At 38.8% G+C, this 288,358-nt stretch overlaps 1 protein-coding gene and 1 pseudogene across 5 annotated transcripts; both read right to left on the bottom strand.

Annotated features, from left to right (window-relative positions):
• Positions 1–44,535: 44,535 nt before the first annotated feature.
• Positions 44,536–45,536, bottom strand: LOC147234191 (uncharacterized; annotated as a pseudogene).
• A 27,651-nt stretch (positions 45,537–73,187) lies between these two features.
• LOC147234190 (chemokine-like protein TAFA-5) lies at positions 73,188–240,242 on the bottom strand. 5 transcript variants are annotated; one of them, XR_015106167.1, is made up of 5 exons: positions 239,541–240,242; positions 132,890–133,039; positions 91,117–91,244; positions 80,632–80,842; positions 73,188–74,499 (listed from the first exon to the last, which is right to left on the bottom strand). XR_015106167.1 is itself a non-coding variant. In XM_086147002.1 (4 exons), exons 1-4 carry the CDS (start codon positions 239,650–239,652, stop codon positions 74,491–74,493), a joined length of 399 nt encoding a protein of 132 aa, XP_086003128.1. In that variant the 5' UTR covers positions 239,653–240,193; the 3' UTR covers positions 73,188–74,490. The 5 variants fall into 5 exon arrangements, 4 of the variants coding, with proteins under 4 accessions (XP_086003128.1, XP_086003127.1, XP_086003124.1 ...); XM_086147002.1 differs by lacking the exon at positions 80,632–80,842 and having other exon boundaries at positions 239,541–240,193; XM_086147001.1 differs by lacking the exons at positions 80,632–80,842; positions 239,541–240,242 and adding an exon at positions 175,896–176,572.
• Positions 240,243–288,358: the final 48,116 nt, after the last annotated feature.

Raw genomic sequence — 288,358 nt, 5'->3', positions numbered from 1 at the left:
GACGCTGTTCCTTAGCTGCTCATGGTGCATCCATGATGGGTTAAGTTCAGTTGTCAAATTTCACTAATGCTGTGCTATATGTGTAACTGCCCGTGAGAATTTGTGGCATGTCTTCTTCTTTAACTTCCCGAACCTAATTCATGTTGAACCATGGTACGGTTGGACTTCAAAGAAAAATCTGTTTAAAAAGAAAAAGTTGCTCTAGACCAGGGATGTCAAACTCAAATACACTGTTGGCCAAAATTCAAAACTGGGACAAAGTCGTGGGCCGACATTGATATTTATTGAAAAAAATCTTCCTCCAGATATATCAATGACCCTTTTCATATGGACCTGAACAAGTTTTGCTTAAAAACTAAATATGGAACAAGCATAGCTTAAAACAATATATAACTTAATTTTGCACATGTGGAAAATCCTGTTTTCTGCCTGAGTAGCAGGATGCCAGTATAAGAATAAGGTCGCTTTGACTACTGTTAACAGAGGAGAGGGCGCGTATGGGTCCTGTTGTGATTTTCGTGCCAAAACAGAAAAGCAGAAAATTCTGGGATTTGTAGAATTAGCGGTATATGCACTGTAGACTATCCCAGCGGGCCAGCTCTGATAGTCATTTGGTTTGGCTTTGCGGGCCAAATATAATTACATTACGGGCCAAATTTGGCCCACAGGCCAGAGTTTGACACCCATTCTCTAGACTGTTGACCTTGATTATCTTTCATCATTCATTTATTTATTCTATCACAACCTGCTTGGTGACTTGTGCATTACATATTGGCATCCCAGAGGGGTGCTCTGGGATGTGATTGGTCAAAGCAGACTTGAAATTGCACGTGAAGTAGATAACTAGATCTATGGGCTTCGGCCCTTTTCCTCTATTTCCTGTGTTACTACTTGAAAAACCTTGCTGCAGAATTATCATTTACCTTTTGGTAGACCATTCGTTTATGATTTAGTCACAGGTGAGTACTGCTTATTTTTAACAGTTACTGGTAATTGCGTGAAATAGATTATTCAGATATAGCCAAAGTACAGTGGGAATTACCAGCTAAAGCTGAGATGTTTGCAGGCATGAAAGTTTACTTTGTTCACCCGCGCTTGTCACATTTGTAAAAAGTCACACACCTTTATGTGTGCCATGACACCCTGCTTTGTTTTTAATTCATTTCCTGCTGTTAACCACATAATTAAACACTAAATTTGCTAAATGAGGGTCTATCTTCACTGTGAATGTAAATTAGCTGTTCTGTAAGGGGGGGCATATCATGCTAACTGGCATTGGACTGTGTTATTGTGCGTGCATTGTTATTGCTATCTACGATTTATATTCACCGTCGGTGTGCTCGCTAATTCCAACCTTTGTGCGATAGTACATCTGTATGCAGAGACGTGAAATGTGCAGAATGTTGGCAAAAGCAACTCAGCAAGCATCAGATGGCTTGTGATGAATAGTCAATTAACCATAAAACTTGTTTCAGGAATGACCAGTGAATGAGGGAGGAGAGGATAGCTGTTGGGAAAAAAAAAAACATCCATTATCTCACAGCTAATTATCAAGCCACTGCTATTTCCATCCTCGAGATAGCTATGTGATTAAAGGGTTTGGTCAATCAAATAGATAACAGGGATTAGAACTGGAAGGACAAGAGAGGAAGAGAACGAAGGAAAGCAATGAAATGGGTAAGAGGACAAACATTTGACGCTTGGAGCAAAAAAAAATTGCATCGCTTTTGCAGTTTGTTGCTTTAGAATTCTATATCTGCTGTTTTTTGCAAATTCAAGTTCTGAACTTATGGTTAGTTGTTATGGGCTGACATGTCTTCGCCACCTTCCACTATTAATAATAGTTTCTATGATTGGTTTACATTAGTCGTCATAACTTTTATGTTATAGTATAATTCTAACTTTAAGCGTCGCACATTGCATTGCACTTCATAAACAACAGACATAATATGCTGTAATATAAATAATTACATTACTTGAGTATCATTGCTTTACCTTGAGCAAATTTCAAAAAGCACTTAAATGCACAGAAAACTAATATAACTTTCATAAGAAATGACAGAAAATCGTCTATTTTAATACAACTAAATGGTTAAAAAAACATTTTGAACGTGTAAATATTTAATATTCGATATTATGATATTTGCGTGTGTTTATCTGAAACTGTTATCTTATACTCAATATTTAATCAGGAATATCAAAGAGACCACCGTGGTACTGTTCACCCCGGGGTCTGTTCCCATTTGTTTACTAAAAAATATATAATGGGGGACCGAAATTACTTGAAGTCCACTATTAAGTGAGAACTCAGCAAAATCAATATTGCAGGACAATTGTATGTGGTATATTCAGTATGATAAAAGAGCATGGATTTGAACCTGTCTGGTGTAGAATGCTATTATGGGGTGGGGTGGGGGGGCACAACAGGCATATTTTTGTTTCAATTTGGCCTCACTTTTTTGGCCTCAGGACATTAGACATCGCAACATAGCAATTTCAATGCCTGTCTTCCCTAATCCTCGTACTAATCTTATAGTAAATTCTAATGTACTAAGCCGCCCTTCATCATACGCACACACATACACACACGCGCATAGGCGCATGCACGTAAACACTGCTTTCTCCAAGGCATTTACCTACTGTCTGCATTTAGATATTGTGTATCAACTTGCATATTTTACACAAATGGAGCTCACAGAATAACTACTATCATAATTTGTGTCAGCAAGTAGCTCTGTGACATTTCCTAACTTATAAAAGATGTTATAGAGTCATCATTATCCTGCTGTGCAGGCATTCTCTCTGTTCTGGGAGTTTTTCTCCAGAAAAATGTCCTCATGATGTTGTATTTCTTTCGCCATTTTACGGCCACTTGTCATTTTTCCCCCAAATGGTTGCTGCAAACACACCAGCGTCTGTTGGACCCAGCAATAGGACGGGATGTTACCTCCTTGCAAAGTTTGTAAGTCACTGCAATTTCATCATGTTTCTGTTCCCTAATTTTTTGCCTGTGGAAACTTTGTGAAGCACTGAACTTCATTTTGTTTTTGCAATTCAGAAAAAAAAAAAAAAAAAAAAAAAAATGAACAACGGAGATGTTAGTTCTCAGAATCAACGGAAACTTTGATTTTAGTCGAGTCCTACAGTCAACACAGATTCAACCAAGACTTGCAACTGTTCAGTTACATGCATACTGTCCTTACCTAAATATATAGGTTAAAAAAAAGCAGAAATGACAGTCATAAGAATTGGTTTGACTGAAGAAAGCTTTGACGCTGGTTTTGATTGTGATGCCAACCCTCATTTCAGGGATGCATGAGCCTTCTATCCAATGCACTTGTGCTCAGAATATGTAAACAATTGTTTAACTTTCATATAATCCACTTAATTTATCCATTACTTTAGAATTTCCACTCTCAATCATGGACTTACTCCTTTGTCTCTCATTACTGTAAGATACATCTATCTGTTCTACAATATCATTCTCTAATACGTATTGTCAAGACACATTTTTACTTATCAAAAAAAATAATTTTAGTTAAATGTCACCAGACTGCAGCAAAACATGCCCCTGGGATTTTGCAGTCATCAAACATGTCATTATTTTTTCTTTTTCATTTTATTTATTTATTTTTTTGGTAACCTGACTCATGCAAATCAACAACATTGCAAAGTTGTTGCCTTGAGCTCCTGTTTTAATTACAAAACGCAATAACCGGCCAGTTCATTGAGTATGTATGCAACAGCACTGCTGTAAATTCTGCTTTTACGATGCTTGTAATTTTTCGGTTTATGTTGACACGGTTAGAAAGTTTACTACTATTTTATGTTAATTATTCGGGTCATACTGGATGTTGTACCGGAGTGTCTTATAATGAAAGGGGGTTTGTAATATCCTGAAAATTTCATGTGGTTAAATGGGATGGCCAAAATACGAGAGACCTTTCAGTCTTATGGCTCTGTAAATTATTATCCTTGTGATAAATATGAAGGTAATCTGACCGTGTCAACCCAAACCCGACATTAACATTTTTGTAGGGGCACAATTAAAATCAAAGTTGCAGCATTGGTCATATTTAACAATGCACTGCCAGGGCTATAAGGTATAAAAAAAAAAAAAAACTTGTTAAATTGATTATCCAGTATAATGCACAGACAGCGAAATGATCATCGGATCACGATATGTAGGAGGGAAATTTTAAAAACGCACGTCATCACTTCCACATACAGGTGCTGTATTCATAGATTGACTGATTAGGTCTCTAAAGCTGATAGACAAAATGATATGATGTACATTTTTGAAAGACATTTTTTTTGGGGCAATTTAAATGCATTTGTGGTGTTCAATCTAATCAACAGAGTGGGTACTTGTGAAACTGAAGAGATTCTATTTCTTTACCTGTTATTTTTTTCAAGTATACAAGAAGGAACCCTTTTGGTGAATTTGTATGAACTGTGAAATATCAGTGAGTTGTTGATGTGAGCTTTGACTGTGTGGACACAAGTATGACCATTTGGATTTATCTTTTTCTTTTTTATTTACACAGACCTAAAATTGGTTGCTTTACCTTCATATTTGTGCGTGAGATGGATCACATGTGATCACAAACAGCAAAGGCTGATTTAATCTTGGCTCAGCAGAGGCTTCCTGACTGGTTAATCCCTTGAGGTGGTTCGTTCATCGGAGGAACGAAAGGTCAGGCTGAAACTCAGATGGTTTGACAACCAAGCAAGACATCGGTTTCAGAACAACATAAAAAAAAGGAGAAAAAAAGGTAGGCTCACACATTAAACCTTGTGTGGGAAACCACCTAGACAAAAAAGTATGAAATATTAATGATGTATATCACTTCACTTGGGCACAAACAAACACACACAAACAATAAACTGGTCCTTGCTGGAGGGACTACAATCTACAATCAAGTGTCAAGGGGAGAATTGCACTGAGAGAAATATGAATAATCTGCAGGGGGTGGCTGGGCCCCCCTTGCATACAAACACAATCCTTTCCCCATAGGACACTAATAGAGACATTCTCCTTCTCTGCGGGCCTGGAGAGACAATTAAATTTATCTCATTTACAATTTTATCATGACTTGAAAAAAAAATAGGACCTGGACTGTCTTGACACCTGTTAAGATATTTGTATATATAATTCAAAATAGTCCAACCCGTTATTCTGATCAAATAAGACCTAGTACTAATCCATCCATCCATCCATCCATCCATCCATCCGTCCATCCATCCATCCATCTTCCCCCAACTAAATCAGGTCGCGGGGGCAGCAGCCGGAGCAGTGAAGCCCAGACCTCCCTCTCCCCCGACACATGGTCCAGCTCCTCTGTTGCACATGTCTTGGGTCTTCCCCGTGGTCTCTTCCCAGACGGACATGCCCGAAATACCTTCCTCTGGGAGGCGCCCAGGACCTACCGTATTTTCACGACCATAAGGCGCACTGTACTAAAAGGCGCAGTCTCAGTTATGTGTGCTATTATTGTATTTAACGCACACATAAGGCGCACCTGATTATAGGGCGTGGGTTTTATATACAATCCATGCCCACACTTCCCCCTTTAATGTTCTCATGGTGTCCTCTATTATGTCCGCCTTACAACAACACACCTACAAGCATACAAGTGCGCGTATCTAAAAATAGAGCGGGAGCAAAACTGAGTTTGGTATTCACCTTTTTTACAAGTAATCGTCATCAATCAAACCCATCGAAGTCCTCATCCTCTGTTTCTGATTTGAACAGCTGCGCTAAATCTCCATCAAACATGCCAGGTTCACTGTCTTCACTGTCAGAGCCGCTTTCCGTGCCGTCCTCGGAAATGATGCCGGCTTTTGTGAAAGTTCGAATAACAGTGCCAGCAGACACGTCAGCCCGAGCATTTACAATCCATTTGCAAATTGTGGCGTAACTCGCCCGGCGCTGCCTTCCACTTTTAGTGAAACTGTGGTCGTCAAGAAGACTTTTCCAACCCCGTTTTGCGTATCGCTACCGTGCTGGTTCCCTTCTTCTCCACAGTGAGACTCAACGGGATGTCGAAAGTGAGCTGCACCCCGTCCATGTTTGCAATGCGGCTGCGTTGGATGTGTTTGTCGGCGATGTTTTCAGTGTTGTTAAAACAACCATGTTCTGTATAACGCACAAACCCCTTCTTTGTATATACAATCAACGCCCACACTTCTCCCTTTAACGTTCTAATGTTGTTCTATACTACGTCCGCCTTACAACAACAACAAACACAGGGTGCACTGCACTAAAGGGCACGCCGCACATTTTGAAGAAAATCTGAGACTTTTATGTGCTTAGTCGTGAAAATACGGTAATACTAAAGTTCATAAAATTGAAATCCAAAACACCAGAGGAGATTATGTCAAAAATGATTCCTTTTACAGGGAGTTGAAGGCCAGTTTATAAAATTGTTGAGTAACGTAATCTCTATTGTACGGATTAACATTAGTTTCAGACTGAGATCAGTTGCCTCAGTACACAAGTTGGGGCAAGATTTTTTAATATGTTCATCAATTAAATGAGGTAAAAGCAATCTATAATTGTGTACTGATATTGCTGACCTTCCTGATTCGTATCACAATTTGCAGTTTCACCCTTTGATTTTCTATAAAAAATGTATTAAAATGGCTTGAAACCCCAAAGGTTATGTACAGGGTACCATTGATGGTACAACGGTTCTTATGCAGGGTGATAGCTTGTGATTGGTTACATCAATTATTGTTGTCCCCACTAACTGTGAATCAATTCTATTCAAATAAGCAATTACTGAAGTGTAGTTTTGTAATTTTTGTAGTGTCAAAAAAACATCCAGACTCTTGTGGAACAGTTTGTGTTTGCTGTCCACAGCACCAAGTAATTGTTTGGGTAAATCCAACACCGCATGACAGTTTCCTCGTTTATTTTCTGAAAGTGGAAAACCTGGACCTCCAAGAATTATTTGTCACATTGGAATAGTTTGAATGCTGTTCTGATATTCATCTTCCAATAATATGGACACTTGAAGCGTCCATTTCACATACACTGGAGATTAAATGAGACGTTTAATGTCAAACTGTCAAAGTTCAGAAAATTTAAATATATTTGTATGATAATAGATTTGTTGCGATTTAGAAAAACAGTTTTTATATCACCAGGGGACTGCGTGGATGGTGTGCTGATGACTCCAACTTTTCAGTGTTGCCCACTGTAGCTATACGATGCAAACCTCTTTCTGAATTAAAGCATGATCTGTTTAATTAATCCGGTTTAATGTTTCCAGTTGTTGCCCTTATCCAGTTCTACATTATATTAAGTTTCTATAGTGAACTATATATATATGTATGTATCCATTCATCCATCCATTCATTCTCTACCGCTTATCCTGCACTCAGGGTCGCGGTGGATGCTGGAGCCTGTCTCAGCTGTATATATATTTAAATACAATTCAAAGAGCTTAAATTTTGCAGAATTTAATAGAATCAAAGCTTGAAAACAGAACGATCATTGGATCTCGATATGCAGAGGGGAGATTTTAAAAATGTACCATTATCACTTCAGTATACTGATGCTGTATTCATACTTCCAAGATAATATTAATTTAGTGTCTGTGGAGGTTCTCAGTCATGTATGTGTATCAATGTGTACTACTGTGTACTAAAACAATTATATATATATTTGAATATATATATATTTGAATTCTGAATCTTAAATTTTGCAAATTTTAATAGAATCCAAGCTTGAATTGTCAAAAACTGATGGCTGCGTCAGTGCAAGGCCCAACATTGCATCTCTTTGGTTTTGAATCAATCAAATCAGCATGTGTTTTATAAAAGCTTTTTGTGATGGCAACATTTTGTATCTTTAACATTACAGTTTGTAGTGCTGTTAAACTCTACACGGCTTTTATTATGCCGTCTGGATGCATATGTAGGACTACTGTGTGCATGAGTGTGTGTGTGTGTGTGTGTTTGTGCGTGTGGAGTACGTCTGTGCTTGCCTCACCCTTTGATAAAGTAATGCATGTTGAGTAGTGAGCTGTTCACTGGGATGTGAAGGACAACAGTTGACCACCCAGCTGCTGCCGCTTCTGTTTTTAATTAGAGGAGAAAACGAAAAAGACCGAAACAACTGATAGCAATACATTATTATTGTATAATTATTCAAAGTGTAACGACCATCAATAACAAAACTGATGGTATTTACACCAACAAATCAAACAAACATACAAAAATCTGAAAAATAAAAATGATAAATTGAGAGAATGGTACCCGTGAAGGCCGACACAAGCGCATCAAATGGAGGGTGGGACTGGATTAACCATATAAACTGCTATTATCTTTCCAAATTTGAATTATGATAAAACATTACATGCATGATAACACGACTTGTGATCAGGCAAGAACAGCGAGTCCCTTCAAACGTAATGATCCAAACCCTTGAAGATCATTTCGATGTGTTTATCTGATATGAATTCAAAAGCTACATGGTAAAATGTTCGAATGTGTGTTCAGGCCTATTCTTTACAGAGCGTTAGGCGGCGACGCTGATGAGCTTCATCTTGGACAATAGCTGAACCAACTGAGTCGGATTGTTTTGCCGTAATCAGAGGATATGCTTCCCTGAGTGGAAAAGTGAATTCTTCCATATTAATTCATTGCTAGTCTGCCCGCACGTCTGTGTGTGTTTGTGTATGTAAGGAACGTCTACATGTGTCGAACCCTTATCTTAGGCTTATTTATTTTGAAACTGAAAAAAATTGTTTAGCAACTTTCTACAGTCTTGGGAGCGTCATGTTTCACAGTCCAGCTCATCGTCAACCACGTTCAATGCCAAAGTATTCACCTTCCCCACATTAGCGATCTGCTTCATCAATAACTAATAGAATTATCCACCACTTTCCAAACAATACCCATTTACTATGTTCCCCAGTAAAAACAATAAATATTTCCCTTTCGATCATTGTCAATGATTCGACTGTCAAGCTGGACTATATATGTTTTTCTTCTTTTCTCTATTGCAGCTATGTGAATTAGGTTCATCCTGGTGAGCAGAATGCATCAGACATTTTTAAGCTATTTCTTGTGGCATTTGAAGGCATTATAGAAAGACCTATTGAAAATGATGGTATTAAAATATATAGTATTTATGTATACATACTGATTGTTGAATCAATGATGTTTCATTTTCTCTGTAGATCATCACAGGTCTTACTCAGATTTTTATCTCCTCATAGGACCAGAAGTTTAATGAATGTATTTTATATTATATTTATTATATTATATTTTATATTATATTTTTTTAGATATGCTATACATATTATATATATTAATGTATGACAATATATACATTTCCTTGCACATATCCAATAATTCCACAATAGATGATTTTAAAATAAATAATAATAATTAAGTAAATAATAGTGTATCGGTCCTCTCACTATATTTGGTATGCATTTAGCACAAAGGTCACCTTCAGTACACACACACACACAAACACACACACACAAATATATATGCAAATATGTTTTTGTTGCAGTTTTTTAGTTTGTTTTTTAAATTTTTTTTGTATGTTTTTTTTCGTATTTTTCCAGCCTCTTCCTGTGTTACAAGAAAACCAGACATTATTTACATAGTTTTAAGTCTTCACTTTGATTTTGGTTTTAAAATGTTGAATTGATGAATCCATTTTTTTTTTTGTTTTTCGGCAAACTTAGACAGCTCTGCTCTTTCTTTTGATAAATTTGATGGCCAACTGATTATGGCCATATCTATATCAGTATGAACTTTTTGCTCTTTTTTTTTTAACTTTTTCTTGAACTTTTTTTTCCCCCAAAAAGTTCCAGTGAGGAAAGATTTAATAGTCTAACTCTGTACCACAGCTGCTGTCATCCCATGTCTCACACTCCCCAGATCTACCATTACTTTTTACAGTCTCAATTCACAAGTGGAACATTAAAAGCGGTGACCCTTTGTACTTTCAGCAAGGACTTTGCGCTCTGCCTCATGTCAGGTTGGCCAACTAAATATGTTTATACATCATTGTCAGGTCAAATTCCTGCTTGTACCCTATGATTGAAGAGATTCTTATTTTAGCATTAGATTATTTCCACTTCCGCATGCAATAAATATTTCTTCGATTTCAAAGAACGTCTTCACGTGTCGCCTGTTTTCACCATCTGTGGCATGAAATATGTCTCTCAACTTAAAAAATTAAAACCAAATCAATGAAGAAGGAGGCAAAAAGGGTAAAAAGAAAAGGTACAACCTGAACGGATGCAGACTAATTGAGACAAATGAACAACAGAAGAGAGCAACGTAAAAGAGATGGCAGTGAATTAATCTACTCTGTCTTTTTGCCCTTTGCATCACTGTTTTTTTTTCCACTTTTTTCATTTAAATACACAGCCTTTTTACCTCTGCGCAGCTAATTTAGTTTGAATAACAATATGTAGCACCATATATCCTTTCTCCTCATTCTAATACATTTAGAATCTATAAATCATGCAAAGCTCATTGTTGAATGGGTTTTCTAATATGTCATGGCCATTTTTGCTTCAAATTAATCAGCATTTCCCACACTAATACTACAAGGGATTTATTTAACTGCTAAAGAACTACTGCTCAAATAAAATTCTCTTTACAAAAGTGAAATTAAAAAAAACAAAACTTTTTTTTCATATTTTTATTTTCTAAGCCAGTCATTTCTAAGCCAGTCAATGTTCAAAATGGATAAGAGATTCCTGTTTTACTAGATAAAACTTTTGTATCTATTGTTAACTCTCCCAAACACACACACACACACACACACAAACATTCACATATGCACACAATTTAACCAAGATGAAGTTATCAAAAAACAAACAAACATAGTGCATTGACACAGATTAGTTTAATTTAATAATACAAAAAATAAATGAGATAAAACAAAGAGATTTAGTGCATGATAAGCTAGGGGTGTTCAGAAGATGGTAGGGATAGCTAAATACAAAAAAAGGGTACAAACACTTTACACATCCAAATACATCCAACCAAAGTTCTTCAGAAAGAGACTATTTTAACTTAAATCTAAGACTGCTGCTCTCATAACAGCTGCAGTCTTTCAGACCACAACTTGTCTCTTTTAATAGAAAGGATTATTACCTCACCAAATGCTATGTTTTCACCTGCAGCTGCGTCTTTTTTTGTTTGGCTTGTACAAAACCTGACTTTTAAGATTTTTTTTTGCAAGGGCCAAGGATCAGCCCATTTTATCTGAAGTATATTTATTCAATGAATATAACAATAGAAAACAAAAAACAAAAACAATGCTGCCTTTGGCAGTGCAGGGGTACACTCTTCTTGGAGTTTTTTTGCTGAAATAACTGTCTTCAAATTACACTTTGCTATTTTGGCTCTCTTTGGTTTGCCAGAACTGTTAGATGCTATCTAATCATACAGTTATTTACAAGAAAATATCTCCAATTCAAATACAAAAGTGACGACGGCGACGCAAACCTGTTATTTGGAGATTAACATCCTCTTACGTCCGTTGCCTAAGTTACTCTTCGTCCATTGCATGACTTGATTTTTGATGTGCATTGGCAGACAATTATTCTGCACTCTGAGATGACTGCTGAATTGTTTTGAAGAAGCGTTATAATTGGTTAATGAGTCGGAAAGGGAAAGCTTCTTGATCTCATTTCCAGTGCTTAATTAACCTTGGAGTTGGAGATTTCCCCCCGGTGCTGGGGACAAGACAGGGTTACCTCGCTCTTCGTCTATGTCTTTGTCTCCGTATTACTTGTGTTCCTTTCACATCTGTTTGACTCTCCTCTACAACGAAAAATGGACGGCTGGTTAGGTCCTCCTGTGTGTCCTTCTGCAGGCGACAACAACCCGCTATTGACTACATGCAAATGTACATTAACACTCCTGCCAACATGGAAAATAACAAATAAGAAATGTCAAACTTGTGCTCACATTTATCCTCCTTTGTCCAGGGGTACAATGTTATAAATAGTCCCCGGTCCTCCTCTGCTTGCTGCTATTCCGTCTGTCTCTCTCTCTCTCTCCCCAGGCCAGCCCACTTCTGCAGCCCCGGGGGTATGAACCCAGTTCTGACAGAATTGATCTCTCTTTCGCCGTCCCTTTCCCTCTGTCCGTCTGCACCCTTGGGCCTGCGGAGACCGACGCCGCAACCAACTTTCACAAAGGGCCATGCACAGGGCCAGAATATCTTGTCATCCCCCCCCCCGTCCTCTCTTATATTCCCCTTCCCCCCCATCCTCCATCTGGCTGCCTTTACTTTACACATCTTCTCCTCCACGGCTTTAGGACTCCTCATTTTCCACTCTTCTAAATTTCATTTGCTGTGTTTCGTTCTCCGGCCATCTTCCTCCAGCAAACAATCGCTGATTACATTTTTTTTTTTTTTTTGTTACTTTTTTTTTAACCAACATTTTTACTTCCCACAACTTCTCCCCCACAGTTGTCGGATACTTCATCTTCCAATCGCTTAAATTTTATTTGTTTTTTTCAGTCCATTTTTCCTTTTCCTTGTCCAAAGATTTCATCTTTTTTAATTCCAGCCCTCCAGCCTCTCCACCCTTTGACCTCGAACCACGAAGCCTAACTGTTAAAACTAGCCTCATAGTATCATAACTGTGTGTGCATGTGTGTGTTTGTGTGCATGTGCTCGCGCTTGCATGCATGCTTACAAGTTTAAACTGCTTTCTTTCTCCCTGACATTTTCTTGATTCCTGCTTAGCTCAAGATTAAAAGCTCACATTGCTATCATATGTTTCATTTGCCACGGCACAGGATGATAAAAAAAAATAATAATAATAATCAGTTATCAGATTTGCAAATATAAAATATGCAAACAAATCAAAGTCAAAGTAGTGAAAATAAACATAACCATCAATCAACCAGCAATCACTTAAACCGTTTAATAAATCAAAGCTCAGATAGAAATTAACCTAGCAAATATGAAAAGCAATCAAATTAGGATGTTATTTAATGTCCTTTTAATAAACACAATGTGTTATGAGCAATCAGAGCCTGATAAAATTATAAATCCTCTTTTTGTAATGTTAAAACTGACATTAATTGCACATACAGGGGTACACACACACACACAGAAGATTCTGCTAAAAACAAGAGGAAAAGACTTTACACAGACCAAAAGTAAGACAAAGAAGTGCTGCCACAGCATCACAAAACTTTAAGAACAGAAATACATCTTTTAATGCAAGAATGTATAAATCCATGAATCACACTAGACCTTTTCTTAGATTGCAAATTGAGCGCGTCATTTAAATCAGATATTTCATGTGTCGCTTGATAATACTTTGCAAAGAAGAGTGAACATTTTTGTACCCATGGTTATGATTCATTTTTTTAACCCCTTCATCCACAAAAGGTGTCAAACTAATTATCTGAAAACATTTTGGAATTTGAATCCGGTTAGTCCGGCGTATAAAAATCTATTTCACAGTCCACTTGTTTCACAAGGATACTCTCAATATGTTAACTGCTGCTTTCATGGAAGAATATGCTCATGTTAAATTGTAAGATTTGTAAGTATTAAAAGAAAAACCAGCACCAACCAGAAGATAAACTGTTCCCTCACTAAACTGAAGTGCTTAAAATAGAATTTCATGTCTTTTTCAACTAAAGTGAATTCTATTGTATACTGTAAGGGTCAATAGAATTTAGGCCTTGATTAAAATGTGCTCTACTTCCTCTCTACATTTTGTTTCAGTCCAGTTGAGCTCCAGTCTTTCCTAAATCATTTGGAACTCATATTTTGTTGCCAGGTGAGCTGTTGTTTGTCCACACCTGCGGCCTCTTTTGTTGTCAAATCTGTCTTCCATTCATGTCCAGATGCATATTTGGAAGACTACAAAAGACTAGAAAGTTTCCTTCGGATTTGACTTTGCTTTTTGTATGAAGTGCTTTTCTGATGTATCCCTAAAAATGTAATCGTAACAGTCACGGTGATGTTTAACCAACAAATTCAAATGTTCCTTTAGCTGATGTCTTTGTGCCACATTTGGAGAGTAGAAATTACTCTCCACAAACGGGAATCTTGAAACTGTTCAGTGGAGGCTTCAAATATAAAATCAAAACCACATCAAAAGCCAAGTATGTTTCAGTGCAATATGAACGATTTTGTCGAAAATAGAAAACAACTGGAAATGTGCAATCTTGCTGACAGAATAGCTGATGTAGGCGGGCCATTCCAAAGTAGCATAATAGCAAACTAGCATATAGCATATAATAATAATAATAATAATAATAATAATAATAATACAATGAATTAAGTTTGTTTAAAGTACAAAAAAAAATGCATAAAAGTTTGATCGACTCAAAGCAGTTCATGGAAGGGATTTTCTTTGAATCCTGTGGATTTCAGACATTCCTCACATGATCGTTTTGTCACATCAAATATTTAGGAGTTAATTCCGGCCCTATATTCAGCAGATTCAGCAGACGGTTTATAGGGATATTTCCAAAAGGGTAGAATATTGCTCCAGTAGATGGTTATGCTAATGTTAAACTGTAATGTAATGGTCATTTCCAAAAAAAAAAAAAAAAAAAAAAAAAAAAAGGTAATTCACCCCTCGGGTAAACCAGTTTGCTTTGACTCATAATGTTCAGATAAAATGTATCATCTCAAGAACAATGTAGGAATCCATACCTCAGTTGAACTTTACATTGTCTTGAGGTATTTCTTTTCAGCCCGGTCTAGTTTAAAATATGCTCTGCTCCCGGCCACCCTCCTTTTTTCCATCTTAGTGAAGCTCGATTGTTTCCACATTTAGTCGCTACCAGGTGAGTTGTTGTTGGCGCACACCTGCGTTCCCTCTTCCCTCCAGACTCCTTGCCGTTGCCCAGAGATTAATGTCAGATAATTTGCCAGTTGTTGAGCACCAATGTGTTTAGACTACCTCTCTCGTCCCTCCTCTACCAGGTGCAGGAAATTATTTTTTCATGTCTGATGTTCATTAATTCAAGCCTTACCAAATCGCAGCCCAATTTTACTCTTTTCCATTCTGCAAAGTAAGCTTTTCTCATCATCTCTCATGCGCCGTCCTCCCCCTTCATCCCTGCCTTCAGATTCCCTTTTTCGACCGCAGACGGGGCCATATGGCCGGGCCGAGTCGGGGCCCCGTCCGCCCCTCAGCCTTGTTTAAATTGACAGCCTGCGGGTCATTCTGCCGCTGCAGAGGGACAGCAGGCAACGCAGCAGAGGGGATGAGGACAGGCAGATAAAAAGAGGACTCAACTGCAAATGAAAAAAAAAAAAAAAAAAAAAAAAAAGATCAGTGTGAAATTCTTCATTAAAGTTACCAAGAGAAAAAAAACTACTCAAGACATCCTAGTATTTAAATGAAACAAGAGGTGTTATTTGGAAAATCCAGAAGTGGCAAGTAAATAAGGGTAGACGCAAATGTTTCCTGACATCTCAGGCATTCACTTCTTGTTTGTGAGAAAGTTATAGGACTTTAAGGTTGGATCCATTTAAAAACATGTTTTCTAAATGATGACAAGACACCCATATACTTTTCTGCTTTGATTATGGTTTCTGGGCCGCTATTCAACGCTTCGACTTGTATTTACTTTGTTAAAAAGAATGTGCCTTTACAAGAAAAAGAAATAACATTTATTTTACTGTGGATAGAAATACTGCCTTATATATTCTGCCTTCCAGAATGGGAACACAGGTACTACTTGGAACCAACATAGAAAAGATAAATTTGAAGAAACTTTTTCAAAAAAAAAAAAATGTTGTTACAAAGATAAAACTCTCCTGAACACTTGTGTCAGCATGTTTTTTTGTTATTTTTTTTTTACATACCAATTTTCTGTGCCTCTGTGCCAAAATTGCAACATGAGGCTTCATTCAGTATTGCATTTTTTAACTGAAAGAGTGAATGAATTGGTTGTCAAGCAGTTTTGATTGACATAGCAAGGATTTTGCAGCCTTGATACACACACCTCCATATACATATACAGTACATATACTGTAAATATACATATACATATACATATACATATACATATACTGAACATATCTATCCTGATGGTGAATATTATGATGATATAATTTCAATTACAAAGACAGAAGGGGTAAAGTAGGAAACTGATACTGCAAATGTTTCAGAGGGTTTGAATACTTCCTCATGTGCGGCTGTATTTCAGGGTAAAGTGATTTAATTTTTTTAATGACATTCAGGTACAGAAGTTCAACTAATAAATGAACTGACTGAGATGCACATAGGTGCTGTCATTTTAGTTCAACCATCTGATTTTTCATGCAAATGACTTCTAAAGGGGTAGTAGAACTTATAATGGATTTAGAGAAGAGAAGAAAAAAAAAAACCTACGTTCCTTCTTTATCATGAGACAGCCTTTTATTTCATAACTAGTTTTATAATGATCTACTCCCATTCACAAAGACGTTACATGGAGGACTTAGTACATTAGACAAGGGTGAATGATGGGCCGGTATTGTTTATTTAAATCAGAAAAAAATAGCATAAGAGATTATCTTTCAGAAGAATGTTGCAGGAACAGAATGAGGCAATAACTAGCAGGAAAATAAGGGGTTGGAGGTGTTAGCAGCAGATTGGAGGGAAGACAAGCTGAGATAGGAGGCACCAAAGAGAGGAGGAATGGAGCAAAACAGCAGGAATCAAAAGAGAAAAGGTGTGAAATTGAAACCAATAAATCCAAAGCAGACTCCTACAGTTGTGGGAGCCCCGGTGGCCGTGACATGCTGCTAACTCTTGTTCTGTTGTTATATTTTTTTCTTTTAATTTGAGGTCAGACTTTTGTGTGGACTTGCAAGACATTTGTGCCGGGGCCCGGCATCTAAACAGAAGTGTGCACTGCTAAAGTTTTATTCTTATTGTTACAATATTGTATGGTCATTCTTTGTGTTGAATTTCCAGTCTATTTGTGAATAGAATATAGTCATAGCTATTGGGCTACAAGTTTTATAGTCATATTATTTCCCGGTTGTGCTTGTGACTTGGAAGCCACGGTTGTTTTTTACAACAGCCAAGCATCTTATTGACATGTATCTTAATTTCCTTTCGGGCGCTCCCCTCAGGGGTCGTCCTGGCGAATCATCTGCCTCAATCTCCCCCTCTCATCTGCATCTTCTTCACTCACGTCGACTAAGTTCGCGTCTTTCTTCACTCTATCTATAATCTTTGCTGCTCCTTAAAGCCTCCTGCCTGGCAGTTCCAACCTCAGCATCCCTCTGCCAATATGTTCACTATATCTCCTCTGTACGTGTCGAAACCATCTCAGTCCGGCCTCTCCGACTTTATCTCCAGAGGGAGGCTCCGAGCTGATCCCCGATGCAGTCCCACCTTCATCTTGAACTCGTCTGTCACACTGACGGTGCAACTCACCACTGACTTACAACTCGCATACATGTCCTGCCCCTCTCTATAATACTTCTCTGCCACTCCAGACTTCCACATAATTCCCCACAGTCCTTTTCAAGCTCCCCCCCCCCCCCCCCGTGTACAGTCTATGTGTATATATACCTTTTCTTACTTATATATGACCTGTGGTAAATAACCACCAACAACATTATCGACCCTTCACCGACAATCTTTTCCCCTCCAGAACATTTCTAACAAACTCCGATTTCAAGATAATTTCTTTACCATTCATACGGTGATAGAAATACCTGAAATCCTTTTCCTAACCTTATAGCCTGGCCGCCTTTCCACCTAATCTTGCGGACACTACAATCCATCTTTCTCTTCTGAAATATGTCAACCAACTCTTACTTTCATTGTCCTCGTCCAGACACTAAAATCCCTACTTTCGATCCTAGACTCTTGTCTTTGCTATTTTGCTTTGTGCCCATGAACATGCCTCACATTTCTCCTTCTTCGTGCCACAGTCGCCCAATTACCACCGGTACCCTGTGTGTCATCAGCAAGTCATCATAAACCCATGCCTCGACCGATTTGGAGCAAAATTCATAAATTTGAGTCCCATATTTGCTCTGGTGGATTCCCTTCCTGACACATCCCTTTGCATTTATCCATGCTTGGGTCCGGCTAAAGGAAGCACTGGCTTGTGCACCCTTGGAGCTGCATTTTACGATGCATATAAAGGTTAAAAGAAACAGCATTTCTTTCACAGACTTGTTTATGCCACATATCCAGCAGACACACACACACGCACACGAAAACAACCCATAATATTGCGCTAGTTAAAGTTTTATCTGTATCTGGAACGGGCTGATAATCTTTTCAGGTCAGCAAGGAATTCAAGAGACAGTTCATCCTCAGAGTGGGTGTATCATCCATCAATATCATTTTGGTGTGAGTTGTTGGTCAGAGACATGTTTGCCTTCTAATGAAAAGAATAACGAATAGAGGGACAATCTTTACAGGTCAGTTCTTTTGCACTGGAAAGACTTTCTCTCCTTACGTGATGAGACTGTTTAAAGTCTGAAAGATGGTTGCCAGAGATGACTGTGGTTGCGAGCTTTAAACTTGCGACTTATATTTGCAGCCTGCCTGTATATTTGTACTCTCCTCGTAAGTTTTATTGTTACCTTTTATTTATGTTTATTTTCTTTTGCTCTATTCTCAACTTTGGCAGACACAGAACCCCAGACGCCACTGCTTACTTCAAGCAATCCATCATTTGATAAGAAAGACAGGTCACAAATTTGGAATTGGAATCTGGTTAAAGAGTCTCAGTAATAGTTTTGTTTGCAGAGCAGGCCTGTTAGTTTTATATATGGCTCTAAAACGTAACTTCATGTATGGTGTTAATTCTTTATGTGGCGGGGATATACTGTAAAAATAGCTTTCAAAAAACTAGGCAGGAATGTTACATAGGGGATTGCTTTCTGCCTTCACAATGCCGAGGACTCATTCTTGTAAGTGGAGATTCATGTTGAGCGGCTTGAAAATGTCATCACTTTGGCAACGTCACTTTTTCGATTTAAACCCTTTCAAATGATGTATGAGCGCGGCGCAGCAACATGGCACATGCTAATTGACCGAGGCATATTGTGAGGATATTTCCCCCAGCCATCCGCTCAAGTCCGTGAATAGCAATCCTCGACCCCCACCCTTACCCCACCCCGACCCGCCCCGCCCCGCCCTGCCTCCTGGCACGGTGTCAGCGATGCTCGGCGCTAAGATTCTTAAACTTCTAGCTTCGCCAAATATGCTTGTTAATAATCCCCATGTAGAGATCTCTTACAAAATCTGATAAATGATTGCTGGACCTACCGCTGACAGTAGGCTCTTGCCAGCATACATCAGCGTCCAAAGCCACCCCCATATTATATAGGCCTATTAGAACGAGCTCCCAGGCAACACACCATACATAGTAAATGTGCCTCTTTAGTAATATGATAATTTATAAAAGGCACCAAGTGAGATTTAGTGAATATTCTGCCGAATTCCCCCACATACTTTGTGCTTAATAGATGGTGTGTGTTCTGCCTACTCTCCTCAGGACTGCACCAAATGTGGGAACTCCTGGGGATGATGGAGTGAAGGCCAGCCTCGGCCTGACAGCTTTTAATAACTAATGAAAATACTGGAGGCTAAATTTGCAGAGAGGATTAGGGCGAGGGAGGGGGGAGGGACACTAATTCAGAAAAAAAGAATAGAAGAAAAGAGCCAGAGAGAAAACTTGCTTTTAGTTGCCTATTGAACCCACAACACAAGCATGTACAGCGCTATGTTGTTCAGTGTGGATCTCTGAGGTAAGTGATCAGTGCGATATGGGTTTAGTCATATCATGTTCCTTTCATATGAACACTGATCTTTATCTTTCCTTGGTTTAGTAACGGAAACTCCCTGCTGAGTTTTGTATTTGATCCAAAAAGCATCCCTCTCCCACACACACACGCACATGCACGCACAGACAAGCCTTAGGGATCAAGTACTATGAAAACATTGATCACAGAATTTTTTTTGTTGTTTTTTTTTTTTTTTTTAATGTTGCCATTTGCTGCACTCCCTGCCATTTTAGATGCTACAAAATCATTTGTCAAAGGCTATGTGTGTGTGTGGGTGTGTGTGCGTGAAAGCACTATTTTATAGGGATCTCAAGGGTTTGGACAATGTAAGTTTTGAGCGGGTAGAAATTCTTTCATGTGAGCAGAGATAAGACATATTTTGTTTTTTTATGTAGAGCTGATCTCCAACCCTGTTGCACAAAATGATCCATCATGTGTCAGATTATACTTTTCAAATTTAAACAAACTTGTTGCCTTCTACATTGTTCAGTTATAAAAAAAACAAAACAAAAACAAGGCCTGAAAAAAATTATTGGCATACTTTTCTGACCTGCCAACTATAGATTTATAGGCTGTTTAAAATTCAATGGTTTACCCTTCAAATCCACTTTGACACTGCTTTATAAATTACTTGAAGAGTTCACTCCTAGCTAGTTTCTTACATTGCCTGCTACACATGAGATATGAAAACAATGGCACCTCCTTTTCAATGTTTAAAGCTGACTTCTTTTGCGTCCACGGTTTGTAAAACACCTATCAATTATGCACTTTGCAGCTTCATACATGAAATAACGGTCGAGTAAAAGCCTGCCGTTAAAGTCTAGAGTACAGCAACCACACTCACACTGTATGAGTATGATAAAGGTGTGACGCATACACATTAGGTCTTATCAGAATGAAAATGATCACAATCAGAAGAATGGTGACAAAAAAATAAATAAAAAAAAATAACAATTGAAAAAAAAAAATAAATAAAAATAAATAAATAAATTAAAAAAAAAATATATATATATATATTTGTTTTTCTTAATTTATTTATTTAGTTTTAATTTTTTTTATTTATTTATTTTTTCGATTATTATTTTTTTTTGTCACCAACATATATATATATATAAATTAAAGAAACTTAATTAAAGTGACACAAAAAGTCACTTTATTTCTTTTTTTTTTTTCTTGTCACCACTTTATCACTTTTATGTTTTTTAGCTTTCTTGTTTTGTTTTTTGTTTTCATGCATATGTCTGAACATCCTCCTTGAGTGTCAAGTAGGAAGGAACCTTAAATAAAACAGATTATTTTGTATTATGATTAATATCTTGGTCATGCCGATGAAACACAATAAGAACATAAAAATAATACAGAATTTTTATGAAATTCTGAAACATGTAATTTTATGTGTTTTGTCATTTTATGTCATAAAAATACAGATTTTTTATGAAATTCTGAAACAACATGATTTTATGAAATTCTGAAAAACAATAATAACATAAAGGCAATACAGGATAGTTTATATCTTCATGAATTACATAAAATCAAGTGAAGCTTTAGCAAAGACAACCTTTTTCAGCTGCTGCTTGATTTTAAGATCAGACACCATGGCTTTTAGTCAGCCTTGGTGAAATACATATTGAAGTATTCTATGAGGGTAATAGAATGGAAAATTACATTGCCATTATGAGAATGTAGTTTAAATAAACTAAATACATGGATAAAGAAAATAATTGAAAATGTAAAAAATGATATTTCATGTAAAACACGATCCTGTATTTAACTTTTCAGGATTAAATCATCTTTGTCGGGACAAATTGATTATTCCCCTTGTATTGCTGGAATACACCGGAGTACTCAACCTGAACATATATACGTCGTATATTTTCCAAATACTCAAAATTGATAAGTACTGTAAATACATTAAATAATCACCGGACAAGCGTTTGTATTAATGTTCTGCTACCTGGAGATCTGTTTCTTTCATCAGCAGTAATGAGGTCATTTACTCAAACCTATTGACTTTATATTAAAACCAAGTTCCCAAAAGAATATATTAACTACAGATTAAAACCTAGGTACAGAATGATTTTGTGAGTGTTGGTGACTGTGTGAATTCCTTGTTAATCTATAGGACACACACACACGCAAAACAAACACAATAAATTCTATTTTGAGGACAGCCAGCTAATCCAAACAGCAACTTCCAACTTTCAAAGTTTTTTTTTTTTTTTTGTGTTTCTCAATGATTTCTAATATGAATTAACTTCTTATAGCACACAGCCAAAAGATTTGAATTGCGATTAGTCGAAAAGCGAACCTTTTTTTGCACAATTTTGAAGTTCCATATCAAAGAGAACTCAATTCCGACTGGAAACTCGTTTCTGATGAGGGAGGCAAAGCACTTTGATCATATTTGGTACCAGCTGATGGGAGTTGCTTCTGACAAATCTTATTTTACACATTTACTCATATAATTTAATAGACACACACAGACTCAAATAAAAGCAAGGCATGTTTTATTTCCTCTTTTGTGGGTAAATTCTAAAAGAAATTTGCCTAGCAGGATCAACCACCGCGGAAGTAATGAAAGGATAAATCACTTTTCCTGTCTCAACCTTATCCCATCTTTAATGAAACTACATACTGTGTGTTCTCCATCCTCTGAATCTGCAGTTGAGCTCCTTCTTTGGAGGGTGATATTTTGGTTTTCCTGTCTGGTTTTTGCAAATTATACGCAGTTTTATGTGAAGTAAAAAGGTGACAGGCGCACACACCATGAACACACAAACCTGAGTGTTTACCATTGCACATGCTTATCAAAAGGTTATGCAAACTTCTCTTGCATGCTGCCGCTACCTCTGCTGCTCTCTGCGCTGGGCTGCGTTGTTCCTGGGGGACTAGACAGATCCAGAAAGGCATTATCACCTCTCTGCCAAAGCATAGAAATTCAATGAATTATTTGCGTTACACCAGGCGAGCCCAGAGACAGCTCTGAGACTGAACAACACAAGAGTCAGTTAGGGAACTTGGAGGCCACGGACCAGCTGAGAAAGCAAGGGGGAATCAGTTGGGATCCTGAGGTAACGAGCAGGGGGAAATTAAATGACAAAAAGGGAAAGGTGCTGCGGGATCGAGGGGAATGGAGGGCGCATACATTCAGATTTGTTCTCCATGTGTGTTCAAGCATGCATTTAATATGCAGACATGTGCACCCGTGTACATGAGAGTGAACTTCACGATGCTCATCACTAATTCACAGTAAACATCCGTAACGAAAACATACCTAAGAATACATTTAATAAGAATCCAAATGCACCCATTCACATACACATACACACACACACGAACAATCCAACTATCATCAATCTCAAACTTCAGAACCCTCCCCCCCTGGAGTCCTTGGCTCTGTTTTTGGCTCTGTCTCTATGCAGGTAGGAGGTCTCCTGATACTCAGCAGTGGGTTAGTTCTCTGCACATTAATGCAACATCCTTCCCCATTACAAACTCTACATGTACTTCTGTTGCTACTCTTCAACGCCGCGTGCACCGTGTCACCAGGTCCGATGTCCTCATGCAGAGCGTGATCCTCGAAATGCACCGTGATTCACTGACGGTGAATCACGGTCTATGCCATTTTATTTTTCTCCAAAAAAAAGTACTTGTAGTTGTGACTGTGTTGCATTTTCATCTAAATGCAGTCTGACTCAACGCTGATGGATGCATATTCCATGTTTCAGGACCACACTTGATATCCCCGTGGGATTTTTTTTCAAGGGGTTTCTTTTCCTTCTGTGCAGGGGCGTCTTACTGCTGGCTCGTCTTCAAAGCTTCCACCATCAAAATAAACATCAGGGAATTCAGAAAAAGGGATTTGAACGACTTTTACGCAACATCCCCTCAGAAAAAATAAAATAAAGAACAGCATATGATAGTGGATTTGGATTTCAACCAAAAGACGGGGAGCAAGGTGACCCTTGTTATTTGCTTGCTGTTGCGATGGAAATCTGGAAATGAAAGCGCATATAAAAGTTTATGGCAGACCGTATTATGCCAAATGATTTCCGAGTAATCAAACGCAGCAACAAAATATCTGAGATCTGACGTTCTGCCAAGTTCATCAACCGGCTTAATGAGCATAATTTCACCACATTTGTACATAATTCAGATGACAGAAAAGTTTCTGTTACGTTAAAGTGGTGAGTAGGTTTTGTATTTGTAAAACTTTGCGCCACATTAATTCTGTAGAAAATGTTGCATGTGAAATGAAATATCAGAAACGAAATAAAAGTTTAAAGGATTAAACCAAAATATGATTAATGCATTTAAAATTTGAAGTACAATATTTTCATTTAATTTTATTCTATTGTGGGAGCATTACCAAAGTACACTCTCTAAGTGCTCTATTAAATTTTTTTTTTTTTGCCTGACAGTTGTTCTTTTCATTTTCATATTTATGTCCAACAGATCCAAAATGAACAGAAAAATTACAAATTTAAGAATGGCAATTCTTATTCAATCAAAAAAAAAAAATCATTACAGCAGTAAGAGAGGACCTCTGACATCCCTCTGTGGGTTTTTGAAGCTAACTCAGGGTATTTAATATATGTGTTTTTCTTCCAATGCTTGAATATTTGACCTGCATTCAACTCTCAAAGTCTCCAAATCAAGTAACATCTTGTTCCATCTCTGAATATTAATCATGCTCTACAGATATAATTTAATATGATGTCTGAACAAGATAGAAACCTGCTAATAAATGTAATTGCTGAAAACCACCCGTCTAACATTGAAAACGTTTACAATTTTATACACTGTAATTTATTCTCAGCACAGGCTACACTTTCTCTATGCAGTCCAATGTTTCTAGAACTAACTTTTGCTGGTCCATTTTCTTGTATACATATATATTAAATAAATGACATTGTGTGATCATACAGTAATGCTAGACCAAGATCAATACTTAGCATGAAATCCCAACAAAATCATTCCAACTTGAAACTTGAATATATACATCTGTGTATTTACGTGATGACGTTAAATATTTTATTTCCATTTTCACTCCTCAATACATTCCCACTTATAATAAGTGACTTTTCAAGCATATTGTCCCACCTATAACTATTTAAACACCTCAAGATAGGCTTCTTTCACAACATGAAACAAAAGACAACCAAAATGCTGGAAATTTTGGTGGTTTGGTTGTCATCTGGTAAAATGGATTTAACAAGTTGCCACGATGAAACAGAATTTTTTCATGCTTCAGCATCACAGGAAGGTCACGGAGGATGTAACTACTGCAGGTGGCCTTTCAAACAAAACATACCAATGCAACAACCATTGACTCATAGACTGCTTTATCAAAGCACAACAATGTTTTATTATTATTATTATTATTAATATTGTTGTTGTTGTTGTTGTTGTTGTTATGATAATTATTGTTATTTTTGTTGTTGTCGCGATTATTATTATTATTATTATTATTATTATCATTATTATTATTATTGTTGTAGTTGTTTTTGTTGTTGTTGTTATTGTTTAGCTAATCACTACAGCCATTTTACTCAACATGGGAAATGGCTAGAAGGGCAATAAGAATCTTAAAGAGAACATCTTAAAATGTCTTCATGGGTGCTGAAAAAAACATAAAAACAGCTTCTCTGGTCATTTAGACTGGCTTCAGGTTAGCTGTTGAGTATGAAATGCGCATATATCTTTACTCACACTTGTAAAACGTAATCGCAATCAGACACGAGTGGAAAATAAGATAAATTCACTGAAATTGTGCATTTTACTTGCATTTCTTGGAAATGAAAAAAAAAGATTCTTCATTCTTCCAACCCTTTCGCTGTACTCACTTTGTAAGTACGTAGAGTAAAAGAGGGGCTGGCGAGTGTAGAGAGGGAGTAAGTCGAACAAACTAGGCATTTTGTTCGGTACAGCTGAGCCTCCGTCCTGCTTTCAAGCTATTCCCAGGCCAGGTTTGCCTGCTGCGCTGCACTCCCCTGCCTACCTATGATTTGTGGAGCCCACTTGGGAAGAAGCTCGCTCTCCCATAGGCTGAAATCTGCAAACAATGAGCCCTGTGTCCGTGACGGATGGCCTACATCCCTCCCCATTTGTCTGCGCTTTATCCTCATCTCAGAATCAATTGTTAAACTCCAAAGTTTGCTTAACATGCACTCCCTGCTACGCCAGAGAGAAAGGGGAGGGTGCATGAGAAGGGAGAGGGGACCAGAAACAGATCAATGTTGTCCCGAAGTAGAAGAGTGGATGAGGGGGACTTTCAGTATGACTTTCAGGGTCCTAATTAGGGACAGGACGGCGAGCTACCTCTCTCGGTGACATTTAGCTGGACATACTTGATAAATGTCACACTGCTGGATACAGCCACGACAAATGGATGCATCAACAACGGCTTAATAACCTTTACTGATAGTCCTGCCAGGAATTCAAATTCTTTATCCTCTCTCCCTTGCATCCCTAAAACACTGTGCCCTAATAATCAACATTGTACATGGAGTGTGGGGGTTGCTGAGTACCGCGCGCATTTGGCTGGTGCGTGTTAAGTCAAATTAAGTGTATCAAGAAGCTCTCGGTGTGCACCCTCGTTCCGCATCGACGTGTACGCCGTCACTTGTGCGTAGTTTTATGTGAGTGCCAAATTATCTTGGCCACAATAGCCACAGCAAGAGGGAGACCTTTGTAGGCAATCAGGGAAAATTGAAAGCTGCAGACCTCCCGCGCATCTTTCTAAACTTGTATATCCGATAGACATGGAGAAGCCACCTGAATTAATCAGCTCCCGAGACAGTAACATTTGGGAAAGAGGTAGCAGAAGATTGAGTTATTTCTGAATAATAAGATCATTCAGGAAATAAATGTCATGTACATAAAATGAGCGAATTTAGTTCAAAATTACATCATTAAAATGTTGCCGCAATGGGACAAATAGTATCAAGCAGACGGCAAAATGATCATGGGTATATCACAGACTTACGAACAAATGTGTCTGAATTTGCTTTATTTTTAATGAACACCGTCAAACTTCGACATTAGTAAGTCACTATTCGTGGGATCTTTTTCGGTCCCGTTTGGAACTCGTAACTGTTGGAAGTGACATTCCAGCAATTAGCTGAGAGATTTGTTAAGCTAAGAGTGTTTACGTAAGGCCAATGCTAGTTTTGAGGCGACTGACAGCGACATGACATATTTAGGGCAAAATACAAATAAAGCCCTTCTGGTCCATTGTCTCACGGAGCAACACATTTCGAACCACACGCTTTCATAAGACAAAGTTGTCAGCTTTTACAAGATTAAGCACTTTCTTCTTTTGCTCACGTTTTTCTGTGATACTTCTGCTCGGGCCAGTGATTATTTTAAAAAAGAACAAACCCCAAATGGACATACAGAACTAAGTCTGATGATGGCACAGCAGTTCTTGTCTTTTGAAGTGTGTCTTTGATATGGAGAATATTAACATACGAGCATGATTATTCTCTGTTTCTGAAATAAAAACATTTATCTGATTAAATTAACTGTCTAAATATAAACTCATTGGTTTGTTGCAGTCTTTCATCTGTGAAGTACACCGTGCTCTCCTTGGACCCGGGCTCCTGAGTGATTATATCTGGTGTGCGTTTGTGTGTGTGTGTGTGTTTGTTTGGTGATGTGTGTGTTAGTGTCCCACTCATGTGTGAACACCATGAGCAATGTGTGTGTGTGTGTTGTGCTCTGACTGTATTCACATGAAGCTGAGTTTGTGTATACCTGCATAAGCATGTATGTGCAAGTATGTGTGTTAACATGTTTCATATCATACAGCCTTTGTTGCCTTGCGCTGGCTAATTGCCTCTCCTGAGGAATAATTAGGTGACAAAAGCAAATCTAATGGTGCCTCAGCTACAAGAGGAAAAAAAAAAAAAAAAGATATATGTTATGTCTTCGGTATAGTTCAACACGCGGTGCCATTTGTTTGCGATGGAAATCTGCCACGGGTAACGACAGAGCGAGAGGACGCAGCGGCGGCCATATATTCGAAGGCCGGAGCCTTGAGAAACAAAGATGGTACGACAATTAATTACACCTAATTAGATGTATCCATTATATTTACTGGGCCACAATAAATCAAATGGTCAAGCTATTTTTGTCTTTAAAAGACTTGTAAGTAATGCCCAGCATGCATGAACACACCTGTGTGTGTTAATATGCTGATGAGAGTGTGTTATGCACTGCATTTCTGCTTGTGTGTATAAACTGGTATTTACTGTTTACTTTCCAGGTGTTCAGAGATGGGTCGCTGCAGACTCCTTCCTCTTAGATTAATAATCCATTAGCAGTCCATTTCACTAATGAGCACTCTGTGGAGAATCGGGACCAGGGGGGACACAGAGACGGTCAAGGGAAGCCAAGTGCATAATTAATGTCTCAGCCAATCAGGTTTGCTACTGCAGTCACTTCCTTCTGGTGTGAGAATCACCTGTCCAATAAAAAGACTGTTTATTATCTTTTCTGGGTAATTATATTAGAACCTCTCTAGCCCGCTCAAACGTAGGCTTATTTAATTGCAATATCAAGTCGGGGTTAAAACGTATTCGACTTTAAAATAATTAGACAGGAAAAAAATTAGTAAAAAAAAAAAAAAAAAAATCGTACAGAAGCCATGCTTACGTAAATCATCCTCGGTCATGGTAGACAATTTTTTCCAGGATTCACACCAGTCTTTCAATATCTGATGAGACAATTTTAGTCATACAGATTTAGTATACTACTTAGATAAAGAGCAACAGTCAATAAACACCGAGCAACTAAGGCTGTCACAAAAAGTGCAGCTGTTTGAAGAAACGAACATGAAGAATGAGGATAGCATTATGTAAAACACTGCGGCCACGCTCCAAAAGCAACATCTGCCAAGTGCCAAATGTGGTTAAGCTTTGGGTTTAGCAGACAGATAGAGGGGGTGCACCTATCAGCAGGCTAATGATGGTATTGCTGGGATGGATGAACAAACTGAAAACAAATAAACGTATAAACCTGACACTATCAATTTATATTTGTCACAGTAAAGTAATTCATAGCGTATTAAAAGTTGCAACCGGAAAAAAAAATATTGAAAAATTACAGTACGCATTTTAATAAAATTAGCCTGCTAGATGTAAACTCTGACCCCGTCATTTTAAAAGGTATAGAAAAGTTTTAACGCTGAACTTTTATATCCATCGAATTGGGTTCATTCAAACTCAATCTATTACTAGTCCAAAAATCGATTTATGTCACTGTGATTTTGTCACCAATATTTTTGTATCGTGATGACATGAACTCATCTGAAGGACAAGTCAAATGTTTCCCGTTAAAAGATGAAAATCAAAATACTATAATTGTGCATAGCAGATTAAAGAAATGAGTTATATCTAACACAGGCAGCACTCTCTGCTGGATTCCAATGGTAATACTCTCAAAACAAACTGTCGCCAACTCAAAAAAACATCAGAATCAAGGCCGTGATGACAGAATTTGCCAAACCGTCAAACAATAAAACGCGACATGATCAAATGTAGCACAAGTTACAGAAATGTAACTCTTGTTGAATGAGGCAATGGAATCCTCTACCTTGATAACTTGTCACTTACACTATCTACGCGGAGGGTGCGTCCACATCAGGCGGCATTTGAAGTCATCTCTATTACCAAAGTTGCTAGTCATGTTGGTAGTCATGGTTAAGCTACACATAAGTCCGTCATATTTCGTTGGATTTTGTTTTGTATCGTATTCTTATGTATACATGTATCCCTTATCTCCGGGATATGATCAAGCCATATGTCCCTGCCCGTCCCCTCCGATCTGCCACCTCCGGGCGACAGTCCCTCCCATCGCTCAGAGCATCCGGCTCCCGATCGAACCGGTTTTCGGCTCTTCTCGGCCTCTGCTCCTCAGTGGTGGAGCGAACTCCCGAAAAAGGTCAGAACAGCGGGGTCGCTGCCCATCTTTCACCATGCGTTGAAAACATACCTCTTCACCGAGCACTGCCCTACCAATTGCACTTAGCCCCCAACCCCTCTGAAAAAAATCATTAAAAAAATAACAATGAAATGTATGTATGTATGTATATTGTTTCTTAGATGGCTACTTGGTCGACTGGTCACTTCTGACTTCCGACTCTTGGTACTTTTTGTAAGTCACTTTGGATAAAAGCGTCTGCCAAATGACTGTAACGTAATGTAATGTTAAGTATGAATTTGTTTGCATAAATAGCGTAAACCCTTCTTGTCTGTCAATGCTGTTCCCCGTATGAGTCAGTTTTCTGATATTTCAGAGCTAGGACTGCAAGGATGTGGACTGCCAATGACTTGTGCATGACACACCTCCATTTGCATGTTGCTTAGCATCTCTGTTTTACTTGCTACGCACCCTCACAGGAAGCACTCATCACACTGAGATGGACAAGTTGGGCAAAGCGGATTTTACAGAAAAGCTTGTTTCGGTTGTTAATATTTAGTCCCTTGGTATGTCGGTTTTGTGCATCAACACCTCTGCGCCTTATGTTTATTGGACAGAGATAACTGTCTATGTGCCATCCTATTGTGTTAACTGCAGTTCATAATATAAGATGGTGAAAGCAATGTAGTCCCCTGTCCTCTGTAGTTTATTGCTATGTGACTCCAGTTTGATATAAGAAACTAATACAATCAGTGTCACTTACAGTGTGCTAATAGCCTTAATGGACTGAAAATTGATTTAGTTTTTTTTTTTTTTACATGCAATATATCAAAACATACAGTATGCTGGAATAAGGATCTTAGTAAAACAATAGCGCTATAATTAGAGAAATCTAGATTAAACACATAAACTTAACGATGAAACGCAACCAGACAAGAAGAGCATGAATTATGTGCTGATTTTATTGCAAAACCTTTCACACTTCAAGCTCATGTATTAAAAGATAACTTGATTCTCAGGCTCCGTTCCTCTACTCAAGGTACACAGACTTGATAAGTATGTAGCTGTCACACTGTGACGGGCAAAGCACCGTTGTGTGCTTTTTAATATAGTTCCAGTGGGGTTTGTGGCTCCTAAAAGCTGTTACAAGGTCTGGCACATCAAAATGAGCTGGTAAACACAGAAGATTCCTCACAGCCACCACCAATCCGGCACGACTACACCAATCTGGATCCTGGGTTTCAAGTCTAAACAGAAGATTTCCCCTGTGCTTCACCTGGCTTCCCCACGAATCTTCTCTCTTGTTTAGCACTCAGAACATGATGGAGCCTGACAAAAGAGCCTGTTAAAAATTGAACGACGTAAGTGGGAAAATGCGGTAGGCGGGCCTATTGTTACCTCCACCCACATGCAAGGGAGAAATCTAACATCCTCCTCTCTCCCCTCACTCCCTCCACATCTCTCTCCTTTTCTCCTGGCCCTCCCTGGGGGGAGCCCTGTATCCCATTCATTCGATTGCCCTACATGATGGATGTGCAGTGCGAGGAATGGGCCGTCCCAGGGGCCAAAGCGTCGTTTCTGGGTTAAACAGCATCCTATATCAAACCCATCTATACCTTCACAAGCAGGAAGCCTGTTTACTGGGGCGGGAAAGCACCGCAATCCATTTCTTGTCACGGTATCTTGTGGATACAACAAAAACTTGGACAACCACAGATTTGGGAAGTACAGTGAGACATGTGGTAAAAAAAAAAAAAAATATTTGGGGAAAAAAAAAAACAGTGGAAATCAATCAACAAAATAGTGCCCCCGCATTATTTAATGAAATTCAATTATTCTATAAAAGTATAGAATCATGTTTTAGTTATATATGTATATATGTGCTGCTCAAAAAATAAAAGGAACACTTTAACAACACAATGTAGCTCCAACTCAATTACAAATCTGTCCACTTGGGAAGCCACGCCGATTCACTTTGACTAGTTTTAAGGACTTTACAACGAGTTGGATGAGCCGGTAGTGTGTTTTTCCACTTTAATTTTGAGTGAGAATCCAAATCCAGACCCCCATGGGTTAATACATTTTATTTCCACTGATAATTTTCGTGTGATTTTGTTGTCAGCACATTCAACCATGTAAAAAACAAAGTATTTAATAAGAATATTTAATTCCTTCAGATCTAGAATGTAGTATTTTACTGTTCCCTTTATTTTTTGGAGCAGTGTACATATATATGTATATTCATATATATATATATGAATTTACATATACATATATTAATTTTAATCAAATATATTTATAGTTTAATATTTAGTATTCATCTGATAATTATAGTGATATATTATATTTCTTAACTAAAATCTTAGGTCTTGTTTTGCTGAGCCAATTTGCTATTCTTTGCATTTATCTATTTTATATTTTAATTTTATCTTAATTTAGGCTTTTCATCAGTTTAACATTTTATTAACAGACTCTTGTTTGACCCAGTGTGTCATTTTTAAATCTGTATCCACTTAAGTACTTTTCACCCTCCAGTTAAAACAAATCTGACAAAAAATGAACACAGATTGATTTTCACATCTGTGGATTTCCCAACCCAAGAAAGGCTAAATGGAAACTGTCTTCTGAAAGAATATATCAGTTCAGAGTTAAACAAACAACCTGAAAAGTGAACAGCTTTAAAGGTGAGAGTGTAGTGAGTTTTTTTTTTTTTTTTTTTCTGTCAAGATATATTTTCCTCAAAGAAATGCAAAAATCATTTTGGAAATTATTGAAGAGATTCTTGTGTCCAATGTAACCGCATTATAATAGTTATATTCAACTGGCATATATGCTTGCACCTCAATCTCACAATGATGCCCTTCTTTGTTAAATCTATCATTTCTATAATAACAGCTATTAATATAGACATGTGAAGTTGTCTCGAACAGTCATCCTCCCTGAACATTTTGTGTTTATATTTAATTGCAAAAATGCACCAAAACAGCCATACATACATGTTGTGCCATACATAATGAACTCATCTAGATAAGATCAGAAGACTAGCAAAGAAATTTGAAAATTCTACTTCTCTGAATTTAATTACAATTGTAATATTTTGAATTTTATAATTGTATATTTTTGGTTACTCACATATCTTCACGGTGCTCTTTTTATGTCTCTTATTTTATCCAAGGAATTTGGTTGATCCATTGCTGTGATTTTATGAATTTTACTAGTCAGCTAAAAAACTTTATTAGCTATTTTTTTAACACCATGCAGCTTACAGCACAGTCAGAGTCTGAGTCTTTCCTTTTTTTTTTTTTTTTTTTTGCAACTCATGCAGTTTTAAGCATGAATAGATGGTGAAAGGACCAGCATGCGCGAAAAATTTGGAATCCTTTGTAATATTCATATTCAATGGAGACATTATAAAAAAACAGATTTAGATATAAAATATTTGCAAGAGCAGAGTAGAAACCAAAGTATTTTGTAGTTGTATCAACAGCGGTTTGCCAAGGGAGGCTTGTTGGAAATGAGGTTGGCAGCAAAGGCAGCAGCAGTGACACAACAGAAAGCCTCTCATGATGCGAACTGTTTTTTTTCTAGATCTATTTTTCTAATAATAAACCATGTAAACAAAGAGAGATGTTACAAGAAGCACAAGCCAGCTAAACATTTAAGGTACTGCGCCCAGTTGTCCCAACAGAGAAGACACTCATATGCATGTCTGAAAATAAAGGTAGACTTAACCTTGTTTTCAAAGAATTTAGTGTCTCGAACTAAACTTAAGCAATTGCTTCTGAGAAACAGCTTACCTGATTTAGGAAGGAAAAGACAACTTACAGAACTATCATTGCATTTAATGATGATTTGCCTCTGTCAAGCTGATCAACACCATCATTATCGTTATTTGGTGTGCACCCTGTGCACGCAATTGCTTGTGAGTTAGAAAGGAAAACTTCTCCTTTTGTAAATGATATTGTAGATCCTAGCTTCTCCCTTGTTGCAAGCTCCGAAAACTCTGGTACTTTATCCAAAATGATGTATATTAATAGCCCATGTACAAGGACAAGTTCTTTTGCAAACACATCCCAATGTCTTTAAGGAACCACGTGTTTCGTCATCAAATATATAAACATCACATTTAGCTGCCGCCAAATGCGATTTTGCGCACTATAAACCACTTCTCATTCACCTTTTAAGCTGTTGGATATTGAAATATTTGCCCATTTATGTATTAACACATTTTCCACAAGGCTTTTTCCACTCACTCTTGCTTTGAAATTGAAATACAAGACTAATTTATGTTGAGTATTTAATAATTACGTACAGTTTCACCTCTCTTAACCTGAGCCTGTTGATACCCTTTTAAGCCTAATTTATGGTTGCTGCTCTGTGTCCTGTGACCGTGGCATTCATGTCAAGATGACCCCCTCCACAGAGGACCAGAGTTTTATGGTAAATGCCGAGCTGAATGGTGTTTGGTAGACTTCCTCACACCGATAAATGGAGATTTATGAGGTAGATGCTGTATTTTACTCTTAATGTGTTGAAGCAATGCTTGCATGGTTCTGGATTGTGTTTTCTGTCATTCAGATGAAAGCCCATAGAATGTAACTAATGAACCAACTTTTTTTTGTTCATTTTTTTTCCCGACCCCGCATCTGCTTGTACTGTCTTTAATCGTGATGCAACATTTAAACTGTAGGCTTTAGGTCGGTAGTAAAACATGATATATGTTTGTCAATGCCCGGCTACAAAATACAAAATGTCAGGCTCCGTGGAAGAGGACCTGTTTCCGATATAGATACGGGGATTTTGAGGGAATTTAGTTCATTTTATTAAGAATCTTTTGCAAACATCAACTTATTTTTTGTTTGTTTTGGTTTCTGGTACAAGATACAGCGATCAATTGTCAACTGATTCTGACAACAAACCATTAACCCTTGCGTTCTCATATCATTTTGAGTTATCAAATAAAAAAATGTCATAGTCTTGGCGTATTTGAGGAAGTGGACCGAGAGAGAAAGGCCTCGGTCGGTCGTTGGATCGTAATCCAAAAAAAGTTTTTCAGTACTAACCACTGCAATTTGACCGTATTTTATTTTCAGTTGCCTACTTGTGTTCTTTCCAGTTTGTACATCAAGCCATCGACAAAATCCAGCATCTGCCTTGCTATCGTTCAAAAAAATGTCTTGAGGTGGTTCTTGCATGTAAACTCCGCTAATTAAATGACGGAAAAATAGAGCCTCTGTCACTGTGGCTTGATACAGTGAACTTTCCCTTTTATTAACAGACATCCAATAACTTATGTAAACGGAAATGTAAATCAAGTTATTCCTTGTTATGATATTTTTCATATATTTTCAAATCTTTGATATCCTGTAGCACTATGGATAATAAACTTAGAATGCACTTCTTTCAAAATCTTCTCAACAATGGCAGCCTGGGGATTTCACTTCATATAAAATGGTAGCATATAATATTATTTGAGATAATTCAGTGCACACACAGAGTGCTGCCTGTGTATATCTGCTTCCCTTTGAATCTCATCTCTCTGGGAATACACTTACTGCACAACTTATCATAGGTGTGTACTTAAGCGCGTGCTCGCATGTTTATGTGTGTTTGTGACTGAGTCTGGCATGTGTCCTCGAGATAAGACAGCGGCGCGCAGCCCTCTGCAGCCATCACCTCAGTCAAATCATGATTAGAAGAATCTCTTATTCTCAACAGGATGCCTCTTTGCAGTCCCAGCCAGCAGCATGTTGCCCTCAATGCTCATATCACCGTACACTAAGCCCGCAATTTGTCATCTATCATGCATTGAAACCAGATTGTGAGTGGCAAAAAAGCAAAACATTTAAAGTTGCGGCGCTAACCTGCAGTGACCCTCGGACCAATCAAGGCTCTATATCGTTCAACCAACAAACAAGCGGAGTTAGTTGATATGGTATTCTTTAACATACTGTGTATTCTGTCCAAACTAATGTGATGTGGGTTCACCTGTACACTGTGGGTAGATCAAGAGTCAATTAGTGGTACGAGTGGGCAGTCTCAGCCAAGAGGTCTAGGGTAGTGACAGTTTGCGGTGGTCCACCGCTCTGCAGAGACCAGGTGAGGAGCAGGGGAGCCTAAATGGAATGCTAATACGGGGCATACAAGTCAGGGCTCTCTAATTGGAACACAGCTGCTGCAGGGACTGAGGATCCCACGAAGCACCGAGGAACCAGTGGGTCACGGTGATCGGGTCAGGTCCTCTCTCTCTCTTCGCGGCTCAAATGCTTGGCCCAGTACTGGTAGAAGAAGGACAATGAGAGCAGGGAAATTTATTGGAGAACTGACTGTTAAACTACAGATTTTTACTTTCAAGAACGTGGTTCTGGTCACTTTTTGAAAGAAAAAAAAAAAAAAAGACGATACGGGCTCTCTGTTTATTTATAGACACCGTCAAATCAAAATGAGTAAGAGGTGGGTAGTTTTGCGAGGATGACCGTTGCTGGAGTTTTTTAAAAACACCGGGATATCGGTAGTCTGGTAAAGGCTGTTCGCAAAGTTGCCATCTCAGTGTAGTTCCCAACAACCTGAATAATCTTAGTGTTCCAATCATATGAAATCCGAATGAGTAATTACGAAACATACCAAAGACAGGCAGCAGAGCTGGAGGTTGCAGGGATAAAGATGTTGAGGTTCTCTTTAGGGGTGATGAGGATGGATAGGATCGGGAATGAGTCTATCAGAGGGACAGCACGTGTTAGATGTTTGGTCATGCACAGAGGAGGGATAGCAAATACATTGGTAGAAGGATGCTGGGATTGGAGCTGCCGGGCAGGAGGTCTAGATGAAGACCAAAGAGAAGATTTATGGATGTAGTGTAAGAGGACATGAAGTTAGCTGATGTGAGACAAGAGGATACAGAGAATAGGGTAAGATGGAGAAGGTTTATTTTGCTGCGGCGACCCCTGAAGGGAAAAGCCGAAAGGAAGGAATTACAAAACATTTTATGGACATTACCTGGGTTACCAGAGTTTTTCAAAGAATATGCAATTGAATAATAAGCAGTGTTCACTCTGGTCCAATCTGCAGCAGATCAAAGGTCACTAAAATCATTACAAGCTTAATTATGGATATTTTTATTAATTTTAATTATTTTTTTTCTTTTAATAAGGACTTCAGTTGTCACTTATGATTGAAAAAAAAAGAGAAACTGAAGGAATGAAACAGCAGTTTACAACATATCCCAAATTAATATCATTGGATCATTGGACTTCTGAGTGTCAGTAGTGGCTCTTCACTGATTCAAAATGATGCTACAAAAAAAGTACCTTCATTTTGAGGTATGACTCCTGCATGTGCTCAAATAATCATTCTTTAATTTTGCGGGGAGGCATCAAGGAGAATCCTGCTGACTTACAAACAGATAGACAGTTTTTAAGCCTTTAGATGCTTGCTGTATTTTAACATGTCCAGCTGGGAGCGAGAAAGCACATGCTCGGTGAAAGGAACAGAAAAATACAGGAACAATGTCGGAGAGAAGTGGGGAATTCAATAATCGGTTTCCGTATGTTTCAAGCCTCCTTCCATTCCCTTAAAAAAGAGCTTTTGGAATAATGCATGAGCTCATTGTGGCCAGGAGGACAGGAAGCTCTTGCCTCAGAAGTCTAGCTATGTAGAGGGCAAGACAACTGACATTTACCACCCCAGAGGAAACTTCAGGTAACCAAAAAGAGACTTTAAGAGCTGTTTTGTGTGAAAATAAATCAGTCCTCCCCATCACATATGCTCCTCCCAAGATGCACAAACTACTATTTTAAACTCCAAATTTTTGAATTATGTGAACAAATGTTGTTTTGGTAATGGTTTCTGTTCTTTTGCTTAAGAGATGTTTTCTTCAGCAGCCAGCGAGAGACCAATGTAGAAATGGCAGAACGCCCAAAAGATTATATTCTTTTTTTTTTCTACATTTATGTATTCTCAAATATCCAGAATCTCCAGGGGGGAAGCAATTTAAAAGTATTTAAAAAATGTTTAAATGCAGTAGCCTATTCACTTGGCTTTGCTTGTCAGTTGGGGAAAAAAAAATAAACTCATTATGCAAGAAAAGATGTGTAATGGAAAACAACTTCACTTGGAACTTCACTCGCTTATATTCCTCCATGCCGCATCCCCTACTGTCATTTCTGTCTCGACTCAATTATATCGGCGCCGCTATCGGCCACTTACAACCCCGAGATGCGCTCTGCCTGGACACTTCGAGATGATGGACATGAAAACGTGCAGAGGGGCCTACACATAGAAAACTGATTCTTACAAGAGAGGTCAGAGAACTGTATCCAAACCGTCTGGCAGAGTACACTAATATCTCCATGCTGAGCGGTGTGGTGCTATTGAGAGCGACCATGCGCGGCCGTCTCACTTCACTGCGCCCAATGAGCCAAACCCATGGAATTGATGGGCAAAGGGAGGGAAATGGGAGGTGGGGGAGAGAGGCTGTGCTCCTCTTGCTAATGCACATTATTCTGTCACAAAAACATCAAGATTCGTTGAGAAAGAAGGCGTGAGAGACGCGGTGGTCTTGGCTGCCTCCAAGACGTGGATCAGAAATGTGAAAACACCTCTACTTGCTGTCAGTTTGAGCAAGAGCGCTTTCATTATAACAACCACCCACCCCTGCATTTCTGCTCTGCGCGCATCAAGGCCTTACCTTTCTCCCCGGCCACACAAGGCTTGTATTTATATATATAAATATATATGTGTGTGTAAGTATGTGTGTGCGTTGAAAAACATTCGAGTGGAGATGTATCATGAGTCTGAATTCACGTTTGGTGGAACTGTTTGACTGAAGTGGCTGCAAGAGAAGGAAAGGAATTAACAACGGTTTCTATGCCCATGTGATACAATGGTCCGTTTCCTGCCACATCACTACATGCAGTAAAAATTGCAGCACTGCAGCTTTCATTAGTACACCCAGGACAGATTATGACTCAATGCAGTGCTATGAATTATGCATGGATGTTGCACTGTGGTATGTTGCGCAATCCCCCCCCCCCTAATTTGAGGAGGAATTTTTAGCTCAGGGAATTGCAATCCAAGCAGCCGCTGTGTAGCATCAGTGCTGCCAGTCATGCTGTAAACTCTCACTTAATCTTTCCTGCACCTTTGATAATCATGTTGTATCTACGAACTTTGCTTTTGAATTAGACCACTGTGGAGAGACAGGCAGCTTTTCACATGACGGAGGTTTCTAGTTTAATAATAACCCCAGACACTGAACTGAAAGACATAATGCACGGAACAACAAAAATAACAGATGATGGATGATGCTTTTTTTTTCTGCAAATGGTTGTTGTTGTATGTGCATTTTGAACAAACATACACCAAGCTTTTGTTTTCAAAGAATTCTCTTCCTGTAATTCCATTTCTGTTTGTTTTTCCAACAGCACCTAAAATTCCTTGAAAAAGTAGCAATCAGTATGTTAGTCACTGTGAAACTGCTTGTTTCCAATCTTTTCCTTTTTTTTTTTTTTTTTTAATTTTCAGGCTTGTTCTTACTTATTTACACACTGAAAAACTGAACAGTCAAGGGAGTTCAACAGAAGCCGTAAGCCGAACAATGAACACGGGGAAATTAGCCAAAAAAAAATCCAGGCATTTACAAAGCTCAACAATTACTTGATTATTTATTTATTCATTGTGAAAATGATCTGAACGGGCGATTCGAGAGCTTGACGAGTGCAATTAAATGCTGGGAGTATGCAACGTGCTCCAAAAGTATGATTCTGAAGATCCTTCACCCAGAGCTGCTAAACTTTTATTTTTAAAAATACAACCACCCATGAATTGTTAAGTGCAGGACTGTCTCAGAAAATTAGAATATTGTGATAAAGTTCTTTATCTTCTGTAATGCAATTAAAAAAAAAAAAAAAAACTTTTTCATCATATTCTAATATTTTGAGATAGGATTTTTGAGTTTTCTTAAGATGTTAGCCATAATCAGGTGTATTAAAATAATAAAAAGGCTTGCAATATTGTAGTTGATTTGTAATGAATCCAGAATGTATGACATTTTCGTTTCTGTAATTGCATTACGGAAGATAAAGAACTTTATCACAATGGTCTAATTTTCTGACAGTCCTGTATAGATGAATCACTTATAAAAATAAATTTACACCCTGGTTCTTATGACTGAAAAGTTCATGGTTCCTTATTGGGTCCGAGTTTCTGGGTTTAGTTCCTGCAGACAAAATGACGCCTTTCTACAGCATGAGTTGGAGAATAAGCTTTTGTGAGTACTAACAATATAATGTTTTCTAAAACAGGTTTTTGCTTTATAAATATGCGATCAGCTCTTAAAGGATTATGTTTGGAGGCCGGATTAATAAGAAAACTGTGATGGGATCCTTGAGAATTTATGTCTGATTCCCATTTCATACAAACGTTTTATCCCGTGACCAGTTTAATTTGCCTTTCCCCCTTTTTTGTCTGTGACTAAAGCTGTTTTTCCAAAGTTTAAGACTTAAAGTAATTGGTATTAGGGGAGGCATGTGCTGATGAATACGATGCAACACTGTGGTAGCAGTTCTGCCTGTACATGACAGATCGTCTCAGCAGATGATGCAAAACTGGTAATAAATAACGCCTTAAGAGCCTCAAAGCCAATTTCAATAGCGATTATTTCAGATTGGCTCTATATTTCCTTCTTTTTTGTAACAACAATAGGTCAGAAATGTTATGGAGATGCATTTGGAAATAATTTGTTGTGACGATGATCAGTTTAAAGTGTTCCACACAAAACAGAAAACTACAATTACTGTAAGCATCAGCTAGATTAATGGGGACTGAACAGAAGCTGCTAATAAAATTAAAAAGAGAAGCAGGCCTTTTTCAACTAAACTGGTGATGCTCTATGGCCAAGATCTTTAGTGCAGAAAAGGATAGGGATAGTTTGAAATGATCCCTTTGTTCTGCCAATGCTTTTGGGAAAACTGTACTGGGCATAAATGATTCAGACAATAAATTCAGCGCAACTAGTAAAGTTGCAACCAATCATATAACATTTTCAGCCAATCTTATCTCATCGTGCGCTACATAATAATGCTAATAAAGGCTCTGAGTCACCCAGGTCATGGTCCACCATTCATAGTGGCAACTTGACTTTGTTTCTTCCCTTGAAGGCCAAATAACAGCAGTTTTTCATACATAACACAAAAGTGTTTTGTTAGTTTATTTACTTGCTTATTTTTAATGATATTCTCCTTTTGCATTATTCTAGTAAAGTCAGGTGTACCCTACACATTCATTCAATGGACAGGTGAATAAATAAATATGAGTCAAAATATGAGTCGTATGGTAAGAAGAAATAAAAATAGTTTCAGAAGTTCGTATATAAATACTCAAATATATCATGAGAAATCTGTACAGCAGATTGTTTTTATTTGCTGCTTGCCACTGTAGACCAGTCATTGCAAACATCTTTGAGAATGAGTTGTACTTTCAGCAAGCAATCTGAAGTCTTTTAATGATAAAAGATAAAGGCTAAACCAGAAATTAATTTCCTCTATTGGTAAGAATAATTTATATTGCCCAATCTCTCTTTTTTTATTGTACACGGAAATGAATGTCACCGTTCCAGGTGGGAAAAGAAATAGTCAGCAAAATAAGCAAATATATTGCCAAGCTATATGCATTTTTTTTTTTTTTCTTCTCTCTTTGACCAACGGCTGAGGACCTTTTTATGGCTATCATCAGAATGTCCTGTTTCATTCCAGACCTTGGAATATTAATGAGTAATATGTATGACAATAAAATAAAAAGGTGGAAAGAGAGTTTTTGAAAAGAAAGCCATGGTGGTTTTATAACTGTTCTTTTTACTACCTCACTCGTGCCTCTTCCCGTGCAGATATTGTTTATGTAAGCACGCCTGGCTTTGAATGATAAGTGCTTCCTTTAATCAGTGTCTCAGTAAACCATCAGCAAGTTGTTTACAACACCTTTTAAGCTCTTGGGGCTAAATCAAAAGCTGGTTGTAGTATTTCCGCATGAATATTGCAGCCCTTGCTCTTTGTCCATCTGTCTTGTCACTGCTAACTGACAACCCTCCGCGTTTGCATATCCTGGATCATCTGAAACACACACACACATAAAACACACGGAAATCACAAGGCTGAGTTTGATATCTAAAGGCTTCGGGCGGTTCGAAATATTGCTGCCACTATCGTTTTCGCATTGTATCCTCACGAAGGCCTACCTCAAACATAATACCCAGACTATTTACATTGCAGTTCTTTTATTTTCCACAAATTTCATTGTGCCTTATACCTACAGTTTAGAAGTGGTGATAAAGTATATATATAGTGAGCGAGAGTGAGTGAGGAGTCAAGAAACAACATTAATTCAAGTTTTATTTTTCACAGCGTTTTCTCTGTTGCGTCCTGGTGACCCCTGGCCATTTGGCAGGCTGACTTGTTTTGCTTTTAGCCCACAATCAATTCATTTTAATCACAATGGGCAGAGCAGGGAGCGCAGGGACCGCTGTGCTAATTGATTGGCAGGTATTTGCATATACAGTATGCAACAAAATGTCACGACCGGCCTTGGTGGTGACCTGCATGGGCTGTTGGCAAAACAAACTGATGAGGGTAATTTATCATGCAGCTTGTGCTCTGCTGAGAAGGGGCAACGCACCCACTATTGTTAGCATCGTCAGTCACCTGTCACAACACCGTGGGCCCGAAGAGAAGACGAACGAGATGTGGAGACAGGCAAGAAGCAGTCCGGGATGGAGATGTAAAGAAAAAAGAGGGGTGAAGCTGATTAGAGTGATACTGATCATGGAATAGCAAACATTTGCCGCTTCTGCCAGGTGGTCTTGTCAATCCTTTGGTATATCATGTCCAGATCTGCCAACCTTGCTAGATACCATGAATATAGCTTGCCGTGTTATCTGCTGTGCTGGCTGGATGGAGGGATTTTTAGACAAATAGCTCTCTTTGGCCCATATCTGAAAGAATACCCTTTCCACATTAAATGTGCTGTCTGGACAATTTAATGTCCTTTTTTTGAGAATGAGAGTCGTAAAAAAAGAGGTTAAAAAATTACATTAAAGGGGATTTTGGAAGACTTGGGCCAAAGTCCCTGCTAAAAATGAAATGCTATCCAGGAGAGCAACACCTGTCCATACAATTGCTTATGCACTCCTACAATTCATCAGCATTATATGAAATTAGAGGTTAAGATAAATAAGGAACTTTTTTTTTTAAACCGCGTAAAGCAGTTCATCATTTGTTAAAATGAGTTTTATCAAAGGACCAAAAATTTGTGGAATATCATGTGCCGCGGTTGGTTGAGGAAACAGAAGTTATTTGTCATGTTTCAGTTCAAATACTGCCAGAATTTTACAGGAGCAAAGCTTGTAACAAGTTTTGAAATGCTGAAAGATTGCGAGGTAATGTTATTGTTTTGGCATTGTGGGCTGACTATAACTTGTGCCTTCTGACAGGACTGTGAAATGTGTTATGGACCTGAGACTCCATGCAACATTCCTAAACTGTTTTTTCAGCCCCAAAATTAATCAGCTAATGGAGAATGGTTGGACTAAACATAGCATCTTCTTCTCAGACACACCTGCTGGCAGACTGTTGCACTGATTCATTGAGAAAGATCAGTAATTCATTTTCTACTCAGACAAATGTAGCTTCGGACCATGGGCACAAAAAAAAGACAAAAAAAAAAAAACAACACACTTAGTTCAGCTAATATTTAAGAGCCCAGCTCAAAAAAATCGATGGCTCTGCCACAAGGTACGCCTGAATGCAAACTCAGTCATTTTTTTGGCGCAGTATTTGCTTTCATGTTACACAAAATATGTATGGAATAATTCTCAAAATAAAATATATTGTATAATGTTTGACTGATGTAACTGGTGCAGGGGCTGGGAGGGTGGGACTGGCTCAGGGACGTGATTGGCCTAAGGGGCGAGATATGTCAGTGAGACAAGGGCTGTGGGATATCAACAAAGGGACCGTTATAAATGTCTTAAAGAGGTTTTAAATGTGGTAAGTGATTCTAAGTCTTAGTTATTTTGTAGTCATATTGTCAAATGTTGGGACTTGCACCATGAAAAGCCTCAGCCTATTCTGAGTTATGCCTCTTTATGTTGGAAACTCTTGTAGTAGAGCTAGAAAAGCTAATTTTGTGCATGAATTCACTGAAATGATGTTTCAGGCAGATTGTAGCACACACACACACACACACACACACACACACACACACACACATCCACCCTTACTCTTTGGTGGTCAAACATCGGGTCGTCGTAGTTTCCTATGGTTAGCTATCATCCTGAAAAACAATGAAAAACAAATAATTAATAGTACAATACAAAGGGAAAATGGCAGTATGATGGTGTAGATACTGTTGTCATAGAAACATGACACCTGTGTGCAATGCTTTTTCATGTCCAGCACTGTCCAGTTCTTTTTGTCTGCATTAGAATAAAAACACAGTGGATTTTTTCTCCATAATAGCCAACATACTTTGTGTATACATATATATTGATATATCCCCTTCTCACCCCATCACGGTAGCACTGTGTCGTCTTCCAGCTGGGGAAATCCACCAGAAGCCTGGAGGCTTGAGGGTCGTGGGCAAGATCCTTGCTGTTTCCAGGATTGATCTCTTCTTGACAGAGATCTCAGATGCTCTTTCTGGAATATGCAGGAGTGACCAGCTTGGAGGTTCTGGTTTTTAAGCGATCAGATCACAACTGGGGCCTCTTTTGCCTTCATGCTCTGAATCTTCTTCAAGATCTCCTTAAGGCCCTGGAATATTTCTTCCTTATTTTGCAGTCCCTGCAATCAGGCTGTCTTCTGCTTTCTGTCCACCACCACATGTACGGTGGTCCATCTGGGACTGGAAGCCCCCCAAGATCTTGGCTTGGTTGTTCTGGTCTTCCACCATCATCTTGGAACCAACAGCCCATTATCATGACAGATGTTCCCGTGTACAACGCTAGCCACCTGGTTATGAGACTCGTATGCCTTTCCTCCCTGTATCTTACACCCTGCTGTTATGTGCTTGATTGTCACAGGGGCTTCTTGGCACAGTCTGCACCTGGGGGTCCTGTCTGCTGCTGTAGACGAAGGCCTTGATCGATCTAGTGCTTAAGGCTTGGTCTTGTGCTACCATGATCAATGCCTCTGTGCTGTCTCTCGGCCCAGCCTTTTCCAGCCACTTGTATGTTTTCGACAATGTCAGCTACTCCTTCAAGCAACTGACGGCACATGTCAAGCAGGGACTCGTCTGTCTGTGACAGCCCCTCGGGTTCCTCCTTACTCGGCTTCTGCTGCTCGAGGCATTCACTTAGCAGATCGCCTCTGAGGACCATCTTCCTGATTTACTCATGGAGGCTTGCTTTCCTCCTGGATAGTGGCTCTCATGCACAGTAGTCCACAGCCTCCTGCTTTCCGCTTTGCGTATAGCACCCAAACGCTTTGGGTGAAACCCTCCATGCACTGTAAGGAGCTTTCTTGTCTTAATATTGTTGCCGTTCGTTTTGCCAGGTCACTATTCCGGGAGAGTATCTGATCACTGGAAGGACGGAGGTGTTGATTGCCCAGATCTGGTTCATGTCATTAGGCTGACTTTTGAAGACCTGCCTCACTCTCTTAACATATTTGGCTGCTGCTGACCTCCATGCTGCCTCTTCATGGTTGTCATTTACCTGTGGGATCTCCAGGTATTTTTAGCTGTCCTGAACATCTGCTATGTTGCATTCAGATAGTTCAAGCCCTTCAGTGGCGATCATCATCCCTCTTCTGCGCACAATCCGTTCTCATGTATCCATTCCGAATGACATTACAATGTCATGGCTGTATATCTCGGTGAAGTGGATCAGGAAGTCAACTTTAATTATATGTCTTAAAACCCTTCACACTCATTCTTAGCAAATAGATCACTTTCTTCAACATAGAAAATCTGACCGATTGCTGTCCCGCTTCAGAATCGGTATCAAAATCCTGCATTAGGGGGCTCAATCTCTCTCACACATGCACACATACACACAAATATAAATTTGTAATTTTCAATCAAATGTAAAACCTCATCAGCCATGTGCTCTGAAACACCTTCCCATTGTTTTGGTTTGGATGTCTAAATTGTCCTGAACTTCATCCAGATCAAAAACCAAAACATCCACTTGGTTGATATCTGGTTAGTTCTGTGTATATATTTTTAGCATAGTAACTTAACCATGTTGATTGAAGAATTGCAAAGCCTCTAAAATATATTTAACTGGTCCTTGCTTGACATTGGTGGTAGAAATCATGTTTGGGAGGAAGGATGCAATACAGAACTCCTGTCAGGATAATGCTTCATTTATCCAGAGCTGACAAAAATAATCAGTGATTGACTCCTGCTATATACAGTATTTATATTTCACATGTTCAGAGTGTTGTTGGTTTCTCAAAATGCAACACCATTCCTTCAAAATATGTAGTTATGTCCCTTAGCAGTTTGGTATAGTGTAATCATGACCAAAAACCATTCAACTGTTCACTGCACTGAGCTAAAATTAATGTGATTAGAAAATCCAGCCCTAATTTGTTGGACTGTTTCCACCACTGTAGGTGAATATGGATCAATAAAAATGGTGAATGGTCTGCAATGGAGCAGACCAAGCAGCTGAGCCTGTGCATCTGTATCATTACTCTTGGTGCAGAAATTCTCTAGTGTACAGACTCTGCTTATAAGGTAAACATTTGGTCATCATCACCATAATTATGCCCAAGTACAAGTCCCTATGCACAGACAGAGCTGAAACATAGTTAGGGGCTAAAGGGAGACAACATAACTCATTAATAGTGTGCCAGACTCACGGTGATAACATTGGATCCAATTCCTGAGAGAGGTTTCATTTTTTGACCAATTAGCTGCCTGAACAACCTATTGGCCATGAAGTGATCTCTGCAGGGACTTTATCAGACCATGCTCTATTAAATCGACTCTCTAGCTGAACAGTTATGTACCATCACAGTGCTTAGAATGGCTGTCTCTGACTGATGCCACTACCTAACGCCAAGTAATAATGGCTGTTGTTGCACATCTCGATCCTTTTTTTTTTTTTTTGTCTGGATACATCCATTGCATTGCGATTTGTATGTGTGCACCAATGAGCACTTCCACATACATACGTAATAGGTGATTTTTCCCATATACATGCATATGTGTAAAAGACTATTTCCAGCAATATGGCTGGTTGGAAAGATTATCATAATTCTCAGGGGTGGAAGCTGTTCTGAATCTGAAATTCAGTGTTAGAGTATTCATGGTATGTCTTCAAGTGGGTCAAAAGGGCTGGCAATAGGTGCAGTATAATGTAGGCACGGGGAAAGTATTTTTAATGACTTTGTAAACTCTGCATGAGTGCCTCCACTGACATATTTGAATTATTCTAAGTTTGGGAAATTACTTTCATGATGCACAATGGATGTTGCAAATGTGGGAATGCTGCAGTTTAATGTTTTGTGAAAGGATTTTCATCTGGCTCACTCATCGTTCAGATGTTCTGTATCAATAGTAGGGAATAAATGGTCCCTACGGTTTCACACCTTGTGGTTTCAAAGCGCTTTACACTGGATTACTTTTACACAGACACCCCCCCCCCACACACACACACACACACACACCGAAGGTGGCAGTTGCTAAACGGGCGTTCCAAAGCAACTTAGTGTTCAGTGTCTTGCTCAAGCACTTCAACATGCAAACAGAAGGAGGTAGGAATCAAACCGCCAACCTTTAAAATGGAGGGAAGCCCATTCTACCAACTGAGCCACAGACGCTCTAAATGGAGTGTGAAACCCCACTACTCAATATTAGGATCCCGAAAGTCATCACAATCGGTCTGTTATAGTACAATTACTGCGTACTCCTAATACATCAGAGTACAACCAGGCGTTTGTTATTATTCGGTCCCGGCTCCAGCTCTGACCTGTTTTAGTCATTACAACACAAACTTCGACGCGTGCGTTTTGGTGACATCTCTTCCCAGTGATGCCGGATTAAATATACATTTCTAATTTACATTTTGAGGAAATTCTGTGAATTGTTTTTAATCCGGGAGATCTAAAATACAAAAAATATAGGTCAATACAAGGAAAGCGGTGGGAGACTGGAAAGAATGCTGGCCTGTTGGGATAATTCATAGACCTTAGCAGATCTCAGATAACATAGCATACATGTACAGAATAAAGTGGATATTAGATATCAAATGAATCATGTACACGTGGTTAGATATTACCTTGAGGCAAAAACTAAAGTTGCGCCGGTTGTGAAGCTCACATTTGAAAATGTGACTTGATTGGCACAAATAGTCAAATCAAGTCAATGTTTTTGATATACCGCCAAGTCACCGCAGAGTTGTTTCATGACATTGGGCATTAAAAGCAGGACTGGATCGCTCTCTTTAAAATGATTAACAGAGACCCAACAGCCCTCCATGAGCAAGCACTTGGCAACAGTTGTCACATTCACTTGATATGTTTGGTGTTTGTAACAATTATCCTCCCCATAACCACCACAATACCTCTTGTTTATTACACTTCCTTTCCAGAGACTTTGAGATTGTACTTAAAATGTAGTTTTCAATGTACTCTTGTTACTGCAGTACCTTCTAGACAAATCCTTATTTGGAGCCTCATTGCACTTTATATGTTACCCCGTTGTGCAGTTTTTCAATTTCTGATGTTTAATTTCCAGTTACATGGCCTTTTTTTATTTTTCCTTCCTCCTTTTCTTGTATTTTTTTTTTTCCAAACTTGGAATCAGGGTGTGTCTGTGATGGTCAAAGCATTTACAGCCTTTACTTCAGTAAAAGCCTGTTTGCAGCCTCACCATTCGGTTAAAGTCTCTATCCCCCTCAACAATTGTAGCTTTTCTTGAGCTCCAGAAAATAATTCCTGTTTCTGGCTACATAAAAGTTGTTTTTGAGCTGATCCAAGAGGGAACAGTGAAGCCGTCTTGAGAAGCAGGAGAATTCTCTCAACCCATTCAGAAGCCCACATAAATGCATTTGGGTTGCAAAATGTTCAAAAGGGTATTTAAAAGTAACTGGACTGCCAAATGTAGTTAAGTAGCAATATAGATTAGGACTGATTGTATCTCAGTCTATGTACAAGAACTTTACTTGGGGTTTTTATGGAAACTCAATTGGTAAGTGCACTTTGGTACTATCTACCATTGTACTATGTAATAAATAAGTTGTGATTAATTATGCTTACATTTGTATTCAGCACGAAAAGCACATTAACCTTTGGTTTAAGTACATTCTGACCCTTAACCAAAAACATATTTCATCCAGATTCAATAGATATCTCTGTATGATCAGTAGTTTTCTGACCTCCCATTAAGGCTAAAGAAGCTTATTTCAGGTCTTCCAGTGCATATGTTGTATGTTTGGTTTTCTCTCTTTGTCTGAATCATTTCAGCTCTTTGGTCTTAATCCAAATCCAAGACCAAAGCGAGCCCTTCTGGCTCTGCAGAAAACGAGCCAGCCTTGATCCCGTCATATGAAACACGATGTGAGGGTGGCTCGGAATAGAGGGGTTGAATACGGAACATGTTAACCCTGTAATATAAATCACATAGACTGATGGCTGAGCATAATAGAAAACAAAAGTATCCCTTTCTCTCTCTTTTTTTAATTTGCTCTACCTTTTGGCTTTTCTCCTGTATTAGGTTAGAGTTGAATGCAGACGGACAGGCAGCTCCGCACCGCTATCATTGTTGTGTTGGTAGTGTGAAGGAACACTGATCCCCCTGAGCAGGATGATATAAATCTGTCACAGTCCCCTGCATGGAGGAGCCCATTGTTTTTGGGATTAAGGGGGATTAGGGGCGGATGCTGGCGACCGGAGGCTTGAGCTGAATGACCCCTCCACTAATCATTATGAGACAGATACAGAGCACTCAGACTCTTGAAGCCTGGATCGCATTGTCTTATCAATTATTCAGGGCTGACAGGAGCAAAGTGAGTATGAAATAGAGGGAGAATATGAGAACGTGGCGGCCAGTGCAGAGACGCATTGAGTCTGAGAGTGTAAAAAAATGTCTTGTGTAAAATTTATGAATGACTCACAAATGGGGCTCTTACTTTGTTCATATTAGTGCTCAGCGAGTTCCATCTTTTTAAGCTTTTAATCTGATCAATGTGCTGACATATCTAAGTAAAGTGTTCTCTGCAGCAAACCCTCCTGGATGAACAGCTTGCATTCATTCTCTGCTGTTAGCTGTGCCAGGAAATGGTCAAACACTCTGTAGAAGACAAAAGTTTCTCCCCAAGTGAAGTACTGTGAGAGCCTTTTTTATCTCCCGCTACTCTGATTATTTGTTGATTTACAGGCTGCGTTTGGTGTTTTAGCATCTTTCAGCTCTTTGCTTTATGATTTACACCCCTACAGCCATACTGTATGTTCATTTCAACAAGTAAATCTTTAAAAAGGAAAACTCAGATAAACATACTACACCAGGGGTGTAAAACTCAAATACACAGTGGGACAAAGTTCAAAACCGAGACAAAGTCGCGGGCCAACGTTGATATTTATTGAAAAAAATCTTCCTCCAGATATAACGATGAACCTTTTCATATGGACCCGAACAAGTTTTGCTTAAAAACTAAATATGGAACAAGCATAGCTTAACACTATACAATATATAACTTAATATTGCACACATGCAAAATCCTGTTTTCTGCCAAAGTAGCAGGGCGCCAGTATTAGCATAAGGTTGCTGTGATTACTGTACACAGAGGAGAGGGTCCTTTATGGGTCTTTTGTGATTTTTGTGCCAAAACACCAGCAGAAAATTCAGGGATTTGTAGAAATAGCAATACATGCACTGTAGACTACCGGCAGGCCAGCTCTAATAGTCATTAGGTATGGCTTTGCAGGCCAAATATAATTACAGTGTGGGCCAAATTTGGCCCGCAGGCCAGAGTTTGATACCTATGTACGACAATGTCTTGGCCACTTTTTTTCCCCAAATCCCGTAACCATGCTACAACAGACAGTGGTAGTGATAATGGCCAATCTCGACAATAATCATGTTTCCTTTCGAAGCACTCACTGGTATATCCCAGAAATGTCTGTTTACTATACTTCACTAGAAATATATAAGGAGACAATTTCTACAACCTTTTCCAGCAGATCAAGCGAGGCAGGTAGTCATACATAAAACAGGACAGCCTCCAATTTATCTTCAAAGCAAAACATGTTAGATATAGAACACGGAGAATGAAGTGAGCGCAGAGTACACGGAGTAAGTGATATATATATTAATGATACAAAAATCACAGGTAAATGATCAAATATTTGGGTGAGGTAAGGACGGCGCTCCTTGTTGGATATAAAGCCACGCCGATGATGAGAAAAAAAAAAAAACTTTGCCTCCATTGGCTCTAGCGGATGGAAAGACGAGATCTGGCAAACACATGAACTCTGTATCATCTGAATTTCCATAATCAGATCTCTCTTGGGCTAATCATGAATTATTTCAAACTTTGATTGATGTATTATTTATTACTGAATTATTTAACGGCAAAAGTAGTCATATATTAAGTCTTGGAAAAAAATATAGGTTGTACTCGTCCAGTTCTACGGAAGCAGGAGCAACAGCGCTTGGCTCGGATATTGATATGAATATAATCATGGCTTTTACTAATGTACATAAACTGTTAATTTACACCTCTTCAATAAAGGTGATTGTATGAATAAAACATCCAGGGCCTAATAGTTGCTGATCACTGTTAGGTAACATAATGCGCCTGGTATCTGAACAAGGTCCGACTAAACCTTTGTTTTGTTTGTGTTTTTCATCCTCATGTGTTTGCCCTCCCGTCTCTGAGAACGTTATTACACCGTTAATGAATAATGAATGAGGGAAAACTTGAATTTAACTCAGACCGCTGAGTCTATTCCTGCCTCCAACCCCATCAGTGCCGCTTTCTTTCATACTACAGACTCCAACTAACAGGAAAACATGAGTCATGGCCGTTAACTAACCTGTATTATCGCCATGTGTCTGTGAGGATACTCGGTCACCTAGAGTGGATCATGGTATTTGTTGTCAAATCTGGTTGTAGGGATGACGAAGCTCAACTTAGCTAACAATCTCTCAGGAGAGCTTCAGCTGGCTTTGAGCTTCTGCACGGTGGTTTCGACCTCGCATGGTTTTGAGACAGGGATAAAAGTTGCAACCAGCTGTTTCAGTCAGAAAACCACTCCATCTAACCTCCACTGCTGTGGCGAATATGGTTACACCCGTGGAAAGTATATTGCAGGTATTTTAAAATAGGCTTTCTTTCTCAGTGAAAGCATGGGAAACCAAATATTATTACGAAAAAGTGAGTCATTTGTGTCACAAGTAGTCGCTGTTAATTCAAAGTTGAGCTTGATGATTGAAGTTCTTTCAAACAAGTAAGATATTGAGATTTTAAAGGTTTCTCGTTACGTGATAGTTACATGGCAGACAATAGACCCACCAGTGACACATTGTCACACATTGTACATTTCTTTATTTTCATAAATATCTCAGGCCTAGAACTGTGCGTGGGTTGTATAAAGCACCTTTCAACCCACTAATACACTCAATCTCAAGGAAGCAAAAAGGTGTACATATGTTCCATCTGCAGTTTTCTAGGTAAAGAAAGACTCGTAATTTTCTAAAAATATACAGCTTTAGTATATTTTGATTGACATCACACGGTATATGCATGCTATTATCGCTGCTTGCAGATACAAAACTTCCACTTTCAAAGCTTCTTTCTTCAAGCAGTTTTGTTGTTCTTGTTCAAGCTGAGATTTAGTGTTCAGTGTGTGTTCATTAAGAGAGGATTTCACTCCACAGACTCTTCATCTCATTTGGGATTCCAGCACAAACCTCCTCAAACCATTCACTAATGTTTGCCGAATCTAGCTCCGTAACAGTCAGGATTTCAGTATGGCGTCATCACGGGGGCAATTTCAAGTGCCAGTTAAGTTAACAATTGACTGAGGGACAACATAGAACCCCCCCTCCCCCCCCCCCAAACACACAAACACACACACGCACACACTCAATCATGAATAACAATAAAAATCAGCAAAAACAATAAATAAACTGTTGTTCGAAAACAACATTGAATTACATTTGGTATCTAAAAAACACAATCATACTTGGATGTCTGAAGCAATGTTTCATAGTTGGATCAGGGTATAGTATGGACCGGGGGTGGGCAAACTACGGCCCGCGGGCCACATCCGGCCCGTTGGTCTTTTTAATCCGGCCCACCAAAGATTGGTACGGAATTCATACTTGATGTGAATGATTGGATCAATGAATGTGGGAGCTCAAACAAAAGATTATTTCATTTTGGGCGCCACTTGAGAACACTTGAGATTTTTTTTTAGCTGAATGACACAGATTGGCTTTGTGATTCAGCCTTTACTGCGGACACACTGACACACATGAGTGAGCTGGACGTGAAGCTACAGGGGAAAAACGGTTTATGCATGAAATGCAAGCGAACGTCAGCGTCTTCAAAACCAAGCTGGTTTAATTTTCAAAGCCCATATCAGAGGAGTCTGACATGGACTCTTAACAAATGCGTTTTTTTTTTTTTTGTTTTTTTTGTTTTTTTTTATATGTATCGTATCTTGTGCTGACCCGGCCCGTCTGTCAATATTTAAAAGTCAAAAGTCACCAAAAAGTTTGCCCATCCTTGGTAGAGATGTTGCCATTGCCTTATGATTTTAAGACTCAAACTACTACTGACAACCAAAAATTAATAAACACACATCCACCCTTCCATCCACTGTCTACCACTTATCCTACTGAGGTTTGCAGGGGATGCTGGAGCCGATCCCAGCTGCCATTGGGTGAGAGGCAGGGTACATCCTGGACCGGTTGCCAGTCAATCACAAGGCCACATCAACAGACAGACAACCATTCACACACCAACCACCTAAATATGTGACAGCATACATCTTCTGCGGCATCAGACCTGTTCTGATCATGAGCTATTATGATCAACAAGCTAGCGCATGGTGATAATGAATTGAAGCTCCTTTTTTTTACTGTGCAAAACATATACATCTGCCTGTGAGACAGTATATAGCTATTTCACAAGGATTCCGTGATGAAAAAGGAATCTCTTTCTTTTGTTCCTTTTTGTAAAATTTTCTTTTTTCTGTATACGCGACCGGGAGACATTTCAGAGGTGTCAGGGTACAGCAGTGGCTTAGCGCCCCTGCTGTGAATTGTGTGTTGTGGGTTCATGTCCTCTTTATTCAGTCTCACCGCCCTGCATAGTCCTTCCTGAGAGATTTCCCCTTCCACGCGTGTGAAGCTGTTAGTGTGCTAATCGCTCTCCACTATCAAGGCGCGTCATGTCAGGAGTGAGTGCAGTTCATCATTTCTCACCTGGTCTTTTGGGGGTAGTTGGAATAAATGATGAAAGCTTCAGCAATTTTAAGAAGTCGGCATACATATATAGGTCCCTCTAACCTTGGCCAGCTCAAATATATGCTCTCCGGTCACCAGAACCTACAGAACCTCAGGCCATAGGCCACTGTAATATGAGGTCTCCCTTCAGACATTTAAGTAAATCACATCATTTATCAATTGTTCTACCCATAATTTAATAAAACATGGTTGTTAGCTCCTTTCAATGCGGTGTAAAAATAAAAACAAATAAATAAAATGTAATAAAAGCCAACATGCTGTATGAACACCCACCCACACATACAGAGGGCATACATGAATACAGCAGTGAATACATTTCCACTATCATATGAGTTTTTTCTAAATTAAATTGTCTAAACTGTATATTACAGCTGAAGTAGCTTTTAGACCTCCACATCCTGAAAAGCAACATGAAACGCTGTAAAATCAAGCACATAACAGAAAAAAAAATAAATCGAAATATGAAAAGGTCTCATTGTAAAAATCCAGTGCCCTCCTGTCCACATAGTCTGCATTGAATTGCACTCATTAAAGAATGGTCAGTTTTCTACTATCCATTTACCAAAAAGGGATTTCAGTCACATGGATAGAATTCAAAGGCTAAGTGACTGTTAATACCATCTTTGATTATTCACACTGAAAGCGTTTAAAGCGACCTGCAAGTCGGCTATTTCAAAATAGCGTATGATGTATGATAGCAGGCTAGAGATCACGGACCTGTGTATTCTGTGGCTGACAAGTGAGCTCAAACCCTTCGTTTTTTTTTTTTGTTTTTTTTTTCTGCTCAAATTAGGCTGAAAAAGATGTACTGCGTCAAATGAGCGATAACCACAAAAATGTCCAGAGGACAGAGAGCTCGTGGCTTTGCACAAACTGTCATAACAACTGAGTGGATTTTACTCTAATTTGAAATTTCCTGCATGGCAACACAAGACAGGGAAACGGATATGAAATAACTAAGATTACTGAGGCAAAGAGGAACACTGAGTGCACGTCACTCTTGCTAAAAGGAAAATAAAGGAGCTATTTGGGCAGATGGCCTGGTCTGAATGTCACAAGCTTTCATAACGAAAGATATTTACTTCAGTGCAGTGACACAAGACTCATGGTATGATGAGATCTGAAGTAATTATGTTGCCTGGCAATTCCAAAAGAAAGTTGTCAAGCTCCTGACCCCGATGTGCACTGCAATTTATTCACAACACTTTTTCTGTATGTGCAACTCTGTCAAAGTTGAGGAAGGTGTGCCCGACCCAAACGCAAGGACACTACTCGGGATGGAAAACAGGGTTTGGGGAACTGGTGAGGCAGCACAAGACAAAGAATGCAGAGGGGGGGTAATGAACTAGTGAGGAAGAACCAAAAGTCTGGCACCAAATGGCTGGCAGCAGGTTCCTCTTATCCTCCGTTTGACGAAACCTGATTGGCCCCAACCGATGTGCCGGCACCCCAAGCTGGAATCATTCACCTGGTCAACCAGGCTAACCGGTGCTGGGAGCTGCACCAAGAACCCAAGCCCTGGATCCCAATAAACTCCTGCTGTAAAATCCTTTGAAAGTGATCCATAATCTTAAGGAATTTCCATTTCTGTAGACTCCCTCCACTTTTTTATTCTATATTGTTATCTGTTTTCTCTTGTGGTATATGATAACCTTCAATGCTTAATTTACTTTTTTACCCAATCCTGTTGATTTTAGCGGACCCTCAAGCTGGGGTTTTATTCAATATTCACTGAGATTACAACCTCTTGTTGTATAAAGAGAGCCTTATCATATATCAGTCAATGAAAAAATATCTTCTCATTTAAATACGTCATCTACATATTTTCAGACGCAAGGGCAACAATTTCACAGATCAACTGATCAAATTGAAGCCCTCCTAACCTGTTTGTGAGAAAATAATTAGTGTTGTTGTCTAATCTCCACAGACATTTTCTTCTGACAAGACATAGCAGAAAAGTTTAATTTTATTTATAATTACAATCTGATATTTGATATACTGCCATATAAACAATAAACGAGATTGTACATTAAACTGATAAAACATGGATAAAAAAGGGAGGAAGAAAAGGTCACTGATTTTCCATCATCATAAATAATAATAATATAATAATAATATAATAATAATAATAATAATAATAATAATAATAATAATAATAATAATAATAATTAATTTAATTTTTTTTGGAAGCTGAAATATAAATATACAGTCTATTACTATGTATAAAAATTCTGCATGTTGCAGTCTCTCATCTGCTCCACATGGCTGACTGGGATTGGCCCCCTGCTACCCTGAGTGCAGAATACACAGTATGGATAATGAAGATACAAAATTCAAAGATTGTTTGTTATCCTGGGTACAGTCTGGAAACGTGTTTCCCAGTACAATGAAAATATTCCTTTGCTGTCCGGAAAGCATCCAGATTAGTTTTGATAGTGGAAAAAAAAAGTGGAATGAACGTATGAAACCGCTTTGTACCAGTTGCTATTGGTGCTTTCAAGTATCCTGCTCTTTTTTTTAACTTCTGATTCTACTGATGTTTTGTGTTGTCTGGGAGGAGAAAAATGCTGCCATGGTACATCTGTTCAGTGATAATTAATCTCTATAAACAGATTTCGATGAATAAAGGATTCTGTCATTGGATGAATTAAATACAGGAACAAGCTGCATTTGCTCAAGTTGCAAATATGAATCCGTGGACCGAAGAAAGAAGAAAACAAAACAAAATACCCTGTAAATTTTTTTTTTTTCTTGTGAGTTTTTTGCATCACTTTCTCATCTATCCCTGTTCCTAGTTTTTTTTTTTTTTCTTTTCTCTCGTGACTTTGTCCTTCCTCCTCCAATGATCCACAAATTTGTTCAAGTCCTCTGCTGTACAACCTATTCTTGATAGCATTCTATATAACAACACAGTTTGAGAATGGACCACATTTAAGCTAAGATTGTGTCGCACATATAGCGCTGCAGCACTGATTTGGGAACGCCACGGATTTAACTGTGATCTGTGACTTTTGCCACCGAGCTCCAAAAGCTGTTCGGGAGTGGAAAATAAGCAGTAAAATGTCCAGAGTGGACTCAGCTTGCTCCCATGTTGTCGGTTTGCATTGCTTTGCTGTGGTTAGATGTTTCACAGTCACGGCCACTGATCCAGCTCCTTTTTAAAATCCCTTAAAGTTAGGTTTTATAATGTATCAGCACTTTGCTTATAACTTTTGAACGCTTTTCAAATCTGAGTGACAGGGTGTGCGGGAAGGGGTCACGAAAAAATTGTATTTTTTTTTAATGAAAAAAAAAAAAGAAAAGATTTTTGCCTGTTAGGCTTGTTACTGCGACAGAAAGTCTTTTGCCTTTGCCTCGTCTCATTAAATGGGGCATTTCCACCAAAGGAAGAGTCTAGTATTACCAATTAATATGCACAATTAAGACCTAAGATACTTTATACATCAGGGGTCTTGGCTTTTGGCCATTCCTGCCATTTTGAGGAAAAGGGCACTCAAATATTATAAAATCAATAATGAAATAGATATTTTAAATTATGTCTTATTACCATTATTAGTAGTAGTCATATCATTAATTTTTTTGTTATCTTGTTCATCCATCCATCCATCCATCCGTTGTCTACCATTTATCCGGGGGGGCAGTTGCCGAAGCAGAGGCCCAGACCTCCCTTTCCCCGGCCGCTTGGTCCAGCTCTTCCCGGAGGGATCCCGAGGCGTTCCCAGGCCAGCCTACAGACGCAGACCCTCCAGCGTGTCCTGGGTCCTCCCCGAGGCCTCCTCCCGGTTGGACATGCCTGCAACACCTCACCAGGGAGGCGTCCAGGAGGCATCCAAACCAGATGCCCAAGCCACCTCATCTGACTCGTGGAGGAGCAGTGACTCTTCTCTGAGCCCCTGTCGGATGGCGAAACTCCTCACCCTACCTCGAAGAGAGAACCCGGACACCCTGTGGAGAAAGCTCATTTCAGTCGCTTGGATCTGTGACCTTGTTCTTTCGGTCCAACCAACAATCCATGACCGTAGGTCACGAGCCATGGGTTTCTTGTTCATGTTATTCTTATTATTACTGTAGTAGTATGGGGGTATGAGTATGTTGGGGAATGGAAGAAATCAAAACAGTGACCCGGGAATGGCATTTTAGCAAAGGCCTTCTGGTGCGGATGAATTAATTCAGTCACTCTCTTTATATGTACAGGACTGTCTCAGAAAATTAGAATATTATGGTAAAGTTCTTCATCTTCTGTACTGCAATTAAAAAAACAATAATTACTTTTTCATGATAATCTAATATTTTGAGATAGGATTTTTGAGTTTTCTTAAGATGTAAGCCATAATCAGCAATAATAAGGTAATAAAAGGCTTGCAATATTTCAGTTGATTTGTAATGAATCCAGAATGTATGACATTTTTGTTTTTGCAATTGTATTACAGAAGATAAAGAGTTTTATCATAATATATTAATATTCTGAGACAGTCCTGCACATATACAGAATTAGATATATTTTCATGTATTATTTTTTCACAAACCATTTTTTTTCCAACTATGACAACAAAATAGATAGTAAGAACTGGCGCATGTCTGTCTATACATCACTTTTGGAAGCTGTATAACTTTATTTTTCAAAAATAGATTTTTATCCATTGTATATCTCATTTCTTCTCATGTTTTGCGATATTGACCATACTGCGCACTAACGTTTGGTTTAAAAAAAAAAAAATTCACCCGGAGTTGGTATTTTAAAGTTAATGATTTTTTTTTTTATCTTGCATTAAATGCACAGTCAATATTGGTGCTTTTGTGATAAAACAGTTATCTTTAAAGGGAAAAAAAAAAAAAAAAAATAGAAAGTAGAGTTTTCCGAGTAAACGGGTTGTGTTTTCTTGGCTGGGGTGACCAGATGGTGCAGGTTAAGGAGTTCAAGTATCATGGGGTCTTGTTCACAAGTCAGAGTAAGATGAGTTAAACCACAAGACCAGTGGGAGGTCAGCGAGGATATGGGTGCTGCAGACATCTGTTGCGGTGAAGAAGTAGCTGAGTACCAAGCACTGATCTCAAATGTCATATGATTACAACCTCTTTGTGAAGTGACCAAAATAATGAGGCCGTGGATACAAATGACGGAACTGAGTTTCCTCCGCAGGGTGGTTAGGCCAAGAGATGAGGGGGAAGAAACTCAGAGATCTGAAAGAATCGGAGTTCTATCCCCTCTCTTTTGTTTTATACAGCGGTTCACCACTTTGTCTTATTGAGTTGACTAATTGCTCTTCTGGCCAAATCCAACCGGTTGGACAGCCAATGCAGGAAAAAATTGACTTGCGTTAGCCTTTAAAGGTCATAGTCTGGTTACTGATCACCTGGTTATAGATAAGCAGAAAATGAGTGGATTCGTGGATTGAAAGAGGAATAAAAACGCAATGCATTGTATTACAAATGAACAGTGGAAGAGTTACTTTTGCATCCCACTCCCTTGATGGCAGATTGGAAACAGTGCTGTGAGCGCAGAAGTTGAGCTCTTTGATGAAGTGATGCAAACACTGGTTCCAGTGATCTTCCCTGCTGTTTTCAGTCCCGTTCAACTCTTTTCACCTCAAGATCTGCATGCTCAAACTCAGTTAATGGCACAGCAGATCACAACACTCCCAGTTGTACCCGAGCAGATAGCTGGAACACAGAGGATTGCCTCAACACTCGTGGATCATTCTTTGAGCATTTCTTTGGCAACCTTCAAAGAAAGGAATTTGTTCCGGCATCGTTAGTTCCAGCCAAATTTAAGTAATTTTCATTTAACCAAACTTGCAAAACATCATCTCTTTTTTTTTCTACATATTGTAATGCTACACTTGTCTTACAGAACTCGTTACAGGACATACTTAAACTGATTCAATCCATGTCAAAAGTGATGGCAGCCTCTTGGACGACTATTTGCTCTGTCAGTGATGGACACCCTCAGGACAAACCCGACTTGTCGGTCTCGCCTCCGGTTTCTGTTTCTCCGTCAGCATTGCCAATGTTGGAGATGGAATATTGTTCTTTTTGGGCTGGTTTGATTTTCTGAAGACGGAAAAACCAGTCGAGGTATGCGTCTGCTTTTTGAAATAAATTTGCATTCAATTTAAATTACATACTCACTTGTTAGAAAGCGAGAATTCTTTGTCAGATCCAATAAAATCAGGACATCATTGATAGTAACCTATAGGCACGGCATTTCTAATTGTGGGTAGTGATACCTTAAAACTCAGATGTCCTCCACTTTATGGTTCACTAAGCCATCGCTGGCAAGAATTACTATCAACTCTGGTTTTTAGTGCCTCTTACTGACATAATAACCTGCAAGACCCTTGTCTCTGTTTTGCCTGTCAGACTCCGCAGTCCAAATTCAGTGGGTATACTGAAAGACAGTGTTATTCATAACAGTAATTCTTGTTGTCAGTACTCGGGGGGGAAGTTTAAATAGTAAGTAAAAAAAGTAAAAGTAAATATCAGTGTTGTGTGGGAACCTTTCATAAAATACTGGTTGTTTGACAGAAACTTCAATAAGCAGGTTTGTGATTGTGCACGCATTTGATGTTTTTTTAATACAAATAATGAGACTGATTCATGTAACGTAACTTACAAAAAAAAAAGACAAACATCATCATTACTTTTTTCACTCTCAATTTTCCCTTGCAAATAACTTTCAATCAACTGTTACAATGAAGTCCCAAGCTTTGATGAAATGCTCCTAAAAGAGAAAAGTTAATCGGTGCTGTGAATTTTTTTTTAATCTTCACAATCTACTGCTTGTATATTTTACTACAGCACAATTTCACTCATCCTCCACATTTACCAGCAATGTGATGGCAAACGAACTTTGAAAGGAAACTTTTGAGAAGGTAATCTGCAAATAAATAATTTAAAAAAAAATACGAAAAGAGTTTTCATGCAACCCTTCATATGTCATACCAAATATATCAAAAAATACTGTACATATAGGGCTTCCATTTGCATTACCAATGTTGCAAGCTTGAGCTGGACTGAATAGGCTCAAGTTGGAGTGTTTATCCTTCCAATTACATACCTGAAATAATTGTTTACAAAAGAGAAAATCAATGCATATTTGATATTTCAGCACTTTTGTCAAGTGTATTATTGTTGAAGTTATTTCAGCGCTTGAATGAAAAGAAATAAATAAAAATAAAGCAATAAAAATGATAAATAATAGAAAAAACAAAAATGCATTAATAAAAAAAAGACCAAAAAAATGTTCTCTCTTATTTAAAAAATAGTAAATCCTGTCAAAGTGGTGTGTCATGCCAGATGTTTTGAATAACTGGACAACTGAATGATTGTAATAAATAAATAAAAAGTAGACAGACCTTTATCTTGAGTAAGGTTGAAGGATGGGGCTGTTGCACCTCTACTATTATGCCCCAGCTTTGTGTCATCAATCCCGCCTAAAGGCACTAAATCCTCACCAGGATCTATGAACCCCTATTGGTATTGGATTTCAGGTCAGCTATGAAACCCTCAGTCAAAGCTTTAAAACATCATCTTTGTCTTAATCCACTGATCGATTGGTCTGACAGGTTGAAATAACACAATAAAGTAGATTTAGTGGTTTACCAATGTGGGGACATTTCATACTTCAGATTCAAGCTCCCTAAGAAGACTTAAAAACCCTGTCTTTGATATTGAAAACATCCTGAATGGGCTTTTTGTTCCATGGCCCTTTAAAACGTTCGCTCATAAAATGGAAACAGAACTTGAGATAATTACATGTTTTTACTTCGTTGTCCTTTAAAGAGTCAATAATCTTGGAAAGAATACTAAGAAATAATAGTGTCCTTATTGCCACCCAGCACATAATGTACATTACATTGAAAAGACAGTACATTACATTGAAAGCGGTTGTGGAGGGTCATTATTATACATTTATCACATTATTTCCAGTATATCATCTATATAGACTATATTGGAAATGTAGGGTCTCTTTCTGTGCTGCATGAAAAGTGCACTAAGGCTGCATTTATTACCTGATGAATTCAAATACTCTACACTTCACATAGCGTTGATTAATTCTTGTCCAATCAATTTACCTCATGGCCATGATACATTCACACAGGCAGCTGTAAAAAAAAGAAAAAAGCAAACTAATTTATCACAAATTTCAAAAGTGTGAGCGGATAAAAGCACTGACTTCATATTGTTACAACCGCAGTTGCACCGAATTAATTCGTCATAGCAGGAACCTCAAGTTTACCCTCTGAAAAAACAACTTGGGCGCCACAAATATATTTTATCTCTGATACCAAAAATTCATCTTGTAAGTTAAATAACTGAAAAAAATTATAGCTCAATCAAATAATACTTTAAAAGGAGCAGAGCTGAGACGTGGCTCTCCACGGTTAAGATACTATACTATATGCCCAATAATACATCGGTGGAACCTTGATAATACTTATTCGCTTATTATCGGTATTTTGGTTCTTTCTTAAAAATGAAACCGTCAAAAAAAAAAAAAAAAAAGGATTTACCTCAGTCTTTGTCTTATCCAGCATGAGTAACAAGTGGCTCCATGGCAACCTTCGACTTCAGTTGAATCCGTACCCGCTGATTCAGAGCTACCGATTGGACTGATATCTGCTGTCTGCTCTGTTCACCAAAGGCTTGATTACATTTAACAGAGACAGAGAAGATTTGCAGGGTTTTTTTTTATGAATTTTATTCGGGGCAAATACATTTTGGAAGGACTTTGATTCTGTAAAATCTATTCGCATCTGGAATGATAAACCATAAATTGACTAAAACTAAATTGAAACCTCAAAGAGTGTATTTCTTTACACACAATATTGGTTTAAATACAGCCCGAAACCAAGTGCAAATGCTCCCTGCTCGCTCACTCAACAAGAGAGTCCCTCGCAGTTCGTCTGGTTCGAAGAGTACCAACCATGTCATTGGTAGAAAGAACAATTTAACTCCTATCGTTTGACAATATCACCATAAATCAAGAAAAATTTAGTGGTGGTGGTGTTGGTCAGCCAGATGGAAGGAAGGCTTCAACTGTGCAATTTGTACCTGTGATAGTGACTGAATAAGGCACACTGACAAAAAAAAAAAAACAGCAGTGCAATGGTAGATTAATATTTTGAGAGTCACAAACAGTGCAAATGACATGTTGATCTATAGAACAGAATATAATAGAAGGTGCCTTTACTCATCCCACATTGGGGAGATTTCAATATAATCTGTGTTCCCTGCCTCCAATGCTGCATCCAAGACCTGTTGAATATGCGCAGGAAATACTTCACGCACCTTGGTTGTAGCTCACGGTCTCCCAATGCACAAATGAGCCCTTGCAAATGAATGAAATACATACAAAAACACATTTCTGGTCCAAATCTACTCGCTATATTGTATTTAAATCTCCTGAAAGCACATTGGATTTGAGCAGCAAAACCAAAGAAAGACAAAGGGCTTTGAGACCCTTAAATGGCTTAATCCTTGTCAATCCGACAAACAATATTCTTGAGTGTCACACTTGACAAAGCCTTTCCTCTGTGATGGAAAACTGAGGATTTTCTTTTGGTTGAAGTAGCGTGCTGCTTTAAGCGTCACGCCCGTCTGTCAGTTGTGTCCAGTTGATCAATTTAACGTACACATTGAAGCGTAGGACGGCACGGTGGCACAGTGGTTAGCGCTTTGACCTTTCTGTGTGGACTTAGCATGTTCTCTCCATGTTTCCAGCTTGCTCCCACAGTCCAAAAACATGCAGATTGGGAAAAAAATTGGGAAAATTGCCCCGAATGAGTGAATGTTCTGTATATTTGGCCGTATGATTGACTGGCGACCACTCCAGGGTGTACCCCGCCTCTCGCCCGATGACAGCTGGGATCGGCCCCGGCATCACCCACGACCCTGAATGCAGGATAAGCGGCAGATGATGGATGGACGGACATTGAAATGTAATCTACCATTGATTTTCAATAAGTACCACTCGAGAAGACTGATTGAGACCAGAACCATGTATTTTTGTTTTACTTAATACAAATCACATTGCATGGCGAGCAAACCACATGCAACCAATTTCAATGTATATGAAGTCCTGTTGTTACAATTTGTCTCTTTGGGGTTCAGGAACATCGAACATCCAGCATGTTGCCATGGCGGAGCAGCAAGACGCTCAACTACCGAGTGCTCTCCCCATGAAACAGTCAGTCTAATGAACAGACGGGATTTGATAAAACATTTCAAACATTATTTGTGCAAGGATGTGGTGCCAAGAGGATCCCCCACCAAGAGCACTTAACACCCCAATGATCTGAGGCGGAAGGCCTCTTACTCCCGCTCAAAGGTGAGCCCACAAATCACTGTAATGCATTCAGCAGGGGTCTCTCTGGCTGACTCTTGTTTCTTGCTCTCCTGCTCATGGCTGCTCGCTACGCTTATCTTTAAAAATTCATCAGATGCCGTTTGTATCGTCTCCTCAAGGATGTCACCCTCGATGGTTGCCTCTGCAGGAAAAGGTGGCTTCCACAAGCTGCTGGGTGGGGGGGGGAAGGGTTTAGGGTGCTCCTGGAGTATGTTTAGATACTCTGTACAGCTCTGATAGGTCACGGTGTGATGGATTTTGCATGAAACACTCTATTAGCCAGTAACACTTGACCAATAACATTGATCTCTACTGCTTTAACTGCTCTCAAAACTCTGAATAGCCAGTTGTGAGAGATTTGAAGATATTCATTAATTCAGCAATAGTATCTTTTCTAGAAACATATTTGTAAATTCGTATTACATTTAGCACTTCGAATTTTCTACATGTGAAATCAGAGCAGTAGCAGCAGGAGGCATAGTTTCCTTCATTTAAAATTTGCTGTATGAGTTCTTTTTTTTTTTTTTTCCTTTTTCCTCCCCAGGGGCACTGATTGAATATATATCGTATATGTGTCTACATCTGTTTTGGCTTTTTAGTCAGATGTAAAAGAAAGACATGAACTAAAAAAAACCTGCCAATGTAGCTGTCATCTAAATGCACTGAATGTTACATGAGAAATGTGATCATTCATCTTTTAATAACCAATGTTTTGGAGGACTCCTTATGCTTGAGACTAAAGGGTTTTTCCACTTATAAGATGCTTTGAAAAGCAGCATTTTTCACCATTTTTTTGTTCTAATGTAACTGTCTGTTAGCAATTTCTTCACTTATATTTCAACATCCTTTTCCAAGGCTGCAGTCAATCCTTTTTTAGAGGCGAATATTTGCGGATTATCGAAGGATATCTTCCAAAAAAGCAACAAATTAGAAGCGGGCTTTGAAACCTTTATATAGTAAAAGCCTTCAAGAGTCATGCTTTGTGTCCTCTATATCAGTCCAGATTTGGGTCATAATTGAAATTCTTTACACATATAAGTTAAGCACTCAAAGTGATTGAAATGTACCCACTCATTAAAGTTACCCGCTCTTTACATTATTTTAAATTCAGATATTACAAAAGCATCATGTCACCCTCACTTCAGTATAGTCTTTTTTCATGTATATTTTGAGTCCCAATATTTAATTCCATAACCCCATATATCTTATGAGCCTTATTTAAAAAAAAAAGGCATTTAAATGAATGCATTCAATAACAAATTCCAGGAAATACTTGGCAATTTCAATATTTTTGTATGCCAAAACAAAATATACCTGAAACATTTGAATTTTATATATATATATATATGTATACATATATATATATATATACAGAGAGATATTACAGTACCCTTTTTTTTTCTTAATTTTGCACAGGGATTTGCTAGAATATTTATGATTATTCAAATGGATGTATTTGTATTTTCTTGCTTGAAATTAACAAATATTATTGGGGCATGCTTTCAAAACGTATGCAATTTACAAATAACATTATTAACAAAAATATCTAAACATTTCTTCTTCTTCTAAACAGTGGCTGACGGCATTAATCGGCCCACTCACATGAGTAATGTAGAATAAAGTTCTTTTATTTATAATATTATGAGGCTAAATCCACTTCGCTTCCGCTTTCTTTTAACGCAACCTTCCACTCACCCCGACTCACAAAGACACGCACGCAGGGATGCCCACACACACATACACACACAGAGACACACACACACACACACACATACTGCCTGCAGATTATTTATTCACGGCTCAGCATTTAGCAGGCCTAATCCTCTCTCCTGATGCTTTTAGGTGCACATACAGTACAGTAATTGTATAAAGGAGTAAAAGTGGGGTTTCAGGCACTCTGATAATCACCTTCTCGTTGCCAAAGGCAGCGTAGAGAATGGAGGGAGGGAGGAGGAAAGAAGCCAAAAAATCCTTGACACAGGAGAATCAGCTGTCTACTGGACCGCTGAGCTGGGTCAGGTTGAAAGTAGCTTGGCTGGCATGGTCGGTGCACTCACGCTCCGTCCCGTCCTGCAGCTTTGGTGCAGGTCCTGGGCCATAATGAAATCTGACAGGATGTAAATGAGTTTTTAAAAGAGCTGGTGAAAGCTGGTCATTTTTCTCCTTTACTGGTCCAGTATGTCGATCAAGTCCCGAGCTGTCAGCCTGCACTCCCTTCCTTGCTTTGGATACGCATTGTGTACTGTAGGTGTTGATCAGCAGAGCCGTAAGGATGTGACATACAATCTTTATTTTTTGTTTTTATCTTTGTAGCATTTTATGAGTAGCTTCTGTTATGACTTTTTTTTTAAACCCTTAAATCAAGTTTATTACTTCACTACTTTTTGCTGGATAACTTCATCAGGCAGACACTTGATCATTTCTTGTATTTTCATACAGAGAGAGTTACCGTTACCTTGTAAAAGTTTCGCTACAATGAATCTACCTATAGCTCAAAGGTTTCATAAATTTTTTAAGGCATATATATTGGATCTTGAACGTGCTGTAAGAAATGTATTCACAATTCTGCCCCTTTAGTTTATTCATTTTTGAATGGTCTACTTTGAGTAGCACAGTCTGAGATAAGTGTTAAACTTTCCCTTAAAGCAGTTTTAATAACTGGCTCAATGGTTTAAACTACCAGACTCTGTCAAAAGAGAATCAAACTTTAGAATTCAGTTTTCCTGGTTCAGTGTTTGTGTTCTTTGTTGACGCTTGAGCTTTTTTTTTCTTTTCTTTTTCATTATTGTTTCTTCATTTGGTAATTACTTTGTCTCCCCCCCCCCCGCTGGCACTTTGTCGTGATGCTTCAAAGATTTGTTCCTGTCCTGTTTAAATTACATAAACATTCGCTCTTAAGATCATCACAGGTGTCTGCATTTTGATACTATTTCATGTCGGCAAATTACATCGGTATGAAATGCTATTACGACACTATTTGTAGTCGCAATAAAACAATCAAAAGAAAATTCTAAACTGGCCCTGCAACCCAGCCAGCTGCTCTGAGGGCTGCTCAGCAGTACCAGCGCAGCATTAATGAGCAGAGATAATGACTAAAGGCAGTTAGTTAGAGTTAAATGGAGCTTGAACACCCAGCTGACAATGAAGCATCTACCACAAAGCGGTTGATCGGGTGAGTAAGGGCAACGCTTCGGCCTGGTGCTCCGGAGCTTAACCTGAAAATTCTCATGTCAAACTCAGCACAGCAGCGAGGCGTTCAAAGGAGCAAAAGGTGAGAGCGGCCCCGCTGCTGCATACCAACACTAATTACCGTTGTGAGGCCAAGAAAATCTGACCTGGATTTATAACTATTCTTGTTTATATAACTGCAATTGATTTATAATAGTTGATAACAGTGCAAGATGCAGTTATCAAATATTAGAGACAATGAACAAAAAAAAGAAAGAAAAAGAATAGAAAATGTGAAAATCTCGAGATCTATGTATGTTCTATCTCTTAATGCTGCTGTGTTGAGTGTAGCTTTTCTTTACCATTTCAAACATAATACTAGTATATTACTATTATTATTATAATCATCATTATGGGTTAAAGGAAAAGCGAGAAACACAAGAAAAATGATGGAATTTCTATCAGATGTTCATGAAGAAAGCAAGTGATGGCTAAAGTGTCTAGTTAAGTGTTACACCATTGTCTTTAGTTATTTGGGCAGTGTGTCACCCACCGTGATAATGTTTTGTCTCTTGTTTCCCTAACCTTGACAGATTATTGGCCACGTGGAAAAAACTTGGGCTATTTTATAGGTTGAAGGTATTGGCAGGGGAAGACATCCTTGTGAGATAAGCAGCTGTGTTGGCCATATTGTGTATCGATCCAGCTTGTGCTGCGATGGCTGCCCTTAATTAGATTTATATCGTAAACAAAGACTCAGAGTATGAAATTTGAATTAGGAGGTAAATGTTATCCATCAAAGTATATAATAATATTTTGTGCCGTGTGATGCAGTATTGGTTTTTTGGAAGATTTATCTGAGCCGTTAATGGAGTGAGTCTTTCACCCTCAGGCTTTACTGTGGGCTGCAGTTCTATACAGCTCGTGCGCCGTTTCCCTCTGCAGGCGTTACTTAGTGCCAAACGCATTGACAAACATCATTGGTCATGGGAGAAAACACAAACGCACATCCAGATTTTTTTTTTTTTTTTTTGCTTGAAATTGGGAACATGCAATATACATGAGGATTTGTGAATGGAAAAACCCACCTGAGACAGCAACCCATTGACGGATCCCATCCGATTTACTTGTATTCAATGCAGATGTCCTTCTCAACCTTACCTGCCTTGAGTCTCAGCTGCAGTCAACAGTCGTGTCTTAATCAAACTGAAAATGGGTAGAACCATTAGTCCAGGAAAACCTCAAGGCTATGGAAGAGATTATTGGATTTCAATCTGGTATCATTCGCCCACCTTCAATCACCTTACAATTACTCTGAAGTCATATTGGGCTGCAGATGTGTGTTTGTGTATGTGTGTGTGTGTGTGTGTACACACAGAGGCCGGAGACTGGTGCACTGACATGATCCAGCCAGATCATTATGTTAGCTCTGTGAGTGAAAGTCAAGTATGGGTGAGCATATTTGCTCAAATCAGGATTTAGTGAGGTAAGCTATGGTTAAGTCTTTTCCTGTTCAGAATTTACCTTGAAATCAAAAGACTTTCAGGAGGGATTCAGATAGATTTCTGTCTCCTGTTTAGGGAGGTTCCTACATATTCCCGGTGGTATCATTTCAGATGCAACGGTTACTTAAAGTACATATTGGAGCGCATCGGCGTCAAACTCTGGCCCGCGGGCCAAATTTGGCCCGCACTGTAATTATATTTGGCCCGCAAAGCCATACCAAATGACTATTAGAGCTGGCCCGCCGGTTTCGTTTACAGTGGATGTACCGCTAATTCTACAAATCACAGAATTTTCTGCTGGTGTTTTGGCATGAAAATCACAACAGAACCCATAAATGTCCTCTCCACTGTTGACAGTAATAATAGCAACCTTATGCTAATACTGGCACCTTGCTACTTAGGCAGAAAACAGGATTTTGCATGTGTGCAATATTAAGTTATATATTGTTTGATATATATTGTATTGTTTTTTAAGCAAAACTTGTTTGGGTTCATTGTTGTATCTGGAGAAAGATTTTTTTCAATAAATATCAATGTTGGCCAGCGACCGTGTCCCAGTTTTGAATTTTTGGCCCGCTGTGTGTCCGAGTTTGACCCCCCTGCTGTAGCGAATGTTGGGGTTTTATTGATTCTTGTTTTCTGTGTGATTTTGAGGTTGCTGGGAATTTTTTGGATGTGGTTTAGGGGTGCAAGGAATTTTTTTTTTTTTTGTTTTTACCTGGAACTGAGCAGGAACAGTTTGTTATATTGCAGGCTTGTGTGGCGTGGCTGTGGCCAACAACACCTATTGCTTATGAAACAGACATTTTACAGTCAACCAGGTGTTTTCCCTGACTAAAACGCTACAATACTTTCAAAATATGACAAGTGTTTTCATGAGGTGTTTCATCTTCTTCTAAAATGTCTTCTCTGAGCAAAATGAAATTATTGAATTTACACCCAATTTGAGCGATGTAAAGGAAAAGGGAGAACAGGGACAAAAGTTGAAGAGACTTTTTGCCACCGTCCTACCATCCGATATCATACAAACCTCTTTTACATGCCATGTTTTCGAAGAAGCTCGGCTTACCAGTCAGTTTCAGTACTCAGCTACAATCACAACCTCTGAGTGAAAGATAGAGCGGCATCTGCTCTTGGACCCTCATTGCTACTGCAGCGGAAGGCACCGAGCTGGGAATTATATATTGTCCTCATTTTCCCGCCTCCACTCATGAAGCGCTCTAGAGAGAGCTACGAGTTAATTCCTGTAATTTCCAACCTGGGGCCTATTTCCCCTCTGGTGATTTATCGGAATTGATAGGGACCAAATTAAAAATCATCACCAACTGTTTGCAGAAAGGGGCTGTTTTTGGCGCAAAACATTACCAGTGTCTCACAACATTATAAGATTAATCTTTGCACAGATGTTTAACTAATATGTCTTACCTGCACTAAAGTGAATGCAGAATGTTTCAATGTGCCAAGTTCTGCCAGACACACAGGTACACTTCTTACACTGAGGAGTATGCAGCCTGTCAATAGGGACATGTCAAGAAATTAAAGGATCTCAGCGACTAACTAACCATGTTTGTTTTTCATAATTAACTGTCATTGAGCTCCTTATGTCTCCTGTCTTACAGAATGTTTCCATTAAGTGATGATTTTGCTACCTTGATTTTGTATGAAAATGCAGATCAAGACAGTTGAGACTTAACATTAGTTAAGTCCAGTCTCTTTCTTCACCCTAATAGATTTTATTCAAGTGAAGGTTGTTTGCTGTTCGATTTTCTCTCCTCCAAGACAGGATCTCGGTTCAACCACTTGATGCAAAAAATGACTTTCAGACAGTAGATGGAAAAAAAAGGCTTTTTACATTTCCCCTGTTCTTACTAAAGACTAGTTTGATTGCAGTATGTTTAGTATCTATCAATCACTCTGACCTACATGGAAAATATGCGCCAGGTTGAAAAGTGCAAGGTTTTAACCCCATGAGTAAAGACAAAGCTATCTGTTATGGCAGCAGCTCATTAGTTCTACAGAGACACCTCAAGTCGAAAACCTCTGTAGAGAAATGAGATGAAGTCAGAGTAAAATGACCATTTCATCTTAAGCACAAAGTACTTGAACATCTTTAGTGTAACAACTTAACCATTAAATCCGTTGAAACTCTGAAACACATATGGTTTTTAGCCAATTTGGTGTTGTTTTATATCATAAAAGATTTTGTTTTATACGTCTGTGGAGGTCCTCAGTAATCCTGGTCATGGTGAATTCTTGTCAAAATATTCTTGTTGTGGCAACTGGACTTTCTTCCCTTGAAGATGTTTCACCCACAGTTCTGAACTGAAATACAAGTCCGGTTGCCACGACAAGAAGTTTTTTTTTTTTTTCTATAAAAATATCTTTTTAATTTCTCTTTTTCCAGATTTGGATTTCAAAGTGCGTGTTTTTTATTCTACTTTATTTATTTATTTGCTTTCAATTTTATATGAGCTGAGTCCAGGCAACTTCTGAGGTTAGTACAGAGATGATCCAGCTTCTGCAGATAATTATGCAGACAGTGCATTAATAGTCTAAAATCTGCATGGTATCATTCTACATGATAAAGGTCAAAATAAACATCATATAAAAGACATTTTAAAAATAGGGGCGCACTTAGAGCTCCACCAGTATTATTGCTGATGAGAGGAGAGCCGATATAGAGCTCATAGTTATAATCAATGTGTCATCCACTGAAGTCGACCCAGTAGCCATTCAACATTGTATTAGAAATGTCAAGACAACTTCATCATCATACAGAAGTGTTTTGTTGAGTGGATAATTGCATGCCTCTATGGATTTCTGTCATTATCTGACATTTTCTTTCCTCATACACTTTTAATCCACGTAACTTGGTCCTCATCAGCTATTTGACCTTGTTTCAGTTGCACTGATTACAGTTGGTGGAATAGGTTTGGTGTGATTAGAGCCCCCAACACACACACACAGACACACACAGACACACACACACACACACGTGCGTGCATGCACACAAGCCTCAATGCAAGCATGCACGCATGCACCAACCCCACCATAAACATGGTTTTATTGTATTTATTTTGTATAAATATTAAGCATTTCTATTTAATAGAAAGTCATCTTGAAACTAGATTCCACACGGTGCCGCTGCGTGTCTCTGCCAATAATGCAAATATCATGTTCCAAATAATGTTAGAAACATTACAAGGTCACATTAACTTTTGCCTGATGACATATTTGTATGAAGCTTTGTCTTTGTCACCTTGCAGAGTCCACTGGAACATTTTCTGCCAGAATTAACTAAATTACCGTCAGGTATTCCTAAGGGGGGCTCCTTTCATGAAAATATGATACCTTTAGTTGTTGCCAATGTTGATGCCTAAAAGTAAAGTTAAAATGTATTTTTGATGTATCAAGAGTGAGTATAAAATGCTGGCTAAATACACCTTGTTTTCCAGCATGTAAAGTTTGAATTTATACTTACTGAATTTTGGTCATGTGACCTGTAAATTCACCCGCCGGTCGTCTGAGGATCGAGGAAAAAGGAAAGCTGGCTATCTGAACAAGCAATGGAACCCAATGGCCATCGAATTTCATATTTTTACTCTTACTGGACTTCCTGTTGATTTAAGCTATAAATCAGACTCATAAAGCCACCTTGTCGCCGGGGAAGGAACACAAGAGGTTTCTCATCACTTATTTTGTGACCAAAAAAACAAATACCCATTCAAAGTGGAATCAGAATAAATGTGGCAACAGGTTCCTATGATGACTTTGAACACCAAGACTAAATCTAAATTTGCAGGGGGCATTTCTTTCATGTATTTAATTTATTCTTAAAATATTTCATGATAAAAAATGTAAATGACTCTAATACGTCTGCAAGGCTTTCTCTGCATTCTCTTTCTCTCCTCGTTGTATTGTCGGCACAGGAGAGAGGCCGGATTTGTGCGAACAAACACGAGCACAAAAATAAATTAAGAGATCAAAACCCATAGAGAGGAAATGAGTCAGTATTCCACACCGTGTACAATACAATATCATAGCAAATTAGCAGATTTCAATGGCTTCCACTGACTACCATAGATTTACAATGTTCAGTTGGCTGCAGATCAGTCCTCAATAAATTGCGTCACTTCCTTTTTTTTTTTTATAAATGGTTTTTGATAGACAGTGACTTGTAGATGACCATGAAAAGAAAGCGGTTACTGAGGTGTGAACAGAAAACCTGGGACTACGAGCCAGCAGTCATGAGAACAACAGCGTTTGTTCACATTCTACTTAACTGCCATTGTGACCACAATTTAAGTCCAATAAGCTTCTCTACAAAGGTACAACATATAAAACTGTTAAATATATAACTTTTAGGGCCTTTCAAAATACATTTAATGACATTTTTTAAACTTCTTTTCAGACTCAACAGCATATACTCTCTGTAGATATTCATCATTTCTTTGTCATGTAATTGGCCTACCCCAAAGCCATCACTGCAAGCTGTCCCAACCATAGCTACTAAAAAATGCAAATCCGATTTTTTTTTTTTTTTGATACACAGTTATACATATGTAGTACCTATATCTCCAGTTCCAAAATACAGTGGTGGGCTGAGCAAAAAAATGTCTGGAAATATTTAAAAGTACTCCTTGGATTGTGTACAGTACATATGCCATGGAACGCGTGTTCTTGCTTGTACCAGTCTGCTATGCACTGTCTGCAGGTGCAGTCATTGCCTGGTGGCAACAGAAGCAACAAGTTCATACAGTCTCTGCTTGTTGTAGCCAGACGGTCCACTCATTTGTTGTTTTGCTCTTTGGTCTATAAAAATATGGGAGATTTACTCCTGCAGAAGGCCTATTCACAGCAGAGAGAGCTCAGTTCGGTTAGTAGTGTCGCCAGGGTATCCGAGAAGCGACAGGTTCTGGTTTGTAACAAACCTGTCTTTGCTCTGGAACTCCTGCTCAAGAGGCTTGGAGAAATGTGCGAAATCCCTTATTCGAAGCGGCTGGTAGCTCCAAACGGACAGATTCCGATGAGGCAAAAACCATTTTGGGGATTTCAAGGTTGTCCTGTCCTCCATGGCAGAGAAGGAGAAGCTGCTAATTTCACAGAGCAGGCAGATGTGGAGAGGAGTTGGGACGCAATGTGTTGACCCAACCACCGATAGCAGGATAGAGCAGTCCCGAACCCGGAGAACCCAGTCACAGGAACGAGGAAGTGTTTTACAGTGAGTTTGTCCGATGACCGGGGGAAAGCTCACCACTTTAAACAGTCACTCCCAGGGTTTACTGTCTCTGGCTGTGTTATGAGACCTGTAAATCAAGAAGAACAGAGCAGGAATGAGATCCTCGTTTCAGCATTGAGCCAGTATTTTCTTTGTCAGCTGCCAATCCGACATTTTTTGGGCTATTAGAGTGGAATGGCAGCACACATGGCTTAAGAAAACTGTTAATAAAAATGCAGAATACATATACATATTTTCATACAGGCTTGCAATATCATGCTATCACAGTTATAAGATGTCAAATACTTCAACAGTCTATGACACGGTTGCATGCTTGAAACCCTCAAATGCATACGGCGGATACACAATATGCTTAAATACATAAAAATCTTCACGCTATGTAGCGATAGCAATATTTCCAGAGAGTAATCTTTAAAAACCATAAAGTTAAATGTGTTTCTTGAAGATGTGTAATGTTTATTTGAATACACATGAAAGCAATCTTTCACTGAATTAACATAGAACTAATGTAGTCTGCTGTTAGCAGGAGCACTCAGTTAATTTACTTGTTCAGCACATGACATGTGACATGAGGAGCTACTAAACATTGATTTTCATTTATTTTTTCTTGTTCTGACCCGTCCTCTAAAGCAGTGGACGGTCACTTGGTACCGGTCCGCAAAGAAGATCTTTCTTGGTACGAATAATGTTTTTTAATTAGACCTTCCGAATCTTATTTTGAAAAACAATACTTTCCGCCTTCGTCTTACTGCTGCACTTCATATTGTAATTGCCTAATAATTGCATATTGCATATTGTAATTGCCTAATATAAAGCGTAATATGACAATTAAATTCTGTGTACTGACAAAAGTTTTTATTATTGGAACTCCCGTGCCTCAAACCGGTCAGCAGAAACATTTTCATGCATAAAACTGGTCCCTGGTACAGAAAAGGTTGGAGGTCCAAAAGCCATGATTTTATATTTGATAGACAAATGAGCAATGTTGATTTTTACTCAGCTTTGCAGCTTTCTCTGAATATTAACTTTGTGAATCATTTAAAATTTCTGTGTTGCCATGACAACTGCACATCATACGGATTTTCTATTCCAGTGTAATTAGAAAAGAATAAAAAAAACTCAAAAGCTCACTCACTAGCAAATGATGTGTTTTGCCGGTCAATGTTTTAAATTTCTGCACCTCACACTGATGGTACTGAGTAACAATTAATCTAGAAGTGGAAGACAAATCTGGAAGCCTCCGTGCCATCTGGTTGCCGCCAGTCACACAGCCAACTTGATGCTTTCAGAAATTGCTTCAATACCATCGAGGCTTAATTCATAATACTGCAGTCTCGGTGATTTCACACAGACACACCAAACCGCCATGAATGGGGTAGGTGTTGGGGGGGAGTAATGGCATGCATCAAAAATAATAATATATTGATGATCTTTGAATGCAAAACATTCAATGTACTCGGGTTCAACGGAGGTTTAACGTTTTAATGGATCCCCGCTCAGGCCTGTGTTTTTCGAAATCATGAATTAAATGGTAAAACGTGTTACAGCAGAGGAAATCCTTCCTCCCTACTTGACTTTGAGTGGTAAAAACCAGTGAGTTCCCCCTGGTGGATGTTCTGAAACTACAGGCGCCGAAGAGACCGCAGCTAAAATGGAAAGAAAGGATTACTGAATTCTTGGAAATTTTTAAAGGAGCCCAATGCAAAAGGGAAGCATTAAAACGGTCTGTTTTATGAAAACTACCGCATCTGTCTATCTGTGTCTGCCATGGTAATTCTCTTATATCCCCTCCATGTCCCTCTCTCCGTACACATATACCAGTGGTCTCCTGCTTCCTCACACCCACACTGTGGCGAACGGTTCCCCATAAATCTCACACACAAATCTCATCTCAGGGAAAGGCAAGCCTTCTATTAAAAAGAGGAATGAATGTCAGATGAATATGAGATGAATTTGCCCTATGAATAAAATTCACAGTCCCTAGGTGATTATTACCTTGGGTTTATCAGGAAACGGCCATATTACTCCATTTTATATCTTACAACAGCAAAAGAATATTTTACATTGGTGTGCATGCAGGGATTCAGATTCGAGGGGAATGGGATGCATAGCCAGCCTGGCTATTGAACAAATGGATGCATTTTGAGTACAGTGCCTGGCTGTTCAAACAAAACCAGAAAGAGAATTAGATTTGTGAGAGCGACTGATATATTCTGGGGGTGTCATAGTTTTCTAGAAAGGAAAGAAATGGACTCAATACATCTGAGTTTATATCTAATTCGTGCAGATTTTTCTTGTTGTGATGCTAGCAGCCGATCTACTCAATACATGTCGATATGTCTCCAACGGTGGAGGAGGAGGAAAGGAAACTGATGAATTTCTTGCACAATGCATACGACTTCCTGTCTCTAGGCAGCTGAGAGTATAACGTTATGCAGAATACATTTATGTGCGCACATGTTTGCTTTTATATGCATTTTGCCTGTGCATTCAAGTGAAGGTGCATGGAGCCACATCTGTTGGAGCTGAGAAAACTATATTTATAATACATACAAAATAACTCCCCAGCTGGGAGTTGGAGGATTGAAACCGAATGCAGCGAACACATGGCCATGCTTTGACATTTCCTCTCTGTGTGAACTCTTGCTGACTCTTTTCAAAATGTCAGCACGCGGTGACCCACAGTGAATGTGTGAATGGGTACATGAAAGAAAATTGATCTGCTTTGCAGCTCCGAAATCTAGGATTGATATGAATTACTCATCTTAAAAATGTTCATTTGCTTAATTGATTCCTGATTTGATTTTTTTTTTCATTTCTGCTCATTTGTCCAAGTATTCTTTTTTTTCCATTAACTTACTTGCACAATAGCCCCGTTATATGAATATTCAACAGTGAACCTGAAGGTTAGGAATGATCATCAGGCTGATATGTGGCGGGAAATTGCTCATTACATGATGTGAAGTTGGAAAATCCCTGGAGCACACAAAGTGATCAGAATATATGAACATGTATGCACAGGCGTCTAGACATCATGCCCCATCCCACATTAATAGAGAGCTCAAAGCTGTCTGAGGTGTTGCATCATCACACAACCTTTCATACTGCATTTCCTCAGAATATCATAGCAAATACAGCTGATTATCGGCGTGCAACAATATCATTGGGTCTAATACCCCAGAGGGAACAAAAGGTTAACGATTTCTTCAGCGGCGACCTCATGACTTCCCATCTAGATCGGTCTGATTTATGTTTGATGCAGCAGATACAAAGGAAACCAATATGACCCTATATTTGTAGTGAAGCTTGAATTGGGATTCCAAACATTCTAGATGCTGCGTAGCTGTGAGCCTCCACCTTTGTGTTCTCCATGAACACGACTAGAGCTGATTTGGTGTCTGTGAAGGAGTCACCGGTCGCATAGGTCAACATATCATTGTAACCAAGAATTTGTATGAAATCATCTTTCAATTCTGGTCCGGTTCTATATTGCTCTGTGTGTGTGGGTAAGGGCACTGCACAGACTTTAATACATATTGATATATGTTATTCATAACCATTACTTAAATGGATTGTCATTTTTTTTTTCATTATGGTAGTTCCTCGGTTATCGCGAGGGGTTACGTTCCAAGATTAGCCGCGATAAAAAACATTTTAGAAATAGCGACAACAGTTTATTTTATTATTTATATATATTTTTAAAGCTTTATGACCCTCCCCACACTCTTATTAAACTTTCCCATACTCTTATGAACACTTCCCATACTCTTAAAAAGGTAGCAATCGTACCTCAATGTGAAACAGACGAGGCAGGATGCTGAATGTATGCTATGAGCAGGTGATGCAGAGAATGTTGCTATCTTCCCTGGGCGAATCAGAGCCCAGGATTCATATTACCATTTTCTGGTTGGTTACCACCCTAGAAAATGCTCTCTTTAATCATGAAAGTAATTGAAATCATAAATATTAAAAAATGTAACGTTGAGAATAATGCTCAGAGTTCTTTGATTTCCGACTGTCTGTGTCTGTTTCTGGATGAGAGAGCAGAACTTTCATAACTATAGAAGCCTCTCAGATGAGCGGCGAAACAATTCACTAAAAACACCAAGTCCGGTTGCCAAAAATAAGATTTTTCAACAAAAGATCATGACCTGAATGACTGTAATCCTCCCAGGATTATGATGATGATTATTAATAATAATAATATAATAAGTATTATTAAAGGTAATAATTAACAATTAGATTAAATCTGAATCATTCATTACTGAACCCCACATCAAAATAATAATAATAATAATAATAATAATAATAATAATAATAATATAATTATTAATAATAATCACAATATGATAATAATATGATAATATTAATAATAATAATAATAATAATAATAATAATAAGATATGAAGGTCCAGATTCAATCTGAATCATTCATTACTGAGCCACACATCAAAAGTGATTGTAAATTGATTTATTTATCATCGTTACAATTTATTATAATTTAGTATAATAATCTTTTACTATTAATGGTATAATAATACATTTCATTATAAGTATAACTAGTACCACTTCTATAACTACTAATTATTATTATTATTACTAATTATTATAAAAAAAATATTATTATTATTAATCAATGTATTAATACATTTTGTACTAGATGCATAACTTCATATGTGTAATTTATCCAAGTTTATCATCCTGCAATAATAACCTGACAAAAGGGTGAAAATCCTTTGTTTGTATATTTTCAAGTAAATCTACCTTTTTAATAAGGTTAGGATTTTCTTTTTAGAGGTCTGAACAGATGTATACCCATATTTTTTTGCACCAAAAAGATTAATGGTCTTCATCTGTGCGTGGATTTATGAGCTGTGGGTATTAGTGGAGGGGTAGTTGTGTTGTGCACGAGGGCAAAGGGAGGGCAGAGTCAATGGGTATTCACTTCCGAGACACAGTGGAGTCTTTATTAACTTCACGTCAGGGTCTATCAAACTGACTGTGTCTCAATATTTTATATGTCCAAAACCAAGCAATCCAGTAATTACTAAAGCACAGAGTTCATAGTGTTCATGTGATTGAAGAATATATTATTCATTTTCATACTCGGGTATTTCACTGAGGCCAGTGGAAGCTTTGCAGGACATAACAATGCCCCATGAACGCCGCCTTGAACCAGCCTTGCTGTAGGTGGTCTGGCATTTTCTTTCTTTTTTTTATAAATTCTGTATATTGAACAATCTAAAGGTTCAGTAGAAGACTCCTCTTCCACCTTGGAAAATAAGCCTTTATATTCTACACAACACACTTTCTTTGTAATTGTCCCAGTATTTATGTCCGAGTGAAGTCCATCCAGTATTTATTAATAGCTTCAAGGGCTTGTTGTCCAGAGTGACATTTTTTTTTCCCCCTCGAAACCATATCTTAACACGAGCAATAAAAGTGGACAACATTGACCAACAGAAGAGCCTGGTTTTCAGAAACTCTATGAGAGTAGGCATTTTTATGACTTTGGCCTAATCCCTTTTATTGCACTGTACGTTAATTTACCTTGTGGCTGCACTCTATTTCCCAGTAACATGTTTTAACATTGGCGTCTGCCTGGTGCCTCTCTTCCTTAAAGCTCACTTATGCCATTTGACACAATACTTTAAGGACAATTTACAAGAGATCCCAGTGAAAGAAGACAAAAAACAAGCTTAAAATACACAGATGGATTTTACTTGTACTGTTGTACACATGGATTTTCTGTGGTTAAATGCACACCAGGGAACTGGCGGGCTCATGAAAAAATGAGGATGCCAAATGAAGATATCAAACAAGCAGACGGTTGTTTAAATTATATATCTGGATTTATGTGTTCTTGCATGTCTGTTCAAGATTTGCTGTTTGCATGTTTTGCCAAATTGGCAGATTCTGTCCTATAAAAACAAACTACTGAAAAGAGACATTCAATAACCCACTTTTTAAAATCTCAGTTAACATGGTTTCAGATGGAGAACACGTGTACAGTATCTAAACAGGCACTAGATCAATATGATGGTCAATTTGCCATTTTTTATTTTTTATTTTTTTTATTTCATAGCAAGTTTTATATTTGGCTCTGAATACTGTTCATCTTGTACAAATCCATCATCATTTTTCAGTCACATTTCAAGGGGATTCTTAATAGAACAAGAACCAGGGGATTTGATTGTACCTTGCTGCCTCCACGATCTTATTGCTCTGTAGCTGCTTGTGAGGCATCCTGCTTTTGCGGGACCATGGTGTGGGTGGACCTGTTGTGGTGGTGGTGGTGGTGCAAAGATGGTGGTAGTGGTGGTAGATGGTTTTTGGCTGCCTGTCAGGGGGTCATCAATGCTCTCCATAGTGCAAGAGTGATGAAGGAGACTCTTGTCGCGTCATAGAGCCTGAGGGGAGAGAGGGAGAGGAGACGGAGAGGAGGAGAGGTTGAGGGCGCGAAGGCCTTTTTGAGGATGCAGTTTTTTTTTTTTTTTCCTCTTCTTTATTTGTATTTAGACACAGTCACACCATCACCACCACCACTTTCAATTTCTGTTACGAGAACGGCTGAAAAATGTGCCTGTCTGGGTGATCTGTTCTTTTTCTGTACTCCTCACCAGTTTGCATGTAATGTTAAATATGGATGTGTAGGAGGAATATCTGAACAAATAATAAATAACAAAAAAAAAAAGGTAACTGGTAAACCGACAGTGGAAAATAAACCAGGAGTGAAACAATTAATGAAAACGGTGGTAATTAAGTTCTTCTACCATGAAAGATATAAACTCTTAAATGAAGGTTTTGTATTAATGCTGGTAATGTGGCTTGAGGAAATGCTCTCCATAATTCATGAAGGCTCATAATAGTGCCGTATTTATCCTCCAAACAAAAAAAGCAAAAGTGCGAGACTAAAGTACATTGGTGAAGGTAAGAGGGATTGAGATGGACTGATCAATCCCTCCTTCCTGTTGACCTCTGCTGTATGTTCAAGGTCATACTGCAATGCCATCCAACTCTTGGTGGATGCTTCTTTTCATTTGTTTAAGAATAAGAATAAGAATAAGAATAAGAAAAATAATAAGAACAACTTTATTTATCCCAAAGGAAATTGTTGTGCCAGAGTTTCACATAAAACAAAACAATAATAAATAATAGAAGAAAATTGTATAAACCGTATAAACAGTAAAAAAAAAGGGGGGGGGTGATAAGAAATACAAATCAAACAATAAAGTGTCTAAGTAACAAGTCAAGGCTATAAAGTGTCTTAAGTAGCAGGTGAAAGATAAGGATATAAAAATAAAATTAAAATATTAATAAAAATATTGCACATGCAGCTGTTATGAAATGAAATATTGCACAGTTATGAATATATATACAGATGAATTATTACGATTTACAGTAAGTGGGTGAGATTTTTTTTTTTTTTATGGTTTAAGATTTTGAGATTCCCTGTGGCTGAAGGGAGAGGAATTAAAAGTTTCACTCAAATTATACTGTTTCTTCACGTGCTTTGAGGAAAAGCTCATTAAATGTATGGGGGGGGGGATAAATAAATAAATAAATTTCAGGATGATAGAATCCCCATTCAAGAAATAACATGATTGCTTTTGTTAAAATAAGGCAGATCTAACTGCTTCTATGAATGAAAACGTTGGTTCAGTATTTCCCCTGCTTTTCTTTACACATCTTTCTGCCTCAGCCACATGCAATCAGATTTAACTGCAACACAGAAGTTGCCGCTTGCTATTCCTCAGCAAGCACTTTAATTGGGTTAGTACAGATCAATTCATACTCCAGCACGGGAAGTGAGTCTCATTGATGATAGGGTGGTAATAATCCAATTAGTGTCACTACAATTAAGCTAAACGTATCAACAGCAAATCAAGGTCTCTGCTTTGGTTGAAAGAGTACATATTTTATAGTATTCCTGTCCCGCTATATTCATGGAGAGCTACAGTCGCAGTTTATTTCGCCCAGCCAGCTGAGTACCCAGCGGAAACCAGACAGTCAAATGACCAATAGTTGCAAATGTGCTTGATGGTACAGGTGCTAAATTCCCAAGAATAATTGAGGCAGCAAAAGTAGGAAACACTAATGGTCCGGTAGACCTAAAACCAATTGAAGTCCGTCGCTGACGTTATTTATTTACGACTTTTCTCTGGGTTTACCGACCTGCATTGCTACTTCTTTGGTACTGCCCTTTAATTTGTAATGTCATTCCTTGTTGCACAACAGAGATATTATATCTTGTTTTTTAGGGTAACCATCCACACACACACACTCGTGTGTGCATGCACTCATGCGCGAACACACACACACACCTAACCTAGATTGATTTATTTTTTTGAAATTCCATCAAAGTAACTGTGATATTTTTTCTTATAATAAGTTACTTCTGCTCCTCCCATACCCAATTATAAAGCACAAATCTTAAATTAGTATATTATGTGTGCTTTCACTTTTGTTCTTCTTTCTTATTGTTTATGGTTTGAACTCTGTGTGCCTCTTCACATTCCCCTAAGGACAAATAAAGTGAATTGAATTAAATTGTACTGCTGGCCTGATTTTTTCCACTCAGTTCTAATGTCTGGCTGCACATCGTGTACGTTAGTAGCAGTAAGAAGGTAGCCAGCCTCAGTGACCCTGTTAAAATGGAATTAGCTCTTCGGTTAGCCAAACAACTGGTGCAGTATTGAATGAGAACCATTTTTTAACACAAACAATGAAATAAACTGACAACATAATTTTATCTAAAAACAGATTACAGGCGTAATTCACAGCACACTGTCTTCTAGAGCACTGTATAACACAGTAGTTGGTTCAGGAAATGCACCTTGATGATCGCATTAACCAAGAGAAAGATTAAAAAAATCTAAATGTGGAGTGCCGGTTGACTTTACCCATGCAGGAAGAGAACTTAGCCAAATTGTTATCTTAATCAAGTGAGAGTAGCACAACTTTTGGTACTAGTATGTCTGAGCTATAATTCCACAATTATAACAAAGGTTAATGTTTTTCTAACCTTAACTAAGTGCCCGTTATTGTATTTACAAGTGATTAAACAATAGACACAAATGAATTGTTAAAGCAACACCATCGGAGACCAGTTGTGTGGTATTGTTTGATAATTGTACATTAGTTGGTTTATTTCTCCATCTAACACTAACACTAAAGGACCCCTGTGTCCGGCACAGATGAATCACGATCGACTTTCTATTCATAGTTTACACACATAATTTAACAAATAATTTTCCGCCATCAAAGACTTTATTGTGGAGTATTCACATCACTCCATTCTTGCATTTCTCATTGGCTGCTTAATGGAACGAAACACCAAGCCAGCGATCAATTCCCGCGTCTTGATTTCGGTCGCCTTTTCTGGCTGTGTGTAAAGGGTTTGCGATGGTCACTGTTGGCCCAATGAACTGAAATACTGTCTCTCTCAACAGTCTCCCATTGGCCAGCGGATAATTTGAGTTTCGCCATTACTGCTCACTTAGCAAATCAATCCCAGTCCCTTATTATTCCTTACCGTTGATAAGAACCTAGACAGTCAGTCTCTATCGTATTGTCTCTTCCTTTTTTGGTGTATTGCTAACAATCCAGATATATTCCCCGAGTTCCCGAAATTAGGGATTTGTTGGGATTGTGCTGACTTGGCTCCCTCAAAAGGGAATTTGGCAGACAGAACTAATGGTTATCAGCAACAGGGTCTCTTCGCCCCTGTCTCTCAGCCTGTCTGGGGTGGCCAAGCAGCTGTCTTCTTAGTGGTTATTCTGTTCAACCTACTGTTGTATGTGTTTGGAGTGCCCAGTGGGATCAATTACCAAGGCTGGTACCGACCAAGAGCCACATGGGGGATATGGTGATGGTGAGAGTGTTTGGGGATTGCATATCAGACCCATCCTGAGCTGGATCCACAGAGGTGGAGAAGCGAGGAAGAAGTAGTGGGGGAGGAGAGGCGGGATCTGGGCTCTTGCTTACAAACCCCAGTTAAAAGAGTTTTCTCATACATGGATGAATACACGCTGTTGCTGGCAAATGTATAAATGCATAATTACTACTGAAGCTGGCAGGGAGATGCAGATCAGACTGGCTATTGTCTTGAGCAAACTGCATCCTGATGGGAAAAGGCTGTTTGTGTTTGGATAAAAATAGCCTTTGACTCCACCCATTTACATGGCCACAGATCGTGCTCTACATTTGGAATAAAATATAGACGCTTTGATTAAAGTAACGCTTGCGGTTAATTTAGCTCCTTGTTCTTTTCTCACACACAGTTATAGTGACCATTCTTTCCTTTCCAATCAGAGTTTTTCGGTCCAAAAACCCCCGAATCATATCTCATCTCCTCCAATCCCCTCCCCTCGCTGTTTACTGGCCTGTGTGAAAATGCCAGCGGTGTTATTTGCAAAAGGCAGATCATTCATAAAGAATTTCCGGATAAACACGTTCAAGTTTTGTGATTAGCTAAAGCACTCTTCAATCAAGGCTCAATGAATAAATAATGTAGAAATGCCTCTCCTCTTTTAAAAAAAAAGATAAATATATATATATATCCCACAGTGGTTGTTGTTTTATGCAATTACTACCGAGTGACAGAGAAGCTGCATTTGGAAGCAGTGACCTTTCTGAATTTAACAGGCACAGAAAGGTGTTAGGACAAGAGCAGCTTCCTGATTGTTGTCAACCGATAACACACATATTGTAATGATACTGTTTGTTTGACTGTCTTAAATCTTGCGTGTCTCCAACTCACAAGCTCTCATTTTTTTACCTCTTGCTGATTTCCTCTCTCTTGAATTGCTCATCTAACAGACTGTCACAAAAGCCGTCAGATAACCTGAGGTGATTTCACTTTCCTTGTCTAATGGCACAATCACCGTGCCTCCTTTTTTTTCCCCGTGCTCCCTGCGTCAGAACACGCAGAGAGAGATAGCTCCTTGCTGTTTCATCTGCCAGTCTAAAATGGTGGAGGGCACAAGGCAGAGCATCCCCCTCTCAGGAGAGAGACAGCAGTAAGCCTTTCACTGAGAAAGGGAGCTATGGGAGATGACTGCTGAGACTACATTTTGCTTTGCCAAAAGACAGCCCTTTGGAAAGGTGGCAATGGCAGCATTTGACTGTGGTAACTGTGAATATTCAAATCATTTAGCATTACCAAGGGAGGGAAGCGTGTCGAGAAGAATACAGTATACCCTTGTTTTTCGCAGGGGTCACGTTCCAAAAAGAACCTGTGATAGGCAAAATCCGTGAGGTAGAAACTTTATTTTTTTTTTAAATTATTATACAATTAAATAATCTATTATACATTGCTGCTGCTGTCCTTATGTTTTTTTCTTTCTTCTTTATGGAACGAACGGAAGATTCATTAATTCCGTAATGCCGACCTACCGCTGCATAGCTGTTACCTTCGCTTAGCATGTCCAGAAGTTTAACTTTATCTGCGATAGATAGCATCTTCCGCTGCCTTTTGGGCCCTGCCGCAGGTGCTTTTGTCGGTCCAGAGCGTTTTGTCAACATTATGGGTTTTAGAGAAACTCGAAATTGCAAGAGAATTTGCACGTACGTCATGTAGATTTGGCAAGCTGTTTTACGTATGTGTACACATTAAACTGCAATGTTATTGACGCACAGGTAGAGAAGATGCGGAGTGACTTTTTAGCCAATCAGAATGCAGAACACAATGCACCATGCAAATACCCTCAAGCAAAATACCACCATGCAAAATATCCCCTAATTCTGAGTGAAGTTTGAGTTGGATAATAATTTGTAGCTCTGTCATTTATTATTTTGTGTCTTTCTTTTAAGTATTTTTCTGCTTCTGCTCCTGGTCAATAACACTTAAAGTTATTGGGAAATATAGAAATGTTTTTTTTTTTAGATTATACTTTACACTTTTACACTTCAGTTTATTTATTTTATTTATTTTTTACTTGTATTTTTAGCTTGACACTGTCTTGTCTTTGTATGCCTTGCTGCTGCTGCTAAGCAATTTCCCAGTCATGGGATCATTAATTTACATCTCAAAAACACGGCAAAACTTTAATCATACAGTAAGATGTGGTATTGCAGAAAGGTAACCCCTCTGTGCTTCTGCTTATTTAATCGTATACAATAGCTAAAAGGTATATCAACATGTTTTCCACCCACTTACAATAGGATATTTTTGAAATGTTGGTAATAATGTTGTGGAGCAGTTCAGATTTCCACAGCGTCAAAATGACACCGTTAGCATCCAGGATTGCATAACCACTATACATTTCATTCCCAACACTTCTTAAATTATTTAGATATATGAAGTGGACATCTTAAGTGTAAGGTTAATCTTAACCATAATCCCTTTCTCAAGGAGTTTTTTGGGGGCCTCGTCATTGTAATATGAAATAGGTTAGCGGTCAGAGAGTTACTTACCTCCCATGGCTAATTTGCAATAATTTAACTCTGCTTTCCCACCAAAAAGCCCAAAATGTCACAGAGAGGCTGCCAGGGATGCTAAATGAGTGGGTAAATTAAAAAAAGCTAATAATAAGGCTGTAGGAGATATGAAAATGTAAATTTGAAAGGTTAAACGTTCGATTAATCTCTTCAGACATAATTCAGTTTGCAAAGAAATTTATAAATATCAATTCGTTTCGCGCTCCAGTTATTGTTTATCACTAGTCGCACGCAAACACTTCTCTTCCTGATAAGTTCACCGTGGGTTAACATTTGGTCATCAAATATAAATTGACGGACATTTCCTGCCAGTATTTTTGCAAGCGATTATCATTTTTATGTGCGTGTGGGTTGTCAAAACTCATACATTTGGCAGCCATCATTTTTTATGAACCAAGGTAAAACAGACGGAAAATGAAGTGTCGACTGATGGACATGAAACTAAGTGTCCCAAGACTTTTTATTGTTTCATTAATATAGTTAAGTGGACTCAAGGAGCTCATTTACAGTCCTTGAGCTCGATATGGCTCATCCTAAGAATTCCATTTTCTGTTAGGTCAGTCCTGTAGAAGGAGCCTCGATATGGTAATAAATTATATGATATGGTTATAACATTCACCAGTGTAGCTTGACTGGCTATTTGTCCTTTTCAATTGCAGTCGAGGTCTGATAATGAAAGTAACCTCAAAACGTCGCTGTCAGTAATAAGCGAAGCACATATCAATCTTCGTGTGTTTGTTCTCGAGCTGGTCTTGCAAAAATCCATATTGTGTTTTTATTGACAGACACAACATGTGCTCTCAATGCAGGGTCAGAACAAGACAAATGCATCTGGAAAGATGGCACGAGAGAATATAAATGATGGACATGTAGAGTGGGAGATAATAAAACGGCAAGATAGGCCACGGATTCGAAAAGTATTGGAATAGAAAACAAATATGATTAAGTTATCTCAGTACAGAAGCACATCAAGCTGCTGCTGAGGACTAGCATTCCTTTCAGGGGATGCATCTAATCTGCCTCTGCAATCATAACAAACCACGCTGCCAACTGAGGCGAAAGGTAGAGAAAAGGTCGGCGGTGTCATCCTGAACAGCAAACCCACTCTGTTCAACAAAGAAAACACAAACTCTTAAACATTTGACCAATTCATGCGAACTGCTTCCTGACACTTGTCTAAAATAGCCTTTTATGGGGTTGAGTCAGATTGACTTGCCTTAGTCATATGCCCGTGGGGATATGCCTGTTTGTCTGCACTGATGTCCCCACACAAACACCTGATGGACAGGTTGGACATGTTCAGTGGACTGTGCACAGTCAACAGTCCACCTTAGGCAACACTGGAGCGGATGCACTTTGGGCTTTATCATGAAAACCCTTAGGGAATGAGCCATTTGTTCACCAAAAATTGACTAAATTGTTTTTCCTTTTGCCCGTGATTCTCCCGAGAGACTGCCGGCTAACAGGGGCTTTATGTAATTTTTTTGCATAACAGCCTTAACCTTTGAGAGATTCAAAGCGATTTTAGGTTACCTACCTCGGTCCGAATTTCTGTCCTTCGTGATTTCTGGGTTTACCTGAGATTAATGGCTGAAATCACATGAGGCCGGCAAATCCATCAAATAAATTAATGTATTTTAGACAATGGGGCCAGGGTCGGCTTGTTGCCAGTTACTGGAATCCCTGACAATCAAAGCTGCTTAAACGTGCACGCGTGCTGGCACAGATGGGTGTAGATAGCCATCCACCCATTTGACTAGCGGTCACAAAGCTTGAAGTGGCGGATGAAGCTAGCAAGAACTACCTGTCACGTACCACATATTGCCAGCGTGAACCGCTGGGAGGTAGTTTTACCGACATCGTAAACAGGATAGGAAATTTACAAGTAGGCCAAAACAAACAAAACGCCCTGTCGTTGGGAATTCCGGAGACAAACTCGCCGTTCTGAATATGCAAATGGTCGAAGACGCACACACACACACACCCATCAGTGAGAACATAACACATGTGAAAAGAGCACACATGCTGGATCTTTTATCCTTCAAACCACTCAGTGACCATCTTGCACCTGCCCGCGACCTGCATATTCCCCATGCATACACCCTCATACACGCATGGATACACACAAGCACACACATAAACTTGGTCTTATATCTGTCATAAATATAACTAATGAATGCACCTACATGTTACTTATGACTCTCTCTCTTTGTGTGTGTGTGTGTGTGTGTGCGCGCTTGTGTGTGGGCTATCTGCCTGCCCAGATAATAAATTACATTGTTGGGTTGAACATAACGGCTGTCACCTCAGTCTCCACTTCCAGGTGGAATCGGATTTGTGTCGGGGCTGTGAGCGACACACTCAACTCACAACAAAGCAAGAGCACAGGGATTGGAGCTGACTAATAACAGACTACATCGTCTGAGTTCAGCAATCAGCACGGGAATCTGATATGTATTCAGCAGGAAGGCATAAACAAGTTAGTCAGCAGATGACTAAAACATGACGGATGCATTAATGATGCCCCAGCAGCCCTTGGTGTTCAGCCACTGACATTCACAGATAGGGCAGCTGTGATGTGTGAGCATTATAGACTATACATGGAGGGCCAATTAGACATAGTGTGTATGCTTCTTGTTATGTTGACATTGAGGGGAACGGTGGAGAATAGTGCACGATGGAACAAACAAATATTTGTTTGTTGGTGAGTATCGCAATAGAGGAGGAGTTGGAGGTTAAAAGATGATCAGAAGGTGAATGAACAGACAGGGGACATCTTAGCAAATGCAAACGGAGGCTCCCAAAGTGCTGCAATCATTAACCTTAAGAGCATCTCTAATTCAAGATAATGGCCTGCGACGAGGCATTTAGACAAATCATACGCGGTTTGTTAAGATGAGCTGAGGATGAAAAGCGAGGAAGGGAACATTTTCCAGAGCTTCGTGAAATGAATACAGGATTTCATTAAGGCGGAATTAATTAATTTGTGGTTGACCAAGTGGACATTGATGTAAAGGGTTGAAGAACCCAATGATTAGGATAGTAACTGACCTGAGAGGTACAGCAATGCAGGGAAGTTTGCTTAGCCTGATTCATTTTTGTTTTTTATTATGCAAATTAAAAATGTATGTAGGACTTCAAAGACCCAGACATACCAAAATGTTGTATAAATAATTAGGATACACATTGATATTTAGCACTGGATAATACATTAATTCAAGGATAAGCATTATAAGTTAAGTGATATAGGGGATATACCGGGATACTTAAAATTTGCTGAAACATTTAGTTAAATCAATTATCTGCGTTTAGTTTTTATTATTATTATTGTCATTATTTATTTATGTGTGCAATTTTTCAGTAGGAAATTAGCCATTACATCTCTTGGTATCGCCAAAGAGCTCTGGCAGCTCTGTCCTACTTCATTATAATATACGTATGTTCGTTGCAGTTTGAAAGTGTAAAAAAATAAAATTAAATTAGATTGTTACATTGAACTTGGGGTTTCCTTCGCTGTGACAAAGTTCAGAATCTAAAAAAAGGTATTCAACTTTTATGTTTGAAATGTATATAGGTAAGGCCACTGGTGGCTTACAACATGTTCACCATGCATCTGTCACTTGCATCGATATGTTATTGTAAAATTAGGATGATAATGATATACCCATTATAAAACCCATGTTAAGTCTGATAATGTTGGCTTATATTAGCTATCCTGAATTTATAGATATTACGGGCATATTTAACTTGTCATGGACTATTCTGACCTCAATAGTAATTAAAAGTTTTGCTCTAGCCTCTTGTGTTTTGAACAGTTTAATACTAATTGATTAATATAATCAATAATATTATTTACTTCACCATGTTTATTTTTAATTTATGCAATGAACAAGGCATTTCTTCTTTCCTATCAGTAACTATATACTGTGATTAAATTGAGATCCTATCTTAATATAATCTCATACAAATTCTTCGGTTACATCATTAGGATTTCGCATTTTTAAATGTTTCATTCAACACAACTGGCCATGTGTAGCAAACAAGGTGTTAAATTTATGATGTTAAATACAGACATTACATGAATGTGTGGGTTTTGTTTTTGTTTTTTTTTCAGATTTACCACTGTTTTTCCATCCAAATGCTACACACATCGCTGCCAGGCTGTCTGGTCCATTGGAGCAGTGGGTGTGCACACATTTAGCACACATCCACCAATTGTAGTTAAAATAGAACCTGAACTCACCGTGGTGGTTTTGACTCGGCCTCCGGGCTGTGTACAAGTCCAGCCAGATTTATTGACTAACAGGTCGCAGCCTTCATCCTCCAAACATGGCACCATCTCACACCACTGCTTTTTCCGCACAATACCAGCTGGAGAGAAGGTAGAAATAGGGACAGCGATTAACTGGATGAGGAAAAAAAAAAAAAAAGTCTATTTGTCAATGAAGAAAAATGATTGAGAGATGGATGTAAAGATTAAAATAGAGAGATAGTGGTTTATGTTATGAAAAATGGAGGGAGACAGACAGGGGCGGAGGTTCAACCAACCTGAGTGAAAATGATGGAAAAGGGCATATGTAGAGAAAGAAAAAAGTCGAAATACATATAAACGGTCGAGAAAAAACGACGGTGGAAAAGACAGAGTTGCATGCATGATCGGGAGAGATGGGGAAAAGAAATTCAGGTAGACGAAGAGCAATGAAGTGAAAACACAATTGAGAGATAGGAAAGCAGGTGTGACAGTGACAGATGAGAGGAAGATGGAGGGAATCAGAGAGATGCAGAGATGGTGAGAAGTGTGATCAACCAGGTAAATAAATTTTCAAAAAATAGCATCAAGCGGGTTTACAGTAAATTCCTTTTTGAATATTTTCTGAACACAATCATACATTTTTCAAAATCGTTCTTATACGTTAGATTGTCAAAACACGCTGCAATCAGTTAGTCATTGCTGTTTTTATAAAATCTTGGAAAATTATGCTTTTAAAATTCGTAACTTGTTCCAATGTTCTTTCTTTGTTTCCCGCGACATGACCTGCCCCATTTCTGTTCTCGACTTCAGTTAGTAGTTTTCCCCCAAAAAAGCCCCAGGCTTGAACACATGACATTTACTTGTACTGAATTCAGTATTTTCCGCTTTTAGTGCAGCTCTCCAGTATTAATGTATTCTTTTAATTCAGATGATGTTTGATGAATCATTTGTATTGATAACCAATGCCTATGTGTGTCCTGTTTATACTAAAAAAATCAGTCAAACAGAAAATGGGTACAAGAGTATCATATGAAAAATGCTACACAAAATCCCATAAAAACTTTCTCTGATATCAGGCCAACAAAGCTGTAAAGGGAAAATTATACAGAGAGGTGATTTCATATCTCGATATATTCAACTCAATATAATATATATCCAATGCAATATAATCAACTTGATGGAAGCAAATGTTAAAAAAAAAAAAATGCATATTTATTCTGATGTATGATTTAAACCACCCCTCCTAAATATAAAAAAAAAAAAAAAAAAAATATATATATATATATAAAAGAAGAAGAATATAATCTCTTATGTATGAAGCTGAAAATATTAAGTATGCATTTTTGATTTTCTTCCCATAGACTTCACAGCAGGGTTGCTTCTTCAAGTCACGGAAAGTATCTTCAATGTGTTAACAATAAATTTGGCATGAGGGCACCTTCAGGAGCTGTCAGACATCCACCGGTAGATCATCAGCAAGTTGTGGAGCTCATGCTATCTGTCTGCCATAAACATCTGTCCATCTAGCATTTCACTCATCGTAAAATATGTAAAAATTGGGCGTTTTCTTACACGGCTACATCAAGAGAGAATGATGAATACCGACAGCACCGTGAGCAGTGCTTGAGATTATTACCTTGCGTCTGCTGAGCTGTATCTCAGGTTAAATTACTCGGCACTACATTTTTTCGCCTTTAGGCTTCCGACACTCAAACACATCAGAAATACACCTTGATTTAATATTTTTGCTTGTGTAGTCCCATTAGTAGGGAGCAAAGTAATTTCAACAAGCTGAAACAGATTTGAAAGGAATTTGATGTTTTTCTGAAAAAAGTTCTTACTTTATTGGGTTTGCTGCAAATGTATGTGTTTCTTTAATATGTATTTTAAAACCGCCCTGCCATGCAGTTTACCTATTAAGCCAATTAAGGAACAACAGATGGTATATTAAACTGTGAGAATCCCCTTGAGGCATTCCAAAGGGATATATTTTATGCCTCTTGTCTTTTTTTTTACATGTACCGGTACACAAATGCCATGAATTGTAACACATCATTACATATCTATGACAATAATTTATTCTTACTGACAGCATTAAAACAACCCGTTGCATTCTTGCCATTAGAAAATCAGCAGTCTGACTACACCACAATGGGGTGTTTATAAGGTAAAATAGAAGTGTTAATCAATTACTTAATTAATTAACTTTATTAAACCAGTGTTAAATCCATTGATACATTTTACAAATGATAAATAACTATATTTCAAATCAATTTCGAACTTACTGCTGCAATAAGCTGTGGAGTTTGAGACATGCAAGACAACCCAGATAATTATATTTGATGGGGACGCTGTGAACAATAGTAGTTTGGAAATGGCATTTCTCAAAAAAACCTAAGGGGATTGAAAAGTAGAAGCGCCAGAGCAGAAGACATTGGAAACACACGAAAATTTTACTTTGTTTTTACAAACATAAATGGTCTTCACTTATATAGGCTGGACTAAATTCAGATATAAGGTGGCAGAGCTGCCTAAGAACACTTTGGGGCGCACATTGGAGGTGCCGGGGATTCAACCGCCAACCCTCTGAATGAAGGGATGCCTGCTCTCCTAACTGAACCACGCAAGGCCTTTTCACCCTCCCGAATTTACATTAACCAATGCAAGTTGTGAGCTCTTTGTTGCAGGTCTATTCACATAAGAACAACAGCAAATCATCTCTGACAAACCTGTCTTCTACTAAACCTTATATACAACCATAGCACAGAACTATTACAATAGGTAGCCACAGAAACCATTTTCCAGTTCGCACCAACTTGTTTTCTGTGAGAATGAATTCCAATACATTCATTACATTACATTTACATGACATTACGGTCATTTGGCAGACGCTTTTATCCAAAGCGACTTACAAGAAGTGCAATTCAGTCACCGAAGATCCAAAGTACCAGTAATCAGAGGTCAGAAGTGACCACTCAACCAAATAGCTACCTCAGAACCATGCACAAAAATACATTAATTTCATCCTTTTTTTTTTTTTTTTTTTTGGCGGGGGGGGTGGGGGATAAGTGCGATTAGTAGGGTAACGCTTGGTGAAGAGGTATGCTTTCAGTTCACGGTGAAAGATGTTCTGACCTTTTTCGGGAGTTCGTTCCACCACTGAGGAGCCGAGACCAGTTCCATCGGCAGCCGGGAGCTCGGAGTGATGGGGTGGACGGTCGCCCGGAGGTGGCAGATCGGAGGGGACGGGTAGGGACATGTGGCTTGACCATATCCTGAAGATAAGACGGGGCTGTCCCATTCACTGCCCAGTAGGCAAGCACCAGGGACTTGAACTTGATGCGGGCGGCTACCGGTAGCCAGTGTTTGGACACAAGAAGGGGAGTTGTGTGGTACAATTTGGGACGATTGAACACCAGGCGGGATGCTGCTTTCTGAATAAGCTCCAGAGACCTGATGGTCACCGCTGGGGCTCCGGCAAGGAGGGAGTTGCAATAGTCCAAACGACAGATGACTAGAGCCTGGATGAGTATCTGTGCTGTATCCTCCGTGAGGAATCTGCAAATCTTCCTGATGTTGTAAAGGAGGAATCTGCAGGAATGTGTGACTGCTGCCACGTTCGCTGAGAATGACAGTTGGTTGTCTAGGACCACATTCAGATTTCTTGCAGTTGTGGTTCGCCTTAACACGGTGTTGTCAATGGTGATGGCCAGGTCTCTGTGCAGACAACATTTCCCCCGGGAGAAAGAGCAGCTCAGTCTTGTCTAGGTTGAGCTTTAGGTGGTTCGTTGCCATCCAATTCCGATGCCATTCAATATCGGATCCAATCAGGCACCAAATGTTGCCACATTTTATTTCAATGTAAAGTATTGACAACTGTCATCTGGATTTTTACACTGATAAAGCATTACAAATAAATGTATGGTGAGAAAATATGGCATGTAGTGGTCATAGATAGTAACATTACAATTGTACTTGATACAGTGACGTTTAGCTGATTCTGTGGCTTGTACTGTACATTCTTAATTATAATTAAAAAATTGAGGTTGAGAGGGAGAGAACATTATTTCACCCTCCATGGGACGCTTATCATCAGGCCAATATTAATGGATTCTTTAGGTTTCACTGCACATTAAGAGGCCCAAATTAGTGCTGAAAGGAACATCATAACAGGGCTGATATTAGGCTTTTTCCAGAAAATAATATTTTTAAAATGACAGTCAGATTTTATATTGAGACACATGTAAATGATTTCATTCCTGCTTGTTATAGCATGACCTAATATTCAGCCTAAATCGACTTGGGAAATAATTCGAATACCCTCTCGAATTAACACCTCTGCTGTAATCAGTGCGGGTATCAGGAATATATAAAGAATGACCCAACTAGTCCAGAGTAAGCTTCTACACATTCCACAAAGCATGAACTACCCTCCGTCTCACTGTTGCGTTTCATGGATCAAAATTCTCATTAAATGACCTAATCTTTACAAGTCTCTAAGGTATTTAACTCTACATGTGTTACAATGTGTTGGGAAACCATGCAAAGAAGTACTAGCCCTAAGATTCTCAAAATCACTTTCCTATAACTTGTAGTATCATACATACAAGGAGAAAACAAATCAAAATATTCAATTGACTAATGTAATTAATGTGAACCATTGCATTTGCGTGTACTTCAGAACCAGCACAGATTCATTGGGATAAAGTCAATTTTTGAAAAACACCACTAATTTAACTCCTTCACGAACTCGTCGGACGACTTGGACACTACACTCATATCCAAACATAACATCGCTACTCCGTTGTGAGCGTTGTGGCGTATGTTGCAACTCATAAGAGTTAACAAGGACAAAAAAAAAATTAGAAAAATAAAATCCTTCTGCACACCCTTACACGCCAACGTGCACGGGGCAAAGCGCACACGACTTTGGAGGTACATATGTGTAAAGGAACATTTCATCAGTTGAGATAAGAGATGGAGAGGAAGGGAACATTATTACACCCTCCATGGGACACTTATCTTCCAACCAAATGGAAGCTCACACTCACGTCAACAGCCAGCATCTTGGCCTAATAAAATCCCTCTCTTGCAATGCCAAGCCAGAGATGGCAGGAGAAAGATGGAGCCTCAAGAGAGAGAGGGGGGGGGGAGGCTGCAGGGAGAGGAAAGAAAACGAGGGAGATAGCATGAAAGCAGATGAAAAAGACAGAAAGTAGATCTCAGATCAGACCTGGAATAATAAATGTAGTACAACGCACGTACAAGAAATGTTTCCACGATAAGATGTTGCTCGATAATTACAAACTATAGAGATAAGATTCTGCAAGAGCAGGTAGCAGAATCAGCAGTTTGTCAAGGGGTGCAGATGTTGGATACCAGATATGGTTGGACAGCACATTTGTCATACGGGTCCAAATTTCACAGAATGGAAACACAAGTATTTTGAAATAATTTTTTTTAAAATGTTAGGATTCTGTACGTTAATGAGTGTATTTTTTTTTCCCCAGATTTGCACTGTATTCTGGTCATTTTATTGTGTTTATTTGTGCAACCGCTTCTTGGTTCTGTGCAAAAACTACTTTCTGGGAGACATTTACCTCAGTGACCCGGTAGGTCCTCACATGTACTCTCTCAGAGGCATTTACTCTCTGCTCTTTGTAAATTGGCTGGCACTTCTGCCCACCTTTTCTCTAATGCATCACCGTGTTACTCAGACATCGCATATCCGCTAATGGCAAGTCAAATAGCCTTTTAAGCAAATTCACTGTGTCGTCATTGCACAAGAGTGTTGTGAATTTGTCTTTTCTCCACTTGCAGGTAGTCTTATCAAAGAATTCATCTGAAACACTTGAACATCTGAAAGCAAATGGACGGATATACAGTAAAAGTCTTGTTGTCCATTGCGTTTGATAAGCGCCTTTAACTGTTTGTGATCTGGTGATTCGTGTGTGGCGGACTTTCCACTCAATTGATGTCAGCTCAAATAAAATATTGAAGCCGAACTATACGTCCGGGACCGTTTAATATCCACATTGTGGAAAACATCAGTGGAGCAGAAGAGTTTAGGCTCAGCTCATTGGAGTGGGTTGAAACCAACTTGGTATAGCTTGAGTATAATTGCAATAAAATCTTTGTGAGTATAAGCCAATAGAAGCAATATATCAAACCTGTTTAATGGCATGAGTATTATTACATTATGAGCAAAATATACTTCACATAGTAAAACACTGTTCCTTATTCTGCAAAGAGACACTTACATTTTAACATTTTTATTACTGATTCAAAGTTTGATATTTTAGTGGCATTTGATAGCAAAGCACAGCCAATTTAAACAAGATAGTTGTTAAAATTCTCCACCATTCTAGACTAGCATTTAACAATGTCTGGAGGATGTTGTTTTGAACGTCTTTCCGAAATAAGAAATAATATTTATTTGGCGTGGGACTTGAACACTGTTGTGTCTATGTCTGATTCAACCATCAGATGTAAAACCAACAGAATACTGACCAAGAATAAAAGTTTCCGTCGTTAGCATGGTTTGATTTTGATGAGGTAGCTTCAGCATCCTGACATTTGCACGCAATAAACATCAGCTGTCTTTAGTATTCGACATGCAATCCTTGGCAACGACTGACATTGGTCACAACCTTCAATCGATGACATATCAGGGTCTAATGATGTTGGTGCCCACAGGGGCGCTGCAAACAATGCATTAATTACAATTTATAGGTGAAAAACCCAAATTGTCAGACTGATATATCAGACATGTTCTAATTACAATCTATAGGCATTATATTCAGTCTGTGATTACAATCTGAAAATGATTCGCCATCAAAAACGTTATTAACTTCAGAGAACAGGACAATTGAATTTGATTACAGTCGAGACTTCTTGTCCTAATCTTTTTTGTCGCGGCGACTGAACTTGGTTTTGGGTGGCTCTTGGTTATGGTGAGCTTGTGATGTAAATGTTGTTGTGTTGTTATGCAAATGGCGTGTCGTTCGTTGGGGACAAATAAACAAAAATTGTTCAATTACCTGGATTGGAATGTGAAACCTGTTGGATCACATGTGGAAGTTACCAGGGGCTGGTTCTGGTGGTGAATCTTTCCTGGTTGTTTGAAAGGGAGCAGATGGGTCTGGAGTAAAAATCTGTCGTGGTATTGATCCCAGTACGGCGTTATACGTTTGTGAAAAGTTGTGTCTGAGGCCCCCTCTGTTCAGATATGGTTTTTCTGTTTTGACACCCATTAGTTAGACCGAGTTTCTGGCAATTAAATCTTAAATTTACACAACAAGCCACCATAATCTAGACCTAGAAGCTCCCCACATGTCATTGGAACTGAAGACGCCTCTCAGATGAGGGGTGAAACATCTTCAAGTGAATACATTCAAGTCCATTTGCCACAACAAGAACATTTCCACAAGAATTCCCCATGACTTGGATGACTGAGAACCAGACATATGGAGAGCAAATCTGAAAACTGTAAAGCAAGGGTGGGGAAAACATTCGGCCTCTCATGCTGCAAATGTACTGCAGTATATGCAGTGTTGATATATTCATCACAGAGAGAGAGAGGGAACGAGAAAGAGAGAGAGAGTAATCTATTTGCTGACATGTCAAGCAACAAAGTCAAACAAAAGACAGGCTTGAAAACAGCCCAACTGAGTGCCATTAAGACTCTAAGATTTTGCTTTCATGGTGGAAATCCCTCCTCCCATGTCTGCTTTAACAGTGGATCTGCTATCTGGATAATTAACTGTACAATCTGACCTGCCATGGCAGACAGACAGTCCCTAAACTTGAATCAAGCCTGTCAGGAATTTAGTGGGGAGCTCGGTGGAATAGAGCAGAAAACCCAAATGCAAAGAAATGAATCCCAGTGCTTTGTAATTAGCCATAAGCTCTTTTTTTTGTCTCCTTCTACTCTGCTCAGCTCATTTTCTTTAGGCTTGTTTTTCCCTTGTCTCTCTCTTCTTTATGACTACTATTATTTCTCTTCGTACTCATATATCTGCTCCCTTTTCATTCTTTTCCTTCTTTTACCTTGCCCACCTTCCCAGTCTCTTTTGTTGATTCATTTCCATTAAACTGTTCCAAATGTTCGGATGGCGTGATGGGATCTGCAGACCAGACGCTGCAAAGCTCCAAAGTTTTTTTTTTTTTTTTTTTTTTACTTTTTTCTATTTTGTAGTGTAGGGCTTTTTTTTTTTGGTCCCAAACAGCTTCTCAGCACTTCTAAAACTTCAAGAAGCAGAAATAATGAGGAGGCATGCTGACTGACATTTCCTATGATAATGTCAATGTGTTTGAGTGTGTGTGTGTGTGTGTTACAAATTTCCACCAGTGAAAGCAGACTCAGTTATTGGAAATTACATTTTGAATCATTTTTTAAATTATAAGCATCATATTCTTGAAAAAGATAATCGCCTTACTTTTATAACCTTTGGATCGGCTGTAATTAACCAATTAAAAGTGAATGAGGAGCCTTTCATTTGGACAAAAGGATTGCTGAACAACTTTTGATTATTTTGTATGATTATTTTGGGGGGAATAGCCACAAGAAATGTCCTGCGCATTTGTGGATTCATTGCCTAAACAATAAAACAGCATCATGCTTAATAGAAGAAGGAAACTACAGTCAACTTCTAAATTGCATCTGCTGAGGCGCAGCGAGGCACCGGGTTCTGGAGCGAACCACGGACCTAAATTTCAGACAGGTGTTTCCAGGTGTGAAGCCCAGACTGTTCTGCAGAACGACAAATGAACAGGCGGGTTGAGGAGAGAGAACAAAGTAGTTGCCAAGGAAACAGGGCAGCAGATGAAAGTTGCAACAACCTGATTTCCCCTTAAACCTGGCAGATGCCCAGCCACGTACATAACATGTAAAACGCGGTGAGTTCGGTGTAACGAGGTCTCTACACCCTACACCACATACCAGGCGGGAAGGGGGAGGTTATTTATAGTGGACTTCACTGGACTGATCAGTGCTGCAACACAATCCTGTTTTTCGATCACAGAAAACTTGTTAGTGTCTCCTATTAAACTGAGCTGGTTCAGGCTACCTTATTTTGGGTCACACCTCAGCCAACCGTCATTCTGTTTGTTGTACAAATTGTTTTCAGGCTCACAAACACACCGGTTCACTGCAAACTAGGGCTAAAAATGAGCACAAAAAGATACTGTATATGCTGATTGTAACTGCTTGTGCAGCTGATTGCAGGAAGACTACTATAAAGTAGATTTTTATTTTTGGCCGAATCACTCGCTCGATTGTCCGGTGACCATATTATCCACTTGAGGATTTCAGTGTTGAGACGCTCACAGGTTAAACCCTGTTAGGGTTGCAGTATGGCAATTACCACAATACCAATTCCTGTTTGTTCAGCATATTTGCAAAACTCTGCTAGAGTTACATTACCATTTTTTTTTTCCGTTTCTCACCAAAAAGCCCTCTGGGGTGCTTAATGCATAAACAGCATTATTTTCTTAATGAGACTTTTACTGTGAAAGTCCCTTTTCAACCTGTTGTGGAAATGTCTTTGACCTCCCAGCGGAAAAAATAAATAAATAAATAAATTAAGAAAAAATATATATATATACATATATATTTTTTTTGAGAGAGAGAGGTTTATATAAATATATATATATATATATATATATATACGAGGTTTCTACATATACATATACAAATACATATATATATTTATGTATTTCTAAAACGGTTTGAATAATGCAATTATGAGGGTTTCCAGTCATCTAGGCCATTGTCAATGGTTGCTGTATCTTATCGTGTCAAGCAGACATCGTTTCTTTCCTTGAAGATGTTTAACCTCTCATCTGAGAAGCTTCTCCAGTTCTGAGGGACTGTGGGAAGTGACCAATACCTGAAAATAATTGCTTGGGTTGAGCTCTGGTCTGCAGCAATTGGGTTGAATGGAAATGCTCTGTTAGTTCGCGTGGGTTCCTGAGTTATCTGAGTCCCCCAAAGTCTGCAAGTGAAGAAATTAAGGCCAGACTTTGAGAAGCCTTGAGAGAATTATAATAATCAGGAATTGCATTGTTCATCTGCATTTATTTATCAAATTGCTATTGTGGAGTGCTGAAAAGTTTTTATTTAGTGTTTCCTTCTTTGACTTGGAAGCCTAAAATCGAGAGCCATATAATTTCATTTTTTTAATATATTTTTAACACTAAAATCACCAAGTGCATTTTCCTTGGTGGCTCTCATGGTCACTTGTGACTGGTATTTCTTTGCCTCATTGTTGCTGTCATTTAAATAACTAAATAAAAAAAAAATAGCATCCAAAACCGTTTCTCTATTTCTTCCTGTGGAGGACCATTCCCATCTGTAAAAATAATGAATAAGTAAATAAATGAATAAGTTGCTAAATAAATAAACACATAAAAAGAAAACATTGTCACTCTTATTGCAAAGTCACGACAACAGGAAACAGAGAGCGGAAAGCTGTCAGGAGGTCCACTGGACAGTTGAGTAGACATTTTGCATGGATTGTAAAGCATATCAAATTTTTGAACGTCAAGGAAATTTTTCGCTTATGGACTTTCTCTCTCTCTCTCTCTTATCGGAAATAATCAGGAATAGAAACTTCAACAAGTCTCCAAGAACCATTAAATATTTCTGACTTTAAACAGCAGCAAAAATTGGACAGACCATACTATCTCTTTCCCTTTTCGCAGTTAATGTTAGGGAATGGGGATGGAAGTGCACCACATGTGTGGATGCGTGCGTGTGTGTGTGTGTGTGTGTGTGTGTGTGTGTGTGTGCCTACATACTTTCAAGGTTCTTTTTTTGACCCCCTCATCTTTGAATGAAGAAATTTGATGACCTGTATTTGGGATTTCTGACTTTACCACAGTGTGGCACTGGAGCCCATCTTGGAAATATAAAATTGAAATCGGGCATCTCATCAACATCAGCAGCACTTGGGCCCTTAATGCCATGGCAAGGTTAACCTCAAACACAGAAAAAAAAACACACACACACACACAAAAAATAATAACAGAAAACTATATAAAGTAATAAGAACAGCACACTCATGTACCTTGTTATGAGCCCTTCAACATCAGTCTGACAAACAGAAAAATAAAAATCCCGAGAGGCTAAATTCACTGATGAAAGGTGGGTAGTTCATGTCTGGGGAAAAACTACCTGCACAAAAACCAGAGAATCATGAATCACCGTAACAAGACTTCTTTTGTACCCCGGTGTTCAGCTGTTCAAGTCCAGTTGCCACTTTACAGCTTCCAGCTACAGCCTCCTTTTCTCGCCTATTATTTATGCAAGGTGCCACAGCGGTGCCTAACTGGCAGGTACTGTGGCATGCCATTGCTCCAGGCTTGCTTTCATTGCCTCTACGTTTGTGTGTCCGCGTGCATGTTTGTGTGTGTAATGGCCACCAGGTACTGCTGATATCGTTCATTCGCAGATGTGCTCTGACATTTCCCCACAGCTGAACGACAACGGCAACCGCTGATTTGTGGAGGTACACGCAGCCGTGCATGCACACACATGCATTTATTGAGCAGATGCGTGCGCACGCAAACACACACACACACACACACACACACACACACACACATGCAAAGAAGCCCAAAGGCCTCTGTTAGCCAGAGGAGGAAATGTCAATGTGAACAAGAGTATGTGGGGAAGAGATCATTTAACACCAGCGTCTACTGAGACACCGAGACATCAGCAGGGAACGTTCACCCCTGACATAAAGCTAACACCTGGAAACCACACACAGTGACATCCAGAATTCCCCGCAGATAATATTTGTGGCACTTTCTGTATTATAATTGCCTCGTTTTGTTCTACTCATTATTAAGTGTTTGTGCGGGAATCTATGAAACTTGTAGAAATGACTCTGTCATCATGAATAAAAAACGAAAATGGCCAGAAGTCTTTTTTTTTTTTTCCAAAATCTCTTCAAATATCCAGTCAAGTAATTCAAGTTTATTAAAAAAAAAAAAAAGGCTAGCCTCAAAGACAGGTCAACATGATCAAATAAAGACAAAATTAAAAGACGGCAGGCATAACTACAGCATGATAAACAAGCTAAATGGAAGACACTGATTAAGAAATTAAATAAAAAATAAAAAAATATATATACTAAGGGATTGTATAAATTATACACAAGGCCAAAATATGAACTGAAAACACAATTGTGCAAAAGACAAAAAAAAAAAAAAAAAAATTCTAAATCAAGATTTGTAAATGATGTGGTAAAACTGCAGAAATGTATAATTCTTTGTGTGCATACTTTATCGAATGTTGAAAATTAGAGCGATAAAAAGGCAGATATACTCACAAGTGCTGTACAAAATGTATGGAAGGATTTATGCTCACGGCCACGTAAAAAAAATGTACATCTGCTCACATCTCTGTTCTTTAAAGCTTAAAACATGCATATATTCATCCATTAATCAACACTGTTTGTTGAATTTAAGATTTTAACTCATAAATTCAATGAAAAGTTCCAATTTTGAAGCAGTACTTATTCTCTTGTCTGAAAACGCAGTTCGAGACCTTCACTCGTCCCTGAGGCGGACGGTTTTGCTGCGGTAGCAAATGAGAACTACTTTTTCCGCGCATATGTGACCACGTCTGGAGGAAAATAACCTTAAAAGAACAGTAAATTCATGGGATTTATGTTGTGTTGAAAATAATCCAAGGAGAATAAGAAACACTTGTCGCCGTCGATGTGTTAGCCTTAAATGGGGTCGAGAAGGCTTAGCGGTGACACGGCACAGATAGTACGAGGAAAACACATTAGCTTTGTCTGATACACTTAAAATCTATTCTCTGTATTGTCTGTCATTTCCACTTACGAGCATTTTGAGCTTTGACATTTCAGATCGTAACAAAAGGAAGAAAAGTTAATAACCAGTTCCATCCTATGTTTATCATTAAGATTTTTTTTTTTTTTTTTACTATTATTCATTCATTTGTTTATTTCCAGGGTTTCAGACCCTCTGTTCATTTCACCGGCCGCATTCTATGAACGAGGACCGAACAATTTGTCATATGAGGGAAAAGATGACAGAAATGTACGGTTTGCTTAGAGTGCCATTATCAGCCTGATGAACGATGTAGAAGGCAAGGCAAGAAGATGTGACGAACGGACAGGATACGATTGCGCCGTGATGATGGGATGGGATGGAAGTTGTGATTGTGATGTGGGCAATAGTAATGAAGGTGAAGCTGATGATAAATGACATAGAAACATACTTAGAGTTAAGTAGAACATTGCCTGCAGGGTGAAACCAGAAATAAACACGGTGATATAATTAGATAGTGTTGCGTGGCTTCCGTTAGATGCTGATATATGTATTGATGTATGAGCAATATGTGCGTTAATGCGCATTCATTCAGGCACCTAGATGCACGAAGCGTCTTTTTACAGAGTGAGAAAAGCTGCTGGAGACTCAGGCCCCCAAAATACCCCTTCTACTTCCTTGATGTCGATGATTCTTGTCTATTTAGCCTTATTGACCTCTACATCCAAACTAATCCGCCTTAAATTATGCATAACCTTTTGCTTGGCAGAGCTCCCCATAAATCTGTTTATTCCCCGTTTGCTGCCTTATAAAGCTCGCTAAACAAATTCCAATTAAGCAAAACAGCAATACAGCATGAATAATAATTCAACTCTGTACAGTCCCCAAAGAAGATAAGAGCTTAATCATTGTTGCTATGTGTAAGGCAGCTTATGACAGGTTTTCTTCAAATCTAGTTAGTGTTTTATAATTTCAAGCTATTTGTTCTTTGTGAATACTTTGCTGTGAGGGCACAGCCTTATTTATGCATCACTACAGGTTTTATTATATCTTTAGTTATTCATGGGAGCTTTACTTAAACACGCCCTGATCAGATTCACACAGTTGCACATACTTAGAAGTCACACTGACCAAAACCAAAGGAACTGAAAATTATAAATAACATGGATAATTATTGATCATAACTTTTGTCATCATAGATAATCCATTGGTGTGATTTTCCTTGTGGGTGCAGGAAAGAAGAGCAGAGGCCACCTATTCTGGCTCTCTGGTGATCTTTCGATACAATTTTTTTTTGTCCGTCAGCTGAGAAATCACATAGTATTCAACCAATTCAACTTCTGTGATTCGGTAATTAAAGCAAGAAAAATAAATATAGATTAAGGGAGTCCGAATTCCTTCATTATTCCCTGCCACAAATGATTAAAGTAGTTGAATAGGGCTTACAGTTTGTCAGGCACATGAAAATCTGATACTTTGATTAAAAGATTAAGAATAGAGGGATTAAATGCTAACATTTAAACATCAGGAAAGTGTAGGTCAGCCATGAAAATGTATTATTAATGTTTATCCTTGACTTTTGTACTTTGTGAGTAACCAACACCGTGAACCACTCATGCTCTTTTGGATTTATTCACAAGCGATTCTTCATTACTTTATGCTGCTCAGATGTCAAGTGTTTTCTCAAATTATTCATTTAATTTTTAAAGGCACTTTCTAATCTATTATCACAATGACTAATCAGGCTTCATTATCCTACACATGGCAAAAATGTAATATTCTTCCCCCTTATTCAGATGTTTTCAATCCAGAGATAGAAATGTGATTATGCATTTATTTTGACAAATCAGAAGTGTGATAGAAGGAGGACATAGGAAACAGTGGCAGTGAAGGATACAATGGGAGCACTTTTGCTGTCATGATACTCAAGGAACCCGGCAAAAGTATAAAAATGCCACGGTGAATTTTATTTAACGTGGGTTTATGCTGCCTCTTAACACATAAATATTGTAAAACAGCTCCTGATAAATATTCGTATAAAAGAGCCAATCTCAATTTCCATGCCGTGCTTTACCTACAGTCTGAGAAGACTGTAAAAAAAAAAAAAAGGCTGTGGAGCTTCAACAGAGAAAACCAAGGGACTGAAATCATCACCAGGGAAACGGAACACCACTCATTATGACATGACGTGTGCGACAACAGCACTAAGGCATTCAGACATTTCAACTAATACATGGATTTTTGCACGGGGACATTCAGATGTGGTATGCCTGTTGGATTTACAGAAATAATCATGTTCTCTGTGATGAAAAGATGAAGCATATGGGTTTGCGTCTATAAGATTTTTGCTTTATACCAGGGTACTTACATTTCCTTCAAATATCTGGTTTCTCCTAAGCATCTGAAAATAGTTTTTTGGGAGGGTCGTTGAAATGGGCATTGAGATCGGTACCCCCGGGTCCAAATAAGAAAGGGTACCGTCTACTCTAGCCTCTAACAGGAATAGGAGAAGCAGGTTAAGAGGGTTGGGGTTCTGACTGACCCAAAAATAACTTGTGACATCCTTGAGGGGTTCTGTGGGATGCGATTAGCGTAGTTGATGACAAGTTGAATGTGTTTCGTCCATTTTCCACCGCTCGTTGGGTTTACAGTTTTATAGACAGGTTTAATGGACTCTAGCGAAGAGTCTGAGGGGCAACCGTTAGATTTCAACAATAATCTCTGTCCTTTGAATTACAAAGACGTCCCTCAATTGTGTGAGTGATAACAATCCAATGCTGTCTTTCACGCAAGTCTCTTTCTACCCTCGGTGGAAGAAAGCATGGATAGGGGTCTTATCACTCACACATAATGGGTGGGTGGGGGGGGGGATCGACCCCCCCACCCAAGCAGTCCTGACTCAGTTAAGGCAGGAGTGTGACTGATAACCGATGCAAAGACAAGCTTTATTGAGACAATAAATGAGCCGGGACTCTAGTTGCACTGCAAGGAACATTAGTTATGTATTTAGAGTCCTGCTTGGCTGGGCTCTGCATCCATTCTCCACTCCAGCTCTTGCACCTTTTGACTCCTCTCCTCCTCTCTACCTTGTTTTTGGCCAATGGGGAAGGTTATTCTGAGCTAAACTCTTCATCTCTTTTCTCCGATCGTGTCCGATGTCATTTCCTTCCAGTCAGCCACGGGGTCTGTATCTGGAGGCAATCTAGTTCTCACCTCAACACAATTCCTCCACCCCACTGCACCCTCACCTCGGCGCCACCCCAGAAAAGTGCTGAGTTACAGATCATAATCTGGCCAATCAGCCTCTTCGATTGATTCTATCCCTTTTTTTCCCCCTTTCTTTTTTCGATATCAAACTGCCAAGATCAGATGAATGCCACAACTTTTCCGCAACCATCTTTAATGCATTTTTATTTCCTGTTATTGTCTTTTAGCTGCAGGTGAAATGAGGTCAAAAGGTGAGAGCGATAAATGGTCCAATGCTGGTTTGTTGTGCTGGACAGGAAGGAAGGAAGGTGGTACAGAACTGGAAAGTACTGCAAGTACATTTGTACCAGCAACTGTCATTCACTAAACTTATATTCAGAGTTAAAAGGAACTTTTACAAGATCGTGCAGCACTGCAAAATAAATCTGTATGAACTGATTTATAGTACGCTGACCGTCTGCCAAAAGTTGGACTTATAAACTCAACTGCACTCTTTTTCAAATAGGCTATTTGTGAAAGACATGTCAATCTTTTGACTGTATATATACAAATACACACACACACACACACATATATATATATATATATTTTTTTTTTTTTTTTTTTTTTTTGAGAAAAATCAGACAAGCAAAAACAAATAAGGAAAAGGAACAATTGAAATCTGGATGCTTTTGGTAGTTTATTGCAAATTTCAGGAAATTTTCTGATATTTAAATTTTATGATTTCTTTTAAATTTATCCAGGGCTTGTGTACCCACACAATATACCCACATTGAAACAAAAGTTGTCAAATCGAATAAAAAAAGACACGTGTTACCAGACATGCCAAACATTCCATATTTAGCATACTTAACTGTATACGGTATAATTTGACCTCTGGAACATCACAATTGAAGGATATTTGAAAAATATTATTTTTTACTGCCAAGCACGAATGTCACATCTTACTTCCTTGTGAAAATCTTGATCTGCAACAACAATAGCACTCTGTTCTCATATTGAGTTATCAGTATTTAGCATCAGATCAAGGCTTCGGATGAAATGTGATCCATTGGAGGATTTTTAAAACTACCTTTATAAAGATATGTTTGCTAATTAAGACATCTAACTATTTACATGTACAGTACTTCCTTTACTGAATAGGCCTTGCACTTGATAACTTAAATCATTGCACTGTCCAAGAATTTGTGAGAAAACAGCGGGTATGTTTTAGTCCACTAGTTCTAAATTCAGATTATTTCATCAACCATTTCCATTCTTACATTTCTGATATATACTATTTGAGCACTGCATTCAACATAATAACAACAATAATAACGGTAATAAGAATAATACATTTCATTTAAGGCGCTGTACTCGACATTCAAGGTGACTGCACAGAGATGTACATATAAACAAAATGCACATTTAAAATAAAAAAAACAGAGTTACAAAAGGGAACAAAAAATAGGGATAAAAAATGAAAGTGAGTCTGTGCCTGTGTGTAAGAGAGAGAGAGCGAGAGAGAGAGATACAATGAAACTACTTTGCACAATCTTGTTTAAAATGGCCCATACCCTGTAATGAAGACACAGAAGAATAGACCGCGGCTGGTATTTTGTTTTGTACAAATAAATATCATAATTACAAGTGCTTGGCACACACCATTGTGGTCGGCTTATGATTTTCGTTTCATGGTGAAATGACGGTAAAAAAGCTTTCTTGCCCTCTGCATATATGTGTGTCTTGCGTGTTCGTATTTTCTTACTATATTCAGGCAAGAGGAGCTGAAGGTTGTAGAGGTTGACATTTCAAAGGATCAGCAAGGATCAATACCAAAGGTCAGGAAAACAATAACCTCAAGCTTGTTGCATCGCTGGGTACAGGAAGTCTTTGCAGTAACACAGTTGATATCCCGAGACGTCTGTGTGTGGTATATTCTTAACCCGGATCCATTCAGGTGTTGCCGGTTGGGTGACATTCTGGCTATTTCGGATCAACTACGTAGTTTGAAAGTTGCACGATCGCGCTCTTCGGTCTCAAAGAATAGTTTTCTCGTGGTATTTCCGTGTTGATTTTGTAGTTCTGCCTTAGCAACTGACGTAAAGGTGATCTGCTCTGCGGTGGGATTTTGTCTGTCCTAGAGAGCTCTCAATGAGGAGTGAGTAGCAACGGTAAACCTTGGGGACCCGGCCATTATGAGGTCCATCATGCGCTCTGATGGGGCATTGTGCACCCTAGATTGTAAACAACAAATCAATAGCTCATTTGTCATTTAGTTTCGAGGGAAACAAGTTTTTGGGTGGGGGAGATCCACTTTTCCAATCCAAATGAACCAATCAATCTCATCTCTCCCCTGTGGCCTTCTCTCTCACCGGTGAGCGGGGCGGGGAAGGAGTCGAGAAGCTCCCGTTTCTCACTTTTCGCGCTATACACCGCAGCATATATCCCCTCGCACTGTAAAACCTCCGCTGCCTCCGAAGCGTCTCTCCCCCTGTCTGTTTTCCCTTGCCGTGCTTTGTCTCCTGCTTGCTTTCTCCTGACTTTATACAACACCACCCACGTTGCCTTTCTCTTGATGCATTTGTAATTCAGAGAAGATGGGAAGGGGGGGAGGGGGGAGAGAAAGAGTGGAGAAGACAATGGCTTCTACTGTTCTGCACCAATGGTATTTTGTATTTAAGTGGGGAGCAGAATGTTCCTGCCAGGGGGCTGCTGATGCTGAACGGGACTGGCAGGTGGATTATACCTTGTGCGCTTTGTCCCTGGACAAATTTAAAGGCAGTCCAACAACCAGGCACCATGGGAGAATAGAGGTACAAGGGAAGAGTGGTGTCTTCCTTCTTCCATCTTTTCTCAGTACTCTGCAACTTCTACCGAAAGTTTTAACCCCCGGCTTTACTCCGGCATACCAACTACAAGGATAACCTAAAACACTTGAAACAAGATGTTGATGCATACAAAGTAAAGATACAGAGTGTTAAAGATGAACAACACATGATTTTCAATCTGAAATTTCTATTCAGGGGAAACAGTTTCTTGGCAAGGAAATTAACTTTGAATATAAACCTCTATATTTAATTCATTTATTTTTCAGTAATAATATTCATTAATTATTAAGAATAAGAATAAGAACAACTTTATTTATCCTGAAGGAAATTGTTGTGCCAGAGTTTCAATATTGACATATTAATTATTAATACTTATGAATAAAATATATGTGATATAAAAATACAATATTTACAATTTTATTAAATGAGTACACAAATGATAAAAAGATAATTTCAAATGTATTGTCATGAAGACCTCTTGTTCACCTCATGTTTTAAGTGGCAGTGATAGAGCATCAGTGTATTCTGGGTAGAGCTGACCTCCGTCTCAACTTAAAATGTCATCGGATTCAGGCGGGCTCTCTGTTCTGGAGTAGTTGGTTCGGGAAAAAGAAGATCATGACAGAAATAGGATGTAACGTGAGTGTGACATCAGGCAAAATGAGGGCCTGATTGACACACCGACAGCAGGCACCCCCCACATAAAAAAAAAAAAAAAAAGTAATAAATTATCTGTATATATATTCATAACTGTGCAATATTTCATTTCATTATAGCTGCATGTGCACTATTTTTTTCATTTTCATACTCTTGTGAACTCCTTATCTTTCACTTGGTACTTAAGACCTTAAGACACATTATAGTCTTCACTTGTTACTCAAGACACTTTATAGTTTATTTGTATTACTTATCCCCCCCCTTTTTTTTTAATCAGTTTATACAATTTTCTACTATTATTTATTATTGTTACATTTTTCTTGTAACTTTGGCACAATAATTTCCTTTGGGATAAATGAAGTTATTCTTGTTCTTATTCTTATTCTTATTCCATTTGATACTAGATATCTATGTCAAGTTCAAGAAAAGCAATTAATAATATTCAGCAAAACACAATTTAGTGATTTAAATAAACCTGATCACTTTTTATGGAGTATGTACCGAGGTAGCAAGGGACAAGTAGAGTTATTTTTTTGCATTGTAGATGAAAAGTGGCAACTGGAGAATAATTGGCCACTCACGCGGTGAATCATCCAAAAAAAAAAAAAAATGGCAGAAACCGACTTAATCAAAGGAAGCTTTAGAAAAAAAAAAGAAAAAAAGCAGAATGAGGTAAAGGGTCACTTGGGTAGTGAGGTGGTTGCTTTTAAAAAAAAAAATCCCACTTCATTATGTAAATCAGAGAGTCAATTAAAAATGAAATGTCCTCATTCTTGTCCATCTATAACAACTGCAAATGACACTGGGGTAAACCACATCTATGTAAATCCATCAACTAAGATTGCTATTTTTATTTTTTTCATATTTGTTTATTAATAATGTTATAATAAATATGAAGACAACTTAAATAAGAGACAATAGAATGTTGAAGTTGGAAGTTGTGAGGAGGAGATGATTCAACTTAGCATTGATTCTACACTTTAATCCAAGCACGTTCAACCAAAAAATAGAACTCACGCACATCAAAACTTGAACACCTTCATAGCAATTTCACTCTTAACCCTCCAATCAATCCAGCACAATTTGATTCTTGAGTGTGAGACAACACGTTGCTCCGAGCCACTGCAATGTTAAGGGAACCGCTGTGGAATTTCTGTCTCAAATGAAGTACAGTCGTGTTCAAAACTTTCAAAACGATATTCTAACTGCATCTGAATAATGCTATCACGTCGAAATATAACTATAAAGTTTTGTCACATTCAATTAGACAAAAATAAATCACATTTTCCATTCATCACAAATTATTGTTTGACCTTTTATTTCTTTTATACTCGTGTCGCCCCGTAATCTCTTTATAAAATTGCTGCTGAATCCTAAATAGATGCGGCTCCACTTGCACAACAAATTAAAATAAAACATACAGAAGTAATGCTATATTTCCCAATGGATGGGAGGTTAACTAAACATACACCAACTTCCTTGTTTAATCTCTTCCAGAAATGCATTATGTTTCAAGATCAGCCTTTATTAGTTCCAATTAAAACACAAATATGTAGCTTATAACTCCATTCCTTCTTGCACAATACCAACACCGTTAATTTCTTATTAGAGAATCTATATTATATGAATAATAAAGACATCAGAAATTAGTCACATCTACTAGACCATATCAAGTCTTGTAAACTCCAATTACACTGAAGCAAAACAAAGAAACATTAAACTAGATGCATTTTTAAATCAAACCAGACATATATTTGAAGCAAAGCTTGGGTTCATTTAAAATGTCCTATTTTATTTTCTCAGTTCATAATCTTTTGGGATATGGCTCTTTAAGAATATAGGAAAATAAATAAATTAAATAAAATAAAAAAGAAACTCTCCCGGGTATCGTTGCTGCCTCCACGGGGTATGATTATCTTTTTAAAGTGGAAAACAAACTTGAAAAAAAATACACAGGTTCAAGGAGGCTAGGGTACTTTCACAGAAACAAATGTGATTCCAAAGAAATTTCTTGCACTTTTACACCTTTAAACCATTGGGATTAAGTCAGACCCACTGGTCTATACAGTACACGCAATGGCTATTATAAGAAGAGATATTTCATACTTGAAATAGTATCAATGCGTTGCTAAATGTGGCAGTAATACTCAAGCATATGAAACCGCCTCATGGTTTAGGTAATTAAACCTGGTTAAATAATGTTTATCCCAGGGTGTTTTTGTCAGCCCCTGAAGAGGATTTCACCAAAACTGTAAAATAAATGAATAAAATGTAAATAAATAACATCTTTTTTAAACGGTTGAATAAAATTTTGAATACAATGATATAATAAACGCCATCTAATTTCAGTGCCATCTGTTGATTCAACACAGGCTCAGTTCTGGTATGTGTTCCATAGAGTGGAGGATATTACTCCAAAGTGCTCTTGAAAATGGTTAAAATTAAAGCTGTGCTAAGAAATTATGTCACGCATTATGAGGGTCTACTTTAAGATGGTATTTCCCTGCACATTACCACTTATTTGAAATAGATTATATTCTTGAAATGCCAGCCCCATTGAAAAATATGCATCTATACATACGTGTTTGTATGAGTTTTATGTAATGTTTACATGTATTGCATACTAAAAACAAAACCATTTCTCTTACTTGCCCATTTTTCATTTGTTACACACACCCCTCACACACACACACACACACACAAGCATACTGTACAAACACTCTGCTTTCTCTCTGCACCTTTATCTGTTGGTATAGGTCTAGCCTCTGGTGGCCTGCTCCCAGTGGGCTTGGAGTAACCTCATATTGACTTTCTCCTGTCTCAGGAGATGGTTGTGTATCCCAGAGGAATCCCACTTTCTATGCACATATCACCAAAACACAGGCAAACCCCGTGTCCCATTTACCAGAGGTACGACACACTGAGGTAAACGCCTTTGGAATGCAGGTAGATGCAATGCCAGAACAGCGGTTTTACAGTCGTAACACATACTATTTTTCTTTCATTTTCAGTTAACCCACTGCTTTGTAATGTAGCCTTGGTGCCTGGATCAAGTTGAAATAAAATAAAATAGTTATCTAAATGAGAAAGGTATATAGCACATTGCAATTGTTGTGAGTATTGAGCTTGAGGCTTTAAAAGAGTTTACCAGGGGTCTCAAACTAGCGAGTTTGAGCCCCCTGGTTTATACTGAGCAGTTTCATCTTTTTCTGTAAAATTATTTTAGATTATGGCATCACATCAGGCATAAAAAAGTTTTTAACAAAATATTGTGTTTACGACAGTGAGAATGAGGTCAACTATCAATAAAACGGAGTAAATATCCTTTTTGAAATATATCACATATTTGTTGGTTGAATTGAAAAAAAAACAATGTTTGTGGACACAAATGAATGCCAATTTGAAAAATTAAAGCAAGACGGCAAGAGAAAGAAAAACACAAAATAAATACATAAATATTCATAATTTTTTCGCAAGGACATAGTTTTACATAAAAAAAAAAAAAAAAACGAGACAGATGGATATTGTGAGTAAACACAATTTGTGAAAATAAAAACACATCAATGTGAGCAACTTATCAAATTTTTATTCATTGACCTTCCGCTCCAATGCACTCCACCTCCTCCGACATAAATTACTGCGATCCCACCGTTATGCAGATGTGGTTTTTAATATTAATAAGTGTAATTACTGCCAATGATGAGGGGGTGGGGCCACCGGCTCATTCATTAGCCCCGTCCTACACATCTGCTCTCCATTAAACCTGTTTACTGATGTGGCTCTGTATTTGTTTGACTATGTGATTCATATTGAACAAAAAGAAAGACTTGATCTGACGTTATTTTAGCCCCTCACAGGATTTAGGGGCCATTTACCGAATAGGTTTTTAAAGCTGTTTGGGCTTCTGCTACCACAGAGGAATACTGTACAATTACTACAATTAGAAGTTGTTATTTGCTATTACATCAGCATTTCCCTTATCCTCAAATGAGCATATAAACAATAGGTTAGATATCTTTGACCAAATGTTTTTGATCCATAAACACAAGGAATACAATGGCTTTGAATATTTGAGGTTTAGATCGCTGTGTAAATCAGATTTTTTTTTTTATACAATACTGCGTTTGGCACACGCAAATGTAGATTGTAACACTATAATAATCTATCTCTAAACTATCCTTTTTTTAATTTCATTTGTGATTAAAAACAAAAACAACAACAAAGCAACAAGATATATTTGCACATGAATTGCTGCACCGGTGTCATATGGCACATTTAAGTGCTGATTTGTTGCAAAGCATATTGGCTTTTGAACTTCTAAATAAAAGCTTATAAATTGAGCTTGTTGTTTGAATTCAAATAATTTTGGTTTAGATTAGATATTTGGAGATATAAGAGTAAAAGTACTAGTATCTAGCTTTCACGATAGCTGTATTAGAATAGCTAATATATCAAGCATTAAATTGCACCAGTAACTCAAACAACTACGAGGTCATCTTTAACAGTCGGTGTCTTTACTTGGTTTGCATCAAGATCTTTTATCAAGTGTTTTATTTGCTAATATTGTTTTCATGGTCTCAGGAAAGGAGTCAATGAATCATTTTTGCCTGCAAACTGCCCTTTGGAATTAATTTTTATTTTACAGTTTAGAAAAAAAGAATAGAGACAGTTGTCCTTTTATCAGTTTATAAAAATGGGAGAGTTTACCAGAAGAACTACTAGTAACTTGGGGACACTTCAGTGACTACCTGGGTATGTTTACTCAACAGGGACCACCCCTGTTTGCCCTGGTTCCCCGTGTGACTGGTGACTCCGCAACAACAGGCTCCCCTCCCTGCCTAATATTGTATAGGTCCCCATGCTACTAGAACAGCTCTGATGCAGTGAAGCATGAACCCTGGAAAATCGCTGAAGGTGTCCTGTGGCACCGAGAAGCGAGCAGTAGATGCATAATGTCTTGTAAACTGCGAGGTTAGGTCCCAAAGGATTGGACGTGTTCGGCCAGAAAATCCCAAAGATGCCGGATTCGAGTGATATATTGTAACTTGAGGGTCAAGTGTCCTTAAGACTCTGAACTTGGTTAAAAAAAAAAAAAAATCCAGATTTTTTTTCAAATATGTTTTTTTTTCCCCTCTTTTACTGTGTGGCATGAGTCAGTAGAGTGATGCAAGAGCCCATCAGCAGATACTGATACTGTGAGCGAGAATAGCTGTTCTTAACCAATGCGTAGGGGGATGCCAGGCACCTAATTTTGACAGCAGAACATAGCTAAAAATGAAAATGCACAGGAAGACGAGGGGGCGAAGATCTCAACTTAAAAGGTTGGCTAGTCTCAAAAATCTACCTCTCTTAGACCAGACTGTAACCGCTTTATTCCCCAATGGTGAGCATCAACAACAGAATATTGAGAAAAACCTCAAAACACCTACACAATTGGAGAAGCTTCATCCAGAATAAAGAGCGTAAACAATGATGAATTCATGCATTTTAAACATCCTCCAATCCTTGACACACTCATTGCCTGAATTCTCCATCTAGTTAGAAGTCGATTGAAAATCGAGGAAATACAAAATTGGTATCGGAAATCACAAAAAAAAAAAAAAAAAAAAAAAAAAAGCAAAACTATGAAAACAGGGCTGGCTTTAAGAACTAAATATATCCATGCAAGTGCTCACACCAAGTATTGTTCCCCTTGGGACCAAGCCTCTGGCTTCAGTCGAGACTCAAAGAGATTTGCAGAGACCAAGGTTTACTTGCAAGCTGGTGTGCACGCAACACACAATCGCCTGATGTGAGGCTTTACCTATTCCTCTTCCATCTATCAATGAGGACATGCCCCCTGCACCCTAGAATCAGTGGTGCCTGATCCCATTACACCACAGTGTATCCTTTTGTTTTTTCTAGAAGTAAAAGCGTAGTGGTTGGAGAGTCTTTGTGTACTGACAGGGGTAATATAGACCCCTCAAAATTAGAAAACATGTTTTTAAGTCAAATACTTTGAGCACTGGAGGTCAACATGATAAGAATTTTTCTGAAATATCTTTTTTTTTTTTTTTTTTTAATATTCACGAACCAGGGTGTTTTGTCATGCATCATTAATTCTTCTTTAGTCGCAAAAATAATAGATACATGAGATTCAGCTTGGACATGGATCAGTGCTCGGATAAAATGTGCCGGGGGGGCGGTTGTGGCGTGGCGCTGGAGGCAATCATCTTTGGAAGAAAACATTTCTGGTGTGAATTCCTGGCTCCTCCTTGTGTGTCGAAGAGTTGTTGAGCAAGACACTGGTCAACGACAGCCTACTGTTTATGGTTCACCCATGATGGGTTGATTGCAGAGAATGAATTTCCCCACGGGGATTAATAAAGGATAAATTAATCAAAGGGAAAAGATCATGTATAAATTTTCAATTATTCAGCTTTTAAAATCAGCAGTAAATAAACTAAAAATACTTCAAGATATTTGAATATCTTACGTATTTAAAACGCATTTATCAAACTTTAATGGAAAAAAAATCTTACACAGAAAAAGTCAGATGAGGATAAATCAAAAAAGGCTAAAAATCCTTCTCTCCTGTATGATGTGTTCTGGTTGAGCAACACTTCTATTTCACAGGACAAATAGAGAAGCAAGTATTCACTCAGCCTATTTTTTTGTAAATAGAAAGAAAAAAAAGGGAACATGTGTTACCTAAGTGTGACTGGTCACTTTGACCAATTATTGATCTACAAATTACATGACAGAAAGCCTTAGAGCAGCACAAGCATTTCTATCAAGCAAAGTGAACATTAAATTGTCATATTGCTCTAACGACTAGATGCTGTCTTCCTCTGAGTCATCCATTTCAGAAAAATAACAACTCATCCACATTGTTCAAATCAATGTCCTTCAGAAACCCTCTCTTCTGCCTCATCGGGTAGAACATCCAGGCGATGTTTAGGTTAATGCTAAGACCATTTGTTTGCTCTTTGCTTGGGCTGGCCTGGCCCCGGATATTTAATCCTAACAAAACATTAGGACAGGCATTTAATCAATGAAATACATGTAGATGGGTGTGTGGGATATAAGCACCTGTTGAGGCAAGCCTTGTTCTCTGTACTGCAAATACATTAGTCAGTGGATGTAACTAAATTTTAACCTCATGTTAGGAGTCAATTGTTTCAAACTAGCAGTTAACTTAATATCACTATCTTCATCACATCTCTATGATTTTTCTTTTTTTTTAATCAATCATAAAAAATACTCTGTTTGAATGTAGTTATTGTATTTGCCTAATGTAATACATTGAACCTGAGTGAAACAGGACAACAGTAAACAGAAATCTGCTGATAGCTAATCGTGTACAAAGTTTCACTTCATTTTAAACAAAAGTATTTATTTCAATGTACAGATGTGTGTTTTTGGACTATGATTTCTCTCCAGGTGATGAAGGTTTTCTGGCAAGTATAATCCAGCTGAAATTAATCTTCTATCCTTTGCCAAAAAAATGGAAAGACTTACGTCACGACACACCAGTGAAGAAACAATACCTCTGTTCATGGAACGCAAACGTGCAATTATTCTTGTATACGATTATAATTTGTCACTAAGAATGTGATGCCAAACACAAACAAACACATACGTGCGCACACACTCAAGGCTCTAACAAGGACTCTATTACAGCTCCCAGTATTGTCTTGGTGCAAATCTCGATATATCATGATTAAAATCTCACATGTACTTTGTCAAAATAATTCCTGTTTTGGGGAAAAAAAAGAGTAAATAAATGAAGGATTCTTTTCCTCTTCTGATCGATCACCAAATATGAACTTATCGGTACGATCTATTAATATTAAAGTTCTAGAAAAAAAATATACTTCCCATTTATTTCTTGCCCTATTCACTTAGTTATAAATCCACAAATTACACATGCATGTGAAGGACATGCATTTTTTTTCTGTTTTTCGTTTATTTTTTAGGTATTTCTCTGTATCCGCTCTGTATATTAGTTTCCCCTTCATTACTGTTTGTCTGCCCTCGTTTGTCATGATTCACTTTCCATTTCCATTTTTTGCTGTAAATATATTGCTGTATGTTAAATCTATTGTAAATATTATATGAATACATAAATAAAAACATTTTGTTTGTGCCCTCTGTCCTTACCTTATTAATACTAGATTCAAAACAGGATTTTGAAAGCATCATGCTACTTGCGCTGTTGTATTTCTTCAAAAAAACAACTGCAGTGGGAGAGAAAGCTACATTGTGGTCGATTTATGTACATGCATTATTTAGTTACCAGTGGACTACATCGAATGAACATTTAGACATTTGTGGCACAAGATACAAGAGGGAACAGATGCACTGCACACGCACGTGCATGCGCGCGCACACGCACGAGCATATCCCTTTTACATTGGGAAAATCTAGAGATATTTTTCAACTTTCTTATCCTTCCTTCTTACACGCTGACATTTTGACACGTACATCAATAAATGCCCTCTGACCTTTGGGATATTTATACAGAAGGGCACCTTGGTGCAAACTTAATCAGATGATGTAAGACAAAGAATGAAAGGCAAAAAAAAAAAACTGAGATATAACATGGGCTGGTTGCTTGGGAAAGAAGCAACGCAGTCAGCGATTGAGCGCACACCCACATCGGTGCACGTATGATTTATTCTACCTACGAGGTGAAGCAGACATCATTTGTATTCATTTGGCTTTGTTTTTATTTGAGATAAAACTAGTCCTCACATGCCTGTCACCACCACACTAATATTATTTCGGCCAGGTCATGCGTCATAACTGACTCTTAAAAGAAATTGCCTCCATGATGTTGGGGGAGGGGAGGGCTATATTTCAATTCTTTGAATTGAAGGCATATATTATTTCCTTCTTTTTTTTTTTACAAGGATGGTGTGAAGGGTGGGGATAATGACATCTGCCTACAGAGGGACGGGCTACTGCAGTACACGTGTATGCATGCGCGCACATATTTTTTCAGGTCCCTGTGTACTTAACAGAAGGCCTGCCTCTTTTTTTTTTTTCTTTTTTTTCTTTTTAACTGGCGAGGTGAGCTGGTGGTGCTCCAACCCAAGGACACTTGCAGCTATGACCACAATCCACCTTTGCAGAACAGTTAGATGAGAGCGGGGGTTCAGACTGCGTCATGTTCTGTGTCAGGATTGTATGCACATACGGAAAACACTCAAGGGAATAAGAAAATAGGCTTGTAAATGCAGCCCATCGAGAAATACATACGCGATCACACAATGATTCGTTACTCGCATTGATGAGAAAATTGGCGGTGATTTATAATCCTGAGAGTTTAGTTCTGATTTCTAGTTTTTTCTTCTCTTTTCAGTACCGTCAAGAAATGCATTTTCAGAATCCCTCAAAGAGCTGACTTGTCCTGTCCATTATTATCATTCTTTTTCTGACTATAAATGGCACTTAAAATTGGACAGCACCCAACTGGCTTTTTCACGTTTTCAAGTTAATATCGGGGATGGTAGCAGTGTGTCTATGTGTGTGTGTGATTATTGTAACACCAAGTGTCAACCTTCTGATGTTTTAAATACTAATGCGGATTTAAAATGGACCATGTAGCCTCTTCAGGGTTCACAGGTGTTACATTCACGACTGTGTTGGACGGTTCGTCTCCTTCACAATTCCAGGTTGCAGCGATAAAAGCGAGGAGAAACAAACGGAGGGTTTTAATCTTGTGAGAGAAACGAAAGTCTTGAATGGCTGGAACAGGCAATACATCACAATGTGCGGGCCACACATAGTCTTACTGTCTAATTAATCTAACAAGCCAGCCAAAGTGTTGTTTTTTGAAGAAAATTCAATAGTTCGCAAAGTAGCAATGTAAAGAGTCTTGAAGCTTTGCTTTTTTCCTGTGCTTCTTTCTTTCTTTTTTTTTTTTTTTGCCTCAAATCAACTACTGGACATTATTCAATGGCTGGCCTCTGTGCTTGGCTTCAGACATAAGCATCCTTGTACAAGTGTTTTTTTTGAAACTTCACTGGAGTGAATAAATGGGAAATTCACTTTGGGAGCCAGAGACAGAAAAAGTCATCGCTCACTGCAGAGCTTTATGACCAATGTCGATACCGGCTTGATGTACAGTCCACAGTTTTGCTTTACCAGCATCTTCCAAATGTCTAAATGTTAAATGTCCACAGAAGGCTTTAAAATTGTTTTGTTGGTTTAAGTTTTATGCCAGACCAACAACAGAGCTCTGTGTCACCGGGATTTTCGTCTCTCGTTCTTGAAAATTATTCTGGGATCAAGTCACAATACAGGACTGTCTCCGAAAATTATTTTCTTTCGTAACTTGACTAAGGTGACTAAGGTGCATTTACATACCCAGGTGACTTGGAAAGTCGACTTAAAGTCAGAAATATACATGACCGTCTCATAAAATTAGAATATTGTAATAAAGTTCTTTATCTTCTGTAATGCAATTACAAAAACAAAAATGTCATACATTCTGGATTCATTACAAATCAACTGAAAAAAATTCAAACATTTAATTATTTTAATATTGTTGGTTATGGCTTACATCTTAAGAAAACTCAAAAATCCTATTTCAAAATATTAGAATATCATGAAAAAGTTTTTTTTCTTAATTGCATTACAGAAGATAAAGAACGTTATCGCAATATTCTAATTTTATGAGACAATTGTGTACATTTCTGATCTTATGTCGACCTTCCAAGTCACCAGGGTATGTAAATGCACCTTAGTCACCTTAGTCAAGTTAAGAATGAAAATTCCCATCCTCTAATTCATTTATCCATTGTCTGAATCACTTATCTTGTACACAGGGTCACCATGATAGGTTATTTGGCATGAAATTAAATAATTCATTTACATATCTTCTATCAACTGTCAAACGTGATATGGATGGTACTTCAGACACACACAATGCGCCCTTCCTCCCTTTCATGATTTCCCCCTCCATGATTCCTTGCAGAGTCGCCTCTCTCAGATGCTGCATTCATTCAGCCGAGTGCACCCAGCTGCACAACAATTACAGGTGGGTTTGGAGCGGCGCACGACAGCCAGACGCATACATTATTAAATGAACCTGTGTTCGGATGAAATTGCTAAGCCAGCCAATAAAGGTAAATTACCAAAGACAAAACGCGGCAACAAGAAAGAGAGAGGGGCCTGCCTGAAACTGCATTGCATTAATGAACAACATCATTTCAGAAAATGGAGAGGAAACACACAGTTGCAGCTATCAGCATGAGACAGAAGTGAGGGGTGGGGGTGGTATATATATAGAGGGAGAGATGGAACACAACATTGACTACCTAATTATGCATTTTATCATTTCAGTCACAATAGAGTGCCTCCCTTCTTGCCCAGTGTATCTGTGCAGCTGTTCCTTCGCTGCTTTAATGAGGAAGATAAAGAATAATCACAAGCATGTTATATTTGCATCCAGCGGCCACCGCATTACTTCCTGGTGCAGCGTCTCTCACATACGCCACCTCCCAATCACGACAGAGCCATATAGTTACATCCCTCCCAACACTCCGGTTCTGCTCATCAATCTCCAAAAACAAAAAAAAGTGTTGAAAAAAAATCTTTTACTCAATCATTAGCACTCATGACCGCGTGTGCTGAAAATTAGCCAACACGAGCTTAATAGTGTGATGCAAATCGATGAGCAATCGCTCTCAGTGCTGTTGCACGTGTTGTCGCACTGTAGGAAATAAAGACTACTGCATCTCACCTCCACTGCTCTCTCACTTATTGACTTCCCCCTCACGTCCAGGACAGCCGAAGCCGGCGCAGATCCTCCACTCCCGGCAGACTTGTAATATCGTGTGGCCAGTCCATCACGGCCCTCACATCCGTCCATACATCCATTCATACATTCGGCTAAGTAACAAAAGTGCCCTCCCCCCCCGGCCCCCCCGCGCCATCTGATTCCCTCGGGCACTTAAAAAAGGTAAGTGTAATCAGTAGGACGAGATGAAAGGAAGATAAGTGGGTTCGGGGAAGTGGAGCTGTGCACTGCAGGGCTCTGACACCCATCATACGGAATCAGCACCTCATGAGTAATGGGGGTAAAAACAGCAAGGTACTTTCTCCCTCAATGCCAGATGGACTTTTTGTGAGTGTGTGGTGAACAAGTTGCCGGCCGGGTGAAGGAGTGAACGAGTGAACGCTCACGGGCCTCACCGACAGCCTTTTCGCCGACAGCGGACGTCGATTTTGCAGGGAGACGTGAACTGATTGGTGCCGCTTCATCTAAGCTTCTGTCAACAACTGCCAATAAAAGCTGCTCTGCGGTGTAACTACCTAGCCGAGGTTGTCACGGAGATACATCTGAATGAATCTGGGAGTTTATTCCTTCTTAATGAACCAGCTTTGAAACAAAAAAAAAAAGGGCATCTCCATGTTTGCTAGAGGGTAAAACATTAGCATGAGTGTGTGGTTCTTAGGAACGTGCCATAGCTGATGCAGCAGGGAAATATTCGGTAAGGAAATAATACAATTTCATGTTATTGTGAGGTGAATTCAATGAAAAGGGAGGTAGGGTATAATGGTGAATAAAATCTGGAAATGAAATGATGCTATGAAAAGCACCAAACACTAAATCTACAAACTGCTGATTCTATAAACTGCAAAGCTAAATGAGCAGGCTTTCCAGGTTGTTGTTGTCCAACAAGATAATACCGGACTTGCTGGACTGCTCTCCACAGATGAAGCATACACAGTTGGTGTAAAACACGAAAAGTGTATCTAAATTTGTATTTCAAAATCCGGTCACAGTTTAGCTACATTCAAAAGCTATTGGTAAAAGTGAAGTAAACAATGTAAAAGTACATTTTAGCTCCTTTATTTCTCGTAAACCTCCTTTGTAAACCTGATTTCTGTATAGCTGTATTTTCCGGTGGTTTTCTTTTCTTTGTTGACATTTTACATTTCAGATGTTCTGTGATTAATAAACAAATATGACGCTTTTAGTTTGATAGGTCATTTCGCTAAAACTGTAGCTCAAACAATGACTCTCTTTTCAATACATTTCAACCCACAAAATGGCAAAAGGGACATATTTTCCTTTCAGCCACATTGAAATGACCATTGGAGTTGAGATTCCTGCAGTTATGGATCAATTTCGATCAACGATATGCCCTATGCAAGATATTTTTCTGCTTACTATTCATTTATTTGACTAAAAAAGACAAAAAAAAAACACCTGCAACTGTCAAAATATCTGCAATCTTACATTAAGTAATTTTACTGAGCAACAAAATAGCGATCATTCATTGTGGCTTTCTGCTTAAAAGTGGACACTTATAAATGGCAATGTGATCATCTATTAAGTTGTTGCCTCATGTTAACATATAATCTAGGACGTCTATAAAGTACCGTGGATTCTTATTTGCAGGTTTTTAAACCATTTGTATCAATTTCATTGTTTTGTCATTAAATCAGAAGGAGAAATGTGTTGACGATTTGATCAGCGTTCACCCTCATCATAATTTAATAAAAAAACAAATGTCCCTCACAGATGAGAGTAAAGAAACACGCGTGAAAACGGAAGATCCCTTAAATTCCGAACGTTTCTGAATTATTTTAAATTGTTATCCCGATTCACTTTGCTCCTGCAGTAAACTGTGGCCCAAGCGATGCAGCATTAATTAATTGTTTATAGCCTGTAGCCCCGTGAACAAACACAAGCCCTTGGACATGCGTTCACAGCAGGCTTGCTTTTCTCTTCAAATTAGACCGGCGTGCCCGTGAACACGGACCATCAAGTACGGTAGCGGTTCGTGAACAGACTCGTTTGAAACAGGTAGGTTTTAAAGAGGCACGGCGGCGAGCGTCTCCTCGGGCTGCGCTCCGCCCTGGGCTGTTGTTTAGATTTCACCACTTGCCAGGCGAAGTCAGAGAGGAAGATGTGCCACGGGTATTTCGGCGAAAATGACGGAAAAGTGGAGGGAAGCTTCCTGTTTTATTCAGGTGATGCGTGTCCTTTCACGGAGGTAAAACTGATTATTTTTGCATGCGGGTAGTATGTCTACAGGCGGATGCCTACGCTGATTCTCTGAGTATGTAAAAACAAGGTGTAAGTGACTGACAGCTGAAGGCAGATATATGGGCTTTTGAGGATTTATGCAGCATGGTATTAAGATGACTGATGATTGGCTTGCCGGCCTTGGAAAGACTTCTACTCTTGGAAGAGTGCTGAAGCACTTCAATACAAGTGTTGGCTCATTTGAAATCCAGACACAGCACATAAAGTGAATCTTGTGAGCCTACATACCTCTTCACGGACATTTAGTATACAGGTGATCTTTAGCTGAGAGATTCTGTGTTAAATCAGTAAGTAAAGAATTACAACACATGTTCTTGTCCTCCAGAACAAAATTACCGATGAATCACGGTCGCTCAAGCGATATCTAAATGTGACAGAGTGACAAAAAGCCATGACAAGAGGAGGAAAAATATCAAAAATGTCTGCGAGCGCGCTGTATATAGACTTCAATTAAAATGTTTGTTGAAATCCCCAGTAGCTCAACTCTTCCATTTGTCATATATCTACTTAGGTATGTAGAATTAAAAGCAAGATTTCATTACCTAAAATAAAGTAGATAAATAAAACAAATAATTTTAATTAAAAAAAATAATAATAATAAAAGAAATAAATAAAATGATTTTTTTTTTTTTTTTAGTCAATTGACTAATTTATTTAAAAAAAAGAAAAAAAAATCTCACACTGACCCATTACAAATATACCACCATCTTCCCTCAGCCTTCATCGTGTTACTTTTCAGATTATAATTTTTGGACTCCCTCCTCACTTCACCTGGTTTAATAATAATAAAACACAGGGTGCAAGATGCACAGCAACAGACCATCAATAACAGGGGACGTTATCAACAACTTGAACCTTGGAACACCTGGGTCTACTTCATCACCTCTTGCCTCCAGATTTATGAAGCCGGGGTGCAGTGAGGTATACGTGGATAATGCAGCTTCATTAAAAGAAAGTGTAACGGCTTGCCTGAATTCATTATGCATCCGTATAAGCTATATCATCTGGCATATTAAATATTTACGCTCAAATGTATGTGTATGGAATTACTCCTGCGCTCAGATCGACTGGACTTATTCATTACAGGCCCTGATAATCCATCACGTCGGGAAAAAGAAATAGCGGGTCTCTTTTTGATATGGCTTTTAAATTATTCAACCGATAAACTCATTTTGAGGAGGTAAAAGTAATTTCGTGATCATTTGTAGGACATTTCATTTTGTTTATTTTGGCAAATTTCTCACTAATGCGCAGGCAACGGCCTAGATGTTCAATAACAGTCAAAACATGAACAAAGATCTTCACCAGATGATGTTAAAAGTATTATGTACCGCCGTTTGAGTCAATAAAAAAGTCCACTGTATACATTTTTGATGATATTCCATATATACTGTATCTATCTGTAGCCCAGTCCTTTGAATGTACACTGACTGTGTGGCAAGAATTATTATTTTTTATTTCTCAATGTGTGTTATAAAACAGAAGTCATAATTTAATGAGTAATACAACAGCGTGTCAAATTTAACAGGTGTGGAAAAAGTGTTTTGTCTTATTTAGAAATCCAGCCACGAAAAATGGGCTACAGAGAAAAATAATGAAAGGTTAATAGATGGAAAACTTGGTATAACTCAGCCACAGAATGAAAGCCGTAGCATGACACTTTGCATTATTTTATGCTAATTTGTACCACTCGTCAGCTTTTCACCCTACGGGAAAAACACAAGCGCTCCTATTATATTTTGGATCGTCATGCTGCAAAACACAAACACGTGTTATGTTTTTATTAGTGTGTATGTGTGTGTGTGTGTGAGAGAGGGAAAGACAGAGAAGATTATGTGAGTGTGTGTGTGTGTGTATAAACCCACAAAGAAAACTGTTTTGATATAACTTGCTCTGGAGGAAGAGTTGCACATTAATATTTCCAAAACACAGTGCCCAAACTGAGGAAGAGAAAATAATCACACAGATATTTGGAGGGCTTTGGTTTGTTGTGTCATTTGCTTTCATTGCCGTGTTTTGACAACTGACGCAACGTACCTCAATACTGTTTGGGAGGTTTAAGAGGGAATAAAAAAAGGACTTTTGATTGCAAGAAGTGGGAAAAGATACAACTTTTGTTTACTCTCATTATTCTGGACAGGTAAAGCTTTGAAATCAAATAACAGCCTAATAAAATTGAGCCGAAAATGATTAATTGTCAGTGCCAAGGGGGAATTCATCCTGTGTGCATCCTCATTGAAATACAACTTTACATTGCTAAAACTGTCACATCCTTAAAGTTAACTGGAATCAATAGTTAAGAAAAGAAATAAATAAAAATCAAATGAAACAGAGGCTGTTTCTGAAACTTTAAAAAATACATATTATTTGAATTTGATAATGATTTTTTTTTTTTTTTATCAAATAGTGAACTACATCCTCCAGCTATTTCTTATTTATCATTTTTTTTTTTTTTTTTTTTTTTTGTGGTTCTGTTGCCTTCACTGACTGAAATGCATTTCTTAATATTTAATGGACACCTTGGATCCATAATTCAGTAGCCTCAAGCAATTGCAAATTTTAACATTATGAATAAACTGAATATTAAATTGTTATTTGGATTGTTGTAGCTTGGCAAAAAAATGCATAAATAAAAAAAAAAGAAATGAAGTAGAACTGAATTTTGAAAATTTACTTTTGAAGGACAATTTTGTCAAACTTCCTTTAAGCTGTTCCCTTCAGAGTTCTTCACGGTGAATAATCTGCCTCAATCTGCTAATTCCAGAGTCATAGATTAATATAACGCCCCAGGTGGAAAAGGGGAATCTGATTGTTCCACTTTTACATTTAAACCGTTTAAAATGATTTTATATTCACCCGGTTTTATGATATAACCTGATTTTGTTTAAAAAAAAAGTCAACCTGCACAACCGTTTTCTGACAGAGGACTGATATTATAAATCCTTTATTTTAAATTGGGCATCATGAGCAGTTTAATATATTTTGAATGTTTCATAGTTATTTAAGCGATTAAGTGTAAAACTATTAGCAATAAATATTTAACTTTTAAAAGCATTGCCAGGAGCACCCTCTTTCCAGAAGTTGTTGCTTAATTTTTAACCTATAAAACCACATTAACTGCCAGGCACTATCAACAATGAACAGCAGCAGATGCACTTTTTAGGGTCGGACACGAATTCTGCCGACAGTGTAAAAGCAGTCAGCTGTACCCATCTGAAATGGTTATTTCGTCTACTTTATAATATATTGTCCTTAGGTCTATATCCAAAATAAAAAAAAATAAAGAGTTAATTCAATTGAACTTTTTTTTTCTTTTTTTTTTTCTGGGAATTTGATTTCCCAGAATCCCGGACAATGGGACACTGATGGATGATTCTTCGTGGATTTTTGTCTCATGCAATACATCACAGACATTGGTTCATTGTAGAGCAGATTGATGTTAAATTGAAATATCCAGTATTTGGAAACAATTGTACGTTTTAGTAAATGATTCATGAGATAGTGGGAAGAAGATTTTAGCAAATGGAAACTGGCATACATACAATTCTAATACTATGAAGTAATGAATCATGTATTTCAGCACAGGAAGATGCCATTGAACCATCTCATTCCTCCAGATTGGCTGTATTAGTAATTTGGATTATAAATGGGACATTTCTAGAGAGAAAAAAAAGGGCCTTTTTGGCAATCAGCACCAATATGAGCAGAGGCGCCACACTTGGAGAGTCATGGATCCAGGATGTGGATGCTGTGGATGTTGTGTTCAAAGTGCCATTGATTTATGTCATGCTACGGTTAAGTGGCTAGTCTCCAAACCAGAACATACAAGGAGAAGCAGCCCACCTTAAGCTGTCTCCTCCTCCTGTCTCTTGCAGGAGACCATGAAAAAAAATAGAGGAAAATTATGGAGATTCACCAATGGATCTTCATGTTTCTCTCTTCTCCAGTAGAGTGGTTCATGGATGCTGGCTGGCAAAGTTCCTGCCAGAGCTGACATGACATGCTTCCCCCAACAGACCACAGCCTTGTCCTTTTCTCCCCGGATCAAATCAAACCAGGGGGCTGATGTGGTGTGATCGGAGGCCTGGTAATGTCTAATGGCCTAGAGACTGAGTGTGACGCACATAGTTGTCTCTATCGCTGCCTAACAAAATGCCCCACATTGCCCACAGCTGCATCCTCCAGCATTCGGATCCTGACTTTCAATTAGGCTTTCTGCAAATTCAAAGCTATCAAGACTTGAAAAGGGACTTGATGTAATTCTTAATTTAATTTTGTGTAAATGTTTGTAGATAGAAATGAATTCATAAAATAAAATAAAATAAAATAAAATAAAATAAAATGAAACAAAACAAAACAAAACAAAAAATAGATAAATAAAATAAAATAAAACAAAATGAAATAAAATAAAATGAAATAAAATGAAACGAAACAAAACAAAACAAAACAAAAAATAGATAAATAAAATAAAATACAACAAAATGAAATAAAATAAAATAAAATAAAATAAAATAAAATAAAATAAAATAAAATAAAATAAAATATTCAGTAATTCCAAAAAAATGTCTGTTATTTTTCATTTTAGGGACTAGTCAAGAGATTGGGTTGAATACATCCAAAAAGCACACAAGCACATACAGTATAAGACCAACGTTCTCCAGACTGGTCACCAATGGGTTTTCATTGATTCAGTGCAGGCAGGTCCTCCCCGCTGAGCAATCACTGCCACAAGCACAGTGACCCTCAACAGCACTCCTGGATCTCTAGAGTCACCCCCATCTACAGCTCTGTCAGTCTTCCCCTACAAACCAGCAAGGTTTGCAAGGAAGAAACTCCCTGTTTCCCCCTAATAGTCCCCCTCGCTCTCTCAACCTCCTAATAAGAATCAATATCTGCTTGCTTCAAAGTCATCAAGCTGAGAGGTAAAAAGGCTCAAGAGTGTGACATTGCAGATGGGAGATAGTATACTTATGTAATATAGGCCCGTGTTGGTGGTCCAAATCGCTATAACAATCAAAGACGGAGGGAAAACAAGAGAAAAACACACCGGGAGGAAAAGTGTGTGTAAAAAGTGAGAGCAACATAATGGATGCGAAGAAAACAACGGGAAAAAGAAGAGAATGAAACAAGGAAGAGAGAGACCTCGGAGGTGCCCTCCTTATGGACTCAAACAGCATGGATAGAAAAAAAAAAGCTTATCATGTCAAAAGATTATTTCCTCCTCAAAGCAGCAACCACAGAGAGAAACCGTACAACAACAAAAGCCGACTCTTAGGGATCAACAGCACTCCAGCAATCTCTTTGTTTTCATTACCACATACTGTCCTGTAGCCTGTATAACCTGACTGTTGATGGAGCCGCGGATTATCCGGCGTGCACGGGGATGACCGATGTGAACAGGGTCTGAAGCATGAAGGACACAGATCGTGTCGGTCCTGGCAAAGACATGTTACAAGAGAGAGCAGACCTCAAGGACTCTAGTAGATTAAAACTGATTGAAATCCCATTTGTGGCGTTTGAGGTCTTTCATGTCAGCTCTCTCTCTCTCTCTCTCGCTTTCTCTTTCTTTTTCTCTCTCTCTCTCTTTCTCACCCACAACGGACAGAGTTAAGTGAGTCTGACTAAACAAACAAGATCATGGAGGAGAAGCGCAGAGTTGCTTAGCGATGACACGCATTTGCTTATTGCAAAACTCAACAGTAATAAACTTTTTTTTTCTCTTTTTTTTTTAAATGTGAACATCTCAGACAGATAGTCACCAAGACCGTTGTTACAAAAAGGTACTTATCTACTCTAGAGCTCCAGTATACTCGATGTTGGTCTGACATTTTGTTGCTTTAAAGTTTAGTTTTAAAAAGGTAGAATTGCAACGGCAACACAACCAGTTGTCCATCGTGTTGAATGAACACAACTCTAAAATTCAATTATTATCTAACACTAATGTGTAAGCTGTTCATTACAGACAATAAAGAAAAGCAACAAGCATTGTAATTAGTTAGAAATGAGACAACATCTAAATTATGGACAAAATATCACTGAAGGCAGAAATTAGTACTTGTACTTTCCAAATCTGTGATACATTTTTCCGACCTTGTCTACAGGACTATCTCAGAAAATTAGAATATTGTGAAAAAGTTCTTTATCTTCTATAATGCAATTAAAAAAACAAAAAAAAAAACTTTTTCATTACAGGATTTTTGAGTTTTCTTAAGATGTAAGCCATAATCAGCAATATTAAAATAATAAGAGGCTTGCAATATTTCAGTTGATTTGTAATGAATCCAAATTGTATGACATTTTTGTTATTGTAATTGCATTTCACAGGATAAAGAACTTTTTCACAATATTCTAATTTTCTGAGACAGTCCTCTAAAGTTCTTACACCAAGAAAGTCAGTAAGACTAAAATAGATCTGTGGCTTTGTAACAGACATACACATATATGGCCGTACAAACTTCAGAACAGGTGGCTGTTTTTCTTTCTACTTTCTGAAACATATATTCATATTTATAAGTATCCTGCCGTGGACAGGAGGCAGAGTCATTTTCCGGGCAGTTCAAAGTGAACAGTCACACTCCGCGTTCTCTTTGATGAATCTGTGTGCAAGCGGCCGGCAAGGACAGATTCCACCAGCTCCTTCCATGTTTGAAACAATAAAAACAACTGCCGAGCCACAGACAGTCTCATACATTATTTTTTTTTATTTTTTTTTTTACAGTACATAAGTTTTATATTTTATGGTTAATTGAAATGAAAATAAAAAAAAAGGGGCTGTACTGGAGGCAATTTTTTTTTTAAATTACAGTACTCATTGACAATGAAATGATGAAATGTAGATATTTTAATCTGGAGCTTTTGTGCACCCAGTTGCCATGGGATCTGTGACTATTTTCTGCTTTTTGAATATTTATGTATCTCCTTTCCTATCTTTTTCTATATTTTGGTTTGATTTTTGGATTTTTTTTTACTTTACAAAAATCATATTCTACTGCACTGTAATGTCCCCTGTCATTAAATAACATGTTTTTTTGTTTCTTATTTTTCTTTCTAATACTATGAACCAATTTCAGTGCTATCCACATCTTCAGGTCAAGTAAAGTTCAGCTGATAAGCCTTTTCAAAGAAGTGAGAGTGTTCCGTGGAAGGCCATGTAAAATCCACAAAGTAGTGACAAATTGCCCAAGATATTATCTAGTTACATCCAATATCCACGAAATATATTGAGTAAAAAAAAAAAGAAAAAAAATGCATTCGTGAGGGCAGCGCAGTTCAGGTAGAAGAGATCATGTTTGCGAAATCAGACCCCTTTTTGTATCTCCGCCAGGGAATGCACGTCTCAGTATTGAGCCATTTTAGACAATTGATTTGCAGTTGGAAGAGAGGGAAGGAAAACACATTTTGCACCGGGTCAAATCTCAAAGGCAACTGTGCTGTTAAAAAGTGATGCACTCTACTTTCCCCTTCTGTCAGAAGAACCCTTTAGCTACGATCAGTAGGTAGCAATGGTCAAATTGTGTACAGCAGAGTGACAACTCATTCAAACATACACGGCACTGTAGAGACTCTTTGTACAACTGTTCTAACATGGGCGACGGGAGAAAGAAATCAGAAAAACAGCATAAAGGTCCTATTCCTTTAATTGCTTAGTAACGTGGCTGTTTTCATATTACCTCCCTACAAGTGACTCGATGCGAGATGACAATAGAAACAGCAACTTTAAGGAAGGGATATGAGAAAAAGTCAGAAAATGACATTATACGGGAATATCCCATCTGCAGATTGTCCCAGATGCGTTTTCGAGCTCTTTTGTCCTTCTGAGCATCTCCAAAAGGGCAGAAAAAGCTAGTTCTTTCAGACAATTTGAAAACTCTTCTTCTATGATTTCAGCTACACTTATTAAAAGAAAAAGATTTTTTTTTTTTCAACATTTGTATCCACGCTGCAATATTTATCCTTAACACAGCTCAGATTTTTCAGCAAAAAAATTGTTTGTGTAATGATTTTGCTAAGTAAATTACCGAGAAAAAAAAATCTTTGCCACAAATGACTTAAAAATAATAAAAAGACACTTTACCATCGAGGTATGTCTACCTAAAAAATGATCCAGTGTTTGGAACTATAACAACCGCACTGTTTTTTCCAAGCCAACACGATTCAGCCCAAATCCAACCACGCTCACGTTTAAATAATCATCTGTGAGGAAAAAGCGCAGCCGAGCCGGCCCCGCCCTTTCTCTTACCGTCCACGCAGGCGGGTCTGGCTCTTGTAGTCCCAGCGATCTGGCCCTTCTTACAGGCGCAGCGTGCTGTCTGCCTGGCGATGGTCCGCCGTGGTTGGCTGCTGTCCCTGTCCAACGTCACAATTTCACATGTTCCAGCTGCCAGCTGGCCTGAAAACGACATTGCACCACAGGATGCGAGGTCAGAGATAAAATTATAAACAGGGCAAAATAAACCAATCTGTCTGTTCTGCTGATTTGAATTACAAGGCGTGTGCAATTATGTTTGCTGTTTTGTTTATTTATTAATTGCCTCATCATCTTTTTGAGCTCAGTTGGTGGAGCATGTCATTGCCAAAGATTTGATTAATAAAACTGACTTAAGCATATTGTAGTTTGACACTTATCTCTTGATAAAGACAGAAAAGTAAGTGATCCCATGTACAGGACTGTCTCAGAAAATTTGAATATTGTGATAAAGTTCTTTATCTTCTGTAATGCAATTACAAAAACAAAAATGTCATACTTTCTGGATTAATTACAAATCAACTGAAATATTGCAAGCCTTTTATTATTTTAATATTGCTGATTATGGCTTACATCTTAAGAAAACTCAAAAATCCTGTCTCAAAATATTAGAATATCATGAAAAAGGTTGGTTTTTTTTTGTTTTTTTAATTGCATTACAGAAGATAAAGAATTTTATCACAATATTCTAATATTCTGAGACATTGCTGTATGTTTGTGACAGAATCTGTGGATTGCTAGTCCGTACAAAACAATGCACAGCTGGCAATTCATCATTTTCAATATAAAATATATTATGTTATGTTATAATACTTAAAAGGAAAAAAAACACATAGTCTGTTACTTTATTCATGTTTTTTGGCTGCTGCTGCTGCCAGGTGTTCTTAGATATGGTCTGCCATGCTGGTCAAATATTTATAATTTGCCGATCAATTGCGGTCTTTGTTTTTACAGAGGTAAAATCGGGGCCCGTACACACAGTTAACTAACCTGTCGTCACTTCTATCCATCAGATATCTTTTATAGTCCATTGTGTCATTGTGTGTCACGGCCAGATCAATCGTTGTCTCAATGCGTTTACATAACTCAATGTCTTGACATTTTTAAAGTGAGCGCTGCTGAGCCACTCACAAAATGTAAGAATGTGACTGTATGTATGATATGAATTTGAAAAAAATGGTTAGAAAATGAAAATGAAATTTCAGCAATCTAAAAACTTTCCACAACCTTTTTTTTTTTTCCCCGTTAAGTGCCACATCCTATCTTCACACCTCTTTGAAGGCAATGTACCCATTAGCCATGAACAAAATGCATGAATACTGATGAACTCTGTAATTGCTGTCAAGACCCCCCCATCTAACACACACATCCTCCATATCCTCCATGTATTCAATCTGGTGACCTTTGGCCTTGTAGCGGGGCCTTGCTGCGCACAAATTAACCTTTGTATTTCTGCCGAGGCCCTACGGTGCCATCTTGGAGTGGCTTATCAGGATATAATTGTGATTGGCAAGAGGATGGAAGTTGTGATTAAATCTGGACTTGAGTCCCAAACACTTGGGTGTCTGGCTTAATGAACTGAGCAGAGAGGGGTCACCCCCAGGGTAATGAGCATCTATCAGGATTCATCCACACGCTGTGGCCCCAGCTTTAGGGCTGAGGAAACGTTTGCGTATTAAAAACGTGTTTGAATCTGTAAGGTAAATGTATCTGAAACTTGTATCGAAGTATCTTTCGTTGCTATTTATTCTTGTCGCTCTATTTATATTGATGTTTAGCTCTAATTGTGTATTTTTCACCCCTCACTGTTCCTTGATGTTGCCCGTTATCGTCCCTGATGTTGTTGTTTGTTGTTCTTGTTGTTGTCTGTTTATTTGGGGATTTTTATTTTTATTTTTGTCTTGCTATCTCCTGTCTTCTACCTTTCTATTTATATTTATACTCATATTTATATTCATATTTATTTACTTTTTTTGACAATATAACTGTTGTGCTGCTGTGACAAAGGAATTTCACCTTAGGGATCAATAAAGTTTATCTTATCTTATCTTATCTTATCTTATCTTATCTTATCTTATCTAAACTAAACTAAACTAAACTTAACTTATCTTAACATAACTTAACTTTACTTAACTTGTCTTTAATCCCCAAAGCTACATAATGAGACATTTCGGAAATGGAAGATATATTGATTTTATTAATCTCCTCAGACTCCCATTCTTGGTCAGTTAACTCGAACTGAAATCTCATCTTTTATTCCATATCTATTAAAAATACAAGTATAAGGTGTAAATAGGTGAAGACAACAAAGAGGTGCATAGCATCTGCTTTGTTTTGCAAATACAATTATGAGAGTATATACTTCTGAGAACAGTCTATATTCTGATACTATATACTATTTGAACTATGTCAAGCTATTTTTCATTTCTAAAACGAGATATAACTGGGTATCATTATCACAAATCATAATTATACGTATTATTGATTTATGCACTAAGAGCTTTTTGATTGTTAAATGACATTTATAGAGAGTGGGTCTACACTTCCAACTGGCATCAGTCACCAGATATTTTAATTTTGTTTTATTTCAATTCTTGTAATAGCGGCTACAAGTATTGGATGGGACTTTTATAGACACTCAAAGCCGAGACGATGAATCCCAGCTAACCCTTTGTGATCCTTTTACTTTTTCTTTTCACATTTACAAAATAGCTTGGCCGTGTTGATATGGACTGTCAAAACTTATTTCTTTCTGAAATGTAATACCATTTGAGTTTAATAAAAAATAAATAAAAAAAAAAGATAATGAAAAAAATAAATAATAAACTTTAAGACTTTTTTTTCTCTTAACACCTCACTATTATTTGATGTAACAAAGCAATGACTGATTTTCTCTGTTTCTCCAGAGATTTCGGTACCGGCAAACACACGCGCATCTGTCATCATCATTCAGACCAAATCTTCTATTTTTGCTTTTTTTTTTCAACTACTTGTCATCTCATGGTAATCGCCTCATTTTTTTTTGTTCCACTGTCATTTAATCCGGGGGCAAAAAACTACCTTGCATATTTACAGAAGTCACAGATGTCAGTTTTGAAGCAGCAGCAGCAGCAGCTGTCGTGACCCGTCTCTGCTGTAGTGTTTTATCACTTGTCATTCAGGGGTCTTCTATTAGCGATTCCCTGGAGGTGAGTAAAAGGTAGGGCTGAAACCTTTTGTTCAATAATACTAAACTTCTTGTCTATATTCAAATTCTTAAAAGGGATCACAATGTATCACTTGGGTGATTGAGGGAAACACTGGAGAGCAATGTTATGCTGGGGATAACAAATAGCGAGACAAAGTTAAATAGCAAGATGGCAAACAATAGGGAAAAGGGGAAAACAAAAGAAAGTAGTTGAGATGCATGAGGTCCCTCTGACGCCATGGAAATATGCACGTGAGCGTGACTCATCCACCAAAAACCGTATGGCTATTTCATTGTACACTCATGTTCTTGGAAGTTTCATAAGCTTTTTTTTTTTTTGGAACAAGGCAAGTTCTTTTTCTTGTGTTCCTTTGGATGTTTGGGAGTAGTATCAGTTTACCATGTGCAAGAAGCCAGTGGAAGTAACTTTTGGTTCGGTGACCTGTGCAACAAATTTTCATGTATATTCATAAACCATTTTTTAAATTGTATCATGGAAAATATTGTATTTTATTTATGTTGTTGGGAGTGCTGTTGAGATTATACACCACACAAATTAATATTTTTTTCCCGCACTGACACAATCACAAGTAGGACTCAGCCATACACAATATCATATTTTTTTTTTAAAAACCGGCCCTTGCATACTCACCGATTCAACACAAAGTCACCTCCATATAATGATACAAGAGATAATGATTACATTTAAAGGTAGTTAAGTACGTGACATCAACAAAACTTTGGTCACTTATAATAGGTGCTTTCAATGTATTTATTTGTTTTATGCCTACTACAGTGATATTGAAACTATATATACAGCATATATTTAAACTGGGGATATAACAGTTATTCATAGAATATAAACATAATTACAAATACAAAGAAGCACTCTATCTTCTTTACTCTTGTTCCAACATATAGAATCAAATCTCATCTTTTGTATTTTGGAGATCGACAAACGACAATTTCTCCAACCCTCCCCCACAGTCCGTCTTCCTTCCTTTGCAAGGATTGCTGATTTCTCCTTTATGCTTTCTCACTTAACTTCCTCCTCTCCATTGCAACTCCTCTGTCTTCCCAGGATGATGTTGGATAATGACTTGTCATATAAACTCCTGTGTGTATTTGTGTGTGTCTGTCTGTCTGTGCGCACGCACCCGAGTACATGTACCCCACCCACCATCTCAATAGATCATCTATTCAATGAATTTTTTTTCCTTTGTCTAGTTGTCAGTTCCTTCTCCTTTGGAACTCTTGCACGGTGAGAAGCTGAACAGACTATTTGAATGTCTCATGTAGTTGCACAGATCGCTGTGGCACTGGCGCACCGTGTCTGAAGTCAGCAACCTCAAAGGCAGCGGTGGATTTGAAGCCACAATTCTCTGTTATTCTTCTTTCTTGCGTCGACGGAGCTCATTAATTGCCTACATGTCGTCAACTTGGGGCCATGGTCTCTCAGTCCCTGCCGTAGCTGCCAAGAAAGCTGCATTAGTGTAACGTTTATGTTCCGATACATTTTCTACTCTATGATTAGGTGCTGGCTTCTATAAAGGAAAGAAGGGCTCACAAGAACGGAGTATCACAATGAATTTACAGCACCGCTGTCACGAAGCATATCAACTATGATAGAAGGCCGTGCACAGTTACTTTAAGATGGACAAAACATGCCGCCACCTGCTAGCGGTATGTCACCAAGCCGTGTGTACCATAAACCCTGACTGGATATTTGGTCCGTGACACTGATGCCTATTTTCCCAAGTATGGATCATTAACTAGTCATGGTCCAGATGTGGAATTTGCCCGACTTCACTTACATAAACCGACTGTTTATGGCCTATAAACAAACTGTGGTTTTCAATTTTTAGATAGATTAATAAATGATGACTTAATCTGATGTGGGAAGATGGGAAGTAATAATGTCTGACATGAATAGCAAGAACAAACATATGATAAAAAGGGAGATAATTTGTCTGAGTTAGATTTAAATGTAGCATAACAGCAATGACAAGCTGTTGCCAAGCTGTGCAGATTAAAAGACCACTGGCGATGCGCGACATGAGATCTGCAAATAAGACTATCCTACACCAATTCAAAATACAAATATCGCTTTTTTTATCTGTTGGTTTGTTTTGGTATGTGTTTGTTTTCCCTACTGCAATACTGTTGATTTTTAATGAAGATGATGATGAAGATGAAGTTATCAGAGAAAACAGAAAGGAAAAGGAAAACAAGACAAAGAAATCACTTGCAAAGTGCATGGTTAAAATTCATATTGGGACCTGTGGGTCCAAGTGCTTTCTTTTTTTTATCATCATAAATATATCAATAGACGACAGCCACATTAAGTGCAACTTATTTCATTTCTTGCTACAGTTGCTCTTACCTTTCAAGGTTAAATAATTGTGAAAATTCAGGTGTTATGCGTCCTACCCGAGACACAAAGAGGCAAAACCGTGAGCAACAAAAATGAGCCATAGATGGATGAAAGCATTTTAAAAGAAACCTCTTGGCCCAAAACATGGCGATTTCTTTATAAGAAATCATTAGTCATTTTCATCATCATTAAAAACCTACAGCCATAGCAGTGTTTTCAGCTAAACTGTCAAATCAGCCATACTAACATACTGACATGAAAGAGCAAAATGGGCACTCCGTTTCCGTTTGGTTTTTGCCAAGACACACAAAAAGTCCGACAGCTTAGTTTAATTAGTTTTTTCAAGTATTTGAAAATCCCAGCACTTTACAACTTAAAATACTGACATTATGGTGAGACATAACTAACATGGTAATAACTTCACAGTGACACATTTAATCTTTACAAAGGTCCTACTGCAAAGATCAATCGGAGGTGAGTCAAATGTGCCAATATCTCTTGTGGATGTACAACGTTGCAGATAAGTGGTGCTATTTTGACCAGTGAGGGGAGGCAGGGAAGGCTGTGCCTCACTTGCCAATCTTGGGAAGAAAAAAATAAAAAATAAAAAATAAAAAAATTAAATGGTTATATTTATCAGTGATTTGCACTATAAAGGTTCATTTAATGTAACCAATTTTAGATTTTTTTTTTCTAAATATTTTGGTTTTTTTTTTATCCATAATCACTAAATTTTCACATTTACCATTCAAATACTGAGAAGAGACGTGAGGTGAGGCTACGGACTGTTGAGCCTCATCACAGATTGCGCAATGACGGCTGACTGCCGGCATGCTCTGCACTAAGACCGTATTGCTGTCTATCTCATCCAAAGGATTTGTTATTACACTTAAAGAGTGATACTAGTTTTTCTTTCCCGGAAATGTTCCATGTCTTCCGTCGATAAGATGGATGCCTAGCCTTTTCTATTCTTTGTTAGAAAGCTAAACGTGCAGCTCCTTCACCTAGCATTATACCCAATGATTTCTTGGAATTAGTACTTCATTTTTGGGTAAATTCCTTTAGAAAGTCATTCTGGCATCGCAAAGCAGTTATATTTACAAACTTTGACTTTTGCTCTCAGCAAGTCAGTACAGATACAAAAAAAGAAATCTGGCAAAATTAAAAAGATTGATCAAATAAACAGAATAGTCACCATTAGCCTTGTAAACATTATACCTCCTCCTATACATACTACCAATCAATTTTAAAATAAATTCTAGTGGCAAATTTTCCCACAAGATTTTCACCTTTAACTCAATATTTTTAAGGTGTAATTTCATCAATTCTTTTTTTCATATTGATTTGTCATGTATTTTTTAGAGGAACAGTTCATTACATATACAGATTTTTATAATTGACCTGTTTACCTCCTTTACACTAAAACAAAGAAAAAAATTGGAATTAGTGTTACTTCTACGTTTTGATTTTACCGGTCTAATAAATTGGGTCTTATGTGGCCCCCCGGACCAAAATTATTTTAACACCTCTGGTTTGAGGCGTTTGAAAAAAGTAGCGGCTTATAGTCCAGAAATTACGGCTAATATCTCTAAGTGCAAAAGTACACTTTCTTGACCGGTGAAAAATAGGGAGGAAACTGGCAGGCATTCTCAGACATGAACCTGAAGCTTGTAGCCGTACTGCGATGATTTATCATTACCTTTAACTGCCTCTGTTGTCGAGCAGTTGTCAGCTTGGCCAGCCAAATGGCTGATTAAAATGTATGTCTGGCCACCCTACAGTGAAATGAAAGCTCTGACTGTGGGAGAAGATGGATTCATGTGGCAGAGTGTATGGTTTAATACAGCGAAACATTATTGACATACTCCCATGCTTTATTATTTCTCCTCTTGCTCCTCAGCACAGCACGACTGCTTCATTGTCCACCATCATTTGACAAATGCCCAACACGGTTGCAACCGAGGACGACGCAGCGTTTTCCACGCCCCGCTCTTTTTTTCCAGATGTTGGGTTGCACAATTGTGCTTTTTTTTAAGTCTCTTTCCATCATTGTCAAAGCGTTTCTTTTTATTTGCTTTTGAGCTGGGGTGGATAGCTTTGTTTCATGTTTTTAAGCTTAATTCAACAACAAAAAATGGCTTTAAGGAACTGGAGCACACTGCTGAAAAGACACTTTGATTTGCCTACATTTTACTTACAAATAAGAATGGATAGCCCACATGACAAATCAAGGGGCTTTTTATTTTTCGGTAGGGGCGCACATGCTCACTCTCATTTTCCGCACAAGGCCGAGCTCATGGTTTACGCTTTGACTTCAGTTTTCAGAAGATTACTTATTCGAAAGGAGAGAACATTATGTGAAACCCTCATCAAAGTGAGTGCACGTCCGAACATTTTTGGATTTTGGTTAGGTAACAGCAACATTCGGATGCAGCACTGAGCAGCTGTCGTCATTTTCAAAACCAAATGGTTGACGCTGACATCATAACCTACATCCAACTAAATGTAAATGCGTAAACAACGTTTGTCTCCAGCTGGTTGCCTGCTGAGACCGAATACACGATACACTCAATTCCAAATCTGCATTTATGAAATTATAACACAAGCTGATAAATCCACTGACTGAAATAAAACTGATGAGGCTCTTGGCTGGATTTTACAGCTACCTCACATAAAGTGGTACTAAAAAGGTACATAGAACAATACCGAACTACCTAGTTACAGTGTTGTATAAATTCATTCAGCATATTCACACACCTTGTCCTTGAAAACCAAACTTTCATTTTGCAGTTACAATAGATGAGATAAAGGAGATCGATACTTAACCTGCTCTGATCATTGCTGCTCTTGACCTCAGCATCCTCACAGTGGGGCTAAAAAAACAGGGCTAAAAAAAAGTGCTGTGTTTGAGGAAGGACATTACCTTCTAAAATATAACATATTGATTTGTGTATTAAGCGTGCAACGTTTTGACAGTGTCTCTGTGGAGCAAACTGGTGTGTGTGTGTGTGTGAATTACGGGGTTGCCGTGGTGTTTTTCTGAACATCAAGATGAGGCATGTAGAGGCTACAGCCTTGCTTACAAAAATTCTTTTCCACATATTCTCCACTTAACCCAGAAATACAACATGACAGCTTGATGTAGTTGGAAACTAGTATCACATCTGTTCAGCTGGAGAGGACTCAGTATGTGTGTGTAAATGCTAGACATTGCCAGAATAAAATGCTGTATCACTCCTGCATGCTGCAGCTGTTCGGAATGAGGGGGGATAGTCTGGCGCCAAGACTGCGAGTCTGAAATCCCATTTTGGATCCAAATGCTGCATTAGTGGAACCTTGATGTCATCCCTCTACCCTGAGGCCCGGCTGGCTAGTTTTTAAATGAATCCTTTTAACAAGCCTAATCAGAGGCTGGAGGAGACTACTGAGCAGCACGTGGTGCAGCAGGAAGGAGAGCTGGACAGGTGCCATAGGTAAAGAGTAGCTGCCTGATGTGGAAACCATTGATATAATCCCAACATGAACAGGAGAAGGAGGCCAAAAGCACTAAAAAACTGAATGATGTGAGCGTATGGCGGCCATGTTTATTAGTTTCAAACATATGTATCTGTTACACCCGATACAGCCGACTTATCTTTTTCTGCGCTTAGCTTTGTTGGGGATTGTATAATGTATTTGTAAAGGTGTATTTGTGAAGATGCAAGCCATTCATCTTTCATAAAAGTGGCTAAATGTACAGTATATGTCAAACAAGGGAAGGACAAAACAACAGAGAAAAAAATAAATGAAATTAAAAAAAAATCACAAAATTCAAATATAACGAATCTCATCACTTCACAGGCCGTTATATTAGTAGTGGTGACATACGTGACCCTTTTTAATTGATAAATGACCATCTTTGATAGACAAATTAATTATTTGGATAAAAAAATAATGGGATATTTATTGCAATTTACGCAACATGTTTATTATGCATGTCTTTTCAACCAAAAATATTATGTAGAAAAAGATGATTTTTCACTGGAGTCTGTTGGAGTTAAGATATATCAATGACCGCACAGGCTCACTAACAAGTTTCTGTTTACAGCAGAACATATCTGATTTAAAAGGTCTAAAAATAAAGCACCATAAAAAAGAAACTGACCAATAAGTCTCGGCCACATTGATAAATAAAACGATAGAACCAGACATGCATGAGTTTTCAGAGGGAGTTCTGAGTTCTTGCAGAAGTTGCTGTATTGGCAACTGAAGTTGCAATGAACTATAGCGCCTCCCTAAGGGCAATAACTTAAAAGAGTGAGTTTTGGCAATTATATACTTTGCCAATGCCCACATTCCCTTGTGTCTGGAAAGTATGATTTGTCGGCCGTGGCCTCTGTAGCACCACAATGCTTCAACTCTAATGGTATGTTGTGACACATTTTAACTTAATCATGGATATTGCACTTGGCCATGCTGGGATTTCGATAATATTTCAATTAATCCTGCTGTCCTACTGCAACCCCTGTTAAAGTTTTATGTGCCTGTGGACAAATAGCCAAGACAACAAAAGTATTGGCCAAGATACCAGTGGAACAGAGATGACTGATGAACTGCCATCTTTGGTGCTTTTCGCCCAAAGCTGCCCAGTATAGCTGCATATATCATCAAACAAACACCATTCACCACGGTCAATCGGGTGTTTCACATGACTGAAGCAGTTTTGTCCAGTACATCCATGTCAAGAGGGTAGGATAGTGAGAGGGTTTAACCTCCTTAGATATTGACGGTTTAAAATACAACATCACTTTTATTTGTCGTAGCAACCCTAAGAATAGAAGCCACAGGAGAGTTGTGTTTCTGTCAACAAAAGCGAAAACTAAATGTCAAGGACAAAAAAAAAAAGATAGAAAAGGAGAATTACACCTCGACCCTTTCGGATGATCTTAAGACATACGTTCCGAATGCTCATATTCCAAGGAACATATCACTTCAGCCTGAATAAATGGAGTAACTTGGGACATTCTTAAGTGACCTGATGACTTATTCGATTTTTACTCATCTTATATTTAGTTAACTGTTTACACCAGGCCTGTCAGTCCTGCAACCGCAACCCATTTCCATTGAGTTAATCAGATGAAAGGGTACAATGGGATGTATGAAAATACATTACAACCAAAGTTGTGGCACTTATACATATTCAAGTGTGAAAGAGGTGAGACCTGTAAAACATATTTTACAACTAACTTGGAGAAAAAAAAAAAAAAAAAAAATTAAAATGGGCATACCGTTACCACGGGCTACTGTTTTTACAATATGAAAAACATTTGCATTCTTGCCATTTTTAACTTCAGCCATTCACTCTGGTTTCTTCCTCCAATCTGCTAATTCAACCATCACCAAGAAGTCAGCATATTTCTCAAAATGTCAAACTATTCAATTATCTGCCGTTGATTTTCTAGGAGGCGAGATATATATTCTGATCTTCCCTCTTTGACAACCAGTTCTGGAACCTTAATTTAAACAGGCTGACTTAATGAAAGAAAATGGTTATAGATGTCCTACCCTCCTGGATCATGTAGTAGATAGCCGTTACAGAGAATTGGGCTCCCTTCAACCTGCCTTGATGTAGAGTAGACATTTATTTTCCTCTCCAACACAAATCAATTGACTGAAAGCTCATCATAAAACTACCTCAGAAATTATTAATACCCTACCTATACTGACATGAGTCAGAGAAAGTTCTGGACACAATTTTCCCTGAAAGCCTTTCACATCATGAGGGTGGAAGGAGGGGTGGTCAGGATGGACATGCAGGGGGAGGGAGAGAGAACATGCACTTATAAAATAAGCTGAATATAAATGTCAAATATAACAAGTTGAGTCTCGCTTTCTTTCTGACGCGACAAAAATCAGATGTGTGCACACGCATCATTGAATGATCCCAGGCAGGCACAGCAGCCACTTAAGTTAAAGATGGTTATTTCACTCCTTGAGATAAGATAAGATCAACGTTAAATCAATCAAGTTTATCTTATCTTATCTTATATTATCTTATCTTATCTTATCTTATCTTGAAGACAAAAATGTCTGCTTCAAGCATTTGGGTACTCAAAGGATTTACACATTTGTAATGAAAACCAAACAGAGAGTGACCTTATTAACTTGCCAAATGCATGAGTTAAATTATCATTAAATTGTATGTATTAAAATAAATTATTAAAATCTGGTTTTGTTTTACTTGACAATCCTATAATTATGTGATTTAATGCCACTGAGGCATGACACAAACAACAGAAGTATATCAACTGATTTTAAAAAGCTGTTAGAATTTTAGCACTGCAATTATGAGAAACAACGTATTGATCAAATGCAAAAGCAGACATTCGGTACCAGCAGTCCTCTATCAGGTTCCCTCAAATCATTTCCTTAAGTGCATTGAGAAAACAAGGGCTCAGAATCACATCAACCTAGTAATATATTGATTTTCTCACCATTGCACTGATTTTTAATTAAAAGAAATTTAACGGACAAGTAGTAGCCCTATTTTCTTCTGTGACCTTGTGTGAATCACATAAAGAATAGCATTTTCCCATGAGAGGTCCTCTTTACCACAGCATTATAGATTTACAGTAATAAACTATGTCTAATGACGTAGTGCTGACATGAAACAACAAATGATCATCAATTAAAACTGCAGGAAAAAAAGGAAAACAAATGACCCTGATAATAACCCTCAGCAAAGTGGAATACGGCATTGTGCGTTAATACAGTAGCCTACGTATGCGCAAACACACGCACACACGCATGCATGCACGCGCCCATACACACACACACACACACACACACACACACACACACACACACACACACATCTCCCTTATGAACGTCAGTTCACTCCCACAAGTAAGCACATTTTCCTACCCTGGAGAATGTGGCACAAAGGGGCAATGATGATAAGGTGAAGTCTTTCAAATGTTGCTATGATCCTGCAGAATAAAGACCTTTGCATGCACATATGCTGGTGCCAAAAATCATATATATATATATGAAAGAAATGCTATTTCATTATTTTGCATCATTAGAGGAAAAAGGAATGGTATGACAATCAGCATTAGAACTCTGTTAGTTTCTGCCCAGCTTGAAGGTGTGACACTACATACAGAGTATTTACATCTGAACATACTGTATGCGCTGATTCTGTGTTTGAATGAATCTAAATCGAATTTATACTAGCTTTTTTGTTAAATCATTGCACTATTGCCGTTTTTTTTTCTTATATACATACCTTCATGACTTTGATTTCCAATTATATTCATGGACAGCCAGACATACAACATTTATGACTGATATGTCTAAATATCAGGTTTATCAAAGGGGAGGTTATTTTTTAAATAGTTGTGAGCTGTGACAACAACATTTGTGGACACACATGGATGACAATCGGAAACCATACATTCCCATAATAAACCTACTGGGATAACTGACTGCAGCGTATTCCCCCTCATCACCAACATAGGGGTTACCTTGAGCAAAGTCCCTAAATATCTTGAAAGCGTCCATGCTACTTTTAAGATTTGGTAATGTGCGAACACTGTGCACACTGCTCTATAAGACACCCCCTACAAACAATGGCAAACATGGAAGTCACCAATAACTATTCTGTACAACCTGAAGCAGACGTCATACCTATATGGACTTTCTTATTTCTTTTGGTCCTTGGAGAGTCATTTAATCTGATATTTTGACTTTGGTATGTGTAACTTATGGTATTTGAAAGAGAAATTTTATTTTTTCGCAGTTTGGAGACAGAAAATTCGGTATTCCATAGTCTACAAAAAGAACCAACTATTTTTTTCCTATGTGACTTGAAGAGGAATGTGGTAATAGGATGGCCTGGAGAAATTGTAATGAAAACTACATTACCATCACCTACACAGAATCAGTAATGGATGTATGCTCTGCAGGCGAGGTGTCAGAGACTCTACGCTCCGCAGAACTGAGCTGCATGTCCTCAAATATGCAACTAGTGCTTCAGGCTACATAATGGAGACCATAATCCCTGATTGGTCAACTTGAGCTATTGGTGTATTCTGTTAGATCTTTCTCTTGATAGATAAAGACATGCTTTTTTTTTCCTTCAACACTAGATCTGCTTTTATATTATCAGTAAGCGCAACCATTTCCAGTCCTACCCTCTGTCGACTACAGTCATGTCACCATCAGGGGAAATTAAATAAAGTATGCTTTGACGGAAAAAATATTGTCCGACCTGCTCTGACAATATAGGAACAACAACATTGTAGAAACATCCTTATAACGCAGCTTTCTTTAGACGAACTTGGAATTAGTTTATGTCAATAATTTCCCAGTAGGACTGGCTTTCACACAGCAATTCTGACAATGACATTTTATTTATCAATAAGTACATATACACTTTTTGTTAAAAGTCATATAAGATGTTATGATTTTTCTGTTTACCTTCCAGAAACAGGCAAGTAAGCTTTCTTACTTGTTAATCAGTTCTGTTACACCAACAACTTGCAAATTGAAAGCAACTTTTGAAACATTTGTCTTTTGAATTTGAAAACCAAACAACAAGTGGCTTCACCAATCACCGAGTAAAATCCTTCCCTTTCAGATAAATGAACCACAAATCTGAGGTGAGGACTTAACTTACCGTTGCTCTGACAAGAGGGCGTGGCATACAGTGATCCCTCTCTATAATGCGGTTTACTTTTCACGGTTTCGCTACTTCACGGATTTGCATCGTGCATTGTGTTCTGCATTCTGATTGGCTAAAAAGTCACTCCGCTTCTCCTCTACCTGTGCTTAAATAACATTGCAGTTTAATATGTACACATACGTAAAGCAGCTTGCCAAATTTACATTGCGTGCATGCAAATTCTCTTGCAATTTCGAGTTTCTCTAAAACCCATAATGTTGACAAAACGCTTTGGACCAACAAAAGCACCTGCGGCAGGGCCCAAAAGGCAGCGGAAGATGCTATCTATCGCAGATAATGTTAAACTTCTGGACATGCTAAGGGAAGGTAAAAGCTATGCGGCTGTAGGTCGACGTTACGGAATGAATGAATCTTCTGTTTGTTCCATAAAGAAGGAAGAAAAAAACATAAGGATGATGTACATCCATAAGGATGTAAAAAAAAAAATAGGTTCCTACATCACGGATTTTGCCTATCACGGGTTCTTTTTGGAACGTAAGCCCCGCGAAAAACAAGGGTATACTGTATTAACTAAAAGTAAGGAGGGGTCTGATCTCAAGAGTAAGAGACGAAGAAATGCTAATATCTTAACCATGAGAGCCATTGTTCCTGAAAAAACATGATCACAGATTCAGTCTCAGCTAAATAGTGTAGCAACTTCTGCCTCTCGAGGTGCAAAATAAAAACCGAATGGCAACTGACTTCTAGTCACTTCACTTACACAAACCCCCTCCTGAAGAAGCATTAAACCTAACCCCCAAACTAGGTCCAAACTACAGAACCGTGTCTTTAAATAACACAAATATTGTGTATATGCCCTCACTGAGATAACTTGAACCTCCCATTTGGGCAAATATTGTTTTTGGCCAATTGGACTGACCTACACTAATTGTAGCCTGCCTAGCCTGAAACCTACCCATAAAACGTCCCTACGGTTAAACCTAACCTTAAATCAAACTTTACACTAACCTTAACCAGGGTATGACATGAAATGACATGTTACCACATTAGGGTAAGCAAAATGTCCCCATGAGGACTGCTGGTCTTAACAAGGTCAGTGTCAAACATCGCCTGCTGCAACAGACAGAGAGACACAGTTACCATGCACACGTCCTCCCTCTCTTTCATCTACATTCATCCGGCCAACACCTTCAATTTACTGAATAATTTGAGTATAGGGACACTGAAAGAGCATTTTAATATTTTTTTTATAATATCACCACTTGGAATAAAACTATAAATACAGCCTCAAGTTGTTTTGTAAAATATCTCAAGCACTTTAAGGTCGATGTCGGTGACACCCTGCGGTGAATTTGGTAGGAATATAATATCTTTTTAGTAGATACAGGTGCTGAGAGTCCTGTCTAAATTCAAATATGCAATTGTACGGTTAAAATGTGGTGTAATGACAGCACTGCTGTGGTAGCCGTGCACTTGTGTATGGGAGTGGCAGTGTGCATGGTTCCTTTCACTGCATCTTGATCAGCATGCAGGCAGAGGTGTTGGGGGAGAGCGGTGATTGAATACAGAGGCTGCAGGCCCTGGTACTCCCTTTAATCTCCCCTCCCCATTTAACTTGGCCTCTATGCCTCTGCAGCTCAGCTGGGGCATAAAGACACACACACACACACACATACACACACACCATTTTGTCTGCAAGCTCATCTGTCGCTCTGTCTTTCCATTGATATGTGCTCTCATCTCTGGCTTTAAATGATCGCCTGTTACTCTTTTTCATTCGCATTGTAGTGTTTGGCCATGTCCTCGCAGCTGCAGGTGAGGACATAAACATTCTTTCAAGACCTGAAGTGTAACTTCACAGGCTCTGAAATGTCATAGCACTTCACTATTAATTTGATACCTCAATGCAACACCGGGGATTTCTTTTAAGGTACATGTCAATGCCAATTCCAGAGTGATCCATTTCCTTTTATGGGCCAAAGGGGAACACAGTAAACTGCATATAATAAGATCAGTGTTATGTTAGGGGCTAGGCTGTACTTACAGTTATCCTAAGCAATAAAGCACTCTTTTATAGGATTTTGTGATCACCTTATTGCTGTATCCACGCTCCTGAAAATCTCATCACTGCCTGTGCTGTGAAAAAAGAACCTTATCCATGCTGGAACGCAAGGGTGGTATGCAGTTGCTCTTTTGGCATACTTTTTTTCTCCTGACATGCATGATGGTAAATAACCAGCTGTGGTAAATACAGTTGTTGTTGTTTTTTTTTTTCTCATCATCGCTGCTAAAAAACTAATGTGTACTAGTGAGCATATAGAGCAATTAAACGTGTAATTGTATGTGACCTATTGGGGAACTTCATTTTTGTTGTTTTGTATGCTGACATATTGATGCGGAGAAATAGAGAAAAGCTGCAAGAACCTCTTAAATCTTATTCCAATACTTTTTCCTTCCAATTGGGCCCTTTAAATGTATTATAGACATGGTCATTCCTTGGAGAATGACAGGAATTAAATAAAAAAATATCACATGTATATCCCCAACGTGTTGCACAATGGTTACACAGCTGCATATAAAGATCCAGCTTGTGGAAGATGACCAAAGTGATTGAGAGGAAAGAATAACGGTTCTTCAATGTTTAATTATTCAAGGCCCAAGAGTCAATATATGAAGAGACAACTCCTTCATTGCTTGCACAACTCCAGTAAGCCATGTGAATGCAATTTACAACTTCATAAACGCTATCTGCATAAGAGTGGGAGCGCATGTCGAACCTATACCCTTTTTGTGCACATTTAAAGCAGTCTAGTAGGTGCCATGCTTAGGGAACTTCTTCTCCTTTCGACATTACCCTTCAGGGATCACCACAGTGAATCAACCTTCTCTTTTTACTCCTCTCTCACACCAACTAACTTCATATCCTCTCTCAGTATGTCCATAAATCTCCTTATTGCTCTTCCTAGAGACCTCCTGCCTGGCAGTTCCAATTCCAGCGTCCGTCTACCAATATATTCACTATCCCTCCTCTGTACACGACCCAACCATCTCGGTCTGACCTTCTCTCCAAAATATCCAACATGTGCTGTTCCTCTGATAGACTCATTCCTGATCCTATCCATCCTGGTCACTCCCAAAGAGAACCTCAACATCTTCATCTCCGTAACCCCTAGTTCTGCTTCCTGTCTTTTCGTCATTGTAACAGTTTCTAGTCCATACAGCATCGCTGGTCTCACCACTGTCTTGTACACCTTTCCTGATAGCCTTCTATCCCATAGTACCCCTGACACTTTTCTCCACCCATTCCAACCTGCTCTTTATCTCTTTTCCACACTCTCTGCTGCTCTGGACTGTTGACCCCAAGTACCTGAAATCCTCCAACGTCTTGATCTCCGCTCCCTGTAGCCTCACCGATCCACCTGGGTTCCTCTCATTCACACACATATACCCTGTCTTGCTGCAACTAACCTTCATTCCTCTCCTTTCCAGAACATACCACCACCTCTCTAGATTTTCCTCATCCTTTAACAACTAGTGATCCCTAAAAACAGCTCAACGGAGGAGTTGCGTGTCATGAGTTTGGCGTACATTTGGCAAAAGAGTCTGTATTCAGGATAGATGAGATTAAAATGGTGACCAGAACATTCAGAACCCTCATTTTTGTGGAGAGGCTTTCCGTTCCAATCGCAAGCCTACCTCATTAAGTTCTGACGCTCGGGGCAGATGCACTAACACTTCAGCGCCTGTTTGAGCCGGTCGCAGCATGAGCCTAGCACAGCGTGGACGGCTAGAACAAAACGCCATCAGGACACAGATGGGAAAATTGCGCTTTCCCAATAATACCTATTCATTCATGGGATGGATTGAGGGTAATTGCACATGGATATAGATATTGATTTGTTTTCTGTAAGTATAAAACATATAAGGGAAGTTAACATTTTAACAGTGCCTAAACTATGTAGCCGATAGGGATCTCAACATGGAAAAAATCTATCAGATCATTTAACAAACAAGGCTGCCCGTAACAAATAACATGAGTGAAGGAAGCTTTTATATTTGGATTTTTTTTTTTAAGGATGCAGTAGGGAGAGCAAATTGATGATAAATAGAGGACACTATGCAGCAACAAAGACACCATTCATGGTGACACTGACAGCTAAGTGAACCCCTCTCTCTAACACATTAGTCCAATGATATCTTCATATCCGTAACTCACGCCGTTCACCTGTGGCTGCATTCAGCATTTCTCTCGTAATTATGAACCCAGAACTGAAACTCCAAAACCTTGAAAAGAAATTGATAACCGACAAAAGCGTTTCTATTTTCCATTCTTTTAAGCCCCATTCATGACCAGTGTGTTACACAGTGATCTGACAAAAAGAAGGCCAGGGTGACTTGTTCTCCTTGAGTCTGAATTGCAGAGGCTAACATATCCCTTGTTTCACATTCATAGTGAAAATATGCAGTTTGTAAAAAATTCAATAAATGCTACAAAGATAAAAGGAAACATACTGTCCTGAATTAAGAAGGCGCTGTATGGAACTAAAGAGTTTGAAGCACTTAATTTAAGACTGATAAAAATGCAAACCACATATTTTTCCGTGTTAGAATGAAAAGCTCGACAACTGAAAAGACAATTAACTAAGGGGGTCAATTTCTACCCTTGAGCTGTTTCATGTTGGAAAATAGTCGCTCTACCACAAGAAAAACACACACACTCACACTACCGCACTTTGCTGTGCCTGATTAGCAGCTCACCCAGTTACCGTTGCACAACATTAGGGTGCCAATAAAAACCAGACAGACAGTGAGGATGCATGCAGCTGTCAGTTCATTCAGACTTCAGAGTCTGCAATTTGTGCCTCTGTCTGGGGATGTTTCTGTCTGTGTGGGGGGAAAAAAAAAGAGAGATGATGGACAGAGGAAGAGGATATGTGTGAGATCGAGGGAGAGAGACAATGAGGGGGAGATTGAGCGAGACAGACGCAAAGGATGGAGTGAGGGGAGGAAGACAAAAGCGAGATGGAGAACCAGTTAAAAATAACTGTGGGCTGTGCCATGACCTAAGTTATTCAGCTGGATTCATCTCGTCTTCGCGCTCGTCTGAATCAAGAACTTAATAGAGATTATTCTCTTGTGTGAACAAAAGGCCTTTTCCTCATCATTCCTGACAGCTGAATGACTGACAATGAGACAACTATGCGGATCATGAAGCGCAGGGCTCATCTCATGTCAGACCATTGTTATGGGTGACTTTTATTCATGTCCACACATACACATTCACACAAACACACAACAGACTCCCACGGCGCTACAATTCACTTATTCACCCTAGTGGAATGGGTGCTAAACCAAAAAAAAAAAAAGAAAGTTTGATTACATGTGACTGAAAGATTTAACTAAGATGAAATAAGTACCGTTCCTTTTTTTTTTTTTTTTTTTGGATTTATGTAATATGTCCCGCCTAATAATTTGCCGTCGTTGTTTGCCTGCTGCTGGTGTAACAAGTGAGGCTGCTGGAGCGTCAAGACTCAGAGACAAGCTGCCATTGTGTCATGTAGCCAATAAAAAGTCCTGTGTTTTAACTGCAGTGGAGAAATCGCATTTCTCCCAGTAAAATGACTAAAGAAGACAATGTGACTGTCAGGTAATATATTATACGTAAGGGTCACATTTCATTCTTTTATATATCCGTCCATCCATCATCCGGGGCTTATACTGCGCTCAGGGTCGCGGGGGATGCTGGAGCCTATCCCAGCTGTCATCGAGCGAGATGCGGGGTACACCCAGGACCGGTCGCCAGTCAATCGCAGGGCCACATATTTGGACAAACAACCATTCACTCACTCACTCACTCACTCACTCACTCACTCACTCACTCACTCACTCACTCACTCACTCATTCGGGGCAATTTTCCCATTTTCTTACATAATAACAACAACAATACTACTAATACTACTACTACTACTACTACTACTACTAATAATAATAATAATAATGATAATAATAATCATGATCATCATAAAAATCAAAATAAGACAAGAATATATATATACATATATATGTATCGTCTTGAAATGAAAGATAGTTAAAATCTATTTATTAAAAAAAATTGAAAGGTCTTCAACTGATTTTGCTCTGTTTCAACCTGACTGGTTCTTCAGTGAAAGTACTATGCCCTTAAGAATCTTTTTTTTTTTTTTGCCTCTCCGCTTTCCCTGCCGTTAAACTTTTGAAATTCTAAATATATTTACAGAACAGGTGGTTACATATTGCGTTATGATATGTACCTAAAACACCATTTGTTCCTTGTTTACGGTTACATTTACAAATTCACAACAATGTTCCCAGTCCTGTAGGCATTTACCCAGGATCTATGAATATATTTATTTTAAATTGTTTGGGGATATTCATAAGGTACACTTTTTTTTTTTTTTGGCATTAACATTGAACATAATTCCAATTAAAAAAAAAAAAAACTTCAGAAGTCTCCCTTGCACACATGGTACACCACTGCTGCCGAATAGAAAGCCAATAATCAATCATCCCCTCTCTATCCATCCATCTGTCTCAATTTTAGTAGATAGATTGTTACTTCATCAATTGAAGTGCCAACATTCAATAATAAGCCAAAAATATTATTATCAACGGAATTAGACGTGTTGCTCAATTGACATTTAGAAGAGTTGCATGAGTCGGATCTCACTCTAAAAGTTTTTATTTGTTCATCATTGTATATCAGCAGTCCAAAATCCAATTTTTCTGAGAACAGGATGGATTCTGTCTGATTTTTGACACGGCACAGAATGTTAAGACATGGTCAATGGCATTTTTCACAGCCCAGCCACTAGCAACTAACAATTTACGGAACACAAATAACACAACAAAAGTCCACCCTGGCCGTTGAATGCACCAACAATTGCTTACAGCTCCTGCAACAGTTCAAGGTCTATATAAGTGTATAACATATCGGGTTCAACACCACCATGACCCTATTTGTAGAAAAGTTACAGATAATGAATGAGAAAGTGAGATAATAAATGAATGAATGGATACTGTGAACATATAGAGAGGTCTACAATGAATCATTTACTAAAAAAGGGAAAGTAAGCCAAGGATGTCTTATATATCTCCTTTTTTCATTCTAAATATACTTAGAAGAATCGAGGCAATATTGTCAAACACAGTTTTCTTAGTCTGAACTATCGTATCAAAAGCCATATTGTTCATAAAGAGTGCATTGTGGTAGCCGAAGAAGCTCTTACCTGTGTTCCAGTTTCTGAAGCTGAACACCTCGCAGACTTACAGCCTCTTGTGTAAAGCATGAATTATTAACTTAGCACTTCTTTTCCAATGCATTAAAGTGCTGTAATTACACTCAATGCATCATAAACATGGTAATTTACTGTGTAGTATATAATATTCAGGATGACACAGGGTGAAAATACATGAAACGGAGAAATCAAAGCATATTAAACATCACTGGCGAGAAAGCCATTAATAGAGGAATTCTCCTGAGGCCTTTTTGCACAGTATATATAATTGGGTTACTCAGGAGTTATCCCAATCTTATAAGCCCAGCCTTTTTGTTCAGCTAAGCTTAAATCAGCATGTTTGCAAAGAGCTGCTCATTTGTCAATACCCAGGATGTAAGTGTCCTTTTGTGCTCTAGCCGAGAGGAGGAGGTGAAATAAAAGGGTTGTTGTGGAAGGCATTATTGCCATTTCCAACACGTGGGCAGCCCAAGTTGCTCATCGGCACCATCATTACTGATGGTTAAGAAAAAAAAAACAATAGAAGAATGGTTTACTTCAAAAAGTGTTACTCAAAGAAGGATGCCGTAGTTAAAACTTATAAGAAATGAGTATTTCAGTCACAAATCCGACATGTAATCGTCTTTTAGTATTTCAAAACATACTTTATTGACTGTTTGTCTCTTCTAAAAGTTTTTTTTGTAGCTAGATTTGACTAATTCATGTCTGATTTTTAGCTCATTTCTTTCTATTCTGAGGCAAGGTTATTTATTTATTTCACCAATCTATATATTATTTTTGACAGATGATTTCATGCTCATTGTTGGAAATCAAACAGGTCATTTGAAAAGATTGAAGTACACGAGTAGGATCTATCATTTCAGGATCTCTTGTGTATTTTTTGGTTACCATTTTAGAATTTCTTGCTAATTTGGAAGAAATCGCTGTCAAATTTTAGTCATTTTAGATACCTTGTGAATGATTGGAAGATAGCATTGAAAAAAGTAACCAATCAGGACCAATGCTTTCTGGATAATTAGACCAACTATACCCAGAAAAACTGGAGAGGACAACAGAACTGTGTTCCACATTTATGTTTGGATCCCAAATGACTTCACGGCAGCATAACTATTTCCCGAGGGTCACACGGCTGCGGCAAAAATACCAGTTATGTGTTCTTTGCTTTTGAGAGTTAAGTCATTTACAATTGTTTATATACTGTCGGAAACATACGTGGAAATAATCTATATCAGTCAGGATTGAGACAAGCTTCATATCACACCTCCCATTCAACATGTCTGCCTTCAATCTGCGATGGAGTTATTCATCCCGAGGATAAGTGAAGGAAATTACAGTGTACGGCGTCCTTTTTCTATCTGTCTAATTTTCAATGCCAACATGGTAATCAGAAAAAGAGAGCTTTTTAACTAAGCCAAATGATGCAGATATGTTCGATGACAGCATTTATGTGTAAAAAAAAAAAAATGGGAGATTAAAACATGGCATCTGATGCCCTCATTAAACAGCACTTAATGTAAGCATCAGAAGTAAGATAATGAATTAAGAAGGAAGATTTGATCTAAATATGCTGGTTAAAATACCGGCTGCAGCACATCACTGCTCAATAAAATACTCAGAGGCATCAGAGGAGCGCTTGATTTAAACTGATAAAATACATTAAGTTTGCTGTTTTGTTGAGGTAGTAAAAAAGTGGTGGTGATGCATCACTAATTTGCATGGTAATATGTCATTTATTGTAGAAACCTTGATATATATTGGCCATCTTTGTAAAATAAACCTATCAAAAGCTGTTTCTCTGCTCATTTTTCACCTCCAATAACCAGCCCCTGAACAATTTTAGAAAAAGCCTCGAGTGGGAACTACCTCAGAGAAGTCGTCTGCATAGTTGGAGTGAAACTTCTGTGCCATAATTCTCCTTGAGACATGGAAATACATCATTTCCTCAAAAACTCCTCATCCATTGCCACAAACAGCAGTGAAAACAAGCCCATAAAAAGGCAAACTGTGTCTTATATTTCACTATTCTGGCGGGGGAAGCTGTTTGGCCAGACATTTGCTCATGAATATTTAGCTGGCACTGTTATGAATATGCATTAGTATGCTGGAGCAGCGATATCAGAACACAGATTTATGAGCTAGAGTAGGAGATAATGATAAAGGAGGAGATACCTGGCTACACAGAATGAATGAACAGAACATGCACAGCAAAACAGCCGACCCACACATGCACGCAAGTACACAAACATATACTATGTCTGCGTTATGTGAATTCTGCATTTAAAACTAATGATAATAAAGGACAACTACAAGACTCCTATATGAACCAGGAACAGCTCTGGAAGGTAGAAAATTGTGTATTGCAAATAAAAACAAAAACAGCTTTTCTGTCATTTGCAGGGTGTGGCTGTAGGGTTTGTCTCTCCCTGTAGTGAACGGCGATATGTCATAATCTTCTTTATCTAAGCTATGCAGTACCTGGATGTGTGTCTCGTGTGTGCATATGTGCCACCTCCTAAAGTGTGTCACTGGTGATAACTGCAAAATCCTGGTTTTAGAAATATTGCAATGTTGTGCCTCAGGTGCTGAAGAGCCAGGTCGTGTACACACAAACACAAACACACACACATGCACAAATAAAAATGAAAAAATAATAATATAAATTGTGTGGAAAATTTCCTCAAGTAATGAGGCAAAAACTGACTTTCAAAGGACTCACGGACCCGCAGGTGATGATTTGATTTTTAAAAGGACGTTTTTTTGTTGAGTTGATTAACAGTGCTCTGGGTAGCTAAAGTGGTGTACTTACAAAAAGGATCAATGTATTACAACTGCAAAGAGGGAAAATAAATACCGATCGAATTTTACAAGCTGGCATTGCACCATGTGAAAAAGCTCTTTTATAAAGTATGCAGTTGGATAAACTCCAGGGAGACCCAAAATGTGACAAAGCTAATTAAACTCCTACTATGGCTGGTTGGGGAAAAAATAATAATAATCTCATGCATGTGAGTCACTGTGAAATTATTTTCTTTGGCTTATATAACCATGTTAGCCGCAGCTGATGTGAACCCCTCGAAAAATGTCACAGGAAATTAAAATTTGACTTTCAGATATCCTTTTGCTGGTAAAATACTGTTGCAATGCAAAACTAAAAAATGTATATATCTATATAAGGAAAAACCAGGAATTAATCCATACATCACTGATAAGCAATAAAGTGGTTGTTGAATTATCAAGATTGACTTCATGTTTTTTTTTTTTTTTTGTTTTTTTTTTGTGTGTCGTTTGTTGTTTTGCTTTTTTTTCCAAAAACTAAATATCAAACTAGTTCTTTCCTCACTGGCATGTGGATGTGGCAACAGAGAGCCAAAAGCAGCCAAATACATATATAATTTATTTATATTTATTAACAGAAAAAAAATAATATATCAGAAATCCCTAAGCTACCATTCTAACCATGAAAATACATTAATTTTATATATATATATATATATATATATACCCATCCATCCACCAATCCATTGTCTACCACAGAGACAGGGAGAATGTATAAATTCCCACAAAAAAGCCTGAGGCAACATTTTTTTGTAATTATTGGCTATTTCAAGCTTAATTTTTGAAAACAGAAAAAAACACATTTTGGAATATTGGATTTTTCCTAATTCTATAATTCCTGAATATTGCTTTTTGATCCAAAAAAAATGACAAAAAAGTATATATTTAGTTGAATACGGCTATCATTCTACTCAGCTGCCACATGAGTGCAAGGCCATTTAAAAAGTCTCATTTATAAGTCATTCAGACTCCATGTGAGTCAGTCTAAATTACTCTCTTTTTGAAATGTGCTTATCCTTTGTGTTGTTTTAATTTTGCCTAATTTTAAAACGTCCCTGTATTTTTTTTTTCATGAACAATATTTTAGCACTCAGTCGTTAAGCTGTGACTAAATTGGTTTCCCATGTTTTAATAAATTAAACTTAATTTAATTGCGTCCAACGATAAAAAAAACTGGTTAATGCTATGTTACAAGGCAAAATGCAAAAACCAAAAATGACTCAAACACACTGAAAATAAGGCACTTCTGTTGAATCACTTTTAGTGACACAAACTTGCTTTATTTCAAATCGAATAAAACCCATTATTGGATTCAAAAGCATACTTATATTTGGAGCATTTAAAACGCTTCGACTTATTTGCTAACAGCGGTGCTTCCATCAAATACAGGCTACTGTGTGCCAAGCGCACTGTGGTAAAACAGCATGCAAAATAAAAGCTCAGCATAAAGTATTCTGATAAAAACAAAATAAAACGGGAGTTTAGCATTTTAACTTTTTTGCAAACACATTTTGAAAAGCATCAAAGCTTCTTTTGGGTCCCAGTACATTATTTGAAACCAGTGATGTGGAGCACTTTGAATAATATTTTTTCTTATGCGTTGCGCTATTCAAATAAATCTTTTTTTTTTTTTATTAGAATAACTCAGTGCAATTGAGAACGCTGTGTATGCATACAGGAAACCGAAGAATAGGTGACTGAGCAGGGACAGAAGCCTTTTTACCTTTTCGGCTAGTTATCAAGGCAGAGCCTGGCTCTTGGCAAGCACAACACACACACGCACACACACACACACACACACACACACACACACACATGCCTGACATTCAGAGAAAGGGGCAAGAGCAAAAAGAACGATACAAGAAAGGAACGTAAAATGCATCAAATACACCGACTGATGATGCAATATCAGCGCTCAGGGAGTTAAAGTGTGCACCACTTCCTAAACTGTAAGTCGTCTTAGAAAACTCGAGGAGGTCCATCTTATTCAGGGCTCATCGAAACCTGAATTTTCCCCCCATCGCGCTTCTTCCGGCAACACAATACCGTTAGAGAAAGCAGGACGGCCAGCATTTTGCATAACAAAAGATGAGGAAATAAGAACACAGGGGGAAGGATATGATGTGGAGGAAGTTCTCATTTATGAATACCGGTGGTGCTTGCATTTCAGTCTTTTCAAGTGTCTATATATGAGCGCACATGTGTGTATTAGGAAGAAAGCTCGGGGCGAGAGCGGGAGCAGAGACAGTCAATGTGCTTTAATGGAGACTATGTGCTCACTGCGGCGCGGCATAAATGATAAATTATTCATTGGCTTCAACACCAGAGCTATCATCAGGCCTCTACTGTTATTACCAGCAAATGGTCAGACTTGGCTTTCAGATGCAAGGGGAACGCCTATAACTCGAACGAGAGCGGGCGAACGCGCTTTGGGACGGGGACGACACCTTGTTAAGATGGATACAAAGTTGTAGACAGAGGGTCAGCCAGTGTTGATAGACTTAATCTCCCGCTGTTTACTGCTCCCAAAACTCTCACACACTATCACTATTCATCCTTTTATCACCCTCCGCTTACTCGTTTGTTACAAAGATACACCTAGTGCTTCTTGCCGCACCGTCCTCTCCTCGCCATCCCTGACCAGCCCGCCAATATAGGGACAGGAAGACCGATTCTGTGTCCCCCTGTCCTTTCATTCGTCTCTTGCTGCTCCGTCCCTGGCTGTGTGTCCCTCACCCCCCCGCCCCCCCTTCTTTCTTGCACCCACAACCCCTATTTCTGTCTATCTCAAGTGAAGAAGGTGCCAGGCCAGTGTAATTGGTATTCAGGCTCCGTCAGATCCAATGCAGAACCCCGGTTAAAAGAATAAGAGAGGAAACATCCTTATCTGGATTTCCACGGTAACCAGAGGGTGGGTAGGAGGGTGATGGGACTCAGCTGCTCTTACTGCTCTTATTATTTTTTTTTTTATTTTGCTTTCATTCTTTTGTCTTGTTTACCCCCTTTTTTGCCATACCTTTCCCCCTGCTGTCTGTACTAATTATTGACTAGATGGGTGTTGCAGGCTACTAAAGCGTGCGCGTGCACAGGCGAACGCAGAAACACTCACATTGAATGAAGCTGATGATACATGACTGTATATAGAAAGCTAATTCATATATACAGGTACACCTGCATGCTTGTGAAGATATTACACAACCTTATACAATACATCCCCCTGTGGAGCCGTCACTGGTGCAGCTTTCCCGCATCTGCATCTTCAACACTCATTTCTCACACACACACACACACACACACACACGGTCCCTCTCCCTGTGTCCTCCACGCTACCTCCTCTCAATTTCAGAGGGCTATACTTTAAGACACATGTACTTGCGCAGCACCATTATGGGGCTATTTTGAGTATGTTGGGTAAATGCAGTCTGCTCCCTACTCAACTTGCCGCATCCTCACACAAAAACAAAGTGTGACGCTGCCTTGAATAGGAATTAAATACGGAAATAATTTCTTGAAATGCAGAAATCTGTTTCAGGTTTTTTTTTTTTGTTTTTTTTTTAATAAGAGCACTATGTCAAACAGTAACTGAAGTATAAAGCAAATGCACTTGGTCTAATACTGTACACAGTGTTAAGCAAATCGATAAAGCTTTAACTTTACTTGCTATTGAGTAGGACTTTCCTTGATTAGCCTTTGGAAATAATGAGGCAGAGAGTGATGAAAATGCAAACAGGCACCAGAAGCAACGCATCATTAACATATATTACCTTTGACCTGAGTGGACGGGGATGTTTTTTTTCTGCGTGTGAAAAGACCTCCAGGCAATGAGGAGTCCAGGTAACAATTAATTCACAAAGATGATACGTTTGACTGTGATTTATGGTTAAAAAAATATCACAACTGGATAGAATTAAAGAAAACTAAACCCTGTTTAAAGTGCAAGTAAGGAAGGAAAGTAAAATGATCATGATAATCAGACCCCCATTTGCATAGAAGAAGAACCGGTCTGGGTGATACATAAACATGATCAACATCATCTCTCAAAAACATCATATTTTGTATTTTAATTGTTATATCTCCAGTATTGCAATGTTTTTCCTGACTGTTTCCATCCATTCATTGTCCACATCTTATCCTGCTCAGCGTCGCAGGGGATGCTGGAGCCTAACCCAGCTGCCATTGGGCGAAAGGTGGACAAAACCCTGGATTGAACACCGGTCAAATGCAGGCAGACAAATTCATTTTCACATCTTGGCAATTTTACATATTTTTCCAGTTAACCTGCTGAATTTTTTTTGGGCTGTGGGAGGAAACCGGAGAACCCGGAGGAGAACATGCAAACGCCACACAAAAAAAGGTCCCCTGTCGGAATCGAACCAGGGTCCTTCGTGCTGTGAGACCACTGTGACACCGTGCCTCCTTCCTGACTGTTTCATTAATCATTAATTGAATTGAATCACTGTTTATCCTGGAGAACTGCAGTGGCATTTAGTTACCTTTAAAAACTGTCAGACAACCGGTAACTGAATAAAACAGCAAGGATCGACTTGTAAATTACCAAAACAAATTGTTACTTAGGGAGGCACGTTGACGCAGTGGTCTCACAGCACCAAGAACCGATGGATGGATAGATGAAATTGTTACTTATGTACAAGATGTGTAAATAGTAAAATCCGCCCAAACATTATATTTAAATAATCATATGAATGATGTCTTCATTGATATACAGTGACGGAAAAAAAACAAATAAAATAAATAAAAATCTGAATATCATCAACCTTTGCTATCTCTCCCTAAAATGTATAGAAATATATTCATTCCATTGGTTGTTTGACACCTCATTTATATTCATATCCTTGCAGATATACTTAGTTGGAATACTATGTTAGGAATATAGCTCCCACACAAGGGACAAAACACGTCAGACTTATTAAAACCGTATTTTTTATTATTATTTATACCGCTGAGGATGTTCATAATTTCTAGACACATGCTCCAGCTACAAAAGTCAACATCAAATATAAAACTAAAGCTATGACCTCTGCCCTGACTCTCACAATATAATGAGTCTGTTCTTTTCCAGTGATGACATACAGCTAGATAATAATCTCCAGATTTAGGCAAGTACTGTGAGTGAACAGAATCTCAAAAACTGCACAATGAATTTGAGCATCATATCACTCTCTCTTAGCTCTAGTATAGGTTACTAGCACAACCAATCCCTGCATGCCGTTACCTGTGTTGCCATGGTAACCCTCCCCCCAAAAAAGAAATGTATTTCAGGAAGCAACCCATCGGCAACAACCTGTGACTCTCTCTCTTTTGGACTTCCTCCCCTCTCCGTTGACATCATGATTCAACTCTTTTTCTTACTATCATGTACTTTACCTCCGCTTCTTTCACAATACACACACACACACACACACACACTCGCACACACACTATCCTTCCTTTCCATCTTTATCCGTCTGCTCGTTTCCACCTCATTTGCTGTCACAGTCTGTCCGTATTCAGCTACTGGGTTAGTTCATTTGTAGCTACAACTAGAGGAAATGGTGCATCAGGCTCTTTCACTAGGCAGTTATCTGCACTCATGGTTGGAACTGTGTGTGTGTGTGTGTGTATATGAGTGTGTGTGTGTGTGTAAAGGGGAGAGTGCAAATCTAGAAACGACACTTCCACATATGCACGCGTGTGTGTCCTTGTACATTGGAAAGTGTATTCCTTGACATATATATATGTAGGTGTGTCACATATGTGCTACCAATTATTTAATTCATAATTAATTAATAGTTGTTGTTTTTTTAATTATGGCTCCTGTAACCACTGATAGGATAGAGATAGAGAGAGAGAAACCAGTTCAAGTCTGTCAATTAGGAAAGCAATTTGCTCAAGAAGTTCCACCTGAACACAAAGTCAGGGTAGTGGCTATGGTCTGTTTACCGATCAGACATTATTAGGACTGGGCTGTCACTACTTTTACTTCTGCTCCACCACCTTGTTTCTGCTGTCATTGTCAGCTGAGCTGTGTATTATTTGTGTGTTTTTGTATGTCAACGAGAGATCGTGTCAAGTCTTCCAATGATAACTGGAATGCAGTGCATCTGTCGGCGTGTGGCAAACAAATGACAGATGATGCTAACATTTTGAGGATGGAGTGCATGTGTGTATGCATGATGTGTCAGGTTATCAAGCCGCTGACATGTGGAAGAAGAAGCAGATGCTTGTCCTGTTCACACACATCCACATCGCTGACATGATTGTTTCTGTACTTCCTTGATGTGTGTATGTGTGTGAGTGTGTGTGTTTTCACTGTTCTATGTAGACTCCTGTCTCTCTGTACATGTGCGGCCTCTGCAGCAATAGTTCATCCTCTCTGGAGTCCCATAAGAACCTGTCAGAAGGTGTGTGATTGTGTGTGTGTGTGTGTGTGTGTGTGTGTGTCAGCAAATGACCAGTTTGTGGCGGTGTCGGCTGTTGTACGTTATTTAGCTGCCTTGCTTCATGTTTGTGCAATATCAGGTCGCCAATGTTATCAACCAATAATAGTTTTTCACAATTGTATTTTTCATCTAACTATACATAGGCTGATATGAATTGTCAATATTCTATGTAACACATCACATCAGGCTTATATTTTCACACACAATGTGACATATTACTGCATTCGTGCATTGCTTTTTTTGAATATCATTTCCGGATTGGAGTTTAATGCTTATCGAGATTCATTACTGACTAAGATTCAATGTCTGAGGACTGTTGGATGTTGATATGAAGCCTTTTTGATTCTAAACTGACAGGCAGTGCTAATGAACTATTCAAAATAATTCATCCATATGAATAAACCCCAATGACAACTTCTGAATGTTTCCCAAATTTCTACTTTTAATACAAATCCGTATGCGTTTCAATGATAAACTGACAGACTTATATAAAGTGTTTGGTATCTTAGGGGGGAGTTAGATCCCTCATTCACCCATTCAGACACAAATCCATGGCAGGCACACACTCACACAAACACACACACGCACACACACACACACACACGCACACACTGTACATTTGATAAAATGTGAATTTGATCTGCAATATACTCAAGGAAACACAAGATAGCGCAACCAGTCAAGTAACAGTGTTCATCTGTATGTGTGGACAAACACACACACACACACGCATGCACACAAACAAACACAGGTGTGTGTCTGCATAAGGTTTTTATTTTTCCAAAACCTCTGCATTAAATTTTGCATTCATAGATGTCGCAGGTCACGGACTTTTGTATCACACCTTTGCAAAGAGAGTCTATGTTTACACGCCAATCTCATTGTACAGGTGTGCATTGAGGCAAGACTTAACACTTGTAGAAGGTCAATCTCAGTCAAAAAAAAAAAAAAAAAAAAAAAAAAACACGCTGAGGTTTACTTTCTGCGCCATTTGTTCTAAGCAAGGACATTCTGTTTCCTGGATTCCACAAGCCCTATTTCTGTTCAATTCTTTGGGAGTGGTATTATCTTTGGACTTATGTGACAGAGCACAGAGGTATAATTTCTTGTCTGTTCAGCAAGGCAAATGTGCAAGTCTGGCATATTCCATTTGCTGAGTACATATGATTATTAAAATCAAATGTTTTTTTTTTTTGCTCTCGGTTTTTCACCGAAATGCTATCTAGCATGCATCTCATTCGTACCACCACTGTGAATGTCTGGTGATAATAACCTCTGAAATGTGAAATATCAAAAGACACACACATTGTGCAAAGGGGGCTTGCTAAGCCAAAGTTAAGAAAGAGGAGAGACACGTAGCAGAAGATCACATCAATGCATAACAAATAGATTTATGTGCATTTCTTCTCAGATGATGAAACACAGCTTGAGAAAGCAGCGACCTCCCTCGCCCCTTATACCCTGCGTCTCGGTGAGATGCAAACCAAAACCTGCCGGAAAACTCGTCCTGCTTTCGCACCCAGAGCAGTTAATATATGGTATAATTTTGTTTCTGCTCTATGGTTAAGATTTGAATGAAAATTGCAGCTTCAAAGCCTCCCAAAAATCTACGTACGTGTAAGAAAATACACACCTTAGAGGAAAGCTTTCTCTCTTCAAGAATTTGGTTTAAATAGTCTCTGCAGGTAAAATATTGAAGTTACTCCTACCACCCCCCAATTGGAATGGACTACAATGACTATGTTGAGAGAGGATCACTGACTGTTTTGCATTCTTTTTTTTTTTCTTCCCCTTTTTGCAACCACCCCCTGACTTGTATCAACAGGGCCGTAAACATAAAATTATATGAAAAAACAATGTCACTGCTATAAAAGGGGGGCTATTAACCAAGATGCAGAGCAAGCACAAAGCTGCACAATAGGAGACTACAGCTTCTCTGCACAGCAACAGAAGCATAGGATCAGCCCAATGTACTTTAATCACACATTTGGGTAAACTTCAAGCACAATTCTAGACACATTTTTATAACACTTGCATTTAAAAAAAAAAAAAAAACAAATAAAAAAACATTAGAAACATGTTAAAAAACATTTAACCATCTTTTAACCTCTAGCATTTTCTAAAAACACTTGCATTGTCCTGATAATTTATGCAGGTTTTCAGTTCATCTTCTGTGTGGCAAGTAATATCAGCATAGTTATGGTTGATCAGCATCATTCTCTCAAATTCCCCCCTCTATAGAGCTGCATGCTGTTCTGTGAGTTAAAATTCTGTGTACGAAGTCTTTTACTATTCATCTTCATGCATTTTTTTTATTTGTGTTGTCTTGAATGAAAAACCTTATGATAATGATATTAACGCAAAAGGAATGTCTTGGCTCCTGGTTTCACCTGAAACTCATTACGTGACACTTTAGCAAGTATATCAACAGCCTACGAAGCTACATTATACGTTTGACACGAATAAGGAAATAAAGGCGCTTCAATGAATAACATACCTATAATTAGTCATCCAAAATCAATTAATCAACAGTAAGTCACAGTAGCACATTCCAGCTCTGTGTTTTGCATGTTATGGTTTGCTGATTCGTCTGTGTGGAAATGCTCTACACCACAACCTCCTAAGACAATGGCTAAACAAGACATACATGGATTCATTTGATAAATGTCATTCAAGTAACCTGTTGAATTAGGTTTTGAGAAATCAATGCCCTCTAGTGTTGCCAATGATGATCAGTAATGGTGAGGTGAATGGGTTTAGTTATATAGCACTTTGCTGCATGACGAAGATCCATGTCTGTACATTTCCCTGCACACATGTATAATGGCATTACACAATGAAGGAGCGACAATTCTTGTTATGACCCATAATGTTATGGCTTGTCCTTTACAGTGGACTAAACCCATTTTCTCATTTAGATCGAAAATAGGAATTGGAACCCCGCAAGCAATCTATTCCAGGGTGCAACAAGCTAACGGGATGCGACATGGCAATGTTTTTCAGTGATTTTCATTATGTGTCATTCTATTCTAATTCATTTTCATTTGGGCCATAAGAGCTGTGTAACCAGCACAAAAAGCAGAACCGAACATAGGAGGATCTCGTTTAGCAGAAAGACCTCCCGAGAAAGAAAATAATGATCTTTATGAAATCGCTTTAGACACAATCTGACAGCCGAAACAAAGCAAGTGGCTTGCCTTGTTCAAATCGATGGAGCTTCCATTAGTTTTCGAAAGACTAACATGCAATCTGTTTCGGTAGAGCAGCATAACATCAGAAATATTCTGCCCCTTTGACCTGAAAAGCTAATAAACAATTGCAAACCTAATGTCAGATTAGATCTGCATTTCCGCCATAAGGAAATGGGGAAAAAAAAAAAAGTTCAAATACATCAGATCCATGACCCATTACGTTATCAATGATAATGCATTTGTGTCACAAAGGCCTACAGGGCCAATCCTTTGAAAGGACAGAATAGTTGCATTTAAATCCATTCAAATGACTGTGAACTCACGCACAAAGAAGATCAAACTTCTTAAGTAGCTATTGATCAGCTGGATGAACAGAGACAAGACGATTGATCGAACAGAGGAGTGACCTCACCACTACCTTTGACACAGCAGGGAGGCACAAATTGAAACCGCAGAAGGGTAAGCACACTTCTCACCCATCATTTCCTCACGAAAGTGTGGATGTATCACAATCAAGCTCCCGGGGAGTCACAGAATCAATAGTTTGGAGAGTTAGCTTATGAATAACACAGATGAAGGGTCGAGCTCAATTCCCTTCAATCAGCACTCTTTGAGCGTATATCTTAATAAATACCCATGAGCTTGAAGATCATGCAAGGGGAGGTATGATCCAGTCCGTGAAGGATGGCCATGATGGACGTGTTGCCGCGGCTGCAAGAATGAGTGTGAGGAATCCGCCCTCCCTTTGAGGAAAACGCTGACCTGAGAGGATCGTTCACTAACCACCTGACAAGCGGATAAACAAATGACCCCGCTGGTCTCTAACCTCTCAGACAACAGGCGACTCTTTCCTCGTCTTATTCACAGTATTCATTACTTTATCCTGTCCCATTTTCGCATGTATACGCTTCAGACTGCAGTGACCAGAACACACGCCTCGATGCGGCATGGGGTTTTAATTATAGATCCTGCACAAGGAATTAAAAGTCACTCAAACCGTTAGATCATTTCCTTAATCTTAACTCCACATACACAAAGAACGCAAAAACCAGTCTTGCAATGTATGCTCGCTCGTTGATCCGAGTCACCATCTACCGCATGTATTACACATTTTATCAGTATCTATACCGCATTAACATGCCTGAAGATAAAAGACATAGCAACAAATGTCCTTGTTGAATCAAGGTTTTACACGAATTCTAATTTCCATGTCTTCAAATTTGTATTGGATCGCCTCGGGATATTCTCGGCAGCATTTCATCGGTGGAAGGGCAAGGATGAAGTGTGTTGGGTCAGTGTCTTTTTGACATTACTGTTTCCGAAGGCCAATGAGTCAAAACTGGAAACCAGAAAGGATCCTCACAGCCAGCTTTTCATTAGAGCCTAATGTCAACTACTGTGTGTTTTTTTTTTTTTTTTTTTTTTGTCCCAGTGCACTGCCAAAGCGCAATCAATAGGACTTTAGGAAAACAGGGTGCAAGAGTGCACTTTTTTTTTTTTTGACTGTACCACAATCAATACGAACTGTGAAAAACAGTGCTATGAGTAAATATCGTAGATTAGAACTGAACACACACACACACACACGCACACACACATGCACATGCACACACAAATACACACAAAGATTGAAAGTGCCCCTGGACATGGGACACGAGGGGGTCATTTGCAGTGGGTTTGATTACCTTGAAAAACCACAACAGGTTTCGGCTGCAACTGTGATTGATTCATCGAACTGCATTAATTAACAACCACTTTAGGTAATGAATCAATTAAGCAATTGATTAATGTACATTACCCTTATGGATTACAGCTGATACTGACCATTAAACATAAATTGTGTTCAATTTAAATCGGTTTATACCAGATTACTTGCAGAAGAATACTCTGCTTACCTATGTGTACCGATGCTGAGAGGGATTTGACATCACTAATGATTTGACAAGTAGAACACGGTGACTGTGGCTTATACGTTGCTTCTGTATGCTAAAGGAGTATTACTGCGGCATTAAATACACGCATATTATCTTTATGTCACTTGAGCCTAAAGCTGTGCTTTAAGGCTAGGTTCTCTAAAACCCTGTCTTTCTGCAGATTAATAATAGATGTTCGAAAAAAGGAGTTATACATAATGATTGCACCTCTGCTTCTGTATCTCTCGTAGTCAAGGCAAAAATGCTGCAGTTTAGTCTGGTGTTGAATTTTATTAAATATTCGACTTCTTTTAAATGTAAGTAATTGTTGGCAAGCGGGCTCTGTGATTCTTCTGCAATTCCTAATTAATATTCCGACTGAGAAATGTAAGAACGCTCACGCGTTTCAACGCATGCTGGACATTTTAAACTTGTAAAAAAAAAAAAAAAAAAAAGCTGAAAAAGTCAAATAATTCTACACGGTATTCAGGGACATGAAACCAATGCACGAAGGTAGGAATATATATATTATGAACGCTGCTGAAAGGATCGTTGGCCCCCCCACTCCCCTCCCTGAAAGACATACACACCACCCGCCTCATCCGCAAAGCGTCCTCGATTGAGAGCAACGCCAGCCACCCCGCACACAGCCTGTTCAGCCTCCTGCCTTCAGGGAGAAGGTACCGGAGCTCCACCACACTAACGCTTTCATACACCAGGCAGTCAGGATGCTGAACCCTCCTTTCACTATCCCACTCCCTACATTCTGCACCACCCCAAGATAACTCTTCGCCGCCACCCCAACCCCGAACTACCCGGATGCCGATCTCTCCTCCCACTCTGTATTGGACCCTGATAACTTTGACACATTTTTGCACAAATACTACTTTGCACTGAGAAAACCATCATGCTGCTATTGCACCATATACCATTATGGTACTACCGACTGACCTTTGCGCTAAACTAGCTGTCGGGAACCCATGGTTCGCGAGCATATATGGCTCTTCAGCTCCAAGAAAATTTTGAGTTGAAAAAAAAAAAACAGTTGGAACTGATTTTAAAATACTTGTGATACTTCTTCATAATATTGTCATTTTAAAGTTTAAAGAAATTCGATTTGAAGATAAATTTCACGGGTCACCCGTCGGTCGGGTCAGGAAACAATGGTTTCCCAGCACATCCGGGTCAGTGCAAAGGTGGGGTGAAGAAATCAATTTCATCAGATAGCCAACTAGTTTATCCTTGTAACAGAAAAGATGGTGAAAAGAAAAAAAAGACAATGATTACCGTGCATTCCAGGCTGCCTGGACAAAGGAATTTGCATTTGGAACTGCGGTATGTCTAATATGCGGTGATAAAATTGCATAGATGAAACGGTCAAATATAAAACGACACTTCGAACCAATCCATGCAGCACCAGAGGTTGCATTAAAAGCAATACATTTTTAATTAACTATATGTTAAAAATATTTTATGGCTCTCAATGAAATACATTTAGAAATATTTGGCTTTTATCGCTCTCCAAGTCAAAAAGGTTCCTGACCCCTGCACTAAACTGTACACAAAAAACCATCTGCTGCAACTCTTTCATGTCAAATATCAAAATATCAGTCTGTATTGGCATGCACTATATATATTTTATACCTTATAGTTTAAGGTTTACTGATTAATGTAACAATGCTCTTTACTGCTATTATGCACTTGATTATTATTATTACATTGTTAATATCATGTCATGTCGATTCATCTGTATGTCCAGTACATGCTGAGAAATTGACAATAAAGCTGACTTTTAACAATGATGACAGTATATTTATTAAATGAAATTTGGCACTTACATTCTGACCACCTGAAACATGTTGATATATTTGATATTTTCCGATATCAAAGTGACAAATCAAATGATGAAATTCAATTTTTTTCAACCCTTTCTTCATTATATTCTATTTAGAGAGTCACATTCTTGACAGAACATTCAATTACATGGTTAATAGTTTCGTAAAAAAACAAAACATGTCAAAAAGGCTTTTTGTTCTACTGTTTAATACTGGGGCTGCAAACTATGAACACTTGGACTGGATAGTGTTGCAAAAACACTTCCATCAAATATACCTGCATTTGTGCCTGTATTATAATGTTGATGATCCTAAATAATGGGAATCAACAAGTTGGAAGTAACTAATTTGGGGCTACACATCATGCAGCAGTTTACGCACCACAGTCAATGTTTTAATTTTTGTTGCGTTTATCAGTCTAACAATAAAACCCTGAAATTGTGCACATGCAATATCTTTACTGACTGTTCACATGGGACTAATATATGCTTGGTTACTGTAATAATGTATGATAATTGCTGAGATGGTCCATGACTTTAATTCTGTAAATGTCTGCCATCACTACAAATTATCTGCAATACTTTGCTAAACACATACCTTCTATGACATCATTGGTTCCATAAAAATCAGCAGCTTATCTGAAAGATTGAACAGAGCCACCGGCATCACTGTGAGTCCCACACACTGTTTGTGGCGTTACTGATCCATTTCTCCAAGACCTGCTTTGTGCCCAAACTTTTTATCTTGGCCACTACAGTGGTATTTGAGCGTCAGGAAATACTGCTCCATTTAATCTTGGGATGATGCGCGGAGCCTTGACATCGAGATATCACGCAAAACTGACACAGTTGCAAGTCCTGCGTTGAAAACCATACTTAAATGAAAATACGAGACAAAAATGAAAATACGCGATAATACGGTGGCATCGACGGCAGCCTCTGGGATGTGATTCGCGAAGGGATAAGGTATATAGAATTTTAGAATTGTGAAATAAAGCATAAAGACTGGGGGACTGTTCTAACCATTTTGCAGAGGGTTTGCTATGCGATAAGGATTTTTCTGTTATGTCTGTGTTATCTTGTTATCGTGACTGGAGTTTCCGTCCAGTTTGATGGGTTTCGACCAATGTCCTGTGTTCAATGCTTAAAATAAAAAAATAAAAAAAAAACTCCTGCTAGCTTTTGCTAGCTATCGAGCAAAAATCAAGAGCTCGCCGAAATAAACGTGGGTTCTTAGCTACTATACAAGAAAAGTCGAATAAAAGAGCTAGATGGTGACTACAGCATAAATTACAATATTATTAGTATGTTTTTTAAATGCTCTTAATGGTACAGCTCATTTTGTGTTTTTTTTGTGGCACTGTATTACAATGTAAATTCTCCTTTTTTTTTTCTTCTTCCTAAGTGGATCAACGGCACCATTAGTGAAGGAAGCAGCTCTGGATCCTGCAAAGGCAATCATTGCTGCTCTAATGCTGAGAGGCAATGATGCAATGAGTGTGCAGTCGCAGACGATGTCCCATTCCCATTGAAAGATGTTGGTCTCTACCACACGTGATACGCACATTCAAAGCGGTGGCGAAGCACCCGCAGGCAAACACACATGGAAGCATTCTTGCAGGGACCCGATTCTAGTTTCAAGGGCTTTTAAGGATGACCATATAAGGTTCTTTATGCCACAAGGACCACTGGAAGTACAAGTGCTACTAACAGCGTCCTGCAAATTTCAACGCTGGCTGAAAAGATGTGTCTTGATTGACCATTTAATTAAACAATTTATTTCTATCCATTAAATGTTGGCTTTCATTTCCTGTAGTAAAACAGCAAATAGTGACAGACAGCTTTAGAGAAGCAGACACACCCCCCGGTTTTAAATTATGGCACACTATCTAGTAGGGCCTTTTTTTTTTTTTTTCCCCATTCTCACTCCACAGGCTCATGTACGTGAATGACAAGACGCCTTTGACACTGCTTGACCCAAATCTGCCTGGGGCCCAGAGCAGATCTGCCACACCACAAAATGTCTGTCTAATTCATTTTTTTTTTTTTCTAGAGGATTCCCAGGACCTGGCCTCTGTGGTGAATGATAACTGATTTTGGTTTCCTTATGTCAAGAGTAGCACAAGAACGCACACGTCTTTGTGACTCGGACTCATTGTGTCTCACTACTATGTTACCTGAGGGATTGCAAACATTTATTTATTCATGTTTTGCACTGAAATAAATGACTATGTACTTGTATTCGAATTCAACTTATCAGTGCATAGTGCAATTTTTTTGCCGTTTTTTTTTTTTCTTTTCTTTTTTCTTCTACTTCTGGAATCTGGAAGGAGTCATTCTACTGACTTATAAAGCACACAAATCAATCACATTGAACAAAGTTGCTGACCAGCGTTAACGCTTATGATCGTTCTCTAATAAATCAAGGCGTCAACATTCGCCAGTGAACTTTTGCCATGGCACTGTGAACTTGAAGAAGTGACGGAGAATAAATCATCCAGTATTATTCCATCCATCACATCTATAGCTGAGCCCTTAAATTTCTTCATGACTTATGCCACTTAAGAGGATGATTTTCCACAATTAATCACCTCGTATGGGAGAATGAGTTATTTCGATTTAACTATAAATACATAGTTTCTTAATGATGGTGTTTTATGACTATCCGATGGAAAAAAAAAAAAGAAAAAAAAAAAACAGCACTTGCTCTTTATTTGTTACCCGCAGGCTTCCTCAATGTCATGCTAAAATTACAATCACTATGTGACAAATCCTGATCTCATTTTGGAATGACACTATTATTTTACCATGTCCCCTGGCCTGGATTCATCAGAGAATTCCTTTAGAAGAAACCATCCGACAAATATGTCAGCCTTTCTATTGCCATGTGACAAATATCTCAGCCATTGGAGAGAAAATGGGATTTGCTCCATTGCCTGAATTATTGAAGTGGACAATGTGAGAAATGTATGGTGCTAAATCCATTCGAGCTCCATGCAATGCATAATGTTTTAACATTCCCAAACTGCCCTCCCAGACATCTCCAATGTCACGTTACACAGGAGAGCTGCTGCAATGAGGTGTACAATTCGAAAATATACAAACTGGCAGAGGGGTGGCATGATGTGTCCTCCTTTTGCATTTCCCACTGACAAAACAACCATCCCGAACCTCCGGCTAGCAAGCGAGACACATTTACCGCCATGACTTGGGAAGTTGGCAGACTATCTTCACATAGTCATACAAGTCATACACCTGCACCCCATGCAGGACGATCAGTCTGAGCCATGAGTCTCAAATACGTTCTTTTTCATTCTTATTTTTGCTTAAATTTACTTCACGTGAGAAGGACCGTGTTTCGTAAACCATATAATCATCATGCTTATTTATGAAGGAATACGTGAGGCGAGATTAAAAGGTTTCTGTTGGGTTTCTAAGCCCCTTGTGCATGCCTTTCATTATCCTCATCCCAAAAGACTGTCACTAATGCAGTCCTTTGAATCCATTTTATCAGTTCTTATTATTAGCCCTTACAGATGGCTTTGACCTTGGCCATTCTTTAAAGCATGAAGTGAGCATATTCTCAGCCCTCCTTTGTGGGACTCTTCCTCGGCCTCTCTAATAAGTAGATTTCAATGGGGACCTTGTCAACCATAATGAACACGAATGGCGTCTTCTGACCGGGGGCATTCTTCTCAAAGTTAGAGGCTGTTAGTGTCAAGTTTTGAAAGCAAAGGAAATCCAAGCTTAGAGGAAAAACACCTCGGTATAAAGTCACAACGGGAAAGAGACAAACAGCTCTGCGGTGAAGGTCAAAAATATAGCCTTGCTTGTCAACAAACTCAACAGTGCTGATGGCCTGAATCTAATTAGGGCCCCTCACATTAACACCGCCACGAGCAGCAGTTTTATACTGCTAGGTGGCCGCACAAGCATCTTTTTTGACCCATGTGGAAAGAGCTACCGTGTCAAAGTAAAATAAACTTCCAAAGGAAGGCTTCAGAACATTTGCCAGCAGAAAAAAAAAAAAAAAAAAAAAAAAAAAAAAATCCTGAACTCCAGTTTGTTTTCCATTTGGCTAGCTTTCAACCTTTTTTTTTTTTTTTTTTTTTTTTTTTACTTCCTCCCCTCAGAACGGTTGGGCATTCTCTTACCCGACAGTGGACTCACCACGGTGAGTGGAGAGTGTTTGCTACTGCTTGACCTGAATATTTGCACAGGGGGGTTGGAGGCAGACAGCAGATGGCTGGCCATTCCAAGCCACACTTGAGCAACCAGTAGAAAGGAAACACATGAGCATTCTTAAGTGGAAAAAAAAAAAAAAAAAAGAGCCCCTGTTTGCCCTGCGGTGTACATCTTCTGAAAAGGGATACAGACTGATGTTTTTCAGAGCCGGGGTTCAAACGTAACAATGATTGCTCGGGTTATACCGTTTGACGAAGAAGTTTGAACATGCCTGAGTTCCCCCCCTGTAGAAAGGTGTTACCGTGTCTATTATGCCGCGTTGCGAGCTAAATTAATGGCTTGTTCCGGGGGAATGAGCTGCCACGTTGAAACATCACTTAAGTTCTGATGGATTCTGTCTCTGCTGAATGCCAGAATAATTAAATCACATGCCATTTATTGAGCTGAATGTCCGCTCAATTCATTACCCCCTCCTTCCTCCTCCTCCTCCTCCAAAAAAAAAAAAAAAAAAAAAAAAAAATCCTCCAGTGGAGCCATGTCTGCAGGCTGCTTCATCCATGGAGCATGGATGTGATGAGAGGCAGTGTGTGGGAGATGAAGCCTGAGAGTGACTGATGATGGGCATCGACATTTATCCCCTGCTTCAACGCAGGAAGGAGGGCACAATAACCAAGGTAACACACAACGACATTAGAGGAGCTTGACCTCCATGTTACCCTAAAGCTAGACTCTAGTGCCATCTATTGAAAACGTTTACAGCAAATCAAGTATTCTACAGGAAAAGGGAGAAAAGGGTGGTGGGGGGGAAACACTGCCTCTTTTACGCCTCTACTTGTTTCTTTTACCCCTGTGCAATAACTTCCTCCACGAATGAATTGATCGATCGACCCCCCCCGTGGGAAAGTGTCACTTAATCTATGAGTAAAATTAATAAAAAATAACAATAATAGTACTAAAAATAAGAGTCGGCGTTCGTTCGCAGGTTGCGGCACTCATCCATGCACAGCAGTCACAGTTGCAGCGAAAAAAACAAAAACAAAAAAAAACAAAAAACTTTTGACGTTCTAGAGAGTGTCGTACACGCGGTTTGTGCGCGGTTACCTTCATTGAGCAGGCGGGAGTGAATGAGGAGAATGAGAAAGCAGCAGATCGCCGCTCCGGTCAGCGCCCACGCAACTCGGAGCAGCTGCATCCCGGCGGCGGCGGCGGCGGCAGCGGCGGCGGAGGGTTCGCGGCGGACTGAGGGAGGGGGGGAAGCGGGGGAGGTGGAAGAGGAGGAGGAGGGGGGGGGACGCTCCACCTCAGCGCGCTGGAACCCCGGCACTCATGCTCTGCGGGTCAGGCAACAGTCATCACCTCCAGGAGGGGTGGAAAAAAAAAATTAAAAAAATCCTTCACTTTTAAGTCCAGTTGATGATTTTCAGATCAAAACATCTGGAATTCCCGTAAAATTTGCATTAAAAAATGTATATATCAATGCGCGCACTTGCTTTGCGGTGGTTTATGTTCCGAGTGGTGGGTTTAACCCCCAAATGCCGTCAGGGGGGATGTCATGTTTCTCCCCCCCCCACCACCACCACCGCCGCTTCTCCTCGCTCCTGGTTCTTCAGCAGTATGCGGTGGTCCCCCGCACGACGCGATCGGCGGGGCGGCGGGTGTCTGTGTTTTCCAGTGCGCACGGCGGCAGCGGCGGCGGCGGCGGCAGCAGCAGCAGCGGTCCACAGCGTTGCGGCGCGCAGCTGGCGATCACTACTCTCCGCTGCATGTTACGCACAGCTCTTCCACTGCTGGAGAGGCAGAGGAAACACTGCCAACTAAGTCGCCTTGCAGACTCTCTCTCTCTCTCTCTCTCTCTTTTTTTTCTCTCTCTCTCTCCTCTCTCTCTCATACGCACGCACTTTCTCCCTCTCTGCTGATTCCCACCTTCCTCCTGCTGCTCTCTTCAAATTTCAGCATCTTTTTTTTTTTTTTTTTCTTGCCGCTCACGCACCACGCCAAAATCGTGAACGTCGCGTTGGTAGCCGTGTTTTTTTTATTTTCATTTTATTTTTTTATTCAAAGTATTTGGTTAATTTATTTCGCGCCTCTTTCAAGGTGCGCAAAATGAGAGCGTTTTCGTTCTTTTTTTTTTTTTTTTTTTTGCTCACTTAAGGGGTATTTTATTAAATAAAATTAGTTTTCTGTTTTTTTTGGAAGACCTTAAAAAATTGGTTTGCCTGCATGTGAAAAAAATACCATATGCGCTTCAATCTTTTATATTTAAAGGGCCTCCTTGTATAAGTTTTAGATTATTAACTTTCATATTCCCACGTTATGGGATTAGTTTTATAGGATGGTCTTAAACCAGTTGTATTTATTTATTCACATATTTGCGCTTGTATTCTACCCAGGTCTGTGACACCAGCTAGATTCTTACCTTAAAGAAAAATTAAAAATAAAAACAATTGAAAAAAGTCTCTAGAAAACATCTCCCCTCTGCATGATCTCCACTGCTCCCACAAAACTGCAGGTGATGATCATTTTCCAGCTCTCCCTTGCTGGACGTGACCAGGGGCTTTCTTTGTCAGGCATCTGTCCGGATTCTCACCAAGTTTTCCGGTTTCCAAACACATGCGGATGATTAATTGAAAAGCCCATATTCTCCAGAAGTGTGTACGAGAGTGACTTGCATGTCTCTACGCGGCCCTGTGATTCCCCGGTGACCATCGCGGGGTCAGCTGGGATTGGCTTCAGCACCTCCGCAACCCCGTGAGCATTTCAACCGGTAGCCGCTGTACAAAAATGAACAAAAAGCACAGTCTAGCTAGAGATTCTGTGATGTCAGAACAGATCAGGCACAAAAAAAAAGTGCAGAGGATTTTCCATGAGTAATGCCTGTGGGTTATTGAAATAAGCAATGGGCCTGAGATAGCCTGGCCTCTGCCTCATTATCCTAGAATATTCAATACCCACTGAAACCTATTACACATGTAGCCGATTATTATTATATCATATTTTATATATAAGGAATCGATGCATTGGCAAACTCCTAAAATGCTCCTGCTGGGTAGATTGCGGTGTTGTATTAAGAATATTGGGATTTTATTCCCCAAGGCAGGATCACTATAGAATTAAGAGTGATTGTTTTCTTTTATTAAAAAAAACATACAAGGAAAACAATATCATGCATCATACCATCTAGTTTCTACCATTGTTTCTGTTTTATGCATATTAGCAATTTAACCAGTGAATGGCATCCTGAGGGCGTGGAATTCAAATTAAGAATGAAAGTGTTTGCAGGTCAGTGAGTGTTCTCGCACGGTAAACCGAATGAGTGGCTTCGGGATCGTCTCCTTGGGGTAACTTTTGCGTTTCATACCTCCACCAGTGTGTTTTTTAATAGATCTAGAAGATTTGATTGGACGACTGATGTTGCAACTCCAAGCTGTCAATGCAGTTTCAATAAGGTTGGCCCCTGCAGCTTCTAGCACTAATTAGCTGATGTCATCTCTGAAACCTGCTATGTGCGCCACACAGACAGCATGCGCATTTGTGTGCAAGCATTTTTGTGTGTGTGTGTGTGTTTGTGTGTGTGCATATGTCTTTTAATATCTATGCCTCTATCGCATGCGCCATTGTGTTTGTTTATAGCCTTGCACTTGTAATTATTTATCAGTATTTTCCTTTACTGACACCACCTGCTTGATCCCCCATATTGTGACTCATCCACTGCATCGATACCAATTAAGAGAGACTTGACCTAGACAAGGAATCAGGGTAGGAAGACTGTACACCACTTGTCCTCGTGACTGTGTGGGCTTTATTTCCATGTTTAACATAATTTTATGTGTCTATGTAACTCAGCAGAAGTGTCCTGGACTAAATATAGTCGTATGCCCATGAAGCCTAGCCGGGAATGAGTTGGAAACGCTCGGAAATTATTCTTTGATTTCATGTACCGTATGAAACGATTACTCAAGGCTGCCATCTTTCCAAACACATGATACGAGAGACACTTATACCACAGCATGTTGATGATGGCGCCAGCAATTTGTGTAACAAATAATCATTGCATGAGAAGAATCCAACACATGACTGATCTCATTGAAAACATTTTCTTGTAGCCAATTGACTTACTCAGTTGTTTGAAGACTTTTCATGTCCCATTCCATCTGACAAGGGGTGATTTTTGTTTTAGTCTTTTTTTTTTTTGATTCAATGAATGGGTCTGGTCTATGCTCAAGTGAGTTGGACTAAACTGCAGGGACCGTAGTTTCATTTGCAACAGTACAACCTCTTGAAGCAATTTGCCCAAGGCTATGTAGTCTCCAGTTGTGCAGGGTGACAAAAATACATTGCACCAATACATGTTGATCCATTTTACATTCATTTGTCTTGCTATTCACCTGCCCTGACTTGAACTGCGAGACAAATAAATAAAGATATAACACAGGCCCGCATGGTGTTTTGAGAGAAGGTGGGAATTTGGGAAAAAGCTATGATCTTATTTTATACCTCCAATCAACAGGGGAGGCATGTTACCAAATCTCTGTGTCAACTCGTGATGATAGAAAGAAGGAACTGTGACTGCTCTGTCAGTCCTATGGGTGCAGCAGCAAATATGACCCTCTATAGCAAGCCGCTGTGGTCTTTTGAAAAAGATATAGTTATTTACATTGATTCAAAGAGCTTAGGCACAGGTAAAAGGTAACAGCGACAGAGCCCGCAATGTGCACAGACCCATTCTCGTCTCAGAAAGAACTTTTTTTTTATTACTAATACATAAGGCTACGGAGGAGGACCAGGTAAACTTTAAAATGAATGTAATACCATAACAGCCTTATGATTCATCACATCCTTGCGTATTTGAAAAATGTAAAAAAAAAAAAAAAAAAAAGGAAGTAATCCAATTAACACCTCAATTTCACAGATCTGTAGGGCTATTGAGGGACCATATAGAAATAAATCTGCAAAAGCCTTTTTGACCTTTCATTTTAAAAGTCAGAACTCACTCACCAGCCAGGAATATTCAAATGTTAATTCAGATATTAAAATTTAAATGTGATGCAATACCACATAATGCTTTCCAATCTGTACAAGCGTTCTTTCAATACCACCGAAATGATATTAAAACCTTCAAACAATTTCAAGTGATTATTTAAATTTAGTCCCAATAGAATCCTCCATAAATGCCTGTGTAAATTATTACTTATCTCAAATATTCTTTTCCATCACCTAATTGAAATTGTTTGAATCTTCCATTCAAATTATATATCTCTCTCTTTCTTTTATATATATTTGTTCACTCATATATATATATATATATATATATATATATATATATATATATATATGAGTATAGGAGATTGATAGATAGAGTGAGAGAACAAGAAAGAAAGAACCAGAGAGACACACATTGCCTTCCACAAATGTGTAGACAGATAAAAGGTTGAAAAAAAAGACATATCCGTCCTTTTAGTCTGAAGGTTCAAGCCGCAAAAGCACAGGAAGTGACTTTTATCCTAATGCAGCTCAATAACCTTGATGGCATCTCTCGAGTGTCTCACGTTTTCCCTTGTCAGACATTGTAAAAGTTCCTCAAAAGCCACAGATGACTTCAAACATCTTTTTAACCTGTTAACTTTGACAAGTAAACTACTGGCATATACCTAGTTTTATTTACTAAATGAGCTGTGTAAAGTGGATATCTATATTTATACTTTTTTTTTTCTCTTTTTGACAGAAAATTAACTCAGAAAAATTATGTTAATTTGCCCTTCTAAAACATGACATGAATTTTAAAATCTCTGAGCTAAGAATTAGTATTAAGTACCACCTTTTCCAGGGGGGCGGAGGGTGATTTCAACATCTAAGACAGAATGATTCATGGCTCAAAGTCAGTGCAAATTTTTCTGAAAATATATATCATGGATAATATTAATTTCATAATGCATATCACAAGAATAAAACCCTCGCACACTGCATAATAAGGTCTCATTGAGATTTTTATGCACACAATAATAATGTTAGCTGTGCAGTTATTAATTATGTCAGTGGGATTCTATAGATTCTGGTTGTATTCTTTTATTTCAAACAGCTTATAAGACCCTCAACTAGGGCTAGAGCAAAACTAATGTATGAAGAAATAATTTTTATTTGTTTTACATCATTTTTTTTTTTTTTCAATTAAATGCGGCGTATACAATCAGACTTTTGTAATTCTCTGGTAAAAACAATCGCTTTTACTTGATTTTTTTCATTGTCCAATCATTTTAATCAGTTGTTTTCGAATATTTGACCGTTTGTTGTCAACTTCAAGATTTAAAAAAGATTTCAAGAAGTTAAATAAATAATAATTGCCATTAAATAATTTTACTTTTCAAGCGTATCAGAAATTTGAGAGCCGAGCAAGATGGCTTAAGTATTAAAACCCGAGTTCAATTAATCCGCTTGTTATACTGGAGAAACACTCGATGCATTGGTATTTCTGAAATGGGATTTAACCATTAAGTATACATTCTGTACATATACCACCGTTTTGTTTAAAAATGGTTTTGAGGTCAGTTTTTGAAGCACTGGCGATATTCTCCCAAAGATTATTAAACCGTTTCCTTCCTTGTATTCTCGCACCACCTACATGCACTGCTGCCATGTCTCCAGCTCTTACAGACACCCCCTCACTGCCACACTGTTCTTTGCCAGCAGCCAGGAGAGGCGTTGCTTGCTTTGTCCTTTGTGCAGGTCACTGGCTCGGTTCCAGCGAGAGCCCCTGCCAATAAAAGCCATGAGTAATGGCCTAAAACTTCTACATTCGCTGTGTTTCCCATTATTTCCCATGACCAATAAATCTGAAGGAGAGCTTAATCAGAGGGAAAAGCTGGAACATAAGGCGCGTGTCCTGTAGGGTGTCCAACGCGACCATTCTTACAATTTAATCAGATAAAAGTTGCAGTGTCAGCCACCAATATGTGACCCACTGTGTCTTCTGACAGGTGGAGTCATTATTGCTAGGCAGGATGAACACACTCCTGTTGGCTGTCACGAAGCCATGGATGCCTTTTGGGCCTTTGAGACACAGTGGACTCTAATTAAAGTCATTTGTGACTCTAATAAAGAGAGATACTTGAAGGAATATCTCATAATTTATGTATTACCCAGTGAAGACATCAGGCTCCTTAGCGGGGGGTGAATATAGTTCAGGATCACAAAAACATTAGCCGTTTTACTGACTGATTCTGCAGTGGGGAGATTTCTGCGCTGTTAAACATGTATTTAAAATGCAGTTCACACTGGGGGTCAGAATGTATTCAGCTGTAAACTGTAGTTTGGCCTCCGCCGCCCATAGCCCGACTCGCCGGGATCACTTACAAACGAGAGCGTTACTATCAATCTGGATGCAGAGGACTTAATGTCAGGATCGAACTCCACGCCACGGTGGCGCTCGCTCGATTTTGTTTTACAACATGCACAAGTTTCCCATAAAGCTACAACAGAAATCGGTTTGATTATTCATTATCTATACCGTTTATCCTGGACTCAGGTTGTCGGGGGCGCTGGAACCGATCCCGGCTCTTATTGGACGAGAGGTCGGGTTCGCCCGCCAGTCCATCACAAGGCCACATGCGGAGGCACACAACCATGCACTTTTTCGTTCACATGACGTACAGAGACAAATGTCCGTTCACTTTCTCATTCCACGCAGATACGGGGAAAACATCTAAACCGCAAAAAGCAGGGCCTCCAGTTAGACTTAAACCAGGGACCTTCAGAATTGTTACCGTGCCGCCCTCATCCCTTATTATCACCAAAGGAATAAAGAAGTACTGAAATTGCTTAAAAGTTTCCTACTAAGGAGCACAAGAATTTTGAAAAATAGCAAACTTTTAAAATTAGATCTACTTGTGGCAAGGATCATTGAATGTACTTAATTTACACTAAAGAAAATGTTGTATAAGAAGGAAAAGAATTTCGAGTTTTACCTGATAATAGAGGAATGATGAGGCGTACAATCCAGTTATCTTCAAGCTGTCTTAACTTTTATATTCATTTCAGTGAAAAAAAAAAAAAGGGAATTTAATTTATCCAGAAATAAAATGGTAAGATTGTAGTTTCATCATTAGTGTATGCTACCCAAAACAAATCAGAGTAAGAATATGAACCAACATCCTGTATTTCAAAAAAAAGGGAAGCACCTTAATAACTATTATGGGTCAGGACCTTGATACCTAACATTATTATTCCTTTCCCGTGACAATAGTTAGCCTGGTATCGAGGGTGCTAGTTTTCAATCAAACTACTCTTACATCAACACACAAGGTCTTGGCTTAACAGATGCTGATTGTAAAGGTATTAAATAATATTTTCTTCTTCCTTTCTTTTCTGTTTATCCCTTCATGAGTCGCCACAGTGAATCATCTGCCTCCGTTTAACCCCATCTTCTGCTTCTCCTTCACTCACACTAACTCCCGTGTCCAATATCAACGCAGCCGTAAAGTGACAAGATTTAAACGGCTGTTCACGATCAGAGGTAGAGAGAGGTAAAAAAAATAAAATAAAAACGAGGAAGTAAAGCTGAATGACAACATTAGTAGGTCATGAATCTTTCTGCAGGGCGGTCTTGCACACACACATGCCAACATATTTATTTCCAAGTAGCCTGTTGGCTCAGTCCGATAGCTGCCGGACACAAGTTGAAATGGAGCGATGTGTCTGATTCTGACAAGCTGCCTTTTAGATTTAGCAGAATAATTTCCAATACAGTTTTCAGTTGGTCCTGATGGATGTATTTAATATTACACTTTGTCATACACAGTACATATTCAAGGGCCTCATTTATTGGTCTCATGTTGCACTTTTAGTACAACAATACAATAGACCGGCAATGAGCGGCATTAGATATAATATATACAGGCTGCAGAGTTTAAAAAACACACAAAAAATAATAAGAAAGAAACTCCTCTTTATGTATAATATGTCAAATGTGACTGTCCCTTCCCAGGACACACATATTTGTAACAATTGGTGTGACCATTGGTTGTGACAATTTGTGACAAAGTAGGTGACAATTGGGACTGGGAAGGTGATAATATCAGATTGAAATGGGGTTTATACAAAAAGTGCAAACCAATTTATTCAGTTTTATCAAAATTTTCAGATGGACATTCGGAATACTAGGACTATGCTTGGCTGAATCTTTCCGATGTCACAAATCCTCATCGCAGGCCCACCTCTTAGACTGGTTGTTAAAATGTGCAAAGTCATAAACTCTGGACAAACAATTTTAACGTCATCCAATACAATTGAATTTTCAGTATGGTGTAAACAAAAAATAAGAACAGCACTTCCCAGAGTTGCAACTTACTTTATATATAGTCCATCAAGGTTCTTGGACCATTTTCTTTTTTAACAAAAAAATGACAACCCGTTATGATTGAGGGATGTGACATTAACATACAAAATAAATTAAATATACTTTCAACACTACCTGTCTGTGTGCTTTGTTGATTATATGAAGATATGTTTTACATTTTATATTGAGAGTTAAATCTATAATGAACCCAGTATCAAATGGAGTTTTAAAGACACAATTCAAAAAATAGCACAGTTGAGTTATTCTCCATTAGAGTGTGATGCGATCTGAAAAGAACATACTAATTCTGACAGACAGAGGAACTAAAAAAGGTTTTTAACATGAGGTAGGAAGACGCTGGTCTTGAATGTGTCGGTCTTCATTAATACAACTGACCTACTTAGTGACCATCTGGACCTGCTGCATTTGGACTCGTGCAAAGCAACGGTTATTCAAAACTAGCATAGGCCTCACTGAAAGAAAGCAAAGTAAGTGGATTTGGTTTCTTTTCTCTTTTTGATTTTAGCTTGCACTCAGCATTTTGGACAAGCTCTTAGTGCCTGAAAGAACCCCATCAAGTAATCCAGAGTTTCATAACCAGTTAGCCTGAGTTTAATTTGCTTGGGCGTCATTGGTGGCTACATGCGAGAATGAAAGGTGGCATAAGCTTCCCTTGTCACGAATGTGCTATGTTAAAAAGTTTGTTTGGTCTAACTTTTCATTCGCATTTCTTAAATGAAAAAGAAAAATATGGTAATGAAAATGAACTATTTTCCAAGACAACCACAATGGGAACTCTCCTTCCTGTTGAGCGGAATTAACTTTATGATAGCGAGCCGACTTTAGTTGTTATGCCTCAGCTCATTATCATAAACCACAGCAAAGAACAAAACTCACCCATCACAAATCATCACACTAAACACACAGTGGGGGAAAAAAAAAAAAAAAAGATTTAGTGAAACTTTTTTTTTTTCTTCTCTGTTTAATCATTGCTACCTTGTGGTGAAGTTCAGTGTTTACGTTTGTCTTGCTCACTGTCAATCAAACGACACATGAAGCGCAGATACAAAGTGTCAGACAGTAAATAATCCATCACAAACATGACAGCTGTCACATGCTCATCATTAAAAAAATATTTAGATGTGGCTGCCACATTCATTAATTCACACACACACACACATATATATATATATATATATACAAATAAATTTGAAGAATTTTTGAAGCTCATATTTTGATTTATTTCACTTCTTTGTCCTCATTAAACTTTTGCTCTACTTTTAACAATTTCTTTATTTCCTTGTGTTCTCTTGCTAGTAATGTTTTTACATAGCAGACAATATAAAGCACTCACTAGTAGGAAGTGTTGTGAATTAGATATTTTATTATTTTTCTTTTTTTTTTTCTATTTCCCAGTCACACCTCTATGGCATTATCATGTCTACAAAGCTTTTATTCTCTGTGTATTCAAATTTTAATCCAGAAAAGCCTTTCTACTTTGTTTAAACTTGCTCTAGTAGTCTGGAACACCTTTTCTTCTTTTTTTTCTAATAATCATGTTTCTTTTTTATTATTTAACAATTTTAATCTGCTTAGTATAGTTGTACCAATATCAGGTAAAATATTCACTGACAAAGTGAATCACCACCTTCCCTAGGAAATAAGTTTGTACTGGTTTTGAGGCAATGATAATGAGATTTCTCTTCTCCAAAGCAAGAATGTCATTAAATGTAATGAATGATATAAACAACAATATTACCATTCTTGTAACTATTGTTAAGAAACTGGCTTTGCAGTGCCCTGTTTTTTGGTAGCAATGGAAGCTATCTGCCAGACTTTTTCTCATTTTTTTGGATCTTTATTCAATTTGCACAAGCCTTATCAAGTCACTGAATAGAATCCTAAGTGGTAATAATTCCCTGGGTGCATTCTGCTCCTTTTGGTCTTCCTGAGAAATGTTGTTTTCAAGGACTATTGTTTAAGATTCTATATTTCATTTGTCCCTGTGCTTATCCACCTTATTGTTGTGTAAGTCAGGGTGACTGCAGGTTTGGAGGCCAGAATCCTATTTGAATATAAATATCCGCTTGGGGAATTTGCGCATCAATTTCAGCTTCATGTAGACAACTGTAATGGCATCCTCCCATACTTGAGAAGATTTCCGCTGACACATAAAAACATACCTATTCCAGAATGATATTTATAAGTAAAAGAATAACAGGAGTATTCTATTCCTGATGGGCCAACATGTCTCAATTCATCCATTTGTTATTTTACACAATAATGCAACGCTTTCCTGAATGTCTTTTGAGCGCCACGAGCCCGAAGATCCTTATTTGGATGTGAGATACATTTGAAATCCTCCCCTGATAATGCACTTGCCGAGCAACACAAATCGTTATTTAACTTAGTGTCTTCATTATCTGGTCTCTATATGTAAATTAAATTGAGTTGGGCGGAAAGAAGACAACCTGGAATGAAAACAAAAAAAATATCATTTGCATCCTAAATTAACCTTTAAATCTGAACTGGAATGAACTTGTGTATCAATGTCATTACACCTATAGCACTGGAAGAGCAGGAGGCAGAGAGCCCATCTCCTGAGCACCATTTCATCTTCCAAGTCTCATTAGCTGATGGGTGTGTTTCTTCCACTGTTCCATTAGTGCTTCTACCTGGATTTAATCTGTTCATAACCTGCTTTGAATTAATATGTTTTTTTTTTTAGGCTATTACATTTGCATGAAATGCAATTTAGCTGACATATCAGTCATCATTTGTTTTGTTTATCCTGCCTAGTTCTGGTTGTGTCTTGGGCTTCTTTAAAAGTATGTCCTAGTATTTTTTTTAATGCTATAGTGGCAACCTAAAAAAGAAAATGCATTCACAGACTTGAGTGGAACATACAACATTAGATCTTTATCAAACATCTGATTTCTGGAGATTTGGATAAGACCATGCATAGTAAGGACAGATTCTGCTCAAGTATCTGAAGTCAGGTTATCTAAAATAACACCAATGTTTTCTAGAAATGATGTGCATTTAAATTCTGTATTACTGCAACAGCTAGCACAGTCAAGGTCCCTTTAGATGTGGAATTGCTGTGCCCGTCATTACTTACCGAAAGAATAATCTCTCTTAATCAGTGTCAGACTGATTGATAATCAGCTTTTTTTTTCCATGATGGCCATTGTGTTTTCAGCTTTTCAAGGATTACCAACCCATCCAGGGCTTAGAGAACCACATCCTCAGAATGGGGTCTTGAGAAATGTATCCAGTACCTCAGTTGTTTCCTTTATTTTCATCAGGTGAACTTGAAGTGAAATAAACACTTGAATATGCCATCTAAAAAATAAGTATTCCTCCTATGATGAAAGAGTTCTAAAAAAAAAATCAGTCCCCTAAACTAAACCTCCTTATCTTGCGTCCCCACAGATCAGCTACGCAAACTTCTGGCAGCTTGTGTCTGATGTGAATCTATCCAAAAAATATGAGCTCCACCCTCCAATATGGGTTCCATCAAATACACCGGGCCTTGAGATGTAGGTTAACTGTACCGAACATCACTTGTACACGACTCAGTCACGATAAACTACTTTCTTTACAGTCTTCACGAAAAAAAAAAAAAAAAAAAGTACAGTTTGTGTACAAATTGAATTTACCCTGCATCTTATGAGGTGATTTATGATGTGATTTTTGTCCATCAGCTTGTTCAGATGGACATACATTTCAGCAAGGCTGTAGAAATACAGCAGTTCATCCTGGCAATACAGATCTGCGAGGAATGCTTCATCACATCACGACATCCTTTTACTCTACACCACTATTTGCGGTTAAATATTTTTCTTTGTGGTGTAACTACAAAAAAATCGGAAGTAAAACGGTCCAGCCATTAGTGAATTATTTCTTTTTTAAAATATTATTCATTTATTTGTGTCATTTGCAGTGCAACGCAGACATCATGTATTTGCCGTGGGCTAATTATTTTCAAAAAAAAAACAAACAAAAAAAAAAAAACTCCAAAATTTGACAACACATTCCCTCCATTTGTTGTCAGACCTAAGGCGGTCTTCAAATCTCTAGTAAGGCATTCCTGTGCTGCAAAACTGACAGCTCCCAGGTTCTGTGCCAATCAGCACTTTGGCTAAGATGACAAGTTCAGTTAGGGAGCCGTTGAACCGTTGTTTGATGCAGTATCTTGATTTTAAAAACCCAGCACATGGACCACAACATAAAATAGTGCTCCGAAATGAAAGTGTTAATTTAATAAATAATTATTTGGTGATTTAGGGGAGTTAAGGGTATCAAACAATCTGTGATCTCGGGCACCAAGAGTGTCATGAAACCCCACCTGCCTTGCATTTATACTCCATCTCATACCACATAATTGGCCTCATGCAATACTTACATTACAACTGCAAGGCAAGGCAAGACTCATAAGAGCTGAATACGGTGTAGAGTCTCAATCCAAGTCAAATCAGGCCAAGGCAAATGTAAACACTTAAATAAATAGAAATTTCAAAAGCTTGTTTACCGAAAAAAAAATCAAATGATAATAATATCCTGCAAAAAAATGCAAGGGTTCAAGGATAAAATTGGATGTGAGCTCTGGATATTAGCGTGGTAGTGAACTCCAAAGGTGAATGTAAGGTGACTGTAATGGGACATGGTTAGACACTGCAAGAAAAATAAAGATGCCGGGGGAGCGTCTGAAAGAGAGGTCTGCGCCTCCTAAGACTTTCAATGAAAATGTCAAATTCAATTAAAAAGAAAACAAAGAAATAAGAAAAATGAGTGAACATTAAGTAAAACAGATTATGCTGACCACCAGTTATTGGAAAATATCAGCATAGCGAGCACCTCTTATATTTTAATTATTTTCTGAGAATGTTCCAGGCTGATGTTTTATCTAGATTCTATGATTTGAGTTGAAAAGCCTTAAAATCCACTCAACTATAAAAAGGTATTCAATAGAGCGGGAGTCCGACCAGGACGGTCTTCTTTCTTCTGTCCTTTTTTTGGATAAAAGTCAAATACCACACATCAAAATGAGTTGAAGTGTTTCTAATATCTGCTCAAGAAGATCAGGTTGAAATAGGGATACAATCTTTGTAGAGCATTAAATTTTACCTTTCCTATTTAAAACACCATCCAAGTTTCTTTTGGTGTCAATAGATGAATAACTTGTCAGACCAGGTTTCTGTCCATTAAATGTGAGGTTTTTCTAAGTATCTCTTAGCCATGGCTAATTTATTACAAAGTGATGATGGATGATGCCTCTATATCTTTCCTGAATTTTAAGAAAATAAAATGTAACACAATATTCCGACTTGCTTTCTTTCTTCCAGTAAATCACAGAACCAGGGTTTTTTTTTAGAACTACTGGATGTATAGGTTGAAATTGTATACTTCTACAGTGGATCATATATTAATCTCTAAATTATTCATGTACATTGCTTAATTGGCAGCTCTGACACTCAAGAGCTGCGCCCTTATTATATAATGCGCTTTTGAAAACACACAAACTTAATTAAGCCATATTACAGGAAATACAATATATTTAGTTGACAAACAAGAGTGATAGACTCATTCCCTTGAGTCTGCACTAAGCTTCTTACATTTCCTGCAGTCTGGAAACCCCCCATCCACCCCACCGTGCTCTCATTCTTCCTCTGCAGTTCATCTCTATTTAACACTTCCCTGTGCCTCATCCTCACATGGCATCATTCATTTACTTACAATGCAATGAGCACTGGAATCTTCTAGATCAGTGGTGGGCAAACTACGGCCTGCGGGCCACAACCGGCCCGTTAGTCTTATTAATCCGGTCCGCCAAAGATTGGTACAGAATTCATACTTGATGTGAATGATTGAATGATTGGATCAATGAATGTGGGAGCTCAAACAGGAGATTATTTCATATTTGGAGCTACTTGAGAATTTTCCTGAGCTGAATGACACAGATTAGCTTTGTGATTTCACCTTTACTGCGGACATACTGACGCAAAAGAGCTGGAAGTGAAACTACAAGGGAAAAACTGGTTTGTGCATGAAATGCAAGCAAATGTCAGAGCCTTCAAAACCAAGCTGGTTTTATTTTCAAAGCAAATGTCAAACAAGTCTGATATGTACTGTGAGCTAATGCTAACAATGCTGACTTCAAAACCAAGCTGGTTTTATTTTCAAAGCAAATGTCAAACGAGTCTGATATGTATTGTTAGCTAATGCTAACAATGCTAACTTCAAAACCAAGATGGTTTTATTTTCAAAGCAAATGTCAGACGAGTCTGATATGTACTGTTAGCTAATGCTAACAATGCTAACTTCAAAACCAAACTGGTTTTATTTTCAAAGCAAATGTCAGACGAGTCTGATATGTATTGTTAGCTAATGCTAACAATGCTAACTTCAAAACCAAGATGGTTTTATTTTCAAAGCAAATGTCAGACGAGTCTGATATGTACTGTTAGCTAATGCTAACAGTACTAACTTCAAAACCAAACTGGTTTTATTTTCAAAGCAAATGTCAGACGAGTCTGATATGTAACTAATAACTAATACTTTTTAAATTTATTTTAGATGTATCGTATCTTGTGCTGACTGGGCCCGTCTGTCAAATTTTATAAGTCAATGTGGCCCCTGAGCCAAAATGTTTGCTCACAGATTTAAACAGATTTTGGAAATAATTTTTTAGTAACTACATAACAGATAAGATAAGATAAGATAAGATAAGATAAGATGCAAACTTATTTAATTTAGTGTGCATTCTGTCATAATGAGTCTCGAGAGATTGATGGGAGAAATATAACTACGTGTCCAGGCAACAATCGAGGTTGGCTTTGTAAGAGGCCAACATATCAGAGATTGCATTTATTAGGTCATCTTTTATATGATGGTAGATGAAGAAACATGTAGCCATTTTTCTCGCGCCTTCAATCTTTGCCATTTTAGCTTCATATTTGCTTCAATGATTCACGCTGGAACTCCTGACCCCAGTGAGAGCAATTTTATCTTTAACCAAAGAATTTCATCACACAAATAACTACAAACTCCCACATAAATGGTTACATAGGAGCCTTTAGACACATAAAACAGGAAATAAAGCAAACTGGAAAAGAAGCTGTAGTGTTTCCGTCTTTTGTGATGCTATTTCTTGTCAAATACCCTATGCAGGTGGGATTTGTGTATGTAACATTGAAATAGCTTTATTGATAGAAATTGATATCTAGTGTCACACATAATGCTTATATGGCAAAATCTTGATATGAACTACAAAGATTTGCTGACTTAACACACATGGCAAGCAGGAAGGAAAACTGTGAAATGTGATAGTCATTAAAAGAAAAGCATTAAAAATGCATTTTTAGCTTGCATGTATTGTTGAATAGGTGGATATATTTTATCCATGCTTGATAAAATATGTGTTTCAAAAGAATATTGCATTTCACTCACAAAGCTCCAACACCAGAAATAGATGTTTTTATTGTTTTTATTTATACTTACACTCTTTTATCTAAATTTGATTTGAATATTACTGTATGTCTGCATCCATTGAACAATTCCAGTCAGCTTCCACCAGGTTACAGCAAATGTACAGTAAAAAAGGAGACGGTCTAGCAGCTATAGACTTTTATTGCACTTTAAGTCTTGTTTATATACTGACAGTTTACAGTTATAAGCTTTTATTTGTGAAATTTATAGTATCAATACTGTGATGTGTATATGTTTATTATTGCCAGTATAAAATGCTTTAAATGATATTACAAAGTGCACTTGAGGTTAGAATGTGAAGAATTTCAAAGAAATGATTTCAAAACATCCTTCTGTGATTTGTAATATGGCAAAAAAAAACAAAAAAAAAAATTCTGATTTGTTATAACTGTTCAATTTCAAAAGTCACGATCGTGAGTTGGGTTTTGTGACAAAATGCAAAAGGTCATCTCCGCTGAGGAACAGTACAAGAAAGATGTAGTAACAATTGAAACATTAATTAAACGTGGTGAAATTCATAACACATTTTCTATAAAAAAAGAAGTACGATATAATAAGATATAACACAAATAATACTGTGTGACTTGTTATTGCTGTGATTTTCAGTCCAACGAGTATCTAGCAAAACTACAGAACTTCTGGAAACTATTATCCAAAAAAGTCATGACCTTGCTTCGATAAAATTAGTCCCAACATTAAAACTGCTGAGAAAGCTGGCTTCGGCTCATTTTGAATACAAGCACGGCAGAAGAAAGCTGACTTTAACATTTAAATATTGACCGGCCTTATGAACGAGGATGTCATATTCAATATGTTAAAAGGTAATTAATAATCAATATTCTATCAACATAAAATGAAGTGCCCTTTTTGCTTTTGATTGCCTGCAAGAGTCTTAACTTAAGACGTCAGTTTGAAACACCCCGCTGGCAGGAGGGGTTGAGATGGAGTGAAGGAAGAAGCAGAAGGGAAAACTTAAAACTGCCCCGGCCTTCCGTCTGGGCTCTCGGCGTAAAGAGATGTTCGACTGAGAGACGGCAGACAAACACGACAGGCGCTCTTGCATACAAGACAGCTGGCGAGGAAATGTGTAAAGAAATGAAAGAAGAAAAGAGGGAAGCAAGAGATAAAGTGACATGCTGATAGAAGGGATATTCCTGTCTAGTTTTATCTCGGCTGCTAAGGGAAATAACTCAATAAATACGTCACCTCTGACCCTTTACAAACATATCGGAAAGTGCAGTTATGACATTGCACAATCAAAGATTCATAAACTTAAATAGCTTATTTGTGAAGCCCACAGTGATACTATCATGTATATGGCAATACAGTATACCCTTGTTTTTCACGGGGGTTACGTTCCAGAAAGGACCCGTGATAGGCAAAATCCGTGAAGTAGAAACCTTTATTTTTTTTTTTTACAATTATTATACAATTAAATACTCTATTATACATTGCTGCAGTCGCCCTTATGTTTTTTTCTTCCTTTTTTATGGAACGAACAGAAGATTAATTAATTCCGTAATGCCGACCTACAGCCGCATAGCTTTTACCTTCCCTTAGCATGTCCAGAAGTTTAGCTTTATCTGCGATAGATAGCATCTTCCGCTGCCTTTTGGGCCCTGCCGCAGGTGCTTTTGTCCGCCCAGAGCATTTTGTAAACAATATGGGTTTTAGAGAAACTCAAAATTGCAAGAGAATTTGCACGTACGTAATGTAAATTTGGCAAGCTGTTACGTATGTTTACATATTAAACTGCAACGTTATTGACGCAAAGGTAGAGAAGAAGCGGAGTGACTCTTAAGCCAATCGGAATGCAGAATACAATGCACGATGCAAATCCGTGAAGTAGCGAAACCGTTGAAAAGTAAACCGCGTTACAGCGAGGGATCACTGTATACTATCATTAGTGATAAAGTTTAACAATTGTATGCTTGTGATACAAAACAGGCAAATTCAATCGCAGTAATGACACATCCCACTCAGCGACATTTGCATAACATATGTTGTAATCTATGTGCCTGGAGGGTCACTCGGTGCACTTTTTACTGTGCTGAATTTATGTTTAGCTGATGCACAGCAGGCACGGCCTACATCTGCCGTTCAATGGCTTCGAAACAGAAGGCTACACGCCTCCCGTGCTTATATAAAGCATAATAATGAAAATTGGTTACAAAGTGACGATACATGGCAGCGATATAATCTCACACTGGATTAAAAAAAAAAAAGCCAAAAAAAAAGTATCCTTTAAATTATTGTAACCTTGAGTCACCCCGGTATGCCTGTTCATCCAGGAGGGAACAAAAGAATATGCAGTTGATCATTAGATGATGGCAGAACGGAGGCGAGGGGCTGGGCTGAGGAAACGGCTTTTTACACAGATGATGAAGAGGTTGTGTGGATTGACGTGAAGGGCCGGACGGTTCGTAATTTTACTGCGACACTTAAGCAGAGCGCGGGACTTTATGGGATCTACCACAGTCTGATGAGGGAAGCATAAACGGATTTAAATTCAGCCCCGTTTGTTCCTGTCCAGCCCCTCGCCACTGACGTGGGGACCTCACTTCCGTAGTGCAGGGATCGCTCAGGGATATTAAACTCCATAGAAACTGCAACATTAAATTGTGTATTGAAACCCAATACGAGTGTTTGTGTTCTGCTTGCAGCTGGGATTGTATTGCAAAATAGGAAAAAAAGAAGAAACGAATAAGTGTATAAATAAGTAATTTTTTTTTTTTTACCGCAATTAATGATACATATTATGACATCAGATAATGACAATCAAATGTAAGGCAGGAAACAAATTAACTGAATTAGTGCTTGGTTTATGTAGTAGCCTTCCTACTCTGCTAGATAATCCCTCCTTTTCTACATGTTTTAATTCATTTACACAGCAATCCTGATGTGACCTTAGAATATAACGTTTCAAAGAGAAAAAGTTGAAATGTTAAAAAAAGTTTGAATGATCTATATACATCATATGGGTAAAAATATTGCATTTATTTTTATAAAACTGAAAATGCTCCGATTGTTGGAAGATCTGCTTCTCAAAAACTGTTTTGAAAAGCACCTTGAAAGCGGTGGTATCTGCAATAACAAAGGTACCTATTTCTCCTACATGTTAATTCATCTGTTTTGCTCGGGTAAGTAAAAAGCACGCAATCACACTGTGTTCTTACTCTGTGTATTATATTTGGGTGAATACAAATTCCCTCCGGTCAAGGATGATACTCTTTGGAAAAAGCATTGCAGGCACTCAGAAAATCATTGAGAACCCGCATGTTTCACACCCACCAAGAGAAACGGGTAGTTTATGTTACCTTTTGGTTTGTTTTTTTTTGGCTGTTTCTTCCTTGTCTAGCGCTTCACCAAGCTTCATCAAAAGCAGCAAGGTAGTTTGGCAAAAAAAAAATAGGGCAGAAAACAACCTGCTTGACAGAGATAGCTAGTGTAAGGCGCCAAATCTAGAAAAAGTACGGGTATTGACTTTCAAATAGAGGTCCTTTGACGAGTAAGGTAACATTTTGGATTGCCCATTCAACTTAATAGGGTGAAAAACACTATGACAGTGCTTGGCAAGAGCAGAGAAATAGATAAGATGAGCAGAGTGCCAACAAGCGACACAGCCGTGACAGCCATGGAGGAGAGTTGTTTGGACACAACAAGGGAAAGAACAAAATGACAGAGAAAGTCAGGAAATATGAGACCGGAGGCAAACATTGTGAAGAGTACCACCCCCCTGCCATCCCCTAGCCTTGGCCTCTGTGAGGCTAAAACTCTTTTTGACAGCAGGAGAAAGACAGGGGATCAACCCTGATTCCCACCAGGCTTTGTCTCTTTACACCATGAAAATATGGCCTGAAATCCCATTATCCCCAGCGCCATCTTCATCTCTTCATGGCATTGAAAGTATGGCAACACCTGCATTGTACGCTAATGCCAGTGCGGGTGAAAGCCCTTTTACCAATCCACATTGGCTCAAGGGGCTCTTTAGTTGAAGGGCGAACTATTGTGGGATTATAATCATTTCAAGCAGGAGCAGCAGCATCACAATCTTCTGTAACTTTGGCATGCTAATGAAAACCTTAAGCTCCTTTTTTTTTTTTTCTCTGCGATAATTTACAAGCGTCGGAATGGTGATGCATGCTCACACCCACATGTCCTTCCCACACGCACAACTGTGAGTCGCTCACACACACACACACACACATTTATACACAAAGATCACTTGGAGAATTGAGTTGGTGACAAGAGCTAGATTTGATTTTATCCCCTCTCAGCCTTCTCAGCTCTCCTTAGGGCTGTCAAACAATCTCCAAGCAGCAAAAGTAGATAGGAGATTAGTTTTGTGGGGGTAGCATGTTTGCTTACTGGTCCGGTACGTCTGTAACCTGTATCTGAGTGTGTGTGTGTGTGTGTGTGTGTGTGTAAACATATTGAGACTTCTCACGTAGGAGAATTTATAGATCTATGCTCCAACCCAGATGTACAGCAGTGCAGTGGCAACAAGGTTGTATTTTGCGCGACTCAGAGGCAGCATATAACGTATTAATCATCTCACTCTCCTACACACACATACATATATATCTATATACACACACAAACACACACACACACACACACACACACACTCATCTACAAAGAACATATGATCATCACCTCAAACCCTGATAATCATCTGTTTTTGTAGTTGCCAAGGGTACTAATGCCTGTTCTTGCTTGCACCCCAGGGGCTGATCTATGAAAGAGTCAAGGTGGAGTCAAAACAGAGTCAAAAGCTTTCTTTGATGCAGCACACACACACACTCACACACAAACATACACAAAAAAAACCACACACTTACTAAGATTCCTTCTGCTGCTGCAATACATAAAATGTGTCATCGCATACACTGCTGAATAATAGCAGGTTAGTTGGAAAACATTGAAAAAATTGTATGAGTGTGTGAGTGAGTGAATGGTTGTTTGTCTGCATATGCTGGGATAGACTCCAGCATCCCCTAATAATAATAACAATAATAATGACAATAATAACAATAATAACGACAACAACAACAACAATAATAATAATAATAATAATTGCAATATTCCTCTTGAGCAAATCTCCTGGTCATTCATTCATTCATTCATTTTATAGCACTATGACACCTCCTGCAAACGGTGTTGTGAAGGGAATGGAGCCGATCCCACCGGGTGAGAGGTATGTCAACCCGGTCCAGTCATCAGTGAGTCACAGGGTCACATATAGAGAGACATTCAACCATTCATTGTCTCATTCATACCTCCAGACTATGGAGGTTCTCAGTTACTGCATGTTTTTGGATCATCAAAAGAAAGCCAGGAAACCCTGAAAGACCACATTCAGGCAGGAGGAGAATATGTCCTGGCTGGACACTGGAATTGAATCCCGTCAAAGGGTCACAAGTTAATTATGTTTCCAGTATTCTTTGTGGAAATAGACCTTGAAATGTATTTTGGGGTATTTGTACTCTTCCTTTTTTTTTCAGTCCAATCATAGAAAGATCTTCAACTTTGCTCATCATAAATTGTCCCGACACTGACCTCCGCTATTCACAAGTGAGACATTACAAGTCAGACATGAGTCAGACTGTCTTTGAGATCAACCAGGGTAAAATCTATTTGATGTCAGGATTCATTTGGCCATAAGATTAAGGGATATTTTAATTCCTGTGTTTCATGTAATGGTCGTGATGTACCTTCCATATGACCTCTATTCACATCCAGACATTCAACAACTGTGCCTGTACTTCATATTCTCACAGTGTCCATGTATGATATCCTGAAATAGCAGAAAATTCTATAGTGAGAAAAAATACCCTCTTGCAAGAGAATCCTGGCCAAAGCAGCAGCTGTACAAACCTACATAAAACAAACTGAAAGGCGGAAGTTCAAATGTCATTAAAACCTCAAGCACTGCAGCAGCGTCTCACAGATATGCATGTGAATAAAACAGACAAGTTAAGAAAAAAGTAATTACCTGTATAAATGTATTTTTAAAGCATGTCTTAGCCAAAAAAAATGTAATGTAAAGAGAGTTCTTGTCGAAATCTTCTTGTGATGGCAACTGGACTTGAATTTCTTCACTTGAAGAAGCCTCATCCAAAAGGATTCAAGTGTAGAAATTAAAATCAAAGTGCCACGACAAGACGATTTCAACAAGAATACAACAGATGTGGAGGAATGAGAACCTCCACAGACAACATGAAGAGAGTGTTTAAAAAAAAAGGTGATATCTGGTCACACTCATTGTATTTTCAATACACTCTTTGGTGCTTTGGTCTTTTGAGAATTTATATTTGTTTGTTTGTTGTTTTTTCTTATATTGTAATTTCCTGACTATAAGCTGCTACTATTTTCACACATTTTGAACACTGCGGCTTAAACAATGATGCAGCTAATTTATGGATTTTTTTTTGGGGGGGGGGGGGGGGGGCTAACAAGCTTCATGCCGCCAAAATATTGAGCCTCGTCACACTGGACGATAAGTGGAAGAAGATGGATGGATGGATGGATGGATGGATGGATGGATGGATGGATGGATGGATGGATGGATGGATGGATGGATGGATGGATGGATGGATGGATGGATGGATGGATGGATGGATGGATGGATGGACATCAGACCAATGAAATTGCCTTTAAATTCTGAAGTTTTTCAATTCCGACACTGAAGAAGATAACTCAATGGTTTTAGTGCGCAGGAGGATGATGAAAATCGAGATCAGCCTTAGTAGGATAAAGCAGGGATAGAAAATGGATGGATGGATGGATGGAGTTTTCCTTGTGTTATTTATTATTCATCTATTTTATCAGAAATGTTTCAGGCACTGTTCAGAAAAAAGCATTTGCGATACGTATTTGTGGATGTTCCAGATATGTATCAAATTAAAAGTAAAAACAAAAAAAAACCTTTCTGTGTAACATCTGTGTAAATATCTCATCTTACAACATGGACACCTGTGGCTTATTGACATGTGCAGCATATATAAGTACACATATATTTATTTGTTTATTTTTTGCTTATATTCTGCTGTGCTCAACAGTCTAGAAATTACGGTACTTTAGTTGTTTGGCAGGTTGGAGCAAAATCATTGTCTTGAATTCTATTGTGGGACAGGAAAGTTAAAAGATCTTCTACAAGCAAGCAGGCGAGGGGAGAGTAACTAAACATCTTTGGATGAGCTTCCATTACGTCCATTCAAAGATCACACATCCATTTCAGGGTAAACTGGGAAGACTTCTGTCATTTTTTGCCATCAAGTGAAGTGCAATTTATCAGTGTGTTGGGTGATTTTAATTTGCATGGTGAGCATGTTTAATCACAGTTCCTATTAGCTTGAACTTAGAAGGGTGCACTTGGTTTCAATACCTTTTTGTGCGTTCAGATATGTATCGTATTCACAGAGAAACTATGAACCATCAAGGACTTATTGGCATTGTAACATCAGCACAAAAAAGACACACCAGCACTCATTATCAACATTAACAAAATGTTCGGCTACAGCATTGACTCTGCATGGTGGAGTGAAAATTATCAAATCAGGCCGGTAATGTTCAAGGTTGCAGTATAAATATGAGACGTTGTGATGTTCATGTAATTTGAATTTGCTGGCTAACAAAGAATACGGCTTGTTAATGAATGTGGAAAAAGAAAAGTACGACACCGAGACAAAGAGAGACAAAGTCTGCAGAGAAAGTGTGGTGGTAGATTATCTGAAGAGGAGGGTCAGACTGATAAAGAAAGACGGCAGACTGGAAAAAAAGAGGTTGTGTCACAGAGACCCCTCAAGAGAAATTCTATCAAGGAAGGTTCTGACTCTGATCAGTCATATGTTTGCATCTCAAACAGACCCAAAATGCTTGGAGGGCAATGCCGATGTTTCACAGAGGCACTGAACATTTACATATTTATCCACTAACAATTTTCTGCCTGTTTTCTTTTTTTCCCGCGTTAGCTTTATTTATTGACTGATTTGAGTGCAGTAAGCGTAAAAATGCATAAAAATGAGCTGAGACCTGAGTTTTCTCTTTCAGAGGGTCCATTTGCATTCCAACCCCCTCACCCCTTCCTACTGAACTGTGCAAATATTCCCTCCCCACATTTCAGCAAATTCTGCAGACACACTTAAAGCCTCGTAGAAATACCAGATGATCCTCTGAGCTAAAAATCCAATATAAACACATATGAGACGTATCTTTAAATTCCCTAAACACACCAGGCGTCTTTTTCTTTCTCACCGAGTCTGTTTCGTACACTCACACGCACGAATACACACTCATTCTCCTTTTTGGCTGGTGCCGGGCAGCACGGATAGAAGGAGGAGGCTCCATCTGTGCAGGGAAGTTGGGTGTCTGGCAGCCTCCTCCGGCCACGAGGCCATCCATCCGCCCCGTCCATCCCTCCTTGCTTCCACCTGACATCCCCCCCCTCCTCCCAACCCCAATCCTCTCCCCTCTGCACCACCTCTATCTCCACTCCTGCCATCCTGCCTCCTTTCATGTGAGGAGCGGAAGTATGGCTGGCATCCAATGCTGTTGTTTGATACAGTGGCTGCATGATGCCTGACTGCCTGCTTGGCTGCCACACACACGCGCACATATACCGAAGCACACGCACAGGCAGCTTGTACAAGCTTCATGTGCAACCTCCTACTGAGCGGGAAGCTCTTATGTGGAGGAAAAGAGTGTTGTTTTTTTTTTTTCTACCAAGGTCTCCTGTCAAACAATAGTATGAATGGAATCAAGTAAAAAAGGATATAATGCAGATCTAAGAGTAGCCCTACTTACGGTATATTTTTCTTTACACCTCTTGAGGTTTGTGGCCATCGTAGAATGTTTGCATTTACCAGTATGTACTGAATGCACACAAGGTTAAAGAGAAGCAATTTGGACCTGGATAATAATAATTGAAAGTGGGAATATTTTTAGAATTTAACAAAAAATTGGAGACAGCAAAAAAAAACAAAAAACAAAAAGAAACGCATATAAGCCAGAAGAAATAGTGATAAGGGTCTTATGCTGCAACTCACACACTCTGTGCAACTGCATAATGACTCTTTCATCCATTGTGTCCAGACTAAACAAAAGAGAACAAACATTTCTGTGCATCTTAAATACCGAGCCTAAATGATAAAAGCGAGGTTATTTGCATTGAGAAAATCAGGATGGTGGTGATTTGTGGATAAATACTGCATATATGCTTCCGCTGCTTTAAAGTTTATTTGGTGGAATTAGATTCAAGAAGTCAACATGCCAAGCCTCACAAAATCGGATACACAGAATATTAAAGGGATGTTTGATAGTCATCTAACTGTGCTTTGGAGGAACTGCTATGCTCACTTGTTTTTTTTTTTTTTTCAGCGATACTAAACAACATAAATCTTCTATATCTATATCTTCCATGATGCTCGCCAGCAGGACAATATTACGCCTGGAGAACCACTTTCAAAACTAAAAGCCTATGAACTATCTTTTACATCAACAGACAATATTCCATGTGTTTCATTCATTATCAGTATCTACTGTATACCGCTTACCCTGAAATCAGGGTCATGTGGGTGCTGAAGCCTGTCCCAGCTGTCACTGGGCGAGATCCAGAATTCGCCCCTTGACTGGTCGCCAGATCACGGGCCCACATATAGAGAGAAGCAAACAAATCAATCTCTCATTCACACATCATATGTACAGAAACAACCAGTGACATGTGGGCTGGGGCTTTTTCCCTTCAGGGGTCACCGCAGCGAATCAACCTTCTACATCTAACCCTATTCTCTTTATCCTCCTCGCTCACATCAACTCATATCATATTCTCTCTCGCTACGTCCATACATCTTCTCTTTGGTCTTCCTCTAGACTTCCTGCCTGGGAGTTCTAATTCCAGCATCCGTCTACAAATATATTCACTATCCCTCCTCTGTACACAAATGAACCATCTCAGTCCGGCTTCTCTGACCTTCTCTCCAAAACATTGAACATATGTTGTTCCTCTAACAGACTCATTCTTGATCCCATCCATCCTGGTCACTCCCAAAGAGAACCATCTTCATCTCTAGCTCTGCCTCCTGTCTTTTTGTCATTGTCACTTTTTCTAGACCATACTGCACCGCTGGTCTCACCACTGACTTGTACGCCTTTCCTTTCATTCTGGCTGATAATCTTCTATCCCATAGTAACCCTGACACTTTTCTCCAGCCATTCCGAACTGCTTGAACCTGTCTCTTCACCTCTTTTCCATACTCTATGCAAACCCTCTACTAAATGATTGTGAGGTAATTAAAACATAACTCATGTGTCATTTGGTTATATTTTGGAATAAGTGAATTATCTTACATATCTCATAGTTTTGGATGTTGTCAGAAGAGGAAGCAGCTTCAGCACCGCGGACAACGCCAGGCAGTTATTCTGCTGCGCAGACTTCAGCGCACATACAGAGTCAGCCAGAACCACAGACAGGAAGAGACAGAGCGGCTCCTGGCAATCTGGACGCCGCTCCAGGAGCCGAGGGCACCCATGCATATTAGAGCCAGAACCCTTGTCCATCCTTGGGCCCCGTGGGAACAGACTGACCCGGTCATGAATATCTCTGTACTCCGGAGAGATTTTTGTACTGTAAGACACAGAGGGACGAACCCTGGCAGTCGCTTCCAAGAAGTTCCTTTATCAAGAGCACAAGTTCTCCTGATTAGCCTGGCTGCAATAATGTGTACCAGAGTGGGCCTCTTACATGTTTTCTCTCAAAAACATCTTACATTTGCTGTTCCTCTAATATACTCATTCCTGATCCTATCCATCCAGGTCACTCCCAAAGAGAACCTTAGCATCTTCATCTCTGCGACCTCTAGCTCTGCCTCCTGTCTTTTCGTCATTGTGACAGTTTCTAGGCCATACAGCATCGCTGGTCTCACCACTGTCTTGCACAGCTTTCCCTTCATTCTGGCTGATAGTCTTCTATCGCATAGTACCCTTGACTCTTTTCTCCACCCATTCCAACCTGCTTGAACCCATCTCTTCCCCTCTTTTCCACACTCTGCTGCTCTAGACTGTTGACCCCAAGTACCTGAAATCCTCCAGCTTCTTGATCTCCACTCCCTGTAGCTTCACTGTTTCACCGGGGTTCCACTCATTCACACACATATATTCAGTCTTGTTGTGACTAATCTTTATTCCTCTCCTTTCCAGCAAATACCTCGCTTTTCCTCAATCTGGTCCCTACTCTCACTACAGATCAATGTCATCTGTGAAAATCATGGTCCATGGATATTCCTGTCTAACCTCATCTGTCAGCCTGTTTATCACCACTGCAAACAAGAGGGGGCTCAGAACTGATCGCTGATGGAATTTCATCTCCATCTTGAACTTCTGTTACCCCTACAGCACACTACACCACTGTCTCACAGCTAACATACATGTCCTGCACCAGTCTCACATACTTCTCTGCCACTCCAGACTTCCTCATACAGTACCAGAGTTCCTCTCTTGGCACCCTGTCATATGCTTTTTTTTTTGATCTACAAAAACACAATGCAGCTCCGTCTCGCCTTCTATGTACCTCTTTATTAGCATTCTCATAGCAAATACTTCATCTGAAGTACTCTTTTGAGGTATGAAGCCGTACAGCTGTTCACAAATGCTGATTTCTGCTCTCAGTCTAGTTTCCACAACTCTTTCCCATAACTTCATTGTATGGCTCATCAACTTATCAACATCAGCTCATCTATAGTTCTTGCAATTCCACAAATCTTAAAAATGGGCACCATTACACTTTGTCTCAGCCGATCCAGTATGAGATTATTAGGTTTGATTCGCATGTTTGGTTTTGGCAAAAGTTTTACGGCGGGTGGATGCCCTTATCCGGGCTTGGGACCGGCTCAGGGAGACACTGGCCCGTGCCACCCTGAGGCTACATTAAGCCAGCCTCTCATCTGTCCTCAAGAAAAAGAAAATGATCACGATAACACTATAAACACTTAATTGGATCAATGTTAATATATTTCCAATATTCTATGTTATAAATGTATTTTCTGTATGATTCCAATCATTTTTAACATTTTATTCATCAAAAATCACAGAATTTACGCATTTTCCAAAAGAAAACGGGGCAGGAATCCAAGGCGCTGCAGCCGAGCATCAACTCTTGACGGGCAATCCCTAACAAACCAGCATGCGTGGAAAATGCTTTTTTCTTAGCATGTTGCCAATCTTATGTTCGTAGAAAGATCTATTATACACCATGACCTTCTATAGCAGGGGCCTCAAACTAGTGGAAAGTTTGTTGCACCCCTAAAAGCAATACAGGACAAAATAGAGAAAAGAATACAAGGAGGAATTTTACAACAAAGAAACTTTTAGTGGGGAAGGATAGACACATGGACTTTTTATAATAATAGAGATAAGATCACAAAGAGTTTTAGAAAATTAAATCAGACAAAGTAGAAGAAAATTAAAAAAAAACAAGTGAATTATTCTCATCTTGTTCTTTTTATCCTCTTGATGACTTTTATTACAACTTTTATTAAAATTGATTAAAACACCAGAATTAAAAGTTCTTAAACAACAAAAAGTAATGATGTACACCAAGCTATACTTGTATTTGTTTTACAATAAATATGACCTGTTTAGAACACGTGGAGGATGCCTGCAAATTTGCTCAATCCGTTGTCTCTTACCCCTTTAAAAAAAGTTCTCTCTAGGCTTTGTCTGTGTGTTTTTATTGGTTTGTGTGTGTTTGTGTAAATGTGAGTGAGCGAGGAATGCTGATGAGATATAAAACATTACTAATTGTAAATATGCAGGCTGCCAACTAAATAGGGAATAAGATAATCTTTGAGTTCTAACAATTATAAATCTGACTCCAAAAGAGTCGCCACCACATTACATTACATTACATTGCATTTGGCAGACGCTTTTATCCAAAGCGACTTACAATAGAAGACTTACAACCACACTTCGCTGCATACAACCATTCACTCCTTCATTCAAACCTCATTTCGACACATGCAACCATTGACACGTCTCGGCAATGTAGTGTCTCAAATGAACCTACTGTAATTTTTGGACGGTAAATCCGGTGGACAGCAATGGAAACATGGAGAGAACATGAAAAATCCACACATTCCCATATCAGAATCAAACCAGACACATTGTTGCTGTGAGGCAGAGCTCTAACCACTGGTCCACCATGCTGCCCATACTCTTAGTTTCATTCATGATAATTGCGAGCCACAGACTTTCTCAATCAGAGGTAATATATTGTGCTTCATCGGGTCAGTATGTGAAATTGTATTGAGTAGAATTTGCACTTTAAGATATTAGGTTGAACATTATCTTGATGCTACTTTGACTTGCAAAAAGCAGAACGGTGCCTTAAGCAACAAATGTCTGTTTCGTACCCGATGAAGTTTGAGCTGATCAGCAATAAAAAATGAAAAATAAAAAAAAAAATCCTGCTACCTTGAGGTGCTGCTTTAAAGTGTTACAAACACGATTGGAAAATAACATGGCACAGGCAAAAATGCAGCAGAGGAACGTTAGATCGGAATCTCAAGAAGGTATAAAAAAGAAAAAATAGGCCATTGAGTCCATTTATAAGCCATTTTCACCAGTGTTATGCAACGGAACACCAAATTTACTCACAAGATCCAGCAGGTGCGTTCGTAGCTACTCCGTCACATGTTTGTTATTCTTCTAAAAAATTAAAGTATTTCAACAATGTTTACAGGAAAAAATACTGTTTTTTAATTTCAACATTAGCAGCCATCCCATTTCTGGAAATGAAAATCAGTGTTCCAACTTTATTACCATCTACATGGGATTCCAAATGCCAGGGATTTTCATAACGTAGATCATTATGGAGTTTCTTGTATGCATCGTGTTTCTCTTACAATTCAGGATATTTCAGTTTTTCCATCAGTGTGAACTGGAGACATGACGGTAAAAAAAAAAAAAAACCTTCACTGCTTGATGATGTCCAATCCATGAATGACCCAGAAGGATATGCAAGCAATCATAAGAATCAGTCAAATTCAGTGACCCATATGGGATGTGAATTCAAACTTGGTGCAAACTACTAATCCCAGCCTTTAGAGACTACCTGTTAAGGCCCTTTTCCACTTTAAATTTTGATTCAAAATAAGAGCACATATCAGAGGCGAATTCTCAAATTAAGGCACTGCTAAAAATCTGCTCAAGGCTGATGTGAATAATAATTGATCTGCTATTTAACAGTCAGTTCCCATTTGACTTCCATGCATTACACCTACTAGGTTATCCCAAGGCAGGATTTAGGTTTTCTCTAAATTTACATTGGATAAAAAATATGTAATGCCGGCATATTTTGTAGCTTTAGCTATGTATAACCCACCTAATTGACATTTATTAATATTTGAAAGACAAAGCAGTCAGTTTGCAATGATGTATTCAAATTGAAACTGTTCCTCAAACAAAAAAAAAACAAATTTCCTGGATCCGGCAACCAAAAAGACATAACCAACTAACACTGTTATTTACATTTCAAGCCACCAGCTTGGCTTAAAGCATTCCCGGGACTGACAAGGGTCTATAATCCAAGTAACTAACCTGTGATTTACTCAGCCCGAGGGTAAACATCTGCTACCTGTCATCTGGACTGCTTACAAGACATGACAATTTACATGCATTTAATGACAGAGAAGCGTTAAAAAAAAGAAGCCAAGGCGCAGGATTTGTGAGTCCTCAGCACTTTTTTGCAAATGCTTTGCCAACCACCACACCCTTGTGTGCCTGAAGGAGAAGTAAGATAAAGGCAGAAATAAGAGATGTGAATTTGACTGCCTTCATCACTGATTCATTTTTAGTTTTATTACCCCACCCCCTCATGTTCCCTTATTGCATCTCAATCACCTGACAAGGCAGGGAGAGACAGGCAGTCAAGACAGGTTGTCAAGCAATACAAGAGGAGAAAGCAGGGCAGAGTTTCAACTGTTCATTCTTTTTTCTGGTGGTGAAACAAGCTCTAAGCAAACATCACAGAAAGGGAATTCAAAGATGGTGAGTGAAAATATTGCAAAGTATCTAATACACGGGATGCATAGATTTTTGAGGGGAGGAAGAGACCTGGAGTGTGTTTTATGCATTTTTTTCTAATACCACATTAATCTTCTACTATTTTGTCAATAACCATTTCTACATGGATACAAGAAAAAAAAAAAAAAAAGATTTAGAAATCAATCTTATGAATATATATATATATGTCTGTTTGGTCATATTTAGGTGTTGAAATTACATTTTTATTCCTCATCTATTCAGCTTTGTTTTGGCAAGTGAGCCCTAATCCTAATAAATAGATAAATATACATGTTATTGCATGACACTCCTGGAGTTTAAAATAATGTTAGACTTTTGTTTTTAATCGTTCGACAACACTGATCCCATTACAGTCCACTAATAAACCAGACCACATTTTCAACTTAGTTGTCACAGCACATTTCTCAATCTTGCATCATCATAAAGTATCCTTTTTATTCTGTTAGACGTTATTGGAATCGGTAATGATTGCCCCTGACAAAATCAATTTTAGGTAGCTTTAAAAGTCGGGATGCATCTTTACTTCACTGTTTTTGCGATAAAGGGGGGCGGCGGGAAGGGGGGGGAGGATTATCCTCTCCACTCAAGGTGATTAGAAAGAAAATGAAGGGGAAGCTTGACACCTGCTCCTAACCAACTGCGAACGAGTGACACCAACAAGCAAATATTGAATCGCAGCCAAAGAAATAAAAAAGGAACTCTCAGTACCAGTGAATAGAGCAAACACATAACAACAATAGCAAGTAGAACCAGTGGATTCGGCCCAATTTAGTGTGCCGTGTTTGTGAGCGGATTCCATGGTAATCGTCACCCTATGTGGTAGAGAAATGTCATGCTTATATAATTCAGAATAATTCAATAATTCAAAGAGATATTGCTTAAGCGGTTGGCAAGTGGTTGGTGTGTGTGTTGTTGGCCTTAGGAATTTTAGAAGTAATTCCCTCCATCGATGTAAAAAAAAGTTGGCTAACATTAGAAGATATGTGACACTGCTAACTGTCAACATCTTTCAATATTACTAGATCCGCGTGCTCCAAGATGTTGTTGTGACTTTTCTAATTCATTTTGTAGAAGGACTGATTACAATGTAATACAGTTGGGATATTGCAAAAAGCTACTCGCTATTTTTTGAGGATACATCTCTTTAATTTTGGGTAAAGTCCTATGAATGCCATATTGTGCGGCGGCTGTTTTCGATCTCGCCGTTCCTTCTTCCCACATCTCCCCTAAACGTTCAACCGCCCGGATTCCTGGACACTCCTGTCCCCTCACTCACAGCGCCAGTAGTAACAGACAGACAGAATGAAGGAGGACTGCCATGAGCGAATCGATAATAGGCAACTCCTTCAATATTACCATCAGTGCTGCCAAGCCCCTGGCTGATGGAGTGCACCACATTCGAAAGGACGAAGGGTGGCTTGGGATGGAGCGGAGCAATTTTGATTAAGTCCTTTTCAAACATTGGCGCTGAGTTGAAAGCGTTTGATAGCCTTTCCCTCTTCATTGATTCTCTCTTAATTTCTGGTCTCTTTTTCTCTTTCACTCCCTCTCTCTGTCCCTTTATCTTTCCATTTAACTCTCGTGCACTTTCCAATTGTTTTTCTCGCCATGCTCTGTCTTTATTTATGTCTCTGTCTTCTCTCGCTCTTAATCTTTTCTACCATTCCCGGTGTAATCAATCTCAGTGTGTGCCGCTGATGTGTAAAGCAAACAACTATCACTTGGTTTGTGCGCAGATGGGTAATGCAATGCATTTTTAGGAAGTGTGTAGCCTAATAACCCGACCAAAACCCCCACAGCAAGACATAATCCATGCCGCCATGGGCAAAGTGACTTCCACATTTGGATAGATTAAAGCTAATCAATTAGAACACACAATCTCCAAAATGTAACTTAATCCCAATAAAATGTGATTAATTCATTAACTTCCCCCTGTAGGCAAGATCAACTCATTTACACTGTCAAATTGCAAAGTCGGAGCCCAAGAAGTACTTAGATCATGTAAGAAAATGCTTGACAGAACTAATTAATCAATTAAATTTCAACAACTTATTTACTGCTTTTTATTGGAGAGTGTGTAGTTCTTCTTAAAGCACAACATTCATTAGCCTCATCCCCAAAATGTATTTTGTTGCAGATCCTGTCTATTGAAGGGATTTTCTTTTGCAGCTCTGAAAGTGGAGTTGTACTCGTAACATGTCTCTATTTCACACAAATAGAACTCTAAAAATGTTGCTGTTATTTAATCACAAAAGATAGATTTACAAGTTGACAACTACCAAGTCAAATAATTTATTTTTGTAGTTGCTATAAACACTTGGTACTGCATTCCACAATTATTTGTATGCATTACAGAGTAAATATTATATGATAATTAGTCGATAAGTAATAGACTACAATAATTTCATAATGAGTTTATTAATGAAAAAAAAAATACAAGAAATAGCAATGTCAGTTTTGCAAGATCCTAATGCAACTACTGGTTAAATACCTTACATATAAGCTTATTTGAAATGTGACTCACAACTTTTGCAACCCAGGAGAGATTAAAATTAAAAGTAGTACAGTATTTCAAAACCAAGGTTAATAGAAGCAAAATTATCTGCTCGATATCCATGCGAGGTTGGTATGGAAATACGATTCGCTTTTTAATATTAGAATAATAGAGTTTCTTACTCGAATGCTGTTGTACGCCGATATTTTTTTGTATCATGATTATTGCATGCAATGTAGAGGTTGGGCTAGGGAGATGACAATATAACAGGAGATGCACCAAGGCACGGATAAGATAAATTAGTTTTTGTTTTCCTTCCCACATATATCTGGTGTTATCATCCTTTGTCTCTGTCATTCATCCTCATCCTTCTTGTTTTGGCCCAAACCTGGATGTCTGGATGTGTGCTGGGAGTTGCGACCTGCTCCTTTATCAACACAGGGCCAGGTGCACTCTGGGAGCTTCCTGCTTGCCCTTTATCTGCATTGGCTACAAAGAAGTAAGCATGATTTTTTTTTTTCTTTCTGTGTGTGTGTGTGTGTGTAGTGTCTGGACATAGGAATAGATCATATTTGGGGGGCTGCTTGAGTAAGCTAGAGCAGATTATGTGTTAGTGGATGGACCTGCATTAATGTAAAAATGCGGATATGGATGTGCTTGCGTCCTGGCAAGTGTGTGTTAGCAGAGGGATCAGATCCCAAGCCTCTCCCAGGGGGGACTCAGGGGGCCTGTCACTTCAAAGGGTCGCAAAGCCGATGCCAGTCTGACCGCCAAGGGGGAAATCCTGTTTATGTGTCGGGGCCTTGCTTGGCAGGACCAATGGCTAACACTGCAGCCTGGCGCTTGTACAGACTGTCACCACCTATGCCGGTTTAAATCCTGAAACACACTGTGATGCCACAATCCACCATCTTTCCCCTCTTCAGCGGATAATTTTCTTGAATTGGTCAGGGAATTGTCCAAAGCACCGTAACATTTCTCGGTTCTTTTAAATCTATCAATCAAAACCAGGTGTTGTGTCAATTTTTTTTATGTCCGCTTTACTGATACAACAATAAAAAGCTGTTTAGCTTGATGGTAAGTATGGTGTCCCCTCCCATCTTCGTGTAGCGCTTAAAAATGTGCGGCTGCATTTATCACCCAGTGAGTGCAGTCAACAAAAGAGGGGAAAAAAAAAAAGAAAATAAAGCCCAGAGCCTTCAAAGTGTCAGGCTGGGGAGACAAAGAGGGAAGCAGCTTTTCCTCTAAAATGTTTTGAAACACTTTTATCTCATCAGGCCCGACTGATCACAAAGAAAATTGATCTGTACTCAGGAAAAGGTTCTTCAATGCACATTTTGCTCCTTGGTGATTTACTCGACAGGCTTCTGCTAAGGGATCTTTGAAGTGAAATTTTGATGGGGCCAAAGAATGATGCTGATGTGACATCAGTGTCTGTCTATGTAGACTTCTTAAAATAATGATTAAACGTTAGTTTTTTTTCTTGTTTTTTTTTTTTTCTTTTTTCCGGCAATTATTTTAGTTCAAAGATCCTCTGTCGTAGCATCTATTTTATATACACATCCAAAAAAAAAAAAAAAAAAAAAAGGTTATGTGTCTGCTTCATGTTATCATCTAAGGCAGTGATAGTCAACACTGCTCCTGCTCTGTGTACTTGAACCCAATGACTTCATGCATAAAAATAGGATTTTTAAGATTATAATTCTAATAGAAAACTATCACATTTTGAAATCAACTAAATATTAATGCTCCGGTATTGTCCAGCAATCACCTTGAATTTAGGCAGTGGATGTTATTGCTAGCCTGAATCCACTGCCAGTAATAAAAAAAAAAAAAGTTATTGCAACTAAAAGGGGACAAAATATTAGTATTGAGAATTTTTTTTTTTTGTTAAGTTTATTTCACTTGGCCCATTTTGAATGAAATACATGTACCTGTGCCATCAGTTTGACATTAAGAGAAGAGACAGTGAAGCCCCACAGTTAATACATCTTTGAATATTAGATGTATCCTGAATTACTGCCTTTTGTGCTGGGGGGTCCATTCTGAAATAGTGTCTGTGATTTTTCTCCCTCTTGTGACAAGTGCATTTGAGAGACTGGTTGATATCCTGACTGAAAATGGGTCTTTCAGATGTCTGTTGCATCACAAGAGATCTACATCAGATGATATCCAGCCCTGCCAGGAGCAGCTAATATCTTATAGGAATAGGAAATTCTTTCTTGAACCAGATGATGAGGACTGCCATGCTAGTGGTCTACAGATAGCATGGACTGTATTTGTAGTTATTAACATTTGTTGTTAAACAGATCTGATGACTTCTTTTTTATTTTACGAACAATGAGGGCTCATTTTCTAAAGTGTTCCTAGTCTTGTTTTTATTGACAGGAAGACCAATGTAAGGTCAAAACTACACCTTCCATTGGCATGCACTATCTTTATTGGACCTTTAACAGCCAAAAAATGAAAAAAAAGATAGTTCAACCCTAAACAGACCTTAAAAGCTACATGTAGTCTGAAAGAATTATGCAACCATCTGTAATACGTTGCATGTGTTGTGTCTGATTGCAGCGTTTCGGTGTGCAGTTACTGTTGCCATTGTTGACAATTTCACACTCTGGCCATCAAGTGCCTCTGACTTCATCTCCATCTGATGCTGTCAGCAGTTGACGGATTTGGAAATATATATAAATATTTTTTGGGCAATTTTTGAAAATTCAGATTTCTGCACCACAGTCTACTCTTCTCATGGGAGTGGTTTCAGACATTCTTGAACAATTCCCTAGATCAGTTTTACATCTCTTTGCCCACGGTGTGACATGGACACAAAGCTACCATGTCCAGCCAATAGACTGGTTCAACTCCAGTTAATAGTTTTGATCTGTTTAGGAAAGATGGCTATCAACCAAACTCAATGGAGGGAGCCTTCTTACCATAATATTAATCCGGTCGCGTCTGGAATGACCGCTCAAAGCGTCTCGTGAAAAATTTTCAGCACCGGTCAGCAACTGATCACTAGCTAGATGAAGAACAAGGTGCGGGTCGGATGCAAACTTCAGAGATCTGAGAAAGAGGAAAGAATGAGAGACAACCACCAGGATGGCTGCGGCTCAAAAGCGACCAGCCATCTGGACACAAACCCAAGCTGGTCACACGGAGGACGCCGTGTGATGCTGGAAGATCCAAAGTGCCCGATTATCCTGGCAACCTAATCGAAGATGTGTCCAGGGGCTGGAGAGGATGTATAAACACAACAAGCCTAACTCGCCTCCTCTGAATGATGAGTGCCTCAGAAGGATCCCCTATAGGTCAATTCCTTCTGTTCCCCTTGATAAAATGCATTCTGTGATTACCTAAAGGGGCACTGCTCCAGGGTCACTCAAGTGGGCTCTCTATCACGGTAAAACTCGGTAAAGCAGTCTGAAACAATCTGGTATGCTATAGTAAAGACCAAACTGCTTTCCTCCCCTTCAAGCACTTATAAACATTGCCTGACCTTAAATACTCCAAAACAGAAGAGAAGAACTTGAATGTGAAACTTCTCTTCTCCTGAATTTCACTGTTGAAAAGATCACCTTCTTGAAAAAAAAAAAAAAAAAAAAAATGCTGGAAAAGCACATGTTCCTTTAGTTTAAGAGATATATAAAGAGAGAACACCGAGGCAAACTTATGGAGTGGATGTATATTTATGTTTTTTTCGAAAGGCTTTCAAAAACATTTCAGCTTGGTTTAAAATGTGAAGCAAATACATGGCCCGGCCTTATTGGCTCTACTTACTTCATTCCATTGATTTAGCAATTAGTCGTCATCTTCCTCACCATTTCAAGACAAGGAAAGTAATGTGGAGATTTCCTCAATTGCTTAATCAATCAAAGAAGTGCAATTAAGCTTAAATTTCCTTGCCATTGTCCCAAGCCAGTTGTTGCATTCAAACAATTTGATATGTTTAGGCTGTCCAACCCATGACACTGTCGTGACACGGTTTCGACTTAATGCCTAATTTATTTTCATAAATGTTTTGCACACCAGAAACCTAACATCCTCGAAAGGACAACTGTTGCCACTTTCTATTGAAAACCCCAGCCAAGAATTGTCCCGTTATTTGTGAAAAATGCCACATTTAGCTAGAAATCCTGTGCCTTCCCTTTAAATAACCATATAGTTAATGATAATAACAACGCTTTTAATTGATGGGTGCCTTTTTAAGCGCAGGGTCATCCTACTATTTCTTAATAAAGATCAAAAAATAAGGTTAATATCATAAAAAAAGATTTACAGCAGTTGAGATGACAGAGATAAAGCAAGTTGGCTTTTGTGTTTCATCTAGAAATCGAGGGAAAGCGCGGACTTTTAATGTCACCGGGAAGTGACCTCCCGAGTCGGAGGGCAGAGCGACTGACCGCTTTGCATCCGGTGATGTAAAGGCCGGCAGAGGGAATAACAAGTCGAGTCGCGAATGAAGACCTAAGAGCGCAGAAGGAAGCAAATAGGTCAAGTATGGTTAACACATTTCCCTGTCTATTGGAAAGCCTTGACAATTGTTGCCTTGGCTGGCAACTGTTTCTGAAAGCAGTTGTGTCACAGAACACAGGACTAAACAGAGAAAATGCACGACGTCTGTTTACAGTTCGATAATAAAGCGAGATACTTTATAACCGTCTCTTAAAATGTGGCAAAGAACATGGAAAAGAGGGGAATTAAGAAAAAAAATGAGAAAAATGTGATAGAAGCAAGTGCAAAAGCATTTTTTTTTAATGACAAAGAGAATTAAATCCCAAAAATGAATAAAGGGTTGGAAACAAGAGAATGTGAAACTTCAATAAAAGGATAGAGCAACAGTAGAGGTCATAAATAAATCATAAATAAATACCGTATACAAAAAGTTGTAGTCAATTTACTTGTATACTTGAATGTCCAATGGCAGTACTGAATTAAGAAAACTTTTATTTCCTAAAAATCTTGAGGTTCCAGTGTGCGCCTGCACACCTGGCTAAAAAGAAAACCAGGTATTATACCTTGCTCACAACATAATCTTCAGAGTGAGAAACACATATGTCTTTGCAAAACACCAAAACGGAAATGTTTCATGCTCACTTTTAGCCCTTCACTTTAAACATATGTCTTCAATTACTCCAAATCAACATGAGTCAAAACACAATCATTAAAGAGATGATACTAATAATGAATAAATTCCTCGTGTGTAATCAAAGATCCAGGAGGATTACAGCTTTCATTAACACTTAATCAAACAGGATTCACAACAGATGGAGACTGTAGGTTGCATTTTATCGAGCACAAAAAGTTGAGATTATCGGGCACAAAAAGTTGAGATTATCTTTATTGTTATTATTATTATTGTCATTATTATAATTTTCATTATTATTATTATTAGTAGTAGTAGTAGTAGTAGTATTTTCTGAAGAGAGCAATGGCGTTATATCTCATATCGCTGATTAAAGATATGTGCGTAAAAGCCAATTTAAATAATTATCAGTTTAGTATGACGGTTTCAGGTTATTTGTAAATAAAAAAAAAAAAAAGCAAACATTTGAATTTTAAATCATGCCCATTCCCTTATCAAAAAATAAATAAATAAAGAATTAAGAAACTTCTGAATAATAAAAAAAAAAAAAGAAAAAAGGAATAGAAACAACCTTAACAACATCAAAGGGAAAAATTGCAAATTATATATTTTGGCATATTGTATGTAGCTGTGAATCTAGGTCTTTATATTGACACATTCATATTTTTCTCTTCTTTTTTTTTAATCGCATTGCTTTTTTTCAAAACTCTTTGTTCTGTGTTTTACATTTTGGATATGCAGGAGAGGAAGATGTGACAAAATATATTTTCTAACCTTGTACTTTTGTTTTCTTTCATATAGATTCGGTCAAAAATAAGGAAAAGAACCACATCTCTTCGGCCAGACGTTTTTCACCTGGTCAAAGTGATGTCACGTTACCATGGCATCCAGACATCTGCATCAGAGGCGCACCTGCCTCCTAAAGGGCATGAGAGCTGACCTTCGAATTGATTTATCGGTTTTGTGTTCAAGACACACCCATTAATTAATGAAGAGACTTGGATAAACCTCAGTGAACCGTGCACCTGGTGCAGTGGTTGAGTTTTTGCATCCTCAAAATAGCAGAGGGCAATTTAGCCATACTTGCAGTAATTAAAATACACGATGCACTTTAGGTTGCAGAGCGGTGTCCGGGAATTAGATTTTCATTGTGACCCCTTTTAAGAACCTCACTCCCACAGAGTTCAGACAAAGCCGACTATGAGCGCATTGTTGGGGGTATACTGAGCTAGTGTGCCTTGGGCTTTAGAAATGCCCCTATATATTCCACCTACGCTCTCCCAAGGGAACCTCATATTTGAGTTTCTTTAATACAATGAGGCGCATTTGCGTCTATATTTGTGTGCTCATATTTGTCCTGAAGGGAAAAAAGCGTTTATACAGTAGATGCAGAACCAGCAGTACGTGGTCGGAGCACCCAGGTGTGCAACGATAAAAATAAATAGTGTTGTATTTGTGCCAGGTCAATTAGCGCATTTGTTCTGCATGTACTTCCCACCGAATAAGCAATAGTTTACACGTGTAGGTCCACCTGCAATCTAAAAGTCTGGCTTGTTGTCCAAGTCATCGTCAGTCAAGGTGAGCAGATTTGTTTCACGTGTTTGTGTATGTTTTTGTGACTTTGTGTTGCTGCATATACAATGACAGCCAACAAACTCAAGGCCTACTGATGACTCAAAAGGCTTTTTACAGCTGTGGTTTTTAGACAAGCCGTTCGATTTTTACAGATTTGTATGATGCCATCATTGAACGTTTTTGTCTCGCATTTTGTGTCACATAGATGTTAGCGTTCCATTGTTGTTTGCGGCTGCACTTAGTTGTTGTCATCCATAACACTTTCTTTAAGCATATAAGTACATTCAAATGATCTCCAAACATTTTGTGCAGAGACACCAAGATGACAACGAACAAGACTTGATGGCAGATTACAACCCATTCAAAGAAGAGAAATCATTTATTCCTATCTTTGTCACAAGGGTTTATCTAAAGTTGAACCATTATCATTCATTCATTCAGTGTTTATAACACTTTCCCTGCAGTAAGGGTTGCTGGGGTGGTGGTGGTGGGGGAGGTCGAGTCCCAGATGTCATTGGGCACGGCTCAACCCAGGGCGGTCACCAGCCAATCACAGGGCCATAAATAGAAACATGCAACCATTCACTCCCTCATTCACACGTCATACAAAATCGTGTAATTTCGGATCTCCAATGAACCCACTGAATGTGTTTGGACATTGAGAAGAAAGTGGAGAACCAAGGGAGCAGTGACGTACAGTCAGGGGTGGCAGGAGAGGCCGAGCCTCACTTGTCAATCTTGGAAAGAATAAAATGTAACATGAAAAAAAAAGAATTAAATGTTTTTTATGATTGATTTGCACAATAAAGGTATCTTTCATTTAACTTCACCAGTTTTAGATCGCTGTGTTTTCGCATAAAATACTGAGAAGAGACGTGCGGTGAGGCTGCCGACAGTTGAGCCTCAACGTAGATTGCGCAATGACAGCTTACCACGAGCATGCTCTGCACTCAGTGTTTTGCCGTCTCTTTGTATGTCGCTATTAAAATGTTTAGACTTTTTTGCTCAAAGAACTATATTTCCAATGTAGTGTTTTTTTGTCAACAACTGGATATGTGTTATCAGTTTCTTGTGCTGAACAATCATAAAATGGTAGCAAAGAGCCACTAAGTGAGGCACACACTTTTCCTGCCTCACCAGCCATAAACCTCACTGCACAGCACTGCCGGGGAGAACATGAAAACTCCAAAAAAAAAAAATTCACCTGTCAGAATCGAACCAGAATCGTTCTAACTGTGGAGGGTTAGCCGCTGCACCTGTACCATGATCTAATCATTTTTTGGTTCAGACATCCTGCATTTCAATGAGTGATCAGTTATCTACAGGGAATGCTGTGATCAGTGACATGTAAATAGACAATTACGTGCACTCAATTTCTGCATTAAAAATGTTTGGCGATCACATAACTAGGGATTGAATGATTGTTAAATCTTAGCTCACAACAACAATATTATGAAAGTCCAGTGAGAAATTGTCACCATTGAAGGAACATCTATACACCAAATATCAACAATCGCACAACCAATGGTTAATCAGGCCGTGGGGACTAGCAGAGCTAATTCCTACTACCTCAGACTAGACTAAAACAATGTGGGATGAGCAGAGCCACTTTGTCCTTATCCACACAATCACAAACACATCACTGATGTAACAGTATTGAGACATTACACAGATGGTTGGGGAAATAGTGTCGTTTCTACCTTCCCTAACTGCAATCTATATACCCTGTAATTGTTGCATTTTCTTACCAAAGGCCCTGTATCTGGGTGGAGGGGTGGCCTTGTCCTGGCACAGATGGGATGCCTCATGGGAGAAAGTGATAAACAGAACACGCATATCATAAATCCACAGTGATTCTCTTTTTCTGAGTCTCAACAGAAGGACACCAACATAGCAACTAATGAGACATTTGCTCTCTCCCTTTCTGATTTCAGCGACTAATTGGTGTAACTTTGTGTTTTTATGCCAAGACTAGCAAAGAACTGTCCAAATTTATTGTTGAATCTATAATTGAAAGTAATTTGACTGATAAGATAATTTCTGTGAATGTCATTTTCGGTTACAGTCAAACAATTCCATTTGGACGGTGGCATTTCCTAATTCAAATTTTGCTAAATATGAGTCTTGCCAATTTACACCCCAACTTTGATATTTTAACTGATGTGACAAATTTAGGAGAACTGCACATTTAAGATTGCAACCATGATAACAAATGTGAAACAAGGAAATAAAGTTGTCCTGGAAATAATCCTCACTGGTTATACACTCACCGTCACACACGGTGCAACATTACTTGCACATCCACACACAATACAGGTCATGTGCAGTACATATAGCTCATGCATTTACAGTAAGCACATAATTTGGATGCTATTTTTATTACCTCGCCCTGCAGCCGCTTTTGCGTTTTTGGCAACACATGGTGTTCCTTTCCACTTTCCTTTTTACAACATCTAGGGCTATTCAATAAAGAAGCTTCAGGGGGCTCAGAGGAGCAGAACAGAAAAATAGAGTGAGCTTTCAATTCTGCCTGAATTATCTCAGGGTTTGTGTGCTTATCCTGATAAAAGAATAGCGAAGGAATCTATGGCTTATTTAAAGGCTGCTGCATCATTCTGAAATACGTCTTTCCCAAACAGGACCTAAATTTTACATGCCCGTTGGGGAGCTGCTTCTGCACTTCTGCCTTTGAGTAGCACAGTATGTTGTTAAATGTGACACTATATCTTGGGATATCTTGCTTATCTTTGAGGCCAAATTACTTGCACATGAGCCAAAGTGGGTCTTGGTCAGATGTGTCAGGGGGTGGCAAAGCTTGAGCATCCATTTAAAAAAAGTCCCACATTTCCCGTGTCACCTATCATTGCTCCCATTCAGTCAATAAAAATGTTGGCTTGACTTGCATTTCCTTGTTTCGACAATGTCAAAGAACAGATTTCTGGAGGTTTAAAGGACTTCCAAATTTAAAGGACTTTCACTGTTCATGGGGTGAAAAGGAGATTACAGATGTCACACGAATGAGACATGTAGGAGCCCTTTCTCGTTATAATCCGGTAAGAAGGAGGAAATTTCAGGCATAATTTGGGCACAGCTGCTTTTACAGATGACACAGCAAAGGAGAAGAATGAGGGGGAGGAGAAGAGAAAGCTAGGCAAGGGAGGGAAGAAATACTAAAGATCTACTCTTTAAAATGAAAACATCTCCCTCCCCACAGTTTACATTAAGTGGCCTACGCATGAGAAAAAAACAGTGATGTATAACAGTGGACTTTGCATTTAATTAAGCTGGTCCCCTCAGCCTTTTTTTTTTATTATTTGCAACCCTGCATAATCATTTCATATATGCCGTGATATCATCTGCTTAATGTGCTATTTTACCATATAGTTAAACCTGGGCGATAAATCTAGCTCTGCTCTCCATTAATAGATGCAGGGCTGCTCTGAATAATGTGTGCATTAGATTTGCAGCACTACAGAAGTGAACCACCGCAGAGAGAGAAATACTTCACGTTAATCTCTCACCGTGGTTCCTACCGGATGAGCTCTTGCCTCTTTTCATGAGTGTAGGTAGAGGTGGTGCTGATCTGTGTGTGTGTGTGTGTGTGTGAGTGTGTGTGGACAGAGACAGAGAGAAAAAGAAAGGGAGAAACACCGAGAGAAAGAAGGTTAAGTGACGGATAAGAATTGTTTTGCGTGTTAGGCTGGTCTGTACATTGATGGAGCAATTATTGTTTAGAAATCTGCTGAAAAAAAAATCAAAAATCACAGAAAATCTGTTAAATCAGTGTGATTGATGCTGAGGAATCCTGTTTTGTGGTGACTTCGGTAAGGAGTCGCGTGCACGGCAGCGATAGATGGGGGGCCTGCAAGCTGAATGTGTTAGTCTTGTTCATGTCTGTTATTGGTTATGAGTGATGGCTGACATTTTACTTTGACACAGATGACCTTTTTCTTTTTGTTTTTTGTTTTATCTATGTTCGATGGTGTGTCTGTACCCTTAATTTCCAAAATAGAAATAAAAAGGAGACCAAAATAAAAAAAAGGAAAATAAATCAGCTTGAGTTTACCCAAAATTAGCCTTTGAATTACTTGCTACTAATCACTACTTCCTAGAAACTAGTTTACATTATTTATTGCAAAAAAATATATATATATGCTTAGACATAGCATATAAATAGAAGTGTTTTTGTATCCGTTCCAAATCAGATAATGTGATTTAGAACTGCCAAAATGTGGTGACTTTTATAAAAGATAATTTATACTTTATTAATCTCTTGTGGGGAAATTCCTTCTCTGCATTTAACCCATCAAGGGTGAACCATTAGCAGTTGGCTGCCTTCTATCAGTACCAGGGGAGCAGTTAGTGATTCAGTGTTTTGCTCAAAAACACTATGACATAGTAGTAGGAACCAGGAATCAAAACAGGAATGTCGGGTTCCAAGGATGATCGCTCTGTCTCCTGTGCCACGCCGTCCCAAATTTGACAAAAATGGACAAATGTGACAAATTTCCCATTTAAGTATGTCCATTTTTCTGTCTGCAACTTCACAGACTTCTCATGCACTTATGTGCTTCGATGCTTGACAGTTAAACAACCAGCTTTTACAATAAGATTCGGGAAAGGAAATGTAGACTTCTAACATTGCACCTTGATATCCAGTGGCTGAGAATCGATTTCTGCTGACCCCGTCACACAGGGTGACAATACAACAAGCAGGTTATGGAATTGGGAAATTTCACATCTCCCTTCCCGTACACACAGCTCCTTGCAAGAGCAGGAAGAGAAATCGTGATTCGGTACTATTTCTCCCCACTATCTTATGAATTTGCATATGCTGTGTATAAAGATGAGGGTATGCGTATGCCGAATCGAGAGGAAAATGAAGCGTGCGGCTGGGGTTAAAAGAGGGTAAGGTTCAGGTTAAGATGAACTCCCAGGAAATCAATATGAATTCCATCAACGAGCGGAACTCATAAATACCCCCCCCTCGTATTTCTTGCCGAAAAAGCATTGAGAGGCAAGTATCCACTGTAGTATTCATGAAAACCGCTCACTTTGAAAAGGTAATGTTGCAGGTAATGCTCCATTCAGATAACAGGACCGGGGAAGGAATAAACATCTAAGCCTCAGCCTTTACAATGCACAGGTCTAGGTTTCCTCAAAAGTGAAGTGACCGGATTTATTGTACTGAAAACAGTAAGAAGGAGTATTGCAGATATACATTCATGCATTGACAAAGCCTTCCCACCTTTGCCTCAGCGGTCGCTGGGCTTAGTATGTCGACAGCGAATGCGTGACCAAATCATGCGCCGACAGCTCGACGTGAATTCAGTCTTATTGTGCACCGTCTCCCGTGGAAATTGACTCAAGTTGGGATCTGATAATGCAGATAATGGACAATTGGTGAGAATTCAGTACGCCTCTCCGGTGGCACCTTAATGCAGCAGCACGGCCACCGCCGGTGACTTTGTCTTTGTCAGAAAACCCCGGCAGCCGGGATGCTATCTCTGCGAGTCACGTTGACTGTTAATTTCATAATTTCCTGTGACAGTGATGTAAAAAAAAAATATTTATATTTCATATATATTTAAATATTTAACATCAAATTACATGCCTTAATGGATTATGTGCACGATAACATTTTATTAGTTCTTTGACAAGCAGGGAGAAGTGCTTGAATAATGGCGCAGGGATGAGACGTCGCCACTCGACAGACACTTGTGACAGTTGAGGACAACTGATGCATACTTCCAACTATCCTCACGTATTTCAATCTTTTCTTCACAGCCATGATTGAGATCAAATTTGCAGGCTGTGTGTTGCAGATACCCCACGAATTTAATTGTCATTTGAACAAGGAAGAAGTATAAACCACAGTGTTGCTGTACAAATCTGATCCAACACTCCGGGCCGAGTGAGACTCGAGCAAAAAGTCGAGCGTTCCCGTACTTGATTTGGGGACTCGCGCTAACGTTGGACGTGGATTTGAAAGCAGCCTGTGCAGAGATAGGTCGGTCATTCAGACCCTCATTTGAAATGTAATTAAAGACCTTTTTTTTTTTTTTAACAGCCTTTTGTAACTTTATTTCTAGCCGGAGTAGTGATTTTACTCTCACAACACTTTGAACTTTTCTTTGTTGACTAAGACAATAAGAGCTTGGCAATACCTGTACTCGGGATCAACGGGCTCATAAATAAAACATGCATATTAATAGAGACTGTGCATTCACACCACCCAGCAGTGTAGAAAAAGTACAAACTGTTTATATGCAATTTTGTGCTTCGTCAGGAACACAAATTCAGGATTATGGACCCGACCAATCTTCGGCATCATTTTCATTTTTACCTAGTAACAGCTATGTGGGGGAGGCTACCGGGGGGTTGATAATAATGATGTTAAATAGCCAAGCATTAACCATTTTCACATGAACAAATACATTATATGTTTGTATACACTTTTTTTTACAGACATATAATAAACCTGTAATTATGGTGTAATTAAAATGCATGGCTTTGCACTGAGAAAATTGAACCATTAAATTTAGATCACATGTATTCTTCATTTAGTATTGCCTGATTTATCTAAACAACAGTATGAATATCCTGTCTTGTCTAACATAAAAGTGAGCAATAGCTGGTGGGTGATTATAGAATAACCCAGGAAATGGAAAAGCTGTTGCCCCGCCTCCACTTTGTGTATCTCAGCTTCTAAACGGCCTACTAGCCAGGAAGAAAAATACAGAGATTTGTGGATATGTTTGGATGCACCATCAACAAAACATTTCCTTCATCTCCCTAAAGTCATTACTATTTATGCAATGTTTCTTTAATTGATCTTAGCATGTTGCTGAATAATGCATTCCTTTCTTCAGAGCAGCACCACGTTTGTGATTGTCTGCATGCATGTGTGTGTGTGTGTGTGTGTGTGTGTGTGAGCGCGTCTAGTTGATATATATGGGGGGGATGGGAGAAAACACTTTGATGTGAAACTCATATCCTCCTTGTAATATACAGTACAGGCCAAAGGGAACTGGTAAAATGATAACTTCTGCTCTTATGGAATGATCATAGCAGTGATTAAGTTGTACAGGACAGAGCCTAAAGGAGATGAAGAGGTAGGTGAGATGATGGGAGTTCTCTCCCTCTTCATTTCTCTGCAGGAAGATTTGAGTGTACGGAGTTCAATGTGTTCTCCCCAGACGTTGACAAATGAAGTAATTACATTTATGTGAGTGTGTAGGATTGATTCATCAACCGGCTCTCGCTACAGAGAGATTCTGATTTAATTGGGGAGCTCGTGACACAAGCATCTTCCTGTGATAAAGGAACATTTTTTTTATCAAAATGTAATCAACCAGCATGCACGCAACCCTTGTTTGCCTATAACATGTATAACACTCGAGGATAATCATTGAAAGAAGTTTCGATTTCATTTCTTCATAGGTGCTTAATAATGGATTTAATCATTACGGTTTCAAAAATCTTGATATTGACGTTTAGATTTCAAGACGTCTAATTCTCTTTATGTAAAACCACTCTATTTTCGAATAACTGAAATACAATTTGTCAATATGCATGCTTAGAAACAGCAGTGTTTACAATGACAAAATACTGTTTTTTAAGTCATGAAGGGTTTGTAAATCATAACATCGCTGTCTATGTAACTTTAAAATGCAAGTTTTATTTAATCCAAATGTCTTGTTTACATCTCCGAATTCCCGTGCCAATTCGACATTTCAAATATGTGTCTGTGAGCAAATCCGTAAGAAAGTAGGCAGAAATGTAGATGTACAAATGCATAAAAGTGATGACGTCTTGGTTCCACCTTAATACATTTTTAATCATAAATTAGTCTCATTGCGTTTTAAGATCCTTTCAATTGCAGTGTTGATTCTCTTACTCTCAAATCAATGAATTGTTAATGGAAATCTTTCCTATTTGATTGCACATTAAATCATTAAAGTGGCTCCATACAAATATATAATAGATATAAACCATAGGCCAAAATGGGACATTGAGGAAAAAAATCTCAGAGAATTAAAACCATGCTTTGTCTCTTAATACTTGTCCACATGAAGTTTTGTTTTCCAAACATCCCAGTGATTTATACTACAAAGGTTTATTATCAAACAATATCATTTACCATATGATTCATTTGCATGAACTTCACATGCTCGTCACATATACTGTAGCCTATAGGGTCCCCGCTGAGAAGTCGTAATGAGCTCTTCAACCCTGAAGAGGCAGGCATAACTCGCATGTTCTGCTGTCACTGTAACAATAGAGGGGTTTATCACTGCCAAAGGCTTGAGGGAATAGACTTTGAGCGGAGCGCTGGGGTGATTGGGGAGGAAAGACTGTATACAAAGAACCACAAAGAGCTCAGATAACAAGAGAGCATGATGGAAATATAAAGTCTCCTCCAGCTTGCCGTGCATGTATAACCAAGTCATGTTGACAACCACTAGCTGGAATAACTCTCCGGCAGCTCAACCACCATTTTCCAGCAACCCGTCATCACCCCTCAACTCCCCCTTCGCATCCAGTCTTGCATGGTGTTGGTGAAGGAAGTTACGGGAGCTAGATGGCATACTATCGCTCATTGTCCAAATGTGCCTTGTCATGCAGCGACATTCTGTCAGTTTGAGACTGTGTGTGTTTAATGAACAACAGTGCTGTGATGGGTATACTCAGCATGAGAGTGGATTTAACTGTCATTTCGTAAGAATAACAACATAACAGCTTGTATTTAAAAAAAAAAAAAAAAAAAAAAAAAAAAAAAAAAAAAACTCACCGGCCTGTGAAAACAATCCAACACCTTTTTTTTCCTGCAGTGACCCATTTAATGTTTAATCATTCTTAAAAACCATTAATTTTATGATTTTTTTTCTGTATAATTTAGCTCAATATCCGCAAATGTAGATTTTAATAATCTTACTGAAAGAAAATCGGTGAGGTGCCAAAGATCTGTAATCCTTAACAAAAGACTTGGAAAGATTTTCAACCAAGTTTGGGTTCCATATTTAAGCAAAGCACTAGAGTACATTCCATTAACTGTAAATGTAACCATTTTTTTTTTTTTTCAAGTTACATTAATCAAACTGCGAGGAGATAACTGGGACTGGAATATCTAAATGCATGACTCATGATTAGTTCTTTTATCAGTACTTTTAAACTTTTGATGTCGCTGCAGCCTTTTCTCTACTCCCCATACCTATAGCCTTTGTCTGTCCCCTCAGCCTCAAGCATCCATTATCAAGTGCTGAGACTTGAATCGCTTCCCTTTTCAATGTCCTTTATGAAATCTGATGAAGCTCACACATGTCGCAAAGCAAATTGTGAAAACGGTCCAAACGCTACAGGAGGACACTTTTGAGTCTTGCTTTAGCAGCTTTGGGGACCTTCAGACCTGTTATTATGACCCAAACAATCTAAACCAATTGCACTCTATGGGGAAGATCATAAGTCTCTTACATTGATTCCAAATAATTTCCTGTCAACACTGGCGTTCCCTTCTCTCATTGCTATCAAGTTAGTGATTTCAACTGTAACGTATGTTTGTGGCCCACCTTGACCCTTCCATCACCTTCTGAAGAATGCCTGAGCTGCATCCCATCAGTTTTCTCTGACTATAAGATGTCACGCAGTGAAATGCTGAGCGGCACTTTCTCTACCGCCAATGTCAAGTCCTACTCATAAAGCATACAATCCATGCAACAGTACGACAATGTATTCACGAGAGGTTTAAGTGTCTTTTCTATTATTTCTTTGGTTTGTTTTTTGTTTTTTTTTCTTCAATGTACAAACATTTATATAAATTTTTCATTCTCAGTCTCTCCATGGTTGAAACAACTGTGGTCGCATGGTGGACGAGTAAAGAGACTGAATGTGTCTTAATATTCCAATACAGTGTTATATTTTATAGAATATATTGTCCCCCAGCTGTTAGATGGATACTATTATCTTAATCATAAGAATTGCGTGTGGATATTATTATTATTAATTTGGAGTACATTTTGGATTTCATCAAATTCCTCTTATTGTACTTCAGCCATGATGACTTCCACGCATACTGCTGACTAAAGGTAAAGTCATTTGATGGGTGATTATATTTAAAATCAGTTTGTAATTAATGTGTTGTATCTATAGTATCAAGCTATAGTATCCAGCTCAGCAAACAATTACAAACAGTTTAATAAAGGTTGGCATATATAACAGGAGGCCTGATGTCAGTAATTGGTTTTAATCCTGAGGCCGGTTGAAATCAAGACTGCATTGCATTAAAGTTGAATAACGTATACCTTTGGAGAACATCTTTTTATATGTCTCTGACATAAAAGCTTTTTTGTGCTATCTGAAAAAAAGCATGAGTTTATCTGTGGTTTTATCATTAGTTTAAGGATACTAAGGCAAGTTAGCTTAATTATACACAGTTAGTGTCTGGTCAAAGTAATTGACATCCCATTTCTTGAGATATTTCGCTTGAGACCAAAGTTGTTGGCTGGCCAAGCGATCACCCACACGAAACATATGGTCACTTCCGCGGCATGGCTGAAACTATCTAACGGAAAGCTACAAAAGTACAGGAGCTGAGTCTAGTAACTCCGCAGGCGGCCTGGAATAGTATCGACGGGGTAATAAGTGCTCCGACTCTGATACTTGAAATAGCATGGTGAGAAACAAATATATAGCAAGTCCCAGCATATGGGCGGTGCTTGGCATGTGCAGAATGTTTCGGGCCATTAATACGTATGAGAGCTGAAAGGTTGTCCAGGTCCAGCGTTGTGGCACTGACCCATTTCAGCGAAGATCACAAAAAAAAAACTCAGAAGGCTCAGAGGGGAACATATGAACAAGTCTTTCACCACATGCTTAAGGACAAATTTCCCAACTATAGGGTGATTAGAGTAATATTCTGCTGAATTCAGTTCTATTCTCTTCTAAACTAGGTATGCTCGTAAATAAACAATAGGTTATAATGCTATTGACACGCCTTCCCAGAGAGTGGCAGCCTTCTCAGCCATACATGTAGTGTTGGTTGGAATAAGTAAGCATATCCATCAATGTAACCAACTTCAATAACCAACTGCTTCAGTATTGTTATCTCAACTAAACATTCCCCTCAATTTTTTCTCTTCATTTGATCAAAGCACTGCTGGCTGATGGCTTGGAATTAATTTTATTTATGATTTTAGTTTTATCATTATTGAAAAAATATTTAAAATTAAAATAAGCCACAATAGTCAACACCAAATTGCTCAAGATAAAAAAAAAAAAAAAAAAAAAAAAAAAAAACATTATTATTAACAACATGGAGTTTAAAACGGGGAGTATTAAAAAGTATGACAGCATTAAAAAAAGTTCTGAATATTGTTATATCCTTCCACCGTGGAAAAAAAAAATCAAATAAAATCTGGTTCTACCACTGTCTTCTTCTTTACCAGAACCGCATAATGTATCAGAATCAAATATTTGAAATGAAAATAAAGTGTGAATAGAAACTGTATTTCATAACAGAGAAGGAATCCGAAGTCTAAATACTCTAGTAAAGTTTTATAAAATATAAACACACCTGTGATTTTGGCCAGCTATAAGGATCAAATGTCTGCTATGACCCATCAAATCACAAAGGTGTCTAGATTAAATGGGAAAATCAATATTCATGAAAGAATGGGTGGTAAGCCCAGCGGTTGCTATATACATTTAAATTATTTACCTGCATGCCGTTATTTATTTATGCATTCAGTTATATATTTGACTCATATGATTGGTGACATTTGTTGCTTCTGGGACTATGCGCCTCCAGAAATATTGAAGTTACTGCCTTCCTTCATTGCACAGTGGTTGTTTTTCCATCAAAACAGGAACCCTTTCCCATCCTCTGGGCTATGCAGGGTCTCAAATCAAATCTTTGCTTTATATTCCTTTTGCTCCCAACAACAGCAGCCACATATCAGTTCATCGTTTCTGCATCCCAAAATGGTTGTTGGAGCGGCAACAGGCAATAACACAAGATGAATGGGGCCAAGCGGATTGTAATTTTCATATGCATCACAGAAGGTGTTAGCAACTCAACTAAGTATAAAGACTGGCAGCAAAAAACAGACAAAAATGCGATTTTGAACTATCATTCCAGGCTGGACAACAGTTATGTGACTGAACTTCAAAATCTCTTTTGTCAGTTCAAAACCAAGTCACTCGACCCCTGCTGATGACATTTCAGTGAATACTCATAAAAAATAAAATGGCCAGGTGGTGGCTGCAGTGTTTTTCAGTAGATGTCTAATTATGGGTATTTTTGCTGCCCAGATCATTCATCATTCTTTCATGCAGTATGAACAGGTAAGATCATGTTCTAGCACATAGAGCTCATACTTGAAAGTAAGCTCAGAAACTTACTTATACTCAAGTATAAGAATATACTTATATCCATATATACATACAATCAGAATATATCTATAAATACAGCAGCGACGTGCAGTCAGTAGAGGCAGGGGAGGCCGGGGCTCAACTGTCATCATGGCAAGAAAAAAATGCAAAATGAAAAATTGAATTACATGGTTTTATTTATTCAGTGATTTGTACTATAAAGTTATTTTTCATGTAGCTTCACCATTTTTAGTTATTTTATTTTTCAAAATCACTAAAAAAAAAATTCACATTTACCGTTCAAATATGAATAAGAGACATGCAGCAACCAGCTGAGCCCACTCTGGTTTACGCCAGGGGTCGGCAACCCGCGGCTCCGGTGCCGCATGCGGCTCTTTCATCCTTACACTGCGGCCCCGAGTAGCTTGGGAAAATGAATTATAAATATTTAATTGATGTGTATTTTATTTGTGTCAGAACTAAAGTTAAAAAAAAAAGGAACTAAGTTGGAAATTTATTGTGATCTTGAAATACTAAAATAAAAATTATATTTATAATTTTTCCCCGCTCAAAATAAATGTCACACTCACAGAAGCCGGTATTCCCGCCAGCCGGTATAATGCGCAGAAGTCCCATTAACCGGGTAAAATAAATATTTATGAAGATATTTTCCAAATATTTATCTTTTATTGTTTACCGACTCTGATTTTTTCCCAATTTATTTTCAAAATTCAGGTCAAGGCTACGCCACGCGCTCTGAAAGCCCAAAGCTCAAAATGTTTAAAATGTGTTCATTCCATAAATAAACTTTAATTTTCTCCGTAGCACTTTGTGGATTTCAAAAGCAACACACTACACACTTGTTTATACAAAGTGTGAAGGTAATAAAAAGCAAAATATACAGTGGTACCTTTATTTTAGACGTCAAAATTTATTTGCGGCTCCCAGTGATTTCTTTACCATGGAAACCGGGTCCAAATGGCTCTTTGGGTGTTAAAGGTTGCCCAACCCTAGTTTATGCAATGATTCTGCTAACTGTGCTGCCATGCTATGCACTAAGACCATGTTGCTGTCTCTGTGGATGTCACTATTAAAAAAATACTTTTAATATATGAACTAAATTTTCTATAATTTAGCTGATGTGTCTAATTTTTTTTGTCGACAACTGTAATGTGTTTCTCGTAATCATAAGACGAGTGCGAAGAGACATTAAGTGAGGCAGGCAGTGACGGTGCCTCATGGTAGGGGGGCGCCATTGATCCAAGGGATCCCTCTTACTACTCGGCTACAGAATAAGAGAATTAGCAAAAGCAAGCTACAATCAACAGTTAGCGAGTCAAGTGCAGCCATCCGGCTATTTTTTGCCGATCTCATCGGGCTGTATAGCTCACAAACGGTGAGGGATGACTGTAAATCTTCTCAGCAGCTTCTCAACTTCTTGGCCCAGAAGGATCTCATTCAAACTGTTCCTAAGGCGACAAAGTTGCTCTGACCGGTGATCACCGTTCCGGCTATGACAGCATCGGTGGAGCGGTCATTCTCGGCACCGAAAAGACTCAAAAGATACAGTCGGAACCGATCGAGGACGACTGTCTTCACTGGCAGTGATTTCCATTGAGACAGAGACTTTTAAAACTGAAGAAAGAAACTGAAGACTTCGAAAAGCAAGTTATCGATGCTTCAGAAGGAGCGGCACATGGACTTCATTAATAAGGTAAGAGAAAATAACGTTTTTTTACATGTGCTTTTTTTCTACGCTACAGTTTGTATATGCAAAGAATGCTGATATGATATTTTAAATAAAACACGTCAACTGCTGCCAATAAAATGGTGAATAAGTTACTGTGTAGAGTTCATATGTTTGTAAATCTGACTATGATGACATCAGTACCTCACCACCCGTGAACCTCATCGCACGTTACTGAAATACAGTATATACATACATATACATCCATGTATTACACATAAACATGTATGTGCGTGTGTGCACGCGCGCATGTGTGTGCAAAATTCAGATATAAATGTGTTTTGGAAAAAGGAATGGTCTTTTTTGTTAAAAAATATATATTGTAAAATATTAAAAAAACATACTATTGAAAAGAAATTGTGTGCATTCTTGTGAAGGGGATGGAGAGGACAAAGATGAGGGGTATTATTTTCTAAAAGGTAAAGGTCAATGGATTCAAATGGACCTAAATTTAAGGGAGTGCATTCATACTATGGCTTTTATGGTATTTTTGGTATTTTATGCTTTCACCTCAAGCGGCACATACAGGTGGGTTCAATTTCCCTACTTTTAAAGGAAAAAAACTTTGTTTATTCGAGAGCAATGCAACATGATTAAAGAACTCCTTCTACTCGACTGCCATCAGACTCTTGAATAGCTGACACTCATTCTTCTTGCACATCTCAAATCTACTGCCAACTTTAACTGCAATAATCCTCACATTTGTATGTTGCACACCAAGCTGCGCTCAAATGTCTCACTGCACTGGTACTGTTCTGGTGAACCGTTCATATTCATATCTAGAATCATATTTATAATAATGTTTACACTCTTCCTATCAGCACATATCCAAAAATACACTGCGGACAGCAAAGGAGGAATTTCACTGTACACCGTGCACCGTGACGATAAACACTTTGAATCTTGATTCTAGTTGTTATATATTGAGTAGAATCTGAGACGATGTCTCAGTAGAGTCAGAGACATGTGTTTAATGAATTGATTAATGATCTGTGTTCCCCTAGAAACAACTTTTTCAATATTTAATCCCTCAGTGACATCACATTTCGGACGCAGGCACTCAAAAGAAAGGAATTGCTTATGAATGAGCGGCAACATTGACTGTTGATATCACACTGGATGGAATCCTCTTGTAATATAGCTCTGACTCAATTCAGTAAAGAAGATGCGATTCTAAAGTGTATTATCATTGCTAAAAATGACAACGAGCCGTTAGCATAATTACAACAATTCACGAAAAATAAAATTTCACATCAGTTCATTTGTAAAATGAACACTTATAAAATCATTTCTGAACACCCTCCCTTTGTAAAACAGCTGTGGAATTTCCGTTCAATATCGAATCGAATATCCAATGTTGTTCGCCCCGGTTGCATGTCAAAACATTACTGCCAACGTTTTATCACATTTCTTTATTGTCACCGGCAACATTTGACAGTTGCTTCATGACTGCTGTCACATGTTTATGATCTCAGAGTTTTATTTGTCCTCACATGGTTTTTCACAACCTGTGAGGCTGTGCATGCCCCTGTTTTGACCTTTGCGCTAAACCTGGATTGATTCCTTTTGTAAACAAAATAATTCCATGGGTGCGTTGACAATTAAAGGTAAAATAATACACCTAAAGTGAAAGATTTAAAAGTCTCATTGACTGGCTTGGTGACACGCAAAAGCCTCTTACAGGCAAGTTGCTGTGCACACCATATCTGCGACGCGCCGCATTTAGTCAGTCACATAATCTTAACAAACCGGCAACCCCTTTTGTCACTCCAATTTGAAGGAATCTTGCAGATCATGTCAAAGAAAAATAGAAAAAAGAATTAACTTGGCTGTGTCCCAGTTTCCCAAACAATAAACCACAAGTTTAAAGTTCTACCGGGGATGTCGGCGCAGTGCTGCATCATCCCCGGTGGTTGGAGCGGCACACACTGCATCCTATTTGAAGGCTTTACCCTGCCACAGTCATTTGAGCATTTTCAGGATTTCCACTGTTTGACATCTGGCTACTAACAGAGTGTCCGGCGCTATCCTCCTCACGTGTCACCGAGCTCGAGGCGAAGGGCGGGGGGGGGGCACCGAAGGAGGAAGGAAAGGACCATGGAAATGAATGACAAAATGTCCTCGAGGCCCAATACCAACTCGGTGAGAGTTGGGCTGATGAAACTTTGTGCTGGTGTTATCTTGCTAAGTGCAGGAGTCATTGAAGGACACCAGACAATTGATTGAATAGAGTTGACTTCAGCACAATTTCCCCCTCTTGGTGACATGTATCAACCAGGCCACAGGTCCTTATATTCTGCAGCTTAACTACCTCTCAGGCCTCCCATTGTGACAAATGGCATCTGTCTCATCTAATGTAATATTTGTTTCCACTTCTGAGAGCCTCTCGGCTACTCGGCAGCAAGTCTGTCTGCCGACTGCTTCATTGTGTTAGCTGACTTTATTCCCCTGCCGGCTGTCAATTGGTGGACTGTCTGAACGTTCTCGTCCGTCTGCCTTTTGTCTCGTTGCCTGCGCAGTCCTTTTTTCCGTCTCGAGCTCTTTCTACCGCTCCCTTGTCAACCTCTGGCTCCGTCTGTCTTACGCGTCTCTGTCTCGCTTCTTCTCCTCCTCGCTCTTTCTCTCTCTCTCTTCATCTTCTGCCCCTCTATTATCCTTCTCTCTTCTTTCCTCTCCACACCTCGGCCCTCCTCCCTCCCTCCCTCCACTTTACCACTGTGTCTTTGCTCCAGATGCTAGCTGTCTCAGCTCCGTGGGCCGCATTTCAGTGATGGGCCCCTCCAGGAATTCAAAGCACCATTCTGGCATTTTCTTCCAAGCAATTGCTTTTTGCAGTAATAAAGGAGGGGGGGGGGGAGTAGCTTTAGCATCTCTCTGGATGGGCTTACTGGCCCTAGGCAAAACAAGCGCAAGTGCACATCCGCGAATCCTCTTGGGGCAAAAGTAACTGTGTACAACTGTCGAAATTCTGACCCAATTAAGCAGTTTCAAATAATTTAACACACCGGTTTTGAAAATTACCATTAATCCATGCTCATCTTGAACAAAACTTCCAACATAAGCCCCCGGACATGAATCCTTTCCATTGTTTTGATAAGAAATATCATCACTGGACAACAGGTTCCCACAAGGAACGGTGGAGCGCTTCTTTCACCGTGACCCGTTTAGCCCACGGCCGCGCACCCATATATCTCTGACACATAAATCTTACGCATACAATTTATGCTAATTAAAGTCACAATGAGTCCTAATTAATTCCTGATGGGACATGGAGCATTTAAGGTGCAATTAGCCATGAAGGCAGCCGTGACAATATGTTCCTAAACTTTAAACACTTTGCAGTGTTTTCACTTTGAGTAAATGTCAGAGCATATTAGCACGCTATCACGGTATACAAAACAGGGTAAGACGCCGAAAAATACGGGAGGTACATTCGAGACATGACAACTCTGTGCCGGCACTCTTGTGCAAACAAGTGAGCCAACTGTTGCAGTTGTTAACCGATTTGAGCAGCTGTGGCGGGGGAAGCTGTGTGATTTTACACTACAGATGAAGCAATGATAACACAACTGCACCGCGTCAGCGCGATGCCGACGTGCCATTTACGGCCAGGCACATTTCATACTTACCGACCATCTCTTTGAGGAGCGAACGGTTGCGTCGGGATCGTGAACGGTCACATTTCGGCTTGTTTTTCTGAACAAGAATTTCCCTTATGAGCTTCAGCACAATCAATTGTTTTAACAAGGAGTCAACACAAACATAATTCTAAAATTGAAACAGGAAGCACTGAGGCAGCAGTTGAAAGCATAACTGCATTTATAAATGTTTTGTGTATTAGGCTTGTCAACTGAAAGGCCAGCATTTATTGATTCAGTGTGAGCTTGCAGAGAACAATGCAGTATGTCCGTGTTGTTTCTAAGTACTTCAGTTTGACCTCTGTGTTTTAATGCAAATCTTCTGCAGAGTTTTATTTCTAAAAGACTACGCATTAGTCGCTCAAAACATAACCTCTTTTGAGAGGTTTGGCCGAGTTTCAACTTGAAACTACTTTTGCTGTAAAAATAAAGGATACATATAATTCTGTGTTATTCAGAGAGTAGCAAGTTGACAGCATCACCTATAAGCTAATGTATCCTGTTGTGATGTGATTGCCTTTACACAGTCCAAAGAGTGCAAACTTAAACACATTTTTAAAAAATGATCAAATAATGGGTGCCTATTGCCTGAAAAAAAAAAAAAAAGAGCCGGAAGCACCGGCCACATGCCAACCTGAAGATCACATCGACGAGCAGTCCTTTCACTGGAAATTGGTCTTTTCAATCAAAAGTGCAGCAATGACTTGACACGAGTACAAGCTTGACACACACACACACACACACACACACACACTGCCTGTGGCTCCACGGCCATTTCCCCTCTAATGTCACTGGGTCCCTGCTCACATGAAGGCAGATCCCATTCTGACTTAATATTTCATCCTCTAACTTCCAAAACTGTTCTATTCCATTCTTCTCTCACAAAACTTGACACTTTCCATCTGTGATGCACTCATTACATGATAACTGTAAACGCCCCCCCCCCCCCGCTTTTTTTTTTTTTTTTTTAAATTACACTCATCATGGTCTTTAAATTTTGCAAAGCTGCTTTCTAAAAAGCTGTTGAAATATGAATATGGTCTCTGGCCCCATTTCTAGGGGTCCATAATGTGGCTTTTCGCTTTCTCTGTGGGAAAACTCAACAAGTTGACTCCCTTTATGAATTTACTTCCCCGGGCCGTCGACAGCCCTTTCTACCGCTTCCTGACAGTGGCTCCTCTCTGTCTTCCTCCCTGCAGAGAAAGAGGCTCCAGGCTATGCTGAAAATAGGATAACATATTCAAATATGTGCACGTGTTCACCTCCAAGTTCTTCCGTTTTCGAGGTCAGTCGACTGCCGTTTTCTAAAACCGGTGAATCAGACATCTGACAACGCCTGCCTGGCCGTCTGTCAGCGTGCGCGCGCATAGAGACGAGCCTCTCCGTATAACCAGGTGTGCTTGATTATGTCTTTTGAGCGCAGGGGTTAGACGCCTTGGCAATGAGGGCACGTCACACCTTCTTTTCTCCGTGAATACCCCGAGGCTGCGGTTCTCAGTAACAGTCAACATTTCATCGATTCAGCCGCACAGCAACAGAGAATCATAAACAAACAGGCTGAGGGAAACACAAGCGGACCGACCGCGCTGAGAGACGGAGCGATCTGACGCAAACAGATTTGATCAGCCGAGTGTTTGTCCCTAATATCAGATCACGCATGTGCGTGTCCAACCTTTCCATATTTTCTAATCTTTGTTGTGTGACATTCACGTACGTGCAAGTAGGTCATAGATCTATTTAGATGTGTTTGTGTGACCCTGAATGGTTGCTTTGATGCAGTTGTGCAGGTGTCTGTGTGTCACGGTAATCTGCATGTCTACTTTGATGTAATGTTCATTAATAACTGTGATGCATGTGTTTGCCCTTGAATGCTTATATCAGTGCATATTTGTGTGTGTGTGTGTGTGTGTGTGTGTTTCTGTGCATGCGACAGTGCACGGGAGATTACATTAAAGGCCGAAATGAATCAGCAGTCGCTGCATTCTTGACACTGAAGGTTGGCACAAGAACGAAGTTGTACATAAGCTATCTTTTCTCTTTGTCTCATCTTTTCTTTTGTATTAGCAGTTCAGACCCGAGACCAGAGTCATGCTTAACTCCTTTGGTATCCCGAGCTAAGATTAGCATACTGATTAGCCAGCCTTGTGGCTCTATCATCGCTTTCCTCGGAGCTCAAACGCAGGCTGCAGCCTCATGAATGCATAATAGCAATGTCTGCAAATAAATGTGGAACTGAGAGCTTCCAGAGGGGGGCACTAAAGGGCAGAAAACATTTTTTAGTGTATTTTCTTTGTGTTTTTTTTTTTTTTTTTTTTCTTTTTCTGTTGTAATGTAATCAGCGGGTAGTGAAGCATTCTCGTGTGATTAGAGTTTCAAACACCAGCTTACGATTTAAGCAGTTAAATTGTTGAGCGTTCGTCATTTATCTCGCAAGTGTTTCTCTTCCTCTCTCTTCACTAGACTGATTCCTGTTGCTTTCTCTACTGTCATTTTTCACTGAATCTGGAGATCTTTTCTGCATTCTTTTTTTTTTTCTCACCCCCAAAGCTTTCCTATTTGCTCCTAGTGCCTCTTCCGTTACCTCTCCCCTTCCAGCATGATAGTATTAAGCGAGACCGTCAAGTCACCTCGTGGCCTGGCGTTGTTCGCCGCATCTTCTTCTATCCTTCGCTTTCTCTCTCTCTCTCTCTCCTCCTCCCTCTCTCTCCCTCTCTTTCTTCAATCTCTCCCACTCAGAAGGGCCTGAGTGAGGACAGCGGATCGTGTGAAGTTGGATGTTGATTCTAGGTGACAGGCACCATATGAGTCATAGCCATAATCAAAGAGCTCCCTCAATCCCCCCCTTTGGCTGCACAACACAGCACCACTGCAAAGCAAAATTGCCTTTGGGACAAACAATGGCTGCAGCGTACACACCATGAATGTAAATTTTGACAATAGTCACTGTTTTTTTGATTTTTTTTTTCTTTTTTTTTTTTTTGACACTTCCTCCTTCTTACGAATTCGGCAGGACGTCCACATAATCCGGATACAACTGGAAACCACTCGATGGCAACCGCATGAAAGCCTCATGCCTGATGTAAAGACGAAAAGGTGTGAATCATTAGAGGTGACATTTACGGCGCGTACACCAAGTGGTTTTTATCGCCTGCACTCACAGAGTAATCTATTCCATCAGCGTTTCTACTCGTTCCAAGAGACAAAGCATTTCTGGAAAATTTTCTAGGACACTTTTGGCAATCATTTAACATAACGTTGAAAAATTCAAGTTGGTAAGAGCAATAAATGTACTCAAATGTTTCCTCCGAATAGTAGATTTTCAAGCTATTCTGGTTTTGTTTCAGCTAATTCTTCTCTATGAATATAAATAAAGAATTAGCTTTTCACTTTCCTCATCATTGATCCTTTTTTTTTGTTAACACTTTTGGCCCACTTGGCCAAATTTGAGGAAAAATAAACTCAAGTAGTAATTTATAGATAATTTCAATGCACGGGGATACTACTTACATGTATTTTTATTTTATAATTTTGTGAATTCAATCATTCATTGTCTTTATCACCTCAGCGTCAGTCAGGGTCGCGAAAGCGCCGGAGCCAATCCCGACTGTCAATGATCAAAAAGCGGGCTTCACACTGGACGGGTCGCCAGAATATCTTAGGTCGGCATACAGAGACGAACAACCAATCATTCACACGTTCAATTAAAACTCTCCAATGAACCTAAGGCATGTTTTTGGACTGTGGGAGGAAAAACTCCAGGAGGAAACCCACGCAGACACATACAAACTCCACACACAGAACTTTGCCCTGCCGGAATCGAACCAGAGACCCTCTTTGTGTGAGGTGGAAGTGCAAAACACTGCGCCTTTAAATAATTTCTTGCTCACTGAAACACTTTTGAGGTCATTATTTCCTTGTTTTTCTGCTAAAGATGCTTAGCAGCATCATTGAATGTATTCCTACTTTCGCCAAATGACTGAGGAAGTAGAGATGTAGTGTTATCTAAAATACAGCCTTCCAATGTGGTGATTTTGCATGTGGCTCCCTGTTGAGACAGCTGCAATAAAAACCAGTCAGAGAGCAAAGATTCCTGTTAGAAAAGCAAGCAGGGGTCAGCTTAGACTTCTTGGAAGAAATGGATGAAAAAGAAAAACTGCTGTGAGAGACAGAAAGAGAAAAAAAATGGCAAACAGAGACGCAAACTGTGACAATGAGAGATGCACGGGCCAACCGAGCTGGACATGGAAGGATGAGGAATGAAGTGGAGTGTAGGATTAGTGTGCCAAAGGCATTAAACATGAGAGTCAACCACAGCTGGAGGGTATAACATAATGGAAATAAAGAAAAACAAAAAATTAACTTTAATTGCGATGTGATGATGTATTCGCCGTTCCTCATCTGGAATCACCATGAGGTGAAAGAGGAAGTCAAAGTAAAAGGGGAACAAGAAGGCTCTGAAACTTTTACAGAAGAGCGGAGGTGAAACGTACAGACACGTCCTTTAGGAGCAGGAACTTTTTTTTTTTTTTTTTTTTTTTTTTCATTTTTCCCACAGTGAAAATACTCAGGAAGAAAAAAAAAAAAAGCTTAATCCTCGGCACAAATAGCTTTTCAGACTCAAGTCATCAAAGCCCTCAGAACCGAATGGGATGAAGATGTTATAAAACAAGAAAACACTAGAAAATCAAAGAGTCACTTTTGCTCGGATTATTAACTTTCGAGAGGGGCGAGGTGTGGCTAGGTGCTCGGTCCGAGGTCCTCGGGGGCCGAAAAAGACAGCTGACTGAAATAAACAACAAGGCGCCATTGATTGGATGAAAGCAGAGGATCAATTGACATGGCCAAAGGCGCCATAAAAGAAGAAAAAAAAGACCCCCCTTATTCCGAGCCTCGCATTCTTATGAACCAAAAAAACCCCCATTGATTAATCCGGCCGGGTGTGATTACAAAGCAAACTCAATCTTCTGTTCATTGTTGGAGGAGGAGGAATAGCGGCGGGAGCTGTGGGGAGAAACTCCCCCGCCTTGCGGGGGGGGATCTGTTTTCCCCCTTCGCGGCACCTATGTCGCCGATGTACCGTAAATTCATAACCGTCCCCCCCCCCTCCAAAAGTAATAACACATCCCAGTTATTTTTACACGAAGCACGGGTTCTCGCACGTAGCGGGGCCGGAGCGCGGCTCGCCAGCTGGGTTTCTGCTCACAAGTGACTCAGATGCATTTTGAGACAGAGAACGGAAAGGAAAGAAGGAGCACTCCGAGGGTGCAGCGGTGCGGCGACGGTGCGACCGTGTGCACGCACGTGTATACGTTTATACTAACAAGGTTACTCTCCTGCGATATTTAGATTAAAACCTGGAGACACGCTGGCTGTTGATCCAACTAACATGGGAGAACGCCTGCGTGTGATTGTTTTTTTATTTTTTTGGGCACATTTTTCACCATCATTTTGCAGCCGGAGACAATGTGATGGACGCATGGCTCGTCTGACCTCTCTGACTCTTGACAATAACACGGCCCTTAGGGGTGATGTTGTGCGTGTTTATGTGTGTGTGTGTGTGTGCGTGTGCAGCAGAGAGAGAGAGACTATTAAAGAGTCACGGGAGACTTAATTAGGCCTCTGGGACGCTCAACTCCATCCCTCCTGAACATTTCAACGCAGAAAAAGATGAATCCCTCCCTCTTTTTTTTTTATTTCTCTTTCCCTTTCTCTGCATGCTTGTGAGGCAGGAGTGAAGGGTGTGCGTGTGCTCGTGTGGGACAAGTGTTTTCCGATAACTGCTCCGGGGAAATAATGACACGCCGACAGCCAGTAAGATCGATACACGGATCGGCCGCCGGTAACCAGTCGCCGCGTAATGCGGCGCTCCCGCAGGACGGCGATGAACGCACGAACACACGCACCCACGCAACACACCTTGCGGGTCCAAACTCTCGCACTTACCGCAATAGAGGAGCAGCAGCGCCGTCAGAAGCACCACAGCCCAGAAAGTTGACGACATTCTCGGCCAGCGACTCGCCTCTTTGCGCCGCGCCAACATCGACGTCGAAGCCATTGAAACGACCGGTGCGCTTTCCCTTTTTTTTTTTTTTAGGAGAACCAAAAAAAAAAAAAAAAAAAATGGGAAAAAAGAGATAAAGGAAAAAAAAAAGGTGTTAATCTCGCAATCCAGCTCCGCGCGTAATCCCCGTGAAAGACATGCCGAGATGGAGCAACTGATAGAAATTGTTGGATGCCGGTGCGCAAAAAGAGAGAATGTCACATCTCCCCCCCCCCCCCCACACAGGATCCCCGGTTTGGGGTTGGTGGGGGGGATCTGATATTATATATTCAGGAAAACACAAGTTGGAAGAAAAAAAAAAAAGAAAAAAACGTCCACTAGTTGTCCAAAAAGTGAGTTCAGCTCGATTTCCTTTCTAATGTGCCGGCGCGGCGTTGACTTGGCGCCGAAAAGTGTTCAATCATTTGTACCGCAGCGTCGTAAAAAGCCTCCTTTTCACCTGTGCGCGGGTTTTCTTTTTCTCCTCGGCCGCACCGGTTCACGGATAAAAAAAAAAAAAGACTAGGGAAAAAAAAAAAAAAAAAAAAAAAAAGACGGTTCCGGTTGAAGACGAAGAAAAAAAAAAAAAAAAAAAAAAAAAAAGATCCGATCGGGTGTTATATTATAAGCCCCCGGTGGACGGACGGAGCTCCGGGCTGAAGGCGAACCGGCGGAAGGCGGCGCAGGTCGGCGGAGACCCGGGGAGGAAGAAAAGTGCGCACTCTGCGACTCCCAGGGATTTTTGTCCGAAGTCAAATATTCAAATAATCGATATTACGTCAGCGCCGTGCTTGGGTGGGGGCTGTCGGGGGCGGCTCGGAGCCAGAAAACACACGTTTTACATCTCGATATTAATAAGAATAACGGCTCTCGATTGTTTTATTGATCCGGTGTTTTGCGCGTGGCGTGTTTATTTGATTCCCTGATCGATGGTGATTGACTGATATTTCCCCTCCGGCGGCGCATGACCTCGACAAGACACGCACAATTCGCACAATATTAGAATATTGATTAGTTAGTTAGTCAGTTTGAAGAAAGACACGTTTCCTTGTTAGCTAATGTCTTTTTGGATGCATTTAAATGTGATTCACTTCTCCATAAAAGCTCTCATTTAGTAAATCCTACTAAAAATGTCAAGTGTCTTTCAGTTTGTTCCGACAAACAGATGCAGCTTCACATTAAAAAAAAAAAGGTTAATTTTTCTTTCTGAACTTTCAGTCTTGACTTCTTTCCTGTTTTTATTTTTTTTATTTTATTTTTATTTTTCATTTTGAAATCAATTCCCTTGCTTGATTTTTATCTGCTTACACGAGTTTCCTCCTGCTTTTTTTGTGACACCACCTGTGTTTTATCGGTTAGTCATACCCATTCCTTTTGATCCGATCACCCCCCCCCTCTTCTCCTGTCCCATCGGTTCGGTTTGTCTTGTAGTTTTTTTCTGTGTAAGTCCCTGTCAGATCCTGTGTTATCCTTGGCATGTTAGATATCAGCTCAGCCTAGCCTTTCCCCTGCCCTCCCGCTGCCTCCCGAGTCCCCCGCTTGGCAGAAACGAGCGTCAAATTCTTCTTTTCTTCTGTCTATTACGCTTTGATCGATGCATACGAGCCCACCTGCATCCAGGTAGGCGCTAACCATGAATACAGTTAAAATCTTAAACTGGGTGTATAAACAGATTTGTATTAAGCAATTAAAAGCAGGCCTTTGGTCAGCCGTTACCACATTGACTTAGACGCAACATTTTCATTAATAATATCACCGATTTGGTATTGATTCAAATGTTTTTTAAGCGGATCTGCAGCTGCTTCGATATGGAGTTGCACCTTTCCAGGAAACCAGGAGAGGAACTTTTTGTTCGAATCCCGGTGATGAACGTCAACACAAAGTAGAGCCCCAGAATTCCCAGACCCTTTCGTTAAAGATTAACTTTAACGGAACACAACGGAACACAGAATCGGGCCCTCTCGTCGGTTAGTTTCATAATTCAAGACATTCGGTCACAGATATAATCGTGATAGATTCGTTTACAAGCATCTAAACAGATGAGTTTTGAGGAAATTTCACATATTCTTCTTTTCCTTTCAGCCTTTCCCTTCAAGGGTCACCACAGCAAATCAACCTTCTCCATCTAAACCTATTCTCTGTGTCCTCCTCTCTCACGCCAACTACCTTCATATCCTCTCTTGCTACTTTGATAAATCTTCTCTTCGGTTTTCCTCGAGACCTCCTGCCTGGCAGCTCCAATTCCAGATTTGTATTTAATTGGAAATGTGGGTTAGAATAGATAGATTGATGAAATCAAAATTAAAAAAATTTGCGGCTTGTCACTGTTCTTGTTTTACATTCCACTGAAGTTGACCGCTGGTTTATCAAAATGTGGTTTAAGAAAATTTATGGGGTCTAAAATGCACAGATTCTTCCTCTTCTCCTTTTTTTTTTTTTTTTTTTTTCCATCAGGGGTCGCCACAGCAAATCAACCTTCTCCATCTAAGCCTATTCTCTACATCCTCCTCTCTCACACCAACTACCTTCATATCCTCTCTCACTACGTCCATAAATCTTCTTTTTGGTCTTCATCGAGACCTCCTGCCCAGCAGCTCCAATCCCAGCATCCGTCAACCAATATATTCACTCTCCCTCCTCCATACATGACCCAACCATCTCAGTCTGGTTTCTTTGACCTTCCCTCCAAAACATCTAACATGCGCTGACCCTCTGATGGACTCATTTGTCATTCTATCCATCCTCATCACTCCCAAAGAGAACCTCAACATCTTCATCTCTGCAACCTCCTGCTCTGCTTCCCCACTTTTCGTCATTGTCACTTTTTCTCGTCAATACTGCACACCTTTCCGTTCATTCTGGCTGATAGTCTTCTATCCCATAATACCCCTGATACTTTTCCCCACCCATTCCAACCTGCTTGAACCAGTCTCTTCACCTCTTTTCCATACTTTATACCAGGGGTCGGCAACCTTTAACACCCAAAGAGCCATTTGGACCCGGTTTCCACGGAAAAGAAAACGCTGGGAGCCGCAGTTACTTTTTGACGTCTCAAATAAAGGTACCACTGTCTGTATTGCTTTTTCATATTTTGCCTACTTCTTGTTTAAAGTCTCGACAAATTGACGGCGTCTCGGCGGGTATACCGGCTTCCGCGAGCGTTGAAAAATAATAAATATAATTTATAATTTTATTTTAATATTTCATGATCACAACAATCTTCCAATTTAGAACTAAAATTTAAAAAAAAAAATAAACTAACACAAATAAAATACACTTCAATTACTTATAATTTATTTTCCCAAGCCACTCGGAGGATGAAAGAGCCGCATACGGCTCTGGAGCCGCGGGTTGCCGACCCCTGTTCTATACAAACCCTCAAAATATAAATTACTAAATTTACTCATGTGTCATTTGGTAATACACTGCTCAAAAAAATAAAGGGAACACTTAAAAAACACATCCTAGATCTAAACGAATGAAATATTCTTATGAAATACTTTGCTCTTTACACAGTTGAATGTGCTGACAACAAAATCACACAAAAATGATCAATGGGAATCAATTGTATCAACCATGGAGGTCTGGATTAGGAATCACACTCAAAATTAAAGTGTAAAAACAAACTCCAGGCTGATCCAACTTTGATGTAATGTCCTTAAAACAAGTCAAAATGAATCTGTATTGCTTCCTGAGTGGACACTATGATTTCACAGAAGTGTGATTGACTTGGAGTTACATTGTGTTGTTCAAGTGTTCCCTTTATTTTTTTGAGCATTATATTTTGGAATAAGTGCATTATTGTGAATACATCTCTTGGTTTTGGATGTTATCGGAAGAGGAAGCAGCTTCAGCACCACGGACAACGCCAGGCAGTTATTCTGCAGCGAAGACTTCAGCGCACATACAGAGTCAGCCAGAACCACAGACAGGGAGAGACAGAGCGGCTCCTGGCAATCTGGACGCCGCTCCAGGAGCCGAGGGCACCCGTGCATATTAGAGCCAGAACCCTCGTCCATCCTCGGGCCCCGTGGGAACAGACTGACCCGGTCAGGAATATCTCTGTACTCCGGAGAGATTTTCGCACTGGAGGACACAGAGGGACGAACCCTGGCAGTCGCTTCCAACAAGTTCCTTTATTAAGAGCCCAAGTTCTCCTGATTAGCCTGGCTGCAATAATGTGTACCAGAGTGGGCCTCTTGTAAACCAGACTATAAAGCATACTGGATGTAGTAAAATGGTTAATTTGCCCATGTCAGTCCTTGTAATCCTCTAAATCTGTGTGTAATTGCTGCATTTGATGACTTGTGTGCTGGTGGTGTGAAGAGTGGGCCATTCCAAATCTCCACTTTGCATCTTTGGGTTTTGAAATGGAAGCGCCGTGCGCAGACACTCAATTAGACACCTGCTTACAAAGTTTTGTCACACAGTCTATTGGCAACAGTGGCTGTATTAAAAAGGCCAAATCCTGATTGGCACACATTTAACTACACAAGTACATGCAGCCGCACACTTGGAAATTTACTCAAGCACGGATTCGGTCAATGCAAATCATGCAATTAAGAACAAATACGCAGTTTCTCTCTACTTTTTTCGGCGTTTCTGAAACACTTTGAAAGCAATGCATGAGCCATGGCCTACATATATTACCCCCTCTCACCCTCCGCCTCACTTTTACGTAACATTTTCAAAACTCTTAACAGAAAGAAGCACACAAAGCATGAAAAAACACTGACTGGGATATTGCTATTTTGGAGGATGTAACCCCTTCAAAGGCTTCAAAGTTGTTCCAAAAGATACTGTCTGTCTCACTTTTTTTTTTTATTTTTTATTTTTCATTTTTAGCTTTGAACCATAATAGAATATTATCTTATTCCCTCTCAACATGAATCAACACTGCAGCGTTGCTTGTGTTGCTTCTCTCTATTCACGGTTGCACTACACTGGAGGTCTGGCCTCTTCCGGGGTTCAAATAATGTGACAAATATCTGTAGAGTTTAAAATGGCGCCTTAAAATGTAGATGAGCATTTCAAGTGAAACGTTTATAAGCCGCTGCCAAGTGCAACAGCTTTGAAAATCAGATAAACACACTTCTTTGGAGGGGAACTCAGGACCTCTTTTGCTGATGCAAAAAAAAAAAAAAAAAAAAAAATCCTGAGCAGACGAAGTGATGCGCGTGATTTGTAAGTGAGTAAGAATCAGTGCATTCACTGAAGTAGTGTAGCGTTTAGAGGCATTTATTAGTCTTTTTTGATTTCATACTAGTTTATACTTCAACACAGGACTACAGCTTAAAGTAATTTTCATTATTTATTAGCATATATATAAATATATTTTGTTTGGATTAGCCAGTGGGACATGCCTTAAGCATTTCACCAGTGAGGCACCCTGACCAGATGCCTGCAGTGTCTCCGCTCTACACTGAGCTCTTCCCAGACGGCCGAGTTTGCGCACCCTATTTCCGAACGAGAGCCTGGAAACCCCGCAGAGTAAAACTCCTCCTTCACCGCAACGGTCTGATCCACCTGTAGATCTCCCGCTCCGCGATACTTGAACTCCTACACTCGAGGTTGGATCTCATCCCTGAGCTGGAGGGATGGGGGGGGGCTTTTTTTTTTTTTTTTTTTTTTTTTTTTGCGGCTGAGGACCGCAACCTTGGATTTGGAGGTGCAGATTTTCATCCCGGCTGCTACACTTTTTGGCTGCGAAATGCTCCGTCGAGAGCCGGAGATCACGCTCGGATGAAAGCCAACAGAGCCACATCATCCGCAAAATGCAGAGACACGGTCCTGAGGCCGACACATCGAATTTCCCTCAACTCTCAAGGTAAGAGACGGAATCTGTGACAAAGGGCGGCCCTGGTGGGCTCCGACCCTCGCTGAAAACATAGCCGACTTATTAATCAGAGAATAAGAGACACTTTATTTATCTCCCCAAGGGGATGCCACCACATGGGTCTCCCTGAGGGAAATGGTTGAATCCTTTCTCCACGTCTATATACAAATCACATGAACCACCGGTTGGGGGAACTCTCACGCGCCCCCAAGGATCTCCAACTGATCCGCAACTAGGATGAAAATCCCACTGTAGCGAGGTGCGACTATCCGACGGACCCATCCTCTCCAGGAATTTCGAATAGACCTCACCGGGGGGGGGCGGAGGAGTGTGATCCGTCTGTAGTTTGAACACACCCTCCAGTCCTCCCTTTTTTTAAAGCGGTGTATCAGCAGCCCTGTTTGCCAATCCAAAGGATGATGAGATGTTGCAGAGGGATGTCAGCCAGGATAGCCTTGCAACATCCAGAGCCTCGAGGAACTCAGAGACGACCTCATCCGACCCCATCCTGCGACAAAACCACTTTTTAACCAACTCGGCCCCGATGGCTAACCCGGAGTCGGTGCTTCGTCATTAGGACGAATGCCGGTGGGATCGAGAAGATCTTCAAACTATTTCTTCCAGTATTCTTATATATTCATCCAATAGTTAGAGATTAATCTAAAAGCTAACAACTCATGGATTCATTAATCGGTCTCTCCGCACCACATTATCATCTCTAGGACATTGAATGTGGTTGATAGATGGAATCACATCATCAGTTTTACATAAAATGATGAATTTTGATATTTAATTTAGTTTAAATTGTTTATGCTTAATTTTGTGTAAGGTTATTTAAAGCGAAACGAACATCATAATATGAGGTATTGCTTTCACCGCTGAGACAAATACTATCTATCCATCCATTCATCTTACTCCGCTTATATATTGATTATTTTTATTCAATGATATAAATACATTTCAGAAAATAAAAGACCTTGGACATTTGTCAATATGCCATTTATCCTGATAACGGTTAATTCTAACAGACGCATTAAAAGAAAAGAAAAAACGTTACCCTTAAGGAGTCTTGCAAGATATTGAGTTTAAACAGTTAGGTCACAAGTTAAACTGTTACTGGATCTGAGAAGTCGACTATGCTGTGATACTTGAGCTGCTTTGTAATCATGAATGGCAGTCAAAAAACAAAAAGTCCTTTCATTCAAAGATCCTACAGTTACCTTGGGAATCTGTGACTGTCAAAGAAATGCTTTCATGGTGTGACCATAAACTGTTTGATTCAGATATGTTACTATTTTTTAGATTTCCCTGTACCGATTTCAGTTCATCCATTTGTTCACGACTGACAAAATGTTTTTTTTGCTTATGTTTACATTTACATTAAGATGTAGACTAAATGTAGATTAAATATACATCTAAAAATCTGAATTCAATATCTTGCTCAATTAATTCACTTAAAAAAGATCAATCATTTAATGTAGCCTATCGAGGAGCTCTAAGTGTATCACTATCAATACCTGAAGTAATTCATGCAAAAATAAAACATATATATATATATACAGTATATGTTCTGTAAACATTTAAAGGGTTAGCCAGCAAGAAAAAAAAAAGAATTGGGGAAAATTATGTCAGTCCAATGCCATGTAAAGTATTGACTGATTTGGATTATCATGTTTTTACAATTATTATTATTACTGTCACGAAGCGTAAAATTCAACAAAAACCAAGGTTTAAGTAGTGATGACGATTAACCTGAGCGGGAAAAGTACAATTCTCACAAGTAGAGGGCTTTCTTGCCATTTCTCACCACATTGCTGCTCTATAATTTCAATTGTTATAAGATAACGGGATAAAACATACCGAATTGTGTCAATGTGGTGATGGAGGATCTAGTTTTAAAATGTCCATTGTTTGTTAGGACAGTTTTATAGACTATTTTGTCTCTCTTTCTCTTTGCTGTCTTTTGTTTTTTTTTTTTTTGCATTTTCTTTAGTGCCACTAGGGGAGGCCACCTAGGCTTTAAACACTGGTGACAGAATCACGCTCCAGTTAACTGTCACGCCTCTATCCAAAAACAACTCGAAAAAAAATCAATACCCCTGTATCAATTAGAGAAGCAGAAGGGTAAAAAATACTGAATCAAAAACAAATTGCAATTTATACCCAATTAATTCAAATGTATTAATGCTTAATTAAAAGCCAATACTAGATGATCAATTTGGATTTTCCAATTATCCGAACCTGCATGTCGTTGAAGTTCGAGTTTGTGCAACTGCATGTAATTATAGTTAGAGCGAGCGGGGACAGAGTGTAGCCACACAGACAAGCTCCTTTATAAGGAGAAGCCATATATTATACAACAAATTCAGTTTTATGGTATTGAAGAAGTCTCCATGACAGAGTCAGTCGGACTTATTTGGTTCACAGAAGGCTAAGTCACTTGTTCAGAAGTAATGAAGTCTTTCTAATGATTTAAAACATTTCCCAGACAAAGAAAAAGAAACAGAATTTTTGTCGGTACTTGTCCGTATAAAAATAGATCATATTTTTATTATTCTTGTAGAAAACCTCCTTTCAAGTGTCCCGTCATCTCGGACAACAAGTGAAGGAACGGGCCGCGATGGTCTCGCTCTTCCCGCCAGTATTCAAAGAAAAGCCGGCTAAACGTGATATTTCAACCCGGTTCGAAATTCAGGAGCGTTTGCAGAAAAACATGCAGGCTGGTTCAAACCACAGCCCCGCCTGTTCTGTGATAACAGCTGGATGGGAAGCTGTTTTCTCTCTTTTTGGAGCCAAAAAAGAAGAAGAAGAAGAAAAAGGAATAGTCTTTCACAGCTTGACTGCCAAAGATGAAATGCTAATTTATGCAGCTCATTTTGTTTCAGCTATGGTCAGTGTTTCCGGAGTCTTAAAGATTATCCTGATGTGGGAACGCAATCGAGATCGCTCGTGATAACATGTATCTTTACTATGCTATAAAATTTGAAAAGAGGCTTCAGGGGTTAAGAGCTGGAACAGTCACACACACTTACATATCTCCACCCAGGTGCTACATGTGGATTTACTGATTTACCACAGTCACAATGTACGGAGGTGTTCTGAGGTGTTTTGTGTTTTCGTGTCATCAGGAAATCCAATCACAACAAACGTGCAAGTTCTCCGGGGTAACAGCCTTGTACTCCATGTTGTCAAACAACTCAAGCGGAGCGAATGTATTCTAGAGAAACACAGGAGGATGTGCTGAAAGTTCCTGCTAAACTTTTATTTACTACTTGACACCCAGATGCAAGCTTGTGGCTTAGAAAGTATATCTCATCAATAACTTCCTGTGGTGGGGAAGCGGGGGTTCGGTTCCACACTTGGAGCACAAGTGATTTTTTTCTGCATGGCTTTTGTTGCATGCTCATTGCATGGCTTTGCTTCCATTGATGTTATGTCATTAACTTTAGTCTAACTTGTTTTTCATGTTCTTTCTCCGCAGCCTTGATGTCCTGAATTTACAACAGTGATTAGAACCGGGATAGTGAAAAAAATTGACACGAAAAGTGTTAGAAACACTAAAAGAAATAAAAAAGGAGGGATATTTACAAGGAATAGCAGCCTAAAACACTTTGCATAGTGTAGGTTTTTATTCCATATTTTTTTTTTATTTGTTTTAGGGAGACTAACAAGCCACAAGCCCTGTGTCTGATAATGGCATACCTTTTTAAAATCGGAGTTTAAAAGACTATATTTGCTTACATACCTGTCTATTTTAAGCGATGAATGATGATGAACAGAGAGATGACCTTGTCGTCAGCATGCCCCATATCTGTAAGAACATTTTAAAACTTTGTAAGCAAATAAAATTCCACTGAGGTCTTTTTTTTTTTTTTTTTTTGGTGATATCCATAATATGACCATGATATAATATATGACTTTTAGAGTATATTATGTTGTATTCCTGGTGAGTAATTCGAGATGAATTCTCATCACGACACAACCCGAGTATCAAGAAAGATTCTGGAGCCTGCTGGTTGTTTTTGTGCAAATAATGAATTAGGGGCAACATGTTAAATGACATGTCATGGAGTCTGAGCCCAGGGGGGAAATATTGTGATAGTAATAGCAAACCTGGCAGGAAGCTTCTTGTTCTCCGTGCACAGCACTGAGCCCCACAGTGAGACGGTGCCTGAGACCTGACCTTTCTATTTACTTCTTCCTTTTGATCCATCCAGACACAAGCTACTTCTTCGTTATTGGGCCGCCAAGGAAAGCTTTGAACTTAGTTTGCCAGTCACTGATTTAAAGGAACAAAGCTGCCTTACTGGTAGCGTGGCAGGCTCCCTCTTACTGTCATGGATTAAGAGGAAGAAGAGAAACCAAGAAACCTCTTCAGCTCTCTTGAGTGTCCACGACAGAGGCTCACCATGAAAAAGAACAAGATGTGAGAGTGCAGATGGGGGGTGGGGGGGTGTTTCATACACAGAGGCAGCTAATTGCTGTGCAGATTGCAAATCAGAAAAACAAACAAAACATTTTGAAGTCCTGTTTGTGTCTGTGAACAACATTGTCAGCTGAAAAGATACTTCAAAATACAGATAAACAGTGTTTCATTTGTCCCGTTCCGTTCTCGCCGGGTGTTTGCGGTTATTGAATATGTATAATTCAAAAGTCAACCAATATTCATTAGCGTCTTCCATTAACAATGCTATTTTCCCCACTTCAGCAGCATGTCATTAAACCATTTAAATAGGTTACTGCTGCATGTATTGTATGTCCACAACCTGTTTTTCTAACCTGAAAGAACGTGAATCAGACTCTAACAGTTTGTCTTATGTAAAACGAATTGTTTAAATATCACACCCTGGTGCAAGTTTGGAATTTTGTAACATGACTGTGAGCAACTGAGGGTTTTTTACTGTTTGATTAAAAGTTATAAGAACATTTTGAGTTGTGACTGTAGCGGAATAATTGTTACATTTCATTTTTTTTTTTTTTTTTTTTTTTTCAGAGATATAACTGCGTTTGCATTTTAAAACAGAATCACAAAGCTGAAGAGCGATGGAAACAATAAGATGATAAGAACACGACAACATTTTTAAAAATAGTTAGTTGTGTTTGATTAACATCTAGCCTAAAATCTCCTTTGCAAGTTTGAATCTAAGGAACCTCCAAAAATCCTGATCCGGTCAAACTGTGCCGGCAACAAATGACCCTTTCTGATTTTCAGTGATTTATGGATAAGTGGTGTAATTATGATGCTGATGTGAGAAGACAGTGGCCACTGTGTTTGTTTGTTTTTTTTCCCCCGGAGACAAATCTGGATTTTGTCTGCCTTGGTCTTTACCTTCTAGAGAGCATGTTGTATTTGTAACAAAAAAATTTGAACTTTTTCAGGACATCCTTCAGTTACTGTCAAATTTATTTAAACTCATTTTCAAAGAATCATAAAAAACATTGTTCTTTTGCTAAATTTTGAAATTGTTTTAAATGTAAACCCTCAGTTTGATGCTGTGATTTTATCTTCCAAGCAGTGAGAGTCTCTCACATAGTTGGACTGGTTGGCTCACCACAGTCTCAACAAACCGCAGATACGGCAAATTTAATATCTTTCTTTCTTTTCCAGATAGGTGGTCAAAAGGCTAAATAAATAAATCTAATTATGACCTGCAAATGGAAGTGGTGTAAAAACAAAGTGCATAGAAAACTCCAGAGGGCTTAAATGCTTTATGAAATACAATCAGTAGAAGAACATCTGAAAAAAATGTGTCTTAAATATTAAATTATCACATTTGCATTTCACTGGGCAGTGAAAAATAAGCTTCAAAACAATAGATCTGCAACTTTACTGTAGAATCACATGGCAGCTGGAGGGAAAGGAAGATTTTGAAAAGTTCCCGTGACCTCGCAGATTTATATTTCTTTCTCTTACACAGCAGAAATGTAAATAATCAACCTGTATCGGCAGAAATGTATGATGTCATTGCCAGTATTCAACATCATCCCCCTCTGTTTTGTACAAATGTGAAAAATAATCTTTCAACTGAAGTCATATATCACTGTGACTGTACATAATGCAAAAATTTTACCATGTAAAATATTGCATCATGGGAAGTCTTCCTATCTAGGATCTTGTATAAATATTTACTACAATCCTGCTCTAAACCCGCCAAAAACAGACAAAGAGCATCCAGCTGACAGCGGATATGATGCTACTGTGTAACTGTCTTTTCTGCAAATGAGGTTGTGTGACTACAGTCAAAGTGTGATCCATTCCTGCAGCTTCTGCTGAAATCTCTCATCACCGGCGGCCCAGAGGGAATGGAAACATGGGATAAACACACATACACGTGTGAGGGTGCGCTCATATCTTCTCCTGCAATAATAATCAGATTGTGACATTATAGATAATGATGCTGACAGTGATGATTACAAGGGCGAGATAAATGGTTTGACCCTACATCACTGCCCCATCTCACAGTGAGGCGATTAATGCAGTGGTGGGAGAATCCTTCACTACTTACTGTTCTTGTCTTGCAGCAAATTATCACTTCAGAGCAGTCATTTGAATAATGGGAGTGCAACTAAAGCACAATATGCCTTCCAGCAGCAGGGTAAATGTTAGTCCCAGGTAAACAACATGGTGGGAAGAGAGTGACCCACCTGTTTCGCACACTGATCTGTTTGTTACAAATGGATAACAGGTGCATCGTGTTGCCTCCTAGCGTGGCAACTTGCCAGAGCAACTGCGGGGCAGTTAGAGATAATATACATTAAAGATTGTGACGAAGACTTATTTGGCTCTGAAGAGAGTAAAATTTTTGCCACTTAAAAACTGTTATACCAGTAATATTTTTTTAAATATTTTCAGTAACAATTATTGTAACATTTGGTGACATCATCAATGTTTGAATACCCTAAACATCACAAAAACTTCAAGTTAGGTTTACAGCATTAAAGTTTTTTTTTAATAGGAGCCATCAGCAGCCAAATATGTAGTCGGAGCACATTTGTGTTTTTAAAAAAAAAAACACACAGGAATGGTTGAATTCATCACACGTAAGATCCTGTCAATTGCAACAGCTTTGCTCTCCATATTATTGTTCATTATGTGATGAAATAAGACATAACATTTTTGTCATCACATTTTTTGTGCCCAATAACACATAAAATTTATCCCTAGATGTAAGAAAGCAAGCCATCAGTTTGAGAACTAAATCATTTTGTTGACTTGCTTTGCGGGTAAAATCTTTCAATATTTGCAATAGATTTGTATTTAATTGGAAATGTGGATCAGAATAGATAGATTGATGAAAAAAAAAATGTTTTAGCGGCTTGTCACTGTTCTTGTTTTACATTCCACTGAAGTTGACAGCTGGTTTATCAAAATTTTGTTTAAGAAAATTTATGGGGTCTAAAATATACAGATTATTCTTCTTTTCCTTTGTTTTTTTTTTTTTTTTTTTTTTTTTTTATTCCCATTAGGGGTCGCCATAGCGAATCAACCTTCTCCGTCTAACCCTATTCTCTGTCTCCTCCTCTCTCACACCAACTACAATTCATATCCTCTCTCGCTTCACCCGTAAATCTTCTCTTTGGTTTTCTTCGAGACCTCCTGCCTCGTAACTCCAATCCCAGCATTCGTCTACCAATATATTCACTCTCCCTCCTCCGTACATGACCCAACCATCTCAGTCTGGCTTCTCTGACCTTCTCTCCAAAACATCTAACATGTGCTGTCCCTCTGATAGACTCATTCCTGATCCTATCCATCCTGGTCACTCCCAAAGAGAACCTTAGCATTTTCATCTCCGCGACCTCCAGCTCTGCCTCCTGTCTTTTCGTCATTAGTATACAGATGATGTTCCATAAATCTTTACAAAGCATCTAAGGGGATACTGGATAATTCCCCGGGTGTCGTCACTGGTTGAATTATTTCTATCCGACAACTGCGTGCGTCTGCTTCTTCTCTGCCATTTTTGCAAAGTCGGATTTCGTACGGCATCCATTTCAGCTGGGCACTGCAGGTAGCACATTTGCATCGATTGTTCAAGGATGGTAATTGAACGGGGTGCTCTCAGAAATCATGTCAGGAATAATTTTGCTACGCTTTGTTTGGAATATCGTGCTATTCATGCCAGATGAAAGGGGTTTTATTATCCCATTATAGGGCCCATGTCACAGTGACGTGATGGCGACTGTCTCTTCTCTAAGGCATGTTTTACTGGGGGGAGAAACTTTTTAATAGGATCCCAACAATGACAATTATCTGCAGGCAATTCTCTTTCTTGTGCATGAGGTCCCATTAATTGCATTTACAGACTCTAAAATGAAGTATGGCGAATGCTTTAAGTCAACGACTCCCAAACTAATTTGCATGGTAATTAATATATTTCTCTGGGAATCTCAAATGCTCCCACATGAGCGATTGGGAAGCGCACTATGAGATACTTGGAAAAAGAAATCTGGGAATGGGAGAAGGGCATGAAGCAAAGCTCTAATCAAAGCTATAGAGTGTAAATTTCCAATTGCTTTAAATCTGCCAGGCTCAGTCTGAAGCCCATAAAAGGACCATTTATAGAAGAGTAAGTGTCCCTCCTAACAGAAGCTTAACTGATGGGTATTGTTTCGCTGTAATAAGATTGTATCATGGTGAAAACAAATCCCTTTTTGAAAATGGTACCAATTTCTAAGTGGGTTAAGAACTTTCGGAATTATACAATAAAAACACAAAACCGGTGATTTACATATGACGAACAGGAGGAGTTATTACAATGCTTGGGGCTGTTTGTAATCTTTTAGCTCATCATCCACATCCATTCACAAACAACCACCTTGTGGGGAATTAGATCAAAACCAGACAGGCAGGCGGCTGCAAAATCTCCCATTCGTCCGCTTCACCACTTATAGCCTTTACTGCCAATGCCCCCCCCTCACACACACACACACATACACACACAGCTGCCTCCATATAGAATTTGACGTCCCATTTCCACTTCCCCCAAAACACCAGCTAACATTTGCCTTTTGACTGCAGGGTCTAGGGTCAACTAGCTCTGATATTTATTGACTCCACCTCCATTTGGGCAGTGATGGAGGCATGTTGTCCATGTCAGAACGTCTACGAGTCATTGTCGTCTCCTCCTCAAATTGTATCAATTTTTCTTAAGAGCTGAATTTGAAAGAGAAGCTGAAGTGAACGGTATGAATGTGCATCACTGCTCGCTTTAGTGACTCTTTATCTTTTAAGCAGACTTGTTTTTTGGCAGGTATGTTTTAGGGGGAATTTGTGATGTTAAGACCGACACCGGAAAATAACAAATAAAATATGGAAAAGCAAACTCATCTACTGCAAACCCACTGTATGCAAAAATACTGCTATAATACTAGATTTAGGAAGCTATCATGATTTGGGCTTGTACTGAGAAAAGTCTTTCCGTCCACAGTTATGGAAATCAGGGAAGATATACGAAAAGTGATGTGACTGAGCTCCTTTGAATCCCAGGCCACAACGCCCAGTCATTTATCCACTTTATCCTACTTCACCAACCAAGATATCTCAAGTTCTCCCTCCACATCATTCTTTCACTTCAGACTACTTCTATTTTGTTGCTTCCAGCATTGTAATATCCTGAGTCTCTTGCTCCCCATTGCCACCTCACAGTCTTCCTTATAGTCTGTCAAACCCAAAGCCCTTCTCGTGGCTAAACTACTAATTCGTAGACCTCTTTACAACTCTCAAGCTCCTGCCTTCCTCCTTGTCCTCCTCAGGCTTTCAGACACTCTACCTCCTGCCTTTTTTGTCTTTTTTAGCACTTTTCCCACAACCCTCTGACTAAGGAATAAAGGATAACCATGAAGGGCAGGGAATCAGTATTTTTGAAAGAAAAAAAAAAAAAAAAACAACAAAAAAACAAAAACACAAATTGACAGGACTGAATCCTCAGGGCAGCTTTATGGATTCTCTGCACAACATTCTAGCAAGAGGCTTGTGCAGTCATGTGAGACCAGCCACCAGAAAGCTAAATATAAAATAACCCAAAAAGAGGTTCTGGAATATGGCATACGTGTAAGCTGTCTGACAATCTGTGCTGGCTAGAATGGCAATGCACTGCAAACTCAAGAGATATAATATATACAATACAAGATATAGGATACAAGAGAGTAATTGGTAGTTTGTTAGGTATGCGCTCTCGATGTTAGTACATGCAGCAACAATTGTAAAAGTGCTGTGATTCTGGCAGGTGGAAGCACTCTTATTGGGTTTCTGATTTGAGCGCCATAAAATCCGACCTTGACATCCACTAACCTGTTGTTAAAACATATTTTAATTGGTTGACAGCCAACAACTTTAAAAAGAAAAGTCAGAGACACCCCGGGAAGTGCAGCACCAACTGGCAGGCTCCCAGCTGACTAAACGAAACGCCGGTTTGATCCAGTTGACAAGCAATGCCACTGAGCGCGCGTATGTATTAGCTCTGCAACATGAAGAGGCCAAGGGGAACATGAGGGAATTGCGCCATAATCTACTCCGCTGTTTCATAGTGGCCGGCTTACTCGGTCCATAATACCTGCAAATGGCTCTTACAATCCAGTCTCAGAGGTAGCAAACAAGCTCTGGAGACAAAGTCCTATTCCGATGAAAAATGCCCAACAGCAAACAACGCAAGACAAACACACACTTATTCACTAAAACACAAAACCAAAGTAATTAGAGGTGAGTATTTCTGTCAGCATAGCAGGCTATTGAACAGAGGCACTGTTTTCTCTCAAATTACCTGCCATTGCTCTCTCTTTGTTTCAGCCACCTACACTAATGAAGAGAATTGGAGATGAAAAGGATAAATGACTGATCACAAAGAAACTCTGGGGAGGTCACGCTCAAACCCAGGAAGATGCTGGAGTAAGATACAAAGCAAATCCCATGCAAGGAAGTAGAGACAAGAGATCGATTGAATGGCTGGCAGAAAAGAAGACTTCACACTACCTTTGTTAATGCTCTGTTTTGTTATTACTGAAATGATTAATGAGTGCTTTCAATAGTGCCCGCAGAAGATACATGATTACACAAAGATGATCTAGAGGCTGCTAAGACGCTGTTAATTTCTTCGCATCTGGATTATTGACATTCATACTGTGCCCATCTAAACTTGTCTTTACTGACCTTACTGTGGACCTTGGAGATTGCAATAAAAATGCGGGGTACATTTTACAAGGGCTAATACTAGTGTGTGGGCAGTCCAATAACCCTATGTCTGTGCAAAAAAAAAAAAACAGCCAAGTCCGTTCCATTATAATACAACACAACTCCCCATAATCAGTTGAGTTGTGTTGTATTTCAAAGAAACTCTTCTAATTGGAAAGTTCTTGTTTCATTTTCACGAGAATGACGATGCTAGGGAATGCTAAAATGTAAAATTATAATGACACACCAAAACTTTAGTCTTGAAAGGCCAACATATTCCAGTACAGCTATAACAAGAAAGCTTGGTGTGTTTGTATGTTATTCAGTTCTTTTCAAATGTATGTATTCTATTATGTATCACATTTATATGTATTGTAGTTCCTCACATAGAAACCTATACTTATAAATATACATAATTGGAATTAAGCAAATCCAAAGCTTCATCCCTGTTATGATTTGATTAATCGGGGGACTCACGCATTTAACTTCAGTAGGGTCTATGCACATCTTGTACGTCCTGGGGTCATAGGTCGTTCGTCTGTTGACCCGGCTGTCAAGTTAGAGAATTGCTAGAGCCACCAGACACGCTGTGAATTGGTGTTAAACTGCCTAAGAATGGATGTCAGGGCGGCATTGTAAATGGATGATAAGTGGAGTCATGGATCAGCGCGAGCATTGACTGATGGTTGTTCTATTTTGACACAGTTAACCTCTTTCACTCCCCCAAACCATCTGTTTTCTTTAGATTGCTAGAGTCAAAGTACGGACCTTCTGAGTTCCTCCACCTCCTGTGTTCGAAATGACAGACACCGTGTTTTGTTCTCCTTTTCTTCTCAATCCGTCACTGTGGCGATTCTATAGGCTCTTGCTCCTTGTTTGGGGGGTCTGCAAGCTATGGGGGTCATCACTGACTTGTTAGGGGTCCTTTTAAATCGCATTATGAAAGAAAAGCAGGATGAAGGATTGCAGAATCATAGTCCAGATGTGCATCTGTCTCATCCCCACAGGGGTTGACCAGTCCACATCTGTCCCATGCCGATATTGGACATATTTGTTTGTCTCAGGGGGCCTCACCAGCCCAGTTAGTTGAGACATCAATATAATCACTTTTTTCAATACAGTATTAAATAGAGGCGGCCACAGTTGAAAACCACATGGTTGTGTGGCTGTACAATATAATAATAATAATAATAATAATGATAATATCCTTATATCCTCATGAGACGATAGTGAGACACTTGAAAGCTAATGAGCCGCAGCTCTAGTTGAGCACTCGTCTTGACCTTAAAACATCCCAAGTCCGGGTATCTAACTTAGTATAGTAAGTTACATATCCAAATGTCTTCACTTTCGCAATAGAGCACCTTGAGGGACCAGAAATTTATGTTGGGAACAACTTTGTTCAATCTCAGTCCAGAGTTCATGACCAAGCTGGATGCTGGGATGTAAATCAACGAGTAAATTTAAGTTTCAACCCCCAACTTACTTTTAATATACTGCCCCAATGGCGCCTTACAAATTCCCGCCAGCCTGGTTATGGGAGGGGAAAAAAAAAACAACAAGCTGCCATCCACCAGGAAATTTTGGACATTATTTTAATGTTAAACTTAGAACATTGTCAAACCTGTTTCAATGAAAACATTTTCTTGTTATATTGCATGGTAAAGAACATGTATGATTTTGATTCCTGGAACTCACTATTACCTCCATAAACATTTGGTTGCAAGTTGTGCTCTTGTACAAACAGAATTATGATCAATATAATTGTTGGTGCAATATTTAAATGCACAGAGTAATAATAATTATAAATGAAAACAACACTAATGAAGGGGAAATAGGTGCATTAAATAATTGACTGTAGAATTGAATTTCATAGTTGGAACATATTTTATTGTGAAGTTGTCAAAAATAACTATTTTCTACTTCTGCATTTTGCTTCTTTTTTCTTGCATCAAATTTCCACAGACAATTCATGATCTGGGTTGACATATTGGCCGGAGGCTAAAAATCCCGTATATATCATCGGTATTTTCTCTTAACTCTAACTCTGAAACCAGGGACATAAAGATGGATGGTTTAAATGGTGGCACTGGTCATGCAGTTCACCTCAAATTATAGATTCTTTTCAGCCTTCATCATGTAATTTAGATTAACTGTGAAGTACTGTGACCCAGAAGAAATGTTCTTTTCCTTTTGGCTGCTCCCTTCAGGGTACACCACAGTGAATCATCTGCCTCCTTCTAACCCTATTCTCTGCATCCTCATCTCTCTCACCAACTAACTTCATGTCCTCTTTTAGGCCATCCATAAATCTCCTCTTCGGTCTTCTTGCCTCCTGCATGAAAAGTTCCACCAATATATTCATTATCTCTCTTCTGTACATGTCCAAATAATGTCAGTTTGTCCTCTGACTTTACCTAGAAAACATCGAACATGTGCTGTCCCTCTGATGGACTCATTCCTGACCCTATCTATCCTCGTTCCTCCCAACAAGAACATTGAAATTTTCATCTTTGCTGCTTCCAGCCCTGCCTGATGTCTTTTCCTAAATGTCACTGTTTCTAAACCATACAAGACCACCGCCTTGTATGCCTCTCCTTGCATTCCGGATGGTACTCGTTGAATGCGATTCCCATCTGACACCTTTCTTACGACCTTCTTGCATACACGTCTCTACGTCTTTTCAACATTCTCGCCGTTGCACTGGACTGTTACACATGGTGCTTCTCATTCACCCACACATATATACTGTCTTGCTATAGCCAACCTTCATCCCTTTCCTTTCCAGGACAAACCTCCACCTCTAGATCCCTGTTGACTTCTCTCGCTACAGATCACAATGTCATCCGCAAACATCATAGTACACAGAGATTCTTGTCGAAAGCTCATCTGCCAGCCTGTGCATCACCATAGCAAACAAGAAAGGGCTCAGAGTTCATCCCCGATGCATCGCACCTCTACCTTGAACTCCTCTGTCACACATGGCAAAACTCAACACTATCTCACATCTCTCCTGCATGTCCCACACCAATCGTACATGCTTGTAACCCAGAAGTTAAAATCCTCATTCTTTTTTTAACAAACTAATGAATGGGTTTGTGAAATAGCTGCAAAAATCAAAGTTTTTATCCTCTTTCCTTGTTACTGGGTGATCATTTTTTTGGACAACTCTCATCTAATTGTTTCTCATATCTCATTTGGTTTATTTTTAACACCCTTTTTTCTGTCTGTATTTATTTCCAACCTTTGTTCATGTTTGATGTGTATTTGGAAATAGACAGTTGTCACTGTGAAATCCAAACATCAACACAGATAAAACGTATTTGACACTGTTACAAGAAGTTCATTCAATAGCTCATTCAATTTTTCTATTCTGAGGGCTTGAAAACATTATTTCTGTTTGACACAGAATAAAATGTTTGGGCCAGCAGGAAATGTCAGCATTTGTCCAAAACTAAAGTATGTGCCACTGATTTGTTCATCGAGCATGTTACTAATTAATTGAATGAACAGATACGTTAAATCATTGAGCGGGTGGCTGAAATTGCTATGGTCCAAACAAAAGCATCAATGAATTGATGACTACCAATTACATAACTTAAATTTGATTTTTTTTTTTTTTTTTTTTAGATTAAATTGATTAGCCAAAACTCAGTTCTCTTTTCTTTTCCTTAATTTTCCTAAAAACAAATTTTCTTAATTTGTGCATTGATGTAAAGGAAATAACATAGCAATTGGCATTTTACATCTAAAACCACAAACCCATTCAAACTAATTACAAAATAAAGTATGTATGTGTGTTTTCAAAGCATTTGGCTATGACTATTTGGCTATATGACTATGAGTAAAGCATAACAGAACATGTTCGAATAATATTGTAATGCAATTCAAATTTTTGTTCTTGTATTTATCAGTTTGCTTAAATGTGACAGTCAAATCTTGTATTGGAAACTGTTTGTTTATCCTTGCATTTCCCCTATTTATTCATTTATTTATTTAAAACATATTCCACACCTTTGTTGATTTTCTGTGTTACCTTGCTTTCCTTAAATCTGAAAAGAACCCCCGCCTTGCTGATTTTGTGTCTTCTCCCAGAGGCAATGGCACATAAAAAAAAAAAAAGAAAAAAAAAAAAAAAATCCGCCCCGAATATGAGTGGGACATGATTTACTCACAGCAATCCTAATCTGTTAAAATCCCTTTGATTGGGGAAGGCATGGTAAAAAAATAAAATAAAAGTATAGCAGCTCTGCCTTTTAAAACTAATCAGAAAAATATCATGAAATTAAAACTGGCAGACAGCAGCAGTGCTGTCATTTCACATCCAAAATAATAATAAAGTACATTGCTGTCCAAATTCTATCTGAGCTTGTTCTGTACATTCTCTCTAGTGCCAAGAAACCAGTGGGAAGAGTGGGATGGGTGTGGGGGGGACAGACCATAAAAAATATATATATAATAATATCAAAAGTCACCCATAAGAGCTGACCAGTCAATTAAGCATTTAATTGTTGTCACCAATAACAACCCCCCTCCAACATCATGCAAAGACCTCCCCAGGCCACTGCTGTGGCCACTGCACTAATATTCTACTTTAGCTAAAAAAATAACACTTTGTCCCTGTCATTTCATTTGAAATTGAAGTTTACAAATGTCAATAATGTTATGTGAACTAATGGGGAATTTGGAATTTTATACTGCTAGGGATACTAAATAGGGGAGGCATTGTAAGTTGTAAGATTATTGTTTGACAGGCAGCACAATTCGCACAACAATTCAGGGTTTTCCTCAATAACAGGGAGCTTATTTTTATAAGTTGTTGCTAAGTTGATAAGTTTTGGAAAGCATATATGTGATGAGTTCTATTTGGGAAGGCTCTGTAAACCCCATGATGCTTGAGAAGGTCAAGCAGAGTCTGCATTGCAAACTTTCACAAAGAAGCTGAAAAACCCAATGGTGGATTAAGAAAACAGGAAACAGTTCGAGGCAGCCTGTCGATATGTTGTAGAGGCCCACCTGAAAACATAGAGACTGCCAACAGTAGTATTTTCCTTTTTCACATTAGTCACTGATAAAGAAAAGGAAGCAGTCAAGGCCCAAAGCTAGTCATTGTGCAGTTTGTAATCTCATTCAGTTGACTCTAATCCAACACAAATGAGGGCTGGTGACAAAGCAGTCCATCTCTTTAGGAAACATTGAGTCTAAAACCAAAGGCTTGATAAATAGTTGATGCTGGCCACAGGGGTTAGGTAGGCTACGGAAGCAGGTACAGCACTGGCATCGCACTTTGAGGTATAGGTGGGTCTGATTTATAAACTTCCAGTTAAAAACCTGTGGGGCTCCTTGATTTAACTTGAATCAAATCATGTACATGATGAGGACAGTAAAATTTCACTTGACATGACCACAACAGCCATGAAAAACGGAGTAAGTTCTGTGTTGGAGGCTGGTTCAGCTCAGCAGAAAGGTAAGAATTATGGAGAAAAAAAAGGAGAACTAAGGTTAGAACTATGAACAACAAATGAAATTAAATTGTCAAATGCCCAAGATAGTATTAAGAGCTACCTTACAAATGTAACTATTCCGACTGTCTAAATGTACCAGCTTTAATACTACATTTAAATGATTTAAAACCCAGGGACTTTTTGGTAATGAATATGTAGGTGAACTTTGTCTACACAGCTACATCGTGATAGACGACACTGAATCAAATCAAGTACAAACTGAACGATCTATCAAAACTGGCTTCATGCTGTTTGTATCATCAAAGAGACCATCTTTTCACGATACCAAAAATAGATTTTTTTTTTCTCAACTAATTGAATCAGGCCCGGTTTACTCCATTTTTTTTTCCCAAAACATTTCCACTGCCTGGTACTGTAGACTTTCAGGTACTTTCTGCAAAATGGCCTTTTCTGAGTTTCAGCGCATTGTGAATTTCTAGCATTGTGTAGTGAAGGGCATTGGAGATTGGTGAGAGAACTGTAATTAGATTAATCGTTTTGCAAAACATGGTGGCAACTTTTTTTTTTTTTCCTTTTCAAAGCCATTCATTCACTTGATGTCATAAGTACCCCCCGAAAAAAAAATGTGCCGGCATCAATCGCGTCGCATACCAGCAGCAACCTGCCTGCCAGCCACAACCGCGACTCCGACTGTGAATTCGGCACTCTGACTGCAGCTGCCCAGACCAGCAGTTCATCTGCCAACCAGGGGGAGAGATTTGCCTTGCTGCAATGATTCACACTGTATATTCGCTTCTCTCTATGGCAGATGGAGAGGAGCTGTGGTCGTCAAGGTCATTGCGTGACTGCAGGACTAATCCAGCAGCTCAAGAAAGGAGACACGGGCCGCTGCTGAATACCCGAACCACTGGATTGACGGGCAAGACTTAATCTGAGCAAGCAGGCAAGAAAAAAAAACAAAAAAAAAACAGTGGGATTCCTCAAAATAATCTGAAAAAAACAAGACGTTAGGTAGGTTTGCTGAAGTGTGCTGGTCATTTGAATTTTTTTTTGATGACTAATGCTCTTTGAATGATTGAAACTCAAATTGAGACAACCCTAACTGAGCTGAGGAAATTGCATGGGCAGAAATATGCATTATAGTAGCATGTATGCATTATAGTAGCATGAAGGTCATCCTATGACCCTGGTGGCCTGTATCTTCACAGAAGATACTGATAGACTATGGAGTTTCCAAAATTGCGTGCAGTTTACCTTATTAGTGCATAAAGTAAGATCATGAAAATAAAAAAATAAATTAAAAAAAAAAATGATTGCATGGTTTTCGGATGATTCATGTCATGAAGAGGCAATTTTGTATCTTTTAAAAATTATTTTAGGAATTATTTTTCACAACTATTATTTATAACTCATTGTTCTCTGACCCATCATGAATGATCCATGAGTTGTGAGCAGCGACTAAGCGTTGCCTGGAGAGCAGTCATGGGTTCAGTGTCTGGCTCAACAACACCTCGGTGGCCTAGGAGGAGCTCAGAAATCGATCCAGGAAGTTTTAGTTCCAAGACAAACGCTTTTAACGCCTGAGCTATGCTGCCCCAAATTCCTTGCTGAAACAGCTCTTTAAATTAATTAAAACAAGTTCTGACAGCCCAAGTGACAATGGACTGGATTTCAAGTCATTAACCAAGTCTTAAACAATAAATGAAAAGAAATGCCACTATACCTGGTAATATTTTATCACACATCCAAAGAATAATTAGATTCAATTCAAAGTACTTTTGTTATGAAACTTTGAAACGGTGCATTTGATCTCAGTTGATTTCATCAAAAACTAGACATCCCGTCCGTGAGCTGCCACTTTACTGTGGTGGAGGGGTTTGCTCATCCCATTGATCCTGGGAGCTGTGTAGTCAGCAGCTTGATGCCCCTGGAGGGGTCACCCAAGGCAAACAGGTCCCTGGTGAGGGACCAGCCAAAGTGTGGTTCAGAAGCCCCCCCCCATGAAAAAGACAATCATTGGACCCAGTTTTCCCTTGCCCGGAAGCGGGTCACCGGTGCCTCCCCCCCAGGTGCCAGGCCTGGGGACGGGGCACGGTGGTGATCGCATGGTGGCCAGGCCTTCATCCATGGGGCTCGGCCGGGCACAGCCTGAAGGAACTCACCACCCACTGGATGGGCCAAAGGTGTCAAGTGATCTCCAGCTCTCACTGAAATGGTTCGCAGCCGAGTGTGAAGCGGCCAGGATAAGGATCAGCTCTACCGAATCTGAGACCATGGTGCTCAACCGGAAATGGGTGGAATGTCCACTGCAGGTCGAGGAAGAGGTCCTGCCCCAATTGGAGGAGTTCAGGGATCTCAGGTTCTTGTTCACAAGAGAGGGAAGGATGGAGTGGGAGATCGACAGGTGGATCGGTGCGGCGTCTGCAGTGATTCGGACTCCGTACCGGTCCGTCGTGGTGAAAAGGGAGCTGAGCCAAAAGGCAAAGCTTTCAATTTACCGGTCGATCTACATTCCCACCCTCACCTATGGTCACGAGCTGTGGGTAGTGACTGAAAGAACAAGATTGTGGATACCAGTGGCCAAAGTTTCCTTCGCAGGGTGGCTGGACTACCCTTAGAGATAGGGTGAACAGTTCGCTTATTCAGTAGGATCTTGGAGGAGAGCTGTTGCTCCTCCGCATAGTGAGGAATCAGATGAGGTGGCTCCGGCATCTGGTTAGGATGCCTCCCGCGGAGGTATTCCGGGCATGTCCAGGAGGAGACAACGGGGAATACCCACGACACGCTGGAGAGACTATGTCTCCAGGCCTGGGAATGCCTTGGGGTCTCCCCAGAAGAGCTGGACCATGTGGGGGGGGGGGGAGAGTCTGGGCCTCACTACTGCTGACCCTACGACCCAACTCCGAATAAGCGGGGGAAGATGGATGGATGGTAAAACTAAACGTTGAAAGATGACCACTGCGTGTTCAGCTTCAGGAGGCAATAGATAACAATATACAATTTCTTGACAAAGTCATTTCAAGAGGACAGTGCAAACTGTCCATTCCAGTTAGTTAGCCTGCATCCATTAGTGATTTGGGGTTGGTATACTCTGAGGAAACCTTTTTAATTAAATTCAAAGGTAAACAAAATTGACTCTTTCTAGGGTTCTGATAAAGTTTGTCCTCAAAGGCATCGTTGTGCATGGTCATGGCAACTCAGCTGGCTGACCAGAGAGGCAATATTACAACCATATCAATAACATTATCATTGGGAGCCCTAACATCAACAGGAAATTGGATTCTCTGGTCAGTCACATGAAAACATGAAGAAACATGGCAGGATTACATATCTTACGTTATTTGAATTTCTCTCTAACCATATTGTGAAACTTTGATTTCTCACAACAAACATCAGCGCACCAATATAGCATTTCAGAGCGTTTAGTCAAGACACTGCAAATTTATTTTATTATACAGCAAAATAGCAAAGTCAAAACAATAACCCTCTATGATATTTGACTGTGTTATGATCAGGAGGGCATACATAATATAACTGAGGACATTTTATAAGCTTCACTGTCAATTTGAACATCTCCTGTCAAGTTGTCAATTCAGGGTCAAAAAGGCCAGTCATAAATATATACATCATGTATATATATATATAACATCAGTCACAGAGCACAAACTACTCACTACTCAAGTAGCTTGTTTTTGTTTGTTTGTTTTGCTATTGGTTTTGTTAAAGTGGAAATGTATATTTCTGTGCAGTATAACTGGATTATTAGGCACAAATTAAGGGTCATTTGTGGAAATTCCATTCGTATCTGTCGCTCACTATCAAATTTCCACATCTGCCTACAATGATGAAGAAACACAAAAATGACTTAATGGGCCATCACATCCTTCACTCCACAATCAGATCCAACATACTCACAATCACACTGTGATTGAAGTATAAGTGAGGCTGAGCTATTCATAAACTCATATGTCTTGATCCACTTCAATCTATAGCTTATCAGAGTGGTGTGTTCAAGACATGTGGCAAAATCAGAGTGGAGAATTAAATTAGGGTAGATTTAATAGAGAAGTAATGAGCATCCATCGTACAAATGGAAACAGGTGATCAGCAGAGACATAGCCCAAAGACGCAATTAACTTGAATCAAATGAGTAAACCAGAAACTGTACACACACACACCAACACACACACACACACACAGGGAAAGGGAGGCAGAGAGAGTGTGAGGGAGAGAGAGAAATGCATTTCTGTTAAAAACAAAACATTGAACTTCATAGGTGGTGCAATGACACAATGGTAGAATGGGCTCATCAAAAATAGGGTAGAGAATAGTAAAGAAGAGATTTTGGAGTTTTGGATTATTTCATACACAGGACTGTCTCTGACAAAATTAGAATATTGTGATAAAGTTCTTTATCTTCTGCAATGCAATTGAAAAAACAAAAAAAATACTTTTTCATGAAATTCTAATATTTTGAGATAGGATTTTTGAGTTTTCTTAAAATGTAAGCCATAATCAGCAATATTAACATAATAAAAGGCTTGCAATATTTCAGTTGATTTGTAATGAATCCAGAATGTATGACATTTTTGTTAATCGCATTACAGAAGATAAAGAACTTAATAACAATATTCAAATTGTCTAAGACAATCCTGTATACCATACATACATTATGAGGGGTCTTCCAATTTCTAAACATTTCTAAATTTATATCCCTGCATTCATATCGCTTTTCTTTACTTTCAGATCCAAAGGCAATGATACAGATCTGACCTCCTTATTCATTCATCCCACGGATGGAGAGATCGATTCCTAACCCGGGGATTCAATAGTAACCACATTAATCCACCACCAGGCACAGTTTGTGTGTCTACCAGACAGGCACTCAGTCAGGCACTCTGCTGCTTGGGATCGGTATTGGTTTACAGAGAGAATCAGAGAGGGCGCAATGGAGAAAAGGGGATGAATGAATGACTGCAAGATTGTTCAAATGTCAGTGTATTCCTCTCCCTGCCTTTTGCAAAAATGCCAGATGTTGTGCACCAAATCAAACTACTGCACAATGCAAAGTTCAAGCCTAATGTGTCTACCTGTGTAGGCTGCTTCAGACAAAATTCAAGCACCTTATCACAAGACAAGAACTGAAAAATTCTCAGAAATATTAAATACCTTTCTCTTTATACTTACTGATAGCATTCCACAGCTTAGGCTACAAATACCTTACACAGTCAACGGCTCTTAATCTGGATGGGCGCAATTTGGTAAACAGGAATTAAATGAAATGGCAAAAATTGAATAAAGACCTGAAACTAGAACTGTCATACTGCTCTAGATAGAGTTGTGTTGATTTAAGGTTCTCCTGATCCTTCCCTGTCTTGCACCAAAAACCAGTTGGTTTTTGCAGCAACTCGATGACCTGTTCCTGATAAATTGAAACAGCCTCCAGAGTGATCCAACTGGTGCTGACACCGTTGTGGCGATATCGCCGACTTTCATTAGTAATTGTTTGCAAACGGAAACAGTGAATGAGTGGTGCTCGGCCAAACACGTGCGGCACCCAAAACCAAATTCCCATTTTATCCATAGACATAGAATCACTGCACTGCAGCATTTAAACAATGGGTGATAGATATATGATCTCATTTTGACTATAGAGTTGAAGGATGAAAAAAAAAAGGAATTGAACCTATTCTCATGACGTTTTTACCTTGAGATCAACTCAAAAGAACATTGGACGTTAATTCATCCGCTGTCCCCCAAGTCTGTCATATTGTTAGATTTCCGCTACGGCACGACACAGTAGTTGCGTGTCTGCCTCTTCGCTTACACAGACCGGTGCACACCACCTGGTAATCTGACTAAGCCTGCTCACCTCTTTTCCCAATTAAAATCAACTTTTTTGGAATTTACTGAAAGAAGGACCATTTGAGCAAGAGCAGGCTGCTGGCAAACTCCTTAATGAACCCATTAAAGCCAACACTCATTTCCCAGACTTAATTCAAGGAAAGCTCACTCTCCCGGAGAGTCCAGTCCTACCTCTCTCAGTACTCATTTACATCACGGATATTCTCTTGCTTAGGACCGGTGGTAGTTTATTCATCCAAATAAGGGAGGCGCGAAGCAAACCCCTGAATTATATTACAGACGGAAAAGGCTGAGTTGCTTTTAGGAATGTTGTGAGTGCATATGCTTAACCTTCATATACGATGCTTTTTATAATGTTTTGGAATTATGATGCATATTTAAAGCAACTCTGATTTCATCAAATACAATCCCTGGGCATTCCGTACACCTACTTTTTTGTGCAATTATCTTATCAGTCAATCAAATGGCAGCAGAGCAACGAAGGAAAATTTAGGTCACCACCTTCTGGTGATATTTACATCAATCACCGCAGTGACTGCTGGCAAAAACACAAATGCACTTAGAAGAAGTTTTGCAGATAGAAATACCCTGCTGATGAATTAGGTCAAAGGATAATTCCTAGTTCAATATGCGATGACAGCTACTGGACACCCACAAAGTATAATGGGAGCTCTCTCTGGGTTTCACGTCCGTCACGCTAAAGCTGTGCACAGAAAAGGACTACTAATAATGCTAATACTATTAACTGGAAAAACTGCATAAATATCAGTATGAAATAGTGAAAAAAGGGGGAAAAAAACAGGGCAACAAAATACTCGATCAAAAGCACTGTTGCTAATCTTCCAAAATAATCGTGATGCGGTTCGAACTTCAAATTGTGACAGTGGCTCTCAATGCAAGTCTTGGAACATGACTTGGAAATAGGAACAAATTTCCTTCAGTCTAATCAGTAGGTTTCTACTTCTGACTTTTGCTCCTTCGCATCTGTGTGGTTCCCAAACGCCGTCACCTCGAATGTTTGTTTACACTGAAAAAAAATGTTCATAAATGGCAGGTCTGAGAGCTACTAGTGACAAGAGATTTACCTTTCCATGCAAAATTAATCTAGTTAAAGCTTCTCTAACATTCATTTGCGATTGTTCCATTGGGCTGCAGAGCCCTGCTAGGTAATTTCATCTTGACAACTATCCTTCACACATAGAAAAAGTTACCGCTAAGGGGTGTCAACAAATTTGAATAACATTCCTTTGTTTACTATAATGCCAGAATTTAACAAAAATTGAGATGTCTTAGGAATCTGAGAGGTTATGTTCATCGAAGACTTTTTCATACAAGAGATGAAGTGTGTGATTGTTTGAATTGAATAGAAAAACCTGGATTCATATATGATGTAGTGCATGAATTTGTGAATGAAGATTGAATCATTGAGTTTTCTGTGTGTACAGTATTTTTGTGCCTTATTCCCTCCCTCTATCTTTCCCACTCGACGGTTGAGATTTTTGCAAGCCATTGTGATATTGATTTGCATTAAGGAGCTTCAAAACATGGTTAAATTGATTTTGATCCCACCATAAATTTGAGGGAAAATGGGTGTGAAAGCACGAGCAGGGCACTGTTTGAATTGAATTACGCCGTAAGATCATCAACTTTACTGACACGCATGAGTGGGCGAGTGTGTGTGATCATGTTTCACTGCGTCCATGGTGTTTGTGTTTATTTGTGTATTTGCCCATTTGCAATACAGAGGCCTCTGCATTTGTGCCCAATGGCTTTGCAGGAAAATCAACCTAACTGCACACATGCATGCACGTGTGTGTGTGTGTGTGTGTGTGTGTGTGTGTGTGTGTGTGTGTGTGTGTGTCTATCTCTCTCTCTCACATACACAGACACCCACACAATCAGTGATCCCTGCCAGTGTTCAATATCTATTCTTCCTACCTGCCTTATTTTGTCTTCCTTGGGGACCCACACATTTTTAATTCATACCATATGAAACATTTAGCGGCACAACCTCCTCTCCTCACGTACCCTATCATATCCACAGACAACGGCACTCATTTGAAACTGTGTGGAACTCTCTTTGAATTCAGTGAAAACTTCACAAGGGCTTATTGAGATTATAAATCAAGGATTTATATTTCTCAAACCCTCTAAGCATTTTGAATAAGGAATGTGATAAGCTTGCTTTATGACATATTTGGTCTCTTTATTAATGGTAAAAGTAATAAATTCTTTTGATGGGGTTGAAACTTGTATGGTTTTGTTTTTGCCACTATATAGCAGCAAATGACCTCATGCTTTTTAACCCTATGTGATGGTTGATGGATCGGCACCTTATTTTGATGCATTCGTCTCTGAAAAGTAATAGCGGTCATTTAACGGACATTCAAAGTCCTTTCGTGACCATAATTTTCCTTCTCCCCAGAAACGTTGTCGCTCAATATATGATATCAGATGTTTATAACCTTGTTTTCATTTTCTATGTAAGTCTGAGGCAGATCTGTATACAGTACAAGAAAATGAATAAGCAAAATTATTGTGTGGTTATTTAACTGTGATAAAATTCATCAGTTCAAATAGTTTCATTGAGCAAAATAGAAATAGATGGAAAAATCTGGATGTGAACAAATATATTTTGCAGTGAATATTTGTGGATTTGGATGTAAGGGGAAAGGCATTTGGTATTGTTCTGTATTCCACTACAAAACAATGCAGCAAGTGTTCTTCTTTTTGACAATAAGATGGCACTGGTACGACTAAATGGTCATTTTGGATGATTTGTGTGCTTGTGAAGTAAAGAAGAGCCACATTTGAGCCAGGATGGTGAAGGAACTTAGTTTATACTGTCCCCTAGGATTCCTATCACAGCAGGTCTGTGTGATTGGTTCCAGCCCAGTGCCGTCTGGACCCATTTAGATAATAAAATGGCCTGCAGTCTCAGGACTCATACACAAATGCAAATGCGGGGCATGCACACACATATAGACACATGCCGATAGGAGGAAGGACAATATTTTCTCAGGGTCACATACACAAACCTCTACCCCATTGGAACTCCGAGGATGGATGTCAATTCATTTTACAGAGAAGGACCTAAGACACCACACAAGTTGAGCAGCTTCTGCTTAAGGGTCCTCAAGACTGACCCACTGCCCTTGAGGAAGTTTGTGTGTTGGGAAAGTTATATATATATATATATATATATATATATATTTACCAGTTCATAACAGTAAAGTGAGGAAGTATCCTGTCTAAAGGGGTGTGAAAAACACTGCGATCACATGAATCATTTTTAATCCTGTTAAAAGTTGACCTTTACGGTTTACAGTGACCTTTCCCAGTACGTATGTTTTTACCTGCCAGTTGCTGGGCTTATTGTGCAGTTTATAGGGCATGCAGTTCCTGCACACCATTGGCTGAGACTAAGGTCAGAGTAAGTCATTTTCTAAACCACTGGGTAGGTGACTGACCCATGTATGCAAACAAACCGTACAGTAACATGACATTTCATTCACATAAAGTCAAGCAGTGAAGATGCAAGGTTGCCATAGCAATTGGTTTAAAGGTATCCACTCCCTTCCTGTCTGGATAACTGTTAAATTTGAATACAGGTCTTCGACCAAAACGGCGAGCACAGCCAATGTCTCTTTATTGTTAACTTACAAAACTAAATTACTGAATTTACATCTCTTCACTTTTTGTCCTTTAATTTTTTTTTTTTTTCAACATTTAAACCTTAAGACTCAGGAGATATTTCAGCAGCCCTGATTAAAAGTCATTATATTACTGAAAAAAGAAAAATAATAAGCCAATAATTTTCAAAACCTCTTTTGTCTTCAGTCATCCTGCAGCTTAGTTTCATCACAACTTTGTTTTTACAAAGCTGAGATGCACTTCACTTCGATGTCACCAGGGAAATATTAAATAAAAAAGATTACTGAGATTCTTCACAAAAATATGGCAATTGTTATCACTGGCTTGCATCCATGGCATTTACAATTCCAGTTGGTTCATCATTATGATCAGCAGGTTGTGCTAATTATCTCCAAAATTACTATTAACACTGCAGTTGATGTGAGGTAGAAACATAATAGTGTTCTGTTATTCGTCCATACAACAATTAACTTTGTTTCCTGGATTCATTAACACTGCTATTTTTTCATCAGTCTTCAGATTTTATTTAAGATGTGAATTCAGATATTTAGAGCCTTATAGATGATGACCATCATTTATGTATATGATTATCATTTACTTTTTGAGACCAGTCAGAATATTATATTCAACCATGACGCATCAATTTCTTTGGATCTGCTTTCTTTCATTTGAGTTGCTGCAATAGTAGAATCATCCCATTAAAAAAATGTAATCTTGATTGCTATAGTAGAAACACTGAAAAAAAAAAAAAAAACTAAAATATTTGGAAGATTTGCAGGATCTTGATGTAAAACTGTGTTGTGTATTCACTTATTCACACACCCTCACAAAAAAAAAAGTTTAAGTTTTATCTGACATTATCCTCAAATATCTGACAGACATCAAACAATGTATATCTAAAATCTGACATTTAGTGATGACTATATTTTACCGTGACATTTTACTAAATTGAGCACTCAGTATGGTTATGTTTTAAGCAGCCCCTTTAGAAGAGCCTTGAGAGATGCAAATGTAAGTAACAACAGAAAAATGCCAATCTTTAAAGATTTAAGAATTGGCAATTATCTTCCAAACGGTACATGGAAATCTGCCACGTTTAATTTTATCATGGGGACTATAACTTTCCCTCTCATGTGCAGCTAATGAGTAACCATGGTTACCATAAAATTGGATAGTATCTGTGACACAACAATGTAATGATGCTACAATTCTGCATTCAAGGTAGATAACTTTTTTACTATAAAATTTTCCTATCTTTATGAAGCTATTGCAGGACTATTTGAGTGATCCCGCTGGAATAATTTGCATGTATTTCCAATAATCTCCAGGGGACAAACCGCACAGATTATCCATCAATCACAGAACAATATGCCTCCATGGACCATGCAGATGTTTCAAATCCTTTCAAAAAAAAAAGCATGACTGCCTCATCTGCCATGATATTATACTGATTGATAATCAACATTTCAAGATCCGAGCCTCCATGCCTATGTCACGGGTTCAAACCAGCCTCACCGTTTTAGCAAAGGCTTTGCACAACTTTTACTACGTAATATCAAGGTCTTTTAAATTTATGAAAACTTTTTAGAGCCTGCATTAAGAGAAAGCCCTGGTTCAGTTCAAAAGGTAAATTCATTTTCAGTCAGCAACACAGTTTTGTCTAAATCGCCTCCAATTGGAAAGCGCTCACATTTGCCCTTCAATGTAAACATTTTGATTTTGTCTTTTAGACACAAAAGGGCAAATGTTTAAAACACCTCACTTTGTGACTAGCAGCTTTATTTGATATGTCTTACAGTGGAAGGACATGTTATGTACCTGTTAGATGAGTTCAGTCTGAGCAGTTGTATTACAGGGTTTGGAGTTGACTGACTATATATTTTGAATTTTGACAGTATATGTTATTGTTTTACTTTCCAAATCTCAACTCTCACAGTAGCTCTTTCAATATGTTATCTTTGTTTGCAGGACTGTTATGACTTATAGTGAAAATGGCCACAGCAGGTATCCATTGATCATGTTTTTTCATTGTGATCCCATTTTCCCAGCTTTGATACACAGTTAATATGTATGAGATGACAACAATAAAAGGAAAGAAGAAGTAAAGAAGTCACATATCTGCAGTGAGAGGGATGTGACATTGTAATAATCAAACTTTAACCAAGCTTTAATAATTTGCATTGAGAGAGTCAGTCAGCAGTCAACAGTCTCTAAAACATGGCTAAATTCTTGAAAAGATGGTATAAAAGGAAAAAAAAGAGTATCTGATTCTCACAGCCATACCTACATTAAAATCTGTTTAAAAAGACATGTAAACAGACACTGTCATTATTTTTTGTCCATATGTCAGTATATTTCCTGTGAGTGAGACAGATGATAATATAACAAAGCAAAACCATTTGATCCTGTCTTTTTACCTTCTTTGGCTTCTTTGGCAACAGCGTGTATTGTGTGTGTGCGTGTGTGTGTGTGTGTGTTGTGTGTGTGTGTGTGTGTGTGTGACATATGTGTGTGTCAGTCTTGCTGTCATGAGACAACTATGAACAGGGGATGAATTGTGTGTCAGTGGATCATGAAATAAAGATGCAAGAATTCAAGAAAACAACGACTAACACACCTTGGTGCACTTTATATATAATAAATGGGAGAGAAAAAACTCGCACACAGAAATAGACGTATGAAAAAAGAGTGGGATATTACACATATAATACTAACATGAACAACCCTCTGTTCTTCGTTAAAACATCGTTGCTTAATATCAACGATGATCAACATCTGTCGTAACTACAAAATTTTCAATGAATGAACACCAGGAATCGGTGGAATTGTTTACACTGGTGTATTTGATTCTATTTTCCTTTTTTTTTTGGGAGAATCCATCCAGTAGCACATTGACAGTGTAGGCAAAAGTTGATGGAAAGGCCAAAAACCTTTGAGTTTAATAATACACTTATATTCATTTCGTAGTTTAGAAAGAAAAAGCTTCTTTCCATTACTGCAACCCCGGAAAGTTGCTGTGACATTACAATGAACAACACATCACTATTTTGCCACTTGCATTTTAAAAGCATTGAAACACTGCTTTTGGACTTCAGTCTGGACGGAAATGGTAGGAGTAAGCCCTTGATCAACTAATGTAGGGGCCAGTAACTCTGATTTGTCATTCCAAGTTTTAGAAAATATAAAAATGACACAAAAAGTCAAGTCCTTCCTCAGACAAAACTTAAATGTAGTAGCAGTTTGGGACCATGAGAGGCACTATGCCTTCTATTATTGCATTTGAAGCATGAATTTGAAGTGTGTTACCCTTGAAGCATGTTTACTTTGTATTTGTTAATTATCAATATGTTGAAAAAAAAGAGGTTATGAGGCAAATGAAAGATCTACCTTTGGTCAAAGGCTTCTTTTGCTTCTTTGGTCAGAAATGATGAAAGAGATATTGTGGGAGGAGAAAAGATAGCCATGATTCAAAGCTTCCAACATCATCTTTCAAATATGTCAGATATTTATCGCTGTCTACGGCTCTAAAATTAAACTTGGTTACTGATGTTTATTGGTGATCTGATGCTGACAGGCAATACTGTCGTGTTAGATTTGTCAAAATATTGTAAACCTGAAGACAGATTTGCAGTATGAATCATAAACCCAAAAATACTCTGTAGGCATCCCAGCTTTCTCTAAGGAGAGGAATATACTTAGAATATGAAGTCAGTCAGCTGATCTCTGTCTAATAGAGCATGTTTGATTTACAGAAGACAAAAATGGAGCGGGTAGCACAGTGGATATTGTTTCGGCCTCACAGCATGAAGGACCCAGGTCCCTGGTGCGATTCCGACAAAGGTATCTTAGGGTTCTCCGCTTTCCTCCCACAGTTCAAAAACATCTGGCAAATTAAAATAGGGTAGGATAGGTTCCAGCATCCCCTGCAACCCTTAGTGGAGGGGAAAGACGGATGGAAAAACGAAGGGTTTTTAGAACACTCATTGTTTAGTGATATAGGCAGTGATCCAGGCTGTCATTGAAGAATAAGGATATTTCCTTCAGCACTTAAAACAAAAAAAAAAAAAAATCGAAAAAGGAAAAAAAAAACAGGAACAGGGGCGAAACCAAGTACCTTCATGCTGTGAGGTAGAAACGTTAAGCACTACGCCTCTGTTCCACTCTGTGAAAAAAAGCATAAATTGAAAATAAATCAATTACTCTAATACCAACTGCTTGCTATATACACATATATATATATATATATATATATATATATATTCCTTTGGCCACTTACCTTAGAGGCACTTAAAGTCAGGGTTCACCTATATAAAATTCTATAACCCGAAAATAATTTGCGTTCTCTTCTTTTGAACACATATTGATTTTTTCTCTTGAAATTCATTGTGCCAGTACTGAGATACAAAAATAATGTCATTTATTTATATTTTTAGACATGCCTATGAAGCCTCAAAAGCCCAGGCTAAAACGGTCAAGACTATTTTCACTAAAGGCCATAATGAACTTTTTGAATCTCCATGTAGATGCTGAACAGCTGCCCAAAACAAATTTCAACATAATTCAATTCGACAACAGCAGAAACAGCAACGGCTAGAAATAACAACTAATAGAAAATAAGGAAATGACTGGGCATGGATATGTGTAATTTCAACCAACTGTGTCCCCTTGCTCCGAGTTGAGTGGGAATTTCAGTGAATTAGCAAGTAAAATGACAAAAAATAGCCTCTTAACTGCGATATCTGTTTTTCTATTCATTCACTAACGCTATAATAGTAGGAGGTAAATTAGCATGTCACTTAAGATGCCTCATTAGCATCATAACCAATGTAGCGCTTGTAATAATAGTAAGAGTCATTTACGATACACAGCAGACAGATGGCACAAACTATTTCAAGCTATAATCACAAGTTTTAAACTGACAAAATAACATAGAGGCAAAGAGGGGTGTAATTCACATTAATCGGAGCAGATAAAACCAAAGATAATCCACAACGAAGATTGGATTGATTTCCCATAATTGCTATTTATTTGCTTGATTCATTTTATTTTTTTTAATGAACTAATAGATGATTTCTGAATATCCATTACATGCTTTAGCCTACGGAAATTTTTTAAATATATATCAACTGCTCCTGGTTGGAAAACTGACATACATAATGATACTATAATGTGAAAGGACTGTTTATTTGCAGACTGAAAAAATTAAATAAACTCCCGCTTGAATGAAAACCCACTGTACACAAGTTCAGTGAGTGCAGGAGCCAATAACGGTTGCTTGCGTTTTATTATATACAATAAAAAAATAATGAAAAAAATGCAGGGGGTAATAATCAAGAGGGTTTCAGCCACAACTACACACTTAAAATGTCTTTTCCCGAGGAAATGGAAAACAATAACGTGCTGGTTAGGAATTCGACATAAAGCATGTTTAAGGTCAAAACACATAGAGCATGAGATATCAAAATAGGTTGTAACTAAAAATGTAGACTATGATTATGTTCTCCATCGGACAAATTGAACTTGATTTAATAATTAAATTTAAAACTATTCATTACTACACAATGTATCTAATGAGCTAAATACTATTAAGCTGACTCAATAGATATAATTCATCTGCAACAACATGACCTTTTTTTGAGTTTATTGTTCAAAAAATTATAGGTTTTAATGTACCCTGAGGTTAGGACACAAGATATTCATTTAACCTACCACAAAGTTACAGTTGAATGTATTAGTTTCGGTACACTGGATGGGTAATTAGCTGATCAAGATAACATGCAATCGTAATTGCTCACATGTGCTAACGTATTGATGAAGATACAGTATATGATACATGCTCGTGTGATATTATATTCATGAATTTAACATGTTCCATCACGCCTAATGAAGTCACTTCAAATGTAAATGAGCAATCAGTTGAAAAGGAAAATATCATTAACTTCCGCATTTATGGACTTATCGTGTTATTAACCACATATCTACTGTTTAATCATATAGTCATTAATTTCATTGTCCTGTCTTTGTATTGTTTTGTGATTCTTCAAGAGGCCAAAACGGTAAACAGTGGCCTTAATGCTTCAGATAAATGAAACAGCAGTATTCATTTCTATGTATGAATTCTAAGGGAAATAATATTCAATCATTGTTTTGTTCTTTTTTTTTTTTTAATTTGAAGGCAGCCATCCATATTAAAGTAATTATCTGATTATGTCAAACACAATCATCCCAACATGCTAAGTCACATCAGTCATCTCCCTCCTGTCATAAACTGCAGGCATATTGTTCCCATGGTGTTTCTCTTGCTGTTTCTGTTTAACACTCATTTCAAACACTTTATGCCTGAATATTGGCTAATGGATGCCGGCTGCAGACCAATGACTGAAAATGAATTCATAGTTTTTAAACTTCTTTTTTTAGGGCTGAGAAAATAGAAAGATGTTTGGCTTTTTCGCTATAAGGGATATGTTTGTATCTTTTTTTGTGGTACCAAAGAGGATATATTACTTTAAAAAATGTGTCTACGAGAAAGTACCTCTTCACTCCTATGTCTTATTGGAAGTGAAATGAATTTGCGATGAGAAAATGTATTACTGATGAGAAAGGTAAACGGCATTGCACGGGCCATCATCTATTCAGCTTTTGATGTAACAGAAACATTTTTTTCCACCTAAACTGCTTTCTACAAGACTCAACAACAAGAACAAGAGCAGACTCCAAAACATCACACTTTTGCATGTGGTAATAATATTTTTCAGATTTTCAGATCGGTTCGGGATTTGAATGACTTGTCCACGTTTTTTTTTTTTTTTCCTTACTGAAAACCTGACTATAACTGACTATTCAATAAAGTGACAGGTGACTATTTATACTCCATTTATAAAATCATCTCATGAATACTATATCCAGGCTGTGCTTTCTAACCAAATACAAGCTCTATTTGTGTATTCAATTGTGACAAACTTTGTCTTCTATCTAGTGGTCACCTGGAAAGGAAATATTCTAACTTTAGGTTTTGTTCTGGTTAAGCTTGTTTGTGTCCCAGACAGCAGCATTACCTGTACTTCTGAAATGGGAGGTCGTATGAATCACTTCCATTTGAATTGCAGCTCTCAACTCAAAAGCAAACTGAGTGGTTGTGAAACTGAAAACATGGAGAGAAAAGCAAGCCAAACATCTCTGCCAAAATCTTCAATTAATGCCAGAATACATCTGAGGATAGCTGAAGTAAAGGCTTCCACAGCTGGAAGAAAATAAGCAAGGGCAAGTATAAGAAGTATAAACCTGTAACAGCAGAAACCACTCAAAAATCAATGAAAATATATCCAGCAAATTAAAATTCACATTTGTTTAATGTCACATGTCTTAAAGCTGAAAACCATATGATCAGTGTTATATTCATGTTTATTATTCACACAAATAGTAATGGACTTTTTCAACACCACCTCGATATCCTCCATCATTGCCTGAGAAACTGTCACTGTGTCCAGATGCATAATGATTACTTTCATCCATGCATGAAACTACATTGAGGGAGATTGGGACAGTGGTCACGCTTGTCAGTGGCAGACAAAGGATAGGTTGCCATAAAAGAGATGAGCTTTCATGCACAGAGACACACATGCACAATGTTATGCACATACTCTCCTGTAGTCATGCGAAGACATGATTAGATTGGTATGCACATGATGCCTGGCAAGTAAAGCTACATCATCAAAAAACATATCGCTAGCAAAAAAACCTTCTGAGTTTTTCAGAAGAAGAAAAATTCTTTTCAAGATACACCCAATACCGGTACACTTCAAACCCCACAGTACCCTGAGGCAAAGACCGGCGCACCCCAAGGACAGCTCACCCAGGCCAAAGATTGAGCGGACAAAACAACCTCCGCACAAACGAATGTCCCAACACGAGAGAGCCACCGCTTTTACGACAGCACTCAAAGTCAAAGTCAGCTTTATCGGCGATTTCTCCGCAAACATACGGAGGAATCAGGAAGAGGTTTCTCACTGCACAGTTCACCTACACCTGAAGCACAAGGGCCGCTGCTTTGAAGACAGCAACGTTCGCATTCTGCCGAGAGAAGTCAGATGGTTTAAGAGAGGAGCCAAAGAAGCTATCCATGTCAAAACGGAAAAACTGTCTATGATCAGAGGATGCCTTAAGCATAACCTTTTGCCCACGTGAAATTCTGTACTGGGATCCAAATACACACTAGGTCTATCTGCAACCTTAAAATCACCCATGATCAGAATTTTAGCTGTACCTGATCAAATTTTAACACAGGTAAACCCCAAGAAGTGTTAATTTGGTTCACCCGGACACCCTTAACACCACAACCCAGTTCAACCTAGTTTCTGCAAAACAACTCTGTCATTAACAAAACAAGCCATCATAACTTAGACCAGCCCTCAACACTGGTAGTTATTTATGCAAACTCCTCGCATCGAATTGAAGAAGCCTCTGGCGTGAGAGTTGAATGCTTTCTAGGGAAGAAAGGAACTTTGGATAAAGATTAACCATGACTTGGATGACTGAGAACCTCCACAAACATCTAAGTCCTTGAACCAATTTTGTGAAATTTAGCTTTTCATCCCTCAGTGTAAAAGTGATGTTTTTGAGTACAAATTAAAACTATTCCAGCTACCATGGGACAAGAGAGTGGGTTCTTATATTCCCAGAATACAAGACCACACAAGAAGTTTAAAAGCTGTGAACTCTCAACAGGCCATTCGAACTGAAGAAGCCTCTCGGATAAGGGGGGAAACGTCTTCGAGTGAAGAAATTCAAGTTCCGTTGCCATGACAAGATGATTTCGACAAGAATTCACCATGAACTGGATGACAGAGAATCTCCACAGACAAGACAGTGCGTCTTCAAATGCATTCGGAGGAACAGAACATTTCCGGTTCGATTTCCGGCTCCTCCTTATGTGTCGAAGTGTCGCAGAGCAAGACAATGAATCCCTAACTGCTCCCCTGCTGCTAGTGGACGGCAGCCTACTGCTCATAGTTCATCCATGATGGGTTAATAGCAGAGAATGAATTTCTCCACGGGGATTAATAAAGGATTAATTATTATTATTATTATAAAATCTAATCCCCGTAATCAGCGGGATAGCTAAATAGATATGACGGAAATGAGACATTGGTCAGAACAATTATGTGCATATATCTAGCATCTCTTTACAAAACAAAACCAACACTAAGCTGCAGTTCTTACAGAGAGCCAATCACCTGGGTACTTAGTTGCTATGTAACTGACATTTAAATGTTCTTGCAGATTGTCATCCATTACAATATTACAGCTTCAAAACTTTGAAGTCAAAGTAATTTGCATTGACAATGCGGGCAACGAATGGTGGTTAAATATATTTTCCTCTCACCTTTTTTTCCCGGTGGACAGATGTAACCAATAACGCTATTAATGGTTCTGCTCCATTTAGATTGCACATGGTGAGAAGCACAGCATGCTCCCCTGCAAGGTCTTGGAACTGGACTGTTTTTAATTACACTTTGGCTTTTAATGTCATTGCAGTTAAAGTGCTTGAAAAGAAAGGAACCGGTTGAAATGAGTGTAATCGTAACACATACATGGTCAATTACTGAGTCCTTCACCTGCCATAAGGACAGCTTTTAAAACCACTGACAGCACCAATTTTTGACTTTGATAAATATGATGCAGTGGATGATTGCCTCCAGTCAAGCAAGACTCCCACTCAAGTCTGACAACACTTCTTGACTCAACAAGTTGGCTTCCCACACCCACTCACAGCTTTTGTACACTTACAAGCCTTTTGCAGAATGCATATTGCATTTGCAATGGAGGTGTGAGACCTCAGTATTCAATTTATAGCTTTGTTGAATGTTATTACTGTATGAATGTTATTGTTATTAATGTTAAAACCATGTCAAATGATCAGCAGATTGGTGAGATATGATGTAAACCAGGCATTTTCCAGCACGGAGACCACATGCGGCCCTTTGGGCGTCCCTGTCCCGCCCGCCTGAGTTCAATCAGAACATGAATGACAAAATATTTATTTCGTTCCGGTTATCCAAGTGTGTTGCTTTTTTGTTATCGTTGTTCGGCCCTCCAACAGCGTTCGGGTTTCTCACTTGGCCCCTTGTAAAAATGAATCGACCACCCCTGATGTAAACAAATAGAAGACTGTAAGAAATGGAAGTCTGGGGATGCAAACTGGCATCGGTCAGTGTCAATTACAGTCATGTCCAAATATACAGTATTTACAATCTCCAGGGACCAATCTCCAGGGACTTTTACATAACATGTCTGCCAATTGGCAATTCTAACTTGCGCCTCAAAAGACCTAAATTTAAATCAATTGTAGATGCATTCAGACTTGTGAATAAGATGGAGAATGAAGTGCTAAAATAAAAGTTGTATCATAATGGGTGGATGCAAGGTAAAATCGGAAACCTACGAAAAAATGTAAATTACAAATTGGTGAAATCTATTGCTTAAAATAATTGAGAAAAGAAAATAAAGAGCACAGTGAGCTCTGGCAGACAGACTGAGGTGAACTCTATGTCTGCACATAGAACAAACATACAAGAAACAATCATACAGAACATTTTTTTTTTCTTCTTACTCCCACAGCTGCAAATATGAGAAAAATGTTGCAAATCTCAAGTGGACATCTCTGGTCCTCTTAGCTCAGCCCACCCACACATAACGCCTGGAAAGCAGTGGAGGAATCTGACAGAAACAACTACAATGAAGCAACAGCACGTCATGTGAAACTGTCATGTTGGTGGTTGTTCCGCTATGTTTGACTTTAACACCAAGCCGCTGCAATGAGGTGAACGGTGCTGGGATTGATTTTTTTTTTTTAATTAAAATAAATGGCAAGATGATCCCGGCCTATTAGAAAACTGAAAAAAACAAAACAATTGTGTCCAAGTTCAAAGGCTTGAAGTACAGATTTAAAATTTACAGCTAACAACAGAGGTTAATACATCTGTATAAATGGTGGCGTGAGTGTAGGACTCTAATGAGTACTAAAGTGCTCTAAATTTAAACAAGATATTGACAAGTCAGGAATTTAAGTGTGAAATACGAGACACTTGTTATCAATAACTGGCGAGCAGAAATAGAAAGGCAATCACTATATTTTCAGAGTTAAGAAAATGTCAGCCCTAAGTCTCTTTGGTGGTGGTTATCTTCTGGAACCTACGCATGTGTGTGTGTGTGTGTGTGTGTGTCTTGAATTTTGATAGCTGTTCATGTACCAAATGATGACGTTTTGAAAATTAAGACACGCACAACCACACACACACGCAGGTTCCAGAAGACAACTGTTTACGAAGATACTTCTGGGTAAGATTTCTGAAATATATGGTGATTGCCTTTCTATTTCTGCTATATAGTCAAAATGACAACAATCAATGATGACATGTATCTCGTATTTCAGACTTAAATTCCTGAGTTATCAATATACTGTTTAAATGAGCAACTAGTCGAGCGACAGTTGTGGTCGACTGTTGCAGTCCACCTTTTCAGTAAGTGCACAAAGGCTGGGTCTGATTTAAGACAATATTACTCAGTTGAAAGCAACCGCAAATGTGTCTCCTAGCAACACAGTTCTCAGCTGATCTCAATCACCCACTGCTGTGGAAAATTTGTACCCACAAACATTTCCATCAAGGGTTTATTCTCTTTTGAAAATGGCAAAATATACATATCATAAATGTTTGTTTCTGGAAAAAAAAAGTGAGAAGAATTCAAATAATGGCCTAACTGTGAAGTCTGACTGTCCATGCATCATTCCCTCACTGCTGAGTTGTGACAAAAAAAAAACAAAACAAATGGGAGTCTTTGCTGTTTAAAAACAAATTTTGAGGATATACATGAACAGAGTCTGCAAGACCACGCTTCCCAATTCCTTGCGAAAAAAAGTTGCAAGCTGATGTAGAAAATGCATTTTCAAAGTCCAAATATATCAGCTTGACAATAGGGTTTAAAATGCAATGCACCTCTTTCAACTTTTACAGAAAGCCTTGTTAAACTGTATATGCTGAGATTCAGATGTCATAACAGCGGTCTTGAAAGTCCGAATATACTGAATGAATCTCCGATACCACAGAACAAGAATATTCCAAACATATACTGATATATTTGATAATGCAGCCTCAGGCCAGCACTGGCTGGAGTCTCTCCTGAGCCAACCTCGGGGGGGCCCGGATAAATGCAGAGGGTTGCGTCAGGAAGGGCTTTCGGCGTAAAATGTTTTCTAAAACCAAACATTAGAATAAACTGGGCAACTGTAGGTCAAAGACAGAGATGAGGAAGGTGTGTTCAGAAGCAAAGAGAGAAGAGGAAAGGCAAGAGTCTGGGTCTGAGAGTGGGGACTTTGAATATTGGGACTAAGACAGGAAAAGGAAGAGTTGGTCGACATGATGCAGAGAAGGAAAGTGGATATACTGTGTGTCCAGGAGACCAGGTGGAAAGGTAGTAAGGCTAGAAGCGTAGGAGCAGGCTTTAAGTTGTACTATCATGGTACTGGCAAGAAAAGAAATGGAGTAGGAGTTATCTTGAAGGAGGAGTTTGTTAGGAATGTTCTGCAGGTGAAAAGAATGTCAGTCAGACTTAAGAGTCTGAAATTGGAAAATGTAGGTGTGATGCTCAATGTTGTTAGTTGCTATGCCCCGCAGGCGGGATGTGAGTTAGAGGAGGAGAAGGAGAATTTCTGGAATGAGCTAGATAAAGTGATGCAGGATATCCCCAGAGATAAGAGAGTGGTAATTGGTGCAGACTTCAATGGGCAAGTTGGTGCAGGAAATAGAGGGGATGATGAAGTGATAGGTAGATTTGGTACACAGGATTCGAAAACAGAGGGACAGATGGTTGTAGATTTTTGCAAAAAGGATGGGGATGGCTGTAGTGAGCACTTTTTTCCAGAAAAGACGGGAACATATGGTAACTTATAAGAGCGGGGGTAGGAGCACCATGGTAGACTACATTTTGTGTAGACGAGGTAACCTGAAAGAGATCAGTGACTGCAAAGTAGTTGTAGGTGAGAGTGTAGCCAGACAGCATAGGATGGTGGTTTGTAGAAAGACTTAGGTGACATGGAAGATCAAGAGGACAAGGCAGAGCAGAGAACAAAGTGGGGGAAGCTGAAAAGGGAGTAATGTTGTATGGTTTTCAAGAAGAGTTGAAAAAGGTTCTGGGTGGTCAGGGATCACAGATGACAACTACAGCAAATGTGATCAGGGAGACAGGTAGGGGAGTACTTGGTGTGTCATCTGGAAGGAAAGTAGATAAGGAGACTTGGTGATGGAATAAGGAAGTGCAGGTATATATACAGAGAAAGCAGTTAGCAAAGAAGTGGGACATTGAGGGGACTGAAGAGAACAGACAGGAGCACAGGGTGATACAATGTAACATAAAGATAGAGGTAGCAAAGGCAAAACAAAGGGCGTATGATGACTAGTAAGCTTGGTTGGACAGTAAGGAGGGAGAGAATGATCTATACAGGGTGGTGAAACAGAGAATTGACGATGTAAAAGATGTACAACAGGTCCACGTGATTAAGGATAGAGAGGGAAATGTATTGACAGATGCTAGAAGAGTAATTGGGAGATGGAAAGAGTACTTTGAGGAGCTGATAAATGTGGAAAATGAAAGAGTAGGATATAGAAGGATAAAGTGGATGAGCAACACAATGAAGTCACAGGAAAGAGTAGTGGAAACTAGATTGAGAGCAGAGGTTAGCATTTGTGAACAGCAGTATGGCTTCATGCCTAGAAACAGTACCACAGATTCAGTTTTTACTTTGAGAATGCTAATAGAGAAGTAAAGAGAAGGCCAGAGGGAGCTGCGTTGTGTTTTTGTAGACTTCGGAAAAAGCTTATGACAGGGTGCCAAGAAGGGAGCTCTGGTATTGTATAAGGAAATCTGGAAAGTGGAGTTGGAGGATTTCAGGTACTTGGGGTCAACAGTCCAGAGCAACAGAGAGTGTGGAAAAGAGATGAAGAGACTGGTTCAGCCAGGTTGGGATGGGTAGAGAAAAGTGGGATACTGCAATAGAAAACTATCAGCCAGAATGAAAGGAAAGGCGTACAAGACACTGCTGAGACCAGTGATGCTGTATGGACTAGAAACTGTTACAATGACGAAAAGACAGGAAGCAGAACTAGAGATTGCAGAGATGAAAATGCTAAGGTTTTCTTAGGGAGGGACCAGGATGGATAGAATTGGGAATGAGTTTATCAGACGGACGACTCATGTTAGATGCTTTGGAGAGAAGGTCAGAGAAGCCAGACTGAGATAGTTGGGTCATCTACCGACGGACGCTGGAATTGGAGGTTTCGAGGAAGACCAAGGAGAAGATTTATGGACGTAGTGAGAGAGGATATGAAGGTAGTTGGTGTGAGAGAGGAAGATACAGAGAATAGGGTTAGATGGAGAAGGTTGATTCGCTGTGGTGACCCCTGAAGGGAAAAGACGAAAGGGGAAGAAGAAGAAGAAAATACTGATATATTTGATACTTTATGGACTAAAGTGATTACAAATTACAAAAACACCTGTCCAATTCAGCTATTTAATTCTATATTGGCTTGGAAAGCGCAAGATTTAGGAAATATATTTTGATGGCTGTACCTGGTGAGCCAGCCATTCGTAGAGGGAGCAGACATCCAACTGCCCCATGGGGAGAGCTAAAACATATGACGAGATAATCTGTGATCCGGCATCTTGTGTCACAGTATTCCCAAGGAACCCAGGTTATCAGAATCAAAATCAGAATACTGTATTGATCCCCAAGGGGGAAATTCCGTTTTGGTGAAAACAGCTCCTGTTCACAGGGTGGAGAAGAATCAAAATAGAATATCAAAATAAAGAATAAAGTAATGAATAATATAAATAAAACAAAAAAATGGTTAAGATCAAAATGAGTCAAGTTAGAAATGTTTAAAATATGAGATCTAATCCTCAATCTAAAGGCATTCGGCTAGAACAAATGTTTTTTTTTTTTGTTTGTTTGTTTTAAATAGATGTGAAATGGACTGCATAGCCCATACAGAGCATTTTCATTGTCGCAAGCCCTGTTAAAACCTATTCCCATCCACCTGTTCATATAGAATGGCACAATGTCTATTTCATAAGACTAGCCCAACCTTCTTTTATCTTTTAGTTTTTTTGAGTATACTGGAAACATTAAACTGTGACAAGCATTTCTTAATTTACACATTCAAAACTCATACATTCATGTATTTCTTCATCTCATAATTCTTCTTCTAAGTCACTTTCTTGGGTCCTCCTACAGTGACTATATGTTTTTTTTTTATTTTTTTTATTATCATTCCTTTTTTTAAGGGGTTGGGGCTACATCTGAACAACATCAAAAATGAATCATGATGAATATACATTCAATGCAAGAAAAGGAAAGTGTAGTAGGACAAAAGAAGCCTAAAATAGGCAACAAGGTACACATAACAAATTTTTAGGGATGCAACAGTAATAAATTCCGCCATAGTGGCAAGAAAAATAGAAGGATAAAGAGAGGTTGATGATAGAACACAAAAAGCTAATATCTATCATCAGTAATTTAAGTTTTCATTTGGCGTCCTCGTTCAATTTTTGGAAATGTTTTAACTGCAACAGCATTCCCTACTATCTTAAAAATAAATTAATAATTACATAAACAGCCTGGCAATTATCCCTTTTTATTAATTTTCTATCCCAAGAGGGGCCCCCAACCTAACAATATGATTAAATTGAAAAAAAAAAAAGGACTTTAATGATCTGTCTGTGTGGGTTTCCTCCGGGTACTCAGGTTTCCTCCCACGGTCTAAAAGTGTACAGAGGGTAAATTGAAAAAAAATCGTAAAATCGCCTGGATGTGCAAACAAGAGTTCATGATTGTTTGTCTTTTTGACATATCTATGTGGCCCTGTGATCGACCGGTGACGGTCCAGGCTGCTCAACGGCAGCTGGGATAGGCGCTGCGACCTTAAATACACGATAAGCAATAGATAATGAATGACTTTTAATGATTATATCTCTTTGTGAAAAGGTGGTGGGAGGTTGTTATGTTCTTCAGGTTTTTGAACCATCCCTGACAAGGAAATTGGGCTCTTATTGACATTTTTTCCATTATGTAGTTGGATGATTATGCTAAACCTATCAAAGTGGCTTTGGGTGGAAATTTGGTGGATGGGTGGAGTGTAACAAAATGAAGAACTTATTTCATATTGGACGGAATCCAAATCAAAAAGTATAACCAGCTTGTACTCCCATCATTTAATATTGCTGGTCAAACTAATTCACACCATGGATTGGTCTGTTTTCAAAGTATAGATACCAGACGCTATGGAAAGATGATGAGATGGAACATGTACTTTAAGGCAATATACATTACCCCAAAATAGGCTCCAGCAGAAAACGTGTTAGTCAGTGTTTAGAGACTGTAACCCACTGTAAGGCAACTTTCGGCAACTTTCTAGATATCACAAGTTAGATGTTGCTATGCTTACTCTGGTTCTTGTGCTACGGAGACAAAAGATGGATTGACTCCTGACATGATGGTCTTTGGAGAGCTGTGAATCTTGCCAGGAGTGTCTAAGCAGAAATACATTTAGGAAAAGTCAGCAGCCAAATTTGAATGAGGAGTTTTTAATCAGCACACACATCAATTCATCTATGGAACAAGCTATTTTTTTTTTGTTTTCATTTGTTTTGCTAAAGAGTAAGTGTATTTATCCTCCAACAAAA

The sequence above is a fragment of the Fistularia commersonii genome, chromosome 5 (genome assembly GCF_037954325.1).
Source record: "Fistularia commersonii isolate RoL2024-O1a breed Wild chromosome 5, RoL_Fcom_v1.0, whole genome shotgun sequence".
NCBI lineage: Eukaryota > Metazoa > Chordata > Actinopteri > Syngnathiformes > Fistulariidae > Fistularia > Fistularia commersonii.
This window is presented reverse-complemented; position numbering and strand designations above follow the sequence as displayed.

Coding starts and splice junctions, on each gene's coding strand:
- LOC147234190 (XM_086146998.1), bottom strand. CDS start 239,652: ATGGCTTCGACGTCGATGTTGGCGCGGCGCAAAGAGGCGAGTCGCTGG. Junction 133,040..239,540: donor GCTGCTGCTCCTCTATTGCG/GTAAGTGCGAGA, acceptor TGTCGTTTTCAG/GCCAGCTGGCAGCTGGAACA. Junction 91,245..132,889: donor CAGACCCGCCTGCGTGGACG/GTAAGAGAAAGG, acceptor CCTTCTCTCCAG/CTGGTATTGTGCGGAAAAAG.